Here is a 288,358-nt window from a genome sequence, read left to right on the forward strand (position 1 = left end):
GAGGCTCTCACCGAGCCAAGCTATTAGCAGCACAAGCAGGCTGAGCTGTCAGGATATCAGCAGGTACCCTACTGTACAAGCGTTTCATGTTGTCAAAAGTGCTGACATAAAAAAAAAGTAACAAAAGAACTTAGGCTACCGCTGGAAAAATCATCTATTTTTTAAGCTCGATTAATAATGAAGCACTTTTCTGAATAGGAGATGTTCACCTTCTCACTTTTAAGCAAAGCTCCAAATGAATGCAAACATATAGATGACTTGTAAACTCTTAAACTTTCCCTGCATTTCTTCTCTGACCTTGTCTGCTGCCACTCCACTGCTTTTAAGTTTCAACCTAGGGAACGATTCAACCCCCACAGACCTGCTAAATGTGCTGCTCGACATCAAACCCACACAGGATCTTGAGAAGACGATGACTCGCAGGCAACTTTTGTTCCCACTAAATTATTCTGCTGACAGTAGCTGCTTTAATATTTTCTGTCCAAGAGGATTTTGAGTCTTTAGCCACCCATGGGCCAATTCAGAACTTAATCCAAACTGAACCTTGACTTATGCTTCTACAGGGCATGGCTGAAGCATTAATACTACGTATGGTGTCATATTTTAAAAGCAGGGAGTGCAACTGTACCTTTCCATCAAACCATTGTTCTTATTTCCTTTAATATCAGATCAATCCTGTTCTGTCCAAGTGTCTGCAGTGGACACTCACCCCTAAAGGTTGTGCTGACGAAGTTGGATGCTTACAGAGTGTTGCATCCGCGAATATTGATGGAGAGTTGAGCGGAGAGAACTACAGCAGGAACTGATGCCAAACCAACAGGGATAGCTGTAGCTTTAAGAGGAAAGTGAAGCAAAAGCTGTTCAAGTGTTTGAGGGGGAGTCACAAGGCATGAAGTCGGTGCTTCAAGAGAAACAACCCAAAAAAAAATAAAAAAATTAAGGACACGATTTACAAATTATATTCCTTATCTTAAGCCACAACCGAGCCAGAGACAGAGATATTGTTCCTGGGGCGGAGAAGAAGACTGTGACTCTGTGGTTCAAAGTTCTCTTTACGGGCAAAAGTAAATTTGATATGTCATTGGATAAGCAAGTTCACAAAAGCTATGCACACAAAGAATCCAAGCAGTTAGAAGTTAAACGTGATGTTTTCACAATCGGTTCTGACATGGGGAGCAAATCCCTTAGGAAGGCCAACAGAAACACAAAGCAATAGTGTGAATGGATCCGTCTTTGCCGGTTATTCTTATATTTTTTTGTATAACCCTCTGAATACAGAAAAAAATTCACGTTTTTAAACAGTGACCAAACTGGCCGCAAACTTTATGACTTGAAAGGAAACTTGTATTGTGCATGTACTTAACAAGAACCTTTTTTTCCCTTCTGTTAAAAGTTCTTCTAAGTAGGTCTAAACAGCAGTTCTCCACATGACAAATCTTTGATTTCATCAGGAAAATAATCCCCTTCACAACTGGCTTCTGTTCTCCTTAACGCTCACACTATTATCGATCGATTCTTCCTGTGGAACACTGTATGTCCATGAAATGACTTTCAGTTTCAACGACCCTTTGATTACTGGTATGAGAAATTGCTTTTTTGCGGAGGAATGAGCAGATATGTCATCCCAATCACTTTATATAAAGTCTCAGTTCATAACTAAATCAAAAATTTTAATGCTTTGAAATCTTTTTCTCTTTTTTTGCCGTAGCTAAGATGCTGTATTTCTGAATTCAACTGATATCTTATCAAAACATTTTAAAATGTAAGGTTATTACATTTGAGATGTAATAACCTTATGTAGCAGTTTTCTGAGTTAATCTGCCTTCTATTGAAGTAATTTTGTTAATTCTAAAGATTGGCTATGATGCAAATTAGCTACAACAGGGTTCCAAGTTCAAATGAGGAAACAGCAAGATGGTCAACATGGCCAGTGAGTCTGAGAATGACCACTGAACTGTAGGTGGGTAGCAAGATATTGCCCCATCCGCAGCTTTAGAGATGGAAGTCTGGGAACTGCAACCCACTGAGGTGCTAACTCAGTCCAAAGAGAGAGGAGACGTCATAATTTGATATTGAACTAAAGCAGTTCAATATCTAAAATACCAAACTGATGAACTCACTTGAAGCTCATTTCTCTTTTTTTCCTCTCCAATGTTTTATTCCAGTATGCCAGGAACTTAGAACTTCTAAATTATCCAAGAAAACCCTGAGTTTACCAGAGAGACAGACATTGACATGCCTTTGATGGAGTTAGACTAACACTGCAAAAATGCAGGTTGGTTTCACAAAAAAAAAAAAAAAAACTCAGAAAGGCACCTTTTATCAGTTTCATTTCTGGCAATTCTGGTGCTGAAAGCTGACACACTCAAGGTCATCCCTTGTTATAGTTCTTGTGAATTCTTTCTACACTTTCAACCCCTCAAAATATCTCAAAACTTCTGCGAAAGATTGGTAAACCTTTGATATTTTGAAAACTTATTATAATGTTTCTGCTCCTTTTACTTAACTCATTATGAACTAGTGTGATTGCTTATAATCATTTACTGCCCATTATTAATTCTGATAAATTAGTGATATCTTCTTAGTCTGTTGACATATGTGACAAGATAGCTCCTTGATTTGAAAAGAATAACATTGAATTACTTTTCAATGTCATTCTCATACAACAGCAATGACTGCCATTTCTCATGCAAAATAAATATATGCTGAATCATTACTTCATTGCCCGCATGCAATTCTGCATATATTGATCTAGCAAGCATTGTGGGTAAACAAAAACATAAAAAAAAACTAAAATCTGACATAGCTGTTGTAGCTAAAATACAGACAGATGGTAAAGTAAGGTTCTCTACAAGCTGAAATTTCCTGTCCCCTCCACTGTGTGGGAGGAATGGGAGGAAAGGAACATGCTGATAATGACATGTAAGGGAATCCAGAGTGCTTTCAGACTCCAAGGCAGCAGAATTTTATTTTATTTTATTTTTTTGGCTGAAGGCGGATGGTTTTGCACAGAAACTCTAAAAGGGTTATTGGTAGTGGTGATGTCAAAGCTCGGTACTTGTGGAGTGAAAGACAAAGTGGATGCACCGAATTAGAAACATTCAAATGCTGTAAAATCCAAATAATCGCATCCAGGGCATACGTAGTTTGGAATTCAAGACAAAAACGTGTACAAAAAGAAACAAGCCTGAGAGCGAAAGTCACCCGCTGGGCCGCACGCTGTGTTGATTCACACAGTCACATGCAGGGGGAATCTGCCTGCGGGGAAAATGGAAAGATCCCGGTGATACGGTAGCAGTGATCAATCATTACAGAGTCCGTTAATAAATTCAGAACAGCATGAAACTTATGTAATTTACAAAGCTGTCTGGAGAAATCATGGCCAAATAACTATAGCTATAACTATAACTGTGGGAAAATAATATTTGGACACGAGAGAGAGCCTGATTTATCCATGTTTATTTGGTTGCCACAGACATATGTTACTCTCATGTTCCAGGTTGTAGTTGTTAAATGATGAGAAAATAAAATATAACTACCAACAGGATATCGGTAAATTAAATGTTTTCAAATATATCCATGGCAGGGAAATAAAATAACTGTTATTTTCCAATATGCTGTCAAGTTTGGAAGAACAAGCCTACAAGATACTCCTCTATGAATAATAAAAATGTATAATAAAAAAACACATTTTTCAACTTTAAAATTCTCTGTGCTACATCAACCACAGAAAAACAGTAAAATACCTTGTCAAGATCCTGGCTAACGTTCCCAAAAGAGTTATTATCCACAGTGAAACAAGTCCTGCTCAAAACCATCATGTATAAGTAGTTAAAGCTTGGGTATAAGAAATAACAATGGCCCTACAAACTGACTCTTTGCTAACACGTCACCTAATCACCTTGAGGCGCCATGACGGACGATGGAAACGAGGGATGGGAGTATTGAACTGCGATTGTTTTCTCACATTGTTTTTGCATTATAGATATTGTCTCTACTTGTTCAAGTCAAGCTAATCTGTCCGTGGAAGCAGCTCACCTAGTTGGGGCTCATAGACCGGATATTCACAAACGTTTTAAGGACAACAAAGTCAATGTTTTTGGGTTGGCTATCACAAAGCCCTGGTGTCAGATCCACAGACAGTCTTTGGTCATTGGTGTATGAGCAAGGTAACCTGTAAATTTGACTTATTAATATCAGTTTTGTAAGAGTGGATCACATTTTCAAAAAAAATGAAAGTAAGCCTGCGATACGATTTGACCTTCGGTATAAATTTCAAAAGCAATTTAACCAATTAAATCAGTGAAATTCTAAGAAACAAAAAGAAAATCTCAAACACTTTGGTAATCCAGCAGAGTAGATCATCTAATGTATAACCATAAGGTGCATCTGCTCCTTCTATTCTATTATTTTTCCTGTCAGAACCAGTAAAAAGCAGCCAAGAAAGTCTGTCCATGAGCTTTTCTTAAAAAAAGAAAACGATGTTGCAGATATAGTGATTGTGCAATCGTGTCCGTCTGCAGACACTTGGCAGGACTTCTCCTCCTGCCCGACCTAGCTTAGATTGACAGCACCTTTTGTCTGGGAGCAAAGCATTGTGGGAGTGCAGACAACTTGGGACTCTGTGCACGTTCGCCGGGTGCCACTGAGGGATCCGAGTGCCAGACAGATAGCTTAGCCCTGACTAGTGCTGGATGCCGTAGACTGGCACTGCCATTGTGCTGCAGTGAAACAATCCAAGGCAGCAAAGAGTCTCCCACTAGGCTCTCACAAGTCCACAGCAGGGGACATGAGGATGTGTGTGCAGCTGCCAAACAGTAAATAAAGAGCTTAGTTTGGAGGAACTGAGATTTAGCAGCTAAGGCGCCATTACAGCGGCATCTGGAACAATCCTTTGCATTGATACAAGTCCATGAGGTCCTCTATTAGATTTCATCGAATGTGTGATTCAGACAAAACATGGTTTTAATTACGTCATCAAGATGAGGCACAAATTTTAGGCTCCTTAATTTAACAGTTTTTTGGGGGGTTTGTCAAAATGTTAACGGGATTGTTTTTACTTTGCCAACTTTTCTTTACCCTTTTTTGTTTAAGCACCATCTCATTCAGTGGAAAGACATTTTACTGGAAATACAAGTTAACTTGTATTACTGAAAATGAAGTAGGACACATTTTGACAAAAGTAATGTATTTTAATAGAAAAAAAGAGAAAATAATGTATCTGAAATCATTGCATCAAAGCCACAAACTACTGTGGCTAATATTTATTAAATCTGAAATCCATTAAAAAACTTATTTGAAACCTAGTAGAATGTTTTTATTTTTATTTCATTTTATGCAGTTTTATATTGCCAAAACTTGATATGCATGATCTCAGTGATCTCATAACTCTAGTCTAGTTTTGGTGAGGTCTCTCCATAAACAATACTCCTTTGTAAAAAGAGAGAAAAACAAATAGATCTAAGTAAAATAATAAAAATAATGTAAATTTTTGGTGTAGCAGTTTGTTTTTCTCACACCGCGGCACGCTTTGATGAAAGTTGCTGCTATTAATAAAAGCATCTAGACAATTTCACCTAAGCTGTCGTTTGTGCGAGGCATTTTTATTATTATTATTATTATTATATTTGTTTTGTATTTTTAAGCCCTTGTGGCAAATGCACAAGCTAAACCTACACTGCAATTACAAATACATGATGCAATTTGAAGAAAACTGGGCACAGCACAAATTGCTTTGTAACACCTTCATCATGAAACGCCTCCAGGGTCCTACTGATGATAGATATAGCTTATTACACAGCAAAAATGAAAGTTTCCCCAATTTTTCAGGTTCCATGTGTTGGAATATCTTAGAATGCAAAATACTGCAGGAAACTGAGACTTCTCCTATTTACTGAACATTTTCGCTGTACTTTGTACTCCTGCCAGTTTTGATAAAGCCTTTAATCGCCTGTGTTGTATATTAAAATGTAAAGTGTGTAACTGTCTGTGTAAAAACAAGCTTTAAAGTAAACTTATTTTCAGTCATTTAAGACTAATAGCAAAGAGTTTAATTGTATCATGCACAGAGTTATGCCATCTGTTACTTAAAATAGCAAATATTCTACTAAGTTGCTCTATAGAGAAACAAGCAGGCATTTATTTTTCATGCTCTCTGTGAGGTACTACTGTTAAACACTAATAAGCTTAAATCAGTCCATAAAAAGTCGAAATTTGGAGAATAATGTGTTTTACACAGTTTAAATACTTTCACTTCATTTTTTATGAATTTTGTAAAGATTTCCTTCATCACCCTTCAATGGAAACTTTCAGGTTACTAGTTGAACTGATATTCCTGTTTCCTCTAACATCCAAAAACATTCAAATTTGGTACATTTTTAATTGGCTGTTAGATATGAGCATGATAAACTGTAATTATACAAAGCCTTATATTTTTTCCAAAAGTCCATCAAAACAGAGTTTAAGGACCAACTCTTTTATTTTCATACAGCAATCTTTATCCAAAATATGATCAAACTATAATGATAACATAATAAATTCATGGGTTATGTTTTTATTTGTCAATAATACAAAAACATATCTCTACTTGAGTAAAAAGAAGTTGCAAAAGATGCCAATAACAACTCCACAAATTTAATTAAAAAGTTTGCTGGTCATCATGCAATATGGCAGAATTGCTAACTTATAAAACAGTCATTTTGAATTGAAAGGATTTCAGAATTTCCAGATTGTCTTGTACCCCACAAAAAATATTTTTACAATATTACATCCGGCATCAGAGGTTTTGCCATGAATAATTTCTTTGTAATAATTAATAAAGTTTTGATTTATTTCTTGACTAATCATCTACCTGCAGCTCATTTGCTGAACACTAGAATCAATCCATAGAAGGCATCAGAGCCATTTCATAGAATAGACAATCAATAATTCAAACCTTGAGTGAGTAATTTTCAATCTCACTCAGTCTGGAAAACAGACAGGCATTATTTTAAATAATTTAGCAAGCAGGGCAGTTTTCTTGGTAGAACTGTTTCAGAATAGCTGAGAAGCGAGAAGAACGTAGTGTAGTGACAGAGTTCTTGGAAATATCCTCTTTGCTTGAAAATTCAACCTTTTTGAGATTGAATTTTTAGCTTTTATTTGATGTGCTCTAAATGTCTGTATTTAGAAAATAAACAGATGAGAACTAAAATAGAAATGTTAATTAATTTCACAACAGGTTCCCAGGTAGCAGCTTGTATCATAATTCAGTATAAATTAATGTCCAGTGAGGCTATCCATTCATCCATCAAAAAATAAATAAATAAATAAATAAAAATAATTATCACACAACTAAGTATCAGTTCTCTTTCTGGAGCTATCAGCACAATTACTATTTTTAAATAAATCATTTTACAGCTCTTTTGTCTCATGGCAACTCTGTTTCTTATGTTCTTCTTTCATCATCATCATCATCATCATCATTTACTCATCCAGCACCAACTGTGGTCCTGATAAAAGGAAATCATGTCTCCCCACAGCAGAGTCACAAGGAAAAGGAACATCTTCACCTGAAACACTCAAGTTCATTTAATCAAACCCATTATGGTGGGCACACATATAAATCATTAACAGGCAAGGCTGACATCAATAAAGTATAACAGGCTTAATGAGAGAGGGGTGGGGGTGGGAAGGGAAATGAGAGATGAGCAGATGTTCAAAATAAAAACCTCATCAACTATGGTTATGTAAAGGCGTCCTTTCTAGGCTGGGCCACTGGGTGGTGGTGTTGCACTGAAGACAAGCGGACAGGAAGTGAGAGACTTAGACTCTGCCTGTGCGTGTTGGGGTGTGCGTGTGCAGGGAGAGATACAGTGAGAGGCTGAAAGAGATACAGAGGCAAGAGAGGGGAGCTAAAGAAGTAAAGAAGGGAGAGAAAAAGCTGCAGAGGGGGCTGAGAAACAGAACAAGAAAGTAGTTTTTCCAGAGAGGGGTTAGAGATAAGGGAGAAAGGGTAGTGGGTGGAGGGTAAATACGGTATAAACATCATATCAGCTTGCCTGCTGTGTTAATTACACCCATTATTACCCCTCTAGTTTCTGGGTCGCCTGCATTTTTATCCCCGACAACAACCTAGCAAAAGTGATTACAGTGAATCTTAGTCAATGCATTGAAGGAGGATGCCTGGCCTTGTTTAGATATAATTGCGAAAAGCAATATAGCGCTCTGCAAGAACGTGTTTACCACTTGAGCCCTCCCTAAGGGCCTCGCAGAGAGCCGTACGTTTGTTTTGCTCGCTCTTCACCCTTTTGACTGTTTCTCCTCTGCTTCTTTATCTCCAGCTCCGTGCCACATCCTGAGAGGCTAATGAAACCGCGCGCTGTGACGACGCCATGAATCCTGTGTAATTACCAGAAAAGAAAGATGGCATCTCTTTTCAAGCAGCAGGTCGCCACGGCCTTGCTTTGTGCAAATCTCCCACTACCTGAGTACATAAATGGATGTGTGCCAGTCCCTCCCCAACCAATGCTGTGCAGTCACTCTGTGTGTGTGCCCTGGCTTCTGATAAGCAGATATGTGAACACTGAGGGCTTGTCAGCTGCGTGCTCAGATTTGCAAACTGAACAGACCACCAAGTGACTCTTTGTCAGGTGAAAACAACCTCTGGGAGAATGATGTAACACAGAAAGAAGCATGGAAAAGGAAATGGTGGCCAGCACAAGGACGACTGCAACAACACGGCGTCGACGCACAAGTGTACAGTAGCAGAGCCTGGCGAAGTGGCAGGACCACGGGGGTAGATTGTGTAACAGATCAGCCTGTCAGATCGGCAAGATTGCTCAGGGCCCGCTCCTTAAAGCCAGACAGGCATGATGCAGCAGAATGTGTGACGGCTGCGGCTGCGCGCTCCTGCCAGCGTGAATCATTTATTCATGGATCCCGCATAAATCAAAGCGGCGCGGGCTGAGATAAACAGCAAAGACGAGCCTGTGAGATCTGTCAGTTACGCGGCGCTACAAATAAAAAACAGAATCGTCCGATAACGGAGGCGGTTGTGAATCTGCCAGCAACAGCTGAATCCAGCCTGTTGGGTCTCTGCAAAGCCTCTCCTCTGTGCTGCCTTTTTTTCTCCATTTGAAAACATCTACAGTGCAAAGCAAAAAAAATAAAAAATAGCAGGGCGAAGGAGCTGGGAAGGAAATCTAGGTGAAAGTCCAGATTAGCTAAAATCAATTGGATATAAAAGGTGGTGCAAGAGAGGCACGAAGGAGGATGGAGTGTCCAAACCTGCCATGGTCAACTGTTCAGCCTCTTCCTCTCCAGCAGATAAATTCAACCAGTTTTCTACTCCTCTAACAGCAGATTCATACCAATCACCGTGACCTGTCCTACCCTGAGCTCCCGCCAATACTCGCTTCATAACCTACAAGCATTTGATGATATCCATCTTGAAGATCATCAACTTACCATAAGACATCAGGCCTCTACAGTCTTAGTGGGTGGATGCTAGAGGACTATGCCAAACAAGTAGGAGTTTTCACCAAACTGATTCAGCTACTTCTCGACATTGGTTGTGATGTGTGCTAAAGACTTAAAGATAGCACACAGCTGGTTTTGACTTCACTAATCTGCAAATATATGGAGAAAACAGTAATTTTTCTAAGAAGATTGTGCCCGGCAATTTGGATCTGCTCCAGTTAGCCGTTAAGGCAAAGTATGGGGTATAAGATGGAACCAGAATTAGAACATGCTCAATATCCCGACAAAAAACCCCAAAAAACTTCATTCTCTTGAACTCAGTGTCTCAAAGACCATTGAGTTGTGCTGCTGGGGTAAAGGCAAAGCGAAAGATGTCAGGGCATCAAACAATTACCATTCAGGACCAGCAGGTGGAGCAAGTGGAGTCTTTTAAATACCTGGGAACTGACATGAACACAGTCTTGGATTTTAAGGTACATGCAGACTGCAAACAAAAAGGCAAAGCTACGTTTCCACCTGCTGATATGTTTTAGGAAGGAGATTGTACCTTTCGTTTCTAAGTCATTAATCGAATCCAGCCTCTCCTTCAACATTGAATCCTCGAATAACTTTCTCACGGTTAAATATAAACCCAAACAAAATCACTGAATCGCCACAAACTCCCCTTTGTGAACTGCTTAAGAAATCTCTGATCAGGAATTCAACCTTGATCACAGAAGATCCATCTCTGCCCTTTCATCCTTCACTCCAGCTGCTCCCATCAAACAGAAGGTATGAGGCTCCACTGGCCCGGAAAAACATCTACGAGAAATTGTTCTTTCCATTTACAATAACCTCTTTAAGCTCCTCTAAAAGAGAACTGCTTGCCTTTTAACAGCTTACTGAAGTAGTTTTAAACATTCCTTCTATATGCTTTTTATGTGTTTATCTGCATTTAAGGGATTTCTGGTAAAACCACATGGACATCACCTTGAACACAGTTTGAGGACTGTGGGGGATTCTATTAAGGAATAACAGGGAATATTATTTTTGTTCTAATGAAAAACGTACCATTTTAAATTACATTTTCAATAATACACTATTTTGTGTTAGCTTGTAAAACAAGATGTAAGGATACAGCTTTGCCAACCTAACCTAATGTAAATGTATGAAAGTTGGAAATTACACTTAAGTTAAAAAAAGAAGAAAAAAAAGACAGCAGTCTACCCACAATTGGAAAGAACAAAACTTGATCCATCTTTAATTAATGTCCCATTTATGCCCTTATTTATAATAGCAAGCTGCCTGACTGCCATGCACTGAAACTTTCGTACAGGAGTCCTAGATAAAGATGTTCAGTCAATATCAGTGCCTCAGTTCAATGTTGGCAGATAACCTTGCACATCTCCAAGCAAGGACTCCAGTACAGAATGTTTTCCTTGTGCAGTTAAAAGTCGATGTGTTTTTGTTTTCATTTCTGAACAGAGTGAATCAGAACCTAAATTGTTAAAATCCTTGCCTGCCTTTTTAGTGATTTTTAAATGTGAAAGTTTGCTCTTCAACTTCTTCATTTTACCCATTGTTTTATTTTTATTTTTTTCACAATAGAACAAACAGTTCAGTTCGCTCTTTGTCTGAAACTTTATTCCAGGGTGGAACCATAAAGAGATGTGCAACTTTCTGGCTCGGTGAATATGAATCACGTTTCCAGGAATGAAGGCGAACCTTTTAAACTCAACATTTAACTCAGAGTTTATCAAGTGTGATGGTGGTAGCATCAACCCTTGGTTAAATATGAATTAAATAATAAAATGTTTGGGGTTTTTTTAATGCTGGGTTCAGTCCCACCATTTTCTGCCACACCTGTAAAATGAAAAAAAACATTTCAAATTGAACTTTTGTGACAACACGAAGCAGGCCAAAACATACTCTGACCCGATGCGTTCTACAAATTCAACAACAGCTGACACAGTGCTTGACATTTCTTTCTAGATCGGGTTAGAATCGCTGACTCAAATGAACAACACTGAAGTAGAGAAAACATAAAATTAAGGAGAAAACATACAACTCCAAGTCTGCATCTAAAGCACGGGACATACTATATTGCATGTAAAATAAATGTAGGGAGCACATAGACTGCAGGAGGTTGTGCAAGGGGAAGGAAGAAATGTTTCCAAGAGGATTTGCTATCAATAATATGCTGGGGAAAGGTGAAGAAGTCAGTGTAATTAGTAATTACGAGGAAAATTATTTTAAAGTTCACAGCAGTGAGAAGAACAAATTTTTGAGTGGGTTTAATGTGTGAACAGTATAACAGTGTCGTTGGCATTTTAGTATGCGGTGACATGAACCATTATAAAAAATAAAAAATAAAAAAACCCTCAGTACGAGACAGATTTGTGTGAAAAAGCAGAGCCATTTATGAAAAAAAAAAAAAAGAAACGGCCTAATGCCTACAGCACTTTATTGGTGTGACTCAAAGGAGTAATGACAGAAAAAGCTCCTTTCAACTCAAGTACTATGATGTGCAGAGATTTAAATAGCCGCTTTTCAAAAAGGAAAAAGAAAGAGACTTGTTATTTACAGGGTATCGAAGGAGTGAGGAAAAGATTGGAAATTGTTTTAAGATGTTCAGGTCTGGAGGGGGGGAAAGTATGAACATTGTATATTACAATTTTACTTTATTACATCAAACGGGACGTGCATATTTCATGACAAAAGTGGTGTTTTTATCATATTTTATCAAAATGTTTTGACCAAAGACGAAGTTTTGTGTTGTTGGTCAACAGGTTTTTCTCTGTTTTTCCATTACTATCATTTGCAGGAGTCCCTCAGCCTTTCAAATGGCATTGTCCTTTTTTTTTTTAGAATATTCAATCAATACTTTATTTCTTATTTTCTCTATTTTATTCTATTCTCTATTCTCTGTTTGCATTTGTTTAGATTTTCTAGCCTACTTCATGTTGCTAAGTTCTGGTGTCTTTTTTGTTTGTTTTTAATACTATTGGTCAGGCTTTAAGCAAGTGCTAATCAAATGTCACAGTAATGATATGATAATATTACATAATCTCATGTTACGCTTTGCAGACCCTCTGTCGTTCCGATGAAGGACGATTGATTCAGCTACCAATTGAGGACGGTGAGCATCGAGCAATCAAATCTCAAGATGGTCAACCAATTCTTGAGTAGGTGGGGCATGGAGCAGTGACATCACGCCAAAAGCAAAGTGTAGCATTGTTACTGCGTTTAACAGAATACAGTTTATGTTTTCGTGCAAAAGATACATGTGTTGTTAGCTGTCCCGGCTTAAAAATGTCTCAACTTTAAAGATACATCCAGTCCTATTTTATATTTCAAGTCAAAATGCGTCTCTTTCATAAATGAAGAACAAGACACAGATGAGGGCTGACAAATGAAATCAGCAGTGCAGAAAATGTGGTTTCTAAGAGTTCAAGAAAGTAATTAAACAGAAATCAATGCACGCTACGCCTTTAAGACTTTGTAACTGAGCCGAAAGTTCTAACTTGAATAAATATACTCCTATTTTTTTCCCCCATATGTTTACCTTTTTCTTTTTGTTATTTGCTTTGTTATTTGCTTATTCTTTGCTGTGTGACTTCCCCAGTGAGTATCATGCAGCTGAGAACTTTAGCTCACTGGTCAAAGCTAGAGACGGTTTGTTGGGTATAAAAGCAGCAGCTCCGTGTCGGGAAGGAATAAATGCTGCTTTTTGATGCCTGAACGCTTTAGACTTCAACAACAGATGGCTGCTAGAAAGCAAAACGTCGGAGCGGGAAAACATTCAAATGCAACCAATAGCGTCACAGATGTAACGCGAAGCCCTTTCAAAACCAAATGCTAAGAGTTGGGAAGAATATATGGGTTCATAATTTTAGGTGAAGGACTTTTCTCCTTTGGTGAAAAACTGCAAGAGTTGTGAAGGGAAAAATCACAAGGGTGTGCTAACATCCACACACATCCACACACAATCTTTACAGCACGTTTCATTGCTGCTGTGCTCTGTTGGGCAACTCAACAAATGACGTTCGTTGGGGAAAAAAAATAAATAAAAAGCACACAGAGGTCTCTCTCATTGGCCCCAGAGCAAACTATGCTCTATCGAATGCCATCTGTGAGTTTCTCATTCCCTTTCTTACCTTCGCTTTGTATGACTAAAAGGCGGCTTTGTCAGCGCAAGTGTCTATATTTGACTGACCGCACGCTGTGTTTGGTTCACAAACACGATTGCTTATGACGGGCAGATGATACACAGGCTGAAATGGTCACATTTTTGATTTTGTCTGACCCAGCATGAAAGGGTTGCAATATGCTAACGCTAACACGTTTCTTTTTTTTTTTTGCTTTCCCCCACACGATTTGGAACGGCAAGATGCTACAGTAGCGCTCTCTTTTATTTATTTATTTTTTTAGGTTTTTTTTTTCTTCCAGATTTTCACACTGGCTTTCAATCTCCACACCTTTCTGTTGCCGATGTGTCAACGCTCTGGTCGTTTCACTCCTTTGCCAACTTGTGCTCACACATTTCTTACAGATCCTTCTTTCGTTTCCCAGCTGTAAACAGACCAGTTTGTACCTATGAACTTCCATATTGCTGATTCTTAAAAATATATATTACAAGTGGTAGTTATTTTGGTAACTCAAAGTGCTCAAACCTCACTTGTACGGTACATCTGGAAAGTATTCATAGTGCGTCATTTTTTCCACTCTATGCTACCGCCTTATTACAAATTGTGTTAAATTAACCTATTGTACACACAAATACTTCATTTGGACATGTGTAAATATTTTTTGAATGTTTGGCAATAGAATCATTTTTGGAAGTTTTCACAGCCTTTGCCAATGAAGCAAAAATTGCACAACTTCATTTGGATGAGCAACACAGGCAGCAAAACCAAACTAGGACTGATTGGTATAAGTATTTTCCAATACTTGCCTTTTTTATTATTATTAATTGAGTGCATTTTACGCTAAGGTTATAAGGCGTATTTAGAACAATAGCAAAAAAAAATTCTGTGGGTGGCAAAAATTGAAGCTCCAGGCCTGTAAAAAATGAATATCTTCGAAGGAAAGGAAATCACCAGGGTAAAAGCATAAATTTGATTAAATCACTCTTCTGTACTTCATTTTAAAATTCATGGCTTGATTTAATAGAACAAGTTTTCATTTTATATAAGTTCCTCCTCTTATTTTTACCTTAATGAAGTTTCTTTCCCCTGGTTTTATAGCTTTTGTGCATCTTAACACCAACCTGCCTTCAAGCTACACGAAACCTTCACCAGGCAGAGCCGCAACTTTAACTTTCACTCAACTGTCACTGCTTTTGTTGCTCACTCTTCACTAATAGGGGAGGAAGTGCTGGCTACAGTGTAAGCAAATCTGTTCAGGGTGAACACGCTGAAAGCCTTTTTGGCTTCCGCCAAGCAGTTTTTGTGAGAAGAGGCTCTGCTTGATTAAGGCCACTGTCTGCAACCAAGACAGCAGCATTCAATAAGAAGAAGAGGAGATGCAGAGAGTTTCTGCCTTCCCCTCCCTGCAAAACAAGCTGCACAAAGCTGATACTGTGGTGTAAAATAGATGTTCCGCCGCGTTCTGTCGGATGCTGGGGATCTGAGGACCGGTCGTAACCTTTGTTCCTCTTTTGCGGGGAGCGAAGTGAGCATTCCTGCCGGATGACGCCCGCGGGGCCGTCTGTCATATTTGTGTTTGCGACGGCGTCGAGCGAGATTTTGAGCTTCAAAGTGGCGTCCGCATGAATGCCAGGATGCAAACAATGGACAAAGAAAACATCTTGGTCTCCGAAGGATTTGATAGAAAAGTAAAAAAAAAGAGAAAGATTTCCAGGCAGAACGCTAATACAACAAAAGCACTTTAGTTATGCCCTTGTAGCAATGTTAGAAGTTTTAAACAGAATGAAAGCGCATTTAACTTCTCCATATTTCATGCATATCACATTGCAATGACATAACCTCTTTGTATTTTATTCAGATTCAATAAGCGGTACATCAACACAAAAAGTAACACACATATGGAGGGGCAGGAAGACGCTGAATGGTTTTTAAAACCCCTTAAACTCTCACCCACAGAAAATACAATGGAAAAACGGCAGACAGGCGTTCTGCTGCATGTTAAGGGTTTTAAAGACGGGGTTTTAACGGCGTTTGCAAAAACATTCGCGCAACGCCCGCCAAGCAAACAGATGTGTTGGTGTCTCAGGCAGGACATTTTTGAAACATGTAGCATAACTTATTCACGTACTGCTGATTTGTATCCATTTAGTGAATGCCGGCCCAAGGCATACGCGAGCCGGTTAGGGCCACAACACCACCAGAAGTCATTTAAAGTCATTGTACCTGGAGGCATTCTGACACTGGAGTAAAGCTAGTGAAGTTAATTTGAGTTATTCACAAGTGGCCAAATTTTGACAACCTACAAAAACATAGAAATAAAATTGAAGGCTTTAGTACTTCTATCTGGTTTGGAAATGTATTTAATTGTAAACAGGGTTAAATTGAAATACTAAGTTGTAAACAAAAGCTTAAGAACTTTACTCAGAGTAGAAGACTGTAGACTGATCTGATATTTGAGTAAACTTGTGAAGACATCAGCTGGACAGTTGAATCTCGGGAAGATTTGTCCTTCTGACAAATTCTGTCAACAGTTGTAGCACAAGAGCATTTTCCATAAAGATCAGATGACTCACAATAGTCGGTGGACAGCTACAATCTTAGGAAAAACTGTGCTGCAACGGCAAAGATTTTTGTCTTCCCAAGATTGAGGAAAGCTGCTTTAAAATTCAGCAGGATAACAACAGTGTGGAGAAATGTGGTGTTTGGAGTAGGTGAGATTTTCAGAAGGATTTCAATAGAATAATAAATAAAATGGCTGTTTGTGTCAAAATGGGAATACAAAACATAAAGGCAAAGGGAAAGCGTATGTTGCTGCACATAATGTCAGAGTATCTAGACACATTGTTCATGTTGGCACTAATCAATGTCCCCAAAAATTAAATAAAAAGCTCAGAAATGAAAGTAATATACATCTAGTGATCTCAAAATCTGTTGCATTCAATGTTCGGTCAGTTACTTTCTTTCAACGCTGCACGTGTGGGCGTTGGTGAAGCACCGCTCTGCCAGCAAATAAAGACAGCGAACAAAGCACAGAGATAAAAATAAGCCCAGATCACATGCATGTATTGTTTAGTCTGAATGCGACAAGAACATGGGGAGGGAATGGCTGGAAAAAGCGACGGAAAGTAATTTTGGGGGGGTGAGTGTCATCACAGAAAACAATTCCACCCATCAGACGACATTTTTCATTGTGGAATGGTTTTAAAAGCGGAGCTCTGATTCTGAGCGTTCTGTTCTTTTTCTTCGTTAAGTAGCAGAGAGCTATCAATGTAATCTCAATTTTCTTCTCAAATTGAGTTTAAATGGTACAAAATCAATTTCATAAAGACAGTTACAAGCTTCTTTATCTGTTTTGTATTAAAGTTTTTTGCTTAGTTCAAAGTCTCCATTTACTCCTAGGATTGTGTTGGTACATGGTCCAATACGAATAGCAACACAAAAAAATTATATTTTCAGCTTTTAAGCTCTGTTCCACTAAATACACTGAAATTTAGTTTCCGTATGAAACATACTGCAACTCATCATCAACCCAAAACTGTATTCCAAGTTCTAGTCTAATTTAAATAACCAACATATATTCCTTTAAGAGGGTCGATGCATTACGTTCCTTATTTAGCCTATAAAGTGCGGCACGTCCAGTGTGTTTTTAGAAATCCAAATTTAAAGACGGCACTTTCATTCACTCAAGTTCTCTTTGTTTATTAAAAGATAATGATCTGAAACTTTTAAATATATATAAAGAAAGCTGAAATCTGTTAATGAGGAAAACATTTTTGAGCTCCACATATAATCTCCTTATCTAAGGAAATGCTGCACAGCGGATGGTTTGAAGATTGTGCGACGCATTTTGAAGGCCAACTGTTGACTTACTTCACTTCTGTACAGCTAAGCAAGGACGACAGCACGCCTTTACTTTATTATAAGAATGATGAACGCGTCGAGCGTGTCAGTGTCACAGTTAGGCAGCGGCCCGCGAGAGTTATTCTACCCGCTGCATCATGACTCCATTAACAGCCAATCTCAGATCATAACTAATCTTCTGAATTAATTAAAAATCTCTGCTTTCTTTCTTTCTGTGCTGGTGTAATTGAGTACGTGTGGTGGGGTTGGGTTTCCACTGACGAGGCTAATCCCCTCTTTTTTTTGTTGAAAAATTAGACTAAAATTGCGCGAATCAACAAGACGCTCTCGCCTTCTATTTATAATTATTTCATTATGTGCCACTGTGGGTGTTCTCGAGAAGGGATTGATTGTAGCAGCTGGTGATTTGGACGACCTGATGAGGCTGCTGTTGTTTTGCTTGTGGGGGGAAACACTTCTTTTACTTTCCCCCGCGATTTTAAACCACATGGCCCACTCGGACGCACCGCTGCATGCACACAGAATGTTGTTTTTCGGATCAGAAAATGGAAGCTTACAAAATGTTGACGTATTACAAATCTCCTTAAAACAACAAAATTATTTTTACATGCATCATGGAGAAGAGTGTCATTAACACCCTCCGCAAAAACGATAAGTCATACATTTTAATAGAAGATTGAGTGGAAGGAAAATGACATTTATTACAATGTAACAAATCAAAGTATATTTAATTTCAACATTTAAAATGAATTACTGAAATAAGTAAACTGTGATGATACCCCAAATTATTGAGATGCATCTATATATCTTTGATGAACTCTAAGCAGTCACATAATAGTTGCTCTTTGCCCCAACATTCACCATACCATCCATAACGTCAAAAAATACGTTCAGCACTTGAAACAGAAGGTTGTTCCACCTTTGCTCTGATTTCTGCCTCTGCTTTTTCATCCTTGATCTTCTCACCTTGATATTTCTCTCTCGTCCCGCCGAGCTGCCGCGCGCACGCCCGCCAACAAGCGGCATGCCGTTGGATCCTCTCAGCCCGCCTTTCATCTGTGGAGCCTTAAATGCACCTGACTTTGAAGTGTGCAGCGCAACAACAACAAGTCATTTAGTCGTCTCGGTTCATCGGGCAGGCCGTTTGTTAGTTAGCCCCAGGGTGAAACTGTCTAACACGAGGCTGGGGAAAGAAGGACCGGGATTTTAAAGCGCTTTCCGAAAGAGTTCAACCCTTATGTAGTTTTCAGCGGAGCGGCTCGAAGACACAAACATGTCAGCTGTCAGGAAGGCGAAACACAGTCAAGGATTAGGTTCATGTGAAAGATGTTGGCTTAATTGCAGTCGTATTTTTTTTCCTGACTACCAATTTCCTCAAACCTTTAATTCCATTTTGAAGCTTAAACTACTGTAAGCATTTCATTATTGCTCAGCTGTCTAACTCGGTTCTCATCTTCTTTCCACTTAAGAGGCCTTGACAGTGTAATGCTTGAACAGTCTTTCATGACATGAAAGAAAGAAACGAGTGGATAAAAATGCTAAATAAGAGCACTGGGATATTGGGCGACATGTCACACTGAAAACAATTTTGCACATGTATCACCACTCCAGAGTTGTGTACTAGGAGATTCAACCAATTTGTGTTTCTGAACATGTAATGTCACCAACTTCTACAGGCATCCAAACATCATGTGACATTTTGATTAGCTGATGAAACGTGACTTGAGAACTTGGTTTCCACTAAGGCTACTGGTGCTAGCTGCAGCAGCACAGGCGTTCCACCACAAGATTTTACAGCAACAATTAAGCTATTATAGAGGATTTTGTTTAGGCACTTTCATCCAACATCAGTGTCTGACCTCACAGATGGGTCTCTGGACAAAAGGCAAAACATAACCAAGCATTTCTAAACCTTGCGGAAAACCATCCCAGAAGAATTTTAGGTGCAACAGGTCGGTCACCATCGAGTAAATCAACATAGCTCACACTCAGTAAGATTGGAAAAGGAAGATCTATGCACAAATTTCAAAAGACTTTCTACAGACTCTCAAGTTGGTCTGAGGCTCAAAGAGATTAATATATAATAACCCTAACAGAACTGACTGTATGTTGAAGTATCAAAGCTAAATGTGAAAGGAGTTGGAGGAAGGATGAAAAGAATACAAGAAAAACCTCTAAGTCTGCTTCTACACCTGCAGAAAGTGAGAGAAAAAAACTTGGAATCAAAAAACCGCAGCAACACACATACGCATATATAAACAGCAACGTCAATGAGAAGCACGTGGTGCTAATTAACACTGAAAACATCAAAACACCAGCAGGCAGTGGTACCAGTCACTGACCAGATTTCCTTCTCCCACTGTAGAACTCACACAACATGATCAACGGATCAAAATTAAAACAAATCTGCTGGATGCTCATTACAGTCTTCACAATGCTGCCTTAAGGCTACAGTTTAGTTAAAGCGCAGTAAGCAAGAATAGAAAGATTACTGACGGTATCACATCCTGGTAGTATTTCTGCTGTTTAATCACAATAGCAGAAATTAAATACACACAAGAAAAGGAATGAATATTGTAAATGTTTTCCTTGCTGACTTTTTAGATTAAGAAATAAGCCCCCATACAAAAAAATAATAATAAATCAAATGCACACCCAGTGAAACCCATCAAAGGCTGCAGTATCGTAACAACAATTTTCCCACATCTAATCATGAGAAGTTTGAGTAATACAAGAACACAACGATCTGGCAGGGCATCTGTTTCTTGGCTATGTGTTACATTATGTGCCGTTAAGGGTTGTGTATGCTGTAAAGGTGATTTATGTGTGAAATGAAACAATGCCACCAGTTTTTTTTTTTCCAACCGAGAGGTGTAAGCAGTAATAACGACACATCACAAGGAAAAGGAGGATATATTGCCATGGAACAGTGCTTTGTGATGATCCAGGATCTCAACGATGACACAGAGGTAATTAGGCTTATTATAGTTTGACCATCATCAGTGCCGACCGCCACTAGACCCAGTTCTGTAAAAGTGGCTTCCATGTTGTCTAAATATGGATTTTACATTTTGAGCTGAGCTAAAATAAGGCTGTTCTGTGTCACCTACAGCGCAAAATAAAACACTTTTCGTATTTTTCTCATCGGATTAACCCTTCCATTAATCACCCGAGCCTCATTCATGCATGCGTGTCTCTGCGGGACTGTCGTCTGTGAGCATAGCGGTGCTCCGGATCATTAATCAACTCAAGGCGAGCAAGTCAAAGGGCTTCCAAGATGTCAAGGAAGGGAGGCTGGAGATTGTTGTGTGTCTACGCTAGGGAGCTGATCGCAGCACAACTCCCTGTTGGTCCCCTGATGGAGGGAAGAGCATGAACTTTTCAGAATATGAAAATATTTTATAGTGTGCCTTGAAAAAGTATTCACCAACACTTATCTTTTCACATTTTGCCACTAACTTATAGTAAAAACAAATAGTGCATAGTCATACAGGCGAAGAAACATTTGTGTTTTGTAAATAAAAACTAGAAAGTGACATGAATTTGTACTAAGCGTCCTTGCTTGAATACTTTCAGATACACCTGGAAGTCTTTCGGATATTTTCTCTCCCAACTAAAGTAGAGACTGACATGCAGGCTCATTCCTCTGTGTCAAACATCAATTTTTAAATGAGCTACTGCTTATCAAATGGAGTTTGGCTGAGACTTTGATTATGTCTTGCCAACAAATCAACATGCTTCTAGCGGAACATTCGGCTCTTCCTCATTTTTTTTTTTTTTACATTGATCTGATCAGAGTATGTTCTTTGGGTGTTTTCACACCTGATAGACTGTTTGGGGACCAAAATTGCAACATTATTACGTTTTCAGTTGGTTCAGTTCACTTTCACACTGCACTCTGTCAAAGGATCCAAACCCTTTGAAAAACCTTGTTTGGCGGCGTTGCACCAAAAACCACGGAAGGAAGTGACGTGAAAAAATCTGGACAAATGTCTGAGAGCAAATGTAAACAAAAATGGAGCGGCGGCTGGCAAAACTCCTTGAGACATTTCTCCTGCTAGCGCTAGACTTTGCTTTGGTTGCATTTAACCAAAATTTCCAGCGCTATCGTCCACTTCCTGCTGTACATGTACAACAGATTCAACCATCTAAGTTCCTCCAAAGTTCCAAGGCAGCCAACATACATATCCCACTGGGCCTACACAAATGTTCATCTAATCCTTCTTAGCATTAAAACTGTGTTCATAATGAAAATAGATTCACAAATTGATTATCCACGAGAATTTATTAAAGGCTATCAAGAAAAAAAAAAGGGAACCAAAAAAATCATGCGAGAATTCCCAGATTTTTGGTGAAAGATGACTTTAATTTTCTTTCGTTTTAAGATAATGTCCTCATTTCCATTGGCATATTTTATAAAATCCCACGAGTCTGTAGCTGTAACCTGACTAGGTTCAATTAGGGGGAATACATTTGCAAAGAACTGTATGCAAAGTTGCAGAGAGTAGCCTTCAGGCAGAGAGCGTTCCTACATTATGTCAGGCTAAATGTAAACTTAACAGCTTTGCAAACTTCTTTCTGGTGATATCGAAGCACAAATGCACTCGGAGGCATACAAGCATCTCATCTTTTATTTTTGGTGAAATGAAGGTTCAAAGCATGTGGAGAATATCTCACTGGTAAAGTGGCAGCAGGGCTGGACTGACTGGATATTTAGATGGGAACCAAACCTGAGCAGGCAAGTATTGCAGTAGTAATAAATTTAACATCAGGCCACTGTTGGTTGACAGCTGCAAAATCCAATTTGTTATTTTCTTTTTTCATCCCAAACAAGATATAGTAAAAGTAATTGCAGGTGGGTAAAGAAATAAGTCTGATGGATATTTCCAGCACAGATTCATGTTGTAGTTTCAGCCAAACAGTCTTCAGACAGTCACTTGCCCTGTCTCACACTAAAGAAAAAAAACAAAAAAACTTTTACAGGCACTGAATTAAAAACAAACAGAACAAATGAGCAAAGCATAGAATTACATGCAATGCTGCTGGAAGTCAGACCGCTGTCTCCTATCAGAAAACGGATAATGAATCCCACATGTAACAAGAAAGTCCAACTTTGTCATAGTCTGCATCATGTTTCTGGTTGTTTGACTACTTTTGTTCCAGTTGGTTGTCAATGACATGTAGGGGGTAAACTTTAAAAAAAAACTTTGGTATTAGCTTTTCACACACTTTGCACCTGTTATTTACTCACTCTGCATCAGAGGCAGAACCAATTTCTTTAGGCTCTTACTGTGAAGGTTTGGAGGAATATAAAAAGGGTATTTGGCAAGTTAATGCTTTTGAGAAACTAAGCACTAAAGGTTTCAGGTATAAAATTGATTACTGTATCAGTAGTCGGAAAAGTGTGATAGAAACGCAAACAGTTTTGCCGTTTGTGCAGCACGTGTCAAATTAGTCAAGCAATTATGAAAATATTTTATTTTTTTACACCTTGAAAACCTGGCATTTTAACAGGGATGATTAGTCTTTTTATACCCAACGTGAGTCTCCCAGTAAATTAGTCTCTGTAGCATTTTTCAGCCCATAAAATCCACAAGATATTTAAAACCAATATGACTTGGCGACAAAACATTTATAGCCAAATAACCTATGACTGAATTTAGCACTACACAGAAAATGCCAGAAGGGGTTATGTGTGAGAGAAAATAGCCTGCATTTTGGATGAAAAGGAGTGTTTTTGTAGATGCTGCATGTCACTTGGCCTTTTTGGAGTAGCCTTGCTGATCCATAGGTGGTTGCTGCCTGACCAATTGCCTGAAGTGCAGCATAAACAAGGGATGATTATGGCAGGCTGCACGGAGCCCTCCACTCTGTGATATAACCTAGAGGGGTTCAACATGGCTGTGAATCTGACTTTCTGTACAGTTGTGATTTGAGTGTGTGGGTGACTAGGCATTGGATATACAAGGCATAAACAAAGAAACAAAGAAAAAAAAAGAGTTAACACTCGGATGTCAAGTTTCTTCCTTCAGGAGATTGTTTGTGGCTTGTGCACACAGACGAGAAAAAGAGAAAACGGGCAAAAAAATAAAAGAAAATCAGCACCGGGATTTTTTCTACAAACACCAAAATCATCTTCTCTCACTTCAGACTTGGTCATTATCTTGGCCTGGCCTACTTTGACTGTGAAACATATTCATCTGTGATGACTCATTACTTTAGAGATACAGCAGCTGCCCAGCGCCCAAATGTGCGATCAGGGCTTAAAGTGTTCCAGTGCAAGCGGATGCTGTCTGGAAAGACACGGCAAAGGACTAATTAAGCCTCTACGAGCAACAGTAAAGGAAAAAAAAGGCATTTCGAAAGTTTACTTTCAGTGGTGTTTGCACCAACTGCAGTGCATGTCTGCTGATGCAGTTTTTTAGAGAAAGTATTTGTTTTAGATCAACGAACATGACTGAAACCCAGATTTTTTATTGCAGACGTCAATTCAGAAGCAAAGGAGAACCGAAGCCGCTGGATCTGCCAGAAAAAAGATTTCCATAATCATTTCTAAAGCTTTAGGACTTTAGAGCAATGAGGAATCTTCCCATCGTTCAGAATTCAATAATTACAGGGATCCGTGGCATCCAATGGAGAATTTCAGGACTGCTGAGCACAAACAAAACAAGAGCTCATCCCACGTTTACCCAAAAACATCTTCATTGCACCCACAAAAGTGGAACTTGATGAAAGGCATGCATCCCACTGCTTTTTTTTATACTAGCAGTTTTTCAGAGACAAAAAGAAACTAAACTCTGGTAGAGAGATGGTATATAACTACTGTGATGATTGTGAACCATGGCGGTTTATCAAGAAAATATGAATTCTCCTCTCAACCCGAAAATGACTTAAGAAGATCCAGGGATCAGCTAATGATCTTAGCTTAGGTTTATGCCTCAGGAGAAATATCCAGAGCACACCTTAATGTAACCGGAAAAAAGGGGGGACTGGAGACTTTGCACAGACTGACTCCAAAGTCCGGGCACAAATCCAGACGTCTACAAAATGTGGACGGATAAACCAAGAAAGAAAAGCACAAATTCATGTTCCAAAAGTAAACCCGTTATGTAATCCATGATGTCGAGATGGGAAAATTCTTTTTACAGAAATTACGGTTTGTCTCGTTCTATGTCGGACATGTAATTTGAACCACACTGATTCTCATTTGGATTTAAACGACATTAAGCGCTCCACTCTGCCACCGAAGGCTTTTCAATTTACTCACATTGCCTAATTTTGACATTTACCCATTTACTCACCTAAGGATTCAGATTTTTAACAAATGGGGAGTAATAATTGGCTTGTAGCAGTGACTCATAAGCTAAAAAGCATCCGTACCAATCCTCATATGGGGTCTACTAATGATTTATGGGTGAAACGTCCAATTCTAATTGGATTCACTTTGAACTACTTAACTCCTTCATGTGCCGGGCTGTAATAGCCAGGAACCGCTGCGCTTCCTTGACGTGGGAGTCATCGCCAGCATGCTTGCAAGTAAACAAATGCAGTTGCTCTAACGCTCCGCAGAGATGTCGAGAGAGGTTGCCGAGCAACAGAATGCGGCCCCCTCTTCAATTATGTACTCCCGTTTTAATTTTTTTTTCTTTTTTATTTTACACAGTCCTGTTTCGAACGCTTTTATTGAGAATAAAAGGAGAAGAAAAAAAAGAATGAAAAATCCTCCTTTTTAAGTGCAGCCATGAAAACATGTACTGTCCTCTGCAGTTTTGTTATATTTATTCTGGCCTTCTTTTACTGTGCTTTTCATTGGATGTTTCAGAAAAAATCTTTTCCAAAGCACAATTTTTTATGTAGTTCTCAAATATAAGATTTTTTTCTCTTTTTTTAAAATCGCTAAATTAGATATTAAATGAGATAATTGGCAATTTCCAAAAATTTTTTTTTGTCTTGTACAAAAGGGAGACTTGATTTTAGAGCCACTTGAGACCAGAGAGAACCACTCCAATTACACACTCCAACATTTATGGTGCAGTAGCTTCTTGAGGTACCTTGTTAATGTTTTACCATTTACTTTCATAACTGGACCTCCAATGAAAGCTCTCCCTTTTACTACGATTTTTATAGCCCTGCAACTTTTTACAGCTCGAGAAATTTCAAGCTCATTTTGCAGAGAAAGTCCAAAACATCAATCCCGCTTGTTCCTCTGTTTGAGGTAAAACTTCTGCAAACAAGCTACATCTTTCATCACTTACTGCTGACTGGCACTGCTGGTCTGTTGAAGCTTAGAGTAGTTATAGTTAGCACAAAAAAGGAGCATAACTGTTGAGTTACGGGCTGAAACTTGACTATGACGCATTCAGTCAAAAAGACTATCAACTGTTTTAAATAAATGTGGAAAAAAGATAATGAGATTATTTCTTTGACAGTACCTACTGAAATAAAAACCTCAGAACTTATCCAGTTAACTCAATAGAGATTTAAAAAGCAGAATTGCCTGAATCCAAAGTCAGCACTTCAAATAAAAGTCTACCCAACTGCAAAATATTGAGATTTGTCATGTTTTTGAAGAAGATCCCAAACGTCTTATGCTTAAATAAAACCTTGCATGAACAAACGAAGCACTCATAAAGCAACATATCATGAACAAATCTAAAGAAATTCAACAACAGATGAGGAACTTCTATCAGTCTGGATTAACAAGGTTTTTCTAAGGTTGTGAGATTTTAGCAAACTCAGGCAAAAGCAAATATCTCCACAAAGGTAGAGCAAGGAAGAGTAAACTTCTTCAAACAAACTAAAATTACTTAGACTCTAAATCTGTTTTTCATCCTGTGTGGTAAGAGGAAAAAAAACAAAAAAAAAATCAAAATATGAGGCTACATGTCCAATTATTTAAAAAAATATAAAGTAAGATGCATCTTCTGCACTCATTTCATTCTGTCCTCATGATTAATGGATGACCAGAGCTACACGCTGACTTCTGCTTGCTTTGTGTCATCTTGATCACCTCTAGATTCCCAGGCTTCAATTAGTTGCATAATTTAAAAAAAATAAAATAAAAAAACAAACATACTTGGTAGATACAGAGAGAAGAAAAAAAATCCTTTCAGCATCCTTGCAAAGACTAATGACGAGCCTTTCCTGTCTGATTTTTTTATTTATTTTGTGCCCGTGTCCTCTGCCGTGTTGTGACAAAGCTGAAGAGAGATTACAGCTGTATTGGGCGCAGCCTGTCACTGTACAAATGCCTGTCATTAATTTCACAGGCAGGAGGCAATTTCAGAGAAGTGGACACATTCCTATAAGTGCACTCTTGTGGTGTCAAACTTCAGAGAAAAACATCAGGTCAAAAATGGTTATTTTCCACTTCCTTTCTTACCCTTTTGTATAAATATTAAAATGTAAAAATCAGATGTGTTCTTTACAGAACGTTTCTCATGAAAGATGGACCTAAACACAAAATAAACCCAGAAGAAAGGATGCCACAAGACTTTACATTCAGGCTCCGTTTCACCTTACAATTATGGACATACATCCAAAACTTTATTTATATGATATAATGCTTCAACCGACGTCCACTGTAAAAAGTAAATGAGAATTTGTTGCAAAACTTTGGAAGTTACAGACCTTGCAATTCAGATATTTTAGAAAAGCATTAAGGAATTACTTCGTCAATTTTATTGACAGTAAAAATTGACGTTTATAGCAACCACAGGAGGAAAACAAGCGTCCTCAGCGCATCTTTCTAGGACAGATGTAGATTATAATCACCCAATACTTAATATAGCAGAATATACAACTGCAGACAAACTAAGAAAGTGTGTTGAGATTATGGATTTATAAAATTATCATGGTCACAGCAGTATTTTTAGGCAACTTTGTGTTACTTTAAGTTAGCTACCCAAAGAAAATTTGACTCTTAACTTTAAAAAATTCCAGCGCTGAACAATGTAGTTACTACATAAATAAATAAAAATAACCTGACAAAGAGGAAGAAAATTCTACCAAGCAACATTCAGTGTAGGTTTGTTCTTCACCAGCAGCTAAAACAAAGCTCCAAAATTTAAAATGCAGCTATTTTCTGAACAGTATTAAAATAGGGAAAAAAGAAGAAAAAAAAAAAAAACATTCTTTCCTTTTTTATTGAAAGCTTTGTTTTGCTACTGTGCTGTCAACATGAAGACGTGACAGACTATATTGTGAAATATAGCAGAATAAACCTAATCTAGTGTTTGATCTTTTCCAGGCATAAAATAGGCAGACAGTGTTCCTTTTATTTCACTGGCAGATTTTAGTCTATGTAAAATTAGCAAAAAAGAAAACTGACAGCAAAACAAAGCAGAGACTCCCTTTCCGTTCACACTTCAATAAAAAAAAAAGTTGTGGGGAAGAAAAAGAAAAGTTGTTTTATAACTGTTTGCAGTTATAAAAGGGACCAAGTCATCCTGAGCAGGTCAGGCCCCAACTCTGCCACTTCCAGCAAGCCACGTCACACACACACCACTAACCCATCACACACTGACGATTTAATGCTGCACTATTCATAGAGTCAGATTTGAACTCGCAATTTATTTTGAAAAGCACACCACAAACAATAAACAGCTCTGTCATAAGCTAAAGATTGTATGCTAATTTATGTTAATTTCAGCTTGTAACAGCAGATACATCATCTAGCTCAACTGTTACTTAACATGATAGATCAGTCTGACACTGCAAATTCATTTACACATGAATTCATTCCTGAGCTTTTTCTTCTGGATCATCCGATTGTGGTAAATCTACAGCTTGAGTTTGATATTCATTTCTGCGCAACTGACTGACGTGTGGAAGTTCCATCAAAATGACAAACCAATGCAGATGGAGCAGAGTCGTGTATATATATTGTTTTTCAATATTGACCCTAACAATTTCTTTAAAGTTGTTCTACTTAAAGTTGGCGCACTAGGTAATCACTTATGTGGCCATTGTCAAGAATCAGCCTTGACTGAAGGAGAGATGTTGACTTATCATGACTTTTGTCATAACCCTCACCTAAATAAAATATGTCATTACTTTCCACTGGGGACATCTTGACATATAATGTCTTAAGACTGTCCCACTTTTACAGCAGTGACAAAAATAAGTGTCCATTTAAGACTATTTTCCATAGCAGTCGCAGAGAAAAGAATTAATCCGACATAAACAGAGAGGGTTCTTTTTTATCTTTACTCGTTTTTCAATCACCAACAAGAGCCACAGCGGCCCTGTCTCATCAATAATAATCCATTAAACCTCTGCAGCTTTTACCACAACAACAGTGGGAAGTGTCTTGTTTTACAGATATCTGTCCCTGTTTACTCTGTATTTTAATTGGCCCTAACCATTGAGAAGCAACAACAAGAGAGACGGTCGTACTCCAAATACTCTGGCAGCACTGCTTTCTTTTCTTAAAAGCACTGCCGACCCACCGGCCTGACAAATCCTTATTAGTGGCTTCTTCCATATAACACCACTGTGTGTGTATGTGTGTATTAAGCTCCATGATTTTACACTAGTGACCACAGAATCCTATTTGACCAATTAAATCGGGACGTATTGGCTGTATGTGTGCGTTTCGCGGTGTGTGCGTGGACGTGTCCACTCTGTGGGTGTGTAAATATTAAGAATTCTCTTGACACCCAATTAGAGAGCAACATGTCATGACCTCCAGTTTCAAGAGACACCAAAAAGCTCATTTGAAAAAAGACACAACTTGGAACTGCTTAACAAAATGCCCTTACTAACGAGCACCTGTAAACACAACTGTCTTCCTGCTGATTGCTGTTGAAAAAGAGTGAAGGGGGAAAAAAACTCGGTTTGTGCAGAGAGTAACACTAATTATTATGCATTTTTGGACTGGCTGTCGTCGTTCTCGTCTCTAAATTCTCACAAATCTAATTTGGTATTACTTTTTAAGGCTGTGACAGCATCCTCGCGAAAGCATTGATAGCGATGTAACATTTTTATTCGGTCATGTTACAACCACGCACTTTAAAGTATTTTAAACAGGATTTATGTAAGAGACAAGCAAGAAAAAGAACATCATTGTAAATTGGAAACAGGTGTTAAGGAAGAAGAAGTTGTATCTGTCTATAAAATAAAATCCTACAGCAAAATGAGGAAAAGTTAAAGACGCACGCACACTTGTACAAAGTACAAAGTACAAGTGTGAAGTCAAAATTTTGGGATTCAATCTAGGAGACACAATGGGGTCCCCTCCTGCCGTCTCTCGTCTCATCCAACCGTTCATCTCTCCACTTGTGGAGTTCGTGTGCACGAACAAAACTCGTGATCAAAGTAGGGCCATGGTCGGAGTCTTCACATCACACAAGAGGGAGCCGAATCGGAGGAAGGAGAAAGCTTGTGTGGTCGGGGGTAGATGATGAAACGGAATATGAAACAGTCAAATAGAGATCAACTCTGCCGATCCATCCTTTTTGATCTCGGGCACCATCCATATATATATATGGATGCTTGGAAATGTTTTGCCTCTCTTGCACAGCCACCGTGAATGATAAACACAAAGGCACACTTATATTATGCAGATCCTTTCAGCTTCACATCTGTTCTCCCCATGCATGAAAGCTGTATCAATCACATGATATCAAATTGTATTGGTTCTGTTTTTGTTTATGAAATGCTTACTGTTCCTGCGTGTGCATAGGGGAAATGATAGACTTACAAGAATAATATGCATCTTTCACCTTGAGGCACTGGCTCGTTTGCATATCTGCATCCATAAAGCAGCTAAAGAAGCGTCTGCAATTACAGAGGGAACGTAAGAACTCACATTTTCCTCTGATGGACAGACTGAAAAAAGCATAATTTCTCTGTATACATTGCGTTGGTTACTCTTGGAGAAGAATTGTGCATTATATGACTAATTATGATAATGACCATATGGTCTTGCTGTATTGTGTGGAGCTGAAGCTCGGGAGACAGAGATGTGTTTCCTCCATAATTAATCAAACTTTTTATTAATCGTGCTGTGCATGTAAGCAGTGCTCCCTCGTCTCCAAACATGAATGGAATGAAACCACAGAAAAAATTACAGAAAACAAAATGTATATATTGCAATCAAAGTGGCAGTCTGGTGCCTAGTTCCTGGAAATGTTTGCTGGCTGGCAGCTTCTGTTGACTTCTTTTGCTGCCAAACACAGTTGAAAACCATTACACAGAAGCCATACAGCCTGCAAATATTACCATAACTAGTCCTTTGTATACAGCACGGCAACTCAGAGGGGAAATGTTAAATCATTTCCACAATATCTCAACAAAGCTGCTGTTTCTGGATTGCTTTCACTGTCTATAACATGAGACAATGTGTGTTCAAGTCTTTCTTACAGGGGGTTTAATTCAAGTGTTTAACTCAAAATATAAACATGAGTCCCTATATCTGACACTATGTCGTCAAATACAATTCATTGGTTTGAGGTGGTAATACTTTGAACTAAGGAGAGAGGCCTATAGGTCCAAAGATGTATTAATTCATCTGCATTATGTAATTTTAATAAGTTAAAGTTTTTAGATTCATTGCATGTGCTAAAGTTGACAGGCCTACTTTTGATCTAAAAAAAAAAGAACTTGTAAAACAATCTGTTTTTATTGAACATGCTTGACAGTGTTCAGTACTTACTATGAAAGGTGTTTAGAAACATGCTTAAGTCTCCCTAATATGGTCAAGTTCAGGTATTAAACTCTCATCTTCCCTCCATTTGACGACATTATGTGAAACGTGACATTGTATCAAGTTATTCTGCAGAAAATATGTCCAACCTTCTGTATTTTAAACAAGTGTAAAGGGTGCAAACTTTTCGGTTTATGTCGTACTTCAAAAGACTTTTTTGGTGTCAATCATCCAATAATGTTATACTTCTTGTGCAAGCATTGAGCTGTGTGGCGGATTTGCAAAGATTTTAAAGTGCAAAAGTAAAAAAATAAATAAATTAATTAAAAATTGGCTGCAATATTAATTTATATTTATCATGAAAATGAAATTTTAAAAGATTTTCACTGTTTACATTTGCATGTAAATGAACCAAAAACAATCCCTGGGCCAGAGACTGAATCGAAATTTATGTCCAACCTTTTTTTCTGGGTCCTGGCGCAGCTTCCGAAATAAAAATCTGCAAGAATAAAGTGGCACATCAAGAGCTGCAGAAAGGGGGGCAAAAAATATTGTATGCTAATAGAAGACAGCTCAGGGGAGCAGGAGCTTAAATATGGAAGATACATAACTAATTTCACATCTGAATGTGAATTAATCAAACTAAGACTCATCATCATATAATCTCAGAGGCATTGCTCCATAAATGCACATAAGTCAGCGCAATAGGCACAATGGATTTGTGGATGAGACTAAATTGAGCATGTTGAACAAAAGAAGTAAAGGTCGACTTATTACTGCCACTTAAGATAATGTGTTTGTTTGTGTTTCGGCAATAGACTCCTGAGGTTAATAAATCCCTGCATTCATCTGGCAATAATTGCAACAACAGGCGGCAATCATTGTGGATCAGGGTGCATGGAATGCATTATATCCGTGTGCATCATCTGTGTTCATTTGTAGAGAGGTCAGAAGTCACGTTAACTCGGTTCAGTTTGCAGGCTGCCAAGGAACAAACAAAGCTCTAGGCATGTCTACGGACATCATTAATGAATGAAGTTGCTGGTTTTGCAGTCAGCTGCAGTTTAAGTGAAAAGCAAAGTATCTTGAAAGAGGCAAGTGTGGAAAATATGGTTTTTGTTTTACGCAACAGCTCTGTGAGTAAATGCTGCATATGCTCAACAGGTATAGCGGTATCTGTAACTCCTCAAGGCCGTTTTACTAAGCAACAAAAACATCAAAAGCCTTCTTTAACAAAGCTGGTTGTCCTGCAGCCTCATAATAACACAGCTCTTTGAAGCAGGCACTGAGAGAGTTTTAAGACCCCCTGATTTGTGGTAGAATGTTGCTTTAAGTTGCTGTGAATCCCCCCAATGAACAAGCTAAGGGGTGTTTAGCCTCTAAACCAAATTTAACAATGTACTGAATCAACCACATTGTAGATCTCACCATTAATGATGAATTTCAACACAACTTTAACAAAATTGCTGACTGATATTCATGCAAAAGAAGCCAATGCCGAAATAGACACCCATGTTTGTGTCCAAATGTGAACAAAAGAGACTTAGTAAGTCTTTATAGCCTATGGTAAGGTCAGGTGCGTTTATTTAGAAAATGCATCGAGTTATGAATCTTCAAACGTTGGTAAAGAGTGGAAGATTTGCACTTGAAAAGGAAACTAACATATATATATATATATATATATATATATATATATATATATATATAATCCCTGTCTTCTTGTTCCACAACTTCCAGCCATTTGCAAACCTTTTACGTCTTTGATGTTTTTCTTGACACGTTCAGTTCAGCAAAATGTATCACTCAACAATTCTCAACAATTCAAACATGCCAACATTTATCTTTTGATGCCCATACACCAAAAAGTATTGAAAGCAGTTATTTGACTAAGCTCCACGCAGTTTGTGTGACATTGTGTCTATGCCATGTTCAATAATTAAAAGAAAACCCTCAGAAAATGTATCCGATATAGTACTTCACAAACCTTCATAGATGCTATTGACAATTTCAGTACTAGAGGTCACCAAGACCAAGATCATTTCTGGAACTGAAGACTCACAATGTGTTGATCTTGACTGTTGAATTTGCTAAGATGTTTGGGATGTCACATCCTGCCGCTGTCTTCTAAACTCGTGATGTGACATTAAATGTGCATAAGTTAAGCAATCAAAGTGCGCAACCCAAACGGAGGACATAATTTTGAGATTTATGCAAAAATGAATTGGGTGTGGCATTATTAATTTTCCCAAGTGAACTCTCTACCCTGTACGTTGATTTTTGCCGTTGATGACCTACCTCAGGTGATGTTTCATGTAGCTGGATGGTAAAACAAACTGGTCCCACCATTAGAGTCTGCTTGGCAATATCTGTTGGCCATAGGCGTTGGATGATGTAGAAGATTTGAAGGTCCTGTAGGATACAGAACAATTGAGATGTGTTGTTTTTTTCTACTTGATTTTGGTCACTCTTAAATGTTTCAGAGCAAACAAGTTATAACAGTCAACAAAAAAGGAAAGAAAACAATAACATAATATATTCTCCCAATATCTTAAGACATCTGAACAAGCAACTTAATTCATTGACGTCTTACAGGCTGAAAATGGTCGCAAAGCAATTTCTAAGGCTTTGGCACTCCAGTGAACTTCAGTCCTTAAATGGAGAAAACGCTGAAACATAGTGAACCTTCCCAGGAGTGGCTGGCTTATTAAAATTACTCCAAGAAAGCATTTACAACTCATCCAGGAGTCACCTAGAGAATTGCAGGCCCCCCTTTGCCTCAGTTGAGGTCAGTGTTCATGATTCAACAATAAAAACAGATTGGGGCAAAAAAACTGTTGGACAGATCTAAACCAAACCACACAAAAAAGGACATTTGACAGAAAAGAAAGAAAAAAAATGCAGTAATATAATGGAGTTATTTCGTGCAATTCTTAAATTTAACATTCCTTTGGGTTGATAAATTGTTTCATGCATTTATTTATATTGACAGCTTTGGTAAATAAGGATGCAGGGGTAACTTTTACCACATATGGCCACATTGGTTTGAGCATCTTTCTTTAATATCTGAAACTATTTTAAAAATGTTTGTTCTACTCACTCTGATTATCTTTGCTGGTTATGAAAATGGGTCTGTGACAAGAACTGTTTGGGGAGGATGTGGAATTTTGTTTTATAGAGGGAACTAAAATAAATTAATCTTAAAAAGCTGTACTTATATATATATAAGGCAGTTCGATTATGATTAAATATTATATCTTGCCAAAAGTATTCACTCACTTGCCTTTAAAAACATAAAACAATTTAAATGACATTGAGTTCTTAATCCACGGAGTTCAATGTAATGCCGCCACTCTGGTAACAATAACAGCCTTAACTTCTGAAATAGATTTCTTGCATGGCGTCTTTGCCCATCCTTCCATTAAGCAGATTTTTAAGGTCAGAGTTTGTTAGACAAAGAAGAAATTCCCCACAGTCTGAAAGTTTCCCAACAGATTTAGGTCAAGACTTTCTACAGGCCAGTAAGATTCTTCCACCTCAACCTCACTCACCCATGTCTCGATGAACTTTACTTTGCGCACTGCTGTGCAGTCGCTTAAGAAATTTAAGGGGTCATTTCTAAGATGTTCCCACAAAGTTGGAAGCATGAATGTATCCACTTTTCACAAATGTTTAGAAAAGCAGCCCGCAACCCTGTGTCCTGGACCTTATAAATTTGTGACCATGGAACTAATTGGAACACCTGAACTCAATAATAGATCAATACTTTTTACAATATTAAGCATTTTCTAAAAAAAAAAAAAAAAAAAGTGTATACTTGAGCTTTCTTTTGATACTGGACCTTGTATACATGTATACCAGCCTTTTCTAAAACATTTCACCTCTCTCTGCCATATTCGATTATAGTCTACCACACAATGGTAGAATATGAAAAAAGCCTCTTCCTATCTAGCAAAATCCATCTGTGTACTTTTGCTTTTTGAGTAGGTGTTCAAGTTGAGTAAGACGGTGAAGAATCTTTTGATATTCAGCTCTATCAGAAAGTAGGTCAAGACGGAGTACGCGAGCCAGAGAGTACGCGACTGATCTGGAAAATCAAGCACCTCGCGATGCGATTGAATTAATACCAATATCATTTAATTTTCAGCAACATTAGCTCTGATTTTACCCTCTTAGCATTTCAAAAGTATGCATCAAAGCCCCTACGGTGTGTGATACAGTTGGACGAGTGCCTAATTGACGTAAAAAATATATATATAAAAACAAAATATATCAGGTAGTTTCTGACAGACTGCTCCAATCTTCTTTTCATTGGTGTGTTTTCGTTGAGAACATCAGTAACCTGAACAACATCAGATCCCCAGCAAATTACTCCACTTTGTTTCTCCGTCTTCACCTAATGATTGGTTTGAGTTACTGAGTGCAGATGCCTTCTGTTCCCATCCCCCCCACCCGTCTCCTTCCACATCATCTACACACCTCGGGATTAGCTTTTCCACAGGTCTCGTCCCGCTGAGATCAAGCTGTGAATTCAATGGCACTGCGGGGAGCTCGTGTTTATTTGTATTTATTCGTCCCTGAGGTGTCTATCTGAGCGCAATACGCTCAAATATCATTTTCAGGTAGCGCTTCCCGCGTTCCGGTCTCACATCAGAGTGTGTGTTGGGGTGGGAAGGTGTTCTGGGGTAAAAAAAAAAAGAAAAAAACTAAGAGCGACTTGGTCGCAGCAATGATTAATGGGGGAAACTTTCTGTGCCCATTCCATTCGGATAATGGTAGCCAGGCGAAACAGAAAGCAATCTTACTTCTCGGTCTTTTCTGCACAATTGATCAAAAGGAAGTGAAAAAATAAGAAAAAACGTAAAAGTGTGGAGCACTCTCAGTTTTTAAGTTCGGTGTTTGGGTTCTACCTTTACACACACCTTTTTGAGAAAGCAGCTCACCTTCACAACGGATCGAAACAAGCACCAAGTGCTAAATCGAACCCAACTTGTAGAAGCTACTTTTATATTCAAGACTGATTGATCTGGGCATTCAGCATCTGGCATTTCCACATTTTTCCCCTTCTAATTAGCTCCTGATACTGGCATAATTAGCAAGCACAGATGGACTGAGGATGTCTGTCACTGTCTCCCTCATACAGCCTTGTAGTGCAGCCTACTTTGCACTATTTGTTTTTTAAAACCATTTAAGTTTGGCACCTCTTATTTTGTTTGCATTTTGCCTCTAATTTCTGATAAGAAATCAAATTATGGAAAATTAAAATGGTTAGAAAAGCCTTCCTTTATGAAATTTCCAAAAATTTTTCCTTTGCATGCTGAAAAGTTGACTTTGGAATGTCAGGAGATATTATTTGTCAACATGAAAGTTGTTTCTCCCGCTGAATAAATGTAAATTTCCTCAAATTTCTCATTCTGAATTTTTCTTTACCAGGGTTGCCAATAATCAGGGCACTGTTACCCCGCCAGGAGTTTTGACCCTCAAAAAATATTATGAAAGTGTAAAATCCTAAGATTTCAAACCGACTTTCATACATGTTTTTAATGAGGACATGGCTAACTCGGCAGCAGCCAGACAATTAGAGCAGAGGAGGTGGAAACTGAGGCTCAAATTGGTTGCCTCGAGATCAGCGCTGTTTTCTTTTGGCTCGGTATTTTGCGCATACCTTAAAGGTATGGATCAGAAGTCCAGAGATTTCTTCAGAAGTTCCTTCTTTAAGAGAAAGTGTTGATGTTAGCTATTTGTAAAGCTTGTTTTCTGACTAGGAGACCTGCAGAGCACAAACATCACAGAGGCTTAGGTTGAGGTTTATCTCATAATTAAAAACAGCAGAAAAAAAGCACTAATGAGATAAAAGAATGGGGTCCAGGGGGGGATATTCGTGACCCCTCGTTGCTGTGATGACCTCTATGTTATTTAGGCCAGCTGGTACAGTACAATGCCCAAAACCTGCAGTATTCATTGACATGAAGATTTGGACGTACATAAACATGCTGGGAAAACAGGAGACTTTTTATTAGTAACTTCTAGAAAAGGGAAAAGAAAATTATAATGTTGAAATTCCTTCCGAATGAAATTCCTTCCTTCCAAACTTTTTACTTTTTACTCTACACTTCCTTTCTTCCAAACTTTCTTCCAAAATGTCCTCCTTCCTTCTAAACTTCATCCCAGACTTCAGTTCGAAGCAGAATCGAACATGTAACAGAAACAAATATTTTGCATCTGTTACAAAAATGCATGCTGGCAAATATTTCATAAGTTCTGCAGTTAGACACAGCAGATGTGTTACACTTTAGAAAAAATAAATAAATAAAAATCCCTGAGTTGATGATCTTTATTTCCAGTGTTATAAAACAAAAAGATTTTTAACATATTTATTTTTTTATCTGCCATCATTAAACAGGAGCAGGGGAGTTGGGGGGAGATGACATTGATGAAGCGGCTAACAATCTATTATTCAGTGAGCGCCTTTTGAATTATATCCTTTAAAATCAGGTTTGGCGTTTTGTTTTGAACTAAAGCCACACATGTCAGGCTCTTTGTGAGTGACCTGCATCGGAACAAAGACTGAAGTATGCGGGCAGAATGAAATATTGCACTGAACTCTAACAAAAGCAGAAAAGTGAATGATGTTTTACGCAGCCGCTTATTGTTTTTATTGAGGTACTGAAGCGAACAGGTGGAGTTGTGTGTTAACTGCGCTATGATTTAAATCATCACCAGACTTGGAGCTCAACTATGCCAAAAAGTGGAAAGTTCAAGGTCTGCTGACTGCAGATGGAAATCATTCTTTGTCAGCGTTTTATCAGGCCTTTTCAAACTGGCTTTGAAGTATTTCAGGGCTTACGGCGTGTAGCTGCTGAATAAAGGGAAAGTTCTGTTGGGTCAGTTTTAGAGTTGATCCATTAAAGCCCGGTATTCTCGACTTTTGGGAAAGTTTGAGCCTGCAAAACTTTATAATGGGAGTCGTGATTTTTTATATTTTTATTATTTTTTTAACTGAAATTAAACAACACACTGCTGGAAACTAATGACTTATTCTCTGGTTGCACTAGATTTAATTTAGGTGAATCAAATTAAATGGATCAGAAAACAAGAATATAAATAAATCTGCAGCATTTATTCCTGTTCATGTTTAGTATAATAAATCCGTGTCATAAGCTGCATTTCCTTTACAAATGTGCGCAAAACTTTATTGTCGCGATTAATAATCCTGAGTGAATACAATTGTTCACGACATAAACGATTAAAAAAACATGCCCGCCATCATCCTCCTACCACTTCCTGTCATCTTTTCTGCCATTGGTGACATCCGGTTGTTGATCAAATGACTCTGATGATACAAAAAAACTTTTTCCAAAATACACCAGTTTTGATGTAGCCGAGAAACCACTTCATCCAAGAGCAAAAGGTTTTTATCAATAAATGTGTTTTTGCAAAAAAAAAATAAAAATTTTGTTTCAATTTCAGTAAATCAGTAAATGTTTACTTATGTTCTGTTCGGAATTCCAGTTTGCACAATAACAGTACAAAAGTTCAAGAATAAAAATCAAATGTTTTGCACTTTTTTCCATGAACAACACAAAGATATCAATGATTCATGTATGCAACTGTGACACAAATTCAAAGTTCAGGTGTGAATATCATTTGTAATGTAATTTTACCGTTAGTCAAATTCAAGGCAAATCTTGCACTCATTTAGTAAAATATACCCATTGCGATATTTTAATTAAGGTACAAGCTTTATTTGCTAAATGTGTGAAAAGTTCAGAGATGATATCAGCGCTGCACTGCAAACATTTAATTTGCTTCGGAGCTGTAAGGCATGCAACTGGAATAACTAAATCATCTGGAAAAAGATCATTTAGCAGCTGAAAACATGATTTTTTTAAAAATACTTTACAAACAGGTGCACCTACTGTACTTGCTGCACTTTGCTAATAATTTCACAGACTAGAGTCGATGTGTGCGGTTGGATTTCTGCTCATTTTGCTCACGTAAACACATCTTTAGCGACTGGGGCCAATATAAAGAAGTTAAAAAAATAAAAAATAGTGCCAAAACAGTCTACTTTGTGCAAAACTGTTCGCCTTTCTGTTCTGTAAAGAATCCTTAATACTATTTGAACGAACACTCAGAAGAGACCAAAATCAAGATTTTATGGCCTTTATTTTACATCCACAGATGTGGGAACCTCACATTGGCTGCCAACCAGTGTTTAACTCCACAGAATGATTTTGGAATCAGCTGCAACAGCATCAGACGAGCAATTTACTCTTGGTTTAAATGCAAGACTTTTTTGTGGATTATCAACTGTATGTAGAAGTTAAAGAAGGCGACATGACAAGGTACTGATGTACTTTTTGCAGACTAGAAGAAAAACATACTCTATGATAAAACTCATAAGACTAAAGTTAAATATTCTATGAGCTCAGAAAAAAAAGCACACTTCTCTTTTTCAGTGCCTTGGTCTCTGAGTGCCATATACGGGCTGCGTTGCTATTCATAGCATGCGCGTCTTTGAAACCAGGGTCTCCGATCAATTAAATTTGCCTCTCAAGATAACTATGTTAATTACGCTGGTGTTTGCCTGAGTCTCACCGCTCCGCAGTGCGCTCGGGACCTCAGCCTGAACGGTGGGAGACAGATGGGAAGCGTTTCCGTGGGGCTGAGATGCTCAGATTGTTGCGTATTCTTCTGCTGCCGTCATGAGATCAATTAAGCAGCGTTAAGTATTCAACTTAAACTTAAAAACGGGGTTTGTTTAAAATTCACACACCATGGAAAATGTTTGACATGACAGGGAATAATAAGATCGCCAGCTTGAGTCTTCCACGCCGGAAGGTTTTCACTTATGCGGTGATATTTTGTGCCGCCGAGCGGGAAAGCAGAACTTTGAGGCGAGGATTTCTGATAGCATTTAACAGGAGGGTGTCTCTGAACTGTGTACAGACCGAGCTCTGGGGAAAAACTGGCCTCGGCCAAAAACTGCTGAGCAATGCTCCACTTGCAGTTCCCTCCCCGATCCCCCGAGAGCGAAACTCTTACTTAAGTTTTGAGTCAGCGTTGCCCCGCAGTCTGCATCAAAGAGGCCCTTCAAGTGATCAGCTTTGGCGAGAGAAACGAGGATTCTGCTGCTAATCTCCTAAACATGATTTTTTTTTTTTTTTTTTTTAATACTCCTCTGCGCAACATGGGTCTGGATTAAAAGCATTCTATTAAAGAAAATGGGCTTAACATATACAGAAGGGGGAGAAAAGCCAGCTGTGCTTGGATGTGCCTCGCTATTTAATCTGTAATTCAACAGTTGATAATACTTCTGTGTTACTCATTCGTAAGCAGTGAAACATCTAACTGAGAATATGTATTTTTATACCCTTGCATCCTTTTTATAGAAGGGTATCTTGGCATTGGGACAAGGTATGCTTTTTAGCATTTTGCGACTGAGATTCCTTGTGGATGTGGGGGATTAAAACTGACTTAGAGCCCATTTTCAGCGACTTTCCACCCACCTTGAAGAGTTAGCTCTGTAGCCAAAGCTAATTCCTAGCCCTGATTGTATCATTTAGCGGCAACTGCATTCAGAAAGGAACAAAGTGAAAGAAGAAAGCGGGCTTTTTGTGCTTATTATCGTCTTCCTCTTCAGCTCAAGAGCATGTTCTGTGATGCAACCAAGTGTTAAAAGGAGTGCAATGAGGATTCATTATTAGGAAAAATGCCTGCACTTTACAAGCACTCAAATGTTGTTTTTTTTTTATTATAATTTTTTTTTTGCAAGATTGAAGATGTGCAGGGCCAATTTTTATCGCGTGGCATGAAGCAGATGTTTATCTTGTTTGGAAATTAATAAGTGGCTTTAATACGTTTTCACTGAAACGCATTGCTCTCAATCTAAATGTACAGTCAGACATTTACAAAAAAAACCACCAAAGGTATGAAAACCGCAGAATTGTGTAGAGGTCCTGCAATTTTATTAAAGTATCATATCTGATATTTTTCACATTTTATTTCCTATAAAAAGAACATTAAATGAAATGAAATTTGATATATTACATTGCATTGGGAATAAGATTCAAGTCTTGCTAATATTTTCTTTTTCTCTAATGTAAAGAATTTTATATGTTTGCTAGATTTAATTAACTCTAAAACTTTATGTCCCAAGTGAAACACCCGAGAGCCATATGTACATTTATTTAACAGAAGAAAAAAAATTAATTTGGCAAGCTGCATATTAAAACAGTGCTGCTAAGACTGGAAAAAGGGATCCAAGGAGGAGCTGATCTTTTACCTGAAGGCAACAAAATGTGAGAGTATGTAATAAATGTGCAATGTGATTTTTCTTCTCCAAAACACAGTTGAATTGGAAGAACCAAAACATTAGTGGATAAAGAAAGAGAATCACCGTTACTGAGTGGACAAGCTGGCAAAAGGTCTTGGACAGTAGATTATTGTCAATCAAAATGATACTTTTTTAAAACTTTTATTGTATTCAGATTAGAATGCCAGTATTTCATTAATCTGGATGTTTTTGTTTCAGTATTTCCTAGTTAAGTTTTGTTTTTGTTTATTTTGTTCCTATGTAAACGGTGATATACGGATAAACATGGTACTTATTGATTCTAGAAAATAATGCTTAGTTGATATACAGGCTTTTTCTTTTTCTTTTTTATGTAGCATTTTGAGGTATGCTTCAAAAGGAAAGTGCATTAATATACAGTATATATAAATATTTTTTTTTTAAATTATCATCCAAATATACTATTTGTTCCAAAAATATATTCCAGTTTCTTCTGGTGCAAATGTTTAGATTTTAAAAGCAAATATAATAAATAAAATCTTTGTCCCTTCTAACAAAATGCAATAAAATAAAATACATTAGATACTGAACATTTTTTTCTTTTTAACTTTTCTTAGACTAAACAGAATGTTTTGTTCTCTTTCTTTTCATTGGGCTGGCAATAAATATGAATAGACATAAAAAAAGATTGTTAATTCCTGCATTAGTCATTAGGCAAATTGGTAGCTCTTGATTTTATAGATTGATTTTATATTTTTTTAGCCTTACTTAAAATCGCCACACAATGTCAAAGTTTGTGTTTATAGGCCAATGTGGTCAACATTTAATATTTAAAGAACTATAACTACTGTACACACTCTTATGGTTCTGCTGCACGTTTCTGTTATGTATCAAAATGTAAATAGCTGAAAAAAATTATCTTCTTCTTTATCAAATGGGTGTAGTGAAGTAGAAAATAAATTGGCCATATTGACTGATCCAGGCAAAGCTAACCTGCTCTTAGTCGATGTTAATGAACAGTTCTGGCTCTTGTGTAAACTCTTATACCCATTGGTGGTTCTGTTCTCTTGCGGTGATGAGTCACCTGACATGCAGGGCTCCTTATTTTCCATCCGCTTGCCCTATCCAAAAAAGGAATTTGAGTGAAGCAAAGCACAAATATAACAAGAGGTGGGAGCTTCAAATCAGGAATTACACAACTAGGCGCATGCATGATTGTCGAAAGTGTAATTACTGAGCTGCTGGGGTTTCAGAGCGGGAGACTGACAGGTTAATGCAGTCAGAGCGAAAGTTCGAGGGGTATTAGGAGTCACCTTTTAACCAGCCTCGGAGTATTTACTGACAATCAATTAATGTGGGGCTGAGAAGCCTTTTAGTTCAGGTGATTGGCAGGAGTCCATGCATTCACCTTCCCATAGCCACCAGAAAACAAAGTGTGGGGTTTTTTTTAGCTGTAATTGGCCCAGAAGAGGAAGGGAATGCATTATTTCTATGGCAAAACACATACATCGCCCGTTACCCACACGACATGCAATTAACGGCGCTTGGATAATGAAGTATTAGAATTGGGATTTTATGTTTTCCTGCACTGTGTGGATTAATGCCCCTATTCAAAGAGCAATGTGATTATTTTTTTGCTTCCTCCTAACCGCAGTAATTCAGATCCAGCTGAAAGTTGAAATTGTTTCAATTAACCTTATCAGACATACTTCCCTTCTACCTCTTTTACCTCCCGTTGTTAAGAGCTACAGTTGACTTAGAGGATAGCTTAGCCATCTTTGAAACCATGACAGGTTTATTTTTCTACAATATAATCTTTCTTCTCTTTCACCAACACGCAAATTGTGCTGCTTTGATGCTTTTGATTTTCATGCCTACCCTCCTCCCCTATGCAATGAGAGCAACTTAACTCAAAACTAAAACTAACCCTGTAGACAAGTGAACTTTTGATCTATTATTATCCAAAGTCCATTAATTTCTGATTTTAGCTTGTTACCCATGTAACATTTAAGGACTTAACTTAAGCTGCATGGCTGCCATCCAATAATGTGTCAATCACATGCTGCCACAAAATAATGACTAGTCCATTTTATAGAGTGCGATTTTCTTATTAGTCTTGAGAGCAAGGAATGAGGGAAGCTTCATGAATATATTTTCTGAATCTAGATGTGGGTTACAAGCAACATGACAGACTGTTGACATGTAGTTAATTTGGTGACGGAAATTGGAAATAGGCATTTACTTTGTGGATACTGAGTTTTGCAGACAATGCAAGGAGGCATTTGTAAGAGTAGGACTGTATCTATTCAAATGAAGGTGCTGTAGAGCAACAGTCCTCTGTTTATTTCTAAGAACACACCGACAGACTCAAAGGAGAAATGCACAGCAAGCGAATCATCAAGTGGCAGGAGGCCATAGCAAAGTTCTTTCCAAATTCCTCCTATCCGTGTGAACCATCGGACCTCCGTCCACATAAATGCTGGTAGGCTACGTGGGTTAGCATTTCAGGTCAGGAAATAATGTCCTTCTCTGATACAGTGCAGTGAAAACATCTCTCTTGTTTTGTCCGGATGCAGTAGGACTTCAAGGTTAGCCTTCACCGTATGGTACATAAGATGACTATTAGAAGCAATTCCTTACATCTTCAGATATGTAAGGAATCTGTAAGGATATGCTGTTCACCTGAAGTTGCGTTCATGAATTCCGCTGCAAATAAGCCATAAACTCAGAACAATATTCAACAAGGAATAGTAAGTTCTCGACTAAAACACTGCAGTCTTTAAATCTTCACAGGTTCCTCTCTGGGTGCTAATGCATGCACGTCTCACCTTGGAATTAAATATCACAGATTCCCCCTATTTCGTTTTGCAAAAATGAAACACCATAGTTTTTTAGAAAGCAATTCAATTCACTGGTTTCAGGCAGACAGTCTTAATAAGGCTCTGTTTCCACAGCTATGGCAAACAAATCCAAAAGTAACGGCGTTTCAAACCCATATTTGGACTTTATTATATCGTTTTTTGCCTTTTGAGAGATAACCTATAAGAGTGAGATGAACTTATGTTCCACCATATGTGTTTGTTATCCCTCCCACCCCCATTAAATCTGGTTTGGGAGTACAAGCCTGCAGTAACTCATGGTTTATTTATAGAGAGGACGTGTCGGCTCTGCTCGTCTTCAGCTCAGGCTTTTTGATCTTCTTTCATTAGAGGACGTTCAATATTTATCACTGCTGTTTCCCATTATTCTGCCCACAGACAGGTTCAACTCTTTTACCACTTCAGAGCTGGGCAGCCATCGTGTCTTTCGTCGAATTCATAAAGAAATTGATACCATTATCCCTCTAAGAGGCTCCCGTGTTATTGCATGTTTTTTGGTCAACTCTTTTAAATCAGGCCGACATTTTATGAACTGCCAGGGCTCCTCTACAAGGATCAGGGGCAAACGATTTCTTCTTAATTGGTTTAGTTTTACATCCCGTATTCGATTTGCCCCTATATTTTTGCATTTACTTTACGGAAGAGGATTAAGTCCACTGAAAAAACAAAATCCTAGAATTCTCATTTTTAAACTCACAATTCTCACTCTTTTCTCAGAATCAGAATTGTTTAGATTATTTATGCACCATCAGAGCAATCTAGCCTTAAAACTTTGGGAATTCTGGAAAAAAATATAAAAAATCCAAATAAAGTCATAACTCTTATTGGTACATGCAAAATGTTCTAGAACTATTTGCATATCATGTATATATTATATTGGAAGTCACTTAATTTCCCTTTAGGATCAAGAAAGTATTTTTTGAATTTGAATAGATGTGCACAAAAGGCTGGAAAACAAATGACCATTTTTCAGATATTCTCAAATGTGTCCATTTCCAGCCTTGTTTCTCAAAGTTCCAGTTGTTTTATTTTTTAAATGTTCTATTTATTGCTCTGCCTGCAAATACGGGCAACACAGCAACATGCACATTCGGCCACAAAAATTCCACTGAATAAAGCGCAAAGCCAGTAACTTGCGTTTCATAATTGCCCCATTAATGACTTCAACGGCCCCATTTGTGCGAAAGTCCTCTGTACGCCGTAAAAAGCCTGGAACTTCCAATCATGTTCAGATCGGTAAAAGCCAAGAGAATAAGTCCAGTTGCTTTCCACTCAAGCACTTAGGATTGTTTTGTCCTGGACGACCGAGAATACACACACGCATAAAATCAGCGGTGGACGAAAAGAATGTATGGATGAATGGTTACATGAATGGATAAGTAGATTAACAGATGGCTGGATAAACAAACAACTGGTTGGAATGATTAACAAATGGATAGATGGAGGAACAGACAATCAATGGATGGATGAATATTCAAGCATAGGCTTAGATTGTTTGATAAATGGGGTAAATGATGGATGGTTAGAGGGATTGTTGATGCATAAGTTTTGGGTGAATCCAATTTGTTTCACCATGGGAATAAAGTCTGGAAATACAAACACTTAGTATTTTCTGTTTCCTAATTTTGAAAGAACCCTACTGTTAGACGTTATTAGATGTGAATTTCTTAAAATTTGTGTTTTTTTCCCCTCTGATGAACACAGTCGCTCAAATTATGGGTTGTAGTCTTCGATTTCCTTCAGTGTACCATTACGCTGTAGAAAAAACAAAATAACTATTTGAAGAGTTTTCATTCCTTTTTTTAAAAATTTGTATCAACAATGCCGCTCCATGTGGAGGCTGCTGCGTTTTATCAAAAGAAAGTTGACATTCGGGTACAATATTCAGGTTCTGCTTGGGCTGCTCTCACCTTTCCTTTGTTCTGGTGTTTCGCTCGAAGGTCACCTCTCATTGGTCCGAGCTGTTGCTGGTCAGATAGCCGTGTAAGCAATCAGACCCAGCTGGCAGCCTGACAACCTGGCCCTGTCAGAGGTCAGGCCTGGCAGCATGTCACCAAGGGTCTGATGTAGAATAACAGCACTGTGGGAGGGGTGGGGGCTGTACATTTAGCCATACTTTCACAGCTTCGAAAGCGGAGGGTTGATGTTGCAGTTGACCAAAGTGCAACTTTTGAATCTCTCTGAAGTGGCAAAGTGCAAAATTGTGTGCAAAGTGTAATGGAAGTACAGACCAGAGATTTGCCTTACAGAGGAATTATTTTTAGATCCGTGTACTAGGCACATCTAATCTGGTGTGGTTTTCAGAAGTGGCCATTTTTAGCCTGGATTAAATTATCATGCTCAGCAATTTTGTTATTAGAGTGAAGGGGGCGGGCGGCGTTCGGTGTCCTTGAAGTTGCAGTGAAGTACCAGTGAGAAGATGATGAAAGGAGTAGCGTGATTGAATCAGACTGGTCGGATCACGCAGTTTTTAAAAAAAATTAAAAAATGCTGCGTTGTAGCGCGCTGTTTGACAGAATCTCTTGATCTAAAAGAGAAATTTAGTGGAAAAGCAATTAAATTAGCTGTTTTCAGATTCTAACGCGTTTCTTTTCACTCCATTTTAACTTCCCATCAACAAAAAAAGACAAGATAACTGTGTCACATTTGCTACCTTACTTTTGTACCTGCCAGCCCTCCAGTAGGACAAATTAAATTTGTCAGGAGTAAAGAGACTGAACAATTGAGAATTTAATTATTGAACAAGGGCGAAACATTTTTATTTAGACAGCGGCAAAGACATTGAATTTTTTATCAAATGGCCTTGACCTAAGATCGATCTTGAAACATGGTTTCAAACATCATCAAACCAAACCAAACGAGAGAAATACAACCTGGAATCACAGAGAGACAGAATCCAGAAAGTATTTATGATGCTTCACTTTCTCCATATTTTGGTTTGTCTTACATTACAATTCCATTTAATTAATCTGTTTCCTCAAAATTCTATGCACACATAAGCCATTAAAACAATGTAGAACATTGTGAATGTCTTGCAAATGTATTAAAATTAGAAAACCAAGAAATCCCGTTTACATAAGTATTCAAACCCTTTGCTTATCCCTTTGTTGATCCAGCTTTTGGCAGCAGTTATAGCCAAGTGAGTAAAAAAACAGATTCTTAGATTTAAAACAATTAAAAAGCATCTGATGTGGTTGTCCACGTAAAAAAAAAAAAAACCTTGAACCTATAAACTAGTTTGGGGTAAACCCAAAAACCTAAAAAGTGGTGCAACAAAGTATTAAAAATAGATTCCCAATTTAAAAGTAGGATGTGGGTAAAAGTGTGTGTGGAGTTCAGTAGTTTGATTACAGTGATTTTTTTAAATACTTTTTGTGATAATTGCGTTGTAGCTTCCTTTGTTTTGTATCGATCACATTAACTGTATATATTGACAAAACAGTTGCACAGTTTATTGGTTTTTGGCAAGACAAATTTCTCAGTGTCCAAGGAAAACGGATGAAAAATATAGCAATTTGGCTAATTCTGACGCATTCTTAGAACTGTTAATTAGTGTGGACTCTCCCTGCCAAATACATTGATAAATTTCAAATCAAAAGTCTAAGAAGTACTGAAACAGTTCATTGTAAGAAATCTATCTAACTGAGTAAAGTTGCTCTGAAGCAGACTGGCTCTGCTTGTCTGGGTCCGAGTCCAGTGTGGATTTAAGTGACCAGATGTTCTTTGAAACTGATGGATGAGTGCTAAGAGGCTAGAGCAAGGTTTGTCTATTAAATCAAACAAAAAATTATATATTTCAGCTCCTCTGCAAAGGATTCTGGGAATGAACAATGAGTACTGGCAGGTTAGGCAGAACTGTCTATTGGGATATTTATTCTTTGCAACACTTTCTTCAAATTGTCAGAAGTTAAATTCTGCTACATGCTTCTTACCATCATTTTGAACTACTTTAACAGTTAGTCCAAGTTTATCAGATGACAAAAAAAGCTTTTTTCTTTTTTTTTTCTATTATACACTTTTCATTGTTTGGATGGATTGCAATCTGCTTTGTCGGAGTGGCAGCATCCTCACAGAATGAAACAAGCTTGCATCTACAAGGGTGTTAAAATCCTCTCCAGAGTCATTAAACAACAGACCCCAGTTATGTAGCTCAAAGCTGGCCCTCAGTACTTCCACTGCTTCTGTTTTCCAAACTTTGATTTAGCTTAGACTTCAAACTTGGCATCAGCACAATGACACTATGGTCTGAGAATCCAAGAGGCGGGGAGCAGTTTGGAAGCGTTTGCGCCAGGGATATTGTCGTAACACAGGTCCAACATACAGTCTATTCTAGTTGGTGTTGTAACTTAGTGGCGCTCCAAATTGGGGAGGAAGATGGCAACGTCGCATTTGTTAAAATCCCCCAGTAAAAATACCAGCTGTTCTCTCATAAGACAGAAATCTGTTTTATCAGTCAGCATTATATTCAGCTGCAAGACTGAAGTTCAGTCCTGGGACATAAACAGGAATTATGGTGATCTGAGTGAACTCCTGGGGCAGGTAGTGATTTCTGAAAGACCTCATTATGAGTTCATAATTTTTTTTGACAGCCGTACACAGTTCTTGCACCCTGCAGGGTTTCGTGTTGCCTCGAATTCTCTGTCCAAGCCAATATTATTATTATTATTTTTTTCTGCTAGATAAGGACAGATGTAAGATTTAGACAACCTGATATCCACATCAGTGTTTATAGTCATAGCTAATTAGCAACACCTGCCACTTGAAGAAACTTTAGCAGATGGTTTAAGTGAAAAGATCAACAGTAAATGTAACAAAGTGATCAATAAAAGATAAAAAAAATGCATTTAAATCTGCTGAATCAAAACAAGTACAATATTTATAGATTAGTACGGAGGAGGTGTGATTTAGGAATGGGCGATATGGACTTAGAAGTTTATTGCAATATTTTGTGGTACTATTGTGATAAAAATGATAATAAAAAAGGCTATTTATTGCTTTGTTTTTAATTAACTGTATGGCTGCGACTGCATGGCGCCAAAAACACAAATACTTCCTTAGAGTGTTCCAGTCCGAGATGTCATAATCTTAAATAATGGTAATTCGGAGAGAAAATTAATCTCCTAGAAAGATTAACGATTTCTTAAATTACACGCACAGATGTAGCAATCACCAAATATCGAATGGTTTGAAAATGATGGTGGAAAATTTCCGAATAGATTTAAAAACATTTTGTACATTCTTTGCAAGTAAACTGAACACAGCGTTCTGATTTTGAAGAGAAACACAAGCCTTGCCAAAGCACTTGCGTCTCCTTCATCCCGGCTCTTTCAACCGTCAAAATCGAGTGGTTGCCGCACAAAGGGGGGCTCGACGGAGAAATAGATCCAAAACCCAGCAGTGGATCTCTGATGTTTTGAAAGACTTCTTTCGGATGTTCTTGCAATAAAGTCCCCCTGCTTTGAGGCTGAGCAGATTTGTTGATGGCCCCCAGAGATTCAGCTTTGCACGACGCAGGAACAGTTTTCTTTTTTTTTTTTTTCCCCTTCTAAAATACTGAACATCAGTGAGTTTTTAGAGCTCTGATTTGGTCCGGAAAAAAGAAAAAAATGGATGACGGTACTGACTAAATCATCTGCTGCACTGATGGAAAAAAAAGAAAAAAGGAGGGGGTTTAGTTGAAGATTACCTGAAAATATAAAGATAGTTCCGCTTTCAGCTTTATTAGTTAATGAATAGCAAAAATAAAATTGAATTGCTTTAATCGGTGATGCCTTTGTGTGAGATGACCTCGAAACAAACCTTGCTTTTGTGTGTGGAACGGGTTTGGTCAGAGTCATTATCGGTTATCAGCACATATCAGTTTGCCTCCGGCGTCAGCAGATGGGTGAAGGAGATGGGACGCGGCGTGAAGGTTGGTCCCCTAAGTTTGTCTTTATCTCACGTGAGGTGACTGACAATCATCACATTTTGGTACTTTTGTCTGCAAATTGTTTTGTGATCATTTCAAATTTCCGTGCTTTTAAACGTCCAGATAAATACCGTACAATTTGAACCATGTGAAAAATGTTATGGTTTCTGTCAGTAATCAATAAAATTTTCATTAAGCTGTCCAAAATTTTAATCACATTGTATTCTTAGCTCCAATTACACTTGTATTAAGGTTATTTATACACTATAATCTCACAAACATATGAAATTATTAACTTATTTCAACCACTTTTGTGCATTTCATTATGAAATCATACTGCAAAATTAATTAATTTTTTTGGTTTATTTTCTAGAACAAACATCTAATTATCCTTGAAATAAAGTAAGTTTTAAGCAAAAACTAGGAGCTTTCAAGTAAAAAAAAAAAAAAAAAATCCTCAATATTGATGAAAAAGTACTGGTCCTACTGGCACATTATTTCACTTGTACTGTGGGCATTATGCAAAGAAATACAAAATAAACTCACTTTGCTTACAGTAGCCTCAAATAAGATTTCACTGACTAAATCCAATCAGACAGAGCCTATTCATGCCGTTTCATGCCCACACCAGAGCACACAAAATCTTTCCCTCTTCAGCTCAGCAAGATAAAAAAGGGTCACTTGGAATCTAATGAAATAGCAATTTCAAAATGACAAATTGAGTCTTGAGCCCAAATAATTCAATTTGGGCACGAGAAGGCTACAATAGCCGAATGTCTACAGATGAATATGTCATTGTTCTTGTAGCCCAGGAGACGAGGCAACACCTCTGAGTTTTAGAAAGTCTAGAAGCATTGTCACATATTTTTTTACAAACTACCTGGTTCTATTTCGTGTTCAGTAGGACAAGCAGTGATTAAACCGAGGACTTGTTGAATCGATTCCATTTTAACACTTGCTATTCATTTAGAGTTAATGCAAGAGAGACAATAATTGTAGATCTATAGAGCATGACCTTTAAATATCTATCATGCTGACCGAGATGCGGCGCATACAGTGTGCCGCAACTGCATGTGCAAAAACGCTTGAATATTCATCTGCCCTGTAAAATACACTTTTCTATTTTCTTTTTTACTGATTCTTTAGTTATGACCAGAGTGATTTATGATCTGTAAATAACAGAAATTGGCTGGTCTTTACAGGTTTATGACTAAAAGGCTTTGTATATTAGGCTTTTATGATGTAATGAGGGCCAAACTTCAGATCTTAAGTGCAGACCATTACAGTGAATTATTAATGCTGTCCTATTTGAAATAGTATGTTATGCAGACTACAAATGCAAATCGTTACAGAGAGGTATTTTGTACCCAACTATGATACACTCAGTTGCTGTGCATATCAAAAACAACTTCTTTTGCGTCATGGATGCCTTAAAATTGGCCTCTGTCTCTTTAAGAACCTCCTACTCTTTCTGACATGCCGCCATCAGCATGCTGTCCTTTGATACCAGCGTTCTTAGGAGCAGCTCTGTAAGGTAAGCCCAGCAGAAGCAGAGTTCCACCGCATTTTTGCCAATTGTTGCTGCTGCTAGTCTAGTGGAGCAACACTACAGGTTTGTTTTTGATCAGAGACATTAAGTCCATATGAAAAAAACTCAAAGAAGGACATTTTGCCTAATACATATTAGTTTGCCTAGAACTCTATTTTGAAAAATTTAGAATATTTTCTTTAAGTTTTATGTTGGAGACTGCAGAAGCAAAATCTTACATCAATATGGCACAAAACGCTAAGAAAATTGAAGTTTATGTTGAGGATGAGCCTATGTTTAATATCTAATATAGCTTTGAGTAAAATGTAGTTGCAAGATCTTAAAGGAGTTGATTTGAAAGAACCTCAGCGTCTCATTCAGAACTGTACTGAAGATAATGACGTTATCTATTTAAGCCCTAAAGAAATCCAAAATCATTTGTATGCAGACAGTTGCAGCGAATATCGACTTCAGATCTATTATGTAACATTGGAGACAAAAAAATTACAATATAAGAAAGCTGTCTAGTTACACGCCCTGAATAACATGAGTCACAACAAACATCAATGTTTGAGTTGACTTCGCATATGAAACTTGGAAAAAAAAAAGCGAAGAAAATGGAATATTGGCAAGTGTTGATGATTAGGGTGTCAGGAAAATTGGCAAGCTAAGTACATAAAAGCTTCACTGAAAGGTAGTGGCAGAAAAAGAAACAAACAAAACAAAGATTGTTAATCATATTCTTGTAGACTCCTTTCTTGTAGGTATCCAATTTCTAGTAAAGCTTTAAAAGCTGCTGAAGGGAGACCTGACATGTTGTTCTGCGTGGCCCTTACCCAACAAAACACAAGGAAGAGGTGGGGGGGGCACGTGTCGTACTGATTGCAATGCCTTGTTGTCTCTTTCAGGTGGACTCAGCTGTACGGCGCAAAGCTGTAAATGAAATGTCAAGGTCGCACGTCACAAGCTCAGACGCTTGATGTTCTGCTCGGGGACGCTTTTGCTGTATAAATCTTTTTGGAAGCACTTTCTTGAGCCTGCTCCAGCATACATTAAGGGGGAGACATCCTCGGCGCTCACATTAGTCCCCACAGTTTCCAATCAATCTGACTTTGAAACTGGAGGAAGGAGTCCGGGGAGAGTAATCAAATTCCCCACAGAAAGAGCTGCAGATGGCGCTGGCTTCCTGTGAGGTGGTGCTGCTAACTGCTGCTCCACCCTCTGTGGTTTAAAAAAACAAAAAAAAGTCAAACTATTTTGGCTGGAACTCCTGAGGACTCCAGCTAACCTTTTATTTTTAAAGAGACCAGAACAGATACGTGCTTAAACGTTCCTTTGTGAATTTGGAGAACTTTTTTTTCCCCCCTTCCAAACAAACGACTCCCTACACATCCTGAAGCACTTTAAAGAATAGTTGATGTGCCGGACCTGTACCTCCAGAATTAGTTTTGCTTGATGTGACTCCCCCTGTGGTATTGATCCGGACTCCATCAAATCCCTTTAACCGTGTTTGGCAAAATTACCCAGCGCTTTTGAGCAATTAAATTACAATTTGTCCAGATACACAATTTCCATCCAGTATTTGCCTTCTGCAAAATATGTGTGTGACTTTTTACATTACAATCACAAACCTAACAGTATTTATTTTGTGTTTTGGGAGATAGACTGCCATAAGGTAGTGAAAAGTTGTAACTTACAGGCACAAATTTTAGTCTTGCTGGTAAGAAGACACCAACATAAACTACAGTTTATTTGTAGAAAATCTTAAAAAATAGGATTCATTTTCTTTCCACTTTATAATTAATTACTGTTGGTTCAAAAGAATGACGAAGACCAAAGTTAGTGGTTTGTTGCATGTCAACATCTAAAGTTAAAGGAGTGAGAGTACTTTTTTTGAGGTGATCTGTGCAAAATTTCAAACCTGTTCTGAAATTATAATTCTGTGCTCCCTTTTTTTAACGTTTATGCATTTTTTAGAATTCTGAGAAGGACGAGAAAAGCACTTTGGTTTCTCTCTCCTGGCAATATCGTTTCCAGTTTGTTTGATTCAATATATTATTCATCGTTTTCCCATTGTCTTGTCACAACATGATGCACTATAACAGCAAAATTTTGTGGGCTGAACCTTCCCCCGCCTCTTTCTTTTAACTTTTCACCCAAACCAGCAGCACTTTTGATTAATTTAGCGAGTTAAGAAAGCAATAAATGTAGTCAGGACAATTGGATGACATTTCTGGGCTACATATTATCCAGTAAAAACTAAGTTCTCTTAAGAGTCTGTTTTAGCTCATAAGATAGGTGAGATTAAAAAATAGATATAAGATGAATTTTGCCTGAACCAGTCAGAAAATACTTAAATCCTTTATATTTAACTTTTACATCTAGCAATGGTTCTCATCTGAACGACATTTAAGACACTAATATGGTAAGTAATGACTGGATTGCTAAAAATGCTCTAACACTCATTATCGGACACAATGAAAGTGTTGATAACCAAAGAGGATTTCGATTTTTCCACCTACCTTGAAATTAATGTTCGCAAGAAGCATCAGGCCAACACTGTGCAAATTTACTGGTTTGACGAAAGTTGAGAGAGCAAGGCTGATATAGACGAATCAGGAAGTTTAGCTTCATCTGGCAAAACTTAAGATTAGTTGTGAAAAAGGAGCACATAACAGGGGATTCAGATTCAGAAGGCAAGTAACTTTTGCAAAGTGAAACTTCTCTGATGGTATATTGAGGGAACAAAAAGCCGGAATGAGGAAAATTGGATAATGCGGCCATTAGTCGGAATCAGGTAGGATAATGAACAGAGCATATGTGTTGTAAAAATTGAAGTGGACAGAAACTGAGATTACTCTTACTGCATGGACAGTATGCGACTGGATCTGAAATGTCGAAATGACATGTTTTATGAGTGGGCACTACATAAACAGTAATTGCACAGAACTGAGCTAAGCAAGCGCAAAGGCGGGCTCAAAGATATGGAGAATGAAGATTGAAATAGGCAATGGAAAAGGGAGGGGAGGACCATGACGATGGAAAGCATGCAAAAGAGGAATAATTAGGATACTTTCCATGGAGAGGGGGTTAAAAAGAAGGATGTGATGGATAAGTGGGCAAAACAGGCTTGTGCAAAGTTCATGAGGATGATTTGAAAAGATGATGAAGATATATGAAAAAAGAAATGTGAAAATGTATTTGAGGGGGATTGAGGTGTTTGAGTAGAAGGGAATTTAAAAACTCAGTTTGTATAAGGAAGGAATTGTGTAAGATAGGGACTTAAGTCTGGAAACAAACTTCAACTGTAAGACACTAAAATTAATGTCTATACTTATCTAGAATGCCTAGAAAATTCTGTAGCAGTGGTTCATAAGACATATGTAGTTGTCTCTAATTCATCAGAATATTTTAGAACATGTCCAAAATATCCACCATAACCTATTTTAGCCATCATGCTGAAAGTTAGTCTGTTTTCGTCTTCGATTTAAATGTAAGCCAGATTCCCCAAAGTTGGATGGGTTTCAAACGTCAAATCTTTTGGTAACCCATGACAACATTTAGATCATGTTTTTACCTTTACAGCTTCACAATTTACCAGTTTTCATACTGTTCATAAAACAAATCCTGGCCGCTTGAGTGAACTCATCAAAAGAGCCACGTTTTGACACAAGCTTGGTGAGGTCGACAACGCAAGACCCAAAATACAATTTCACAAAGTGTTTTTGTTTTTTTTTTTTCCCAACCAAATCAGAAACCATTCACAAATTACTGACTCAGTTTGTAACTATGTAATACTGGTAAGTGGACAAGAAATACTGTTTTTTACAGACTCCCATTAAAGCATCACAACCTGTGACATCGAAGTTGAGTCTGCTCAGCCAAGTGGATGCAGTAGAAAGTTCGGCGTTCAGCAGTTTTTTTTGTGTGTGTGTTTTTTTTTTGCGCAGCAAAGGTTAATGACTGTATTTAGCAGAGCAAAAGAAACTGCGTTTGCAGTATTAAGCCGTTTCTCTGATTAAGCTACTTTACTGTTTACAGCGAGACTGCAGCTCTAAGGTTCCCATTTGTGGCGTTGCATGATTTAATTACAATTATGCTGGAAATAAATCTGCAACCATCATAATTTGTACACAAAAAGAAAAAAAACAAACAAAAAAACTTTTGATGATACTCACGAGAAGATGTCATAATATTGGTGCAACTGCCACCATGTAATAACGACGGCAGATGATGAAAATAAAAATAAGACAAGCAACAACAAGCCGATTGGCATTCAGGGAGGCTCCTCAATTTAGTCATGACAAGAGTGTTGCAAACAAGTGGGAGAAGCACAGCAACCAGAAGGAAAGTGGCTTTTTTTTTTGTTTTGTGTGTGTGTTGTTGGGTTGTTGTTCCCATTGCTGTGCACACGCATCAGCTAGGATGTCGAGTTGCATTTGCGTCAGGTCAGGTTGACAGCCTAAGACAAATAAGAACAGTCAAGCTGACAATGAGGGTGGAGGGCTTCGGAGCGGTGCCTGTGGTGTGAATTCGGCATATGTTATACTTTTCTTCATAGCCACTACTTTTATTACATGCCGTTTACTCTAAAGTCAAGCGGCACTTCCTGCTCTATAATCAGAAGGTTATAATTAACTGAATTCAACTGTTCCAGTTATTTGGGACACACAAGTACAATACTTAAGTCCTTCTGAAGAGCTTAATCTTACTATTAAGGTTAAGAAAGAAAGAAAAAATAACTGATTAAAATGAAAAGGTTGCAGCTTTCACCTGTCATTTGGGTAATTTTAACCTTTTTGATGTAAATGACAAATAGCTGCCAGTGTTTATGGTTCAGATAAGAGATGACATACAGAGTTTATAGCTCAAAAGTTCTTGAATCTTGAAAGTTAGAGCACAGCTGATACTTGTGTTTGAGGAGGATAGTAATAGTATGTCTGAAGAATAGAATGTAAAAAAAAAACAAAGACATAAGGGTTGGTTGAGGTTTAAACTGTGTTTTTGATAAATAAGAAAAGAAAATATGCTGCCACCAATCAATAACTGAGAAAGGAAAACGCTTGGCTGAAGAAACACTTCAACACACTTCCTAAAAAAAAATAAAAATACAGCACTGCACACTCATATCGACGGAATAAATCACATGCTGACAAAACGCTGAATAAAGAACCATATGTGACACTGCTCTATATAACAGGCTTAGGACCTCTGTGTACGAAAACCTTAAAATAAACGGTTGTTATGGAGACTTGGTGGCCATGAGATGTCAGTCTTTGCTCTAGTTCTCCAACGGTGAGATTTGAACATTTAATTTACCTCTCTTGCCAACTCCCACATTGTGTGGTAACAAGAAAAACTTGGCTCTTTGTGTTTTACAGTTCCAGCTAATTCCACTCATTTTCCTTCTGCAGGCTCTTATAAAACGACTCAAAAATCTGTGCAATGTCCAATCACATTGCTGGAGCTCAATATACCTGGAATCAGAAAACTGTGCAAGCGGTCTTCAGCTGTTTGACTGCTGTTCTGCAAAAAAGGTCAACAATTTTGCATCTAGGGTACCTTTTTAGTACCTCAACCTAGATGGATCTCACTTATGTTGATATATAAATACATAATAACCAAATATTAGTGACTGAATGTATTGGTGATGCTACTGTTTTAGCCTGTTTTATTGCTCACAGCCCATTCTAACATGGTTAATTGTTTTTTGTAAAGAGGGTAACTGTGACCTTGTCACTCAGGACGCTGTAAATTGTCACTGCTATGCTTGTTTACCCAAAGTCTGATCGGCCATGATGGAGGTTATTGATATTTCTGAGCAGAGTCTTTCAAATATCAGAGCTGGGGATGTTACCAAGTGTCTGTTTGCTGATTTGTTGCAGATAAATTAGGGGAGGGAATTCTTGGATTAGTCTGAAAACTATTTCTCCATTTCATTATGTACATATCAATTTGAGCAAACCTATTCTAGATAAAATTATTGTATTTCACTAGGTACAATCAGAAATATATAAACATAAAATGTAAATAATTTCAATTTTGGGATAATAAGCAAACAACATTTTAAAATGTGCCTCCATTTTATAAAGTATGCTGCTGGCTGCATATTTTGCTAATATTAATTTACTTGCCTCCTATAATTTCTATATAAAGATGCTAAAGGCAAAGTATTTTTTTTTCCTTTAAGTGACTATAGTTTGATTTATGTGATTCAATAACAGCCTAAAATTAGAAGCCGTCTGAGAGGGATAATTTTATATAAAAAAAGAAAATGCTTGTATGCTGTAAAAATGTGCTTATGGCTATAAAGTAAATACAACATTGCTTTTATTGCAGTATTTAGAGCTGGTGAGGCAGCTTCGATTAATGACTGTGCACTCTAGAAAATGTACAGCGCTCTGTGTTTTTGTTCCCTCTCCCTCCGACACACTGTAAGGAAAAGCGTGGGACGCTGTTTTAGCGACGCAAATATGAGTTTTTAAGGAAGGGAAATGGTTTCCGGCGCTGTCCTAACACTGACAGGATGCAAAACACAGTAGCACAGAGTCTCAAGCTGTGATCCAAGCAGTGAGCAGTCAGAACCACCCCTGGAAATACAGAAAACAGAATCATGACCAGGACAGTGTGTGAGACGCACGTGGCCGAAGCCGAGAAGTAAGCCTGGCAGTGAAGCGTTGTTAAAGGAAGACCTTATGTGACAGTTCCACACCTTTTCCTTGCGAGACGAAACAATCTGTCAGAGAAAAATATTATTGCTAGCGCTGCGGATGACCTGCTTCGCTTTGGGGAATAGTCCAGGCATAAAAATAGGCGTGTTGGTCAACCACGTTGCTTGGCATGAAAATTTCACGGCATCAAACAGAGGGCAGTCTCTGCTTACTTTTTTTATTTATTTTTTTAAAAAACACATTCATATTTTAACTTGCCTCGAGCGGAGTAAAGACTTAAAAAAAGATCCCAGTTCTGTTTGTGCTGATGCTATGGATTTGTTAATTAATGCAGTAGGTATTAAATATAGGCCATACATGCATTTTATAGAGTGCATAGATACAAGCCAAGAAATATGGGAACAATGCTACTTTCATGGGAACTATTACTTTTTGCAGGAATGCATGCTGCATTAGGTATTCATGGTGTTGGCATAAGGGAAAGAATATCACTAAACCAACTGGATTCCATACTAGAATACTTGCTGTCCACTTTCACCTCATCAATTTGAACCTATTCTCTTTTTCCCCAGAACTCTCACTGTAATTTTGGAGGATTAAAGTAAAAATTTCAAGAAAAAAGTAGAAACTCTGAGATTAAAATCCGAACTCTGAGAATTCTTTTCCATATACTGATTTGTATCACATCTATGTTCTTTAAGCATTTGAAAAGGTCTTTAAGCCAGTGAGCATACCATTTCATTTTATGTTAACATATAGTCGTGTTCAACAAATTTCAATATGCATTCTAATGTTTTTGTCAGATTAAAGTTATTTTCTGAAAATAACATTTAACCAGGTATTTAAAAATGCTTTCATAAGCCCACATTTCTTTATTAAAAATCTATATTTTGTCAGTTAGATTTATCGCAATCTTAAATGTCATATTCTCATAAGCTATTTGGAAAAGAATCACCATAATTAACAAAAGACTTGAGGTCAGTCTCACTTGAGTCTTGAGTCTTTAAAATAAGTGAACTTTTAATATTATGATCCAATGTCTTAAAAAAGATCCGTGGGAAACTTGAAAAGTTGAATTTTTTTCTAGAGTTTGCTGCTCTGCAATTTTAGAGATCGTTCAAAGGTAGAAAAAAAGTTCCCGGCAAGTTCACTACGACTCCGGACCACAGCACTGTTTTTGCGCAAATTTTTTAAAAAAGAACATCCAAGATCTACAACTCAGATCCAGCAAGTTACAACTGGTACATTGAATGTTACGGTCCATAACAGTACAATTACAACAACACTGAGCCAGTGTGGTTTGTTTGTCTCATCTTTCTAAAAGGAACATGGCAGCTAAGTCCAAATAAACAGCAAACGCCAGGAACAATATCCAGTGAGCCAGGAAGAAAGAGCGAAGATGTTTGGCAAAACTAAACAGACCATATCAGGAACAATAACTGATTGTGAGGAAAAGAAAACAGACTCAAAGTCACACACTATACATCTGTGAAGGCAGTTCGAAAAACTGTAAAATCTACACAATTGTTACCAATTTTATTTTATACTAGAATTGACTCTTTTCTATAGTCCAATTTATGCAGATTTATGTTGCCGCAAATTTAATATTTTCTGTCTGCAGTGAGTGAATTTGTGAGCCGGGGTGGGAATCGCTACGTAATGCTTCCTGACAGTCTTAAAATGGAATATCAAACTAGACTCAACTGGTTTCACAGGAGAACCGTCAGGCAGCAACCAACAGCCTCTCCATGTCAAAATGACCTCCCTGCCCAGACGAGAGCAACTCTGAAGCCAAAGCTGTTGATCCCTTTAGCCGAAAGAGAGTCAGGCTGGAAAACAAAGTTTGTTCCAAGATAGTTAAACCGTCTCTGAACCAACTGGGCGTGCTCCTTTTCTCTTCTCGTCCACATCAACTTGTCGGACCTCAACTTTAAAAACCCCAAAATCACAAAAGACAATGTCACAAATTACATGAAAGATGAATCCCCTTCATCTCAGGCATAAAAATGAGCGACTTCAATCAGCTGCGCATTCTGAACACAGATGGAGTGACAGGCGGCCGTGCCAATCATGCCTGCAGGTGACGCCATTTGTGGGAAGTAACAATAACAAATTAGCACCTGTCAGAGGTCGTCAGAGGGCCACGAAGCTGGGTCAGCAGCTGCCGGCAATGTGATTAAAGTGGCTGCCAAGTTGAGAACAAAAAAAAAATAAACGACTCTGAAAATAGACTGGGACTTAATTAGAGAAGTGTTGGAAGCAAATCACGTCTATGCCGAGTGGTAAGAAAACATTAATTCTTCAATCTATTTGAGGTGAAATCTTATCACTGCCACTGATTTTTGCAAAACAGAATTATCTTTTCTATTTTTAATAATAGAAGAAGCTTACAGATGTATTGCTTGTTCAATCCAGAGGCTAGATTTAAGACGTAAGCTAATTTGCTCACATGACAGCTAGTTTTGGCATTATTTGACCTCCGCACAAAAGAAAGCTCTGTGGAGAGCAGAATAAATCCTTGTCATCAAGGGTTTCCATTTAAAGTCACAGCCGTGCGTTTTGATGGAGAGCAGATGACATGACTTATCAGGGTCCTTGCTGAAGACGATGTTTATGGTGCCTGATGTTAGCAGCCCACGCTTCGGCGGTCACTCAGAGCCTTCCGTCTAAATTCCCCCTAAATCCCATTTTCATTGTGATCGGAGGTCATCAGTGGAACTGTCGGCATGCAATTTCACACAGAAAAATTGCCATCTGTGCTCGCGGACAGACAAGCAAATGGAGTGAGTGCCATGTTAATAAACCAGGCAAAGACGAGACGTGTAGAGACGAAAATGATAAAAACTAACATGTGTCTTCATACTTGTTAACCGTTTTGTATTCAAAACACAAACTCCGTGAGTGTTTGGGTTCCGCATTTATGATGCAGCAACATTGTGGATTTTCAGGTCGAAAGTTGTTGTTTTTTTTTAGTTATAAGAAAAGTGTAAATAAACATTCAAGGCGTTGTGTTTTAGGAATTGTGTGTTTCTTGAAGTATTGACTGGTTTATAGTGTTGACAAATGCAGCTAGTTTGCCATGAAATAGTATTTACCTCGTCACAGATTTATTCTGTTTTTTCTGTTTCATCACCCTTTTGGGGGGGATTGCAGTTGTCATCGCCAAGTTATTAGACTTGAATGCAATGTTTAACCTAACAAACAAAAGCATCATTTATCACTTCTTTTTATAACACTGTATGTCTTTAGTGTGTTGTTCATTAAAAAAAAAATCCTGCTTTAGCACCAGCTGCTCTGCTGTGTCTCTTACCATCTCTATTCTTATTATTTGACACACATTTAGCTTTATAGTTCATCTTCACCATTATTACATTTTCCTTTTTGGAACCAGTACTGAACAAATGTACTGGTAAAAAAAACAAGAAAGAAAAATGTCCTTTATTGGTAGAGCGTTTCATCGAGTACATAGGACTCTAAAGAGCCTTACACTGAATTCAGTCATTTACTGTTAAAAATAGCAGTAGATTCATTGTGCACACATCAGACTTACATAGCCTACCAAACAGTACGGTACGTGCAGTTTTACCTATTTGCATGTCTTGCTGTCATGTTGGCAAACAGAAATGAAATTGTATTTTGCATAGGAATAGTAGCTCACAAGGTCTTGGTCAAACTTGGTGAAACCTAAATGGTAAATCATATCAGAGGTGTGACATGTCAAAAAATACAACAGCACTCTTTCCGATGGACGATTGGCTGTCTCTAAGGTGGCCCAGAACACCACAGAGACTGTCAACAAAATGCAAAAGCCACAACACAACCGCAAAAATAGTTGATAGAAAGGGAGATGAGCTCAAATAAGCACTCATCCCAACCAAGAGATGTGGAAAAAAAATGTCTGAATAGATCAAAACATGAAGAAGATGCACCACACGCATCCTTCTATGAGAGGAACAGGAAACTTAATCTACAGTTCGTCAGAATTGAAGAATATCACCGAAAATATCTTTCAGGGTATAATGAGTATAAACATACATTGTGGACTAAATATGGTACAACATGAAAACATGCATCCCTCCTTGCCTTTTATAAACATCCAGGCAGTTGTTGGTGGTGTAACGACATGGAGGATATTTTCTTGGCACATTTTGAGCCTCTCAGCTCCAAATGAGCATGGTTTAAACAGTATTTTTTATTTTTTTTTACAAACCATCTCCATCTCTCCGGGACCACCGTGTACCCATCAATGAAATGAGGCAGAATATTTGATTAAAACATACAGCAGACCAAGTTTGCTATAAAAAGTACCCAAATAAGCTACACGTCTCAGTGATTCGGGGGAGTCTTAAGATACAGTTTGTAACTCTTATCTACAAGATAGTGGGAAAAACTGGTTAACCCGGGTCCGAAAAACATGTTTTATCTCGACAGAACAAAATACATATATAGAAACCGGAGACACCATCTAGGAATTGAGCCAGACTCACATTTTCTGATAAAGTGAGCAGATGTTTTTTAGCTGATACATCAGAGCACGTGATGATAAGGTAATGTTGTACAAAGCAAAGCTCCTATTCAAGGGAAGGAACAATAAACAAAGGCATCGCACTTACATTGCCTTCTCCCCCTCCACCTCCTCTTTTGGTTCCATTTCAAGGCTTCCACTGAGGAAATATGCATACAGTATACTAAGAATATGCACATAGCTCCACTGTGATTCACAACAGTGGAGCGTTTTTAAACCTTTGTGTTGAATTAACAAAAAAAAAAAAAAAGTACATTAGCTGGTACTTATTATGTGAGGCAATGACTCATAAGTAATGTGCAAAATTACTGGGACTTTGCAATCTGTTATTGTGAATGATTTTCACCTCGGCTGAATAGAAACGGAGTAAAATGAAGCGAATGAGAAATAAGATGAGACCACAGGAATGTATTTAGCATCTGCTTGGAGAAACACAAAAACACAAACGCACCTTGAAGCCATCTTTCTTCGACTGTCTTATTTCTTTTTTTTTCTCCTTTTGCTGCAAAAAATATGTCACATCATGTCTGTGCTGTTTTCAGCTCTACGTTCGCATTTGCTCGCTGTCAGTTATTAGCAGAATCACACTGCAGCTCCAACCTGCTGCAGGCAACATGAGTTATTTAAAGAAATCAGAGCCACACCAAGTCTCTAAATGAAGCAGGGTGGGGGCGAATAAGGCCAAGACAGGGTAGGGAGGGGGGTTTGGGAGCAGGTGAGGGAAGGATGGTGCAGGGGGAAGGACTGTGGCAAGGTGGAGAAAGATCAGGGAAGGGAGAATTATGGAAATCGTGAGATGCCAAAGAGTGGGTGACTTGCAAAGTGCTACTAAGGCATTTAAACAATTGGAGTCAAAAAAGAGAAAGATGGAACTTCTCTCTTTTTTTTTTCCAAGCAGAAAAGCTAGACACCTTCATATAAAAAAATACAGTACACAGGCCTTATAAAACACAAAGAAAAAAGACATGAATTAAGGAAAATTATATGTGTTTTATATTTGTAGCAACAAGCGTTATGGAGAATAACTTTACATTTATTCTCACCCTGTACACAGAAAAGGAGAGTTTGAAAAACAAAGCTGGTTTCTTGAGCTCATTAGGGTTGGACCATGAGTTTCCATCATTTTGTGCTCTCAATATGCTCCGATTTCATCGGCTGTAAGCCATAATCACTGAAATTACAAGGAAGAGGTTTGCAGTATTTCACTTTATGTATAATGAATGTATGTATAATGAATTTAATAAATGAGTTTTACTTTCTGAAATCTTTTCACATAAAGCTGCAGTACCTCTCAGTGTAAATAGCTCATTTCTGGACTTTAAAATGTTCCAGAGAAAGGTGGAAGATAAAACTAAACAATAACCAAGATAATTGTTTCAGGGCAAAAAAAAAATAAAATCTCTAGGTTGAATGGATCGTGTTGTAGTTACTCATAAGATAAGATTATAAGTACATGAGGAAACTTAGGACTTTGAATTTATCTTTGTTGGCGTTTCGAGTTATTCATGTGTTTTGGTATTTCATTTTCCTTATTTCAACTATCTGCTTCTTGGCAATAGATGTTAGAAACATTAGAAAAACCTGTTTTGGGGCGTGCTGTGGTGGCGTAGGGGATAGCGCGGCCCACATTTGGAGGCCTTGAGTCCTCGACACAGCCGTCGAGGGTTCGATTCCTGGACCCGGCGACGTTTGCTGCATGTCTTCCTTCCTCTCCTCCCCCCTTTCCTGTCAGCCTGCTTTCTTATAGGGGACACCACAAATGACCCTCACAAAAGAAAAACCTGTTTTGTTTTTTTTCTATTTCCCAACACAACTTCTCTTGCTGGCTATAATCGACTGCACCATAACGCTAACTCATCTTTGTTACAACCTTCATCGACCACAGAGCAGAGTATCGTTTCAAGGTTTGATCTAATTATTTTTGGGTTGCCTTAATCCTCACAAAGTCAATGCATATCAACTGAGAGTTTGTTGACACAGAAATAAATATTGTATATCGATTTCAATTTGTACCAGCATCTCCACTGGCTACAACGGAGCCCCATTGTACCCACTTGCGAACTGTCCTCTGTGACCACCATCCCTGGAAAGAGGTTCAACAGCAATTGGTCAAGATGTACTTTATTCATTGAATTTATAACTAATTAGGAAACCCTTACTCAAAATTCAAGCTAATGCCAGAATCATTTGAGCTGCAAGATTTAGTAGGTATGGGTTTTAAAAGTAAACCTCCACCGCCTTATTATTGGTGGTACCGACGCTCCTTTCTCCTATAGTCTGTCGATACATGTTAAACATAAATTTTCATGTTTATGTAAATTCTGCCTTAGTCTATAGAAGTGTTAAGACTCTGCAACAGCAGAGACTAATTAGGCAGTCATTAGCATAACAAGGCAGTATAGTGCGATTAATTAGAAAGCTGCTCCAGCCTCGTGCCTGAGCAGCCAAGCAAAGGAGACGTTGTAAAAGCATACAAGATTCAGATTGTTTCACATTTTATGGTAGCGGTGTCTTTAGCAGGATTTCATGGCATGCTGAGAAGAGTCACATTTAGTGCAACATTGACAAAAAGGAAATAAATTGTAATCCTGGAAGTTGAATCTGCACTTCCCCCATGATGGCATTGATTACTTTAAGTGGGATCCATCCATCCATAGTTTATACCCGCTTATCCTTGCAGGAAACGGTGGGTGCCTATCACCACGGGAACCATTAAAGAATTAAAGGATAAAAAAGTAACTGTAAAGGGAACTGCGGAAAACTTAAAGCTATTAGACGGAGAGCAATACTTTACAGTTTTTCCACTTGCAGTAATAATTAATTGAAGTCGGGAAACACAAGAAAAGGACAATATTGTGGTAAGTCTCCGGGTCATAACAATAATTATGTGTGGCGGTTCAATGGATTACTAAGAGGCAACTCAAGGTCTCAGGTTGAAACCTTTGAATGATTGGAGAAAATAAGGCTAAACACATCCTGACTAAACCGGCTTTTAGCAAAGAGCAAAAGGAAAGTTTCAATCAAAACTGTTTCTTATTTGTAATTGCAGCTTTGTGTCCAAATCGACTTTGGTTTGGGACTAAAGTGACATAATTATCTTTCAAATTGGGTTATCCCATGTGATGAGGTTGCCTCTCTAACACAGTCATTGTAGCACTTAATTAATCTAGACCCCAATTCATCCCAGGTTACTTTTGTATACAAAGGCCTTTTTTCTCTCTTGTGAATTAAAAGGGTCTTATAATACCCAACTATATTTTCAATCCAATTAAAACTACACAAAGCCTTGCTTTAACATTATTACCACATGCTAATGACATCGTTTAAAGTTACATTTTATCAACCCGTCTCCAGATTGTTGAAAAAAAAAAACTACCTAGGGAGTAATAAACCTTTTTAAATCACTATTATAAACTGATATGGATGTATGCAAAATCTCAACTTGTTAAAGTTTTTTTTTGTATGAATACATTGACTATAAGCATGAGTAAGGCGTCAATAAGTCTCAATACTGACATGAGGCAAACCAACTGAGGACATTAGGATCTGTTATGCTTTGCAATTTTTCTGGTATTTCCAATAAAATATCAGTTTAAAACATCCCAAACAGTGAAGCCAAGGCCTTGAAATGCAAAAACACTGACGAGTTGAAGTGAATTCCATAATTTTACCATCACATCCATCAAAACAGGAACCAGCTGTTGTACTCGGATGTAATACGGTTAGCTGCATTGTCAATGATCCTTAACAAGAAAAATGGTATTCTATTTTTATTTTTATAGACAGAGCATCAATTGTTATGGCTGACTAGGGTATTCCGATTCTTTTCTGTGCTTCTTCTCCGCGGCTTCATAGCACACTTCTCATGAGTTTGTCATTTAGTGTGCAGAGACCACACTGAAAAAAACCGCAGCACTAAAAGGCTTGTAAAATTTCAGTGAACTGAGTCAACCGAGCGCTCCTTGCTGCAGAGACAAAGTTGTAGCGTATAATTCGCACCACGAGGCAGAATACCAGCCGAGATGAGTACCACAAATCATAATGGGATGCTACAAAAGAGTGAATAAATTTCAGTGTCCTGAAATGACAAGTTCGAATCTGATCTCAGCAATATTCAAGTGCCGAAAGCAGTCCCCGACTGAAGCCGTGCGGTAATGGGCTGATTGAAATGCAAAGAAGAAGCAAAACTTGCAGCCTATTTCTTGGATACTGGCATTAAAAAAAAAAGATGGGGAGCTCAGGGATTGGAACAGACAATTAAAATTTCTATCTTATCAAAGTTCAGCTTGGCAAAAATATGAACTGAATAACCATTATTTGTGAATACAGGAGTCAGTCACTCAATTATTACAACTTATAAGTATTTAAGATAACATTGTGATTAAAATACTGTTATTAAATTGAAAAAATAAACTGCCAACACACCAAGCAGCATTGAGACTCTTAATTCTGTATTTTCTACTCCAAAGTTTTCTTTAACTGGATGACACTATCAGCTAAATTATGAATCTCAAACATCTTTAGGACATCAGGAAAACAAACAAGAAATGTTAACAGGACAGCATGTCTGTTGGTTTTACAAAGTACGAAGCTAATTTAGCTGATGGAAGCCAACACTGGTGTCACCCTTTTAATAGGGTATCTGCATTGCAAATATTTGCAGTGAGATTATCCGTAAATGAGAGAATTCCTTCAGTTTTCATGAGGCGACTGAGTCTTTTTTAAATTTATCGTCAGTTTTCTTCTTAATTGATGTTCTCAAGTTATTCGACATGCCACAAATAATTCCATAAAAACACTGACTTCTCTTTTCCTTAAAGTACAGCGACATCACATTCAACACATATTCACACTTGAAGTATTTATGCAAATTTAGTCAAGGGTTATAAAATTAGTCCTGCGTAATATTTGATAAGACTGGCCAACAGGAAAAGCTGGACCGACCGTTTGAAGCAAAACAAGACCATCTGCACTAATCAAGCTCATTTTTTTATTAGCAATTTTACATTTAAACACACTCTGGCTAAAACTTATTTATGCCTGGCAGATGAACGTAATCATTCATCTTCTTTTCACCAAGCAGTTTTGGTTTCCCACAACATCAAAAGTGTAAGTGCAGACTTTATTTAGAAAAAAATAGATGATTTAAATTTTTACACCCTTATTTGAAATGACTGTTCCTATAATTCATGGCTGTTTTTTTTTTTTGTTTTTTTATGAGGACAATTTATGTTTGCTAATGAGCTCAAAATCGTTGAAGCTGGAACGTCTCATCCACATTTTAAGGCCTGGACAAAACAGTAATATGAGAAACATTCTGCAAAACCAAACACAGATTGTGTTTAAATATTCCAGATACATAAACCTTCCAGAATATAATTTGTGAGTAAATTAGGTAGAAAACAACAAAATCCAGTCCTTTCAGACAGAATTGCTCAACTTAGTTCTTTCTTTTCGTCATTTAATAAACTTAACTTAGTTCTCATGAGCGCATAGCTCTTCACCTGGCTGTATATGATTAGGTATTCATAATCTCAATTATGAGATGACAATAATTCATTTGTGACCACCTGCTGATTAAGTAGAGCCCCGCAATTCAGGGTCTCAGGGGTTGCACTCTAAACAGTATTGACTATAATTACAGATGTGCCATGGCTGAATAAGGGCTGTGCAGTCTGAGCAGATCACTGGCACTTTCACCACACAGCATTGCTTAAATAAGCAACATTTTCAGCCATCTTGAACAATTTATTAACAGGATGAGTCTTCGGATCGACTTACTGTTGTCGTAAAATACCTTCAGGATATATTAAAGGTTGTGGTTGTAGCATGACAGAATGGGAACAAATGTAAAGTATGTGAATATCTATACAGGAAATTGCATGTAGTTCCATTTAGTGCAGATTTGTATCCATTCATATGAAATGAAGCCAACTTTGCCCTGTAGCTCAAGCTGCTGTGTTTTCACTCAGATCCCCTCTTTGTTTGTTCCAGCTTATCTCCAAAATATGAAAACATTCATTATGCATAATCTTTTTTTTCTTTTTTTTTTAAGAGCCTAAAAGGGATTTCTAAATTACAGTACAACTCGGAAAGCGTGACATTTGAATTCGCAATTTGGCCAGAAATGCTGCAAAATCACATCTAGTTTCCAGACCAATAAACGCACTTAAGAGAAATTGTCGCATGACGCTAAAATTGGAGCTAAAAAATGACAACTCCTAAACAGTTTATGGAATGAGGATCTTTCTCTGCTTTTATTGCTGGGGTAAGATGCCCAACCGTGCATCGCAAATGCGAGCGCTTCTTGTTTTCTGCTAATGAAACATTGTTACGAAACACTGCAAAGCCAATCTGAAGGTGGGTCACAGAAGGAGCAAAAAGGAAAGCAGCGACGCATTACAGAGAATTTCTGACGAGGATGAAAGCTCAGTGAAATAGAACAATTCTAATGCTATTTCTAAAGCTTTTTTTTTCCTTTTTTGGAGTTTGGAAGATTATTAAAAAAAAAATCCCAGATTTATTAATACTCTTGTGATACATCCTTATAAAGAGGAATAATGAAGAACAAACTCAGTGTTACTTAAGTCCAGTTTTGTAATGGAAAAATAGAGGCTACATCAACGCAGACGTCACCAATCAAAACACTATTTGCAAAAAAATTAAAAATAAATTTAATTTATTTCAAAACATAAAATCTGAAGCCACTCTCTAAATACTATATACAATGTTAGTCAAAAAAGTAATAATAGTAAAAATATACTTATTTTACTACATCATTCTGTCACTTTCTGTCGCGTTTAATAGAATATAAGGAAATACACTTCACTGACAAGCTACTCCATCCGGAGTGTTAAATATCACCAATTAAAAATATCACCACAAGCAATACAAAATGTATTTAAAAATCTAAACACAAGTCTGCTACTATAAGTAACATACTGTAAGTATCACCTAAATTTAAAATAAAAATAATAATAAGTATGTACATGGAAATAGTTTTGCAAGACTAGAATAATTGATCACTGATCACCAGATCAGCTTCTTACTCCCTTATGAATTGTGGTCTTTTTCCCCATTTACATTTCCAACATACTAAAAGCACAAAAAAAATAAGGATTTTAGTCAAATAATAAAACAAAAGTATATTATTTTGCTTAATGTTTTTTTTTTTTTTTTATGTTCATCTTAACTAGCTTTTTGACCTCTACACTTGCCAGTCTCTTTATACAATAGGTATTGTAGAAACTTGCATTATCTCATTTCATGTTCAGGTGATAACGCAGGTTCAAGTGTTTTTGGAAACACGACAGATTTAACCAGACAGAAAACGGCTCTTATTACATGTGATACTCAACACTAATGCAATAATAAGAAGCCAGCAGACTTGACGCTCCCACAATTGACTGAAGCGAATCACTTGGCGCCATTCGAACTCACTCCAGGTCATCTGCCTTTATTAGAAACTATGCCCTGTTTTTTTCAGATGTGAATTCTGCTCGTCTCACGCTGGGCCATTAATCAGCAGCAGGGAGAAGCTCCAGAAAAGACAACAGAGAAGACACAATCTCACCCATAACATATTTCAAAGGACATTATGTATGGCGCGTAAGAACCAGACACAAGGGCGCATTATGATTCTGCCCACTTACAAACAATCATTAAGAATTATTCCACCCACTTAAAAAGCCGAAATAGGTCGTCAGCCGGAAAATGCCAACACCGTGTGCTCTGTAGTATTTTACCTTCCATATCTTAAGTCTAGTCGCTCATGGCTCTGTGTGATGACACAACCAGAAGAAGCGCTAAAATCAATAAAAATCTAATTTAGATAAACCGACAGGTAAGCCTTCCCTTCCAGCCAGCCAGCATTGTGGAGAGCATATCACGCATTACTGCATGTCAATGCAGCTTTGCACTCAATATCTGATGAGTGATGATGCACAAGGCAGTCTGGGCCAACTGGAGGCAGAGGGACGTGATGAAAAACTCTCTGATAATATATCCTTCACAGTAGTCTCTAATAAATCATCTCACAGTATTGCTTTTTAGTGCACATTTAAATTAGAACGCTATAAATGACTAACAGTCAGTTTTAGTAGTTGATCTTATGTTTAGGATTAGAATTTGTCTTTTTATGATGATCCAGGTAAACATATAATTCAAATCACTCAGAAAGAAAAAAGGGATTTTTTTTACTTGTGCATTTAAAAGAAAGTAAAAATAACTTATTTCCTGCTTTACAGTTTTTGCTTTTAGATGCAGACAACTAGCATTGCTGGGGTCAAGCTGACTGAACTTTCACTTTTAAATGCTTCTTGAGTTTTAAATGTTTTCAAGCAGACTTTTGGGTATTTATGAAATATATATATATATATATATATATATATATATACACACACATACATACGTGCTAAAGTTTGTTTCGGAGCATGTGCATTAAATTTCACAGTTATTATTAAAAGACTGCGTTTGGTCCTCTCTATTCCTAAAACAAATAGTTTTAGATATCATATTAGAGAAAACCGGAAATTGATTATTCTATAATATGGTTCACTAATTAGAAATGATATAAAACCCAGTTTGTGAGCTGTAAAAGATTGCTTAATCATACCAATCACATGCCATCAACTTTAGAGCTAATTGTAGAACAACTATCCTTATTTGAAACATTTTCTGACTGCATTGTTCTTGATGATTAAGTATAATTGGATACTAAATAATTTGCAAAACCATTTTTGTTGCCGAATCTGTTTTCCCAAAGAAGCTGTATGCTGGTTTTCCTCTTGATGAAACAAAGAAGCCCATTAACTTACCCTTTGTTTCAGAGATCTGTCACAAAGAAACAGCTTCTTATACGCCACCCCACAAACACTACTGCTTGTTTTTTCTTTTGTATTTACCCATCAACTAGATAAATTGTCCCCGTTCGCTTGTCAAACTGATGAAATGCTCAGAATTCTGCTGCTGAAAAGGGAGAGTAGATAATTAGACACCTTTGGTTTCTTTAGAAGTCTTCCCTGTTTTGTTGTACCCCATAAAACCTCTAGTGACAGAACAATTTAGACGGAAACATTGAACACTGCCTTGACTAAATTACAGCCACAGTGCTGGGAACCAATAACCAATTTTCAACTTGTAACATGGCGGCTTTGCTCTGAGACTCATCGAACGGTAATTAAGCCATCCCCACCAGAGTCCACCGTTTAGCCTGAGCAGACCCAACACAAGACAAGCCAAATGCAAAGACCTGCTTGTGATGGAGAAGAAATGCACCAGACTAAAAGCACTGCCTTTGAACTGGCAGATTTATATTCACCTTTACCAGGATCGCTGTTTCCCCTGCCTTGATCCTCTCCTCGGAGGAGGAGGAGGAGGGTTCACTCAGCTGTAACATTAAGTTTCCCAAGTTTCTATTACTCTACTTTAGAAGCAGTATAAGTAAAGATTGGTGATGCGACTCAGTGACAGAAACTGTCAGAGATATACAAAGACCCACAATCTCAGGATATCAACCTCTGACAGGGAGCGAGACTTGATAAATGAAAAGAAGAAGAACAAAAGTGTGAAAAGTGCGAAAAGCACTTCAGCGAGGGGTTCCTCCTCCGAGTCCTTTTGACATGTCGACAGCTGATACTCAGACACTAATGGGGGTTCGACATAGGGCTGATGGGCACCCAGCCTTGCAAGACGGAGGTAAAAGGCTTGTCCCATATGGCTTGCTGTAGATATGGCAGGCGGCAGCTGCTGACAGGAAGCAGATTAGGTGTAAAAACTGACTGTGTGGAGGGAAATTAAACAAACAATTGCTTGAATTTGTGGAACATTAAAGAGAGTTCAGAATTTCCCATGTGATGATCTGGTAATGTCTTATAAGCTGTAGATAACTCACTTGGTATTGTCTTTTAGCATAAATCCAGGTTAGTTGGTACCTGAGGCTAAAGCTAGCTAAAGTTAGCACCTAGTTAAGCAGGACCATGAAGAAACTTTACTTCTACTCCACTCTAATTCATTCACACCAGCCCTGTTTAGTCCAATTTAATCGAACTCTCGTTGGTTTGCCTAGAAAGTCTGGTTAATTTGGGAAGGCGTGAATGCGGACCAAAAAATCTACCTAGTCTGCCTAAAATCTACTGCTCGGTTGAAGTGAAAGCAGACTGGAGGTCGCTCCAAAAGCAGGAAGTAGACCACAGCGCAGCAGGGCATTCTGGGTACAATACAACCATAACAAACTTGCCTGTCTAGCACTAGTGGGAGAAATGGCTCAGTCTTTTGCCAAACGCAAGAAGAAATTCTACATCCGCAAAAATTTTAGTCATTTTTGTTGACATTTTGTGAAGAAGGAAGTTGCAATCAGTGTCTTATTCAGATGTGTTTGTGGTCTTTCCTTCAATGGTTCTTGGTGCAGCGCCACCACAGGCGAGTGGGTGAACAGATTGCTCAAAAGGGTTTGTTCACTCAAGAAATAATAAAACGTCTACTGGACATGGTATAACTATGTAAAACTATTCCAGAGTATCTGCCTGATTTGAAAATGAATGTAACATTCAAGAAAATATAGTTCCATCCAATTGTAGTCATGCAATGGCATTAGTATTTTACATTTTTACAAATAACTACTTTAAATAACTCAAAATAGTCATCTCCATCAACTCCAAGTCCATTTTACATTGCCACAATCCAATGACCTGTCATAAGTAAAAACAACCCCCTCTGTATGAGATGTACTGATCCTTTTACCAACATCAAACAGACTGATGTTATACTGAGAAAGTCTGTCTAATTCCCCTCGGATCAAACGATCCAGCAGCTTCTGATGAAAAGCCTAGAAACTGACTAAGGCTGCTGTTGACATGACACAGTTTTTAACCCACAGAAGGTTTAACTCCCTATAATCTGGACTGTATCCGACATTGCATAATGTAACAAAGCTCTCAAAAGGCACCAGAAGAGACTTAACATCCAACTTTGCTTTCAACTTGCAGCTTCTTGTCCTCAGGGGCACATCATCTTTAGCCCAGTGTTTAAAACTTTGAATTATCTCTGGGATCGCTTCTTTCATCTCCCTGCGTTTCCACAATATGCTTCGGCACAATTAGCGAGATGGAATCTAATTTACACTCAGTGGTGACAAATGGTCAGCGAAACGTGAAATGATATAATTACCTTTCAAAAAGTATGGTGGACCTCATTTAACTGACGTTAATTAGTCTAACTGTTTGAAACTACAGCTGAAAACCGTCCAACTGTGAATGGCCATACAAGTTTTACTTATAATTAGTCTCTCCGCTTTAGGAGGCATTATCTTCAGGACTCGATGCATTTATAGGACTGTTATCTTGGGAATTGCTTCAAGTTTCAATGAAAGCATAGATCTTTGCAAATATATGAATGGAGAATTTGAGGTAACTGCTCAAAAACAGGTTGCCTTTTTTTCTTGTTGCTAATCACTTGATAATTTTGGATAGGCTTGGTAATGTTGGAAACATTTTATTTACACTCTTGGCAACAGTTACTGCTACCATCTGTAAAAATGTGTAAAGAGTTTGAAATTATATCTTTTATTTCAGTGAGGTAGGTCAGACTCAAAAATTTAGAAAATGTATATTACATTTTCCTCAACCAATAAAATGGCCTTCAGTCTTCTACAATGTGAGGATTTTTAACTACACCTCCACTTAGTGAAGAGATTCAAGATTTTCAATTGGACTTAGATCTGAACTTTGACTATACCATCAGTATGAATATACTTGCTCAACATATAGTTGTCCTGACGACAGATCCTCTCCCATCTGATGTGGATCACGAGTTTGAGGGGAAATGTATTTTTTTTAAACTACCAATGCTGCGTCAGTCGCCGCAGTAACACAGATGGTGTCGTAAGTTGAGAGACTTTCATTTCCAATTTTCTTCCTCATCTTAAGCTTACCAATAACCTCATCTGGTTCTTGCTGCCAATTTCCACACACTCACACCCACTGCAACACTGGATGCTCAGCGTCTTCATAATTCTTCAAATTCTGATCAAACCACATCATTTGAATTGCTTGTTGTCAGTTTCATCTCCTTTTTGATTCCTGAGACTTTTAAAATGGCTGTCGGTATGCAAGCAGCCATGTTACGATACAAGTTGATCCAACTTCTTAATTTTTCCAACCACTAATCTTCATAACTCACCTGGAAAAAAGAAATAATGAATATTTTTTCATTTTATCAGTTCATCAAAGAATTAAACACCACCATAACTGTTTGATGCTCATTGGAGCAGCAGCCACTTCTTTCAAGGAAAAACTTCACCGACTTCACCCGTATACGAGACATGGAGACTACTATTAGCTCAAGTGAGGTGTCAATTAAAAATTAAGGACGTCGGCTCAGTTTTGGAATGTCTGCTTTGAAGATCGGGCAGAGCTGCTGGCTAATTTTAAATTATGCAACAGCAGTCTTGAGGAGTTTTACCACTGTCATTTTTTTCTCTTTTGGGGGAACATATTATTGGATAGCAGTTTCTGCAACCTTGCCATGGTCTTTGTCTCCTTACTGATATTTTGACCAAATGGTCCCTTCACTGCTGAACTTCTTTCACTTTTATTTTAGAATCATAAACTATCACTTTGAAATATGGCTAATACTGTTAACATTAACAGTATTTAAGGTTTAACATTGCAACATGTTATTACTTTTGAAAACATTGAGGTCAATAATAATAGATTTTTCTGCTACACTAAGTTTTTATGGTTTCCAGCTGGCTTGCAAGCTAAACAAAATAAGTCAAACTGCAGTTACTAGGGAATATTTTCCTCCATTTTACCTCAGAGACATTAAATTGTGACCTTAGATTGCAAAAAGAAAAAGCTGCACATTTTTGGCTCACCGTGCAGCCATTTTCATAGTTGACAGTCCCCCTGGTACTGATGGGACTAATTTTGGTGTCTGCGATGATTACCCCCTCAGTTGGCATCCATTACCCAGAGCACCACTCTCATCCTGAGCCAAGTTATCCCCACTTCCACATTATGAGACAACCAAAATCCATTCCCAGCACACTGCTAAATCAAACATTGCAGGATTATACGCACAAAGGACCCTTCATGGGAGGGGATAGACCACCATCCATCAGTCTGCACCTGCACCATTTTTGCTTGCAATGAACACAGATGACCCGTGTAAATCTAACTAGGAGAGTTATTGGACAAATGCCGTTTGGTATTTAAATCCTAAGGCAGAGGACAAACGTTCCACTGGCCTATACTTCGATATATCAAAGTTGAGATTAGTCATCTTTAAGCACTGGTATAGCACTAAAAGCCTTGAAAGAACTGGATTCATTTAGCATAAAGTAAAGAGAAGATTACAGAGCAATCTGCTCAGAACTACCTTGAGCAATACAGTCTGAAGAAACACCCCGAAATCCTGGTTATATCAGAAGGGAAATGAAAAGACATACTGTGCATTCTGTTTAGGGTACAGCAAACAAAGCAAACACATTCATGCCTTAGAAACCATCCTATCCTTCTAGCTAACTTCATCTCAGTTAGTCATGAACTCATTCAGAGTGAAATGGTTGAGATTTGCACAAATCAATGCCATGTCTCAGAGAAGTCTTGCCAGAGGAGTCACACAGAGACAAATTTCCCTTTCTGTTTTGCATAAATAGAAGGCTTTTTACCAGAGGCAGTCGGAGACCTTGAAACAGTTTAGGCTCCTTCTGTTTCTTGGAATTGTAAGTGTGTCTGCCTAAAGCTCCAAATGGACGCAAAAAAATTACAGACACAAAGAAAAAGAGCCACAGTTTGAAATTTTACATTATGGCTTAATTTGCAATTTGTTGTTTGAACAAACTGCTGCAGAAAATGGATGGAGGCAGGGAGAGGCTAGAATTTGCTCACATTTAACAAAATGTGATTTTTATTTTTATTTGTTCTGTTAGTTCAATTTTCTAGACAGAACAACAACTAAAATTTTATAAATGGTCAAAATAATGCCACTGACTAAGGTGGGTATCTGCTCTCTGAAAAAAGCATGACCCAAGCTTGAGGATGAAACTCTTATTGGCAGCCACACTAGCAAGACATTTCCTGTAGTTGGTCACTACACATATCGTGAGAGTGTGTAAGCCTCTCACGATGGATGGAAAACTCTCCAAATCATTTAGGCTTCTTAGCTGTTGCTTGGCAACGCAAAAATTTAAACTCCCTTGTGCCGGGTTTCTATAGGATGAAGGTGTGGAGATTAAAATAGCCACTCCGTCAACATAATTGGCTTTGTTTTTAATCAAATTTTCATTGCCTTGGTGGTACTCTGTTTACTGTCTAGAGTTACATTTTACCCTATTTACAGTGTAATAGTACTTAAATTATGTTGGTTACTTTAAACCAAATAATGTACCAAATGACATTTTGATAACTTTTCATTAAGATTCTTAACAGGTGGGCGGTATTGACAGCTCTTTGTAAAAATTGGTTTAAAACAGCCCACATTCCTGTAAGCAATTTAAACAGTACTTAACATTCATGTTTTTAGACTCTGGAGGAAGCCTGAGTATCCTGAACAAACCCAAATGTGCACAGGCTGCTGGGAAGTGTGCTCAAAGCTGACCTTGAATAAGATATTTAACTAGAAAACATCACTTTTTGCTTTGTGTTTGTCAAAATGATAATAGTTTCAGCTAATGTTGTTCTAAATATTACCTAAAACAAGTATTACCAGGATGGACGCAGCATTTTTCCTCCAAACAACCCTCATTGAATTTATTCCCAAAGACCTTGCCTGAATTTGATCTCCTCAGACTCTCTACAAATCCGGCTTTGACTCATTTAGGTCTTCATTGACCAATTTAAGCCATATAATACATTTACACAAGGTAATGACCATCACAGACACAGAATATGGACTAAAACTGTAACATTCCTTGTGATAAGCTACTCCTAAACCAGTTTTCTACCCAATTTGTTTGCTAAAGATTGAATGCTTGGTTAAAAAAAAAAACTGCTTCAGCTCAGTGCAAAAAAGTGTTAAAGAAGTCACTTAGCTTCATGCTAAGTACTTGGACCAGAAACTACAACATTACCCAAGACTATCGAAATCAATAAGCACGCAACGATATCAAAGCAAAGACCTTCCAGCTGGTTGGTAGGTACAACACAGTTGAGAATCAAAAGACAATCTGCTCCTCAGCTTGTTCATCAGTGGGCGATAATTATAACAAAAAGCATTGATGAACAGGCTGCAAAACAGATTTGTATTGTAATTACTTTTAAAAAAAAAAGAACTGACCAATGAGAACACCTTTGTGGTTGCAAAATAGAATTCCTAAACAAGTGTATTTTCATTTTAGGAAATTGCCTAAATTGATTTGAGTTCTCCTAATTTCCCTAAAAGGGAATCACATTTATTATTTGCAAAGAGGATGTAATTACTGTAGCAATCAGGCAGCTGCATGGAAACAATTGGGACAGCACAAACACAAAGCTCTCAAACTGGGTTTAGAAGCTTTTTCACTAAGTACTACGGAGGCGACCCGTCAGTTTGATCCAATGCACATGGTGATTGTTCAGCAGCTCGTGAAGGAAATTACAGGACCAGATAGAACGGAACAAAGGAGAACAATGTTTACCGCATTACTTTTTGTTTGGGGAAATCCGTGCTCACGTCCGTACATTTCCAAAACACCAACAGTGACCTTCGCATTTCACCTAGCTGCACTAATGCAGAAATGCAACATCAAGTCTTTAGGTCACACGTAAGGGATTTTAAGGAGAGATTCCTCTGCAGACTGTCGATGTAGAACCTTAACTAGAATAACGACAAAGTGTAATTAGTTTTCAAGCTGAAAAGGACTGGAACGATTAGTTTTTAGATAATCTAATATTTAGTCACTAGGGTATCATACACAAGCACTAATTAGCCAGTAACCCTGGTGAATTGTTATTCACTGCAAAAGTCTTTCAGACGTAAAATTAATTGATCTATATTCTGTTTGGAGAACTCTCAAATTCTGTGTTTTTTTTAAGGTTTTGATAAGGGACAACAGTGCATGAAAAATATAGTTCAAGCTTTCTTTTTAACAAAATTCTCAGGTTTGTCCATATCTCCTTTGGTTTTTGTTTACTTTTTAGTATCTTTCACTCATCATATACTTTCATCTTTAGGTCCAACTTTCTTTGTTTTTGTTCATTGATAACTTTCATAATTGCATCCATCTTTGCGTTCTAACATATTCCACATAGTATCATCTGAATATGCAACAAGTTGAAAAACATCTGTGCATTGATCTCGATGACATATGTGAAAACCTTTGAAAAGTGATACACAATAAGGCGTATTTCACTGGTTTTTGGAAAATCCATCCCTTTTCTGTGATGAAAGACGTCTTTCCAAAAGGCTAAAGGGTTGAAAAGTAGGAATTTGTAAGTACTTGCAGACAGGAAATGCTGCAAATTCCTTTTTACCCCAAGTGTCTTTCCTCGACAACCTTGCATTTATTCCATTTACCCGCACTGGCAACTTCGGCTTACTGATATGAGTGGGCTATGAAGATGTCCAAGTTGCCAACGTGACTATTTTTTTTTATTTTATATTTGGAAAGACTTTGATGGAATGAAAAAGCTTTCAGAGGGTTGAAATCCTCCCAAGATTCCCCATCAAAGTGTCCTACAGTAAAACATTTTTTAGTACATAACATTCAATTTATTCTTGGCACAAGCTCCTTTCCTTTCTGGAGGCAACACAAAGACCTGCAGCACAAAGCAAATTCAAATTAGCACCAAACATAACCCACACGCATAAATAGGAGCTTAATGAAAGCGTACATGTTTACAATGGTTGCTCCAGGGTTATTCCGTTTTTCTTTTTTTGTTGTTTTTTATACATTTATAGGCTCATTTTGTATCAACAAATTCCTATCCAAGTTGTAAACTCCATGAGAAAGTTGACTAATATTTTCTAAGCAGCTAATTTTCTGTCTCGCTTGCTTCTGAGAATGTGAAATCCAATTAAATTAAATTTATTTTATAAGAAAGAGAGAGAGAGAGAATGAAAGGTCTGCATTTGTGGAAAACGAAGTGCATTTTAGATTCATCTTGGCTTCGGCTCGTCCTCTCTCTTATTACACAAATGTAGTGCAGCAGTAGACAATATCCAGCACTGTGTCTTTCAAAAGTAAAGAATGTACAGGCTTTTTTTTTCTTTAGCTTTAACCAGCCATCTTTCAAACAGTTAGGAAAAAGTTCACTTTTCCTCTGAAAATACAGACGCAACAGCCACCTGCTTTCTCCAGAAGCGTTCACATTCAGCGTGAACAAAGGGACCTTTCTAAATCTTCTGAACTTTACAGCACAGTGTAACAATTTCCTCAGCGCTTTGCCTCAGTGCACAGGACTGCACTTTGTCTAACATTTTCTGCTTTTACTCTGAATACCGCTTCTTGCTTATCTGAGCAATAAAATAAGTTAAAGTCTGGTTCTAAGTTATTAATTGAGATAGAACGAAATCTTGTTTCATTACCGTCTCCATAGACGTAGCACTGTCACTCCATGGGTATCATGCTCAGTTAGCTGATTGTACTAAACAATCACAGAAGGAAGATCTTGCAAATTAGTGATAAAGTGTCTCCACTTGTAAAAATTGAGCCTGATTAGTGATGTTGGATGGAATATTTATGCTGCCATGTTGGACTGTTGGACAAAAGATGGCAAAGCCAGTCAGAGTTAATGTTAGCTAGTGATAATCTTAGCTTTAAGGTTATTTTAACTGATATACTGCAAAAGTATTGTAATAAAGGTTATTTTTATGAGCCTTATCCAGTAGCTGAGTTTGGGGGATTCATTAGCTGTAAGTCATAATCGTAATAATCAACAGAACTAAATTCCTGAAATATATTAATTGGTTGATCACTGCAAAGATGGTATCTAGTTACATAAAAAGAAGATACAACTGAATACACATTGATTTGTTCAACAGTTGCACCGTCTCACGGCAAAATTTTATAACTACGACCATTTAGCTAATCTGATTGTATTTCTTTCCTGCTAAATTTTATTACAACCAAATATCCATTTACCTTAAACTCTTTATGTTTTATTACAGTAAGTGTGCATTTGGCCTTAAGTCTCCAGCAGGCCTGCATCAGCATTAATTCTTCACTTGATTTCATTGGCTGAATTAGAGCGATGAGGAAATGGCTGAGCAAAATGGCCCTTGTTAGGAAGGAAGAGAAAGAGAGAGAGACGAAAGGGGAAGGGAGGCGGCTCCCGTGACATGGCAGCGGGCCAGGGTCGGTGACGGCTGACTAATGACTTTCACTGAGGGTGTCAGCCTCAGATTTATGTTCCCCCTTTGCCCGAATCCACTCTCAGTATCTTAAAGCAAGAGTTATTCATGAACTATGGGAGCGCGCGCACACCCTTGGAGATTTGGGGCCCGAGCTGTTTTCTGAATCAAGTATGAACACTCAAGCTAGCAAATAAAATGCACGGCACAACTACAAGTACCAGACAGCTATCATCCCAACGCATCAAGACCACAAATATAAACAGATGTCATTTACTCACTCAAGAAAGCAGTCATGTACGCCCTCCCCACCCTGAAAGAACCAAAGGAGAGAGTGTAGAGATTGCATTGACCTTTGAATCATTAGAACCTGGACACACTGCCATCTTGGGACTGCTTTCCCGTAAAAGTGTTAAGGAAAGAAAAAGTGTTACATCAGGTACTAGGGTTTAAGGTTTTCAAAATGATAATGTTTTCAAGCTCATGACTAATGAAGTTTACTTTCAACTTCAACCACAAACTAGTAAAGGAAGATAATCTTAGAGTCAGGACTACAGTGGTTCTGAGAGAAGAGTAGTACCAAAGGTGACCTACTCTTATCTCTCTCTCTTTTTTTTAAATTTAATCTTTTCTCAAAAAACATAGTTTGAAATTGATGGTGAGATCTTTAAGGTAAAATTGGGACAAAAAGAATTAGATGAAGACATTACCACTAATGTAACAAAGTCCCGGTAGCAAGAAATGATCTACTCAACATACTAGAGGTCAACTCCACAAAGTTGAACATGCATAGCAAACTTCTTCAAGGCAGAAATGATAAAGTATATTTTATTATCAGATGCTCAGGTCTTCCTAATGTGGACCCCAGCAACACAACAGTAATCACAAACAGCCATTGAGTGTGACCATGGTACAAACTGTTTGCAAGATAATCACAAATTATCTTGTGAAGTTGCTTTACAATGTCTCATTCCAAGCTTACATACAGTTTGAACCTACAGTTTGTAGATTATACCAAGACTAGAAACAAAAATAAGTTCACTAAATGTTTAAAGGAACTGAGCAATACATCTGAGGAACTGACATTTTGACCTTTTTGGTCAAAATAAGACCAATAAATCAAAGGAAACAATAGGTCACGTAACGTAAAAGCCAAATAACCCGGGCATCTTACCACTGGATGTACAGTGCATTGAAAAACTATTGTGTCATCACACATTACTTTACTATTTACTTTCCCTTCAGACTTTAATGAAAAAGCAGCTTTCAAAATAAGATTTAATTTCTTCAAGGAGACAAACTACCGAAACCAACCTGGGTATGTTTGAAAACATATGTATCCATTTTGTTAATTTATAAATGAACTGTGATTAATTACATCTTTTTGTCTTATGGCCGTTCACAGTAATGCTGAGTAACTACCGGATCTGCAGGATGAAAGAAGCCATTTATCCATACATTTCACAAGTCTGTTCTATCTCTGGAAGATCCATTGTTAGCTAATCATGTTAGCAACTTAAGGCTGACTGAATAAGCAACGAAATAGAAAGTATATGTAGACACGTACAACTTATTGAAATAGAACATTCCTTGTATCTCTTGGATCACCAAATAAATTGCCACTATGCATACAATTTACAAATCTACATGTTTTGACTATGCTTATGCAACGTATCACAGATATTGGTGCATGAATGTCTGACAATTTAGACAAATAGAAAAATCACTGGTGCAAAACTTCTGACACCAAAATGAAGCCAAACTCCGTAGACTGTTAAAGGCAATAAGAAAGTGCAAAATGCAGATGTAATTGATATCAATTTCATAAACCACATTACCGCTTTTGCTACATCTGTCTTTTTTTCACTTGTAAGAAATAAAAGTTAAAAATATTCTTATTAAATAATTACAAATAAAACAAATGGTTATATTTGTCAAGCATGTTTTTAACATCTTTTTCCCTTGATTCTAATTTTTATTTGTAATTCTGTATTAATATCTTATTTTATGTACTGTATTATGGTGTATTTGCGTGTGTCTGTGCACATTTGCATCACCTTTTTATGAAAGCAACATTTTTTTTTTGTATTTGCATTTTCATTTATGTTTTCATCTTTTTGTATTTTTTAACACATGAAACATGTTACATAAATAACAAACCTTTACCGAATATGTCGCAAATAAACTTAGCACTGCAATATTTTGGGGTAAAAAAAGTCTTTTTGTCATTCTATCTGGAACTGTGAATCACTCTTAGCTTACCGTACACACTTGATAAAGCTTAGTGGTATGTGTAAATGAGAACTCTCTGTGTAAGGGAGATAATCACTTGATTTGCATATACTGTCAGAGTCAAGCATCATGTTGTATGGTACTTGGTGCAGAGGTACCTCGGAGCATAAATCGGAAAAAAAAGAGACCTTCACATGTCACACTTGGCATGTGCTTTTAATCCAAATAGCCTCCTGGTGCCGTGAGCATGCAACAAAAAAAATATATAAAAAATGGGGATTAGCGAGGAAGTACACACTGAGAAGCAAAGTAGGAAGGTGGTTGCTGGCAAAGACATGATGACTCAATTATCCGAGAAGTGTGTGTGCCTGCATGTTACTAACTGTCTGGTCCACCAAGCCTTCCCTCGCTGACGGGCCCCTGTTATCGGCGCAGGTTAAACGCCAAAATGGTAATCAAAGCGGAATGGTCTCATCGTCAACCTAATCTAGACTGGCACCGAGAAGAAGGCAATCTAAATGTTTTCACTTGGGGATCATCAATCGCACGCAGGGTCTCACAACGAGACGAAACCGACACACATATTTGCGCTCGATAGAGTCGTTCATACAAGGAGATTAAATCAGACGGACGCGCACACGCAAACACACACCCGGACAGATTTGTGAACATTTCCACAGAGTGATTATGAAGCACATAAGGACATTTGAGAGTGGAGGACTGGAGGGCCCAGACGGTTAGTGAGAGTTTGGCACGCAAGGTAGGGGAACTATGATTACAGTCTGAGAGCTGTTTCACCATCGACCCCCAGATGGCTAATTGAGAATGGTTTAATGACACCATCATTTGCAAAAGACAGAAAAAACTGAACGGATAACATGTGCTGTTTTAGAGTTGAGTCGCTTGGATTCGAGTAATGAAGAATCATTGAAATTATATCCTTTGGAGCCAAGGAAAAATTAGGAAGTTATTACTAATAAAGTAGATTCTTCCAATATTTCTATTTTAAAAAATGCCTTCTTTCCAAAAGCATAAAATAGTTATCAAAAATGGAAGATTGACAGTAAATGGAAGCAATAAACTGAAAGTCTCATCTAATCAAATCACGTTTTTTTTTCAGTAATAGAGTGATTGAGACATGTTTAGCCCTTTTATTTATATATTATTAACCTACAGATGCATCCACTAAGTAGACATAAACTACTCTTGTGTCTCATCTCACTAAAATATCTGACTTACAATTGTTAAAATGGGTAGCGATTATTTTCAAGTCTCTATTTAGCTTACATTTTCATTAAACATAAACATCCACAACACTGAAACAAGTTCTCATGAAATGAAATCACTTCAATGACTAGAAACCTTCTGGTGCTAATGACGACACTTAACAAATCTGTGCTACAAGGCGTTATCTTCCGGCATTCCTCCACAACTCTCAAAAGATTTTGAAGCAGTAGATAATTTTCTATTAGAGCAGAAATCTTGTATCGGCTTGTTAGAAAAGCCCGTCTTCATTTATCCTCCTTCACGTAGCCACAGGCGTAACCCAGGGATGAGTTCCAGGAGCCTTTTTGATTCACTTGGCAAAGATCGTGCCAAACATTAATTTATAGGTAAATGTCCACTGTAGCCCTACTTCAGACATCCAGTGTACATTTGATCCTGCTCCCACTATGTTGGGGTGAAAAAATAATTGATAGATTACGTCATGTCTTCCAAATCCTTTCAAAAGTCCAAACGAGACACGGATCTGTGAACACGGAACTAAATGTGGATCAAAACAAGCCTGTTCCCCATGTCATTTTCTTCTGGGATAAGAAAGTAAGAAAAAAAAACATTGGTTTCGTTTGCAACAAATATTTTTGTGCATAGGTTCTTTTGTTTCCTGCAAAAAATAACGAAAAGGCTTTTTTCTTTCAGACCTTCAAAGATTCAAAAGTGATCACTAGAGCACACGATCAAGTGAAAGAGCAAAGCAAGGAATTAAAGTGCTTTGCTTCTATTTTGTACCAGTAAACATCACTTTTTTTCTTTTTCTTTTTGCTATTTTGTTGACTCCAGAGGGTGTTATATAGCAACAGGCATCACACAGCCGTGACTAACAAGACCTCCAGCTGATTGTGTATGAAGAGATTTTCAGGGGATTCAATAATAAAACAAAAATTATGGGCTTAGTCATACTTGCATACTGTATCTTGGAAAAATGAGAAATCAAATTGGAGTCCAGAATCTGCGAGTATTTTTCTTCGCCAGAACAAACATTATAGCTCTGCTGATGATGCAAGAAGGAATTAAAAGGTTTTAACAAGCAGATATTTCATCCAAGTAGCAAAAAAAATCCAGTAAATGCTAAGTTTAAATGCCCAAAATAGATTTTTATTCATAGAAAATACTTGTCTTCAGGTCAACCATCCATATGGCCAAATTTTCACAAACAACAAAGGAAGGCCATCCTTAATTATATTGAAAAATAGAAGAAACTCCATTACTATAGTAACACAGAGAGCTAAACCAAAACTGTAATTATAAATAATATGCAATTTTAAAAATATAAGTCAGTACTTTAGTATAGGGGTTCTTCAAGAACTCCAGTTCTTGAACAACTCCAGTTCTTCAAGAACTGGAGTTCTTGAAGAACAGTGATTAATCCTGTGCATCTAAAACAAGGTGAAGCATGTGTTTTAAATACCCCCCATATGGTGGAGTTCTCTGTTAAAAGGTGCAGGGGTATCAGCCGTTTGTTCAAAATGTAAAAGTTACGCAATGCAAAACAATCCAGTATCCATTCTAAATGATTTTCTCACTCATCAGAATCAAACATCAACAATAATGTCCAACCTCAGGTTTAATTGGATTGTCTGGCTTTTATAGACGACCTTTGTAACCATTTGGCATAACTGGTGCTCAGTGTTGGCTTAAGATTTTATGATCTTTACCTTCAACAATTTGAACATAAATAAGTAGGATTGTATCTATATATTTGAGCACTGTGTTATGTGCTCAAATATATGACGTGAGCAAAAACATTTAAGGCGTATACGTATTTAGTCACTCTTTACTGTAGATGTTGCGTGACAGCAGGTTATTAATTCATATCTGGTGGTCAGTCCCTGAAGATACATTTACTGTGTGCAAGATAAAAAGTTCAGTCGACCAGATGAGGCCAAAGGGACAATCGGAGGGGTCTATCATGTGCTTAATTTGACAACTAGACATGGCAGATTGACTTAGGTCAAGGGTAGAACCAAAGTTCTCTTCCCTCAACAGCTCCATCTTAACTTACTGCACAAACGAAAAGATTTACCCGCTTGCATTTGTGCAAAAAACACCCTGGAATACATGCACGACAAGCGCACGCGCCGCCGTTACCCTTCATGGTCTAAATTTCCGAGTGAGTTCTGTCACTTGGGCTTGTTCAAGTGTTGCTGCGGGAAGCACGCAAGAGGAGTCGGCAGTCATCTCGCAGTAAATGTGACAGAGCCATGTGCAGACACATGAACACAGCTAGATCGTAACACTGCCTGCCAGCTGTAAGAGAGAGACACATTATTAAACCCTTGTGGTGATGTACAGACCCCCCACTTGTCATCCAAAGCTTGTATTGTTCCAGCTCACTCTCTGCGGATCAGAGTGCTGGGTTGTTGTGAGGCTTACACATCCCCCAAAAAAAATGATCCAGCTTTTTTATCTTCAAGACTAAATAATAATAATAATAATAATAATAATAATAATAATAATAATAATAATAATAATAATAAAGTTTATTTTTCTGTTTTAGAAATTAAGACAATTTTAAGTTCAATCAATGGCATTGAACTACTTACACTTAATCGTTATTTTTAGTTTAAGATTTTTTTCAGATTGAATTGATTTGGGGCTTCTGATCCGGGTGCCTCTTGTTTACAAGTCTTTGGAGGATTGGTAGGTGACCCTGTGGCAAACACAGAACAAGCTTCAGTGACTAGATATTTCTTTGGAGATTTGGAGTGTGTCCCTGGGGAAGAAGATGTCAAGCTTTTCCCTCCAAGACCTGCTCCTCGCAGCTAACATGAAGAGACTGGATAGAACCATATTCAATACACACGCAAAATACTTATTGTGAGGTTTTGACTTTACCTTGCATGCATCATTCTTTCAGGTCTATATATAGCTTGTCAAAAGATTAGATTGAATATTTGCTGATACCATTGGTGTTATTTCTCTAGAAGCTGCTCTATTTACTGTATTTTGAACAGGGCATGATGTTTTCCTAAAGCGCCTAATAGCTAAAGTGGCGTATTACTTTTAATCAGTATACTGTGTTGCTCAAAACATAATCACTCTTACCTCCCTAAAGCATTCACTTGCTTTGTTTGTGTATATATTAGTGATTCTGTTATGCCAGGTTGCTTGTCGTGAAGATGTTGAGGGCTGTTAACTGTTTGGAATAGGCTGGGTATTTATGAATCCAGGTGATTTCCATCATCTAACCTTCCCCAATGACCACAATGAAAACATCTAGTCAAAGTTATCAAAAAGCTTAAAGCTCTTACAGTGCCTTAGTGCCCCAAGTCCCAATATTAAGTTGCAAGCCAAATTACAATGTCTTAGCCTTCATATGACATAATCTTACATGATTGCAAGTTCTTTGTGCATGTCCTCCTCTGTCCTTCCCTTCACAAAGTAGTTCCACAGTTTCCTCTGGCTCTGCAAGTACTGACAAAGATTAATCTGTGTTTGCATGTGTGTGTGTGTGTCTGCTGATCTCCATCTGTCTCTAAAAGAACCTCTGGTCCCATGAGTAAGTGCGCTGACACACAAAAAGAAACAACTCTCGCAAACACTGAACATCTATCTATCTATCTATCTATATATATATATATATATATATATATTTAAAAACACAATAATGCACACACACAAAATATACTTGAGGCATGAGTAACCCGGGTTGGGGGCATCAGAGGATGACCTTGCGTCTAGACCTCAATGCTCTTCTTCACAACCGATTTGTGTCCAAAAGCCATGGCCGTCCTTCGTTACACCCACAATAATTCTCCAAGCTTCTTTAAATGAAATCAACTTTGACCCGTATCCCTTTTCTTTTATTACTTCTTCGCAGAGATTATTTTGTTCCCCGAGCAGTGGAAATGTCTTCAAGGATAAGTTGAGCTCTGAACAAAATGTACCTCAAAACTGTTGTGATGCGACTTGCCAAGTTTCAGAGAAACTCGCCATAAAGATGTTTGGCTTCACACAAATATAAAAGCCATAGGGCGAAGCATGTGAATGTTATAGCACCAAAATACACTGTTGTGAATATACCATACGAACTGACTTGAGGCAGAGTGGATGTTAATGGACTGCGACCAACCTTTGAGATGTAAAGTACAAGTGGCAGTCACGAAGGCAAAGAATGTACAAACACTAAGGGTTACCTTTCGTTTCACTGACCTGGGTGCACAAAAAACAGAGTCTCACACTGAATAATCTGTGTAATTGAGTATATTTGTAATATTTTTAAGCCTGCCTTATCCGAAAAGTGTTGGGATGCCACTTTATTTCCATGTTAGGAAGTGGTTTGGACCTCACGACTAAGCATGTGCTCCTATTCACACCACTTTTAGCTGCAGTCCACTCAGAGTTGCAGTTCTTACTACAGCCTCTTAAGGGTGACAGTGTGTTTGTTTATACACCGTCTTCTCGAGGTGAAGAAAGGGAGAAAAAGTGAATAGAAAAAAGATAATTTCTCACCAGAATATTGATGCAGTTTTTCTATCCTTGTACCAGGAAGATGAATTATCTACACTGGGAAAACAGCAAATCTTTCCTTAGAGTTCCCTTAAAGAAAAAAAAAATTTAAAATGCATTTTTCTTCCTTTTGCTCATAATCTGACCTGCAGTTTTTATTCTCTGCTGTGTGTCTGGCACTATCCTCTAACTGGAAGCAGAAGTTTCCCTGGGGGCAAGTCAGGTAACAAAAATTGGAGGTGTAGGCAGAAGTCCACAAAGACCAGTTTATGGCCCAAGTGGGCAGATACAGATGAAAATAAAGTTATGTCAAACAGGATTTTGCGGTCAAGCGGAGAATAGGGCACGCCAATTTTTAGTTGTTGTTGTTTTTAAGAGAATTTAGTCAATACTCTATATCCCAGTCTGGCAAAAATGGTTAGTCTGAAGTGTGACCGTCTCTTGTTTTCTGTAACTAGATTCATTGAAATGGGCTTTGAGTTCCCATAGGAGAATTAGAATTTGCAAGTAGGGCCATGGTATCTCACTCTCAGCTGCAAGTTTATAAAATATATGTGGTGTCATAAAGCATCAATGAGAGCACGTCGAATACCAATTTGCATAGGACGAACTCAGAATAGTTATTCTGTTGTTGGCCGAGCAAATGTTTAAAATTGAAAGGACTTATCTAAACTTCCTGCCAGAAATGTCTTCTTGATCCTGTTTAGGCATGAACGTCTTTCTGCTGGTAGCGTACACAATCCACCGCCTCCTTGACTCACAAAATGACAAGTTGCCCTTGCACAAGTCAGCTGATGCTGGTCTTTTTACGACATCGCTTGGCAAGTCATGGGCACATCAGCGGTTGTCTGATGTCAACCCCCTCGTGTTGCATTTGTCTTTGCCCAAATGATACGAAGATGGCAAAGGTGCCCTAATCTTTTTTGTGAAAGGTGCAACTTGCAGATTGATTTCTTTGAATTTTCACTTGTGAAAGTTGCAGTAGTTGCCTTTAGGAAAAGTACAAAAATCTGGGCTATATCCACATGTCAGCTGAGGGACACGAAGGACTGACAATTTGAGCTGAAAACAGTTTGGCATTTAGTGTCTTGTCCAAATACGCTGATATGTGGACAAGACGAAATACAACTCACAATCTTCCAACTGGAAGACTGAGCCACAGCTGTACATTTAGACAAGTACTAGCAGTGATAATCCACCAAAGGAGCAGCAGCATGGCAGCAGTTTTTATTTGTGGGTGTCGAAATGATTTCTTGATAGAGGAGCAGACAGAGTATCAATAATAAATGCATCCACTGTGAGACTAGGACAGAGAAAAAGCTTAAAATATAAGTTGAGACATGGGAAAGAACAACATATTGCTCATGTTGGAGTGAATTTTAAACAACAGAGACATGTTTGCTTAACATTTGACATTTCAAAACAGGACAATTTGCTAAGACATTTTTAAACACTACTCCTTATGAAAGCCATAGAGAAGTCAAACTCTACTCGAAGCACAGAAATGGATTTATAAAACATACCTCAGAGAGAACGAAGAAATGAGAAGCCTACTAATGAAAGGATATTCTTATTAGAGGACTAAATATTAAATAGCATAACCTTTGCTTCCACATAGCCAGTATAAATGTAAAGTAATTTATTTTTGACATAATGAAAATGCATAAAGTATAATATCTGAAAATGTTTTCACATTTTGAATACAGAAGACCCCGACTCTGGTGTGGTAAGTTAACTAAACATGGCTAATGGGCTAGCTCAGTTTATGCAAAGCAGTCAACGTTTGGCAAAAACTTAAAAACACAAGGTAATTTGAAAATGCATAGTGGGTTTCTGACTCATGAGACTAAAGTATTTGCAAAATCAAATCTCGAAACTTGGAGGGGGATCACTGGAGGGACCTTAAAACCTCTCCAGGCATAAAAAGCAATTTACCAAATAATATTTTCAAGAAAAAAAAAACCTTTTTATCTTGATTTATTTCTTAAATTCTCAGTAGGACAGAGCATAATCAGTTTAACCTGACTTCTTGTTTTCAATAGGTGTTTTTTTAACCACTTCTTCCAGATGTCAATTGCCTTTTGTCTCAGATTTGTTTTATTCACTCCACATTAATGGTTTACCCAGCTGGTGTCGTGCCTCTCTGCTCTCAGCGGGTCAAATAAATCCTTGCTTTCCTGACATGCTCAAGCATCTGAGCAGACTGCTCATAGACAACCCTCAGTAGATATCATTGATCAAGTGCTGGAGAGGCGCTGATCTGAATAACTTCACTGCCGGTCGTGCTGGGTTGCTTTTTCTCTGCGCTTCCCTTAAATTTCTCAGTGCAAGCCACCAGCTAATCTTTTGCTGCCTTTGCGCAGCGCCGTTTATACATCACGAGGTTTTCCCCAACGGAGATTTAATCACATTCCTAACTGCAGAGACACTCACTGTAATTCACATTTTCAATCATATTATCAGCTTAGATCGAAAAGCGGGCAGGAGGAGGAGGAAAGAGGGGCCGCAGTCTCACTCAGAAAAACATATCCATCTCCTTTAAAATGATGTAAAACAGCTGAGGACTGCAGTAGGTGGATTACTTATTGTAAATATTGCTCTGTGGTTTAAAGTCCAAACGAAAACGTGTCTCCGCCTTGCCAGCCTCATTTGAAAAAAGAAACACATCTCTACCTTGAGGCCTGAGATTTGTTTATGTTTTCCTGCATGTGAAAATCAAAAAAAAAAAGTAGCAGGTTGAATACAGAGATCTGACTGGAGGCTGTTATCCAGCTGTGCGATATCTGGCTAGTTTTTCGTCTTGGGCGCTCTTCATCAAAGCGACTGCCTTTGATAAAGGCAACAAACTCTAACTTTGGGTTTGAAAAACATTTTATTTTTGGAAACCTATTCAAATCAGGATCATTTTTAGAATTACTTTATCTGTTTTTTTAAAAAACAAAACAAAAAAAAAACACAAACCTGGATCTTCATGCTAGAAATAGTTACAATTGTGTTTTCGAAGTTGAGGATTTTGCAAGCATCAACACTCGCATTTATTTCACATTAAACAAACTGAATTTCTTACGATAGAGTTTAATAAAAAGCGAGCAAAGCATGTTTACTTTCACATTTGATGGTTATTTGCTGAAATGTGTTTCAACCATACATGGTATAAAACTAATGAAACTAGAAAATATACTAAAAGGGACACAGAAACAAGATTTTACAAGTATGAAATGTTTGTTTTATATGGCAATAGTTCATTAATATTGATTTAAATAAGTGCTAGTTCCACTGACAAATTATTTCACTTATAACTGGACATTTGTCCCATGTTATAAGTGAAATAATTTCCCAATGAAACTAGTAATTTTTCATCAATATTTAGGAATTATTGACTCAAAACAAATTACTATTTCCTGCTGAATAATTACTTCTACATTAGTTTTCTCTTATTTAAAGGGTATTTATATTTACACTAGAAACAAGACTAAAAATACTTTGTAAGATTTTGTCTTTATGCGATGTAGAAATACATCAAATGACATGAGCAACACAAACGTGTGTCGTGACAAGAGATTATAAGCGGCAAACAGTAACTTTCCCGGCTTTTTGTTTCCCTAAACTGAGACCAGAGAGTGCCGCCAGCAGCCAGTAAAATACCAACTTGTCATAGCAACTATATAAAACAGGTTTTTAAAAATAAACACCTCAACTACCCCTTTAAATTACACAGAACAGAGTCAAGTGAGGACAATGAGACTGCTTGCGGTGCTAGGTGTTCCCTTCTTTTGACCAGACATTAAAAAACGAGCAGTCTGGATTCTATTAAGCCAGATTAAATGGGTTGTAATAAAAATTTTTGTGATGTATGATTTCATATTGATTAAACAAGGTCATGATGAATGGCCACCACAGTGGCCTACTCACTGGGGATTGATGGCACCCGGAAATACCTCAGATTCCAAAAGGTATGAACTGTTTTCTATGGGCACAACAACAACAATTAAAAAAAAAAAACAGAGCTGCCTCAATAGCAGACAGATGTGCATTCAATCATAATTAATTTGAAATTGAATCTGAAATGGAATTCAAAACAGTTTTGATCCGGCGACAGAAAACACGCTGCGGCACATGCGGAGGTATTTTTATCCACGCTGGTGAAACAAGCGGCGCTTGGAAACAGGATGCTTTATTCAGAGAAGCTCTCTGTGCTCTTGTCAGGCTTAATTTGCTCCTCTGCAATGGAGCCGCACACAGCAGAGTGACACTGCAACCTCTGCCAGCCACAGATAAACCCGTAATGGAGACCTCAAATCAGAGCATTCACGAGATCGAGCAGGTGGGAGGGATCACCTCAAGTGCTGGACTGACTGTGTATGTTCGCGATGCATCTTTTGGCGTGACATATTTAATTAACTCATAAAGACACAAAAAAGGAGAGCTTTTTGTGTTTAGTCCAATAGGTTCAGCACATCACAGTAATTACATTTGCAGGTTCATTTTTAAAAGTTGAATAAATTATGCTTGATTGATTGCTCCAAGGTTTTTAATATGCATCATTTTTAAAATATTTGAGAAGATAGGAGCAGGGAAGCAGTAAAAAAAGAAAAACAAAAACAGGACAAAAGGGTTAATAAAAAGAGCTGTCCTCATTGATTTGCAGAGTATTTCCTCAAGCATGATGCCTGTTGTTCTAAAGGTCAGATGAGAAAAAAGATGAAAGTGTAATGTCTCCTCCCAACTCAAAACGAGACAGAGAATTATTGATTTCAGGCCTACGGAGTTGAAAACACAGGAGGGTATGAAGCAAGATCGTAATCTTGTCATGACCTTGCGCATTTTTCGTGTAAGTGGGCCACAGTCTGGTGTCATGTACTGAAATCCCTCAACAAAAAAAAAAAGTAGCAATTTCAAATACACCAGAGTCTTTCAAAGTATGGTAACCCCCCCCCCCCCCCCCCGAAAAAAAACAACAACATTCTCTTTCAATATTGTACTATATTTCCTACAGATTGTTTTGTTGAACTTATCTAGGTTTTCCACTTGGAATGTAAGAATTTTTCAACCTCTTCTTCTATAGTATTTATAATGAGCGAATTAGAGAAGCTGAAGGAGCTTCCTGTCTATCCATCTAATGTGTTAGTTCAAATTTTGCAAATTTAAAAGAAAAACTGAGACTCTGCTACACAGAACAGCTCTTTTCTAAAAATCTTTCTTTGCTCACAATTAACTAGAACTACACTGAAATATGCTAGGAGACTCCAGGTCAGCTTAGCGCCTGTTTAGCAAAAATATTTGACCTGGATATGGATGCAGTTGAATTATGTGTATCCATAATTTAATCATGATGAAAATTAGATACATTAGAAGAATTGGGCATAAAGTTTCCAGGCTCTGCTTTGCAAGCTGTTTTCTTAATACAACTTGTGCTGAAACAGGACATCGACACTGAATTAAGGCATGTTTATGTGCCGTCTCTGCTTCTACATCATCACAGAATTGCAAATGAGGCTTGATGCTGCAAATATGCTGCCAGATGTGGTTCATCCAGCATTAGGACCAGGAGCAATCTAAGGTGGATTTGCATCCATAATATAAAACGGTTAAAGGAAGTAATAGTCCATGTCCTGGATATGTCTGAGACTCTGCTGCCGTCCCTGTTGCGTGTGTACCTTTAACGATCACACATTTCTTCCCATAAACTTTCCATTAACATGCTTGGAGGTAGCACTCAGCTTCTAAAAGAATTAATTTTTTGTGACTTACCTTCATGGAGGGTATAAGTGATTTTCTACTAGAAAGTAGAGCCTAAAAACGTTCTGTTCTCAAAATGATTTTTTATGGCGTTACATAATATTTAACCCCTTAACTGTCATAGATGACATATAAACAGTTTGAATGTTCAGGGTTATTCTTATTCTCTTTATTTTACTATAGAAAGAGCCTGATTATGTTTTTGTTGTTCAGCAATTAACCTGTCAGTTATCCACCTCACTCCAAATTAAAATAAGCTGATGTATATGTAAATATATCTTGTTGTTTTTTAAAGAAACATAAAATGTTATAAAACTTAAGATTGTTATTGTTAATGTTATTGTAAATAAACTCTTGCCATTGATTTCGGTGCATTCACATGCCGGTTGCGAGTTCTGCCATTGTCGGCTTGGTGACGTAGCCAAAACCTTTAATTCTGGCTCATAGTATTAGAAGCCTTTGGATTCTGTTAAGTTTTCTTTAAATTAGCATTCTGTCTCATATTTGCTTTATTTTTAAAGGTCTATCATCTCACTTTAATTCCATTCACTCTCTCTAAATCCTCAATGATTTGCAGAGTAGTGAGAGTCTGGTGCCTATTTCCAAAGGTCATTTGGCAAAAGATGGGGTAGTCCATCACATTTAAAAGTGCATCTTGACTTTATTTTCCCTAATTAACCACCACCGCAAAACTAAATTCAAAACAGAGTTTGGAATGAAAAGACCATTTAACGTACACCATTGTTGAGGATCTAACATGCTGCAGCTGCGCTATTCTGCCTCTACTACAGGAATAAATGAAGAATATATTTTGACATGAAATAACTACCAGGCATTTCAGATTAAAATGCAGCATGTCAGCAGGTCTTAAACGAGCTGGCTGCAGGCAAAGGCCTTGAATACTTCAACAACAAAACAATCCAACGCCTACATCCAGGCAGCAAACTACTTATGTTTGAATCATAACCTAAAACCTCCTAAGAGCTGAAAAATAAATGTCTGCAATGGCTGGTTTTATTCAAGACAATTCTAAGGTCAGCTAAGAGTACTGTATATTTTAGTGCAAAATCATTTGGTAACATACAGATTTTATTTTGTCCTAGCCTTTTTTTTATGACTAAGCATTTCTGATAAGAAGAGGAAGAGAGAGAAAGGTAACCTGAGTAAAGCTTTCAAATGATCACTGGACTTATGTCAGGGGAAAGAGTTTCCAAAGCAACCTGATCATACTTGATGATAAAAACTGCCATCAACTGTTTGAGATCACAATTTTAGATCACCCCGGAGGAAATTTGACCCATTCAGAGGTTGACTTTCTGTTTTGTTAGCTATTTTTACTCTTAAACTCTCAAAAAAAGGTTTAATCACAGCAAATCCATGACATAAGTTGATTATTGTTCATGTTTTTTTTCATTGTAACTGATTTAAAATCTATTTTTGATGGGAGACAACTCAAAATCAATTCAAAGACACCAATAACTGTGCATTAAAGGTAAGGTTAAATCCTACTGCTTGATCGGTTTGTTGGATGCCTTAAATATTCAGATTGCTCTACAATTTGACAGCAACTTGCAAGCTTCCCTGTGCCACCAGATGCAAAAGTACATTTTGATGCCGCCTGGGTAGCTCACAGCAGGTTTTCCAGTGAGAAACAGCGATGCCTTACTGATCCCTCTGGTGTTACCACCCTAAATGCTTGCCCTGAGACCCATTTACAGTCTTCTGCTGTCACATTAAGTCACTCGAGAAAACCCAGTGAGAACTATGTGGCATATTTAAATTTAGTTTCCATTACAGCTCCATTAAAAAGGCACACCACATGTTACAGAAGAGTTTAAAAATAATTGACTTTTAATCAGTTAATTTAATATTACTCACTGTCCACTATTCTGTCAAGAGATCAACTGGCTAATGAGTCCCCTATGAGTTGTCAATCTATAATTACCCTGCCATTTTTTCAGGGTTTTTTTATGCTCTTCTCGGCTCTTTTGACCTCCCAAATGCATCGCCGTAGCAAGACAAATGTCACTAAATGCCAGACCAGGCCAGCCCTCCCAAAAGCCAAATGTTAGTTCATCTGTGATGTCAATTTCCACTTAGCCTTACCAGCTGTTCTTCTAGACTGACTCTTTTTAACCTCGGTGACTGAAAACGAGATTCACCCCTTGGCCTCTATTGGCTGTCAGTATATCAACAGAGGCTCTGGACAACAGAGTATTTGTTTACTCCACAGGGTTCCCAGGAAAAGAAAAGTATGGAATTTGATTGCAGTATTTGCCAGGTCTTTAGATTCATGTACTAAGTAGAAAACACAAACCGCAACCTGTCTTAATGTGAAAAATGGAGTGCACTTAAGTCTTAAGGATGTTCTTACTCTATTTTCTCTCATGTTCAGAACAAGTACAAACATAACAGAAAGCATCCATGAAAATAAAAGATATCAAAGCATCCAGATAGAAAATAATGTTTGATTAAGGTGTGACAGTACTTGAGATTCTCAAGATTGCGTTGTCATTGCAATGCCAGGTTTTTAACGATGCCCAATGTTTCAGAATCTTCCCCTTTTCTACAAGGAGGTCCTCAAGTCTTATGCCAGAAAATAGCAAAACTGTGATTCAGTTATTCACCTCAACGGCATATACATATATCACAAGGAATACTGTAGGCATGCCAACAGAGCACAAAGAGCAAGTGAGGTTCCAAACAGTTGCTCTGCCAGTTCTCAGATACTTGGCCAACATAATAGCCCTGCCAGAGGAGGAGATGAAAGCCACTGATACCAAGAAAGGAACACTCTTTACAATGCATGGAGGATTTCACCCCAAGTCCATCACCCTCAGACTCCACATTAAGCTTGAAAGAGAGAAGCAAGGGAGTGTGAAAACTATCATCAAGGATGAACAAGATAGCCCTAAGAAATGAACTGCCAAGTGAATGTCTGGGGCAGCAGTAAGGCTATGGGAAAAAAAGGCCAACCTTTATAAAAGGATAGGCGACTGCAAACAACATATACCGTCCATACTGTATATTGAGGGAGTGGCTAGTATTCATAAAACCTTTGGAGTATGACTGGGGCTTGGAGAAAGCTAGATAGAAAACCTTTGATCAGACAGTCTCACTTTTTGAAAACAACCCTTTTTCAAACAACTGCTTCAACTTCAACAGTTGAAGGACAAATTTGACCTGCCAACAGATTCTCTCACCTGTATCTCCAAAGGTTCATTGACTGCTTCTCTCGTCACTGCTTCACCTTAGGTGGAGTGCCGTGTCTCAGTGACGTATTTCTGTGACATACTCCTTTCATGTTTGGACTCTGAAAGCAAAGGGTTGCATAAATAAAAGGGGTTGACGACAAATGGACAGCATAGTTTTCAAAACTGTTTTGAAAAATTCCTCAACTACGCCAGAATCCATTGACATTTCCTGGTGAATAGCAAATTCTAGTAAAATCATGTTTACTTCATAATTGTAAACCAACAAATTACAAAAAAAAAAGGTCAAGTGGAAGACATTCTTTGCAAGGTACTCCATCATATTTAAGGCTGAATGAAAACTATTCCAGATTATGAGAGAAATGAGGCGACTCCTGCCAAAATGACTGCCTTGAGAGCAGCTGTATCTGGCTGGATTGCATGCCCTGTTAGCTAGCTGTGAAGAGAAGATGAGCCTCCCACTCTGAGCCTTTCAGTCTGACAAGTATCTGCAAATGGAGTGAATCGCTTCAAGTGTACCCCGGGTAAAAGTTCCCTCTCTTCCACTTCCTCTCGCCTCTCCCACAGTGACACTCAACATCTGTGGCTGCGGTGACAGATTCCGTAAGTAATCCATAACCATAAATCTGACGACATCTCATCTGGGCGCAGAGGGAGAGGGACATACATGGTCGCAACGCAGGGTCTAATATCACAGTCCACTAGTCAAGCATCCCCTGAACATCCAGGAACTTAAATGTAGAAAAACCTGGAGGTGGATACCATCTGCGGACATTTTTTAGTTGACTGGAAATACTGTTTATCGCTTCACCTCCCAATAAATCACATAAATTTTATATTTTGTGTAAAGTCTGATCTTATGTAATTAATGGTATTGGATACAATATGAAGGCCCTTTCCTTTCCTTTCTACACCCTTTACATCTTTTTTCCACTGAAATTGATTTACAAATAATGATGCTTTATGTATTTCTCAGCAGCTTTAATGGAATCTGTCTTTAAATCTGTATCAAATCTTGCTTCATCCAACCGTTCAGTCAATAGATTTACTTTATTCATTAGAAGGAAGCCCATACTGTCTCTAAATAAAATGTATAAGTAACTGAAAACTGAGCAGTCTCGAAATGCCAGCCAGCATCTATAGGTTTAGCTATGGTGGTTGCTAGGAGATGTTTATCAGAATCAGGTTTAAACACAAAATCTGTGTTAACGCTAATAGAAGCATAGCTCCAGCTTCAATTAAAAGCAATTAACAAAAAGGTAAACAAGGGTGTATAATATAACTTTATAATAGTCTTGTGAACAACCCATACATTAGCTTCAGGGTTCTAATGCTGGATGTGATTGGTTTGATCCAGCCATGTTCAAACAGTAGCGGTCTAGGAGATCGATAGGGAGGATTCATTCTGGTGTAAATGGGGCCTAACAGAGGGAGTTACACATCATTGCTTTTTAAAAGGAAGCCGATCTACATAGAAGGCAATGACAGGGGAAAAATGTAATGTTAGAGTTTATCATTTTAATAAGTTATACAGGTTCCTTCTGTACATAAGCCCCCACTCAGCCCTTCAATTGACCAGTATCACTATAAGTTACGATGATAGCATCCATTGTACTCTGTACCAAGCTCCAAGGCCACCTCAGTGGTCAATAGCCTGTGATAAGCAACCTTATTATATCTGATGCTGCCAAGTTGTCACCACCTGTGAAGTACCACCACTATTAGCAGCTAATAGTTCCCTCAACAGAAAACAGATTTCAAGCTAATGCTATTAAGTCTTGGGGTCAAATACAATGAGTGTGTCTCTCTGTATGTGGCCGTATTGTATGAGTTACCATTTCATCACAACTGGTGTCAATTTAGTGAGTCCTTACCTAAATAAGTGCCATACTAAAACAATCATTTTTTATATAAAGAATAATATTACTGATGGGATCGGACTTGGATACAATTAGAAATGCCTATGCTAGTTTATAGCAGTATAACAAAATGTGTCTGGGATTTTGTCAAACCAAGATGGTTAATATGCCATTGGGAAAACACACAGTCATATTCAGTATATTAAAATGTTATTCAAAACTCAACTGGTTTCAGTAACTCAAATCATAAAATGAAACATATTGCAGAGTATAATAACAGACTGATGGTTACGTGTTTATGTCTATTATGATGGTTTTCCACCTTCAGCTAAACAAGATATTTGATATTAGAATAGTGTTAAGACTTGAAAGTTATAATAAAGGTTGGTATTTTCAAAAGTACTTTTGATCTGACAAGGCTATTCAGAACACGTAGTCTTATTTATTCAAATTTGACTGTATACATTAGCACATCCTTTCCAGGTGTGATATTCGTTAAATTTGTGTCAACATTTCCGTAGTTCTTGAAGAACTGGGTTGCAACAGAGTTACAGACAGACTGGAAGAGTGTGTTCAATCTTTATTTATAAAGATAAAAATGGGAATTTATTTAGTTTTTCCATAAAGTACTGTCTAATGTGAACCAGATATAGTGTATCATTTCATTTTGTGAGCTGATAGTGTTAAATCCCTAATAGCATCAGCATTTATAATAAAAATTAAATCACTATGAGGGGAAATAAAAACAAAAGTTAGTGAAAAAATATACAAATGAGTCAGTCAGTATATGATTTTGCAAGTTTTTGTATAATCTCCATGTTTAAGATTACCACAATGTTTTAGCTAGCAACATCATTTTACAAACCAACCAAAGCAAGCAAAGTTTACTTTTCATTCTTTTATTTCTTTGAGTTTTTTAAAGTTGAACAACAGCCGCCGTCAGACAGATAATGGCTCTAAATTGACCAGGGCAGTGAGTTTGTGGATGTGCAACTCAACTAGACACCGTGTTTTGAAACAGAATAAAGGAATTTTCCGCTTGGCTGAATCATGAAGTCGGAACAAAAAAGAGCAATTAACCAGTCTGCATCCATAAAATTGACTTTTCTTCTTTCTTTCGTCCATTTGTCTTTTCTTCATAAAATGTTCAGACTAATCGTATGATTCCTCCGTTGCTGCAAAGAGGCCTTCGTCTGGTCTATGTGACAACAATGAATTTCCAATTTATGTATTCAGTCCCAACTCACATCTTGGATGACCTGCTGCACTGGCTACAGCAGAGGCTTGTCTAATAACAATATACCATATACTATGAAAAAGTGGGAACCAAGGTCTGAAATTACAAGCAGCCTGGGGAACGACTTTACTTTTTGTTAACTGGCTCAGTGATTGGCCAAATGCTGTATTGAGTGAAAAGTTTTATCAGGTGAAATATTAATCTTAAATCCGTAATAAAAAACATTCTTTGATGAATAGGTAACCAAGGATTAGATGCATTAATGAAGGCTCACAACATGGCATTAGTGGGGAGGCACATCAAATGGAGGCAAATAAAAAAAAATTAAAAATTTAAAAAATAATTAGAAGTTGGTCTATTACGATGCGTCAGTGCAAGAAAAAAGACTTTCAACAAAAGTGAATAATAAACCGAACTTGACTCAGTGTTTTTGATATCAAGTTGGAATGTTTGTAATTTACTTTGAATCTTTAAGATTGATCTGAATATAATGGAAATGTTTATGTGCACAAACTGTTTTTCTTTTCTTAGAATATCTTTAGATGACAATTGTTTTGAAATGAAAGTACATAAATAAACCGAATATACCACGTTCTACTCGGCAAGTAGTAAATTCTGGTGTGACATGAATTCCATGAATTAAGTGTTTCCAGTAACAAATAAACTCATTTTGATGGATAATTCCGCCATATCGGCTCAGATACTTTAAGTTGGAACCATAAAAAAATGTATAACATTGACTAGACACAATGTAGAGAAAAAAAAGATGCAATATTTATTACTTAGACAAACATGTATGTGTATGTTTGAAAAAGCATGAGAAAAAATATTTCCTTCTAATTGAAAGGAAGTTCTTGCTATAAAATTGTAGAATCTTATTGGAAAACAGTGTAAACATAAAATAGACTGCTTTGTATAATAGTGGAAAGGTTTTTTTGACAAGATGTACTAAAGTAATATTCTGAAACAAAGCGGATGTGTCATGAGTGTGTTCTTCCACTCAACACACTCATGACGAAATGTTTAGTCATCATTGATTCAATTGTACTCATGTGTGTATGTGTGGCCCAAAATCTTGTATAGACCACAACATTGTCTAGTAAATGCTAATTATTGGGAATAATATTTTCACATTAAGGTGGGAAAAAATTCACTTGGGTGAAAAAGGTGATGCCTTAAAACAGGGATGTCATAATGCATTTGTTTAGGTTGCATTCTTGCTCCAACATACTTAAATAAAACGACTGAAGTCCCTCTGCAGTCATTTAGCTTTAACGAGCCATTCATATGAGTCAGGTATGTTGGAGAAGGATGCATCTAAGTGTTGAAGGAAGGTAGCAATCAAGGACTGGACATGCATTAAATGCTGATATAGTTGTTTTGCAAATATACATAAAGTGTCATACCCCTCTGTTTCCGTAATCACTGGCAGTGTGATACAAACCCTCTTCAAAAACAATTATTCATTCAGCATCGCAGAGCATCACATTTACAGCACTGCACAACTTTCATAACAGAATGAATCAGCATTTTGCTGCAGGACATCAGGCTTTAAGAGACTGAATGAATCTTTCGGGGAAAGCAGCCCTCTTGTTTGGTATCACGGCAGAGCAACGGAACAGAGCCAGGGTTTGTTTTTTTTATCTATCGATTGTGCGTCGTCAACAATTTATGACCGGGGTCGGTTAAGGTAGTGTTGAGAATGTTATCCTCTCCTGTGATTTCCAGGAATGATCAGTCTCTGTAGGGGGTGCTGTTTTCCTAATCTGGCTAATCACAGTCCCATTTCTTTTTGTGTACCTGAGGGGAATGAAAAACAACCTTAGATAAAGTACAAAGTAAAAAAAAACCAGGTACTTAGAATTGGTTCCCCTATATTTTTAGTTTCTCTCCTCTATGTCTAAACTGTCTGAGCTCTCATGAGTTTCCTTTTGCTTTAAATGAGAGGAAATAAGAAACCATGTTTTGGTTTTGTAGGTCTCTGTGGTATACTTGTTTCACTGTTGCTAATCCATTTCCATTACCCTTTTGTAAATTTGCAGCTTGCCTCTGTGGGGATTTCTTTAATTGATCAACGGGCAAGCTTTTGGCAATGTTATTAGTGCTGACCTATTGTTTATTTTGTTAATAAAAGCTGCAGCCATAATCCTCACATGATAAAAGAGGGGAAAGGCTATCTTGTTAAGTTACCAGAGCAGCTAAGAAGCTTAAACAATTTTCACAAGTGACCAAATTAGATGACTGCATAACTTAATCTCCTGCAAATTAATTATTTGTCACCTCATAGCACCTGGTAAGAGAAAGCAGCAAGCCTGAGGTTTTAAATGGTAGGCAGAGAACGTTGTAATGTGAAGATTTACTTGACATATGGGGGAAGCTACTGTATCAACCACATTAGGTCAGTATCAACTCAGTTGAAATGTCACCAAACTGCAATGGACGTTTGTTGTGTGGGCGTGCTTTGGATTTTAATTAATTCTGGCATTGGCTTGGTTTGAGGGGGTGTCTCTTTTTCAACTGTACAGTTGGATACGCTTCAGAGAAACATAGTAACTTCTCTATAGGCTCCACTTACTAACAGTTAAGAATCCCACAATCTGTAAGACCCATGTAACCAATGTAGAATCATAGTGAGGTGGAAGATCTTCGACCACAAGCTAAAATCACAGCGCCATATCGTGGCCACTACAGCTGACTCAAGCTGTAGTTGTCAACAAGGAACTTTTTCAAAATCAGCATCTGAAAATACCGGCATTTTCCAGGTAGGGGTCTGATGTAAGCGTAGCCTAAAACACACACACACCTGATTCACAACACTCTCAAGAAGGAAATATCAAAACACATCAACTGGAGGGTGAAATTGCCTCCACAGACTTACTATTTTGCTAAAAAATATTGCAGTGTGTTTTTTTTTTTTTTTAAAAAGCTCCAAGTTTCTTTCTACAGATTCATAAGCACATGGCTACTTTTAGTCAAACACCACACATCTACTGGAAGAAGCTCCAGATTGAGCTGGTCACTCCACAGAATTAATCTTCTTGGTCTGGAACCAATGTGCTACTCGCTGACAGACATATTTATAGTTGCAATTCTTGTTGAAATGACCACTTCTGGTTCTTTTCCTGTTCCGTATAATGGAACATGACCTCTTTAGGTATAAAAAAAGGACAGTTTTAAAAAAAAAATTCATTGTGACATAATGTCCAAACCCTCATGTGTTATCATGTTCTCAGTGCATTATGGCTGCAATTCAAGTTAGGGCACACTACCGTTGACCAAAACTATTCAGGCTAAATGTTTTATTCATCTTTAAGATGTTGGGTCATTTTGTGCAAGTCTTTTTGAAGCATCTTTTGCAATGAACTATGGCTATGGGAGTCCAAATACATCACTGTGCATGTTTTTCATTCCACTAATTATGCTTTTCGCCATCCTTTCCCATTTGCCCTTCAGACTGTGACCCATAAAATGATGAGTTTGGTACAATCAAAGGTGTTCGCTTAATCTCAGAGGAACTAGTAAGAAAATGAAGGCGTCTTAAATATGGAACAGCAAGAGCATATAAAGAATACATAAGAGACACCTCTGCAAGTTATTTTTCAGGTGGCATTTTTTTTTCTTGTCTGCAAAAATAAAATGCCCCAATGGAACCAACCCAGCTACATGGTTGTATATTTAACTGTCCTAAATTGTCTTAATGGGGACTGAAAATATATTAGATTGAAGCAATTACGCAACAGTTAAAACTTTTTATTATAAAAATAATTTCCATTGCTAGAAAACTTAACTTCTAAATTAGAACTCCTACTGTGGGTTTAACAACCCACAGAATATTATTTGAAAACTTCTTCATTTCTGTAGGTTATCTTTGCCTGACAACATTTTCTGTTTGATGATCAGAAACTTTAAATGTGATTAAAGGAAGAGGAAATTTGAAAGGGGTAGATGCATCTTTACCACACTGTATTTTCAAGCCTAAATGCGTTAAAACAGATATTTGTGTTTCCAAGACTTTATTCGACAGAGAGGTTTGTGAAAGGTTCAAGGACACTGATAGGACCATACTGGTATGTCTTAACGAGTAAGATATGTGAGTGGTGTTGTCTCTAGAGCAGGACAGAAGCTCTTTCATATATATCTGGGAGCTAAAATCAGTGCTTAAAAAAAACTAAACCTAATGTGTTTTCTTACTATCCAATATTGTTGACCGACTTAAATTTGCTTTTGAGCAATCCTTGAATTTACTGTCTTTCAAATTGTTTAAATTTAACTAGCACTATAAATGCTTCACACATCTTTTTGTGCATGTCTCTATTTTCTCTCCATTTACTGTATTTACCAGCATCTTCTTAAGCTACTCCAACAACAGACTCGTAACATTCAAAATAATCATTCTGCCATGATGCTCGATTGAGGCTTTAAAATTATTCCGGGTAGCCTTGAGAATCCGGAGAGCTTAGAAAAGCACCTCTATGGTATGTTGGTCATTATTAGGCATCATCAACATGGATTAAAACAAAACTACTCAGCAGGGGACCAGAGACGTCATCTTGATGATTAAAGGCAGACGGGCAGTGACTTGTCAGTGATGGGGAGTGTGCACTTCCTGCCCCCAGACTTCATTAAAAGGAGATTCATGAGGCTTAGCCCGGAAGACCACTCGCTGACAGGAAAAGGGCGATTGGGCAAGTGCTCAGTGGAGCATGTGCTGGCACATGTGGACATCATGCAGCCTGTAAAGCGTAATTTAGGGAGATTCTCTCAATGCACATTCTTGCAGTGCTTTAGCTCAACAGCTAATTAGAAATGTATTACCTTCTGTCTCTGTAGCTTTGTAATGAAGGCCTAAAATGAAACACTGGGCCTTATTATAATGGCAAAAGACATTTCTAATCAGTTATTTCACCTTACCTTGGATTGATATCAATTAATTGAAGAGATAACATTTGGGGAAAAAACAAAAAAACATCTTGCAACACTGAACAAGGTTAGTCAAGGTAACCCTGAGAAAAGCTTGTCTGCTGAGAACAGACATTCCTCTGAGGAGCGACAGCGGCATCCGTCACAGCTACACGGCAACCGACTACATTTATTAATGGAACTTTTCCGGCTCCTTCAATTCCATGGTTGTCTTCCAGATGCATGTACGCTCAGATCTCACTGCCCCTCCAGCCCACCCCTGATGTGAGCCCACACCTACAATCCCACCTGCTACCCATTTCTGCACCGACGCGCACCGTTCCACGGCAAACTCATGCTGCACCTTTGTCACGAGGGGACTTTGAGCCCCCGTTGGTCCATTAACTTTGGATGTGATCCAGCTGCCTCTGGAACGCTCATTTTATAGGTTGAGTAGTCGCCGAATTGATTTGTACACTAAAAGAAGTATTAATAGCCAATATTATCGATGAAGCCGAATGGACCAGTTTGAAAATTCAATATTCAACATCACATTCGACTTTGGGAAAAGTTTGAGAACCACACACTTTTTTTAGATTCCTAAATTAATGGATTAACTGTGATAATGGTGAGATGAGCAGATATTGCAAGTAAACACTAATACAGTCCAGAAACAGAAAATATTGGTTCAAGCCTAGAGGCACTCACCAAGAGAGTCTTAAAGAAGAAATGATGGAAGGAAGGTAATAACGCAAAGCGAGTCTAAATTGCTTAACCTTCAACAGCTCCACTTAGTCCACCCATTGCAAAGTTCATTCAAGGGTTGCTGGTAAGCTCTCAGAGGTAGTTGACATTTGATGAAGATGTGGAGTATTTCCAGCTCTTGGTTCCACATTAGCATGAAGTTAGTTAATCTTTCAGAGCTCCGGATGCAAAGAGGCAGCAGCTTTTTGGTGCTACACTCACCTACAGTATATGATGCCAATTAGTATTTTTTGAATTGATTAAAAGCCTTTTACCGCCAGTCATTATAACATATTGAGAAACTAAAAAAAAAAGACAAAAAAAAAAACAATGAGATGGTGTGAAGTGCTGATTTTAGTAAACCAATACTCGTCGGTTTAGAGGAAGCTCTGTGCTCTTTCCCCATGTACTCAGATGGAATCTCAGTGGGGAGCTGACAAGCTGGATGGCTAATTTCCTGACTGGGAAGGCTGACAGTGTCGGAACCATTCCATCAGCAACCTCCCCGCAGAGCAGTGCACTAACATCTTAATTCCTGTTTGGTAATACGGGATCTGGCTATATTTATCACATGTAAACAACTCAGTGAGTCCGACTTGGGACCTGCCCTCGTAAAAAGGGAGGCTGCTGTTCACATGTGTTAAGCTCGTTTTTCTGTGATGCTTTATGTCGAAACGGCAACGACTTGCAGAAAAGTCTCATTTTAGTGGGTCATCTTTGAATTCCTTGACATTAATAACCTTTTCTTTTTTCTTTTTTTACCAAAGTCACTACATTCTGTAACACCCAAATTCAAAACCATCTTCAGTAATGACACTTTAGATAATTAAGAAAAAATGAATCAAACAAGAATGCAACACCCCCGATATAACGTGAGTGATAGTAGGCAAGAAAGTGTTGATGTTTTGAGCTACTATTATTTTTGTTCCTATATGTCAATGGGTTGTTATAGTGAAGTTCTTCACCACATTAATTGTTTTTTTAACTAATATTTCCGAGTAACATGCTGATGAAAATAAATAACAGCATTTTTGTATTAAGCATGACATCAAGCGAATTATTACAAGTAAGTCATAGACACAGCTGTGACAGGACAGGTTTCCTTTGAATGGATGCATTTAATTCATTAGCTGGGGATGTTTGTAGCATGGTAACTAATAATGCTTTATTACCATCTATGTGTTGCAGCATTATTGTTTTTTGTTGTTGTTGTTTCTTTTACCAATTCGAGTGCTGTATAAGTGTAAACAAAGTTAAAGTCCCACTGGCTACGTTTGAGACATCTTTAGCATCTTCACATTTCTGTTTCTTTGACCATTAATTTGACATTTATCTTCATTTATGCTATACAGTGTCTCAATGATGATGTGCTAATTTGTAGCACACATTTTTATGGGGTAAAAACAAAACAGATTATTTTTTTAAAGACTGAGATATGCATTTCTGAATTAGTTGCAAGTGTTACATGAAACAGAAAATACAGCACAATCTTTTTAAAGCTAATTTGCGCATATAATCTAAAACACAAAATGGACAAGTGGAATGCATGTAACAATGGTACAGAAACAACGACACGTGTCTGAGATAATGACAGCTTGTTCCAAGACTGGCATCAGCCATTATTTACTGGGAATGATGCAGCAGAGCCATAAATCATTTTCTTTGCTTTGTCAGCCATTTGAACTCTGCGCGGATTCTGCCCAGGCCAAAATGCAGCGTTACAAAAAATAAGTGTAAAAGACATAACAGCATAAGTGTCAATGTCTCGAGCTTTCCTCTCAAATTCAAACATAAATTATTGATCTAGGCTTGCAAACAACGGACATTTTGGGGTGACAATGGAAAGACGTAGTGTGGATCGAATGTGTATTGCTGATATTTTCTCTGGGCGTTTTGTTCTCGCTATTTCTTTGACCCGAGTAAACATGGAGGGCTTACAGATGTACTCTGCTGCCTGGTCCTCTGCAGAGAGCAGAATCTGTGCGCGTGGAAACGCATGCTTGGAGGCGAGCCAATCTCAGATATAAAGCTAAATGCCTCGAGGGCGAGCCGGCAAATATTCCACAGGAAAAGATCATACGATCAAAGGGTTCATCCAGCATGCCTGTGGAATATGCGCACATTGAGCTTAAAGGCAGCAGGTCAGCGAACAGCCACACAGTGTCTTCATGTACTATGCTGTGTCGACTTGGTGTCCTTGATTTCATAATGAGACAGTTTGGTTATATAAATATATTCATAGCTGGTGGGTGGACCTCATTATTGACATTGCAGGCAATGCAAATGACTGGAGCTCCAGTGTTACAGGAATCAGGGACAAACGTTGAATGCTGATAGAGATTATGAAATGAATGGACTTTAGGGCTGCTTGAACATTTACTGAAGAACATGTCTGCCTGAGTGAAGCTTTTACATCTGCTTTTTGTCCAGTTTTGTTTTTGAAATGATTTTAGTTGTTTTTGCTATTATTATCTTATAATCAGGACGCAAAACAAGGAGCTTCTATTACTGGCTTAGTAACCCTGAACAGGAGCCCATAGTTTACATACTTTAGATCAACATTAGATTCTTTTTCTTCTTCTGCTCTTTCCTTTTGTTTGTTATTTTGTTTGTATTTCCTTTTAATTCCTGTCCAGCACTTTGTATTGCCTTGTTGCTGAAAATGTGCTTTATAAATAAGATTACCTTTACCTTCACTAATGATGGCTGAACCAAGATGTCCCAGTTGGAGTTCCATCAATTCCTATTCTGTAATTTTTCCGAATAAGCAGACTTACATCAAAGTCGTAAACATTTATCTTCTTACAAGAACAGACATGTGAGTTGAAGACATATTTTGAAGTCAGAACACTTAAAACTCCTGAAACTATGATACATAAATCTACTCCCATCAGCCTTTTAGTATGTTGAACGCAAACAAATAATGAAATCATGAAAAAGAAGCATTTTGATGACAAATTTGGAAGATGACATACGTTCCGAATTGCACTGCTGAGTTTGAGCCCCGATTGTCCTAAATAGAAGAACTTCAAGACATAGTGGCGGCTTTGACGAATAAGCAGAAAAACAACAAATTGTTTATCAAAGTTACTGCAGCTTTAAGGAGAGATACACTTTCTATGTCATATTAATGTAAATTTTAGCCACACCCCGGGCAATAACCAAGTGTACCAGAACTTAATGTTGGACTCCTTTCTTTTAATGGGTATAAAGTCATTAACTGATCATGTTCCAAAGCTGAGCAAAATGTACTGTGCATGTATACAATGTTAAATATCCAGATACAAATAAATAGGAAAACTTTATTTTCAAAAAGTCAAATAAATGTTGGAGTTTTTGTGTTCTCTTATCTATATGAAAACAAATTTTTGGTGAAAGATACGGACACTTTAAGATTATTCCTTAGTTCAGAATGTTTTTAATGCATCAATTTATCGTACATGTTGGTCAAAGTTCCAATTGACCTTCTGCAAAAGAAGTCAAAAATGCACTTTTAAGGATTGTATTCAGAGTAGTTTGGTCTGGGCCTGAAAGCTAAAATGCCACTCAAGAAGAAGTATAGAGAAGGAGTATGGGATACCTTTTTTTGTTTTTATACTTCAAGCATGTTACCCATTTGTGTCAATGCACGACCATGAAGGGCTTCAGGAAAAGCATTTCAAATCAGTACGGAGGACTGACGTGCAACTCGTGTAAAAACTTGAAGACACTTTTCATTCTGCTTTCCTCCAGTGAGCAGTGAGCAGTGAAGCCATAAATGTCAAAATCAACTCCACTTTCGCTTTTTTGTTGAACACATATCAGGGAATTGCATTGCTGAGTCCAACACAAAGGGGGTCATATTTTACTGCATGTACAGTATAAAAGAGGGGTGGCACTAAGATGTGCAAATATTGAGTTCAGAAAGAAGCTGAGCATGATTTAATCAATCAATCATAATATTGGGTTCCAAACATTGTGCAAGAGAGAGTTAAAGCGCTATTATATGATGCAGTCCAATGATATTTAACATCACAACATATTATAAAGATCAATTTGACATAATTTCTGTTGATTTACATAAACATGACTTGCAGAGCTTATGATGTTTTTTTTGAGGGCCTACACATTAAAGGGGTCAACCAATCAGTTCAACAGAAAGTTAGGTGGAAGGAAAAAGTGTGCCTTTCAAATTATTTAAAACTTAACATTTTGGATTTGTATTAGCTCTAAATTATAAATAAACAGTTGAAACATATGCTAAAGAGAGAATTTTAGTGTTCTGGTTTTGATTTATTTTCTAAAATAGCCCAAGTTATTAGTGATGGCCTAATTTACTGGCATGCACTTGTTGCACAATTGATCAAAAATCTACAGTTCTCCAATTCTCAAGGATTTTTTGTGGTTCGCTTCCCAGATGGTTCATGCTACCAACCATCTGTTTGGACTGGACTTTCAAGCCTAACAGTGTTAAAATATTTCTATACTTTCCATTAAAGTTACAAGAAAGAAGGAAAAATCTAGTAATTTAGATTTTCACATGATTATTTGCATCTTTCTTGAGAAAAGACAAAAAAAAAAAAACTTTCCCTTTTCTCAAAAGCCAAAAAGGAGGGGAAAAAATGCCATTTGATTTTCTTTTATCTCCTCTTATTTATTTTTTTACACTCCGTTGCTCCAAATATCTTGCACACAAATTCATCACAGTTGCATCTTTTTTTGTGTTCTCACAGAGACGATCATCATCCAGATCCCAGCTTCTTCAAGCTGAGTTTTTTTTTTTTCGAACTCTCGCCGAGCCGGCGCCGAGCATCTCGTTTCTCAGCTTGAGACGATAACTATCTCTCTGCTTCGCCCGGCGCACACACGGCCCCCGAGAACCCGCCCCGGGGCCACGGGAGCGTTATTGATTGGCGAGTTTTTTTGATAACGCTTGTTGCCGTTTCGCTGTCCACATTCACACATATACAAGAAAAAAAAAATATGTGGGAAAGGAAAGCTACAAAGAAGCTCCATGACAATATATTGTAATGCAGGATTTGGATGTAGCAAAGCTACTTCTACAGCCATATATATATATATATATATATATATGCCTCCATTATTGTTTGTTTCATTTACTTTATTATATAGCACAAACTTCTTTTATTATTATTTTTTAATAGTGCTGTAATAATTAAAGAGCAAGCACAACAAAAACAACTCGTAAAGGCCTTTGGGGGAAGCGGCGCTCTGGCAAAACACAGACATGCCTCCCAGCTTCCCTCCCCACTGTGAATTATTTATGGTCGCATTTCTCTGGACGAGGTCTGGGGGTGAATATTTCATGCAACTTATTTGCCCCTCCTTGTAATGGGTTTGACTTAAGTCTGACTCTGCTGTTGTCGACAGGGGCCCCCCTTGCCAATTGCAATGCTAACCTCGATCTGCCCCCAAAGCGTGATACTTGGTCCACAGGAGGCGAGGCGAGGCGAGGTGAGGTGAGGTCTTATTCTGTTAGCCGTTGGATGAAATGCGATGTGGAGCACAGCCTGGTGAGGAACCTGTCCAGGCGGACCGCTGCGGAGATTCGTGTGCTAACTAAAACTGCTTTTTTTTTTCCTGGGCTAAAATCCAGATCGAAAAACATTTCAATAAACCAAACAGTGCCTACAAGCTATAATGCTTTTTATATTTAAGGAACAGTTTAAATGTGTATACTGAAGAGAATAAGGTGCAGCATCCTATATGCTCACTGCTGGACAATCCCATAAAAACACATCCATCACCTAGAAATGGTTTTTGACTGATGACTAAAAGCATTGGAAGCTGCCTTGAGCATCTTCACAACATTTTTTTTTTCTTATTTTTTTATCTTATAAACAACAACTACATTGCTGTAGAAATAACATATAGTCTGGTTGAAAGAAACTGATGTTGATCTTTGCTCTTAGTTTAGTTTTTCTGATGAAAACGTGACAAACCAAACAAAAGAAGCAATGATGAACACCACTATATGTACTTCACATGGTGAAAGTCATACGAGGTCAAAAAGAAAACATGGTTTGGAGATTTAAAGATTATTTCTAAACAAGTCCTTTTCACATATCATTTCTTTATACATTTCATGGTTTGTGTAGAGAAAAATTCTTCCAGGAACTACATCAAGCTCAAAATGCGTCACATGGTTTAAGACCAATGCTGTTTGTGACACACAGTTAGTGACTAAATCTTGAGTTAAAGGTTAAAGGTGTGTAACATTTTGGATATTTTTCAGTATTTTAATATTGGAGCAACAGTTTAAGATCTATTGGCTATACATATTCAGAATACAGACTTGTGTCTCTTAGAATATTTTAGACATATGCTCAGTAAATAAGAGTGATTGCAAAAAAAAGTTAACCATACACAAACAAATGTGTATTTTATAAGATTGCATTAAGGTTTGATTTTTATTTATTTATTTTTAACCATATCATTCTTAGCTGGTTTAAACATTATTTGGTTATACAGAATAAAATAACTTGCAACATAATGCTTTTCTTTTTATGGTTCATGTTTAATAGCTTGAGGATGGCAAACAGTGTTTTTAAAGTCACTGCCTCTTAAAGTGTTTGATATTCCTGCTATTTATCTTTGCATTCCATCCAATTTTAGATATAGCATATCTAATTTTAATGTTCTTCTGGTCTAGTTTGTAATAAAATTTGATTTTGTGCCTTGACCAATTTACTTCATTCCTTTGCTTTATGAGTGCTGCACCATTCATTTGAAACTAATTTATTTTCATTTACTTTTATTACGGGATTGTGAAAAAAAAAAAATATTTGACCTCTTGCAGACTTCTGTTTTTACTTTCATCTCCTTCTTAAATGTTTCATAGAATAGTTATATGAGTAAATACAAAAGGACATTTTCAAATGATGATTGGATTTATTAAAAGGAAATAACATCTATTCAAACTAACCTTGCTGCTTCTTCTGTTATTTTCATTTATTTTTTTAGTTTAATTATAAAACGCCTCTCAGAACTTATTACTGCCAGAATTAAAGAATCACTTAAGTAGGACCCACTTGACAACATGAGGTAGGCAGAAATGTCTTAACGAAAACATCTGGAGAAAAAAAATCTGCAAGGGAGAAAATACCGAAAAATCTTACACATCAGAAAACTCTTTGAAGAATATTTGTTTTCTTCACTAAGTTTTACTGATTTAAGAAAAGGTAATGAGAATCAAATACATGAAGCCTCGCTAACCAGTCATGTGTTGAGTCTTTCCAGCAAAAGAGACCACTTTAAGTCTTTGGGTTGTTCTGGAAATACTTGGCATAAAACCTTGACAGCATGATAACAACTCTACTTTGCCTAATTATTCACATTCCGACAAAGCCGATAAACTGCTTTGCAACACTTCATAAACCTGTTTTTGTGTACTTTTTTGCTTTATGTGTGTGTACTGTTGTGGAGCTGATTTTTAATTTTTTTTTTTGTCTTTCTCCTACCATTAACAAAACGAAAGAGTCGACTCCTAGAGCCCTCGTATCTTTCCTTGTGTGACTTTTCTGCTTTTTCTGACTTGGTCCATCCATTTTGCGGTGCTGAATTCAGGTCAGGTCTGCGAGTGGAGGGAGAGCAGAGACGCTACTCTCCTCTGAAACGTGCTCAATCCCTCTGTGTTTCCAGGCCAAGGAGACATGAAATCCCTCCACTGAGTTCTGGGTCTACCTTGGGTCTACTCCCAGCTGATTGTCTCCAAATCACCTTCAAAGCCGGGCACTCGGGAGGCATCTTAATCAGATTGCCTAAACCGCTCGGTTGATTCCCTTCGATTAAAAAAAAACAGCATCGGCCTTATTCCAGAATCCCTCTGGATGTTGAAGTTCCTCCTGTTAGCCGAGTCTCAGCCTATTTCCACAGAACAAAATCATCTCAGCTAGAGTGGCTGAAATGTAACTCTGCAAGCCAGAACACTGAGTTGATGAAAGGATTGTCCCCAAAGAACGTCATTTTCGATAATTAGTAACTTTTTGGAGATTCTAAACCAGACCTCCCGATCTTGAGCTCTACAAATCATAATTAAAATCATCCAAGCAAAAGCATACAGGCTTATTAACAAAGTTAACGATCCAGAATTAAATGGGTTTTCTGCTGAGCCTTTCTTTTGATTTTGAGGACAATAAAGATAATATTTTTTTAAAAATCCATGCTTTCCCATACAAAACACAAAATGCAGTTTTGGCCATTTTTTACCCAAGTTTTGCTAAGCTTTAAATTAATTCAACAGTACTAACAAGTGATTAAATCACATACAACTTCAAATGGCACCATGAAACATGGATGAGGATGATATTACAATATACTTTGACTCATTAAAGGTTTATCTGACAAAAAGGGATTCATTTAAACATCACCAACAAATGTGATACAAACTTTGAAACATCTTTGTTGGTAATACTTTAGTAAAACTTTACCTCCTTTCCTAGAAACTGTTTTTCTGCTCATTTTAATCATTTATTCTTACAGTTGCTCTGCAATTACGTATTTTTCCATTTGCACCTTCGTTTTAGGTTTTTCTCACCGTTGGATGCAACCGCGACTGAAAAGGTAGGAAAATGGGCCAGACGTGAAGTTCATTCACAGCAGGAATTGCATGACTATAAAATGCCGTTTTGTTTTTTTTGTGGGGGTTTTTTTCAGCACATGCGAGGAATTGCTTGTTATTGTTGTTCAGAACCTTGACGATCAAATGACTTGTGATTGCAAAGAGGTCAGGACTCATTTCAGCAAACCAACATCTTTAACGTACCTTGACAAAGTGATTTAACTGAATATAGGACTCAGATACAAAGTAATGACACATTTTTGGTATGATTGGCAATATGTTGGCCTTTTTATAAAAGCTATATTCAATGCATATTACTGGAAGCTTGTGGGAAATGTATGTACTTTGTGTTAATTGGACGGTCATGTCTTTCTCAGAGGGGAATTTGTTTGAGATTTTCACATTTTCAGGCAGTGCATAACATATAGTTTAATTTTTGACATCCTAATCTAAAACTGTTTTGTCAATATCACCAATTTCATATTTAACAATCAAAACAAGTAATTTTTTTTTCGTAATTTGAAAATATTTTTTACTACCAACTTAACCTGCATTTCTTTCTGTTTCCATGGTGCAATTGTGATGCGACAGAGTCCTATTTTTTCCAACTACATTCAAAATAGCATCAAAACATCTATTTGGTCAAACTTGTTCATATCTTCATTTACTAAAACATTTAAAAATGAATGGAAAAGCCACACACACAAAAAAAAAGCTGAACAGACAAGTTTGTCTTCAATTGCGCATGGGACAAAAATCAACAGCGAAGGTAAAAAAAAAAAAATAATGATAATAATCTGAGATCGGTATTGCTTAAATCTATTTGTGATATTCTCAACGCATTCACACTTGTTTACATCTTCGGAAAACTCTTCCTGGTCTTTCTGCTGTCCTCTACGTTCTATAAAAGCGAAACATATCCACCAATCTGCATCAACTTAATATTTGTAGCTTGGTTTAAGGGCCTTTTTTTAAGCTGCAGTGATTTAAAGGTCAGTTCAAAGCGATTTACTCAGCTAACAGAATCTATCCCTGGGAATATTGGCAAACTAATGACTGGAGTAAAAAAACAGTAATGCACTCACTGTGCAGAAAGAAACTTTTAAAGACCCATAAAAACTCTGGATAAGTATAACTTTAACTATAAAATATAATTGGAAGCAAAATGTAAAATCCAAAGTGGTGAATTGTGAACTTCACTTAAATTTCCCTTATATTATTATTAGTCTTATTTCTTATAATTGTAGATGCTGTTCAAACCTACAAGTTTATATTCCTTAATCCAAACAAATATTAAAAGTTTTTTGCATCATCTAGATGCTAAATCCAAGCAACGATGGGCCTGAAACGGAGTAAATCCACATTTATGAGCTTATTAAAAAGGATTATCGCAACCTGGTGTGAACTCACTTTGGTCTATTCACAAATAAAACATAACATTCATTGAGCTGGCCAACTCTGCTGTAGATTTAAAGTTCACAAATCTGCAATTTAATTAGTGAAGTAGCTCAATTGTTCCAACTTCAATAGAGTTCACATGCTAATGCTAATTAGCTCAACTGTAACTTCATGAAAACATTCCATATGAAGTTGTGTGGGCACAACTTCCTGTCCACAGCTTCCTGTGTCAATCACTTTCAGATTGCCCACTTTAATATTCAAGTTAACAAGTATAGATTAATTCATTTTAATTTTCCTCTACTTATTTTGAATAAGATGACTGGAACCCATCAGTTTAGGTTTTGGCGCAATTAATTTGACAGCAGGGGAACGTCTTATAAATAATGAGATCAGAGGCATGAGACATTTTTTTACTTTTGCAGGAGTTTCCCCGCTCCAACACAGTTGGGCAGCCGCCTATTTGGTCTAGGTTAAGATTAATCTCTGCTGACATTACAGACAAATCTCCATCCTTGTTTTTAGTGATTGTTGCTTAGGAGCGTGGATCTGGCACAGAGCATGAGCAACGATCTCCGACTCGTAGATGCGAATGAGTCTTTTGAGTGACTATGCGTGAAAATCCGCTTACAGTCCTCCGTTTGCAAAGCATCATGAAGTAAGGATCATGATGCTTTGATGTAGCATTTCTTCCATAATAAATTAGTTTGTTTACTTGCTTCCTCATCACGCTGTTGCTTTAAAAATTATGAATGATCCGTGGTTCAAGAAAAACAAGTTTGGTTTTAGTCTGATAGTCACCGATGTGTCAGATTGATCCAATTTAAAGCGTGTAGGTTGTCATTAGGTACTTATGTTTACAAAACAACAATGATATTTGAATTCTTTAATAAAAGAAAGCACTTAAATAACAATGTCAATGAATCTTTTTTGGGGTAATTCAATCGTAAACACAGACAGAAAACAAAAACTTTAGCTTACAAAATCATTTTGACAACATTTTGACAACCCCACCAAAAAAAAAAAAAGGAAATATTATTTACAGTTTTTGTTTGTTTGTTTTAGGGGTGTTGCCAATTAGCTTGAAGTGACCTTGCCTACACCTGGTGGTGCAACACTTTGCTTGGCTGTTATTGAGGGTTGAAATGTTGCGTTGGGTTTTCACAGTTTTGGAGATCTCTCTTTAGGAGGCGACGGTCTGCTAGTGGGAGCCACCTGGATCTTGGAAAGTGTCTGGATTTCCAGCCTCGTGTCTGGGGGTTGCTTTCAGGACTGGTAATGTCTCTATGGCTTCCCCCACACTAACAACGTCTACCTATAAACACATTATACTTCATGCTCATGTGGGCAGTTGCAATTACACTACTCTATGCCTGTAGCAGCTAAAGATATTATAAATTATGTTTGCTACTTAAATGCCTGTGGGTGCAGCAAGCACATTTTGTCCATCCATTGTCCATTTCATTTTCTCCCTTTCCCTTTATCTTCTTTTTTTTCTTCAAATTTTATATGTCGCTTTTACTGTGATTGCCATTGTCGTTTCCTTTTGTCCTCTCAGACATTTTACTGCCTGCCCATTTGTCACTTTAAAATGTCCATCTAGCCATTAAACCTTCCAGCAGAAGGAATCTCTCATTTGCTCTATTTTGGAAGTTAAATCTGATGACTTTTTTTTCTGATGACAGATGACTCTGCAGTGAGAAGACTGCAATTGGTACAATTGGATATGGGATCCCCCCACATATATTAGGTCAAAGTATTGTGAGGTCACGTTTCTAAAAAGATAAATGTGCCAGGGGTGCCAACATCTGTAGAAGGAAAATCAATTGAAATGTGAGAACAGAAGTTCTTAGAGCAGGAAGAAAACACCTCCTGTGCAAGAATTCAGTTTTGCACTGAACTACAAAAGGAATAAGCAGGCCTTTAACACACTCCTAACGGTGAGACAGATCAGACAGAGTGTAATCTCTGTTACCCTGTCTGAAAACCAGGCCAAAACAACAACCTTCTGCAGATAAAAGTCTGTTTGATCCTCTTGCAAACTTGACCTCAGCTTTAAATATCCCCCTCGCCTCTTCTCTATCATTTCACTCGCAAGGAAGCTATTTATTTTCACCTTTGGAGAAAGTCGTAATTGTTGTCCGGTATTCTCTGAAGCTGAACCGGCTGAACTTATCAGCTCCGTTGGGGCGCGAGCCGGTGTGCGCGTTGCCGTTTGCGTGCCTTTTTATCAGCGCCGCAGCGGTCCAGCCCACTCCGCTTTCATTAGCAGCTAATTAACTTTTCATGAAGGCCATCGTCTTACGTGTTTAATTAACTGACCATCCCTCCTTTCAGTGAATATCAGCCTGCCCCGAGGAGTGAGAAGGATACACCAACAAACATTTATCACTCGGTCTCTCTGTCACCGTTTTCAGCAAATAACATCATGTTTATTACCGATATCACGACCAATTATGCTTAAAAGTTGTGGACGCACCTTTAGACTCTCTGCCTTCCCCTTGACTGTCTTCAAGGGGAATGTTTGTGTGTTTGCCTATCATATCTTATCTCCTGTCCTTATTCATTCATGCAGACAAGCCATGCCACATAAACAATCATAATGGACTTAAATCACAGGAGCGCAGCCCTATTAGATTAACCCACATGATCTATCATCACCCCCTCCTGTCTTAGAGGGAATGCAGGTAGAATTTACCCTCCGCAGCAGCCATTACAGCCTCGAGCGGCGACCCTGTATCTTTCTCCTGGATGAAAGGGACCTTCAGGAGCCAGCAGTGTGTGGAAATTAAAACACCGGCTCCCTTCCCTTCCCCACCCCACCGTTCACCCCAACCCCCCTGCACCCTCTTCTCCTTTGTTAACTATGCCGGCGTTTTTAATCAGATATGGCCGATGGGAAATAAAGATCCCCTTCACGCCAATCCTACCGCCTCATCGCGACGGCAGGCGTTTCCATGGTAACACCGGGAGGGACGTCATCTAAGCGGTAGAAGCCGCTGTAATTATGACTGATCTCGGGGAGATCTATGGGAAAAAGGAGAGAGGCTGCTGAAACCTTTGGATGTAATCTTGGCTAACCCTCTGTGCAGAAAGAGGCACGAAGGAAAAGGAAAAAAGGGAATTAATGACATGCTGGTGTAGACGTCTTGATGTCTCCAAAATGTCTAATTGTTCCATGATTGGTTTTTGCTTGCATGACCACCGAACAGATACATTGCTCATCTCAATGAGGAACTTTGAAATCAGTTTTTTCCAAGTGTAGGAAATTGATTAATTCTGACATAACTGACGAGTCAAAAAAGTCAAACTCTCTTATAAATTACTAAAAGAAAATGTACATATTTGTGTCTGAATTCCTGTTCTAAAAGAATGAAACTAATTACTGAAAGTCATCACATATAGGTTAATGGAGCCAGTTCCAGTTATTACTGCCTCAAGCATCATTAACAAAAAGCCAAAATCTATCTCACAAAAGAGACAAATTCTCTTCCGAGCTATTTGTGTGTGTGTGTGTGTGTGTGTAGGGAGGGGGGTAAATATTCATGAGCTGAAATGGTGTGAAGAAACATCATTTCAGGCAGGGAATTGTGTTTAATCATGTTTTGCACATCATCTGAAGTTTTATGCTTGAGAAAGTTTTTACCTTGTTTGCCAAGTTCAAGAAATCAATTTTTGCAAATCAGCAAATCTCCTTTTTTAACTTCAAAAGAAACAAAAGCACCATTGACTCTATGATTTTTCTCTGCCTATGTCATTGGGATTTTATGTAATAAATGAAGTAAAAGCTTTTCATTTGGCAGTCACAGCTGCAAATTCAATCCAGATACATTTTTATACATTACGTCATATAACCAAAGTGCTGCACAGATGACATTACACAAACAAACATTACACTGTGGGTATAATTTTGGACGGTACAGTACAATGGCCGAAAGACATGATTTCAAATTGCTTAGGAGACGCTTCATTGCTAAAGCATCAACAAGATCTCCAACGTTCATAAATGCAAAATCGCTTAATTTTGAAGCAAGGGTGGTGAGATTTGATTAATTCAATACTAAATAATTCATGTAGATTTGCTATATGACCTATTTCTGCTCTTACAATGTATATTTCTCTGCTTCGTTGGGTGTGATGGAGTTTCTGGCTCGAATACAGAGAGTAAAGTTTGTTTGCCTCCCGCAGCCAAGAGTCGCATTATAAAGGTAATTGGACTCAGAGCAACAAAACACCTTTTGGCACAAAATATCCACTTTTAGCATCTAATATCTTAATGCATTAGCAGACTGGCAGCACCATGTGTTTCACCTTCACAGGCCGCATTGAAATTCACTGAGAAGCAGCGTGATCAAAGATTCCTGCATTCCTCACGGTGTCTTTAGGCATACATTCGACGTAAATTTTACATGGACAGAGTGTAATACATTGGTGGTCTGATTCATTAATTGGACCCCCTACAGATTCACATCACAGTGAAACATAGACCTCATTACTTGGAAATCAAGATGGATCCAAGCCAAGCCTCGCCTCACCTCAGAGCTCTTGCGATGAAAGTGAATCGAGCGCTCCTGGGCAGCGCTAAATATACGCTGACACGGTTTTGGCGTGGCAGATGGTCCATCACGCAAACAACAACAACAAAAAAACTATACCATCAAAATAGATTTGCAAAATCGGGAATCAGGGTAGAGACCGAGCCTTTCATCCCAGAAGCATTAATATAAAATTAGGAGAGCAGATGGCGGAGCGGACAAGAGTTGGGCTTGAAACTTTCCAAATCTAATAACCGCGTTGTTGTACCCTGCTTAAACTTTTGTCCAATCTGGCTGTGTACAGTATATTGAGTGAAACAAATTGAATTCCTAATATATACTTAAACTTGACATGTTTGAGCTCTGTGCCTCAACACTTATTGTAAGAGAGCTGTAAAATAACGAGAAAAGTCAAATTACTACAAAAAAAATTAGACGGCAGGAGGCCGATTTTAATAAGAAAATGGAGGCTGCATTAGCGTTAGTGCACTTATATTAATTACATGGGCTACTTACTCAGCTGATGGAGGTTTAAATGAATACAGGCAGTCTCACTCAGACAACTGTTGAAAATTACTGCTGGACTTTACTGATCACTCTGCTCAGTTTTGAGATGATACACTGAAAGCTCAGCAATTTCACTGCTTTTCATATGTAAACGTCAGCAGCTTCAGAGGAAAGGCTTTCAGTATCGACGACACAGCGAAGAGAGACCCAACCAGGATGCCAGCAAATCACAACATGCAACACTAAAGTCAAAAAATTATGAAAATAAAGTCATAATAATGACAAATAGGGTCATATTTTGAGAATAAAGTCATAATAAAGCCTGAATTGCTACAATATTTGAAATAATACTAGAATAAAAGTGTCATAAGACTTTATTTTCATATTTTTAGATTTTATTCTTGTATGATTTTATTCTCGTAATATGACTCTGTTTTAATTTTATGACTTTATACTCATTTTGAATCATTTTTATGTATATAACCCTAATAATCCCTCACAAATTCTTAATCCATGGAGAAAATGATCAAAAATCTAAACAACCCTGGTTCAGCTGAGGCAGAATTTCTTTAAATAAAATCCAACTAATCTCATTTAGAGGACACCAAGATAGTACATAAAGATGTTTGTTAGGCTATTTAGCAGAAGAAAAAAAAACACAACAAGCAAAAACTTAAGTCTCTAGATGTACTAAAGCTGGTAGATACACACTTTGGAAAAATGCAACCTCAGCAAAAATTTGTTCTGAAAAGCACCGACTCAGGGTGTAAAATTTTAATGTCTAAAAGAAGTTGGGTGTTGCTTTACAGTTTTGGATCGTTTTGTAATCCGAGCAAACAGAACAAATAATTCATACCTTTTTTTTTCTCTGTTGTCTCTCTGTAAGCTGGGAAGGAATTAATACTGTCAATTTTACAATATTCAAGACAAAGACAGAAGAAACTCACTTTAACATTATTCCACAGCTTTGTACTGCATAGTAGCTCACTTATTGTTCCCACATACCTCCATGCCCTTTCTTTTTTAAATGTGACCTACACGTCTAAAGTGTCACACAACTCAAGTCAAGGTTGGCTGAAGAGGATATTATCACATAAAAGTTTGGAAAGTTAAGATGAGAAGTGAGGGGGGAAAAAAACAGGTAAGCATAATAGACGCAGTAAATCAAGGAGTAAGTGATTGTTAGTTAACCTTGCAATTCGTCCATCTCCCTGGATGTCATTTGGGATTTATTAGTGAGTTGCAAAGTACAATGATGTTAAAGAAAGTCAAACTGGGATCCAGACCTGGAGGCATTAAAGGTTGAAAGTATAAGAGCCAGAAAACATGAAAATCTTCAAAGTCTAAAAACATAAATAAATCACTATCAGCCTTTCTGTTGTCAGCTGGTTTTAAAATGCACCTTTGCGAAAGGAAAATAAAGAAAAGGAGCCTTGAATCACATTAGAACAGGAACTCATTACCATATAAAACTTGTGTTTCTTCAGCAACAACAAGCTTCCTCCAAAGCTGTTGACAGGCTTTTATTTTTTGAGACCTTTTTAGCAGGATCTTTGTTCGATCTGTGGTTGCATAGTGCGACATGTAAGGATATACTGAGCATTTAGTTTTTTGCTTTAAAGATCAATCTTAGATGAAAGATCAGTGAACAGAGAGTAGCAGACAGTTACAACATAAGTGTACTGCAGCTCATGAAACTAATAAGGTAAGAAAATGCTTGTTTTGATGATGCAGACGCAGTAGCAGATATAACCACTGTGAGGTGACTTAAGAACCCAACAATTTGGTTCTGTAGAGCTACATTACTCACAAGAAAAACGGACAGATTATGTGGAGAAAAGTGAGACATGCGTAATCACACACAGTGGTACTACATTAGCATTCTCGTAGCAGCTGCTTGGAAAAACAGGAGTGATGACTTTTCACAGCATCGTAATAACGACAGTCCGAACCGGAGCCAAAATTGCAACTTCTACCTAAATGCCGTCAGAATAATGGTTTTAAAACTTCAGTTTTCACAAGCGATTGCTATAAAATAGTGGTAGACAATACAACTCTTAATTCTTTAAACATCACCCTCAAAATCTACGTGCCTTTATAGGCTCCAATCTAATACTATTAGAAAGAATTTGGATGCATATAACTTCAAGTGTACACATAGGTTATTCAAACTGCTGCATTCACTTTATTTGTAGCTTCTTTTTTTTTCGGTCTTGGAAAGATCCGGACAGTGATGCAGAGGTGCTTTTGGCATCTGGAGTGCCATCACAAACCTGTCACCTGGAGCCACATGAAGGTGAAATAGTTTAACTGCATTCTTGCACACACATTTGTGCGCGAGTTGTGGAACTAAAACAAGCCATGAATAGTGTAGTTGAATCCCTCTGCCTTTCCAGCTGCCCTGTGCCTCTGCCTTGATGCTTCGAGATGGAAACAAGACTGTAGGCTGAAATCAAATCTGAGCCAGAGAAGTGCAATATAGATGAAGAGAATGTTTGCATAATCGCTGATTCTGGGTATGAAGTCGTACGTTTGGAGTGAAAACAGATCCTCTCCCAACCACTACTTACCAAAAAGAATAGTAATTTGGACATTTGAATTTCATGGCCAACTACAGAAGTCAGATGTACCTTGAAGGTTTGACCTCTAGCAAGGATGTTGTATTTAATTTAAGCTTTCTGAGCATTTCAGAACTGATACAAACTACCTTAAAGGATAAACTGTAAGATACATAACTGATAGAAATGACTTGACTGAGTTTGTTGAATTGCTTTTATTGCTTTTTCTTCAAGCACATCAAGCAATTTACCACCCTAAGTTGTTTAATCTTTTGTAATTACCAGACCTAAGCATTGGCAGAGACGGTCATCTTTCCATTACACACAGCTGCCTCATTGCGTGTAAAATGTGTTAACGCTTGTGAATCGATAGGATAAGAAATCTTTTCAGCATTCAACATTAGATGCATGATGACTTTTTGTGCTCCTAAAAGTGCATCTCAGAAGATTGGAATATAAGCGAAAATGGGTTTGTCAATGTGGCGTCGCATGGAGGCAATCAGCCCGAGGCAGTAGTGAGGCGTTGAAGAAGCCCAGGTTAATTGTGGCACATCTGCACCATTGGGTCTGGTGTATCATCTTCCGCTTGATCATGCTCGGCGGCAGTCAGGTCAGCGATTCCATGGTGATTAAATGACTTTCTGGCACTGTGGGTAAGTTTATATTTTGTCAAATGTATGGCTGTCCATACAGATTCTGCAATTTTTAGGCTGTGTGTAAAATAGCAACATAGGCACCAAATTCCATTCATCATTTTTAAAGTGGGGTTATGTTGAAGACAGATCAACAATCCATCGCAGCTCAACATAAAATGCATGATCCAGTTAACCCAACATGCAGAACTGGGTAGTTTCTGGTAATATTAACTCATTGTATTAACTTGAGTCACTTTGCGAGGAAAAAAAAAAAATTTTAGGAGTATTTTTACTAGACTGTACTTTGTCATTTTGAGTAATTTTAGCAAGTATAATAGTTCTTAAGTTTATTTTTTGGTACCCCAAATTTGGGGTACTACTAAATTTGGGGCACCACCAAATTTGGGGTACCCCACCCAAATGTGGTACCAAAAGTTAGATATAGAAGTAAAAAGATAAAAAAAAGTCATTTGTCATGACTTTCACAAAAAGACTGGAATTTGGAAACAACTGGGAAATAAACTTAAATGATTTCTCTGCGTGTCTCTCTCACTCTTGCAGAGTGATGCTTATAAAAAGATGGACCAAACACCAGTAAGTTTGCTGCATTCGGACACCTTCTGCTTTTTCCTTCTCCCTTTTTCATCTCCGAGCTGCATATCTAAATAATATTATGCTAAAGCCACTGAAAACAGACTTAATGGCACCATTCATATTGAAATTTATTCGGGTGTTCACCTAACCTAACTAGCTCTTGATGCTTTCCTGGGTCTTGTGGATTTAGTCGGTCAGTGGAGCAGCATATGAGGAAATGAGGCTATTTGCATCAAAAACACCGCAACCTCCCCCCCCCCATTTACCGAAGGGTAAAAACATGTTCTCGGGCTAAATATAGCCTCCTATGTCTTATATGTTCTCTTCAACCTACATGGCTCCTTCACCTTCCCTACAGGATTGAGAGAAACAGGGTGCATAATAAAACCATTATACCCCTGAACTTGAAATCGAAGCTGGTATGCTTGGCTAAATTGCTCTTATTAACCCCTAACAGTGAGGATTAATCGCTGTACAAGAGAAACTTTGTTCATGTGAATGCCCGTCCACACACAAAACGAGGCCTCGATACAGATAAGGCCACGCAGTGTATCCGTTTGTAAGGTGTGGTGATTAGTCTTGTCATTTAGATTGAAAAAAGCATAATGATTTGATAATTTTGACCTTGGCTGCAGGCTTGATTATACACATGGTCCTAATGAGCTGAGGCAAATGATGATTGATATCGGTAACGCTGCCTGTCACTCACAGCTCTGAACTCCGACAGAATTCCAGGTGGACGGGATCCGATTAGGCTCAACAAGAGGAGGAAACCAAATTGGGCTTTCGCACCAGTCTCATGTGCAATGCCAAAAAAAAGAAGAAAGAAGAAGAAAAAAAAAATCTAACATATCCATTCTTTACTGAATTTCTTGTCATTTGCTAAAAATGTGGTGCAACGAAGGGCAATACTAGCGTTCTTTTTCTTTGATCTTTCCAACGTAAAGGAAATATGTTTGAAGGGATTCATACCGAGCACAAGATTACTCACATGACCTTTCATAAAAGCTATTTCAGTTACTACATGAAGTGATAACAGCTGGAGAAAGATACTGGCATAAAAAGATTTATGAAAGTAGAAATACTTTTCTAAATTTTGTCACTAAACTTTGAGAATCTCATCCAAAAATGGGCAGAATTTGGCATGTAAACCCATAGTAACTGTTAATGTAAAATGAGCTAAACAGACAAATATTAGCCCAGTACTCAGATCTCATATTTGATATTTGTGTGTTTTCCTGTGTCACCTGCCATCTGATATGCCCCATTAATAATGCCATCTGGCTTTTATTTAGCACCACTACACATTTAATTAACACCAGCAAACATTTAATAGGTGCCACCTGAGGTGTAAATTTGTCAAGCTACTCAGAAAAAATAAATTTGAGTTTAAGATTTTTTGCATTGAACCGATGCATTTCATTTTAAATACGTTTGTGTACCCAAATGAGAAATCTCCTCGAGAGAGTACAGCAAACCTTTTGTTTTTTTTTCTGTTTTATAAATTTGAGCGTGAAGATCATTGCTTTAGTATTTGATGGTCTGACTTTGCTCCTTACTCCTTCGGATGAGCACCGTTTAAAACCACTGGCTGTCAAAATCAAAGGGTAAGGTTACTAATTGAGCTCCAGCAGGTGTTTAACACCTCTGCTGAACTACAGTTTTGAAACACCAGGCGGTACCTATTAAACGTCTGCTGGGATTTATTGAACATGCAGTTGTGCTAAAAAGAACACTAAACAGGGTTTCTAATAGCGCTTAGACCAAGTGTGATGCTGGAAAGCAAACAACTGTTGTCCAAAATGGCTTTCCATATACTCAAACATGAATGAAAATGCTCTGTTTAACAGCCTCATACGTTGGGGATGCTTTCCTTTACCAGCTGGTTGGAGGTTAAGTCACTAATAATTGCATTAATGTTTCTTATTTCTTTTCTGTATTTTATTTTTTCTCAAAAGAAAAGGTTTGGAACTGAAACTGTGTGAAAGCGAAGCTACGAAAACAGCAAAACAGCTAGATATGAAGGGGTATGAATGTTTTGCAAGACAATTTTTCATCTATTTTTCCTCTCTCATATTTCTCTGAAACTGTTGCCCAAGAGAGCAACAAAAACTCTGTTCCCCTGCCTCCGCCCTGCATACACCCCTACGACGCCTCTCCTTGTTTCTGCAGGGCACTGAGGTGGAAAAGCATTTCATTTACTAAACAAAGTGAAAGGCTGCCACAACACAGGGGCGTAATGGAGAGTGATGGGTGGCCCCCATTCCAGGAATCATGAGACAAAGCATAATTACTCCTCCTGTCAGTGTCACGGCATCCATCACTTACTGCTGTCGCCCCACTAAGGGCTGTGTAGCTTCCGAGAAGAGTGAGCAGACATATTTGTATGCTAAAGGCTGCGCGGGCCTGTGGGGCTTTTTCCGGCAACATGTCTTTCAAGCATGTAGCCGTCCAATCTAAACCTCACAAGCAGTCATGTGTATTCCTGTGTTGATGAATCCACGCAACACTTCAAAATGAGACTTTGAACCCACTAAAAAAAGGGGAACAGAAAAGAGGAAGCCTTTGAGATGCTGATGACTGAACTCAAAGCACAACGGAAAACAGTCGCAACAAGAAGAATATATTTGTTGTGCCCGACTCAGATAAATACGTAACCTGAAGATATGCGAGATTCAAAAACCTCACTTTTAAAGGAGCGTACTGATGCCATTGGAGAGGCTTGAGTGGGGCGGAATGCATATTTAATACAAGATTTAGATTACCCAAACTTTGCTGGTGCCATCTTACTAAAATATTTAGCAAGTAAAAAGCAGCCACAACAGGCAGCATTTGTGATGACTAAACCCTGTTTTTTTACACTTTTTTTTCTTCACAATTTCAGCTACTCACAAATTCCTGGGTTAAACAAGGCCATGATATAATTGTATGTCTATCACTAATTTCACTTTTTTTTTTTTTACCAACTGTTAGCAAACAAATGGACATCAAATATCGTTGTCACAAGACCAAACTCCTGCACTTCACCTCCAAACACAAATGGCAACAAGATGGAAATAAATATTGATTGTTTATGTCGGCCTACTTTTGTTTAGGGGGGTGAAATATGAAAAAATGACTAATATAGCCGATGTTATTGCCGATATGTTGTGCATCCAGAACCAAAAACATCTAACCTTACCTAACCTAACCGATTCACATGTATAAAACATAGCTGCAGTTATATTTAGACAGTTTTTTTGCAAAAGGAGGGATTTTTTTTTCCCCGTCTACATCACCTCAAATACACTACAAATTTTAATAAGGATCAGTTTTGCATAATGGTGAAGTGTATATCTCAGTCCATGGCGGTGATCTCAACAGGAGGCTAATTTTAGTCGTGAGCTAAATATAGATGAAAGACTGCACATGTATATTTTATTCCTGACCACTGTTGAAGCGCTCCAGACGTAAAGCGCTTCACATTTTTATAAAGAGTGTCGCTCTCGGTACTTTATATATATTAACGTCGCTTCTTTTGAGCCTAAAGCAGAATGTTTATACTGCGTCTGTCACGGTCCATTGTTGGATTTGTTTTGCATTTTGTTTTTGAAAAAAGACAAAAAAAAAGCGTGTCTGCCTTTCAAACGCACTAATGAGATTCCGTTTGTCTGACCTTTACTGTAATCTGAACAAGTGTGCTCCTCTCGTGCGCAACACAAAAATGGCAGCAGAGACAGAACAGTATTTTTCATTTAAAAAAAACAAAAAAAAAACCATTATCTTAGGGCAGGTATTTTAGTGACAGCAACTGAAATGTAAATTTGTCATGTGTGACTTCTCTAAAATTATTTTATGAAAAATATTCTGCAAGGCAGCTGTGGCTGCGGCTTCATTATTAAATGAAGATGAATTTACACTTAAGATTCTTTGTTTCCATTGTACTCAGAAGAAATTCTTTTAAAAATAGCCCAGATCCTCTAATAGTGCAGGTGCATCGCTAAGAGAAATTCCCAAAGTGAAAGACACCTATAATATAGACATATTTCATACAGAGTTATTTATTTGAAATGCACATGTCTATTAATTTAGATGATTATAGTCTACAGCTATGCATAGCCCAAAAAGTGGCTACACGAGAAATGACATAGAATCCAAAGAAGATTTTAATACAGACATATTATATTGACTGTAGATTTGATGAAAGGAAAAATTTAGATGTGTTTAGCAAAACCCACATCAGGCAATGGAAAATTTCCACATTCAGTGACAGGTTTATAAATAATGTGATTGCGTTTACACTTTTTATCCTTTAGGTTATAGATTTCGACCCGGCCAAAACAAACACCATCATCTCTTCATAAACTGTGTTGTTTTGTCAGAGTGAAGTCAAAGGACACCAGAGACAACAATGTAGATGACTTAAGCAATTAAATCAAGATTTCCTTTACACATTTTTCCTTTTAAATGTGCATTTGATTGCTTTTTTAATGAATACAGCCAAAACGGGATAACAAACTCCCCCAGAGGAGACTGCACGCAACCTCATAATGAGGATAAGCACAGAATAAAAGAAAAACAAAAACCTGCTTTGTGAAACTCGTCTTCTGTAGTCAGAGTCAAGGTGGTTAGTTACTCCTGGCTTTAAGGCTATCTTCTGTCTCAAAGCAATTTGAAGCCACCGTGAGAACAGAGCAATTATCCTCTCCCTTTTCCCCGGCTGTTGAAATGAAGGATTGACTCATCTGGCCCGTCTCTAGGGCTCCGTATCTGTCCAGGCCGGAGACACCTTCACACCAATTGTCACCTTCCCCTCTGTATCATTAAATCTTTTCCAAGTCGTTTACACTCGCGGCCGCCACCGCCTGCTGTTCTTCGCTCGGACACCCGCGGTAATTAATTAGCAAAGGTCAAAGCTCCATTTAGCGCCAACAGGTGCAAACCGGCACTAAAACGGACCGCACAGAACACACACAGGCTACAATTATTTTGATTTTGTGAATAAGTGTTTTATTCGGGTGTGTTTCACGTCCTGGACGTAATAGAAAAGTTCCAGATTTTGTCCTTTATGTCCAGGTTTACATCTTTGCTTGCAGTGGAATAAAACTGTAATATTCAATATCTCAGAGTTTAAAAATCTGATACTTTGATCATTGGCGGTTTCTATTCATCTGCATCTGACAATCGTTTTATGACAAATTAAATTGTATTACAATTATGTCAAATAGTCAAATATTATTTAGCTGAATTATTCAGAAGACAGTTTATTTTTATGTTCTGTTTATTTTATTGCAATGTTGAGTGTCCGCGCATTAGGAAGGAACCATTTAAACCATGCAATATTAGTCATGGGAGGGCTCAATTATTTTTTTGTTTTTATCACGTTAATTGCAGGGTGTGGAATTACTCTGTCACAATTAATCACATCTTAATCAAAAAAACATAAATTGACAAAATAAGCAACGTTCAAAAACACTTTGTGGTGCCAACCTTTTAAATCAACATCAGCTCAACAACAAAGAGTGATTATTCTTAATATGTTATTCAAATGCCAGATTGGTGCACAGTACTTTGTACATGTACATGTACAAGTGTTAAACACTTGAAAGATCATGTAAAAAAATAAATACTTGACTGTAAATGTGGACCGTGGACACTGACGGTGTTGCTGCAACATGTTTTGCATTGAGATGATATTTTGGGTTTGTACAGCTTCAGCGATAGGCCAACTCCTTTTTGCACAACTTGCACATGATAGTCTTTTCCAGAGATGCATCAGATCGTTTTTTTTTAAGCAAAAATTAAGCTGGCCAAGAAAAGCAGCTGTGTCATCAATCACTGTTCGCAAATTCCGGAAATCACTTGGGCTAGTTCTTAACATGCACTTGTCGTGCAGCTCAGTCATCATTGGGTGTTTTTTGTTGTAACATAATCCACTCTCCACTCATGTGACCCAGGCAGGGTTGATCACACCCTGGCTTGTGTCCAGGTAGCTTGATCAACAGAGAACTTGATGCCATTTCCACCGCTTTTGTGATGTCTTCAATGGGTCTTCTGATCTAAAGTCCTTTCACTCCAAGAAGATAAAGGGGCCTGCTGAGTAACTTGCCAGTGAATCCTTTACAACTCTCCTCAATGGGGCAGCACCAGTTCACCCATTCCTTGCCTCAGCACTCGCCAAACAACTCCTGACTCCTTGCCCTCTTCCTCTTGAAGGCCTTCCCATTCAGTGAGCAACACTCAACTCCGACATTACCACTTGCTTGGCCTTATCAGACACTAAAAAAATGTGTGGTCTAAGTATGGATACAACAATTTTGTGGAAATCTATACTGTCTACCTAGGTTGACCTCTAACTGCCAGTCTCTGTCTCATGTGTGCGTCTCTCTAGTCGATTTGGGTGATAAAAAAAGGTGGCGGTCTGCTCTGCTGGTCGCTGTTATCTAGTACAAGAAACCCTGATGGTAATAACTCCGATCACCTTCAGACCTTGATCAAGACATCAAAGATGGTGCCAAACTCCCAGTGCTGTCACACAACTGCTCAATGTTTTTAACACGTTAACATCTATGCAATCAATTAGTCAAAATTAACACGGTAAAGTCCCAGCCCTTTTTGAGAATATTATGCACAGTGCCCTCACAACAATGACTTATCCGTTTTTCACAAATCTTTAGACCCGTCTTTAACGTGATTCAATTAATTTTTTATGAACCAACATTTCTCTGTAATGATGGCAAAGGGAGAGAAAGGTTACCTCTTTCTGTTTTGAATTTCTGAAAAAGAATAAAACATACCCTCTCAGTGCCCTTCTTATGACACACACCTGAGCAATGGTGCATTAGTGGTTCTTGAGATGCTTTTAAGACATAATTGGAGTTCACCTTTGCCTTCCTGAACCCACAGAGCTTAATTAAGAAAGCACAGAGAGCTTTCTATTTAATGCCTCGCAAATGTTGCTATATGTCAGAGTGAAAACTAAGCCTCAAGCTTGTGGCATGGCTCATATTCCCCCTAGACCTCTAGATTGGAGTTTGTCATTGCTTTTAAATTACATCACAGACTGAGCACATTAAGTCCAGTGGGTTTCATCATTTTTAAAATGGTTGAAAAATCCCATCACCCTGTTAAAAACTTTTTAAAAATATGCCTCAACAGATGATAGTTGTTATTCGGAGAGGATTTATGTAATTGGATGAATTTATGTAGCCGTTCTCAAGTCATAAACACCACTCAAAGTGCTTAACAGTAGATCTCCATTCACAAACTTGCACTAATGAACACCCCTACATTCAAATACACAGACTGGTAACCAACTAAGGGTTAATTGCTTTACCTCATATTTTCGATTCTTATATCTTAGCTCTCTTAACGCAGATTTCAGGGTGGGAAATGCACATTTTTGGCTTGTATTTCCTCATAATCTGCTCTGTCAATTTCGCAATCAGTTTTGACCGATTTCCTGTGTCTTTGTAGTTCATAAATTCCAGAAACAGCAGTGAATAACCTTCGCTTTAAGGCTGTGGCCATGAAGTTTCATGTTGGTCTCTTCACTTGTCTGACGGTTGCTTGGTTTCAACAGAACATACTTCCAAGCTAATTGTAGAACACTGCTGTTTAACTTTCTGATTCATCATCCATTTTTATATCCTTTTCCTGTTTAATAAAAGGAAAATGATATAGACTACAGACTACAGGCAGTCTGCAGACTCTAAATTATTTGGCTTTCCCCCTGGCTAAGAATCCAATATCAGTGGGACACTGGCTACATCATGCAAGGGTCTGGAAAAGGCCCTCAGACTCACTGACTTTCATACACACACCCATTACAAGGTAGACAATCCCTCGGGATGATGCTTTTTGAGCTGTTTGTGACCCATATCTATCCAGGATATGCAAACTTTTAATCAGAGACATCAGTTTCTGTTGTCTTTAGAAGCAGAAACACATTGGTTTATTATATAAAGTTGCCAAGTCATCTAAAATTCAGCAAGAGTATGAAAGTCATTACTTACAACACAATTGCAGATCTAAAATTGAAAGCCTTTAAGAAACTAAGTGCCCTCTTGCTGCTTCGATCAGAATTAGGATTCTGTTTATAGTAGCATGCTGTGCTGTGAACCTTTACCTCATTACCGTCAGTCATACAAGATCCCGTCATCCTCCACCTTCTCACTCACTCCTCAATTCTGAGTACGTCTACCTGTTCAATGATTAAACTCTGATCCTCACCTACAGTCATGAAAGATAGATTATTCTATTCTTCCGTCACTGACAGAAGAGATCCCGAATACAAGCAGCTACAATGAGCTTTCTTCAAATAGTGACCCGGGTCACGTTTCAAGATACACAGAGAAGCTCAGTGATTCAGTGGGAGCTTCGAGTTTAGACCCTGCTCCTCACTCAGGAGAGGTGATTTGTGAGTCTTATCGGGATGCCTTCTGGGTACCTCTGGCTATGTCCCGCTCAGTGAAGCTTTTCAAATACATTTCTAAACTGATTTCTTTTCATTTCCCCCCAGATAAACAACATGCCGTGTACGAACCTACTACAGAGTGCCATTGCAACCTTTAATCCGGGTAGGTTGGGTGAACATTTGACAGTTAGTCATCAACATTATATTGCATTCTAGATGTAGAAGGCTTGGTTTGTTCTAAATGACAACATTGCTATGTTGGGATTCTGACAGCAACAACGTATCCAAGAGAGCCGTCACCGTTTCAAAGCTTCTCTACTCCATTCTTGTTTCTTAAACGTTTTGTCCAAGAGCCAAAATAGGATAGTAATTGGATGCTGTCAAAGTTGCCAGTGGCATTTGACTGCCTGTTGTTCATATACCCAACACTTTTGGGGTTCATTTGCATTGGAATGCTGTAATTTGCCAAATTCACAAAGCAGAACCATTGTCCACGGCAGATTTACAAAATGGAGGCCAGCTTTAAAACAGAAAGATAAGTGGCGCTACTTTTAACTTAGGGATTTAAAACTATGGCCATTTGGCCAGTTGGAAGCATGAAAACAAAGCCCTAGCCTTGCCTTCAGGATTCAAAACACGCAGAGAAAACAATCTGATCGCTCACTAACAACACTTTTCCTAGCTGTGACTGAATGTGGAAGCAGTCAGAAAATCCTTAACCTTATTAGAGAACAGAGGACTCAACAGTGCTGGAAAAAATTGGTCAATAAGACTAGACAGCTTCACTGTAAACAGCAGGAATTTTTGAAAAAAAAAGAAAAAGACTTTGTAATTTCGTGTTTGTTTTTCGAAAGGGTTGATACGATCTCTACCTGTGATCTTTAATCGAGTATGGCGCCATATTGAAAATAAGATTATCTGTAATGGAACTTGCGGAGTATCTGATTTGCTAAATGTGCTCAGCACATGGAAAAAACTCAAAATCTGAAAGTGTGTTGGTCTAGCATCTAATGTAAATATGTTAGTACACTTGAAATAAGACAAAATTAACTCAAAAGTAACCTTTTGTCAAAATATAGATGAAATGTATATATAGGAGCTTGTTTTAAGTCAATAATTTCTTGACTTTGACAAAAAAGTACAAGTTCTATAGAAAATTATTTCACCCGACATTTTTTCCACTTTAATAGTTAATTAATGTCCGATAACTTACTGAAAAGTTATTTTAAGTTGGTTTTGTCATATTTTAAGTGGTAAAATTTGTAGGATTTTGTGTTTTTTGCAGTGATGTCAGCTCAAACAAATTGGCAGCGTGAGCATCTCTGCGTACTGTTGGAGCTGGCAACGGCGGAGAAGGCCCCCGCCTCCTTTTCGCCTCCTTGTTCACAAGTGTTTCGTAGTCTGTAACCGCTAAACGGAGTTCATCAATTGCTCTGTTGAATTTTCATCCATCTCCGTGGATGATTTCCCCTGTGGTCTCCCTCGTTGTCTAGTCGGGAACGAGGATTTGTGGGTGGTTCTCTCAACACTCTCCGTCAGCCGTGTCTCTTCGTCTGGAAGGACTCCTCTGGAAGTGTGATTGAGTGCTGAGTTAAGTGGTCGATGGCTGGAAGGTTTCTTGGCTCTTCTGTCTGATGAGGTTAGGTAGGGTGCAGATGCCAATTTCTGCACATGCAAGCAGATGCGCCTTCGCACCGAGGACGCTTTCCTTTCAATTAGTCCCAGCAATCAATGGGATGCGTATTGCACCATCATTCTGTGGGGTTAGGGGAAATGTACTGTGCGAAAGGAGCACAACCAAAAACTTGGGATGGTGAAATATCAGAAAGAATACAAAAAGTAGGAGAATAACTAATCTGAAATAAACTTAAATATTTTGTGGTGTTGACTAATCCCTTCTGATGCCAAGTAGGAAACGACCTTGTTAACAGTTGTTTCGCAATCATGTTGATATTCTGAGAAGACATTCTTAAAAATGTGAGAATAAGTCTGAAAATGATCCAGACCTGAACTGGTGATACAGTGAAGCCACTGTCAGTGTAGGTACCAACAGTGGTGTTTAATATAATCTCAAATGCGGAATGATTTAAATCACGTATTATTCATGAGCTATCTTTATGAAAACTTCAAAACAACTACCTTCTGTCTCAGTTGTCATCAAAGCCTAATTCATGTGCAATTTGGAGATGTATGTGTAAGCACAATGAAGTTGTACTCAAACTGAACAACTAGATGAAATGTTTACAAGCCGAATATTCATTTACATCATTTACTAAACATTTTCACAGCACAAGCTTTTGTGTTAGGTGAAATTAACGATATGAAAAATGATATGGAAGTGAATTTCAGGGGAAATAAAGATATGCAAGTGTAATATCCAGATTTTTTAGATTTACTGCTAGACTTTAAAAGACCAGGGTATAGATAATACCACACCCATAAAAAAATAGAGATCTGGGGAATATATTGCCAAATTCTACTTTATCAGAGGTCAACCCACTCCAGAATAAGAAACTCCAGAAAATCTCAGCAAGGTTTTCAGTTAGATTTAAAGGCTTCAAATTTCATCTCATGTGAAAAATAGCTCGTTCTTACAAATGTAAGGTAGCTGATCAACACATAAATGTTCTGGAAAGGCATGAACAGAAAGCTAATTTTAGCAAAAATCCTAAAATGTTAAAGGGTGAACATAGAGTTATAGCTCATTCTGCCAAAAATATCCATATAAATATCACCATGCATCATGCTAGAGCCTCAGTGTAATATGCATCTATCATGATCTGATACATTCATTTGTCATGTGAGAAAGCAGATGCCAGGGAAGCAATTTCACACTTAGAGCCACTCATTTTTTTAAATTTTTTTGCCTAGAATTGAGTCAACTAAGTGTGAGTGAAATGACATGGGAAATTAAATGAAGTTTTTTGTTGGTGCCATTAATCTAAAACAATGTAGACAATATTACAGTAGATGTATCATTGTGCTCGTTTGTTATATTTGTGTAGTCAGTTTTAATTGCCTTCTCCACATGACGGCAAACTCCAACTTTGGCTCTTATTGAACCAGTTTAGGAGCTTTCTCTGTCTGTGACTTTACCGATCCCTCACACCGCTATGGAATTTACATTCACCCGTCTTTCCAATGTTGTTCCATACTTTTGTTCTTCAACAAACAACTTCCGTCATGCACATTAGTATTTACCATGACTTCTGTATAGTCTAAGATGGGACTTCTTCTGTATATGTATGTGTCAGTTACATTTCCTCTAAGATCCAGAGTAGCACAGAAAGAACAAGAAACATGATTTCAGATTTTAATCGAATTGTTTTTTTTAAATTAAATATTCAATAAGTTTAGGAGTAGTTTTTATTTGTTTTTCTGTGGTGTCATGCATGTTTATTTTTATGGAGGTTTTATTCATGGCATGTGGTAACAGCTCAATTTGTTCTTCAGGCTGGTGCAGGCCAAACATCTTCCTAATATGCACAACAGGTCAGCAGCTTGCCAGAGACTGATGGAAAATCTATAATGCTTAGTCTCCAGATATAGACCAGCGAACGAATCAATACCGCGCAAGCACACATGTAAGCGTTTAGTGCATTCATACAAACAATTTTTTTTTAATTCACAGCATGTTGTTGTTGCGCAACACCCCCCCCCTCCTTTCTGTCTCTACTGTCTCACTCTCTGCTTCCTCTTCTGAGAGGGGAGATGTGCTACCAGCTCTCCTTCTAACGGGTTAATTGAGTTTCCTAAATCTGCCGGGATTTACCCTGTCCAGGACTGAAGTAAACTCTGTTTAAGCTGGTTTCGAGAAACGATTCGCCTGGTTTTCTGACGGCCTACATCCAGGTGTCCCACCCTTCTTCCCCCTGTGAATTAGCCAGACTGAGCAGCCTACAGCCAACTAGTTTCACAGAGCACACCTGTTAACGGTCGCTCGTTCTCTTATTTTACAACTTGCATTTGTTATTGAACCAGGTAGGTTTTAGTGACTCGGGTGAGTCCCAAGGATGACGTTTTAAATTTGGGCTACCAGCAACTTAAAAACATTTTAAACTTTTTCCTCTCCAGAATCAAACATCACAGCTATTTTACAACCATCAAAGAACTTTAAGGTGACTCATTAACTGAATGTCCACAACATCTTTTAGATTTTCTTTATGCTAAATATTTTATTAGTAAGGCATTTTTGCAAGGGTCAGTACAGCTTAATTCAGTAGCAGAAATAATCAAATAAGTAAAATCAATCATCTAGTCTATCTTTCCCTACTGCTGATACTAAGAACTAAAAAAAAAGGGAACCTTTGAGAGAGACGGACGGAGTTTGACGTTTCGAACCCCAGACCTGGCTTGATGATGAAGAAGGTGTTGCAGCAGGAGGAAGACGCCGATCGATGAAGGCAGGGATCTCTGTAGGTCTGATGATGAAGAAGGTGCTGCAGCAGGAGGAAGATGTTGATCGGCGAAGGCAGGGACCCCTGCAGGTCCGATGAGCTTCCTCTCCGCATGGATGGTGAGGTCACACAGGACTTGGTGCTGGCAGGAAAAAAGGCACCAGTTCTTCTTCTTTGTCTTTGCCTTTGTCTTCATCTTTGTCTTTGGGGTCTGAACCCAGCCGATGAGAGAAGTGCGATTTGAAGCCACAGGTTGTGGGCCTGACGGGTTGGTCTCCATGAGCGGAACAGTCTTCGCCTCCGTGGCCCCGGCTCTTCTTCAGCTGCAGAGTTCTTTGTCCATCTCTTGGCTCGAAGCTGTCCGGAGGATCCAACAAAAGGTTCCTCTTTTGCACCTACCTTTTATAGGGTTTATCCACCCTTTTGGTGCGTTTTCATTGGCTGTCTGCTTAGACAGATGACCTCACATCCATCACTGTCCTTCAGACATTATGTCCTGATGTCTGTGCTAATGTCTCAGGGTTGCTCAACCTCCTATGTCCATTGCCTGCACAACCTTTCACCTAAATAAGGCGTTGATCATCTCTGCTCTCCTGTTAGTTCCTTGCCTTTCACCTTTCACCTACTCTCTACCTCCAACATATCAGTGATGTTTAATTGCAGTTACACCTTTTACACCATTTCAAGTTCAATGTCAAAATCACATTTATCACATTTATTTTCTTTAGCTTCTTTGATTTAGCATTCATTTATAATTTTATAACCATAACTTATATCACATTTATTTTCTTCAGCTTCTCTGATTTAGCATTCATTTATGATTTTATAACCATAACTTATTAATTATACTTATTATAATCTTAATGTGAGTTATTACAGATGTTTTTTCTGAAAAGAAACCAAGAATAATCCATGATTCTAATTATTTAATACTAAAGTTACAGTTACTTGTTTTTCTTGTAAGTGTTCCCACAAATGTTCGTGTAAATATTATTACAAGTAAACCATTATTAATATAAGTATTTTACTTTGAATCTTATCAAATTACCAAAATGTTTAGATTTAATTCTTTAAAACTTTCATGCTTTAAAATAAGAAATAGTCTCAGCTATTTTTTATAAATCTGCAGGCTGGAAACTTCCTCTTTTTCCAGGAAACCTGCTTTTCCTGTTTCATGACTCTCTCTGTCTGACTATGATTTCTTATGATTAGATAGAAAAAAGTAGAATTAAAGCAAAGTTTGCATGAGACAAAACAACACACACAACCAGATTTATTTTATTGACACCTAAGTCTACTGCTGGGCCTTGATGTCACTTGAGTGATTCATTTTAAAGATAACTTTATTTATTATTACTGTTAAACTAACTTTATTGACACTTAAGTCTACTGTTGGGCCTTGATGTCACTTGAGTGATTCATTTTAAAGATAACTTTATTTATTATTACTGTTAAACTAAAATCTCCAGCATGGGGAAGTGGGATGAGCTCGGATTTTCTTGACAATGTTTACACCATCTGATAAAGATAAAAGAAATACAAATTGCTTTATGATGGTAGTGCAATTGGTGTTTGCTGGGAAAGCTTAGGGGAAGAGAAGGAGAAATAGATTCAAATGAGAAAAAACAATGTTTTGAATGTGTTAAAAGTTTGAAGATGGCAGATGACCTCGGGGGGGGGGGTGTGTTTGTTTTTTACAACTGTTCCTCAAAGTTTAGAAAATAAATAAGTACAGTAAATCCATTTACAATTGACGTGTCTTGGTAAATGGCTCACCCATATAGACAAGTTCTTCTCAGTCAACTCCAAATCTTCTCATTTCTATCCTGCCTGTAACATATTGAAGTTTAAATGTATTGGCCGCGTTATGTTGCTTACATCACATTACACATACAAAAAAAATAAAAAAAAGAGCTTATCTAAATGGTCAGATTTAAGGAATATTGAGTCATCTCATGTTTAGAAAGAGTTTAAAAGAAGGCCAAAGAAAGAGTTCCAGAAGATTTGTCAAGTCTTATTTGATGTCTTGTTCTACACCATAAACTGGTATGTGCATTCGAAAACAGACCCTGCTGAACATGCATACTTGTATGTGATTTATACTGCTGTCACGGTCTCTTTGTTCTTTGCAGTCATCCTGAGCCGCCAATGCTGACAGTGGTACCACTCACAGCTTAAAAACCCTTGTCAGAATTTGGCGAGTGTAAACAGCAGCATGGTGTGTTGCAGCATGAATGAGACCTGCAGTGGTGGCATCTATGTGGAAAACTATTTTGCTCTCTCCTGTCCACAACGTCTGCGTAATAGTTGCTGCAATAAATATCGTGATGTATTACTGTGATCAAGTCCTTGATATATAAATGGCTGTTTTTGCTTCCTTTGAGTATCACCTTAGATGATGATGATGATGATGATAGAAAGTGAAAATGTTTCAGTTAATTAAATTTCACCTTTACAGTGCAAGTGTGGGTTGTGAATAGTTTGATAAAAACCTGTACTCATTTCAGTGAATCAAACTAGCACTCTACCTGACTCGCTTTTACTTTTCAGCATCAAATTTATGCATTAGAGACCTTTTTTCCCACCGTTCTGTCTCACAGAAAATCATATGCAAGATGTTGCTTCAAAGAAGATTGTTCAAATAAAGGTTTCACAGTCAAGAAATATTTTTTTTTTTTTTTTTTGCTGTTCTGTCTTAAAACTCAGCTTCTCAATACGATGAGCAGTCGGGAAACTATTCGGAGTTTTATGATGCCCTCCTGCTGGGACACAACCAGATCAGAAATCAAAGATCTCATGGTAAGATCATATTTTTCCAAATTCAGTCCCTAGATGTTCAGCAGCTTGCCAACAGAAATACTCAATCCGCATTAAGACATATAGATCTGGTTAAGATCAACACCTGAGTGCAACCTGAGCATTAGAAAGAGTAAGAAATAGGATTTAAGGCATCATTTGCACTAAGCTAGTTAGTCCACTTAGACAGTTTTCCTGCAATTGTACGTTGTCTTTCCAAAATTATCACATTGAGCAGCGCCTAGACAAGGATGATTGCAAAAAGATTAAACAAAGTTGAATCGCAAACAGAAATTACTATTGCCACATGCTTACACATTTATGGTGTAGACCGATGTAGAATGTAAACAAGAAGGTAGAGGATAAAAAAAATTGCAATCTGAAAGGTTTGGAAAGTTTTGTGAGTGGTTGCAGGAAAAAAAAAAAAGACTCTCCTACTTCAGCCTTCGCTTTTTCTCTTTAAATTATCCATGTCATAATCAAAAACTGAGCTTCCAAAGCTTTTATTTAAGCTGCATGCTTGCACTTATCAGTTGATTTTATTATTATTCATTGTCTACTGTAGCCCTTTTCATTATTACCAAGGTTGAGTTCAGCAAACTTTTTTTCTGGTAGATATCAAACAATAAAGCAAATATCTTTTATCTCTCTCTTTCTGCATTTCCAATTCAGACAGTAATAAAATCCATGCCATTATTAGTCTGAGATTCAGGTACTCAGCACAAAAGAATTTATCCGTGCCGCGCTCTTTTAAATTTGACAATCTGGCATGCCAGAGGGGCATTGTTCCAAACACTGCATTCAGCCGACAATGTAACTGGCTGCAGTCGGAGACTTCAAGAGAACGATAAGAGCTGGAGCCGGTGCGAGGTGAAGGATGATGGTGTTCTGTAAAGGCTCAGCACAAATTAAGGCAGTGAGGCCTTTCATCTGGTAAGCTTGCACAGAAATGTCAAGTCCCCTAAAATATGAGGAACCAACACCGGGAACAATGCAGTTCTGCTTTGCCAATGTCCTCGTTTCATTTCTGGCCACTGGCAGCTTAAAAAAAGAGAAACTAAGGGCATTACAACAATACAATTTCAATCTTCATCCTGATTCCATGCAACAACTTGATACTCAACTTCATTTTAAGAAATAGGAAAAATATTTAGAAAATGAAGAATGCAACATTTTTAATCTTAAGTCTTGGTCTTGGGGGGAAAAAAATATTAAAAGACAAACTTCTCTTAAAGCCTTCGTTTTATAGAAAAAACAAAATAAAATTTAAAAAAAGGCGTATTAGTTGCCTCCCTAAATTTGGACATGACTATGAAAAATAAAAAGCAATGCAGGGCTGAACTTCTCCCAATGCATTAATTTTACAAATTAATGCATAATTTGTAAAATACCAGCCAAAGAAATTGCCGCCAGTGACATTATGTTAATCTGTTGGGGTTATTTAAAGTAAACAAAAAAATCGACCAGCATTTATGGTGCTATAGCTGCCATTGTGAAAAAAACAAGAACGTGTAGTTTGACTCTTCGTAGATCCACCACTTGATCTCCATTGCTCTTGTATCACTCACAACAGTGCGAACAGCTGTTCTTGCATTGATTTGGTTTGGAGTGTTTCATCAACTCACTATGCTTAAATACATAGTGAGTTTTAGCTGTTGCTAAAAAATTGTGTTTTTTCAAGATTAGCAGAATATCAAAAAAGGTTTTTTTTCTGTTGACATAATTCTCCTCAAATATCAACAGCCCATAGATTTCTTTTTATCTCTTCATTTCCTCATTTTTTATTTAAAGTTACAAGTTTTGTTTCCCAAAAGGTAATATAACATTTACCGCTGTGAGTTTTTTGTAACTTGACATGAAGCCAAGATAGGTTCGTTTGATCATAAAGGTTACGCCATTAGGGTCATCAGGAAGATGATTTAGTGATGAGCCCTTTGAAAGTGTGATGAAGCTTTGTTTTTGAAAATTCTCTTGACAAAAGAAAATTGACGATGATATTACTCACCTCGTCATGGGATCTGTCACATTTTGACAGATCCATGATGGGGTGAGGTTTTGCAAGCTTATATTGGCCTAAAAAAAGTCACTTTTTAGAAACAAAAACTCATCCATCCAGCTAGACAGATGAAATAAACACTCTTCTTCTGGGTCGTTTCTGGGTCATGATAATTTGCAGTCCTTCCTATGAATTCCAGCTGGTCTGCTCGGTGGTTCGTCTCTTGTTCAACGCCCAACACCAGGAGGCAGTCTCAATCAGATGTCCAAACTTAATTACCACGGGACTCTCTTTGATGCAGAGAAGCAGGGGCTCCAATTTAAGCCCTTCCCAGATTCCTGACCCTCTCACCCTCTCACTATGGATGTTCCTGATCTCATTTCAGTTTGGCGATCTAATTATTTTTGGCCATCATTGGCCAGCAAGTCAAAGACTTTACTCTTCGCTTGATGACTGGTAGAAGGCACTCGCCGTATGGTTGGCGCTCCTCTCGTTCAATTTGGTGACTCAAATACAAAAGAGGAATCAGGAATATTGTGTACGACAGGCAGTATGGGGAAACTTCCTGTGGTTAGAACTTTTGTTTTGCTCCCTCATACCCACTTGTCAGGCACATAAGAGGAGTTCTCATCACAGCTGCAGTTTTGCTGCAGGTTAGTTGTTCCCGAGCTCTAATTAGCTCATATTAGCATCAGCATCCATGTGTCTGTGGATTTGTGTTTGCTCAGTCAGTCTATCATGGTCAGCAATAGCCCCTGACTATTAAGGTCGAAATTAGCCATAGTGAATTCACAGGCTAATGCGTTGGAATTAGTTAAAGGTCCTTTGTTCCCCATTTTTTGACAATTAAGGATGACAAGGATACCTCTGAGCTGCAAAGCCCTAACATAAAAAAATGTAATGTAATATGCAATATATTCATATAATTAAAACAAATTTTTACAGGGGATAGATTTAATTTAGCGTGCATTTAAATTCCTCCGAAGTGCTCATGGTGCTCGAGAGAGAGGATAAATCAGAGTTTGCTTGATAGTTTTTTAATAGACACTTTTTTCAAGCTGAGTCACAGCCTGAAGTTTTCAAATATAGACAGAAAAGAAAGTATTCACCCCTATTAAGCTTCCCTATGCTTTGTCACATTACATTTACAAACCTTAATATAATTTATATACTCTAATTTTATACAGACTCACTGTTTGTGATTAAAAAAAAAGAAAGAAATGCTTCTGTCTTATGTCTGGAATTTATTTGGAAGTGTCCAGCAAAAGGGGTTGGATACTTCCTATTTGTCAAAATCTACAAAATCGAAAAACCCCACATGTTGTCCTCATGAAACACATCCACGGTTGTCTGAAAAGTTTCAGACTTTCGCAAGTTTCTGTAAAGAAAGGCATCGGTGTGGGGGAGAGGGGAGTTAAAGTCTCAGAATGTTCCAGTTCAATAAGGTTTGTAGGATTATTTATCCCTGACAGAAAATCCCCAACACTGCTCACTGATATTCAAAGATGTGTGCTCGTCACACTTTAGTCAGTCGTTTCCACACCGCTTAAAGAGTTTCAAGTCTGCAAAAGTTACTTTCCATGGCTTTGTTGAGGGCTCCCTTTATGGCTCGGCTTGTTGTGGACTTACAACTAATTAGAAAGATGTCTTAGATTAATATGGACCCTGGGACACACTCCTAAGACTTTGTTCTCAGGGAAAAAAGGGCACTTTGTTGATAACCTTCTGCCAGCCATTTAGTCTCTGGCAAAGGGAGTTGGGGACTCTTTTAGAATTAAACTGCGGACACGCTTCCTCCTAATTTATGTGCCTAACAGTGATGAAATATTATATTTGGATTTAGAATTGCGTATATCAGCACCGAGCCGGGGCCTCCTCTTTTCCATTTCTATCCTTGTGGGTTCCACTCATCCATTTTAAAAGCGCATATTGGCTTCTGAAGTTATTGCTGGCCATGAGACATGAAGATGTGCTATAATGTGTTTTCATTGGGGTGTCCCCCCCCACCCTCCATCCTGACAGCATATCAGAGTGGCGTGGCTGAGACTGTTTGTGAGGATGCCGGCGCTGCCTCTTGGGACCGTGTTATTTTGGCTGGAGAGCCATTCAGAGGAAAATAACAATGTGTCTCTGGCTTATTTGCATCGCTGTACAGCTCGGCGCTGTGTTATGGGATCGGCTGGCCATTTCCTGCAGACAGGGTAATAAAAGTCGGATAAAAATAAAGGCCTGCAGCTGCTACTCCCACAACAGAAGGAAGAAAAAAAATAGGTGGCTTTTTATCCAAGTCAACATTTTCTATTATTTGACTTCTTTTATTAAAATTGTCACAGTGCTTTGTGTTTTTCTGCATCAACATGCAGCATGAGCTGAAAGCAGCTGACCTGCTCTGTTTGTCTGTTTTGCCTCCTTTCAGTTCACCTGTCCCAACTGACTGACCACCTGCAGCTTGTGTGATATTTGGAGATTGACTAAACAATGTAGGGAGCCCCTGCTGTTTGCGTTCACTCTTTTTCCGTCTTTGCAGGTGACAGATCATAATAGCAAGCAACATTAAAAAGATTCGTTGCAATGCCTAAAAATAAGCATCATGGTAGAGCATAACAAGAAAGTTTGGTCTTGGGAGAATAGAAACGATAGAATCGATAATTTTATTTAATGAGGTTTAGGAGTGGATATTAAAGGGGGAAAACAAAACAGGAAAATATTGAGGACTAATTGTAATACCACTTAATGTGAGGTAAAGAATTGTAGGAAAAGCCAATTTTAAGAGAAAAAACATATAACTAAGTCATCTCATGACACCCTTTCTCCATATCTACCATGTTTAGAGATATCTTCTGTTAGCTTTCCAACTGCAACAGTTTGTTAAAGTTTCAAAGGAAAACTAACATGATCAGAATTGTGGAGCTGCTGGTTTAGAAATCTAATCAATGTAATTTCTTTTTCCTTCAACCCAAAGTTATTCACTAGTTTTGCTACAAAAGGTGGAAGGAAAAAGATCTAGGTATTATTTCCAACAATGTTGTAAATAATCACTAAAAGTTGGTTAAAATTTGGTTTCGTTTTGTTAAATGAAAACTGAACAAGCTCAGAAAATAATCCCATACTTTCCCAGAGTTTGAAAAGCCACAATGTTTCTGAAACTTTGATTAAATTGAAACAAGTTGCAAAAAAGTCAGGAAGGTAGTATAATAAGAAGGGAATGTCACCATGGAGACAAACCCAATCAGCTTGAAAGGGTCTAAATCAGAGTAGATGTTGTTCAACTACTTGTCTTTAACTTTTCGCAACTGTAAAAAATTAAGGATTACTGTGCAACAAAATGTATGACCGAATTCACTGTCACTGAAAACCTTTTGATTTTGTTGGTATGAAGGACAGAATTGTTGAAAATGGACTTTAAAACCCGGAGAAACCCAAAAAAGTCATCAAGTTGCTAAAAGTATCTATTTGGTTGAAAAATGCATCTCAAAGCAGGGAAACAAGTTCCATCCAGAAATGACAGGCTTTCCTTTCTCAGTGCTAGCACTTAAAGTGTGATATGTTTACATTTTCCTGTCAGGCGGCCTGTTATGGTCATGAGTAATGACCGTCTTCCCGAGGACATTTACAGCATTTTTTGGTGTTTTTCTCCTCTTTTCAGTGACCTTTAGTGAATTGCAGAGTGTGAAGCAGCTGGGATGGGAGACGCCTGAGGCCAGACTCTGGAAGATTGGACATTTGCCTCCTTTGGGTTAGAAATAAGCCGCTTCTGTATGTCATAAATTTAGGAATATGTCAATATTTATTTATTTATTTTTTTACACAAAGAATCCCTCGCAGTCGTGTTTTCTTTTATATTCAAAAACACAGTGCTCAACTCAACATTGCATGAGCATGGGTAATTTACTTTCATGGATGGACACATAAGAGTCTTAATCTGAAACCGTAACCACTATGACTCAAAGGCGAGTGAAAGCAAAGAGGTGAACTTATTTAATGAGTGTGAGGATGGAGTGAAAACTTCAAATTGACATTATGGTGCTTTACCAGACATATGCGATTGCTGCGAGACGCAGGCCAAATTGTGCAGGTTTCAGGATACCACACGGTGCGTCCCATGTGGCTTGAAAATGCCTTGGGGACCCCTTTGGACTGAAGCTTGAAATAGCAAGCCTGGGCAGCCATGGCTGATTTTAAAAAGACATTAAGCACCGCACTCTAGGACTCCAAAAATAGGTTTACCTGTAATGCAGTGGGAGGGGAAAATGGTGCAATGTTGTACCACAGCAAGAATTCATCCTACATGCTTGGGAAACGCACATCAGAGGCATCAATGTCGCTGAACGAGACGGGTTTGAAAAGACACCCCAACTTGGTAGAGCGTATTTTTGGGACTGGTGTTTTGGACATCGCTAGTTTCCATCGTCTTGTACTTACAAAGAAGAAGAAGAAAACATTGTTCTGTTGCATATACTGCAATGTTACAGGATCAGATTTAGGATCTACGGAAACTGAAGGAAAACTCTCTGCAACTACACATTTATTGTAATAACCGTAGTTAAAAGTTCACATCTGTCTAGTTTCATATCTTAATTTCATTTTAATTTCTTCTGTAAAAAGCAGTGTTACTTTGAATTGGCATAATCAAAACTAAATGTCTTCCTTTCATCCCATGGACAGTGTTAGAAAAACATTACCTTTCTGAACACCTTCAGTTTTCAGAAGGTATTTTTCAAATAATGAGGTTGAGAGCAATTTGGCTCGTCCTTGACAGGATTACAGATGACATCCAAGTTTCAAATATTTCTGAGGGGAAAGCAAAGTGAAGCTTGGAAAAAAAATAAAATAAATAAATTTTAAAAAAAGGAGAAATAACACGGAATCTATGGTAAGTGTTTTTTCTTTCACATGCAGAGGCAGGTCGATCCAAGGGCCTCCAGTCTCCTGTGAGGGTTAATCAGCTGGGAATGTCGCTGCCCTTGTGATGTAACGCCGGTTGTGGGTGCTGCTACTGAGAAAACACAATTCTCACCCGCCTTGATATCACTTTTTTCCCCCCCTTACCCACAAGTAGTTTATTTTTTGTTTTGCCTTCTAAACTAATCCACAAATGTTAATAGTTTTGACAGATCTGCTTACGAAGCTCAAACTGCTTTGTGGACCTTTAGTGCTGACAGGGAAGGGAAGCTTTGAAAGCTCTCCACGCACATCAAACTTTCATTTTCATTCTCTTCTCGTAAAAACAGTGCACAACAGATAGACGAATGCTACAGCCGCTTCCTGAAATATGTCCTGTCAAGAAAAAGCCCTCGACGGACTCTCAGACCCGGTCGCAGAATAATAAAAGGAGATGCATTTAACGATCTAAGGCTGTGTGACCTACAGCAAAGTGCATCATGGTGCTATAATAGTGATGATTATGTTGGGGGCAAAAAAAAAAAAGAAGATTCATCGTCTACAGTAAATTTGTAACATGCCTCAAAGCTGCATGAGTTTCAAGTTGGAGATGATGATGTCATGGCATGCTTAAGTTCAAATGAGGTTTTGTTTCGCTTCCAGCTGAGTAGCAGAAAATGTGCACATTTCAGGGTAAAAGTCACCATGTGTGCTGTCATTACGCTCTGTATCACTGTTTCCACGGCGGCTCCAGGGCTTCACTCTCCGTCACGACGGCTCAGCTCTTCATAACATGTGCAGCAAATAGTCGAAAGATGAATTAGTTTCATATTAAAACAATGCTTTCTGCAATCTAATTTGAGTATGAGATGCAATAAAATAGAGACTTTGTCTGAAATTCTGCAATTACCAAATAGAAACCTTTCTCGCGTAGTTATTCAGTTACAGTCTCCTTCCAGACACCGGGGCTTTCTTATGTTCCAAGTTTAAAATTAAGTTTAAAAACACATGTAGTTATAGATTTTTGTTACAGAAGTTGCAAATTAAGGAATTGTTTGCATGCTTTGCTGCCTACTTTTGAAACTATCTGTATCCACAAGCGTAGGAGTATTTAAAGTCAACTCTTAAGTGCCACTGGACTCACCCTCACACATTTTAATACTTAATACCAAAGATATGACACTTTTTTTTCAGAAGTTGGCACCTCATGGTCACAGAATGTCCACCATATGGCGGCCAGACTGAGTTGCCCATCACATGTAAGCTCCCTGTGTCAGGAGCATATTTTGAGTGGACGAAAAAAAAAAACAAAGTGGACAATTCGGGAGGATCGAGAGATGCTGAGCTCAGTGATGAGGATGTTTGTTATTCAACAGGAACGTTCCCAGAGTGGGAAATGAGACTTTCTTAATTGTCACCCGCTGGCTACTTCTGAGAAAGACAACACACACTCACACATTCACACACTGTTGTTTTTCTCCACGCTTTTCGCTCCGTCTTGCTTATTTCTTCACCTTTGCACCTCCTACCAACTGAAACTAAACGACCCCCCCCCCCTCCCCACACACACCCACCCCCTTTTGACAATGCTCACCAAACACCGCCTCCTTCTCATGTCTCGGCAAGGACACAGTCAGGCTGACTAATTCAGAATTGAGCTGTCATCTGTGTCACCTCAGGCTTGTGTTGGAGAGGGTTTTGGGTGTCCGTGAGAGTTTTGCGCGCGCGCGTTTTGTAAAAGCGTCACCTTGGGCCGGGAGTGCACTTGTGGGAGGTTACTGTCAACATGCACAAGCTGGGCAGCCTGGGCAACGGACACGGGACTTGGCCATCGCTTTAGAGATGGAACGAACGCGACTAATGTGCTGATGCATGTGAGAGAAAGTCCTCTCGTTTCCAGAGAACATACCCTCCCCGCCTACTCACTTCTCAGTGCATGAATACGTTCGAGCACTCACAGCTGCGTCACAAAGCAAAATAGATTACACAGAAATGCGTATATGTGCATTTTGAAGGAGGAAATAACGTATAATCACCTCAAAAGAGCACCATACGCTCCCATACACCTGCTGCTAACAGATTACCCTGTTGAGCACCTTTTATTTTCCTTTTCTCCCCCACTCAACACGTACGCAAACATATGCAAAGGCAAAACCTTTCTTATGAGCATCTGGGCAACAGACAGGCCTATTAGCCCGTGTGGCCTCGCAGTGCCAAAATAACAACTGCAGCATATGCCTGTGTAATAATTGCATTAATGTTGAACACGTCTCTCCAGGGGGTGGCTGTATTCGAGGACTTGGGGGAAATTAGGGCTTGTTCTCGAAAGCATGAAATGAGAATTTAGCAAACACCAGAGTGGAATCGGTTAAGGCTGATGATCAGTAACTACATGGCAACGGATGTGCAGTTCATTTCCAACATGGTGGACCATTACCTGCAGCTTGGTGTTTTAGTATCTTTATAATAGCCAATCAAATATTTACAAGTCACATTACTGAAAACCATTACCCATTTACTTAGACGGAATAGTGATGCTAGTGGTTTTTCTGCTTTCTAAAAGGGGCACGTTTGTTCTTGCATGTTGCTTGAACCAAGCCACAAAGTCTGTAAACATGATCCTGGATTATCCAGTTAAATCCCTACAGATGATCCAGAATGCAATGGTGCACCCGCTGTTTCATCAACCAAAGAAATACACACGTCACTCTTCCACTCAATCTAGCCCACTGGCTACCCACGGCTGCCCAAATTAAGTTCAAGTCACAAATGCTAGCTTGGTCATACATGCTTACACTTCTTGATTGCTGCATTCCTTTTAAGAATGCTATGGGACATCATCATACCCAGCGATGAGCAAAATCATTGTCTGGAGCGTGACTTGGAGGAATGGGAAAGCAAAAGACATTGATATTCAAAAAAAACTTTCAAGCTTCATGTCCTCAGAGGGAAACCACCCTTGAAATTTTAGCATTCGGAAATGGCACATGAACACCCTTCTGCATGTGTCCAACTCAAAGTATCCATTAGTAAAAACAGGTCATCTCACTGGATTGAAGCTTCAGTCCAATTCCTCATATGCATATACAATTAAGAGTGATGAATAGTTACTGCACTACTAACAATTAAGGCAATGCACAGATGGTAAGAAATTCTCAGCTATGAACATTAACCAATGAGCAAAAAGCAGATGAAACCAATAAGGGAGCGCACCATGACCATCCCCATCTTCTCTCCTGCTGTATAGCAGAGTAGTGTAGCAACCAGGTTGGGCACAGAGCTGCACATATCTGCCGCCATGATGGCAAATGTGGCCAAGAAAATGGAGAGCAATGAGAATGCGCTATATGTGTCCATACATCCAGCGTTTTATTCATTCGCCGATTAAAAAATCTATATATTTTTAAAATGAAATAGAATTGTAGTTACTGCAACATATGAACAGACACAAGCAAATTTGTAAAAAAAAAATATATAATTACAGCTCTCGCTAATTGAGACCCCAGTCCTGTCATTCAGGGTAAAGACAATTGGTTCATCACTGTCATAAAGCAACCAACCAATTTGTCAGTTTTTATCAATCCAGAAAATAACCAACTGGTCAGTCAATCAATAAAATGACCAAACAACTCAGCAAACCAACCATTGCATTGATCAATCAGAAAACAATTAAAACTGATGATCTCACAGTAATATTGACCAACTAACATCTTAGTCAGTGACACAAGTCTTAGTTTGGTCATACACTCACTAATGGTGCTGCAGAATCTTTCTGGTTAACATACACCAAGTCTGAGGAGGCAGATTTTCCATTTATAGTCCAACAACTTGATCAAACAATATTTTTTTTTCCAAACCGGACATTTCTAAGTGGTTTTTCAATCTTGGGCAATAACATGTAGCAGGAGGGCATCACTGAACTGTAGACACCATGAGTGCCCATTTTGTAATACAAGCTCCCTAGTGAAATATTTCTTTTGTACTTGACTGACGTGCCTTTTTATTCCGTGTTATATGGCAGCCTATCACAACATATCGAGGGGACTCAAATCAAATGCAACGTGACATCTAAGCTCTAGCGACGAGACTTCTAAAAGGCATGGTGGCCTCATGCTTTAAAATAAAACTCATCAGCTGCTAATGCATTGCCTGTTACTTTGATGTAGGTACCGATTTACCTCAGAGGTACAACGCGCATTAGGCTTGTATTTATATGATTTATATGAATTTCTCCCTGAGACCTATGAGTATGAACAAAAACAGACTGGATGCTGATTACAAAATCCTTGCCTGACTCTCCCCCGATGAGCTTGTCTTGACTATGCAGAGTCATTGCAATGCGAGTCGACGCACTCAGAGGGCAATTTAACATCCTGTCGTTATGATAAACCATTTAGCGTCGCGAGGCTAGGCGGGTGCAGTTAGGGTAGAAGGAGTCGTAGCCCCCACCAAAAGATTCCATTTAGCGGCTACATCACCTTGTGAAGATACAAATTGTTTTTGTGCCCCGCGGATAAACATAATGAAGATTCAACACATGCCAGGGAACGCGGCGACGTGTGTCCAAGAACCTCGCACAGACGAGGCGGAACATGTGCACACAGCGGATGGCGGGCACGCACGTACAAATGTATGGGCTCACATACCTTCCCTTTCTGGCTGCTAAACACACAAGCACATATTTCTGTCTGCCTGGTGGACATTCATTAGGAATGCAATGTGGAGGGATAATGTGGTTTATGCAATCAAGGAGCTGGCAGACCAGTTCTCCTGCTGAATTAAAGATAAGTCCAAACACCTTGAGACCAGATTATAGGCCCATATGTGGATTTGCCCCCAAAGCAGCCAAATGTGTGCACAGTGAGTGCAAGTCTATCAAAGATATTGCTATGTGTGTATACTTGCACAATATTAGATCGCATTCATGCTGGTTTCTGGGGAAGGAAAATGGAGTTTAGCTGTCATGCATGATACAAGATGCTCCAGCTGGAATAAACCGCTTTAGGGAAGCTTTTATACATTATACAAAATTTATTTTGGTAAGATATGGCTGACTTTAAAATCACACACACAAAAAAAATAAAAATAAATAAAAAAATCATGGCAACCTCAATCCATTATATTATCAACATTTCTTTATTTCAAACTTACTTCCAATAATATACCTCATCTAAAAAGTGCGCCTCCAAATCACTAAAGCAACTCATTTTTTATTGTAAACAGACAGTTGAAAATGTTGTGACTGTTCCGTATTGTAATATATAAAAACTTAATATAAAAACAGATTCATTGGTTGGGATTCAGCAAAGACATTCCTTTAAATCGAGGCTAAAACCTCATTTGTTAGTTTCCTTTAAATAAATAACTAAAACATCTTTTTTTTTATTCCAATTGTTCATCACTTTCCTTTTCTTATACCACTATGATGTATTGTTTGTTGATTTGTTTTCAACACAAAGCACTTTTAATTGCCTCACTGCAGGAATAAGCCATTTAAATCAACTTGCTTTGCCTTATGCGACTTGTAAATCATTTCATGGTATATAGTAATAATAAAAAGATGCTTCCCCCCAAAAAAATAGATGCTTGATTGTATAACTCAATTAAATGATTATGATTCATCTTGTGCCATATTCAAGCAAAATCACTAACTTTAATAATCATTATTGCACCACATTTAATTAATACCTGACACTGGCCTGAAGCTAATATCTTACAATTGTTTGTTTATCAGTTAGTGTGCTTAATACATTCTACCGGTTTGTTTGGTAGTTTTTGATAAAGATGACGCATCAGAAGAGAGTAAATAGGTTGCCTTGGAAACAAGCCCTGAAGCGTTGTGTCTGAATCTCAAAACATAAGCGACTCATAATTTTGCTTCCTAATTCAGTTTAATTAGGTTGACCAGCCGGCGTTTCTCCAGTGATAAGACTGGTGAGCTTTAAGAAAAACAGAAAGGGTAACCTCTTGTTGCTAAATCATTAATCAAATATTTTATTCAGATCCTAATGAGAAAATAATATGTGCTCAAAGTTGCACACACACATTTCAGTTTAGAGGCAATTATGTTAAAAGAAAACAGAACTGGAAAAGTTCAGATGTCATTTTTCATGAACAAAAGAACAAACATCACTACCATCACAATGTCTGAGACTCAGTCGTTTGGGAAACACCTTTGTTGAAATCATATATTGCACAGCTTTTTAAGGAATATGATACTTCTATGCGAGGTACAATCTATATCCAACAAAAATCCATATCATTTCAATGAACAACTATTTTAGAAAGTAAAAAAATGTTTAAAAGCTATGAGTAATACCCAGAAAGTGCATTAATACCATGTTTAAATGATACGAGTGAGATAAAAGCCATAAAGACTAAGTATAACAATGGCAAAAGCAGCTAATGTCCTAAATTAATTTAAAACTTGAGGCAAGTCTTTGAGGCGCCCCCTAAAAACAGAAATCTGCTTTCAAAATACTTCAGATTAGCAAATCCACCAGAACTGCTTGTTGTGCCTAATCCCTTGTAGTTGTGGAGAGGAAGGTGTCTGGTTTAGAAACCTCAAGATCTCATTTTTGCTTTTTGTGGATCAATTGAGTGGGCTGCACCCATTAAATGCAGCCAAAAATCATCGGTCTAGGTTTGGGGTAAGTCTTTCCTAATGGTGGAATTCAAGTTTATTCACTTTTTGTTCTCAAGTGATGGTAAAGATGGAGCAGAAAATGAATAGATTGATTGAGGCCTCAATTGCTAATGGCATTTTCTTATCCCAATCCAAGCAAAAGACGATGGAACAAGCTTATGGGTATAAGCTTTAAATGAGGTTTGGTTCAGATATTCTCTTGCATTAAAGCAGACCATTACCTTAGTCCAATACGTTGACGTCAGTATATGGAATGGGAATCAAAACTGGCTGAACCAGCTAACATATGCTACCTAGGTCCATCTCTTTTCAGTTTGTTTCAAGAAACTTAAAAACCATGAACTGAAAAGGTTACCGTCTTAAAGCAATGACTAAACAGTGTCAAAACACAACACAAGCCAAAGGTCTGCAGGGGGAATCTTGCTTGTTCCTCCTGCTGCTCAAGACAGAGAGAATCCTCCTCCCAGTGGCTGTTCTGGGGATTTCCAAAAGGGATTGAGGTTGTTCTGCCTCTTTAAGTAACTGTTGTGGTGCTCTCCAACTGAATCGTGTTCCTGAGCTCTCTGAGCGCATCCATACTGATGCAAATGTGGTAAGCGCTGGACACTGTCTCTTTCCGGGTCAGTCTCCTAGCGGCTGCAAAGAGCTTCCTAAGCCCGTCAGTATCTGTGTAGTCCTCTGCTTGATCTTGCCGTCTGAGTCCCCCCGCCCCCGGAATGGGTTCTGTTATGATCCATTGGATTTTGGTGTTTCATGGTGTTTTTTATAACCTTAGTTTCCAATGTTTGCCCAGGTTTAGCTGGTTTTACTGATCCCATTGTTTTCCTGAGTCAGTTTGTCATTTTATTTCCGTTGCTCCAGTCTTGTTTCCCAAACCCTTAAGTATTTTCAGTAAGACTAACAATTTAACCCTTATTTACATTGTTCCTGAGATACAGAAACACACAATGTTGAGATTTTTTAAATACTTACTGGTTTCATTATTTACCACTCATAAGACACATTTATTGTGCTTATTACAACTCTACCAGAGGATAAAGCTCTTTTATTGAAGTCAACTCTTTAGAAAGCGATTCTTCCGATATCAAATAAAAGACTTCTTTTCCTCAGTTGTTGAAAGCATCACTTGTACCCATTTTGAATTTCCCCAAGAGTTTTGAAAGAACATCTCATCCCTGCATGATGTTCCTCCTACAAAACAGCAGATGACGTAATCTTGCGTAATACTCCCCTCCTATTTCATTTCGAGTGGATTTGTTTCCCCCCACCCCCTATCGTTCGCGTTGCGACTGTTCCAGGGAGCGAGCGCCGTCGTGTGTGCCGCCGTGTTAAAGAATTAAGAGGTTATCAGTCTTTATTTCTCCAAACTAGGGCAGGCTGCATTATGTAAAGTGCTGAATTATATATCAGATTTGCCTAGCTTGACCAGAGGGAGATTGGCGAAAGAGAAACAGACATAAACACATTGATGTAGTCCCCCATCTTCCTCCGGATACACTCACATCAAATTATTCATTGATATGTTTTTAATCCATATAGAAAGAACCATGTGTCTCATGTAGTCTTGGTACTCACACACTCACACAAACACACACGCCAATACTCCATTTTCTCTCAGAGAGGCACACTTGGGCTGACAGATGGGAGCACCAGATGATGAGTGCCACCAGATTTGTGTCTCACGGTGGGAGCCACTGCTGACACCATTAAGGCTGAGAGAACAGTCAGACTTACATTAGCACCCTTGTTGTATCTGTGTGCGCACACGCACGCTTGTATACATGGGTATGCATTCTGTAATGTGAGCAATATGTCAGAATGCACCGTTTGTGCTGGTTTTACTCGAACGTCGAGCTCCAGAAGGGTATAGGTTGTTGCATGAGTGTCGTGTTCCAAGTTAACATTGAACTTTCTGGAGAAGCACACACAGATTGCTCATAGTCAACTATGCTCATGAACAAGTGGGCTTGACATTCTCTCTTCTTTTTTTGCGCAAGCTGCTTTCATCTTGGCGATAAAGAACAATGACCTATTAGCAAACCCTTTCAAGCACACACTGGACTCCCCGGTTCTGCTCGGTCTAAGCTCTTTGCGTATTCATATTCTGCAGCCACCGCTCCCAACCAGCCGCTTTCCTTCGCTTCCTCTCCCTCTTAGCCCTCTCGCTCCCACCGGAGCCTTTGTCTGAGCAGCGCTCCAAAATAAACTTCACCAAACTAATCTATAGGAGGAGAACGAGAAACAAGCGCCTTCCTCCTCACCCTCTTCTTCTTCGCCTCCTCCAGAGACACCGCTGACATTTTGCGATGAGAAAGTGTGTCATATCTGAGAGGGAGGGGAGTAAACGAAAGGAGTGGAGCGTGCAAGAGTCGACTCAACTCGGAGTGAAAAAGATTCAGCAGGGACCCCACTCCCCCATTGGAGTCTGGCAGCTCTCAATGAGGTCTCTCTGGCAAATAATAACCTCTTACCCTGTGCTAATATCCCAGTGTGCACCATTGGGAATACCAAGTCACTACAGCCTTGACTAGTGTGCAAAGTGGTCTCAGACCTTACTGTTAGCTGGTCAAAGTTCCATGGACCAATTATGTACTTTTCTGTTAGATGGACATATGATTTGCATTTCATCCAGGCTATACACTGTTGCATTGACATTTGCTTTTGTTCATACATTACAGTGTTATGTTTTGACAGGAAAGCTATTTGAAGGTCTATTCCTTTTATAAATTTACCATCACGCTCACTGAAATTGCCTGAAAATCTTGAGAACTCAGCTGTTAGTTGTGGTTTCCATCTGGATAATTTCAGATAGAGTTGGTTATGTGTTGTGAAATTGTTTCTGAGTTTCTGATAACAGCCTTGTGGGCATTCGCAGTTCGTCACAACCTATTTGCAGATCCATTTTTCAAGTGCGCTTAGCTGACATGTCCTTTTAGCAATTTGCAGAGATTTCGAGCACATTTAGAGGCACGGTTCGAACACACAACAGATGCCCAAGAAAATAAGAATTCCATTTTGAATTTAAGAAGCATAATATTGCCCTTGGTATAATTCTGCTTATTTGTAAATCTCCTTAGTTGCTTAGATGCAGCAAGTTTTGTCAGAACTCTAACATATAAACACTCCACTAAGTAGTTCTAAGAGGAGAACTTTAATATTTGACAAAATGCGGCTGTTTACTAAAGAGTTATTTCTTCACACGGAATACAAAAAATAAACTTATTGGTAAAGAAATTGAAAATTTAAACATTATACCAACTTCTGACTCCCAGAAATGGTAAAGGGGAAACAATGTGACCTCATGATACAAAGTAGAACTAAACTAAAACAACTGAAAGACCATCCAATATCTGAAGAATTATCAAAATTCAAGGTCAGATAGGTAAAGGACAATGAAACGGTCGGCAGGAATGTATCGATTATATTCTAAATGGATTTAAATGATTGGATTCACTATATTAAAATGTTCCCCATGTCTCAGCCAGGGACCACAAAGAGGTTGAACCCTCACTCTTTAATGTCCTGTGAATATTTGGCCACACTTTGGGATGTAACACAGATTTAAGGTTAACAGCCTCCCATGCTCATATTGCTTACAGAGTAAAGATATTATCTTCCCTGGCCCCAAAGGCTGAATCACGTCGATCCTATTGATGCCCGGCTTTTCTCTAAAGCACTGAATGGTAAAATGGAAGCTCGCTGGGTGTGCTCAACAGCCAAGAAAGTATTTTGCAATTGTCTCCACCAGTTCATATCTATTTTCTCTCGCCGCACACACAGTATCTTGCTTGCCTCCGAAATGGCCCTCGGAATGGCCTTAACTGTGCGCCTCAGCAACAGTTGTGATTTATACCCCAGCGGAGGCCATCTCTCTATGGGCTGTATCGGACTTTGAATGTCAGTTCCAAGCTGTGCCAGATCCCATCCATCAAGAGAAAAGCAATCTGACAACAGGGCCGAGTTCAGCCACTGCAGGTTTCTCGCGCCGCAGCTATCTGCTACAGACCTCTTCGCATAGCCAGAGCATCCATTTGAACAATTTCAGAAATAGAGCCAACTTCCTGTTGCGGAAAGAGGCATGCCCCTGTGAACTTTAAAATTGATTCTGCTCTCAATTCACAAGTGTACATAACTTTTTTTTTCGAAAATATATATACACTTTTGAAATTAAACATTTGTCATTGACTGTCTACATGACCAGAAAAGTAGCACTTTTTCATAAGCAGAGCTCAGTCAGCAAAGCCACAAGTTAATCCAAATGTTGTGCAGACTTACACTTCTTTAACTTAAAGGAACATTCCTGATGGTTTGACGGCATTTCCAAAAAGTGTTAATTCAAAACTCAAAAGTGTTATGGCAATTCTGTTACGTACTTAAAACAGGATCATCACTGGATCATCTCATCCTACCCAAAACACACCCTATTCTATCTACATTGTCCAATACTAAATACAAATCCCTACCACAACTTTTACTGCCCTAAATTTGTGGTCAAACCCCAAAATAAAATTCAAGACAAAGTACGCTGCAAAATATGTTGGCTCAGGCGACATGAGCAAAAGATAGAGCGAAAGCTAAAGCTGACCGCCTTGCTCATCTCACACACCTCAGAACTATGGTCAACATTTATTTATTTTCATTTGTTGATTCATATGATAGATTATTTTGTCTTTAATTCTTTTAAGGTATTTGAATAAATTGACAAAAAAAATAATTTTATAGTATTAACAGAAAAAAAATCAAGAAAACCACATACAAAAAATTTGTTATTGTAAACATCTCTCAAAGTTATTGCCATCCATGATTAAAGATGACCTGTTATTGTTCTCTGAACATGTTAGAATAGATCTATGGGCTATACAAAACATGTTCATTACATTTTTTACTCAAAATCATTCCTAAGTAATTAGATTTTAATCTGCTCTTATCACTTTAAATGCAAATAAGTTACTGATGACCCCGGCCCACAACTCAACGTTTACACACACACATGAAAATGGCAGCACACAGATGTAATTGTACAACTTTGAAAAAGCAGAAATGGAGCCTCCTGCACAATCAACAAGAATGCAGCCAGTAGTTTCTGGATGGTAACTCAACAACAAAACTTTTCCGTCAGCTGTCGTCCAGCGCATAGAGCGGTAAAACCAGCTGACTAAATATCCTGGAGCTTTTGGAACCGCAAATGTCTGTGGATTTGGGATTCCAAAAGGTTTTTTTAAGCAAGATACTAAAAGAAATTTAAACAAAATTTAAGCAATAAGATATGCCAAATATGAATTTTGCATAATACATCCTTTTGAATTCCTCCCAATTCTAAATAACATAATTAATAACCGCTATCAATTTTATGAAAACAAGTAACTTGTAACTCCAGCTAATTTACACACAAAGTTATGCTAATTATTTAAAACATACCTTAGAGGAAGAAGCCTTGAGCCACATCCAAGATGATCACTGCTCCAGGGGCCAAGCTGAGGGGATGATGTTCTACTTCAGTGCCAAGACATTCTGAATGAAAAATGTAAAAAGTACACTGAGAAAAATTCTGAGTGAAAAAGAATTGCACATATTTTTATCAGGAAATAACATTTTCTAAAGTGCCTTGCGATGAAGTGTTGTGAAGTGGTACTACATAAATAAACAGAATTGAAAAGAAGAGAGTGGAGGATGAGTTGAACCTGAAAAACTTTACGTTTCCTTCTGAAAAGGTTGATTTCTGGAACAGAAGCTCCTCTTCCTCCTCTGATCCAATCAAAATTGAACCTCCATTATTTTCTGAAACAACAGTTCAAGACAGAATTAGACAAGTTAAAGATATGAGAGAAAACATTTGAAAACAGAAGAAAATAATAATTATAGCTTAAGACAGTGGTGTCCAAAGTTACCCTGCATGTTTTAGTTCTCTCCCTGGTTTAACGCACCTGGATCCAATGATGGCTCGTTAAAAGGCCTAAGCAGAACACTGACATGCTGAAAAGGTTGCTGGTACTAAAAATTACTTACCTGTTTAAAAATTAATTGAACTTCTAAGAAGTTTGAAATTACAGGATTGAAGTGACCTTAATTGAACCAGTTAGCTTGATATTTTCTATTTTATAACTTCCTGGAGAACTAGAGACGTATAAATAAGCTGAAAGTAAAAAAAAAAAAAAAAAAAAAAAAAAAAAACGAACAACTTTGACATTTTTTTTTTTTTTTTTCTATTTACTGATGAATGGGTTCTGGAGAAAATTTGTGACAGCTTTACAATGTAGTCAAAATTATTTGAAACAGAGGCAAAACAGTAAAAAATACGAAATGTGGCTAAGTTATTTATGCATATTTACTGATGTTATACTAATAAATATTGGTCAGTAGCAACTAATACAAAAGTGTCAACTTCATGTAGAATATTTTTTCATTTAGATTTGCATTGTCAAAGTGTAAATCAAACACTTCGCTTTAACAAGAAATATTATGACATGTTAATACCGGAAGATTTTGAGCTGCTGAGAATAGTAGAAAATGAAAGCTTAGGAACTATAAATTATGTTAGAAAAATGTGGGTAAAGAGAGTCTCTCCCTAATTTTCTCTTGTATAAAGCAGCTGACAGAACAGATTTACTGTTCCTGCATTTGAACTGACACCGCGTGAATTATTTCCATGAACATATGGAAGATAATAACCAGCCAGATTAATTCTCAGCAGTGCTTTCATTATTTAATTCCACCTTTCTTTTTTTGTTTTTATTAAAGCAGGGCTGTGAGTTCTCCCCCTTCTCTTTTGTCTTTTGAAGCATTAACGTCGAAAATAAATGCCTTTTTTTTAATTTCCATTATTACCACTCCGTCTTTCAGTCCGGTCAGTTTCAGCATTCATCCCAGGAAACAGAGCCAAGTGAAATAATTGCTCTCGGGTAACAAAACAAAAAAAAAAAAGTTTGAACTTTTCATTAAACCGGACTGGAAAATAACACCATATTAATGCATAACACAACTTTCTAATTTGGACAGGCATGGATTTAAGTTTAAAGAAGTTTCTACAAGCTGCTTTTTCTAGCATAGCAGGTCGACAAACCCCAACACCTTACAGTCTGGTGGAGTCCAACAAGTGTGACATTACTGAACTTCACCCCCTCGCCCAACTTGCTGCTGCTCTTGTATGTGAAAGACAAGGTGTCACTGCCAGCGACACACACCTCCGGCCTTGTCCATTCCCACCTCAACTGTCCGAACAGAGACAGCTTGGGTGGGAAAAGACAAAAAACACACACAGTGGAATGTTTGGGGAGCAAACAAGAATAGTCTCCAACATCAGTATGTTGTGTGTATCTGTGGAACGATTAAAAATTGGGCAAATTGGAAAAATGTATGGAAACACAGCAATTTTGAAGAGAAAACACTTTTTCTGATACCGGCAGAAAAGACGAAGAAGACGACAAGAAGTGATAGGAGGATGATGGCGAAGAGTGTTTTTTAACGATGTATAGCATGAACAAACTTATTAAGAGTGATTTTAATTGTGTTTCTTACTTAATGGAAACACTGGAATTGTGAAATACAAACACAAGTTTGTGCACTAAACATTCACACCTCCCTAAAATAATGGCCTATGTCATTTTTTGCCAAAAGTGTTTCTTTTTCTCTTTTGGCAAGAAAGACGTATTGATTTTATTTTACTTTTTGAAAGTCTTGGGCCATTATTTAAGGAGGGTGACAGTCTGTCTTGGTTGTGCACGATAAAAGGACACATGGCGGGGTGCACTAAACTTCACACTTGATGGGAATTTAGAGAAAACAATAAAAATAACATTGATATATATATACATTTCTTTTTTTTTACTGTGGGAAGAAAACTGGAGAACTCCCTAGATGTAGCAGTGCTAACCATGGTGTTATGTGCATCAAGCAAATTATCTTATACATTCTAATTATCTTTCCTAACCATGTGCAGAATTGAATTTAAATTTTCATTTATTTTAGTATATTAAAGATTGTCTCAAACTGTGCTGGTGAGAATCAGATCCCAGCCTCAGTGTCACAAGCAAACCATATTGTGGAGCCACATTTTCTTACAGAACTTACTCTCTGCTCAATGCAGCGGAGGACCCCGTCCCCGCTGACTTTACATGGAAATAAGCAATTGAAAATCCATTAGGGGTAGAATGAATAGAAAACTTTTCCTGTTTTTCCCCTTGACTACTCGTTCCGCCCTCCAGCAGAATGCTACCATGGGTGGCGAACAACATCGCTCATATCACAAACCACCCCAACTTCTAAAATTATTATTTTTTCTTATTTCATAACATCCACTAAAGTAGTATTCTTAGTGTACAGCAATATGACATATTTATAAGCAAGCAAAAACAACGTCAAATGACAACAAGGATTTCGACAGATAAGACTCGAAGTCAGTTTTCTTCTCACAGCTATGTACTGAAGCAAACAATATTTAGTGGCCGTTTAATGTAAAGCAAGATTGAAGATTTGCAATTCGTAGCAGAAAATGCAGCGGTTTGACATTCCGTAATATTTGCATTGCAGATTTATAGAGCTGAATCATTATGAGCTGAAAAACCTGACAGCATGGTGCTTGGAAACAGCGGGATCAACACTTTGAGATAATTGAACAACATCATGTCCTCAGTGCCAGTGTTTTCCAGGTAACCAGCAACAGCAGAATTTAATGAATCAGTCAATCAGTCATTGTTGTTGAATGTATTGCTGCAATTTTTCATGCCATTCCTGAATGAACTTTATGTTCCTCTGGTATTGGAGGCCCAATGTTACATCACTGTCCCATAGCAAGATGGACGGCAGTATTTCTTGGTGCGTTAGAAAGGCTTTCTCGCAGGCTAAGTGAAAAGCACAATGTTTTAGTCTGTACATATGCGGTGCAGATTGTTCTTTGAAGAAAGCAAAAGTCTGTCCTTTATCAGATGTGTGACAGCAGCTGAATGACAAAGGAGAGATCAAACAGAGATTAACTGTGTAATAGAGTCTCCTGTTCGCCCATGAAAAATGGATTTGCAACAAATGTGTGTGTAGGAGCAGACCTCACACACAACGCGCAGATTTTCTAAAGGGACAGAAAGGTAGAGGTTTGAGAACACTTTCATCACTTTTCTCAGAAGCATAGGACCTTGATGTTTTCTATAGATCATTATTACACAGACCAAAGAAAATGATCTTTTGGTTGCTCTATGACCAGATGAATATTAAACGCTACTATGCACATGATATGTTAAAGATCCACAACATACATTCGCTGTCGTTATGATTGACCGTTGAAGCAAAATTGAAGCAAGTCCCTGTTTTGTTTTGTTTTTAGTCGTTGCAATATTTATGTTTTTTTATCTTTGTAAATACACTCTACTGCCAAAAGTTTGCTTACCTCAGGTCAGTCACATTCTGTTATGATTGTCTGGGGTATATTATGATTTTGGCCCAACTCCAACAAAAGAAATTGAGAACACATCATAAAATATATTCAATTAAATGATGCAGCCAACTTAAAAAAAAACGTAAAATATGTTTAAAGACTGAAAAAGTAACAGTCTTTAAAAATAAAAAGTAACAAAATAGAAAAAGTAACTAACAAAAATTAAGGTTTAGATATTTAAAACAAACTATTTTTTAGTGCAGGGACCAGCATGTTTGTTCGTGCTGTGGTGAAATGTTTCCCATTTTCAATAAATTTCTGTATTAGTTGTTTACAGGTCACTAAAAGATTAAATTGTCTCAGATTTTCTGTGTTGCTGTAACAAAGTAAATCTTATTCATCGGGTGCTTTTTGAAGGTTTGCATTTATGTCTTAGAACCTCGACGTTCTAATGAGTCAAGTTAGCAGTAATGGTCTTTGGGCAGCCTGTTTGAAATGCTTAGCCCACAGCACTGCAACAATAAATTATTGTTTGTACAAATACTTAAAGCGGATTATTTTAGTATTGCGCATTGCAGAATTTCATAAAATGATCATTTAGAGCTGGTTTTTATCTTTGCTGATTATCTCTAAAGCTTTTTTTGTGTGTGTAGAAGCACATTTTATATTTGTACCCCTGCAAACAGATGACAATAAATGATGCAGGCTTATGAATCAGAAACAGGAGTCACTCACTCACCGAGAACTTTGGCTTTTGACACTTTCCGTCTTTCTGCTAACATACCAGATTGTGAGATTTTAACTAGGCTAATAGATACACCTCTATGACTCCCTGTACAGCTTCAGCACACAGTTGAGAAAGAAACAGTCTCTTCCCGGATGAGCAGAACTGTGTCTTATTGTGCAACCTCCATATTTGCACTGAAAATACTGTTAGGAAAAAGTTAAGCTAAAATAATTCGGCAAGTCGGTACACTTGGAAACTTTGAACAAGTAAAATATATCTTCATGGGAGGAAAAAACACACCCTTAAACACAGTTTGCTGAATCCTAAGTCATCAAAGTAATGAAGCAATTTCTAACAGAGCATGAAATCACTGTTTAATTTCAACAAGTTCTAAAATATCTTAAGAAACTCCAGAATATATGCGAAAATCTAATTTTTCTTCTAGTAAATGAGCCCTTAAAATTTGATAATGGGAGAAAAGAAACTAACCATGACTACTTTCCAACATTACTTTGAGGTTTGCAGGCACAGAAACATTAGGTTTATGGGCAACACACATGATGTGGTAGAAAATGAATGTTTTACCCGAGAAAATAAAACTTAAAATGCAAGTGCACAGTCTAAAAGTCTTCCGCAAATGAAATCCTACGAGGCGTCTTCATTTCATATTCTGATGTGACCTTTGCTAAACTACAAGCAAATGCTTATGCTCAACAAGGTAATACAGCAGGTAAATGGCCTTTAGCAACCAGACAAGTTGCTTTACGGTATCTGATAATTTATAGTTTCTGATGATTGCAGTTGTTTGTAGCATTTCCAAGTAATCTGTCTCTTTTCCCGTGAAATCCCAGCCATATGAAACATAATAGTTTCTGTTATGGAATCAGTTATGTTGAATGTTAAAAAGGCTCACTTCTTCCATAGGATTGATTTGGGTGTCTTATGAATAAAGCAAGTTCCCCATATTCCCAGGTCTGCCCTTCAGGTATGTTGTGCAGACTAAGAGGATGACTGTAGCCTGAACACACAGCATAAAGGATGGAGTGTGTGCTTTAATGTCCACTCCTCACACAGTAATATTCTGGGATGTAGAAGCAATGATGTTACTCATCACTGCTGGGAGTTTTTATTGCCTGTTTTTCTAATTCTGAGCGATGAAATTAACTTCTATATTTCCCAGTGGGTTTGCCATTTCTTACCAATGGGCAATTTTAAATCATTTTCCTGAAACTAATTTACTACAGGAGCTGATTTATGAATCAATGATTTTCACAATATCACCTGACTCCAGACAATAAAAGTCAATAAGTCATCTTCATTTCCCCCAAAGCGACCTAATATTCTGGAGTAAGCTTCTTTTTTTTTCCTTTTGCAACAAGTCTGAATGATTTATTGAAATTGTTTAGTTATTAAACTCAGGGTTTGATTGGCCAAGGACATGCCAGCAACTAATGGGTGTTCTTGGAAACGGAGGATTTAATAACCAAACATCAATTACTGACTAACAGGCAGGACCAGTTAGCTGAAGGTAGCGTGGTAGTTAGCAGTTAGACAAATTGAGAGCATTTATCTCAATAGTCAAGGTAAAGTCTTCCCAGCTGATTCAGACTCCAAGCACTTCCCACAAACAGTGTGATACTGAATCAAACTTGTATTCAAATAGCCTTGCCTCTTCACTAATGACAAAAGAACACGTTACACATAAACTGACGTAAAACAAAAAAAGATTATGTTTTGCCATCTAACTCAGTCCTTTCAGTGACATCAAATGCTAGGCGGATACGGTGTCATAAAGTTAATTTAATATTGTGTTAGCTTAAGCTAAGTGAGATACAACATAGAAGTAGGGAGAGTTAGGGCTTCACAGAGGTTTGCCCCATGATATCAAAGAACTACTTTGGTTCTCTCATCATCAGTCAAACCAGAGAAGCCGCTAAAGTGCTAATCTGTCTGATAGGAGCAAACCTACGAGGACCTTAAGGCCAAACAGGAATCTTTTTAAGGGGCCAAGCCTGGGGCCTCAGAGTAGAAGTAATGCCGTGTGATTAGACCAAACCGATAAAGGTCCTTATCATACGACCCGACTGGGAACTATGAAGAGAGAGTTCACCTCCCTCTGATGAACCCCTCTAACGTTTCCCTTCTCAGAGCTATAATTAAACCTGCTGCCCATTGTCTTGATTCATTAGCTCCACAACCTGCTTTGCCAACCTTGATCAATTACGTGACCGACTCTCTAAGCCAAGCTCTTTGGCGAACACTCTCACGTAGCTTCGTCGTCATTTAAGTGACACCATCGGGAGCAACACTGTGTACGAGGCGGCGTGTGTGCGCGTGTGGGAAAGTCTGTGAGCGAGCGTGGGAGGCGTCATCACGACATTCTGTGATTAGGGGGAACCTTAATGGATGTCTCAAAGTCGGCGACGCTAAGACAAGAGGAGCGTTTAGCCAGTGTCTAGACTGAGGGGGTATGTGTGAATGGGTGTTTTCCAGAAAGGTCAGAAATCAAAGAAACATTTGAATGCTCTCCAAATGGAAAAATCTTTTTTTTTCCTATCCTATCTGGTGCAAATAAATGCAGCGACGGTAATTAATGTACTGTTTTTACACAGACATTTATGGAGGCCACATAAAGCGAGCGAGGGTGGGTTAGGTGTTGATGGTGATCTGCGGAATACTGTGTAGGTGGCAGATCACTGTTTGCCTGAGAGATGACACATTGCGGTCCCAAACGCTCTCATACATCTTTAATGAAGATCACTTAAGTTGCCCGTGCTCAATAAAAATGCACAGGAAGAAAAATATAAGTCCGCAGAACGCCTCCGGTTGGGATTAAAACCAAGAATCTTCTGCGCCGAGGCTATATTTGACTTTGGATGCATTTCATAATGGTAAATGGGGAAGCTCATTTAAAAGAGGCTTTCATTTCACTCTTCATCTTCTCCCAGTTTAATATGTTCATACCTGTGAATATTATAGGCATTAATAATTCAGGCTGGCTCCAATGCACACCCGGCTGCAGATGTTCTCCCTCGGCTTTGCTCAGATACTCTGTTTTTCCTCCGAATGTGTTAACAAACAGCTACTAATATGCTAACACATGCTAATGTTTGCTACGTCATGTTTCAATCAAAGAGGTCTTAAAGAATCATAGGCAGGTTTTTTTTTTCTGTGATGCTTAATATTACCAAATTTGCCAGACCCCAAACTCTACCCTGAATAAAATATAAACATATCGCAAAAGAATCTGAACAAATCTATTGGCTGACATATTACAATAAATTGGGTTCAACAGATTTGAGTTTTTATCTACCATTCCTAAATTATGGCCCTGTGCAGATAAACTTCACCCCCACCAAGAACAGGTTCTAACACAGGAACAGGCAAACATTAGTCAAGGGATTTTTTTTAATCAGTGCTTAAATGTCAACATATGCATCGACTTTCTGTTGTTGTTCCTCTCGTCTCTTTCAACAAACTGCATTCAAGGGCATGTCAACAGAAAGTTTACTCTGCAAAACTTGAAATCCATTACAGACGGGACAATTTGGACTCTCGTGGTTCCTACAGGAAGGTTTAGGGCAGAAAAAGGGTTCAAGTGGCAAAAGGTTCTCAGTGAACAAAAATGCATTTTCCTCGTGAAAACTTAACTTCTTTAAATGTAATTGTCTAAAACAAGCCAGTGATAGATGAAGGTGAGCAGATGGCTCTTTCAGTCATCTGCCAAAGAGTGTTTTGAGTGGTTAGCCATTCATCATCAAGCTTGTTGTTCCAGATTTTTCCTCGCAGTACATTCCCTCACAGCCTCATACCGATCATCCTTTGGCCAGACAGCTGCCATGTTGGACCTGCTAAAGCCAAATTTAAGCACTTACTCTGGCTCTCTATCCAAACAGTGGCTTTTGGACAGCTTGATGAACACCCACAAACCCTTTTGTTGAAGCCCCCAAAACCCCAAGCAGATTTTCGAGCATTTCTGCCATCACAATCTCCACATGGCCTCCGAGAAACACATTTGCCAAGCAGATAGGATTGTGAGGACTGCTGTCATTTTCTGATAATCAAATCTGATGAGAGTCTGATGTGGGAGCAAAGACAGCATGGATTTATATTTTCTGGAAGATTTTACCATGTTTATGCATTTATGTAAGTATAATAAGCTTTTGAAGACAGCTTTAGCCAGACATACATATGTTATATACCAGGCATTTTGAGCCTGGTATATAACGGGCTCAAAAGTACCATTGGTGGGAAAGAAATACATAATGGAATTTCACTCACTTTAAAAAAACAAAAAAACATTTTTTCTATTTTGAGATTATTATCACTAATTGTTAATGGACATAAAGGGGCCATTTCATCAAAACCAACCTTGATCAGAACCCAATCATGAGACAATAAACTCTTGGAAAGATGAGCAGGCTGGAATTAACAGCTTATGTGACAAACATGACCCGATCTAATGAGCTGAACTTTGAAAAAGTGTGAAATGAAATAAAGTAAATCTGGCAAAAATAAAACAGAAAAAAGCCTCTACATGTTGGATTGACTTCTTGTAATAGATTCAGTCAAAAAAGAAGAATGCATGAAACTATGCAATATGTTCTCTTAACCACTGAGCACCATGAAGTGCTGATGGCTCTGCTTCTTTAAATTGGCCAGGCCAGTGAAGGACCATCATTGCATCAAATGATTGTAATCTGCTTAACCAAAACACAGTCGTTGGGTTAAAGGGCACAGGAGGAATAGATAGACATCCGTTTCCCCTGCAACGCTCTTCAGCTGATTCAAGGAGCTCGAGGAGGATTGGTCTCAATGTTTCTCAAAGGCCGAGCCCAAAAAAATCTACAGAGGAAAAGAAACTGACATCACCAGAAAAAATAACTATTTTTAGTCAAATGGAGGTGTTTAAAAATGAAGTCAGAGGGGAAAAAAACAATTATTTCTCATAACATGTCATGGTAAGTTTGTGGTTCATCCAGGCAGCTAGAGCGCCAGAGAGAGCTAGACTTTCACAAGATAATAGGAAGGCTGAAGAGATTTCCTCTGACTGTTTTGAGCTTTCAACATATAGAGGTAGACATGTTGGCAACCTTTTAGAATACACCAATTTATTTACAAGATCTACAGCTTCTACACCCACCGAGTGTGACTTTAGTTGGGCTAACATAGCTAATTGGTAATATAAGCTGACAAAGACCGTTTAAAGTGTGAAAACCCTAAGTTCTATCAGCAAAAATCTATATTACTTTGACTCCTCTGTCATACATGCTGTGATGTTTCATAAATAACTATTGAGGACTCAAAAACAATAATTTCCAACGCTCAAAAGCAGCTAAAATCTGTATTGAAAGGTCATAACTTTGTGCAAAAATGAAGATGGGATTGAAAATTCTGATCAGGCGTTTCCAAGTATGACAATTAGTAAAGTAATACATGAAGAGATTTGCTTTATGGTTGGCAATCCTTCATCACAACACAGTGGAGTGCACAAATCCCCTATTAATTCACCTACCTCCCTCTTCAACCCATCACAACTCAGGAACAAGACATCAATATTACTTGAGCTTCTCCTTTTAGAGGAAGAGCAGCACTGAGGTGAATTTGTCTCCCTATTTTTATTTCCAGGCACATCAAAGTCCCACGGAACTCTTTAATTTAAGTCAATCTGCTACTAAATCAAAGATTAACCATCTCACAAGGTGCACATGCTAATTCTCCATCAAACACAAGACCACATGGTAGGTCATGAAATGCTCTCCATCCCTTTTCGCTTTCTTCCCTCCCTCCCCCTCTCGGCAGCATGACGGAGGATTGGGGAGTGATCAATATGTTTCTGCTATAAATAGCACGAGGTGCAGCGTGGTGCTAAGCAGAAGGAATGCAGGGGCAATATAGATGATGAGAGGAAACCTGGTGTTGCTCAGCATAGAAATGTTGTGGCGCATTCACACAGCTTAGCTATTACAGCTACTCATTACCTGGCTGAGTCATTGATATGCATTTCAAATACAGGAACCCGGAGTGGGCATACAATATGTTGCTATCAAAATAATGGAACTATGAAGAGCTTTCTTTTCTGTGTCACAAAAAATAATAATAATAAACGACGCCTGGTGTAATTTAAACATTCACTGAACACACCGTATGGACTGAATCACTTGATTGAAATGCAGCATGATGTTGCAGTTTGGTTGTCAATGAGGTGATATACATTGTGCAATAAAGTTGAAAACAGCCACACGTATATAAACACAGGAAAAAGATTTTCTGAATTCAAGAAGTTATAAAATACTGCTTACATCATTTGTAAGGATGTGAACCTTTAAATATGTATACGAGTTTCAAACAGAACAAGAATGAGACGTCCAAAGTTTAATATCTACACAAATTAATCTCCTTGGTAAAGGTGACAGGCTATTGCTTCTCTCAGTTAAAGGGTTAAATAAACCGAAATGCAGTAGCTGCATTGTCAGTTATATTCTTCCCAGCTATATAACAATTTACAACAACATAGCAAAATAAAATACAAAAACAGTCATGTTGTGTGATGTGCAGATCAACAGTAAGCAATATGGATGCAGAAAAGATCAAACTTTGAAGGAGAAACAACAAGGAGGAAACCGGTTAGATACCAAAATGTTAACAAGATGATCTGATTGAAAATCCTGGTGAACACATAGAGGGGGAAGGCGATTATGGCATAAGGGAATGGTGAGTCAAATTAATTCAACGTGCTGCTATGAGAGCAAGAAACGGGGAACTAGAACTAAACACAACTAACATACAGCACAGAGCAAAGCAACACCTTCATTACTGTTCCCCTCGATGACTCTCAAGTGGTGATTGTGTGTATTTTGAGTCATTTCATCCGAAACTCACACTGGGATTCTCCCAAGAATCCAGACAGTTAGCTTAACACCAACGGATTTGACACTTTTAATGGCACCACCTGTAATCTCGGCTGGCAGTCAAGCAGAATGTGTGCAGAGCACCAGCCGTGTATTTGCTTTGGAGCATTGGCTGAAAGGAGAGAAACTCCTCACTTCTCCCCATCCCGCTGCATCGCACGCACATACAGTAATACCAGTGTCTTGCTCAGGAGGTCTGCTGTAGGTTAACTGGCAATCATGTCTGCAAACACTCTGTAAATTTAGTCAATCTGACAGGAATGACCTAAACGGGCCGAGTAGATTTCTCTAGTCGGGTGTCAACATGGACCTCACAGAAGCTGATGTTAACCTCCCCCTTTATGTCGTTTTGCTTTAATTTCGTCCATACTGAAGTCCACATGAATTAGTTTAGCTAGAAGGCAAACATTTGTTAGGATGGATAGAGAGCTAACATAAAATAAGATGTTTTAGAAAGATGAAGAGGTTGTATCAACATGGCCCGCACTCTCAAAAAAAAATTAAATAAATAAAATAAAAATCCCATTTAACAGCCTCACGTCTAGGCAACAACAGAAAGGTTCGATTCTTGGCTAGAAGCTGATAAAAAGCAATTGAACATTCGAGTTCATAGCTAAAGGCTGCAGGACAGACATCAGCAACCAAGAACGTTCGTCACAAAGACACTCCTACGGAGCTCTGGTCATGCCACAAAAGTGCAAAAGTTGTGGTGGAATTTTTTATTTATTAATTTACTTATTTATTAGTAAAATGTAAAAGTTTTTGGGTTCTTTTGTTTGTTTTAACACTGGCTTTAAAAAAAATACACTTGAATTAGAGTCAAATACAAACATTCTTATTGATTTATTGTACATGGATAAAAAAAATAAATATAGCGATTTAAAAAAGACATTAAACTATTTTTGACATGTAAAAATAAGTTTATTATTAAGCTTAGTAGGTAATAAAAGAAAAAAATCCCCAGTTTTGTAGATGGTGCCCACATTTGCCTAGGGTAAAATGCCTGTTTTTTTTTTTTGTTTGTTTTTTTTTTTACTAATATTTCTGAAAATAGGCTTTACCTCAGCTGCATCCATCTTTGCACAGGTAACTATCACACTATCACAGGTGGAGCTATCATTTCCAAAAGCTTTAAGCCTTATGTATGATCTTTCTAAAAACATTTGATACTATATGAAGCAAAAAAAGTGTGAAAAAACCTAATTATTTCATGGTGATGCGTACACATCTGATGGAGTCTCCCAAGTGTTTGCTTTGAGATTATTGAAATTGAGTTTGTAATTGTGGAGAAAAACTAGATTTGGGCATGTTACTCTGAACACACTTGAGAAAATCCTGCGGGACTTAATTTAACAGCACCCAACAATTCTGTCTCTTCTATTCCCAACATATATTGTCGCCTTCCATTTGTAAAATCAACACTTTCGCCTTCACTTCAGTTGATACCGTGTGATGTACAGTGTTCTTGTACCAGGTTTCAGAATGTCTTCTCACTCACACCTAATTTGGTGATGTTGATGGTGTGAAATTACATTGACCCCTTGGTATTTAGAAAATACCAGATGACAGAGCTCTGTTTGTCCCCCCACTATAATCTTCCCCTCATTTCAACACAGCAATAGGCATGAGTAAGGCTTGGTATGACATTATGGGTTTCCAGAATCACTTCAGTCAGACACGTGGCTTGAAAATGAATGAATGATTTCTATTTTCTTTTTTAAACAGAATATTTTTTTTTGTCTTAACTTCATTTAAAGCTAAATTTAAATTCAGAAAATACCACTGAATCAACTACATTTATGCAAATATGGTTTATGCGTACTGCAATTACAACAGACAGGGCCCCTCAGGAGGCAGTGACAGATGTCATCCTTTGATTAGAAATGTCAACAGAGAGAACAGAACTGTCCCAGCTGCCCAAATGCACTTCAGGCTGTGATTTTTCCATCCACACACAGGCCAGTATTTATTTTCTCATCAGTGCCATGTAATCACCGCGTTAAGTCTCTCTGTCACCGTGTAAAATTCCATAATGATTTCTGACTGATGATCCCTGCAGCAAAGGTGATAGAAATCATCTATGGGTTACGTCTTAAAAGGCAATTAGCAGTACGTGAAGTCAACCAATTCGAGCTTAATTTTGCACTTCACAGAATCGGGTTTCTCTTGTATAGTGTTCAAGTTAGAAATTTGGGCTGAGATGGTTTTAGTTGCCTGGTAACCAAACTAAATACACCTGTGCTGCTGCATTTTTAATGTGAAAGGTGAAAAAATTTGGTAAAGTGCGTCACAGTTTTCGAGAGAAATTAGAATCGATCAATGACTATGACACACTTCAATAAAATGAAAATCAGAGGAAGATTAATTTTGATCAGTCTAAGAATGTGTTTAAAAAAGATTGAAGATTATTAGTCTGTTCAGGACTGGACTAAATGTTCAAAGTGTCACAAAACATCGCCGTGTTCCTCAATTGTTAATGTACATACATGTGGCTTCATCAGTGATTTGAAACACTTTCCTTTACACACATAAAATGGAACTTTTTGGCCTTTTTTTTTTTTTCCTGCGTGTGAAGTGAGCAGTGCTAACATTCAAAAACAGCCATGCTATTTGGCTGACTTCTCTTAAGAGTCAGTAAACTATAGCGTGACTCACTTTCAATCAGCCAAGCAGTCTGTTTCAAGAGTTACTTAAAGCCCCTTTTGAGACATGAACTATTTATTGTGGCTTTAATGGCTTCATCAGTCCATCTGAGCAGCAGTCAGTCATTTAGACACTTTTCCATTACTATTGTTCTTGGGGTTTTGTGAGAGGCAGCAGTGTCAGTTATTCAGAAGGAAATTATAAACTAAAGAAGACACTCGTTTAAATCTGCCCACCATAAAACGTATGCATCAATCAAATAATAATTACAATCTCTTTATTCATTTTTCACTGCAGTCAAATGTTATACTGTTGTTGAATTTTTCATCTGTATCCTGTAATACTCGTACAAATGTGATGACCACACTGTCTAATTTCTCTTAGACAAAAAGAGAGAGAGCATTCAATGGTCGTCAAACTCCTTCAAAATCAGAATAAAACATTTACAACATCTGGAACTAGACGAGAACTCAAGTTTTCCAACTGTGCAAAATGAGGAGATTGGAGAAAGAGGCAAAAGAAAACTGCATAATGCTCAATTTATTCTTTCATGTCTTTTTCCTGCTTATTTTGATTTCATTCATTGCACAACCAAATCAGGTAAATAAACAGATTCAGTTCAGTCCAGAAGAACATCTTTGTCATTAGCTGTGTTTCCATTACAAACATGCAAAACGTTTCTAACATTCTGATTATGTCAAAAAAGCATAATTTGTAATTGTGCTGCTTTGACTCAATTAGAAATGCCACTAAAAATCACATGTGAACAAATCTGCAAAGTGGCTTGAGTGATGTGAAAAGCTTTGTGAAAGTCACAAATTTTGTTACAGCTAAACAACCACTTCATAGAAGCCATGGCCATAACATTTTTTATGCTGTTTTTATTGTAATAATTTTTTACGGTCTTCAGGCTTACCAAGATTTTTTTGGGGTCAGTCTTTTTGTATCTTATTTTCTTTTTCTTTTATATCTTCATCCTGATTTTTCTAAAGAAAAACTGCACTATAAGTGTTTCAAGGCCTGAGAACGTATCCGTTTCTTGTCTCTATATGCCACAACTTTTCTGTTGGTATGGAAACAGCTGTGATGGGAGAAGCGAAAAGGAACAGATTGCAAAGGGAGCGGTTTCAGATAAAGGTAGAATTTTAGTTAGGAAAGGCAAAAAATAAAAAGGTTAAGAATGAGGCAGCCTAAATCCAGTCTGAGCTGGGTTATGTCCCATTCAGCGATTCTAAGCTCCTCCTCCTGCTTGATTACTGGCCCATTCATGAAAAAAGAGAAAAAACAAACAACAACAGCTGCATGCTTCACCACCCAGGCTGCACAGATAAATGCTTGGGTGATCAAACTAATCCTTGCCCTTTGGAAATAAATGCGGCATTCGTACCAATACAGCATATCGTCACTGAAACCCACTCAGATATGCTGTATATGACATTAAGCGGCGTGTAGACATGTTAACTCGACATTCACAACCTTTTCCGCAGTTCTAAATTCTGCATAAAGAACCAGTGTCGCTCTAAGTGTCGCAGATGCTCTTACAAAATGATGCGGCCTTCATATAATCTGGTCAAGATAATCTCACGCTAAATTGCCAGAATACAGTTTCAGAATATGCTGAGGGAGTCATAATTCACTGTGGTAAAATAATAACAAAAACATACAACTTTGCGTCTCATTTGTTATCCATTGCAGGATTGTTTGTGCCTTTGCGTTCTCAGCTGGTATGAGGCCCATTTCATTAAAGCTTGTTTCAGAGGTGGATTACGTTTCTGGACTGTAATCCCCCCCTCCGTGTTTGACCCTCGGTGTCGGCTGCATTTAGGACGTCACAGGGGGAATCTAGGAATGTCTTGTATAATGAGCTGTGGCTGCGAGTTCTCGCCCAGTTGTGTAACACAAGGCATCAGATTGATGTTTCTGTGTGTGCGCATGTCGCTTGTTTTTAACAGCTCAAATAGGTAACCCACTGCTTCATTTTTCCCTCAGGTTGTTTTGCAGCAGAATATGTTGCGTTTATTGGGCCGTGTGACTCACCAGCGGTTTTATCACATTTGCCTGGTTTTACTGTTCGCGTTAAGATTTTGGAAGAAGTGTGTTTGTGTTTTTTTTCTGGATAATGTGATGCTCATCTATTTTTTATGTAGAAGCCAGGATGAACAACAGCAATGTGTGGGGTTTAGATGCATTCACATTAGCTTGACAGAATGACGCTATAATGCTTAAAAGACACTGCTATTGCCCTGTTTTGCAGACTGTGTGGCTTTCAAAAGTTTAGAAATCTGTGTGAAGAGAGCTGATTATGTGATACCGATGTGTTGGGCTAAGCCAGAGAAGCATGATTTGATTGGCTAAAAGCCAGTTGACTCCCTCTAGCGCTTGTTGTTTTTGGATTGGCTCTCCAGAACATCACTACATGTGCAGACAAATTTATGAAGGTGATATTTGGAAGTCAAACTTTTGTGACAAAAAATAAAACACCAACTATAAAGGCTTGAAAAACGCAGACATTTTAAAAACACTAAAGTAAGTAAGCAATGCTTAGCCTGGGGGGGCACAAGTGAAGCCTGGTGGCCCGCCAGGCTTATAACACACTGGGGGAAACCCTGCATTCCAAACCTGATTTCTGACTTGCTAGATTTGAATTTCGGTGCCTTAAACAGCGATGAGTGCATAAAATATATGAAACAGTAGAAACATAAAGCAACAATGATACGTTTGGCAAGCCAAGAATTTGCCGCTACGGTGATTCTTTGGTGCGCCAGCAAATTTAGAAAACACAGTTGTTCAAAGGACAGCCAAGAAACGTCATGGTCCCACGCGGCTATTAGAGGACCAACAACTGAAGGGTGATTGACTTTAAAGGAGATGGAGTTATAGGGAAGCACTATATATGACTCACTTGTTGACTTGAATCATGAGCAGTAAAATAAAATACACTTTAAAAACTTAGACATTCTGTTGCCTTCTTTTCTTCTAAAGCCAACCATTTCTTTCACCACTTGTGGATTTTGCAGCCCTGCGCTGGTCAAGCCCTTGTCATATTTTAAGAAATCGGTGTGAATCTGCCAATCAAGTTATATAAACAGCAAAAATCCAGCCAAGAGCTCTGTCAGTCAAAATTAAAGTGTTAAGGCAAGCCTACCTTCACGCTTGCCTCAAGGATACTGTGAAATTCTCAAAATGCATTTAGACTCTAAAAAAATAAAGTTCTGAGAAACATCAAGTGTGTCCTCCAAAACCAAATCCTTTTTATTTAGCAGTTCATTTCTTTTTCATGCTAAAGTTTCACAAGATGCTTGTAATTTTATAAATTTTAATCATAGGAGAGATATTGATTGCTTTTTTTTTTAGATATTGTTTTTGCACACATATCTTTCTTTCACTGGCATGGCAGTGTCATTGCCAAGGTGCCTTGGCAAATTTAAAACTTCTTTGTTGACTCTAAGGACAAACAGGTTGAAGTTTTTTTCAATTTTCGTGGCATTACAAGGAGCTTGTTATATAGAATGCCACAATCGTTCATCAGAGTGAAGCTTTGCCTCTGTGCTCCAAGCATGTAATTATCTTGCCTGGTAAACTTTGATTACAAGCCTCAGATATGAAGGTGAATCCTTCAGGCACATTTTATAGCCCTGTTACAGTAGATAGAACAATTATTCAGCCTCTAAGATGTTGATTTATTTTAATAAATCAATCAATCACGATGAACGGAATTTCTATTTTCTTGTCAGAAAAGCCAAAGGAAACCTTTTATGTTGTGAAGAAAACTGATTTCTACAAAATATTAGCAAAATATGAAACATGTGTTTTGGTAAATATCTACTCCCTTCAAAGTGACTGAGCTAATTCAACAGAGGTCCAGTCAATCAGTGTGACTACTCACGCTCAGGAGATTGAGTTCAAATGACACACAGTAATTGTAATATAAAGAAAGAATCCATTCACTAGTTAATCAGTATTCCTACAAGAATACATAGGACACTCCAAGCAAATCAAAGAAATGAGTATTGGAAGGTATAAGTCAGGGGATGGACACAAAATTTCCAAAGCACTGAACAGAATGACTGAACAGTCCAAACTATAAGTGGATTGAACAGTTTCAATGTATATTTTTTTTCTACAAGGTACTTAATCCTGTATAATATCACAGAGTTAGGCCTGATGACAAAGGGCAAACAATGTAATAATTAAAATCTGATTCTGCTTCACCCAGTGAAATTACAGTCAGATGAAATACACACAGCCAAGCAGCAATGATGACTTTCAGTTGATTCGTTCAGTCAGGTAGTTTGACATAATCCTGCCTTTCGTAGGGGACGGTGTTATTATTTCCAAACTAACAGTCACTTCCAGAGTGGAAGGCCTTCAATCTGAAACAGACTCTGCCTTTTTTAATGTCGCCTCCGGTGGCGTCCTTTGCTTTGATGGCTGCACCCCGGCACACCGCAACCGATGCTGATTAAACATCTGGAACATCCTGTTGCTTAGTGGGGGTAGATGGATGGATAGATGAATGACTATTAATCCCCAGCGGGAATTAATTGTCACTATTAATTCAGGCAGGCATCCAGTCGCCGTGAGGGGCCTGGATGCAACATAGAGAAACAAGCATCCTCATTGTCAGCTTGATGACTAGATAATGGGGCGATGAGCAATAACGCCCTATAAAAGTGCAGGAAAACACAAACACACACAAAAAAAAAAAACATTATGTTAGAAGCTGCTACAGAAGGGCGATGCTAGCATGATGAGATTTTGAATAGACATTGAAATGTCATGTAGTGCCCTACAAAAGTATCAATATTCCTCTAATGTTATTTTATTATGCTATTTATGTTAAGTCTGGAGTGGTTTTTTTTTTTTTTTTTGGCTTACTCCGATGCCTCTTAATGAAATCTAACGCAACCTAGTGCCTTTATAAGTCACTTCATTAAACAAAGTTTACTTGAGTCTAACTCAAACTGTGTAATGCAGCTGTTTTCCGAAGGTTTAAGATGTTGATTGGGGAACATTAGCGAACAAACTGCACCACGAATACCGCGTAACAGCGCAGGACGAAGTTGTGGAGAAGTTTAGAGCAGGGTTAAGTTCTAAAACAATATCCCAGAGCACTTTTCAATCCATCATCTGAAAACAAACTGTTTGCTCACTTGAAGTGACAGGCAATACTTCAGAGCATTTATCAGAAGAGCAGCTATGGGGCTTATGGTACATCTGGCTGCAGATTAAGTGGGGAAATCAAGTTGGAGGACAGAAAACCTCTGTCCTCCAACCTCGCGGAGTCTTGTTTAATCCATTATCCAAAATGGAGAGAGTTATTCAAAGCTTTTAATAAATGGCAGTCTACTGAAAACCACAGGGATATGTAGAGGAGTACACTGAAAAGTTGTTAAAGAAGAGTCTCTGGACAAGTGAAACTAAAAGTTTACTTTGAAAATCTCCAAATTTGAAATTGGTGCTGGTTGCATCATGCTGTGGGGATGTTTTTCTCCAGCAGGCCCATAATTTTAGATTTTTGTCAGTCTCGATGCATTATTCTCAAAAATTAAATCTTCCTCCACACTTAAGTAGCTTTATTAACCAAATACCTCTCCACTCTTACTTGGTTAACTTTTTGGATGACTGCTTTTGAGCAAAAACATATTGAAATAATCATACTCTTCAGTGCAATTTTTGTTTGGATATCCGTCTCCTTAAAAAATTGTTGTTAGAGGTTGCAATGGTTTTGTTAGTAGGCTAAGGTTTCGCCCTCCTGCAGCTATCCATCAAGAATAGACACCCAGCCACAGCTGCAGTAGAGCGTTTACATCAAATCGCATTCATGTTTTATCGTGGCCTAATTAAAGAACACAACCCACAGACACACTATTAAATACAGTATGAGGCTAAATGGCAATCTCATTTTCTAGATGTGAAAAAGTGGCTCTGCAATTTATAAATGCAGGTTTGCTGAAAACGAATGCAAAATACAAACCATATTATTATTAATCAACTTCACAAATGCAAAAAGGTTTGCATTTTGCCAACCTTTGAAATACTTTTTTCAAGGGCACAGTAGTATGCCCGTCTAGACAGGTGATTCAAGAGTACAAAGACTCGAAGCGGTTTTTACGAAAACCAACATCTCCAAAAGTATTACCTGAATTCTCTAAAAAAAAAATAAAACAAAACAAACCTCCCTGAACTGAGGAAAAATCTTCAAGAAGAGAATGACATTCACAGCCACATCCATCTTTGTTCACATTGTCTCTGATTACGGTGAAAGGGTGCAAAGTCGACACATTGCATCAATCATCCCAAAAAGCACTTGAGGGAAGACGGACGACAACTTAAAAGCTTTGGATCGCCCACTGTCTCCCTGTATATCACATCTGCAGCGCATAACTTTGAGGCCAAGTGACAGTACAATACACAAAGCTTGAAGTTGGGTCGACTGTTCAGGAGCACCTATGGAAAACCATGTCAAAGAATTGTTGCTTTTCTCCTTCCTAAGCAGTGCCCAACAGTGTCACTTAGCCACTTGCTTTCTATAATCCTTTAGGGAGGGTCGCCATGGCAGGAGGTCTTCAAAGCATGCGACACTTCCCTTGTTCCTGGCACCTCCTGCGGGAGTTCCTCAAGTCACTAGGGGCAGCTGTAAGACATTATAATCCCTGAAAAGTCCAGGGTCAACCCTGGGTTCTTCACCCTTTGGGATAACCGAAGTGCTTGCCCACAAGAGCCTAACAGGCTGAAGCGCAGGAGCTGTCACCCGCCTGGGTCCGATTCAAGGCATTGCTGATTGTCGTGAAAGGACAACCTTGGGACTTTAAGCACTCCATGTGCAGTCCAGACTGTTTTTTTTTTTTTTTACAACACAATAGATGCTAGAGTAAGACCTAAAGATGTCAGCGTTATGATGGTGTGAGATAAAATCAAAAGGGGAACATTGGTCACCTGGAGTCATGAATGTCAGCAGTAAATTTAAAGACACTCAGTTGCAAATCATTCTGACTTAACAATCCCCTTAGCCACTTTGGCTCCGTTCCTTGCCTGCTCAACACCCTGCTGTCCTCTTCCTCCTGGGTGTTTCTTTTTAATTATTTGCTTGTGTTTGTGAGTTTTAAACCTACATACCCCCTCAGCTACTACTTTTTTTAATGTCCTTCCCGGCTGTCCATCAAATCTTTTATAATCATCATGAAAACACAGCATATTACTGAGGACCTCACCTGATAGCCTTAGGCAGGAATAATACTGTCATTCAGAAACCCTTGGATTTGATGAGAGGTGGGAGAGATTCCTCAACAGAAACATAAGCTGGTTCCCTAAACTCCCTTTTTGAAAAATAAAAAAAACTTAAATTTGTTTTGATTGCAGGCCCCACGTACATGGCAATTCCACAATGTACGGATAATAAAATGAAAATATTTTTAAGTTTTGCCTTTTCGTTTATACTTTAACATTTTGCATGATGCTAGTTAATCTAGAAAAACTCCTTACACTATGTTTTACTTTTTGTGGTAGTTAAAACTATAATAGTTTGAGTGTTGGTGTATGACAACAATTAGCCTATTGGTTGCAGGAAAGAATCCCAGTCTGCAGCTAAGCAAAGACAGTAAAAACAGACCCCATACTTGAAGGTGCAATTGCAACAAAAAGTGACTCTAAACAGCACTATATTTGAGGGCTGATATGGATAAATTCTAGCTTATAAACCTTTAAATTGGAGTGGAAAAATTCTTGCTGGCATGTAGTGTCTCTGCTTACCTACCTAGGGCTGATAACATATTGTTTTCCCCTCAGCTCTCCGCTGGCTTCCTCAGCGAAGCGAGATATGATTGGTAAGGAATAGCAAACAAATTGGTAGGTCTGTTTCATTCAAAACATCAATACTTATATCTGAATGTGACGAAAAACAAATGGATAGGAATGGATATGGCAAACTTGGGACCTACGATCTTTTCATGCATCATCTTAAGTGACATTTAGTTCAATACGTGTAATTTCCTTTTAGGAAAGCTACACACACACACGCACACGCCCACACACAATGGGGGAAAAAAAGGTGTCATCTTTGAGAAGAAATGAAACATTTATCCTAAATAATGGGTTAGTTATCGAAGACGTTATGATTCTTGAAGGGGAACTCCAGATTACTTCTGTTTCACGCTTTCATTTTACCTCTGGTCCTTTGCTTCTGATCATTTTCTTCATAATTAACTGTCAGATACTGAAGCTATAGTATGAGAGAGGTACTATGGGCATTATCTCTTCTATCTTTGAAGACATAGAAAGCACAGAGGGCACAGTGCTTCTGCGTTCTGCTGTTTCTCTTGGATGATGGACTTGACTGAAGTAATGTTGGCATTATCCTTGTTTTTTTGCTATTATTTTTGTTTGATCTTTGATGTTGCTGATGTTGCTGTTTTTCCCACTCATAGAAAGTACAGCTAGCCCATTGTGTTTACATTTGGCTGAAAACAGCATTTGTTTTAAAATTCAGCAGTATGCATATACTACCTTTATATTAATTGGCTTTTTGTACATGCCAACTAAAACCCCCCTCTTACACACAGAGTAGTAATACATTTGAGCTGAACTTGAGTAGTGAAAGAGCTTAAGGGAAAAAGAAAAGGTTTTAACATGTGAAAAAAAGGTGGTAAAGACTTGGGAGGGAAAAGGTGAAGCGAAGAAAACGTCGAGGGTTCTCCAAACATCTGCAATAATGTTGTTGCTCGTGTTTTTGAGCACTGATCTGTGCTTACTCCACCAATCATCGAGAGGGGAAAGAGAGAAAACAATTTCAAGGATCTGCTACTGCCTTCTATGCGGCTTGACTCGAAGGTCACGGAATCCCAGGATGCACTTTGCCTGCTCAGGTGTCTGAAAGTGTGAAAACTGAAATCGCCTTGGTGCCGCTGGATGATTTCAAGGACTTTTTCTTGTTTGTAATATCAGATTTGTTAATTGAAGTTTGACATTTTTGTGTTTGTACTTTAAGGATGCCTCTGATGCAGTTTGCTAGTGCTGTACTCTTAGATTTCTAAAGCTTCTTGCTAATAAAATGTATTTTCTGATAAATGTTTTTCAGCCTAGTGCCATTTCATAGCCGTTGGTTATTGGCCACCCTAAGTAAAAAATAAATGCAGAAATACTTGAAATCATTTATTTTGCTTAAACATGAATCTGAAAAATTACACTTAAGGTTTCCCAAATGTCAACAAGGATAAAATAGTTTGTTTAACTCTTATGTTTGGACGTCTGAATTTTTAACTGTGAATAATTCAAGGTTATTCCCTCTATCAAACAATTCAAAATCATCTTTAAAATACTGTATATTGTGGATTTTTTTCAGCTATGCTGTAGATAATTGTTCATGGCTGCCAGAATTTGAGGCACAACAACAAATACCATTCATTTGTACATGCTCCACCCCTCCACATCAACCATCTGAGCCATTAGAATAGAAACAGCTATTACTGGCTATGAGCGCTGTAATAGTGTCGATAATTCTGCCATGCAGCCCCTCGATCCAAGCTGTTCATCCCTCAGTATTTCAATTTACCCCCCTCCCCCATTTCACCAATAGGCTAAACAGACCTCATTACTCAACCGCTAGTCTCCCCACAACCAGATGCTTCTATTATTTCCTTTGTGTTTAATTGACAAGGGTGATGATCTACCTGCTGGAGTGATAGTTTCAAAGTCAAACAAGGCTCTTAATCCTGAGTTAGTGGCTATTTTCAGCATTGTGAGTAACAAACATCGTATGTAAAGTTTCCCATCTCTAGTCCCGGTCCTTATTTTATAGTCTCCGTCGATAACAGCTTTAAACTCCAGGCACATCCGGGCTAATAACCACTTCACCTCAGGGCATGGGGTGCAAGCAAGCTTGAAAGAGGAGGGGGATAAAAAAAAAAAGTCATAAAATAAGGGAGATAAAAATAATAAAAAAAACATCTCACCTCCTGCTCGCTCATCACAGGAAGTGCAGCCTCAGCAGCCGCCTATGCAAAAGCTCTCTGGTGATTATGCAGAGACCAAAGAACGCTCGGAGCGCAAACAGCTGGCCGGGCCCAGCCAACAATCGCAAGGAGTCCTCTGATCTTTTTAATGCATTCTATAATTACTGATACGTATTGACAGTGCGTCTGTTTGTGTGGCGGTGGATGAATTCTAAGCGTGTCCTTGCGAAATGCCATCTACTACGCAGAGCTGAAACCAAAAGTTTAAATACACAACATGAAAACACACTTGCACATTTCTTTTACCCCTTCACTGTCTGACGTTAAATCAGACCAAGCTTCACCTTTATTAGGTCAGTTAGAATCACAAAGCTTATTTCTATTGCCAAGTCCAACACGTTTTAAAATTCATGCATATGCTGCTTAAAAATGACCCTAAAATTTCTTTTTTTGTTAGTTATTAAGATAAATATCTTCTTTTTTTTTTACTCAGAAAACCTGTTCAGTTTTGTTCCAGTTTCTTTCAGCTTTTGTGAAAATGAAACCTGGTTGGACCCAACATAGCAAAAGTATTTATCCCTTATCCATTATTTTCTTAATAAAAAATAAACCATCCAATACAAACTCTGGAAACATAATTGCCCCTAAACCTAACAAATGCTCGTGTGATCGAAAAAAGAAACTGACATGGAAAAAAGTACAACAATCTGACAATGGAAGTAGTAATTTTTCATCAATATTATAGAATTATTGACTTTAAACAAGCTCCTATATTATACTGCAAGTCAGTTTAATATCTTATTTCAAGTGTAATAAGATATTTGCACTAGAAACTAGCCAAAATTTACTTGGTAAGATTTTGTGCTTTTTGCAATGTTGGAGAAACAACACCCGGAGGAAGATACTACCTGCTTAAAACCACTCCACACAACCCCAATTCAGCCCTGTTTCTTCATACGTCAAGCTAACAGCTTGATTGAAGGCAATTTCACTTCTGTAAACATTAACGTCCAGCCAGTGTTGCACTTTAAAAGCAATTTGCTTTGAGATATATTGGTTTTGGTTGTTAGATGCTCCGTCACCTGTTCCTTTGCTGATGCTGTGGGAAACCCAATTATATTGCTTTTCATTCCGACGTTCAAAGTCACTACTAAGGTACAAACATGAACGCAGGACAATTATATAAAACAATTACCTTTGTTTACATAGACTTGACAGGAAAGCAGTTACTGCCGTCTTCCTCCTCTTGGAGCTTATGATTGTTTGATTGGACGTGCCTGACAGCCTTTGCTTAGCGTTTTAGCATTGTGCCAAACCTTCATTTCCTAAACGCCGTGGCTGCGCTAAAAATCGTGTCAGCCTCGTTTTTCATCTGTCCATTTCATGTTAGTCTAACAGAGCCGATACGCTCCTTTTTAATCGCTTCAGCTGTCTGCACACACAGCGTAGTCTAATTTTAAACCACAGCAACCATTTTTTTTTAGCATTTTATCTTGTTCATATGCGATGGGGGTGTTTTGTTGAAGTTAAATTGAAAGCTGTTTACTTAAAATGTACTAGTTTATGTGTAAACTGCTATCTATCCATTCTAATTTGCTTGTATTGCTACCAAAAAGCATGACTGTGAAAAAGGCCAAAATTATTCACTGGTTTCAAAATATTTTGAAATTATCTGATTGTATTCTACCTCCTTTACTCTGATGTCCCTGCATAAAACTCAATTGTCTTCAGAAGTTGTCTTTCTGGTGAGATTCAGGTTAAAAAGCAATTCAGAGCAAACAGAATCATGAACATTAATAAACACTAACAACAGGTGAGATATAATGTTGTGGAGATGTTTAAAGCAATGCTAAGTCATATAATCCATAAACTATTGATGCACTGATCCACTTTTTTTTTTTTTACTTCTGATACCAATTCAGATATCTGAGGTTTAGTATCGGCTAATACTGATATGATACAGCAACAGAGTGCAAAGTTCTTTTGTTGATTTTTGTTTGTTTTTCTTTTCTTTATACATAGACTTAAATGTACTGCATTACAAAACTATGTGATAACTCTGCACCAGTATAGCACCCTAAAATACACCAATTGTTTCACAAGTTTGGTCAAACATGGAACGACGAGTGAAATTCTGACTATAATGGCTAATGTAACATAACACTGACTATATCCTTCACACATGTAAAAAATAAAAAATAAACCACAACAAACCTTCTTTCAGCTGGTTCAGAAAGTAGTTTTTGGAATGCTAGATATAATGTAAAATAAGCATGACGTCACGCAGAGCACAAAGCAAAGAATTAGACTGACTAGATCTGCCATCATGTGTTATTGTCACTAATACCCAATGTAGAATTTTTGTCAATATCGACGCTGATAGATAATATTGGATCAGTTCATCTCTACCACAAATTTGACTTTTACGGCAAAAAGAGTCAATCACTCAAAAGGATCCTCTGTTTCTTTTTTTTCTATTTATTTAGAAAGAAATTATACACAACTTTCTGTTGGGCTACAGTATAAATTCGCCCAACTTATGGTTGCTACCTGACAAAATGTTGGGGAATTCTTTCTTTGCCAGGAAGCTAAGATAAACCAGAAATAAAAGGGGTAAGACAAACTTCCTTACCATCCGAAAGATCTCAAAGATTCCAGCACACGCTGCCAAAAATAAGAAGAAAAAGTAAAAACATTTCAACATGCTACTATTCCAGAGTTCACTGAAAACAAACAGCTGTGTTGCTATACGTTTTATGGAAAGTGTTACAGCTTCAGTACACACATATACAGAGGCTGAGTCAATCTCCAGTCCTCAATCTAATAGTGAGTTTGAGGCTGAACTCAATATTTAATGAAATCATTTATTTTGTCATTATTTGTTGAAATTAGTTTTCCCTTCATTATTTAGAGAATTTGCAAAAGCAATAAAAAGGGAGGTGAATATTTTTAAGAGTATTGTACATACTTAAATATATGTAGACATTTAATTTTTACTAAATTTTTGTGTGAAACATTTCAGTCTAATGGGCCTTTGCGGCACGCGGAGCTTTGTCTATGGAACTGATCTTAAAGCAGCAAAGCTGTCCTCGCAATGGCCTCCATTTTTCTTGTCTAATGTCCGAAGAGCTCCACAGCAGAAGCATCACTCGTAAAATAAGTTCCAGCCATTGCTCTCTTTGTTATCTTGTCTTGGGTTTTTATGGGTCCAGGCGCAGTTTTGCTTTGGTCAGGTGATAACAAACCGGGCAGGAGAGAGTATACATCTGTCGGACGTTTGGCAGAGGGGCTGTTGCCGTGAAACATTGAGTCAGCTAAAAGGTTTGAGCTCCGTCAGCACCTTGCGGTGCCTTTACAATTTAATACAAAGAGCCGAGGCAAGCTGACAGAGAGGGGTGCAGTAGAAACTTAATAAAACACACATGCACACCCCTTTACATGTGCATACACACACACACTTTTTTTTCTCAACTGAGCTTTACATGAAACATTCCCTCAAACACTCATGCTAAAGTAGCTCTAGAGAGTCTGAAAATCTGCTATAGATGGGAGATCCATGACAGTGATTTATATATATATTCTACAAAATAGAATTGAGTTTTCTACATTTTGTTTCAAAGATCCAGATGTATTTAGTTTGCGTGTGGACTTAAAGTTAACACAACAACCATTTAGTCATTTGGATATTCTAGAGATAATCAAATATATTGCTTTAATTTCTAGACATTAAATACAGAAATGAAGACGACAGCATCAAAGCGACAGGAAATCAAAGCAAGCAGGTTCACACAAAGGCAGAACATTAAATATAGAAAAACATAATAAAGAATGAAATGATGAAACATTATTAAAAATGATGCACTCCCATCCAAAGTCTGGAGTATTCAACAGAGCTACTGAAATAGTTTTTCCAAGTTGTTTTTGCCAATATAGCAGTATAGTAGAGACATACTGTAGGTATTGTCTCTACTTCAAGTCAAGATCATTTGTTTCTGGAAGTAGCACATGTAGTCTACGTAGTTGTAGACTAGACAGAAAGTATTTACAAAACATGGAAATCTCTAGCTTAGAAACCAACCTATACCTTCTCCCTCCTGACTTGTTTGTTGGTTTGATCAAATTGATGGCTTTGCCTGAATTCAAACCACATGATTTACACCACCATGCCAAAAACGGTGTTTGCCCCCACACCAGAGCAGACTTAAAAGCTTGCTAAAGTCTAGATGCTCATTGTTTTTGTTTTTTTCCCCCCACAGGTTACATGATGACAGAGTGATCCCTCCATTGTTACTAATGATTACACATGTACATTCCCCAGAAGTAACAAAATTTGTAACATATTTAACTGCAAATTTGTAAATACACCAAGGGCTGACAGTCCGTTTGATTGACTGCTACCATACATTACGGTCTTCTTTCCTAATCAAAACGTACGCCATTAGATTACAAACTTGGTTTACAACCTTAATTAAAACTCAACTAAATAAAAGCAATATTAGGCTACTACTTTTTGACAGTTTACAGATTACAGGACGTAGGTTGTTTTGACGTCCATCATGGCAGAGTGGGTCAGAGTCCTTGTGTCTCCCACCACTTGCACTAGGTTGAGAGAGCAGGAAACACAGAGCTGCCTTTCCTGAGAAGCTCGTGTAACCTCTTCCTCTCAGATAAGCTGCTGCTCCAACATACTGCATCATAAAAAGTGACTGATGCCACCACAAAGTCGAAGAACATCCTAAAAAGTGTCATCTGAATTTCAAAATACCTCAGCCTCCTCAGCAGGTAGTTTGCGTCCTGTAAAGGGCATCCCGATTGTGAGTCCAGTCCAGCTGATTGCTAAGGTGAACATCTAGGTACTTATAAGAGTCCGTTATCTCAATCTCCACTCTGTGGGTTGTGTCCTGCTGTCACTCAGGTGGGTCTGCACCTGTGGAAGCTCACTGCCAGCCCCTTTGTTCTAGCAACATTCATCAGAAGGTGATTCCACTGCTTCAGCATATTACTAGGAAGGTCCTGGCTAGATGTTGTTGGAAGCACATGAGAAATCAAAGACCATGATTCTCACAGCGCTACCAGGCCTCACCAGGAAGGTCAGAGCTTGGTGTAAGAGGCAGATGAAGGCGTCATCCTCCCCAATGTCAGGCTGGTAGGTGAACTTCAATGAATCCAATGAAGACCTCACCATGAGGTGTAGATGGTTGAGGACCAACACATCAAGAGTCTTCATCAGATGGGAAGTCAGTGCAAATGGCCTGTAGCTGGTGAGACCTTTTGGTCTTTGGAACTGGTACCACCCTGGAGGTCTTTCACAGTTATGGTACTTTCCCCAGCTTGAGGTTCAGGTTCAACATGTTTCCCATGATGCCACATGGCACAGGTTGCACAGTCTTTCACACCTTGATCTTTTGTAGGTCATTCCTCACCTGAAGTGTGGAAAGGGACAAGATGGTGGTAGGGGAGGGAGGCTGTGGGATGGAGTCCTCTGAAGTGAAGGAAGTGAATGATGGCTGACAGCTGAGAGGTGTGAAGCTCCAGGAAGAAAAAACAAGAAGTCATCACAGAGTCTGTAGCAGGGGGTGACTGGGCTGGGGGAAATGGGTGGTTGGTCAAACCTATATGTTGCAAGGAAAAAAGGTGGTGACCTAAAGTTCATTTCCATTTATTTTATTTACATATTGCCAAATCACAACAAATGTTCTCGTAAGGGATAAAAAAAAATAAAAATCAACATTTTTCTTACTTATAAATGTCTCCTTGTCCAATGCTTACATATTTAGCTGTGTCTGAATTCTGGAGAAAAGATGTGATGAACCCAAAGCTGCAATCATTTTTTTTTAATTTCCACATTTGCAAAAAGTGCAACAGCACAAAGAATTCACAAAAATCCCAATGATGGTCTTTGTCATATCAGAATAATGGTCAGTCTACATCTACAACTAAATAAAATAAAATCATTTAGGTTAGCATTTAGGTTAAACAGTGTAACAATCTGACACTTAAAGGTACAGCCCCTCTGCCTCACATATGTCCATGAATTTTTCAGCTTACTGCTTTTGAGGTATCCCCTCCTGTATTCTCTTTGTACTCAGCTGAGTTTGTGCTTACTCATCTCTCACAGCTTCAGAACAGCTTTGTATTTTGTGGTTGTCTGGGAACGTCAGCAGGCCTTTAAGTGATTCAGCCAGCTGGCGATGTTTTTTTTTTATGGCGTCACAGAGGAACAAAGTGAATATCTGCTCGTTTAGGTAAATTTTATTCCTTTACTCTTGGTTTTGTTTGTTTTTTTCTGATGGAACGTATACTCACATTGGTCATGAAGGCTGTAGTTTGCATGGTGAGGAATAGTTCTTTAGGGACTACTTCTGTGATAAGAAAACTGGACAGACTTCTTATTTGCATGATAATGAAGAACTCTAATCTCCACATACATCCTTCGGTTTAGATTACTTTTTCTTTTTTGTCAAAAAAAAATATTTCACACTAATAAACATTAAGCTTTTGAAAAAAAAATCTAGAAGAATGAGGACACAAAGGGTTATGTGAACTCTCTCATATTAATTTTAATGTACATATATTTGGAATTGAACAGTAACTTTTTACCATTCACAACTGGTTGGGGAGGACTTAAATCATTTGACTACCCTCTTAAAGATGCATTGAATACATTTTAGTTTAGCTTTTTTGTGTGTGAATCACAGAGTTGACCAATGACGGATGTTACTCCAAAGTAAGAAGGTCAAAACAGTCAAGTTGATGGTTGTGTGCCTAAAAACAGGCTACAAAATGGAAACAGGACTCAGGTGGTCGTGTCTGACTTATCACTTTAGTAACAAGGACAGTCATACAGGGAACTGGTCAATACCAAGTCAGAAGGTCGACACCACTATTACGTGGGAAGTTTTAAAATTAGTGGTCGGACATGTGTTTGTTGAGAACAGAATGAGAAAGATAGAAAAACTTGGGCTGAGAGAATGCCTTATCATTTGGAAAAAATAAATACTGTACTTTTAAAGTGGCTTCCATCTTGAATCATCAGGGCTGGACTATTAATCAGGCATATATACTGTACATACATATTAACCAGAAGGCTCACAAAAATTTCAATCAATTTTTAGAGTAATGACAGTACTTGATAATATGGTAAGTAGTGAGGGTTATGAGAGAGACTGTGTGACAAGAAAGTCCTGATGTTTTAATAAACTTCATTATGAAGCCAAAAGTTTAGTTTTTTTGTCAGTTCAGTAATGCAAATTGATTGCCACAACATTATTGTGTTAAGTTTTATGCATGTATGCAGCATACCATGCTGAGTGAAACGTTTTGAAATGGACCTAATGGTGATGAATCATGTATCATCATGGAACAGAGGCAAACTTAAGCTCAAACTAGATGCATTATGTAGAAATAACTACAGAGAAAACCCTGCCTAGCATTAGGTTCGGCATTTATCAGAAAAACTTTAAACCTAAATCATTACTGGATTTTGGAAATTTGATGAATCCATAAATACCATGCATTAAAAGGAAAACAAATATTAAATGTTCCAAATATTTAGCATAAATACTGTACTTATCTAACATGTATTTAGTTTTAACAAAAAGCTTTCTTTTATCTCCTAACCTGTTACACAACTCCTTATTTTATCTACAATTGCTTATCGTCCTCATAACAATGAGTCAGACATTTATGAGGATCGTTTGCAGATCATATATGAAGAATCAAGATTAGCCACCTGGACCATAAATAATTTTGCATTGAGGCTTCAAGTGATGCAAATACGCCTGAAGAATTATATTTTCTCACCTTAAAATTCTGGAAACGACTTTAACTCAAAGATTCGGGAGTTGATTACAATTCCAATTCCAAGAGAGTATATTAGAGCATAAGCGCTTTTTAAGGCTTTGGTCCCATTCAAACATGATTGTTTTCCCTCTAAATGTGATTGCCGTTGAACAGAAAGCATATTTCAATACCCAGAGACAGGTTGCCTCCAAGAGGAAATCTGCTCAGGCTGGCACTAACACTTCCCAGTTGGGGCTGCCTGCATTTTGCGGGGGGAAAAAGCTGGTCAGTAAATAAACTTCTAAAACTTCTAATTTATCTGCGAGAAAGTGAGTTATTTGTAAAATTGCTAAGACAAAATTGACTGGAATACAGAAGCAAGGCAGGATAATGTCTCACAATATGATGACATTTTGGCAGGTTGTTGTATAAACAAATGTTCTGAATATTAAGGCCTCTCTTGATAACTACTTAAGCTTTATATGGTCATCAAGATAAACAACTCAACTTAATGACAACCCAAAATTTTATGCAGGGATAGTAAATATTCATTTCTGCCCGTGTCAGTTTGTCATGCTTAAAACCTGCAAAATGCTACTAGACTTTCCCACTAACATTTTTTAATTTTTTTAAATAAAATGTTTTCCAATAGTACTTTTCTTGAACCGCCATCAGGAGTTGAAGGCATTGATGGACCATTCAGTGTTGAAGTCTAAATAAGCAGCAATCAAAGCCTAACCGTGGAAAACTTAAAACACTCAAAGCTGCCACTTAATGGCTGCACGGCTGTGGTTTGATTGGATAAAGATGGCGGAGGTGTGACAGTGGAGCGCAATGATGGTCATCAAAATCAGGCCTTACTCTACTGTACTGAAAACAAAGACAGAACGGAGAGGCATAGCATTCGTCAAAATGTGCTGCTCTCGCTCAACCTCCACATGATCACAGTAAAAGCAACACTAAAAGACCAGCATTAAGACCTCTGAGAGAGTTCAGCAAATTACAATGTATTTATTATATTACATCTTATTAGTTACATTCAAAGAAAAGTATGTTTTTTGCTGCCTAGCAGATTCTTAAGTAAAAATAGGTAATTTTGGTAATGGACATAAAAAAAGATATACATTTAAGTTTTTTACAATTCAAACAAGCAAATGACAATTATAAATTTGCGTAACTTTCATTGCTAGATGGCAATATATATAGTTTTTATGTGTTGAGTATGCATCAACCAGCATTGGCTGGTGAATGGCATCGTAGGTGTTTTAAGCCAGTCATATTTTGAGGTTAACTCAGTTTGCAAGACATTGAAATGGATAGATTTCCTTCAGACTAGCTTTTCTCAATAGAAATTACACAAAAACCAAACATGTTTCCATTGGAATGATAATCCTATGGTATAGTGTTAAGATTTATGCAGAATAACAATTACCTTTGAAAGAACTACACTTGACTGGACAGAGTTTGTTTAAAAGATATAAAACTTAGTGTGGTTAACAGAAGAGTTTTAGACTCTACTTCCCCTTTGCTCTTCCTCAGTGCTGGATAAATAATATTTTTTTATTAGCAAAAGCAGTCCTAAAAAAGGGGATGTTTTATATTTTGCTCAACATGATTTCCCTGGCAAAAATAGGTGTGAAAATCAGCGTATTAAACCTTTTACGTGTCCTGTTTTTACAGCCTTCGTACTTTTGGGCTTGTGACAACCACATTGCGCGGGGCTTTACTTCCACCGCTCCCTCTCCCTTGTTCACAATATCATACCGAATTAAATGTTCTGCCTTGCCAGTTTATACTCTAACTGTACTTAATATGATTTGCATTCTCATTTCACAGATGAAAAATGCAGCTCATGAAAAGAATAGACCCAGATGTCACAGTGGAGGGAGGCGGGTTCTTGTCATCATCGCAGTGGTTTTGCCTCTCAGCCTGCAAGTCATTATTATTACCCCGCCTCTACCAGCTTAGAAGTTGAACTGTTTGCCCATTCTACTTTGGGGAGAAAAAAAAAAGCTCACACAATGTCAAACTGGACGGAGAGTTGTTGTGAATAGAATTTGTTTGCTGGTCTACGAAGCATTCTCAGTTAGGAATTTGAAGAACTCATGTATGCACAAATCCAAACGCAAGAAAATGTCTCCTTTCTGTTTTTGTCATTGTGTTTCTACATTATGTAGAAGGTCTCAAAGTAACGGTAACCTCCAATGCTAAGAAACATATTATTACATAATTTAGCAGTTCTGTAGACCAAAAGTTGTTGTGACTTCAGTATCTTTTTCTGGATGTATTTTGTCCATTTTTAGTTTTTTGTCCATCATGCACCCATGCCTCTAATATCTGATTTGTATTGAAATATTTATTTGTATAAAACCCTGGTAGAACAGTAAAAGAATTTGAAGCTAGTAAGTTTGAGGGAGATTGTTCTCCTGGAACAATCTAAAGTGTCAAACTGATTGTTTTCCATGATTATGCTATATTTAGCTGCATATTTAGCTGAATTTTTCTAGTATATCAACCGTGGAAGAACCACAGTGTTGGTTTTGTTGCACGTTTTTGCAGCATTTGACAATGTTGAAGATGGAATATTATTGAAGTGACCGAAGTTCTCAATTGGCTCAAATTTTACCAAAAGAAGAGGGATTTCTTTGCTTCAATAGGTAACTTCTCTTCTGATCAGACAGAAGTCACATGTGGGGTACCCCAAGGTTCAATCCTTGGTACCATGCTGTTTAATATCCAGATGCTCCCTCAAGCTCAGGTTATAACAAGAAATATGATTGGTTACCATAACTACACAAATGATACGCAGCTCTACATAATGGTGTGAACTTCCATTTAAGCCTCAAGACTTTACAAGATAATCTCTTTTAGCCTCCAAGAGATTATCTTCCTGGACTACAATGGATTTAGCACCATCCATCTACCTTGATAACTAGCCAATTTTTGAAGGCAAGAAACAATAAAACATAAAATCCCAATAAAATACATTGATGTTCATGGCTCAGTGTGAACACATTTTCAATGAAGAAGCTATAAACCCCAGATTCTCCAGAATATTCTCTTCCTCCGTAAACACAGAAGAAACGTACTCAATTCTGGCGTTCCGCGGCGTCGTGAAGTTGTCACGATGGCGTCTGAAGTCACGGTAGCGAGAGCAAGGAGGCTTTGTCTTTGAACTACAAGAGGATAGGAGGGTAAAACCACACACTGAGGCAATAAAAGCAATCTATTACAGCAGAGGCAAACAGGAGCTTTTGTCTTTCAGCTAAAGCCCATTTTCTTCTCCCAGAAAAAAAAAAACACACACACACACACACACACACACGGAAAACAAAACCAGCGACAAGCTTGCACTTTGGCAGCTTAACGGAGAAAATCCAAAACAGGTCAAATATATTAGCCGTTGTTAATTTGAAATGAATAATTTAATGAGAAAGACTATATAAACCCTCTTGTTAACACTGTTTATGTTATTTTGTGTTGCGTTAGCATTCAGATGCACTGCTAATTTTCCTACTGATTTAGTTTCCGCTACCACCAAAAGTAAAAACAAACACATTTGGCGGACTGTTTCACAAAAAAATAAATAAATAAAAGGGAAAAAATCAACATATGAAGTTAAGCGCTTCAGAATTCATTTCAGATTTCATTTCAAAAGTCATTTCTACCACTATAAACAGCAACTGAAAACTTATTTATTTCCATCTTCCCTTCACCTCTGCCAACTTATGTAATTCCTTAGACACACGTGAGATATTCATGACCTAAATTCATGCCTAAAAAAAGTGTTTTCCAGTGCTTTTTTTCCCTACAAACCCCAAAGTGAAAATATATTCCTGATTACCCTGCTCTGTTTTTCTGATAATAGCACAGTTGTTAAGAAAACGCACCTCTTGCTACTTGAATCTACTGTGAAGTGTAGATTTTTTTTTCTCTTCACTATTGTTAGAATGATGATTTCATAACAATTAAATATTGCCTTTGTGCTTATTTAAAGCATGTATTGCTTAGTAAAGACAGAAATGTATATCCATTGATACCATAAAAAGAATATAAATCTACCTTATGTACTTTTGACTTTTTTATCGTGGCTCTTTTTGTGGAAGTGTATTTGACTTTTAACACGATGTTTTTGTTCTAAGCTTCTTAATTCTGCTCCTTATATGAAAAACTTGAAAGAAAATCACAGAAAGGCAAGGTCAAATACTTGGCTGAGTTTAACAAACCCTTAGAAAATCACTTTTTTCAGAATCCACTGGACTGCCAGCCATAACAGCAGACTAAATGTCTCTATTAAGCTTGTCTGACCCAGGGAAAGACAACAGAGACAAAGTCTGTCTTAGTTAGGTTAGACCAGAAGCTTTTGGTCCTTCCACTCTCCTTCTGGCAGATGTTCAATTCCAGTGGAATAAAGTAAATGAAATTGGACTTAAATGGCAGCACAAGGAAATTAGGGATTGTTCATGCCCATAACTTTCCAGATATTGAGCCAATGTTCTGTACAAACTGAACCTGCCACCAGAGGTTGGTGGAGCAGAGGAAAGTTGCATTCAATTAAATGCAGAATGATGTAATTACACTCAATTAGAGGTTTAAAAAATGTCTGCTGTTAGCTACATGGGAGAGCCCAGATGACATTTTTTTTGGAAGCTAAAATGAAAAACGGGAATGTCATTTGATTTTTCTTTTCTGGGTGGAAAAATAGGTTTCAGCTAAGTCCACCACACAAAAAAGCGAAAGGAATCATAAGCTTGACAGAAAGAGAGTGAGCCAAAGTTAGCCAGGGAAATATTAAGTTGTATCTTTCAGGCTAATCTGTGTGGAAAGCGACATGGTGAGCGACTGCTAAGCTCCCTGAGAATGCAGCCTTTCCCCACTGGGGAACTAGAGTAATTACAGACAGCCTTTTGTTCCCATTTGCCTTCAGTAATAAGCCTAAAAGCATGGCAGCTCACGTTTTAGATAATGAAGATTTACTGAGTGTGGGTTAGAGCTAGTTCATTTTCTTTTTTATCCCCCTTCTTCTTTATTCTAGTTTACGCCGACTGCTTCTGCTTTTCAATACACCTCCGTCTCTGTAGTTGCTGACAGAGGGAGCGAGGTTCATTATTTACCAAGAATTACGCCTCCGTCTTTGGAGTGCAGATGTGATTCAAGCTCTCTTCCGTGCGCGGCAGCGGGAAGAATCATGAGCGTCCATCTGAATGTGCCAGACACACCTGGCACGTCATTAAGTGGAGAACACAGCCCTCTCCGTATGCAAACAATAACGCTGGTACAGTATTTTTGTGTTTGGGCTTTTAATTTTTCAGAGGGCATTTTGCCCCATTCTCCTCTTCTTGAAGATGAATTATGTCTCAGAATTAAATTAGAAGAATTAGATCCCACCTGTGCAGCACCACACCATTAGTCGTAACAATAGCTACGAGGTAAACAACTTTAAAAGTCATAGTCTATGGAATAACGACACCATCTGTGTTTAAAGCCAAGTCTCTCTACCACTGGTAACCGAGTCTCTTAGGGACATGAAGGCTCAATTTACAGCATGGAGGAACGGCATCTGCAATCCAGCAAGCAAAACAGGAACATCTGCTATGGATCCTTGTCAAGTTATTACTGCATGTAGAGTTAAGAAAAATTCCTTGTATCTAAGCCAGGTGTAAATGAAAATGTGTCATATATGTTCTATGTAAGATAATTAGTCATTATGAATGAGCTGTCCATAGTTTAGCTTATTTTAATTTAGGTTGTGGATCCTATTTTAACTCTTCATATATGAGGTCATTTTTATTTTCCTTAACTTGCATTGTTTTATCTCAGCTCATCCGTACAAGTCTTATTTTATCTTTTCTTCATTTATGTACAGCTAATGTAGCTTCTCTACACCTCTTTTTCCTTAGTTTGCCTTATTTTAACGTAGTTTACATTTCATTTATTTGTTTTATTATATGTTAGATACATGTAGTAAGCTTGTAGAGTCCAGAAACCCACAAGGAAGACCTAACTATTCTGACCTTGGTGAGACATTCAAAAAGCAATGTTCACACAATTAAATTAGTCAAATTGAGGCTCTTTAAAGTTAATTTTCATGTTGTGTTTTTGGAATTAACTTTTTTTTTCTCACCATAGCCTTTTGTTGCTGAACTTACACATAGTTAGACAACTCTATTATGCCTGTTTTTGCATAAACCGTATGTATTTCATCTGGGTGAATTTAATCTTTAGTCATGTTGAAAAAGGGAACAAGGTTTGCATTTCACCTTTATCGCTTTTTCAATTTCTTACAATTTAATTTACAAACACATTTTCAAGTAATTAAGTATGCCAAAATGGCTCTTTCACCATTTTCCGACAAAAATGTAATTAGTGGCCGCATTATGTTTAAAAAGACATTTAATTGATGCTGCATCAAAAACTGTACAATTGGATTTACTTAAATTTTTTGCATCAAGGATAATTTCTTATTTTCTCAACATGGCATTCAGAATATTCTGTTATATAAAGTAGGCAAAGTAATTAGTGCATGCAATATGTTGACTGTAAACCTTTTGCTCATAAATACAACAACATTTGCTAATTAGGTCAAAACATAATCCCTTACATTTTATCCCAAAACATGTTTTCGGTGTTGGAAATTTGCTTTCATGAGCATCGTTTCCAGGGGACGCACTTGGCTTGGAGACCCATGTTGTCTATTATTGTGTTTGAGATTTGTCACAGCTGAAAAACAAACAGAAAAAGAGACAAGCCATCGTAATTTTTAATTAGAATTTAAAATTTTGAAGGTGTGATAATACTGTTCTTCCACGAGAGTCTGAGAAGGCGCTGCATATAAAATCGTAACAGCTTTGGTGTGCAACTCCACTAGGGAATATTACAATAACTTAATTTATCTGAAACACTGTTACATCTGAGGTTGAGGGCAAAACATATTGGCTGTTTTTTGTGAAAATGATAGCTTCCAAGTGGACATTTTCGTTGATTTGATTGATTGCACGCCCTCTGTACCCCTGATGAAGGGATTTGGCTTTTAATGCTGGCCTTCCTCTTCAACCGCCGCAATCACCAAATGTTTTGCACTTGTTTTCTAAAGGTGAATAAGTTGCTGCAGAACCCGTGGGCGGTCGCAGGCAAGAGATGAGGCATTAACACATGCCAAGCAGCTCCAAGCTGAGTTGGACACAAGATCTTTGTCCTTCAGGCTGTTAAAAAGAAATAAATGTGACTCAGGCGCATACTAAGTAGATGCAAGAATGCAAAGAGCTCCTTGTAATCAACAAGATTAGCAATGTGAGTAATGCCGTTTGGAAAAGAGTTATGTCATAGTCAGGAATATTCATCCACATCAGTGCACAACAGTGTCCCTTAGGCTCTCATCGCTGGTATTGTCAAGTTTAAATACTGAGACAAGTTGTTAGGGTGAACTTCACAAGTGGGACACTTCAGTGTTTAGGACTCTTGAGGATGTCATCAAGTGTTGCATCATCGTTGAGTCCTTGTGAGGCATGCGAGTCGAGTACAGCATATGAATATCAGCTATGACCGCTGTTTTATCAATAATTTAATGAAACATTTTGTGTCTCCGGTCTTCACCATAGAACTGTAATATCTACTGAAGACACTAACTCAGTTGTCTCAAGCTGCATTCCTCCAGCGCCAGAGTCCTGCCTTGCTTCTGTATTCCAGTCAATTTTGTCTTAGCAATTTTACAAATAACTCACTTTCTCGCAGATAATTTAGAAGTTTATTTACTGACCAGCTTCCCCCCCCCAAAATGCAGCTTTAGATGTCTCTCTGCTTCAGTACACCTGGGTCCAATATGAGTTCATTAGCCGAGTTCTGTAGAGCTTCACTGCAGGCAGTTTCACCATGTAATCCAATACGACAAGGGACACATCTAAAAGTTGCAGGACTTACCTACTTTTAGTTACCACTGGATTCTGGCTACTTCTGTTCTACCATCTGTGATGCTTTCTCTAAATGTAATCACCTGAACCCAAGGAATTAATGCTTTTCTTTTTTGAACAAAGAAAACGCTCATTCTCTTGTTAATCTTTCTGAAAAGTAACAATTGATACGTCAACATATGATACATCAATATTGCCGCAAACAATATTGCCTTTAAGTCAAACATGACACAGCCATTCGGTAAGACTCACGTGTGGCTTACACAAAGTGTGTAAGTGTACCCAAATTGTTTGTTTTACAACAATAATGTTGGATGATTTTAAGTCACAATCCTTTTTATATTTCTATCTTTATTTCTTCTTCTTGGAAATGACTTCAATGTATACGGTCAAACTGGGTGGCCATACTACTTGTAAGTCTTCAAAACATAGCACTATTGACCCACGTTTGATAGCCAGTCAATATAAAACCGGATTGTTTTGGATTACTGAACTATTTTTGCTGGTTGCTTTTGTAGAGGAATCTTCTCGAGTTGTAGAATCGAGAAGAACAAATACGTAGAATCTAAAACATAAAACTCTTAAACCTAGAACCAATCCTGGCTGTATGAAAAGAATATGTAATTAAGGAAAGATTTCTACACAATTCCCCAACGCTATAGAGGCATTTAGTCATCACTAAGAGTGCCTTGCTGTTAGCACTTAGTCGAAGCACATTTACCTGCTTATCTTAGTCCCCAGTTGTCAGCTGGAAAGCATGTTGTTAATTGTGGGAAGTAACCCACCAGTTAAGGGGTTTCTCATTCATTTTGTTAATGGTACCATTGTTCTCATTGCAAGGGCGGGGAGAGGGGGGCTCCATGTGAAGTGAGACATGACAGGACTCTAATTGGAGATGAATTCAGGGCATGTATCACTCATTAGGATGAGATAGGGCAGGAATAAAACAAGTCGTCAAACTGAACAGTCCAATTTCATTAGAAATGTTGACGTCACTCGGGTGGTAAATTGCTCCTCGGACAAAATACAGAGGTTCCACTTTTAACTTAATCAATTTGATTTTTTAAAGTTTTTGTTTTCTCTTGTGGCAAACCCTCCCCCCTCATAAAAACCTGGCATAGTAAAATCAGCAAGCCCAAACATCTGAGGTTTTTCTGAACCCCACCCAACATAAAAGAAAGGAGGATAAATGCAAACTATTTTATTGAGAATGAAGGCAATCGAGATAAATAAGATGCTTTTTCAAATGGGCCTTAATGGCGCCATTAGGCAAAATGCAGAGGAGAATACAGCAGGGCACCGATGGGCCACGGCCTATATCTGTAATCATCCAGAACAAAGTACCAGGTTCCCAAGAAGGTTTATTGGGCTCAATTAATCAGAGTTATGCTCACATTCATGCTCATATGAAACTTGGCAACAATTAATGCTCGCAGGAAAGTAATATTACACATGTTTAATTAAGTCTGCAGAGGATAATTATGGTGTGAGTAGCATTAAGTGCTAGGTTAGGTGTACAGGTTAGGATTCTGATTGCTCTCTCAATTTCTGGAATTGCTAAATTCATGGTTTATGCAACAGGACTTTCCAAGTCTGTTATCTGTTACCTCATAAACAAATCTTTTTAAAAAGTCTATTTTGTAAATTTTGTTCCACAGAACAAATTTTGGTTTATTAAGTCTGATTGGACATTTTGTGATAAGTGTACAGATTCAAACTCATACTGATGTACACTTTCAGAGCACATTTTACAACATTTAGACCTATAAAGACAAGTAATGGTACAAAAGGTAACATTTACCAAATAACCATTTACTATTAAGATGTTAGTGAAAAGATATTGCCATTAAAAATGTTTGTATTGTCCATTAAATTTCTATTTTTTATTCATCCAGCAAGAACGGAATATTGATTACAGCAATAACAGCAAATGTGGCTTTTTTTAACACTAGAATAAAACTAGAATGATTTGATCAACAACCTACCAGCTGGAATCTGTATTTTTACTTTCGTCTGAAAGCCTTGCTTTGATTCTGATTATGTCTGAAATCTCCCCGTTGCTTCTAAAGCATAACAGCTATTATTTTGGCCGCCACAGGTTGCAATGTAGTTTTTGCTTTCTTCTAAATGTCAGCTTCTGGCCAGTGCGTGTGAGCGAAGCACCAACGGCCAGACACCGTGGGATTACAAATGACGGGCTTCAGAGGGGAGAAGTCAACCAAGAGTCGACGGGTCACCGGATCAAACAGGCAGCGGGGATGACAGAGATGCCCTCACAACAAGAGAACAAGGACAGAAAGGGAAAGAGAATTGCAAGGGGCTTTGGAGGGGTGGGTGGCGGTGGAAAACAGAGCAATGAAGTACACACACGCAGAGAAAACATGACGCCTCCCCGCATCCCGGCGTGATGGACGGTGCCCGCCGACTAATAAATCAGTGTTGGTGATACGGCGGGTTGCTGAGAAGGGTGTTTGAAGCGACGCTATCCTGAGCTCTGGGTTGCTGAGAGGAACAACGCGTGTGGAATGTGGAAGCAGATGCTCTCTCACACACACACACGGAAAGGAGGGAGTGGAGCCTAGCCTAATTTGGCCCACCTGATAAAAAATGGACAGGAAAGTGCTTAGTCGGCTTTGCCCTTCCCTCCGTTCCACCGCTGCTCCTCCTCCTAATTTCCTGCTCTTAGTCAGATCAACCCTTCACCTCCCTACTTAATAACCTCCATGCACCTTTTGTGTTTCCTCAAGTTGCACTCTTTGATCTCCATTGCTCACCAAAACCCTCAAATTAACACAGGTGTGATTTAGCTCGATGAGGCCGGGTATTTATGGGAGAGGGTTTGTAGACCTACAGCATTGCTATTTTCTGTATCGTACATGTAAAACAGCAAGCCGATTAAGTTTGACTAAATTTGACTAAATTTGGTCTCTTTCATCTAACCTCCTAGATTTATCTCACAACTCTGTTCTTTTTGACTTTATGTTATAAAAGAAAACATTTGAGTACATTGGAGACTGGTGAATTTCTAAAATAAAGAATTGCGTTCATGGTTTTTTTTCATCCTCCAATGCAAAAAAACAAAACAAAACAAAAAAACTTAGTTTGTTTCTGAATCCTTTTCGACATAATGAGAATAATTTATCTGATAATATAGACAACTGCTTTGGATTTTCACAGTTACAACCAGCTGAATGAAAGCGAGATCTTGCAAATGCTTCACAAAGCTATAAGGAAATTTGGTTTGGTAAGCTACACTAATCTACACTAGGTCTACTGTAGGTCTACACTACACTAGCTACACTAGGCTATAATGCACTGGGCTGCTTTTTTTGCAAGCTTTCAGATGTAATTTGGTTATGTTATATATTAAGAACAGCAGTAGAAATGTATGGCTTACAAGTTATTCGGCAATACTGTGCAAAACATTTATGTTACATTTTTACAGAACTGTTTAGTCATAGTTGCTGAGATTTCTTTAAAAGTTGAGGAGGAGACAAGAGAATTTTTATCTTGGTCTGTTTTGTCCATTTGGATGTTTAGCATTATTGTCCGCTTTGAAATCCATGATATCTCCAAATTTCAAAAATCCAGCCACTGGCTTTTGGAAAAAAACGAAAAATTTTATGAATAAAATCACTCCAAAACAATGCACTATTACATTCATTTCTTTTCCACAACCAGTCAAACAAAATAAACGCGTACTATGTTTTTTTTTTTAACAATTGTTTGAACCGACAACAATTACATATTATTTTTCCTGAACCATCAGTAATAGAATGCTAAGAAATGGCTCCAATAAAGTTGTGCAAATCTGCTGTTCTGCTGGAACTCGATGTTCCAGCTTCATCAAGTTCCAATGAGTTTCCTGTTTCTCCTGTATTAATCAATCCTGTGGGAAACGTGAAGCAAATTCTCGTAATGCTGGCACAAGAGAAACATTAATAAGAAGCTAATAGACATTGATGTTGTCAAGTTAAAACACATTCATCTTCAGTTGGGCAAATGTCTGTAGAGTTCACCCTTTCTAGAAAAATTATACATCTAAAAAAATTCTTAGTGAATGAAAATAAAATTCTACTAATAATAATTAGGCAAAAACAAAAAATATTACACAACAAGATCACGTTTTTGTAGGAGCCATCTGAAACAGAGCAGTATGTGGACATTCATCTGACAAATCTTTTTATCCATCTGACTAACTTTTTTTGGCAGACAAATGACGCAAGGGACTTTTTTCTTGTTTTCAGTGTTTAAACATGAGATTGACTCAGGCGAAGAAAGTGGGCTCTGCTCGATAAAACGCCTTTGAAAAGCCATTTTGGATTCGGACAGCATAATGAGATTAGTGCATCAGGCTGGGCTCCAGCGTCCGGCTGGCTGGTCACCAGCACAGTTTGCTCAGTTAGGATCTTTTGTTTGAGGACATTTGGTCCGTGTCATTATGCATGAGGAAGAACCCATGTGCTAATCCTCTGTCCCTCACACGCCTTCCATCTTAGAAGCCATATATAAGTATTTTTTTTTTTTAAAAATGGCTTCTTCACTGGTCATCTTGCTGTCCCTTTCCATTATTTACATGTTTATTTACAAGTTCCAATTGAGGACTGCTTTATTGGTTCTTGAAAATTAAATGCACCTTAAATATATGGATTAGTGATATGTTCCCCCACATTATCTCAAGGAATCTTTGTTGAGAAGTTGTTTTCTGCATGGCATTTAAAAAATAAAAATGAGCTCGGTTTTCACGCGTACCCAAGTGCAAATTTGTTGAATTTATACGACAAGTAAATAACGCCTTATACTTGTTATTCTTTTACCCGGCTCTTTTTCATTCTGTTTGTCGTAAAATTGTCGAGAGGCTTTGAGTGGTCATAATACAATCGTATGTCAAGGCAGTTTAAGTATGTCAAAACTCAAGCGAGCTTGTCAGATGAAAAAAAAAAAAAAACCTTTGCAGCGATGCTGCGGAGGAGACGCTGTAAATAATTGGAGGTCAGGTTTATCACTGCGTAATGCACCACGACTCGCAGCAGCTTAATACCACCATAAAATTCAAGCAGATCAAAAGAAATAAATCTCACCCATCCTACTGTATCTGACCCAAGCATTTCTGTGATGACCCTCGTGGCAATCCATTTCCTACACACTATTCAAAGAACATCATGTTTTTCCTCTACTTTCCGTTTGACGATACTCACAGAAGAAAATGCCTTAATTTTTTGTTTCAGTGTGTATCTACCAAGACCTAAGTTAGGTATTTATTTTGTTTTGACCATAATTGTTGTACAAGTAAAGCCTTTTTATAAAAGGTTCTATAGACTTTGAATCCACTATCAAACTGTCTCTTATGTTGCAATGTCCCACTGAAATATTTAAGTGTGTCGTGTAAAAGATACATACCCAGTGTTTGTATACTATGAAAATACATCAGAAACTTCTTAATTAAAGAAGTCAGTGTAAACATACGTTTGTTATCCCTTTGAAAAAATGTCACTTTTTCCTTTTTTCAACATGGCTTTCTAAGCTTCTGAAAGGTTCATTTACTTTATTTAAGAAAATTGGAGACACAAGTCTGCATTTATCTTAAGGTAACACCTTAAACACTCGGTTTTCTTGTGTGACATGGTGAAAAATCCCCAAAAAGAATCATATCAGTCTGTGATATGGGTGACATGGGCAACTGGCCACGCAATCCGAGAAAACACACAAAGAAAAAACATTTTTAAAAAAACTTATAGCTGTAGTTCAATTATTCACAATTGGTCTCCTAGAGTCGTAGAAAATGTGTCTTTTTAATAAAATAGAATTTGGATTTCAGAGGTTCAACCACCACCAACGGTGAATAAGTCGAGAAAATGTTTCTTATCCAATTAGCGACTGTTCAAACTTTGTTTTTGTCGATTTTGTGAGGCAATATATCAAAACAATCAACAGTTGAACTACCTGAATGTTTGTGGGTTGCACACATCCTTCGATGGATGCCTAGGTAAAATATTTTACAGCAAAAGGAGCTGAAGAATTCTGCAAAACTGTCAAGAAGAAGTCAGTTTTCTTTATATACGATCTGACATCGACTACTGAAGTTATTGTAGATGACACTGTCCTGTTCGGTGCATATCGCTTTGCCAAATGTCATTCCAGAGCAGTGAATGTAACCAGCCTCCTTAAAAACACCTGACATTTTAGCCACCGTGCTTACAGCCTATATATTTACATGTTTGACTCCATGTCCGTGCTCGTGAGGCGGGAGGCTTTCTGCAGGTGTCATCCATCAAAAGGAGTGAAGAATGAAACAAAGACAAGAAGTCAGCAGGGTTTGAAACAGAGATCAAGCTTGACAGAGGTGAACAGAAGGAAGAAGCGACCGAGGTTGATGGAGTGAGGGGAAAGCAGAGGGGAGAGAGAGTGAACTCTATCAGTTGGTAAATTATACCCCACGCCATCGACACCAAAGGAAAACATCACTGCTTGGGGGTGTCAGGTCGAGATGGACGACCGGCATCCTCGGTCGGTGTGAGAGCGTCGGCGTGTGTGTGTGTGTGTGTGTGTGTGGACATCCAAGTAAGAGCAAGAAGGAAGAAGGGAAAAAAAAGAGAGAGAATGAATTTCTCAAAGATATATCACAGCCACAAAAGTAATGGCTCACTGTAAGATCATTGCAAGTTTCCCCACTGTGGAGTGCCCTGAGCACACACACAGGCACACAAACAGAAAGTCAGGCAATCAACACCATCACAATGGTGGTTGGCTGAGGCAGGTAAACGAAATAAAAAAAAACTGCATTGCCTCAGGATTGAGTGTAGCTGCTGCTGTTTGTTGCCTCAAAATATGGCTGAAATAACAATGTTTCATGCTTGCAAATTAAACGTATATAATGTTTCAACACACTTTTGTTAGCTCATAGTATCTTCTAGAAGTATTGTGAAGAATGCTGATTTTTTTTCTTCTTTCAAAAAAGTATTCGTTCAATGAAACTTCTCGATTCAAGGCAATCTCCCCCAATAGTGAAAACACAAGTGGTACAGTGAAATTTCTTTGACATTTCCCCTTAATTTGGCACATGATCGTTAAAAGTCAGGTGGAGCCCCTGACCTTTCATCCAGCTCTGCGAGCGACTTGCTTTATTTCAGTTCAGATTAATTCTGTGGCAAGCCTACCTGGGCTCACACTGGTATTTTTCTTCGCCAAAACCTCAGGTTTGGTGGCAGAGTTACATTTACTAAAGCTACTTTTCTTGGGGAAAATTTTTTTTCTTTTAGGTAGTGTACTTTTTAGTTTTATGCGAGTAATTTTGTTATGGCGTATCGCAAGTCTTACTTGAGTAAAATTTCTGAATACTGTACCCACTTTGAGTAACTTTACTGAATGAAGAAGTTGTTTTAACCAAAAATTCACCAGATACAAACACCTGCAGTTACTGCCTGTACACTACATGCTAAATACTCTTTTTTTTCTTTTTTTCATTTTGTCCAGCCAATATCAAGACGAAAGAGTTTATTCAACAAGATGCGGGGTTAAATTGCATGAAAACCTGAAGGCAAATTCACAAATAAAAAGCCTTACGTGGGATTTCTGCCCTCAATATGCCTGAGTAGATAATGAAACAAGATTATCTGTAACATCCTCCACTCCTCTGTGGTAGGCAAACCACAATGGGTCAACCTGGCCCAGTACTTCATCGGTCAGACTGGCTTTGACCAGTTGCTCAAAGCATTTCACAAATGGAGATCAAAGCCACCGGTCAAAAATCACTTTCGGAGGTTTTTCTATTTACATTCGGTGCTTTGAAACCTTTTGCTGAATAAAAGGTAGGTTAAAAGCTCGAACCGAGGTAAGAAAACAAGCAATTTAAATAATGTCTATCAGTTCAGCAAAGCAGAATGACCAAACATCCAGCTAGAATTATGGCAGAAGCTGGCTGATGGCTTCATCAACTATTTATGAATACCTTTCTGTCGTATATCTACCTTGTGTTTTGTAAAAGTAAATGCACAACAAATTCTAACTTTTAAAAACTATTTTTAACATGTATTGTTTATTCATCCATTAATGACTGATTCAATTCAGTGAAACAGTGTCACACGAAGACAGTTCTCTGTTTTCCCACTTTAAAAATCTAAAATATCAACATACCCTGAAGAACACGCATCAACAAAATATCGCCAACGTTTATCACTTTTGAGTTCCTGCGAATCAACAACTCCTTAGGACCACTCCGGTGACGGAGATCGACTGCTGATGAATATTTACGAGGTGAATTTTTATGCAGTGATGGATGTTTATGTGCGGTGGGCTCATGAGAGGCATACATCCCAGCAAGTCACACTGAATTTTAAACTCTGCACATCAAGCACGGATGTTTTCTTAAGATCTGGTCGCGTTGTGACTCACAGGGAGTGGGATTGTTTTACCACCAGCTGTCAGAATTTGATGGTTAAATCTTGGGGATTTACAGGTTATTTTGTGCTCTAATCATGACTGAAAAACAGTCATGATTGCAGCACACTCCATAAAATACATTCTATAAAAATTCTTCCAGTTACTTAGGACCAGTGGAAACATGCTGGCTCTATTCTGAAAATTTCTCTTCCTTCCTCATCTTAGCACTTTTTAAAAAAAATACTGTAAAATAGTTAGTACAGCACGAAAAAAGTCACAAAAATATGAGAACAAAGTTATTATTAATGAGGATGAACTTGTATGAGAAAAAAGTCATAATATGATGAGGAAAAGTTGAAATAAAACAAAAATAAAGTCAAAATAAGACAAGAATAAAGACAAAACAATAACTTTATTCTTGCATTATTTCGACTTTATTCTTGTAATCTGACTGTTTTTGTATGAGTTTATTCTCATAAAATTATGAATTTCATGACTTCTCCTAATTATATTTATTTTTTAGTTCCATCATACATTAAGAACTCTAGTATGAGTAAATCAATACCCAGTAATTGAATCAGGACATCCCTAATAACCGAAATATTGAAATGAAAACATAGCGTTTCTCATAATCTCTACTTTAAAATTCATAAACAAATATCTGAATTTATATTTCCTCTGCCACGCTCCCACACACACACAAGCACAAAAAGCATTCTGCAAACTAGCAGGCTGTTTTCAAACCCCACAGTTTACATTCATTTGCAAAGTGCCACAGACTGTAGTTTAATATTGAAATATCAATGTAATACCAATTCTGAGCCAAGCCATTTGGCTGCATCAAAACCTCATCCAGAAGAAAAAAAAAAAGATTAAATTACAAATGAAATTAGAACACTAAAACTTCACTCGGCAGGACGACACACACACACTCGGGATACACACTCCGACATGGCTGCCACTGTGCATCATTTACACAGGCAGCAGAGCGACTCAAGGATCCGGAGGTGATGAATGTAACGATGAGAAGTGAATAAGGGAGGTTTGGGATAATGGCTCAGAGTCAAGCAATAGCTGACTGTTGCGGGCGTAATCTTCTGCTCCTATCCCCCCCCTGCCTGAAGGTGATAATGGCTTTGCTCGGCTGCTGGAGACGCACGTGCAGCCGGGAGGTAGAGGTTGGCTTTGTGTCGGCGCCACGAGTGGCCTGCCAGAAACGATCTGCCTTGCATTTATGTGTACGTTTATCCAAATTTCATAGCTTTTTTTTTTTTAATCCAGGTAGTACAGTAGCATTAAAAAAAATCAAAAATACTGGTTTGTCTTTGTTCTCTTTAATCCCCGGGGATTACTCACTGTACACCGTAAAGGTCAAATTTCACTTACAGCCTTATTCTATAATCCAAATGTAAACCTCCACGCCAAAACATTGGCACAAGCTAAACTCTGAAGAGTCGTAGACCGCTGCATTTTCCACTTCTACCTCTTTAATTTGTTTTTTATTTGCTTTGTTTGAACGGCGGACGAAAAGCAATACCAAAACTCACGCTTAATAAAACACATTAATAGCGAGCGTACGTTCGCCTTGTTGTGATTAGCACAAATTTCAGAGAGTTTTTGAGCACTGTTTATGGAGAACAAGTTCATTATTCTTGACGCACCAATAAGTAAGCGCCTGCAGCCGCTAAGTTTGCAGTATTTTAGACGGAATCGGGAATATTATCTGAACAGAGGGTTTCACTTCATGCATCAGTAATGCAATATCACAGGTTTCAGAGGCATGGCTTAACCATGAATTGTACATTTACACTGACAAGCTTCTATATTGGGTATTCAGTTGCTTGTTAAATAGCAAATCAGCCAATCACGTTGAGAAAATTTTATACAGACATCTGGAGGCAGTGAAGACGATTTACTTAAACTGTTTTGCACAGTAACCCTTCAACTGTGGCTCAAAAGTGAAGATAAAACATGTTGAACTTGAAGCAAATAGCATAAAACAACTGAATAGTAGCTATAAACAGGAAACTAAGGCTAAAATCTGCAAAAGATAATAAAAACTGGACATAAATCTCATCCTCTGCTCAATGATCTGGACTTTATAAATCAAAAATGTTCGAGGAATTCTTCTTTAACCCTGCCATCTCCAGTACTATTTCTAGGATTAAAAGAAACTCATCTATGTGTTTATCTTTAGTCACATTGATTACTGCAACAATGAATTCAAAGGTCTGTCTAAATAGCCCAGAATGCTGCTGCTCGCATTCTCACTAAAACCAGGAATATAGAGTGCATCACCCTAGCTCCAAAGTCTTATTATAGACTTTTAAAAAACTTTTGTAACCTTATAAATCAATGAACGGCTTAGCAACCAACAACATACATAAAAAAACTGTTACTGTATTATTTTTCCAGACCTCTCAGGTCTTCTGGTTCTGGTTCTGCTCTGCGTCTCCCAGAGAACCACAACCAAACAAATCTGGAACAAACTTCCAGAGAACTGCAAAACAACCGAAACACTTCGGTATACAGAGACGTTCATGAATTGACTCAGTGACTGTAAGGCGTCCATCGCTTCTCTCTACCGATACTCCTGGGAGCTTGTGTGTGGAGTTTGATTTTATTTGATTTCATCTTATCAAGAAGTCTTGTTTTTTTCTTTAAGTTCTAATCCTAAATTGGTTTCTTTTCAATAAAAAGAATTAAATTTCTCCTGGCAACTTTCCCAACCAATCCAAACCTTTTTTTTAACTCTACCGTTGTGACATTTGATATTTAACACAATACCAGAGGCTAGTTGAGTCTTAGATGGTGCTTGTGGGGTTTTCTGCATCTTTTCTGATTTGTACTGAACAGCCTGACCTTAGGCTTTGTTAGGCAGGACAAAAGTCCTACATGTTTCCTCATTAAACCTGGAACACTGCAGTAAAAAAAAAGAAAAAAAAAGAAATTGAATTGAAGCTTTTACACAATGTGAGGGCAACCAGTCACCCCTGTCACAATGCACAGTGAATTACATCCGAAAGGTACAGCACAGCAGTCTTACAATGAATGGGGCAGCAAATCACAAAAACACACAGTCGGTTAGATGGCCAATGTGAACACATAACTTGAGAAATTGTTTTGTAGCTCTTTTCAAATTGGTCAAAAAACTCCAGCTTTTATAGAGAAGATCTCTGCTACGTTAACCAAATACATCTGAGCAGCAGCGAGGATGTGCTATTCTTCCAGCTTTGCCTTCATCTTTGTTTTGTAAAGTAACGCTGTCTTGTATACTTGAGGTTACGATTAAACAATGTGCAATCTGTGGCCATTTTAAGTGTCACTTATTTGTCACAACGGACAGATTTCACACCAGATTGTGACATTTCACGAACTGAAGCCTTTTAAGTCCAACAAGTAGACCCACGGCTTTTCTGGCAATGACAAAAGGCTTTGGCGTTACTGAACCGCATTTAATATCATAAATCATCTCGGATGTGGCAAAACACATAAAGTCAGGGGCTGGGGGAGGTGGCTTCAGCATATTAATCCCAGTTTTCGGCACGTCAGTGCAGCCCGCCACATCTTAATCAGCTGCTTTGTGGGATTATGTGTTCTTGCTCATTTTGCATTCTCGCGCATATGTAATTTGGAGGCTTTTCCTTCCCCGTCCCTTCCCATCCAAGCGATCAAAAGCAACAGTTCAACTTCCCGTCTTCAGTGTTGCAAACAAATTTTAATGCGCTCATGTAGTCAAAGCCCTCCTGCTGTGTTTGTGATGATGAGTGTGGATGTGAAGCGCCGGGTTTGATGATGCAAGTCTTTATTTTAGGTTGCAAATCTCTGTACAGTAGTGTGGGCGCTCTAACAAACTTTAAGGTCTTATTTAATGTTAATCATAGTCTGTACTTCGGGTTTCTTGGGTTTTAATTTGTCCTGATTCAGTTTTATAATTGTTCTGACTCCTTAAATAAACTCCAGTTTGAAGTATTTGGTTTTCCCTTTTGGGTCTTAAAAAAAAGGAATTTAGACCCTAGGAAATAAAATATTTAAGACAAATATTTAAAATGCAACACAGGTGAGGGATATGCTTACTAATCTGATCAAGTTAAGTGACGGTTAGTTGTTTCCTCAAGGAGATAGACCTCGTCTGATACTCTTATCTCCATGTCAACTGGAAAAGATGAAGAAACAGTCAGAAATGATTTCATCAAAAAGCAAAAAAACAGGCAGAAGGTTTTTCCCCCCTGGTTTTGTCCTTGTCTGATTTAGATTTTTCCTGGCACAAGCTCAGCAAGAGGAGAATTTCTTTTAAAACACCAAACAGTCTAAATATTTCTTGAAGGCGTCACAGTAGGGGAAATATATATATAAATACATATATATATGTATTTTAAGCATAAATGCCTCCGTTTGTAATTAAATGCATTTCCTGCAGGTCCAAAGGGTGTCTTTGACTTCTATTAACCCGAACCACAGCACTGTGTGTGTTGGGTGACACAACCAGCACTCAGCAGAGCTTCAAAGCATTAATGCTGAATGATCCTTGGAGCGTCGGCAACATCAGCCCTTGAAGCCGGACAATTCTTGAGGGATCAGTCGAGTCACTGCAGCAGCCAGACTACTGATTAAGCAAAAGCACTCTTTCAGGTTGTTTGTAGAGGACCAGGCACCAAACACACACACACACACACACGCCATCAAACAGGAGACTTCAGAAAACTGAATACAAACCAATTCCAACCTAAAACTAAACTCTAATCTCACCTCATCCTTGTGATGTAAGACCTTGTTTAAGACAAACTTCATTCTTAAATGTTCTTAAAGGTCAATGTAGGGGCTATTTGAATGTCTAGCCGACTATGGTCAAATAGGCAAAATTAGCAACAAAGATAGCAATATTTAACAGCTAAAACTGAAACCATTCCAAAGAATAATTTTCTGTACAGGAGCATGTTTTTACGACACCAACCAGTCAATCTTTAAAAGACATACAATTCATATCCACATTGTTGCTGTTTATAGCATAAAATACACCAAACAAACTGCAAGTTCATGCTTTCCATTGCTGACTTCCTCAAACGTGAGAAATGATCAATTCAATACATTAGTTTGGAACAATGCTAAAAATTCGCAGAGGATATTTTGGTCAAACAAGAACTTGTGGGTTCATGAGATCATGAGTGAAGATTTGTCAGATGTTAGCAAACATGAAAACCTAACTTGCTCTCTACCTCTTTCCCTCTCTCTTCCCGTCTCTCGTTTCTACTCATTATGATGCATGCCTTCATCTAACTGCGAAAGCTTGCTTCTCTTTTGGACGTCTCCAGTGTGACTGCCAGCTTCTGCCCCTGGCGCCGATCCAGGTGTTATTGATGGAATCCCTCCAGATGCAAACACAAACCCAGTCACTTACACACACACGCAAGTTGGCCCACTCAACCATTCAGCCACACAGAGCGAGACCTCGGTGACTAATGCTAGCTGATCCTCGGTGACCAATAAAAATAGCCCCGAGACTGACAGGTTGCTGTGCGGCTCAGATTTATTGAGTGGGGTCCCCCACCTTCCCCTCCCTTCACTCTAATTACTTTCCTCTCCCCGTCTTCTTGTTTTCTCTATCTTGTTTCTGAGTTCACCCTCACTGTTGCTCTCTTTTAATTCTTTTTCGTCCTTATCCTCGTGAAGCAAAGGGGGGAGAAAAAAAAAAGAAACACTGCAGTCATTTACAATCCCCCCTGTCTGAGTGATGGGTTTCTATTTATACGATTAGTTGAGACATCGGGGGAGGGGAATTGGGTGGGGATGGGCTATACTAGTGGAAGAGGAAAGATATTGAGAGACAGATATAGATGGTTGATAAAGTAATCTTCAAGGAACTGCAGCGACCAAGGTAATGGATACTGCAGATCCGAGACAGGGGACGGATTAAGAACTAGAAAACAAAATATTACTTCTGCTGCACCGGTGTTTGTGAGAGTAGGCGCGCGGTTGTGCACGTGCAGAGGCGCACCGCTCTGACCTAACACACATGCTGATGACAAAGTCTGACTTGCAACAAAATTGAAAAAGTAAAACCGTATAGTTCTTTTCTGTGCGCACCCACTGTTTCCTATTTTCCACAGCCGTGGTTTATTGTATGTTGTAAAATATACCCTTGCCAAATGGTGGGGAATAACTCAATTGGTTGGGGGCCAGAGGTGCACCTTTTTATCAGACAGCAGAAGCGTAGATGTGAAAGGTTAAATGGTTCTTTTCACAGTCAGGCCGTCTGGCTTTATTTCACAATGTAACGGAGGTTCAAAGGCGTCAACATTTAACAGATTCCCTGAGAGATGAGGTTGAGGTACCTCAGCTTGGAATTGACCAAACTAATTTTCTCCCTATTGAATACAAAATATGGTGGACTATTAGTACAACAAATTATACCCCACATAAACATTTTGTAGCTCATAATGTTTACTTTTCTTTCTTTCTTTTTTTTGAATGAATAATGAATAAATCCAATTTTATTCATTGATTCAATTTTCTATGCTTTTCAAATGACAGCTTTACTTATCTACAGTGAGAAAATGTCTAGTAGTGAACTGCAAAATCAACTGATTATGTGGAAAAATGTGACTTGCACAAATGAAATGTTTTACATTTTGACAAGAATATTTTGTCCTGCAAATATTATGTTTGCATGCACTATATAATTAGTAACAAAACCAGGTTTACATTAAATCAAACATTTGTGAACACTTTCTTCTTTATTGTGATGATAAATTTATTTAAAGATGTTTGAATTTATTTATTCTTGTCTTGCTCTAACTACAAAATAAAAGACATTGGGAATGAATCTTGAAAATGATAATCATTATCATGGGTGATCAAATACAAATTAGACATCTTAAAAAATGTTCTTTGAATAAGCACTGATAAAAAGCTAAAGGGAAGATGCTAACTGTAAGCAGTCTATCAAGATATTATTGCAGCAGACACAATTCCCATTGTTCATATTTTCAAACTCTGCCACAAAATATTTATGCAAAATATCTTGAGATCTCTAACCACCCACTCAGTAGACGTTACATAATCTTCTTTCACCAAGGAGGTAGATTGGGATTTAGGTGATGCATTTAAAATGTGAACCTCTCTTATAAAACTCTTTATTCAAGGAAAGTTTCTGTTTGTTTTCTGAGTGGGGTTTGGGCTTCAGTGTGCTGCTTGTACGATCTCAACCCATGTGATTCCAAGCGATTTTGCCAATATAATCAAACTTACCGCCACTATTTGTGTATGCTAACTCTGGTCTTAGTGTCTTGGTGAGTATAATTAGACCCCATTACATGTTTCTGATTGTTGTCTGTGGAAGTGCTTGTCAGCAACGAGACGCACTGACACATGAGGTTTAGTGGTAACACTATTATCCAGCAGGGGCTTTAAGTAGAAGTCACATTAGTGCTAAACGTAAATCAATAAATGGAGAATGTGAGCAGCTGAGCTAATATTTAATCACTTCCTAATGGTTGGAGTTCATTGGACAAAGCATTTGACCTTATCCCCCCCACACAACAACACACAATATCAAACGGCTTTAACTGCTAGATATGGATGTAGATTACTCACATTTCCTTACAACGTCATGTTGAGGATTGTCAGCTTGTTATCTACCAAGAAAATAACCAAATTTTGAAAAATAATGTTGTTGTTGATTTTTTCTCTTTGTAGTTCAAGGACTTGATTTTTGATTTGCTATGGACGACAGGAAGCAGTTGAAGGATCATGTTATTTAATAAACAAACTTATTATGCAATGGATACGCCACAATTGCAATTACTTCTTTTTTTCGACGTCGATGGGAAAGTTTTGAACACATTTCCCATGGAAACACAGCTACAGATGTTCCAAATAACACCAAAAAACTGTGAAAGACACCAAGAGAAAAAAAAAGGTGTTGCTATTGAATCCTCTCCAGCTGAATGTGAAAACTTTTTGCATTTTTTTTATTGAGAAAGTCACTTCCACCAGGGCTCAGATCTCACCATATGCTCATGACCTCCTCAGTCTCTGTGCCCAGCTCTGCTATTTTTGACAGCTTTGAACCTGTGACTCTGTCATCTCTGCAGGAGGTGGTTAGTTGCTGAAAGTCAATAGGTTCTCCAAATGATTCTCTTCCTCCCTGATTATTTAAAGAGGTTTTCTTCACTGTAGGGCCATTGATCCTTGCTCTTTTGAATAGCGGCCTGTCATACTGTGTGGCTCCGGGAATGTTTAAACATGCAGCTGTCCAGCCTCTGATTAAGAAGCCCACTCTCGACCCCCTCTGTTCTTGCTAAGAATAGGTCAATTTTTAAACTGCCAGTACGTTCAACGACCCTTGCAGAGGTAGACTGCAACCAATGAATGGCATGTATGAAAGAGCAAAACACTGTAGAATCTGGTTTTAAATCTTTACTCCAAACTTTAAGAGTTTTTATTTTAAATATTTTTACCAAAAGACTTATGACTGTCGCTATGTTCCATCTACTGGCTTGGACACAATCAACCAGGTTTCGCAAAGCATCATTTTGTCAGATCTTGATGTTACACATGTCTGTAATAAACAGGATGTAGAGGTTGCAAACTGGCTTGGTCCACACATCACAAAATAATGGATGTTTTCAGGAACGCGTTGCTATCGAGCAAGTTGCAATTGTTCTGCCATGTCAACTAGCATTGACGATGTTTCTGTGCAAGTAATGGCAAGTAATATCTGGCAAGATGCTAACAGCTGATCAGTCATGAAAGGTAAATGTTTGCTACGTTAGAACTTATTTAGCAGATGTTGTTCCATTCTCCCCTTTTTTGACGAAATTGGATGCTAAATATCTAGTTTGTATTTATTTCATTATATTGTATTCTCTCAATTTTTTTTGTTTCCATAAAATTTACTTCAAAGTGGGAAAAAAAGTGCTACAAATGTTTGATTTAATGTAAAAATGCTCTCCTGTGCATCGCCATGGCAATCTCTTCTCTATCGTCTCTTCTCTCACCAGTCTTTTAGTTAGCTGCTCTACAATCCTTCCAGTCTTTTATGCTTGAATATTTGCATTATTTTCCATTCAAATTTCACATGCATTTTAATCTTAGAGCAAATTCCTAAAATACAGATTTGTATTTGCAGTCGATGGTCATGTGAACACATTGAACCTGAAACGAATTTAGTGCACTCACAGGCCAGTGAGTGGAAAAACAAGAACTTGAATTATTATTTATTTATTTTTTTCATATTTTTAGCATCATGTCCAGATACATTGCGTACGGCTGTGGTACTAACAGGCTTTTTATTTTGTCCTTGTGTTGTGGGTTTAATAGCCATATTTTCCATTTAGATGCCGAGATTGTACAAGTACATTTAAAGGATGGGAAGGACTGCATTGAACCGAAGGCTTCCTCTTCCATTAAGGCGATATTAAAACCAAAGGATATAGATGTTTTCTACTAGGACTTGGCAGCTGTTAGCTCTGTGCTGTTTGTGTCAGCACCTTACACTGATGCCAGTGTAAAATCGCAGGCTTTCGCCAACACAAGGACAGTCTGAGCACCATAAATGTACAGTCAGTACTGGCATAAATATTTTGATCCCAAACAGACAATTCAATATGGTGAATTGTAGATGATATATACAATAGACACATGAGGCTATTAGCTTTTCTGAAGCTGCTGGGCATCAATTAGCTCTATGTCAAGCTGTGAGATGGTGACCCCCTTCATCTGTCTGCTTGCTCTGATGTTAGGCAAGTTCTGACCTACAATATGCTGGCACCAACATGGGCTGTGTGTGTGTGTGTGTTTGTAAGAATAAGAGTTTTGCAAAGCAAAGTTTAGCTTCTTTTGTTTTTCCTTTATGATTCATAAAATCTGACTTTCATAGCACAGTAGAATAAATAAATGTTTTATTTGTACTGCAATGTTCATGCCACACACACACACACGCAAATAATTGCTTCAAGTACGCTAAAAACAAACCAAACAGACAAAAACTGATAAACGTCAAGAAAATCAGAGAATCAGAATTGTCAAAAATGCAATCGATGAGAAAGCAGAAAACCACCTCAACATCTTCAAGACACTAAAATTCTAAAACTTAAATTCTGAACATTAAAATAAATGCAAAATCTAAAATAACTCAAAGTAGAGCACATTGAAATAAAATAAAAATGCATAGCTTCTAAAAATTGTCAAATACAAATGGGAAAAAAATCTAAACCAGTTAATATTTACTAAAATTAAGCTAAGATATTCTTTTACGTGTTGCCATAACTTCATACATAAATGAACAGTCATAGATAGGGTTAGGAATAGCTAGTGCTAACTATATTAAGCATTCAGACTTCTAATATATTAATCAGTATAAACAGACAACATTTGTATCAAATTCATTCTTAATGCATAATATCATGCTTTAAGGTTCCATAACCACAAGTAGGATAGAAGTATATACCTCACTGTCTTTGCATTTCTTATTTCATCTCATGGAAATGGTTCATCAAAGATTGATCAGGTCACTGTGTAGTTCAAAATGTCAGTGTGTGAATTGGTTCACAATCTTTGGCCTCAATATCAGCTGAAAATAACCCAACTTCTGTCCCAACAGCTTCGTTTGTCTCCTGCATGAACACCGTCAACCTCTTAATGGAGCCCCACTTAAACAATCCTGAGCTGTCTTTAAAGACGGGCGTCTCTGCTCGTTTTAATCACAAAGTGAAATTCTCCCATTATAAGACAAGCTTGGATGCATTTAACCCACTCGCCGATTAATACGGCTTAGTGTTTGTTAGAGAATAATGAACACAGTGAGGGAAGATCAAAAGCCACGGCAAAGGTCCTCAACCTAAAACAATCCACTTTGATCTTCCCCATGATATGGGAAATCAATTATGCTGGTAGTGAATAAAGTCTAATTGTCTCACTGCTTTGATCATCTGAAATGTCAAAAGTTTCCATCAAAGCGTTGTAGCTAAATTAGAATCATTTTTAAAAAAAAGCTGAATTTCAACATGACCCGTTCGCTCCCTCAACTTGAACACATTGCACTCTTTGGTCCCACAAATTAATGTCGCATTTACATAATTATGTGGCGTAACATACAAGTTAAGCAGACAATTTCCCAATCAGTGAGCACGGCATTGTCTTTCACGTAATTCACTTAATGGAAACATGACAATTTCAAAAAACCTCTCTTGTTTTTTGATAAAAGTTTCAGTCCTGGGTTGAGGTTGTTTTTAGGCTGCATAAAAATTGGTTTATTTTGCAAAAACTGCAATGGAAACACTTTTTTCACATCACACAAGCCACCAAGATCAACAACAGGATATTCCCACTACCGCAAAACCACAAAGAAGACAACAGGAAGTATTTAGATGCTCATGACTTATTGCGTTAAACTTATTCACATGTGATTATAATTTCTTTAATTTAATGGAGAAATTGTGTTTTTTCGACATTGGTTTAATATTGACAAAGTTTTGCACACATTTGTGATGGAAAAGCATCTTTAGTGAAATTCAAGAACAGCTTCCCACAATCGCTGTCGAATAGAAAATGTTTGCACTATTGTAGCGCATTGAAATGGTTGAAAGCTGCAACTTCCATTAAGACTGACAGAATTCCACAATAGAAGCAAACAAAATGAGTTGTTTCAGTACAATATGTTCTGAAAAGCCTTGCAAGAATTGCTTCTTTCTTGGGTTAGCATTGAAAAAAAAAAAAAAAGGCTGTGAGAACAATAACCAGGACAAATATGACCCCAAGCTTGCATTACGGTTTCTGTCAAGCTCACGCCTTTAAATTAAGACTGAAACCCACAGCCACCGAGGAATCATTTCATAGCCATCACTGCCAACACCTGCGCTTCCCATGAGGAGGGTGGATGTGGGTGAGGGGTAAAAAGCACAAGTAAATCTGTGGGAGATCTGACCTGAATTTACAGCAGGCTTAGAGGTAAACATCCGCCCCGTTCAGCCTTGACGCTGCGTTGAAAGTCGCAATTTGATGTGCTCTGCTGACTCACTGACACCTCATGATGGGCTTTGTCTACACACAGCTTTAAGAAATTTCCACTTTTAAAATTCACACACATTTGTCAAGCATCAACTGCTCCATCTCTCTGTCTTCCGAATCAATGTCGGCTGAATTCTGTGTTCAAAGTGCTCAGAATGCACCCCTCAGAGTACGAGGGGTGCAGTAATGTAAAGAAACAAAGCACACCCTCTTTAAATTCTAGGATTCAACCTAATAGAGATAATCCGGTATAGACATGTTGCAAATTGATGCCACGCGCAAGATCACTAAAAACAAGGTCCAGATCAATAAAAACCAAGGGAAAGGAAATTAGGTCAGCTTGCTCGACATTGACAACCTTAACATGTACCTGTGCTACATCTGTGTTTTGGTTCAGTTAAAAAAAACACACCAACTCTCTAACAGATTATAAGTAGATGTTTAAATTAGCATGTCTAAAAACATTTGCAAGAGAAGCACCAATAATTATTAAAAAAAGTCCTCCGATAACCTGGGAGTTATGTAGTAACAACTAAAAAGTCCAGCAGTAGATGGTCAACAAATTCCTTCAATATTTTTGATCTACTGAGGTCCTTGCACCAAGCCAAGACTGTATGCATAAATATTATCAGGAAAGAAATCCTGTTGAATCACATGATTCAAGCCCCCAAAACAGATGATTCTTCTGTTCAAAGGTACAAAATCAAGTGAATGATCACAAACTAAACCTTTTTGAAGTTATTTCCCCAGAATTGTCTGTCCATACCTGCTTTATACCAAAAGCAAATCTGTTTCCTTAGGCTTCATCGGCATCATGCATCAAAATGGCTGGCTTAATTCTATATAAAAGACTGGAATCCGGTGTTAAAGTCTCTCGATTCATCTGATTGCGTCTGGATATTTACTGCCTTTAATCTCTCTCGACTCCGTGTCTCAAACTTCACTCTTACATAAAGTACTCTGAAAGCGCTGCTACCTGTGGGGATTCCTATCACCGCCGGTACACAACAGTTTAAATATTTTATCCACATGTGTGTCTATTGGATCTATCACATATGACAACCACAGCACCCAGTAGGATGAGAGGCAAACAAAACCATGAATTATAGATGAGCCGTCTCCTTAATAGCGTCACATTATTTATGAATCCTGTCTCACGCAGTAGTGATATTTAAAACATTCGGCTGATTAACAACCCACGGTAAGTCCATTTTGAAAGCTTGTAAGCAGCTACTTTGTTTGTTCAATTAAGCCATTTGGAATGAGTGGTAAACAGTTCCCCTGGAGATTACATGACAAATCTGTTTCAAGCTGCACACTGGGCAGATTATGCAGAGCATGTGCCCGGCTTGGCAAAACTGTTTCAGAAAGCAACTGGAAAAGAAAAAAGAAAGAAAAAGAAGGATTTCCTTTTATCATAGTTTAAAAATCTATATATTATAAAAACACTTGGAATGAATAAATGCTTCTGCTAAACTTTTTTTTTTATACGTCTCTAGTCAACGCTTCAGAAAGGCAAAGGTCATCTATGTCATCTTCTCACATTTGAACACAGCAATATTTCTTCTCAACCTTAAAAGACTTTTGTAGAAGTTAAAGAAATAAATCTCTGCTGAATCGCTAGGATAATTAATCTAATATAACATTTCTGAAGAACAGCTTAGTAGTATCTATCATGCTTTGTGGATCTTTTGCTTCATAAGGAACTGGTGCATTATACAAATTGTTGCATCATCTGGAAAAAGATAAACGACAAATCAAGACGTCAACTAAAAAGTTATAGCTTGCCCCACAACTGGCCTTCTAAATAGACAATGGTGAAAAGCACACCTGATTAGTTAAACAGTGGCTTAAGGATATCAATGTCCATGTATTAGAATGGTCATTACAAAACTGTGATCACAGTTCAATTGAAGATGTAGATATTTAGATTCTACCATATTCTATAATTTTAGATGCCACTGTTTTTATGTAGGTCACTTCATTTTTTTTCTTTTTATAAATGTCCCCTGCAGCAAACTTGAAAACCGAACTACAGGTGATGGCTTCTCTCTATATCAACCCACATCAGAGGGTGTGTGTATGCTCACTGTGGAGTGTTAGAGTTTGTGTGTGAATATATTCAGTCATGGCAGGCGACTGATTGATGGCTGAGCAAATCCTGGTTGCTCCATGGCTGTCACAGATTGGCACAGCAGAAACCTGGCGGGGAAATAGCTTGGAAACACACACACACACACACAACTACAGAACAAACATACTCATATTTTTGTGTCCTCTACACCAAAATCACAGGCTTCCCAGGACAGGGGGTTGTTGCAACATGCCCTCCACATCTTCTCAAAGGTTGAACCTGCCAAGAGATGTTTAAGTGCCAGAACTGAGCTGTACGCATATGGGACAGAGCCGGGCCATGCAGGTTGTCAGGCCTGAACATTTGTGGTTTTAACCTTTAATGGTTTATTTAAGAGGCAGAAACTGAATACAGATTTTTTTTTTTTTTTTGTAGAAAAAAGTATAAGGGAATAAATTTCAGTGGCATGTCAAAGCATCTCACCATGCGCTGCCATATTTGGATGCTAAGCTATTTATTGCTGAGATGTGGTTTTAAAAGAAAATAGTCTTTCAACATATTGCTGTTTGTCATGTTACAAACACCAGTTAGTATTTCATTTTAGATTTTATGTGATGGACCGGTGTAGAACAATAAAGTGGAACAAACTAAAAATTTGTGTACAGCAAATTTCAAGGGTTGCCAGAGGTTTGAAACCAGTTTACTTAAAAGATAAGTATGGTGTGGATGGCACAGTCATCCAGCAAGTCAACCAAAGCATTATTTACTTCGGTTGTATTATTTAAAGCATCAGCAAGATGTACGCTGGCTTAGACCACGGTGGAAAGCTGTACGTGATGCTGGTACGCTCAGGTGCTGATTGTTTTTATTGTCAAAATCCAACTCCCACTATCCCACACATTGTTCTACTTTGACTTACAGTAAAAGCTCAGTGTGGCGCCTGCCTGCCCGCCTTGTGCATGATTTCAAGGCAGCAGATTTCATGCTGCTGCCTCACACGCTCCTGCCTACCCTTTGTCGTCTTTCAGAGAGTCTTTGAGTGGGTGGAAGACTGGAGTAAACATCAGCAGGTCAGGTCATCCGAGTAAGTGACCCTTTGTCCGTCCACCCACGTCAAGACACTGGGTACTAGGCCCTTCAGTGACATCTAGGCCATCTACTATATATATATATATATATATATATATATACTATGTATATATACTATGTATATATATACACACACACGTAACAAAGCCATTTGTTAGGCAAAAACAAAGATGAAAAAAAAGAGGAACGGTCTAGTCAACCTTATATATCATAAGGTTGATATATAAGGTTGACTAGACCGTTCCTCTTTTTTTTTCATCTTTGTTTTTGACTGCCTAACAAATGGCTTTGCTACAGCCTGAAGCTTTCCAATGCTTTCTTATGACTATAAGGGAAAAAAACCTGCAGGGAAACTTCAAAAACGGAGAAGTGCCACAGCGAAAGGTTCCCTTAACCCAGCACCTCTTGACATTGATGGGTCCTGCCGAGCCGCTCTACAGCAGAGGAAGGTGAAAGACGCTGTATTTGTTCGTCTGTTATGTGAAGCAATGACAAGAAAGGGGGGGAAAAAGTGAGCAATGGAGTTTCTCAGATCAGTATGAGACGAAGATACTGGACAGGACTGCAGATCAGTTCGATCAACAAGCAGCAGATGTTCACTTCGGTTATTCAGACTCTATTCTGTCTTTATCTTTCATTCTAATTTATCGTTCATAATTTCTTGTACCTCATTTCAACTAATCTACATTATATTGCTAAAAGAAAATCACCTTTTTGATAGGAAAACTACTGATTTCTTGAACAATGAAGGATTGGCTCCATTCGAGGGTTTCTCATCAGGACTTTATGCTGCTGAATAATGGAACAAATACATCCTCTGCTGAAATATTGAGTGGGAGAGCATTATGGGCTAACCTGTGAGACCTTCATTTCTACAGTTTATTTATTATACTGTGTGTGTCTAACGATGCACTACTATCAGTAGTTTTTCTTTGCTAAGCAAGCGGTTGCTTGCAAGAAGACTTAAGAACACAATGAGACCTCAACTCGAGTTTTAGAAACCTTAAAAAGATCTGGTATGTTCAAGGTTACTTTAAACTTTTCAAGGATGTTTTATTTTATCACTACTACCTATTTTTTAAGCATTCCTTGGAGGCATTTTGCGCTGATATCTGCGGAAATCAAGGCTGGAGGGAGACCTCACCAGGCTTGCTTTGCTCGTCTCTGAGGTCTTCACGTCAAAGGCGTGCCTCTACTCGAGAAGCAAATTATCAAACAGAAATCTGTGTCTTACAGACAAACGAGAGGGAATTATATTCAAAAAACAAAACAAAAAAAAAAAGAAAAACCCTAGCAGCAAGTTTCTTCTTTGTGTGTGAGATGTTACAGTGAAAGGATATCCCTCAGGCGGTCAAATTCCAAGAAAGCTGTCAAGCTGCACCATGATAGCTTCTTGTTTTAAAGTAAATTTTAGCACTTTAAGCTTTAAGAAGGTCAGTTTAATTCATAATAATGTTAAAGTTTTCAGATGAAATAATTAGTAACCTAGAGATGACAGATGACAAACCTTTGACTGTTGATGATCTTATTAAACTGTAGTTTGCATCTATAAAGGAGTTTTGCATATTTAACCATTATTTAAATTGTAACTTCACAAGACAAATCTTTACAAAAATACAACAGGATTGTTCGATTGCATTGACGGTTAGCGCTATTGTATGCTAACAAAGAAACTTGTCATAAAAAATGTTACTGGCTTAAAACATCTTTCAGTATTTCCAACATGTCTCTCCTGACTAGAAGTTGACTTTGACTCGAATCTGATAGAGAATCTATGGAGAAGGGGATCAATTTTGACCTTTGACTGAGACTGAGGGTACAAGTAGTTTTCAATATGAGATTTTTTTTTAAATTGTAAATTAAACAGATAAGCAGGTCAAACACCTTGCATACACACACCAATACCTTAGGGCAATTTAGAGAGACCACTTTATCTAATATATTAAAACATATTGAAACTTCTCTATTTGATGATATATATTCTTTTGCCATTTTGATATGCCTCAGATTAGGTTGTATAGTTGTTTTTACTCATGACATTAGTACAGTCTGACCTACATACACTGAGTGAACAGATCAAGACCTCTTTTCTTCCAATGTGGTCATTATCTACTCTGCTATTATCTTTGATTAGCAATGTTAAAGGTCAAAATTATTACCCTCTTTAAAAAAATGTGTCTTTAAATTGACATAAGTAGTACCATTTTTATCTTAGTTTCACTTGTGCATTCTTATTTCAAACAAATCACATCCACTTTAGACTGAATCTTATTACAAAGTCACAGGAGACACTGCTTTGCATCTATTAAGGTGAAATTGCTGCATTAGTTTTGAGATGTTTGTGTGGCCTTATTTGCATTTCGCATGGGAGACTGGTTCAAGAGCAATGTAGTGTATCTTGTCAGATTTCCAATTTGAGTACAAACGCCTCTGGTGAAGTTACCTCACATTAGGCAACGGGACATCTGTTAAAAATGCTGCGAGCATATTAAACATGGTTTTGTGTTTCAATCCGAAATGTGCTCAGCTGTTTAATGGGGAAACCAGAGATGTGGTGACTGCAAATATCCAGCCAAAGCACAGGCAGGATGAATGAGGAGCAAAGGAAACCTTTTCTCCAATAATGGTTCTACAGTTTTTCATGTCTGATTTAATGCTACATCTCAACACATCACATGTTTATTCATCAGTTGTGATTTCTTTACAAAGAAACTCAACAAATTGTGAATTTAAAAATCTCATCTTTGCATGCAGTATTTCAGAGATTATTGCTAAACCCAAAATGAATAATGTTATCTGATTTGTGGACAAAAAAAAATGTTAGAATCTGTTCAAAAAGGTTTGCATAGCTACTGGCAGATTGGACAAACAGAACTGAAGGATAATTTTGAGAAATCGCAGAGTGCAGGATCGCTTTCCGTATGCAGCCAAAACAATGTGGAAGCGCAAATCTAAACTTTAACCATTCAGCATTGTGACTTCAATTTACTTGGATGTGCAAAAGCTGGGTGTTTGTAGAACAACTGAAGACCCAGAAGAAATAAAGGCAGAAAATTGAAGAAAAAAAAAAAACGGCTGTAATTTAAACTACTTGAACTACAGAAATACAACCATAAACTGAGAGACAATACATTGAAATATCTTTGCACTTCCACAAGGGAGATGATTAATCATCAAGAACTACATTTTACCGTTTGTGTCTAGACCCTGGAAAAAGTCTAGACCCTGGTTTACTGATAATTCTGCAGAAGGAATCTTTGAATTACAGACTCCCCAAGATGGCATAAGGAAGAGAAAAATCACTGTGTTTTTGATAATTTATTCATCACAGTTATCAAAAAGGTTTTTGATTTCTTATTCAACAAGTAAATTAAACACTGCTTTCTCCAAATAATAGTTATGTCCTCATGTCTGCTTTGCATTACAAACTTTTTGTTTGAACACATACAAAACTGGCTGATTTGTCTAAGCTAATCTTAATGTGTTTATAACTAATTTGGGCTCAAGTACAAAACTCTTCAATGCAAACCTAGGTCTCTTTAAGCTGCACTGTGATGTTGCTACAGAGGACAATTAAACAGCTAAAGCTAAACACAGAATGTTTAAAGGCTTTTTACACACAGCATCAAAAATTTAATCATATACTCTGGAATTTGTGCAATTTTTCTTTTAGCCGTTATAATAAAAAAGGGAGAAAAATGAGCAATGTCTCTGCGAGAGAAACATTTATTCTATTCTCCTTCCGACTTTCCCTTTTCCTCATCTAATTCATCATTGGTGTGGCATTGTTAAACTTAAAGAGTATAATAAGGAATTATATTAAAGCAAATACATGAAGTAAAAACACAACAAACAAAAAAAAGGGAAACAATTCAGGCACACTGAGTCATTTGTTCCCCCTGCAAAATCAATACGCAAATACACCTACCACTGATATTTCAAAGAAAAAGTTTTAGTTATAGATTTGTAGGGATTTTATAGTCATGAGCATAAATTTAGATCTTTGTCTTGGAAACTGGATTATGTGTTTTTTTTGTCACAAGATGTACTGTTTTCATGTATTCTTGTTGTTTTCTAAAGGTGTTAGATCCATTTACCAATAGGGCTTATGGCCCAGATGATAAAATGAGGATTGACAAAATGGCAAAATGAGATTGCTACCAGATCTTCACTTGAGTAAAACTGGACTTGATTGGACTAAATCACAGAAAACATTGAATACTTGGTAATGTCTTCCATTTTGTCTGTTTTGCTCTCATTTTTTTTATGCAGCTGTAATTTGAAAAACATAGCAAAAAATAGGGTGAGTAGGAGTACAAAACAAGAGAGTGTGAATAAGAGACTCTCAGCCTTTTGACATGATTGCAATCATGAAAAGCAACGCAAGAACACCCTCAAAATGGCGCTAGTGTCCTCATTTGCATTTTTGTCATGGGTCATAGCAAAATTTCATGTTTTTATTTATTCTAGTTTACTGAGCACCACTAGTATGTGATGGTGTGAAGATTTACTCCGGTACTGGTTTTATATCTCCAAACCTTAAATCAAATAATTCTTTATAAATATACAAAGTTGTGATTTTTTTTAACAGAATTTTATATTCATAAAAAAGTCAAGGGGTCAACTAAGTTCACAGCATGATAATCCAACAAACATTTGGTGACACACATCACTCTGAACCACAAATGTCAACCAGCTTGAGGTGTTCAAGAAAAGGTCAGAGGATCACCGTCATATGGATGGATGGAAATTTAAGCATGAACCACAGTGGATTAAGAGTCAAGATGATTAAAATCCTCCCAAAAAAAAAAAAATAAGAAAACTGGATCTCAGAAAAGTAGAATGCAAAAATATTCCATCATCCAGTCGTTTCGAAAAGGTTGTCACAATCACCAGGGAACAGCGTCGAAAGACTCTCTGTTCATCCCTTCAAGAGAGAGTATGTGCTATGAGATTTACTTTACCTCAACGCTGATCTGAATGGTTAAAATTAGCCATTCACACGAATGTACCAATAATCAAAAAGATAAACTAAACTGGCCTTTTCATTGTGTCCTGAATGACCAAAAATCAATGGCTAAAAAGATTAATAAGCTACGAAGAGAAACATGGATTCAACTGTTTATACTGGGACATCTGGGAATCATTTTGTTGAGTTACGTTTTGAATAAACCCAACTGTATAAACTAGAAACACACTTTTGTCTTGCATCTTTTCATTAATAAATAGGCCATTATAATTAAGCCCAGTGTTAGACATTAACGTTACTAGGATGAACGCTCCTTCTCTGAAACAGTCTGCTTACCTACTTAAAATCACTTCCAATTATAGAAGACATAAAAATTGCTTTGATAGCAAAGAAGTACCCACTAAAGGAAACAAACAAGTTTTTAACAAAAGACAACATTTCACAGGGTGGTGAAATGTTGTTACCCAGCATTTAATAGACGGATAATTTCTTTTTATTTCTGATTCTGACTTTTTATTGGACTTTAAGCTGAACTACTGGATTCTGTGGGTCTTTTTTCACAGGCAGGCGTGTGTAGCCTGTTAGTCTCTCCAATGTTCTTTCTTTACCGTTGTACTCCTCATTTTCAAATGATGTTTGCAGGTGGGATTTGATTTAGTTCCACTGGCAACAGCAGATGCTGAAGAGAAGGTGGTTATGCCTTATTGCACTTTTCTATTTCCCTTTCTTTCTCATGAACCAACCCGTATGTGCTCTCTCAACTGTTATTGCCTTCTTCAGGGTATTTTTCTTATTTTTTTCCCCCCCATGCTTGGCTTGGCTTGTGTTTGCATTTGCCTAGAATATTAGAAAAGTCCATAATGCTAGGCACTATATAGATTTCTTTAGTTAACTTTGTGTCCAGAAAACTTTTTCTGCTTTTGTTCAGAAAACTAAATGGAATTGTTGCATATTTTGAACCACATATTAGGACAATGTACTTTTATGTACAGTTATAGTTAAAATAAAGCTCCCACTTTTGTATTTGAGGTACAACATAAATACATTTTAGCAAAATGATATTATATCTCATCTAAAGTTTAGAAAAACAAACTATTGTCTATTAACCTAGGTTGAAGCCAAAAGAAAATATTTCAATGTGTAAAAAAAGTTCAATAATGGACTATTAGCAATTCTGGCCTTCTATATAAAGGTGATACTTCTGAGCATTTTTCCATTGATTCATGTAATGCTGAGACGTAAAGACATTACCAATAATTCTTAAGGAGCAATTGTCATAGCCCATTAACCTGGGAAGGGTTATGACGCCATTGAATCGTCAATGGCTCTTATTTCTTTTCTTTTTTTGGCATTTTGGCTACATGATTGAATTGTTACGATTTAGACAGAAAGCTGCTGTTCTCTCCCAATCTGAGCCATGACATGTCAGCTCCCTCTTTGGCAGAAGTGATGCGCTATAAAAATGGCAGCGCTACGTTTTTTGCTGGAGAAACACTTTTTTTCCTCCATAGATCAAGATGGTTTTATGAACGATGAGTCACCCAAGCATTCAGTAAAGAACATAAAAATCTCTCCATCTTGCCGTCTCTTTTAGCGTCTTCCTTTATCACTTGTTTCTTGTACGTTTTCTATCACTTAACGCGTGCATTAACATCACTGTCATAAAAAGATGAGCTACCTATGTAATAAATTAATTGTTTCAAAGCTGTTATTTAACATATTAGTGTTGTTCTCGTGAGCTGCCCTTTTCCTAGTAGAAATCAGTGCAGATTTAAACCACAAGCAATGTATTTTTACAGAAAAAAAAGAGATAAACCAACAAAAGAAAAATACTACACCATTGGAAGGAAAATGTCACAGGTGTGACATGGAAAAATAGTCTTGCCACCGATTTCTAACTGATACAGGTTCATGTTAAAAAATTTAGATAACTGTTAATATGGACATTTAATATAATTTTTAAGAGTTAATTCAAATCTCTAACATAATACCTTTTCAAAGTTGAAATGTATAAAGTTAGGACACTTGCATTTAAAATTGTTTAAATCACACAGGTACTTAGCAAAGGTGCACATACAACAACGTTACACGGCATAGTGAAGGTTTCTAATGTGTCAACCTCAAAAGCCCTTAAATGTCAATCCATGACATCCTCATGACATTCCTTCACTCTATATTGAGATGGTAATCATTCTGCATGTACACTTTTGATGTTGAAGACATTAAACATACTGTATCTCTAACATATTATTTTCCTCATTGTGGCTTCGGAAATTTAACTTGCCTAAAACAAGAAGTTTTAGACACATTTTTCTTTTAAAGGTATCTCTCTCTTTTATTTATGTATGTAAAGCATCTGGTTTCAACTGTCTTCAACCTCCAAAGCTACACTGAAATCCTATTTCTTCCACTTATCACTTTGGCCATCAGTAACATTTATGGACATAACACGACAAAATATGGAAAAGTTCAAGGTTGAACGGGTTACAACACTTTTGGAACGCACTAAAAACATTGACTCAGGGATTGATGGCTGTTTATTTTCTGAGATAAAGAGGTGTTTTGTTGATCCCACTCTCTCTGTAGACTAAAGAAAAGCATGCAAATGAACAATACCGTCAATGCTTGATGAGTGACAGCACAAAGGGAACCCAGACTTTATTCACCCCTGGACCACATGCGCAGGAATCAACAGAACGGCATCACTTGCCATCAAATCACCCATGTCAGCCAGCCTTTAAAAGAGGCAAACACTGATAGAAAAGTTTAAATACACCCTACAGGGAGGAAGGTATTGACACTAGTCCATCATAGCTCATTCAACTGCTTCGTTAAACAGGCCTGTGTCAAAACAAGCGTTGATGTCTCACTCTGCTAGAACATGCCTGACAGACAGGCAGATCCTTTAGGCTTTTGGTCAATCGATACCACAGCTGATACAGATCACCTACGGCTGCCCACCGTCTCAGTAAGAATGCTCACAACCGTCGGTGTGCGTGTTTGCACCGCGGCGGTGCCCAACGCGTGCATTAACATATTTACCTCCGTATTAGCGAGCGTTTCCAGGGCAGAGCCGAGTTGAGCAACAGCTTGCTGCAGTGCTGTCACCGCGCCAGCATTAGTGTGCATTATTTATCCGCCTGCAGACCGAGCCGGAGAAAGGCATAACCATAGCAACCGGAGCTAGGCATGCATACACACACACACATGCGGCGAGGAGAAACATGGGTAATTCTGGCATGGAGCATCGACTCGATCGGAGTCTTCATACGCAAATGGAAAATCTGACAGTTTTTTGGTTGCAAAAAGGTGATAAATGAGTGGCTTTTTAAAAAGCTTTGCGAAAGCCGGATAAGCTCCGACAATATCCAAGCAAGCTGAATGATTTTTTTCCCTCCCTTTTTTTTTTTCCAAAGGTTATGTTTATAATGAAAGACGATGTTTGCTGGTGGATTTGCAAATATAATGCTTTAACTGGATTCTCCAGCACAGAGGGAGAGTTTACTTAAATTTATGGCAGACTGGCATGCAAAAGTTTGGGTATCTATTTCTGTGATGTAGTGATGAGAGATCAGACTGGGTTTTTAGACATTTTCAGAACTCTACAATGACTTACGCTGTGAATTATTTAAACAATTCTACTATCCCTTTAAGAATTTACTTAAATTCTTAAAAATTCTTAAAATTCTCAAATGTAATGCAGGTTTTCTTCCCTGATTCTCATATATTTAGCTCCCATTCGTCTTCCCTGTTCCCACAGCATGATGCACACACTACTGTGTTTCAGAGTGATGTGGATTCCTGTCAACAGATTTGCTTTGGTTCTCTTCAGAGTCCCAATAAATTATGTTTGTCCTAAAGAGAAGCGAAGTACAATGTTGGATTCAGTGGTATAGGACCAACTGTAATATGGCAAACCAGAGATAACAGAGCAACTTTGTGCAGGAAACAAATAAAAAACTTCAAGTCTCTTTAGAGAAGACGTCCCTCTGAGGAGAGATGAATATTCTACTTAACTGTCTATTCTCCTCCTGTACGTTGGGGCAGACCAATCAGCCCAGCTATTCAATTCCAGTCAATTCATCTGTAATTTAATCCAGTTCACTTAAAGGTCGAATTTCCAAACACAGTTTTTAAATTGGTCCAAATTCAATGTCAAACAAACTTTATTCCAACGGAAATTGATCATATAGTCAGATTCATATTTGGTTACATGAATGTAAATTCCATCTGAATTTTATTAAAGTTCATTTCAAATTAATTTCACAATTGCAATGCTTCCATTAAATAAGAAGCAAATACAATTACACATGAATGAGTTGGTTTATGCAATGTGTCATTAAACATGCCATCCCATCATCCTCTATATCTAATCATAACTGCCATGTTTTCCCCTTTTTTTGTTTTTCTTTTTATGTTTTTTTTTACATCTAGCAGTTCCGACTTTCCAGTAACTCAAACAGAATAAAGTGCTTTGCTTCTAGAGAGCAATCTCAGGAACTTTAAAGAATCCTGCTGCTGCTTTGGTAGGTACAACGTGACCTACCAAACTTCATGTCTTTTGGAATGCAGGACTAAGAATGAGGCACCTTCTTTTCTTTTAAATCTCCTTTTCTTTACAAACACATGGCTGCTACTTGAAAATGTCTCGCTCCTGTGTGGGCTTCAGCTGACTGACAGTAGGATGTTTCGGTTTGTCCACCATATAGGCGATGACTAATGTTTTTTTATATAGGAGATGGCAGCTTGCTGGTAGAGCAAAAGGAGACATGGAGAGACTGTCATTGTGTGTCACGTTGGTAAGCCTGCTGGTCAAATTAGATCGTATGTGTTTGCTTAGAGCCGGCCCCAGAGATGAGTCATGTTTTGAAAGCATGCAGCATGATGAAGCCATAATATATGCACTGTGAGGTGCAATCGGCACACTGTTTAACAACTAGATCACTGAGTATTGAATACTGTCATGCAATTTTGGTAAATATTTTTAAGTCCAAATTAGATTATTTTTTTTTTAAATCAAAACTTGATTACAATAAATACATTTTGTGCGTGTGTTTGTAATTTTATCCCAGTTGCTGCACTAATCATGTAATTCCAGAGAACCTTGCGGACGGAAACCCACACAGTTAGAAAGGCAATTCTACCAAATATTGAGAAAATGTAAGCTTTTGAATTTAAAGAAGAATACAAAAAGGAATCAATTCTACTTTGTACATGAGGTCTTGGAGCTCAAGGAGACAATCTGACCTTTTATTAATAAAAGGTCAAATAAAATAAATGTATTTAAAAAACAACAATAGCAGCAAAATGCCCCCCCCCCAAAAAAAATAAATATGTAGCTGATTTTAGAATGAGTTAACTGCACAAATCAACTGAACTGAGGCTCTGCACCTTATTTGTTATTACTTGGAAAACAGCTTCTCTGCAGTGTTTCCAGATTTTTGACCTCGTGGTAAATATTACGACTGATTCTCATCAGTCAGAAGTTGAAACTGCTTCAAAGAGGAAGCATGAAAGAGGACTAGAAAAAGAAAAAGAAAGAAATCTGTGAAATGTATACAATTGAAGCAAGAAAGCTGGGAGCAAAGACTTCCACAGAGATGAAGATCAGAGAATATTTGCAATGAAAGTCAGTGACCTACATTGGCAGAAGGAAGAATTTGTACTTAGGCAAAACAAGCTGTACCATATTTAATGTTATTTTCTCAAACAAAATATATTTTGACATTTGAGCAGCTTATGTTGATATTCTGTTGGTTGTTTTTATCCTATGTGCAGGAAGAGCAACAGAAGCAATGGTTGACTGGATTAAAGATTTCCAACAGCATTCTTGATTTGGTCTTGCGTTCTTACTGCGATGCACATGCACACCTCAGATTGACCTTTACCCTTTAAAAAAACTTTTTTTTTCTTTTGAAATCACTTTAAAAAGATTCGACAGACTACACAAACTCTAAAAAAAAACACTGTTGGTGAATTTTTCAAAAATATTGAATGCTTTTGTAACCTTGACCGTTGTTATTGTCCTAGTTGTTTAAATGAAAACTGTAAGCAAGGCTGAAAAGTTCAAGACAAGATAATGAAATATATTTTTTAAAGGTTAATAAAAAGGTTTGATTTGTTTGGGTCAGAGTTTTCTAAATGGTCAAAACATAATTTTAAACTGCCCATTTCAATATTATATATATTTACATCCCAAATATTTTATTTGCACTTATTTTCTTATATGCTATGATTTTTGTTACATACTCAAAATGGCTAAATATGAACGACCCTTGGGCCTAATAAATTATACTCACAAAGAATATATTAATGTATTCTGATTTGTCTTCTTTTTTTTACAAAATTAAAAAAAAAAATCTCTAAGATTTATTTTTGACACTTATTAATTTGGTTCAAACAATTTAACCAATCTTAGCATCACTACACAGAAGGGTTAACATTTCTCAAGCTAAGTCAACGGTCCACCCCAAAAGGCAGCAGTCTAATGTGATGAGATAATGCTAGTAAGGGTCAGGGTTACACTTCACACAAATACCTGCGTTCGAGTGTTGGGGGTGGGCTGGAGCGGAGGTGGAGCCCCTAGATTCCCACCTCTGTTGCTCCCTCCATCATCGGAGTGTCGTTTCTCTCTCCACTTGAGACAAGAGCGTTGTGATTACTGTGATTACGGCCCTGCGGACGCTGGAAAACAAAGCAAAGCAGCACCGAAATACATGAGAGGTTCAAAGCCCCGCTTAGCAATCTTTTAACACCGATATTCTAAAGCTAATGTGTTTGAATTTAGCGAAGGAATCTCTTAATTTCTTTTAGTTCAGGGAACATTAGATATCATCTTCACACATGGATCGACCAGCACAAAGTCCAGACCTCATTGAGAATTGCTGGAGAAACTCTTCTCCTGTCCTCAATATGCGATCTTCGTGAAAATTAATCTGACAATGACTGGAAATACACCTCGTAACATTGCAGAACCTTATCAAAACAACGCCACAGTTATGACCTTATGCCATAACTGAAGCAAAAGGCAGACCAACAAAATATCATAGTTTGTGATCTTTTAAGTGTTGACTTTTTTTGGAATAGCAGTGTATTATTTGCATTATCTTAGCTCCCTTACTTGGCCATGATTTAATTGATTCAGAGTAAGAACATCTTTTCTTCTCCTAAGGCATAGGTGCAATTAGTGGCATGCATTTCACATAATGGTTTCACATCGGTTTTCATAAAATCCCTTCATGTCTAAGTCATAAATCTTTTAGAGAATACTTTCCCCTTCTCTGGTTTGAATGCTCTTTTAATGGATTTCACTCACAATGGCTCACCGGGGGGCATTTTATTGCTGCTGAAAAACTCTAATGAAATCATGCTCCTTGTTTTGACCAAACACTGGTCCACCCTGGCTAATATTACTCCATTCATCATGTTGTACTTTTTTGTGAAGTACATTTCAAAGGCTCACAGCTCTTGAAAGTCATTGAGATGGACAAAGTGACCAGATGGGCTCCTGCCAATTTAATCCTGCATGAATTCAGAGGGGTTCAGTAATGAATACCTTCGCTATGGACTGAGTAACATACTCTCTCAAGTAGATCTTATCAAGTCATCTTTGGAAGACGGTCTATAAATCACTGTAGATCCAAAAAATAGAGTCTAACAATTTTGTTATAAAACTGTTTTCTTAGTTTTTGAGAGGTTGATTGTGGGTGAGAATGATTTTTTCTTCATTTTTTGGTCAACAAGACTGGGAGGTAGATCTCTTCTTCCACAGCGCTTGCTCTGTTAATCTCTGGAGGCGGGTCATCCAAGTGTGCTTTTCTTTAAGAGTTGCTGGATATTTGTGGTTCTATAAATTAGAAATTTAAGACTATTTCGTCCATAAAAATGTCCCCCTAAAAGCAAGAAAAATAGATCTTTTAGAAAATGGTTTAACACAGTTGACTCCAGGATGCTGAGAACAAACAGATACAACTCTTTTTTTCTTATTAGCTACTCAAATAAAGGATAATGTACCCGTCTCCCTTGACTCCAGTTATTTGCAGTGATGGTCTATAATCTAAAATCCAAATAAAAGACATGAACATTTGATGGGGAATGTCACAAAAAGTGAAAGAAAGTGAAGGCATACGAGAGCTTTTCAAGACTGTATTTCAACCTTTCCTTCAAGGGGGTAAACCTTGCAGATACCTGTTGCCACGTAAGAGAAGTGTCAGGTATTTTTATATATTTCTTATTCCGAGACTCCTCCAACATGTCTGTTTCACAGCTCGTGGCTTGCTCCTTTCTTATCCCTCCCAACTATCCTGTTGTCAACACTGGATGACTCAGCCACTCAAAGAACTCCTTCTTTGTCATTTTTTTTCCAGGGTGCCATTTTATTTTAGATGTCTGAGTACACTCCTGCAGTGTGAAAAACAACAACAACAAAAAATAATAAAGAAATAAAAAACTGACAAGCATTGAGCAGTAGCTATGTCACACGAGGGAGACCTCAGTGTTTCAGCAGTTTATTTGCACTCAAAAGTCTTTGGTAGGTGCCTTTACATGTTATCTATAATGCTCCAAGCCGATGCTCGATCCATCAAATATTCTCTTTCATGCCAACTCCATGGGAAATGATGAAAGCGAGTGGAAACACCAAACGTATGATAATGATCCACCTATGAAGTCCTGAACATTTCCTCAAAGCTGCCTGTCTGCTTTCAGTAGACTCTTTTCAGAATATCCAAGACATCTTCAGAATATATATATAAGTACAAATGAAGGTACAACACGGCAGGATTTACTTATGTTTTGTGGTTGACTTGTGTGTATGCCACATTAGTAGCAATGGCATGGTTCACAGGAAGGTCAATCAAAATAATTAGTTTGAGGCAAAATTCAGGGATGTTGGAACATGTATGTTTACTGAAAATTCTAACAGAGGAGGTTATTTTTAATATCTGACTTTGTTAGATGTTACTATAGTGAAATATGTTCAGATCAAAAAGATTAAGAATACTGGTAAGCTGAGGAATGGAGAAATAAACAAAACTGAGACACATCTAAGGAAAAGATTTAAAAGATGAACACAAAGGATAAACTAAATGATTGAAAGCCAACGTAAAACCTCCTATGGATAATAAACACACTGTTTATAGCAACTTGGAGAAAAAAAAAAGAAATAAAAAGATGTTGCTCATCTCAAGGTTAACGTCAACAGGCCAAGACAAAAAGTCAAAGTAAAGTCAAGGACAATTCAACATTTCTAAACAAGTGACAGCATAAAAAAAAAAAAAACCTCACTATTTGGAATCGTCATGAATTGAAATTTTGACTTTTTTCAAATCTGTTTGACATTATCTCAATATTTCAACTTCAACTTTGACAATGAAAACTAATTTAATTGACCTCAGTACTGAGTTGTACACACACACACATCTGTGTAGTTGCACAGGGTAGATGAAAATCTTTTAGATTTTATCCACAGAAGGATGAGCTTATTGCAGGGTGACGAGGTGTCATAATCCAAGGACGGTACAACACTTTGCAGAACATAAAACCCTCTTCCTGTCATTATATAGTTCACAATTGCATATTACTGTATTTTTCCAGAGAATACATTGTGCAATAACTGTGAGGTGTGTGTAATCTTACTGTATCTACTTAGTCTTGACTGATTTTTCACAGGAAAGCTCACAAAAAGGCGATGATTAGCAATTACATAACCCAAAAGGAGCTTCATACAAAGCGAACCAGTTTAGCATGTAAAATTTCAGTAAAGACAAAAATTGGTTATGAGGAAATTCAAAATAAAAAGGGACAAGTACTAAATTTACTGAATCAATTCGGATAACTTAGTCCTCTGTATGATCTCTCACTTTGTAACGCCATCACCACTAATAACTGGTAAAATTTTTGAAGTGAAAAAATTTGTATTTACAGTGAACGCACATGCTATTTTAACTGCAGTGGCAACATGAAATCATCCCTTCTGTACTGCATGCTACAATCTTTTATATCTAAATTCCAGTACACAAAGAAACACTAAGGATTCCACATAAACTCAGCGAACCCTTGTTTCTTACTAGAACTTAGGAGGGAATGTTGCAGCAAGATCCTATTGATCAAACGGATTGATTAAGCAAGTCTGAAAATGTGCCAAGGAGAAAAGATTTCAGCAGTGATCATGGAAAAACTCTCGCTTCTGCTCATCGATTCGGGAAGGTCAGCTCATTGTCAAACTATGTCAAGTCCGATGGATGTTTAAGGCCACATCAGACATGTACGACCTTGACGTGCAGCAACATATTTGTTGATGCTGTCTGCAGCTGAACTCTGGCCTGAGTTGGACCAAAAACGGAACAACACAACTAAAAACAAAATCAAATACAAGAATTAGGATTTAGCCGACCTCAACTTGATCGAAGCGCTTTAGTAGAGTTATCCCAAAATGTCAATTTCAAGTTATGACTTCGAAAGTTGATTTTTAATGTTACTGAATTATGGGCTTCACATAAAAATCCCCAAAAACTGAAAGCAGTGGCACTTTCTCAATGATTTTTATAGTAGAGTTTTATAATGTAAGGTTGAGTATTAAAGATACATATATCCGTTTAAGAGTTTAAAGACAGGTTGGAGTTTGCATGAATGTGACATGAAGGCTGACAACACGGTGACTAAGACAGTATACTAAAAAAGGAAACATTATTGTTATATTGCTTGACAATAATCACAGAAAGTTTACATTTAGGTTTTTCCCTGGTTCAAGGGTCTACAACATGCGGCAAGATATTTTGATAATCATTAAATTGAGCTAGTTAATGGTTTAAATACAGATACAGATATAATAAAAGCATATTATTCTTTTGTTTTGTTTTCAAAAAGTCACAGGACATTTTCTTACAGCCTATCAAAAGCATGTTGTCGGCAGTTGTGTAGATGATTATTATTGTGTGCATGCACCCTTTAATTTTAGCTTAACGACCATTTTGCTGATAAAACATGTTCCGACTGTAACATTTCTCAGCTTCAGCGCATTAGTTAGGCCATGTTGGCGAAACCTTGAAAGTCATAAAATTAACTGACTCTGTAAGTATACCACATCCCTCCAAAATTACCTCGAAGGCTGCTGTTATTTGCTCTTAATCAGTTCATATAGTTCTTAGACAATTAGACTTGCCCATATAATTGTCTTTATAGTCTTGTTCTCTAAACGGGAGGGGGAAAAAATACACCAGAAGCTTGTGCCCTTCCATTAAATTAAACCAAACAACATCCGCAAAATGAATCAATCTGCATATAGTCTGAACCGCCACTGTGTCATCGTCGATGCGCGACTATTGATCTCACTGTAATTACATTCACCTCCAACTCCCCTCGGCAGAGACAATTAGAGAGGACAGGTGACAGTGGGAAGCCTTGTAAGCTCAATAAAAGACTCCTTCTAACGCGTAATTAAAAATCATAGCGTGCTCTAAAACGAACAGAACTGAGGCGTCTTCGTCTCCCGCCGACCTCTTCGTTCAGGAGGCCTGAGAGGAATCGGCAAAATGCCGAACTTTACTCGGAGCTAATTGCACAATATCCAGCCAGATAAAACTGCTGTCGCTCCACCTGCTGTGAGATTACAATTATCCTCGCAGGTTGTTGGGTTTTCTTCTTTTAATTTTTTCCTGCGGGTTGGACGTCAGTTGGCAACTTGCGAGGGCCCTGGGAGTTTTAGATAAAAGGCGAGCGGAGGCAAACGGGGTACTTGTGAAGACAATCTGTGGGCATAACAGCTCCAGTAGAGAGCAGCGCAAATCCAGGCATGGCTGACAAAAGATTAGAAATGTAAGAGGCCTTTCTCCATGATTAACAGCCATGAAGACCAAAATGAAAATGAAATTTCACAGCACACAGAAAGTGGCCTAACTTCTTTGTGACTTGCATTCCTTGTAAATGGCTTAGAACGATTCATTTCTGAATGAACCATCACATTAAATCAGAGTTGATAGTTTTAATTTAAAGGGGCAGCATTACGTAAAATTTACTTTATGGAGATTTACATCGTGTTAGAATGCTATTCCCTCAACAAAAGCATCTATGAAGTGTTGCTTTGATTCTTTCATGCATGTTTGGGAAATCCTTTAGTCTCTGTGGCGACAATTAACTTATGCAAAATGCCTGTGTGGACCTAGCACCGCCTATAAAATGCTGGAGTTTCTGAGTTTCTGCCTTGCTGTGCAGGCCTCCACGACTCAGCTCCTCCAGACTAGCCAGCAGAAATTAGCAACAGATGGTGGGACATCTGCTCAGCTCGTTATAGGAGCTACTTCTCAGTGCAACGCTGGTAAAAATGCTGTTAAAGAGCAGTAACATTGGGATGACTTCCTGAAGGCAGAGCTTTCAGTTTTTAAAGAGACAGAGGCCCAATTTTATGGTGTTAAAATACAAAGTAAAATTTCTTTTTACACATATTTGATATATATGGCATTTAGCAGAACTGAAGGGAACATATTTCCTTAATTGTGTTATAAAAGGGCACCATGTTCCTGGAAAAATAAATACTGTCGCTTTAAAAAAAATTATCTACACAATTGGGTTATGTGTCAACAGATTTTTCTTTTTTTTTTTGGTTTGTTTACCAGCATCAAATCCTTCTTTTGCACAACTCTGCATTGTGATCTTTTCAATATTGACTCTTGCGATTGCTAAGTCACAACACGCGGCGCCAATGAGTGACAGCGCCACAAAAGGCCCGCGAGGAGAAAATGTCAGTCCATTCTCTGTAAACAGAGCAAAGCTTTCTGAATTAGCCCAACGCAGAAAACAGAGGGCGAAATCCGCATCCAAATCTCCCTTTTCTTTTATTTGCCGTCGCCGTGCAGAGATCATCTCCTCCCCTATAGTTGGTCCCTTATCTCCGGCTCTCACTCACTCTTTTCTCCTCTCTTGGCTCCAAAAGGGGAAAGTGAAACAAATAACTCCCTCCCTCCAATGTCATGAAAGCTTGCACAGTAATTTGTGAGGAAGTTTTTTTTCCTCTCTCTCTTTCTTTCCCAGTGCCCCCTATGCCCTCTTTCACTCTCTCACTCTCTGTTTTATTTGTCTGGGTGTGTGCACTGCATTCCGTAATAACACCAAGGGCAGTCGGATAAGAAGTGCAGCAGCAGCTTTCATATGAGAGGGAAAAAAACACAAAAACTTCTTGTCGAATTGACACAAAGACCTGAAATGCAAATTGAAAGCAGAGAAACCAAAGGATATAGTGCAGTTTTTATTTTTTTTAAGTGCTGTCAGTCACGTCGGCCCACGCTTAGGAAGGAACAGCAACCTTGGCTGATCTCATCTGTTCAGGCAGACATTCTGTTACTGAAGAGAAATGGATTACGCTTTCACACTCTTGATCGTTTGATTATTTAGTGCTCCATTTTCTAAATTCTGGACAAGCGTTTACGAGAAACGAGCTGCACAAAAGCAGAGAACGCTACATGTGCATGTTTTTGTACCACTTTGTGCTTTACCGTAGCAGCTCTTGTTCTTCACAGCATGATATTTTTGTCTTCTCTGATTAGTCAGTTAAATGAAACATCACTACAATTAACACCTGAGAACATTTGTGGAATATTCACAAAGTTTTGCTCTCATTTGTAATTGAATCGCAGATACAACTTGTTCACTTACATTTATCCACCCTGGGATCATCTGAACTTCCCCTGTGCAGGTAACGTCCCTCCAACAAGTCGGGGAAAAAATTCCGGAAAAAACTAGTTCATAAAGTTGTTGATTGAAAACTTTTCTAAACTATTCGAATCAGAAATTGCCCATCTGAGGTTTGTGTTTTCTTCTGCACATTAATATTGTGTGCCAGTGTGCTTAGTTGCACAAAATTTGATGTATGTTTATTTAATGCTGTACTAGTTTTACGTATTTATTGTTATTGACTTTGAAGTTCTGCAGCCTTCTCCCTTTCTAAGACAAAATTCTCCCATCAGAGACGAATAAATGATCTTATTTTATAAATTAATTTTTTTCTGCAATGTTTGATAACAAGGACTGCATGAAATTGACTTGGAATTTGTCTGCATGATTGAATTGATTTCTCTTGCTTTTGTGTCATGTGCCTCGAGATGACATATTGAGAATTTACTCCATATAAATAAGCTAAATTGAATTGCATAATCCTCCTGGGATTCAATCATTTCACTTCTCTCGTTTACAGCGTTCCCTGCCTAATGGGATCATCAGCTTCTCTGACACTTCCAATTAACATTCACATTTTAGCCATTTTCTTCATCACACCTGCAAGAACGCAATTCTCCTCAAATCAAAAGTTTTCACCTTTTTTTAGCAACAAATCCTCATATCAATAAAAGATAGTGTATGACTTTAGGTATTTTCTCCATTTAAGCTTTTGCCTCCTTAAGAGTGTCTTCCTGTAAGGCCTAGTGTTCTGATTGGTTACCTGCTCAACCAATCGTTGATTGGTGGCGTTTCATTTGTGTTCAAGTGAACTTTCCCCTAAATTCGATAAAAAAAGTCAATCTGTCAGCCGTAAGCTCAAAATCTAACTGAATCCCAAATCTTCCTAATGATAAAATAAAGTGATATTACCAACTAATTTTTTTATAGTTGCAAATAGACCGCTGCTGAGGTTTGATTTAATGACCACATCCTGATTCAAACTTCCATTGCAAATGGAATGCAGCTTTTTAAAGTGCTGCTCTTTTCTTGCTTGAAGGTAACAAAACGAGTAACTCAGCAAGTCATATGCAAATATGTTTATGTGTGCAGAGAAGGGAAGACATGCTTTGCATCAAAACGAGGCCAAGAGAAGCCCCCCGCCCCCCAAAAAATTATTAAAAAATAATAAATAACGTGTCCTCATGTGTCCGGTTTCAAGCGTCCAGGTAAGTGCTTTTAGCTCTAGCTTGCAGTTTGCTCGGCGCGATTGTCACAGGGTTTCATGGTCGGAACAGAGTCTCCATAAAGCCTTTTATATTAGCAGCTAAATGCAGTGCAGGGACGTCAACTTGCTATTCCGATGTTACATCAGGCAGGACGGAGGATCATATCTGCCAGCCTGACAAAGCCTTATTGCCTTCACTTTCCACATGAATGCTTTCAGATGTGCTCGAGTTCAAAGTCTGCAGCCGCTGCCAGGAAATAAATTGTGTGCGAGAGTCACAGCGCCACAGATTTAGATTGTTCACCTCCGCTGTGGCTTAGATACGAATTCTGTTTCCTTTTTTTCCCCCCTTTCTCTCTCTGTTTTTTATATTCTCAGTAATTTTATTGTAATGGAATGCAAGTAAGTTTGGGTCATTTCACAAAATCTCCATTTTGATTACCTATTAGCTGCACAACTGTGACAGAGTTTGAGAGAGCCGTCGACCTGGCCGTGACTTAATCGCAAAGCAGTTTTGTTCCAGTGTGATGTCGCAGAATTACGACCACATTAGTAGGTGGCAGCACATCATGTGAATGCATCTCATAGCTCGTCCACACTGCGTAAAAAAAATAAGCTCATTTCAAGTATCTCTTTCTATTCAGTGAGCTTTTTATACACGTGGTTATGATTTGAAGAAAGTGTGAGCAAATGTCCTACATTAAGATGGCCGCATTTACTCTTTCAAACCATTTTAACTTGGTGAAAGTGTTAGCATGCTAATGAAAATAAAAGCAGAAATTTACATAGGTGCTTATGGCAAACGTCTTATTAATATCCAGTTTGAAAGTACTAATAATTTCATCAATTAGTAACATGCAATTTCTTAGCATGTGTTTTTTTCAGAAGCATTAGTAACCAAGTCATATAAGAAGATATGATTTCTTTATTTGCCTGCAACTCAGTCTCATTTGGAAATATAGGCTTCTTAGATTCTATTGCATTTAGCAGTCTTACCTCTATATTTAGTCGCAATTTTAAATCTTCTTCCAGTCTTGTTAAGATCAGATATATTGGATCCTGGATTTGTTGGCCACCTCTTACCTCTGCGCCTGTCGTTTTTGCCTTTTTGAGTAAGAGTAAAATCGTTTGCTCTCCATTTTCCTGCTTCTCTCTGTGAGCCTGCATTTCGATGTTAACTCGCTCAATTTACACATCAAATCTTTGAGAAGAAGGGGAATGTATGACTGAACATAACAAAGTTAAGGATATTAATTGGTCGGAGGGATGGGATGGTCATTCTAATTTACAAACTGTTCACCTGAAGAGGCCTGAATGTTGTCGAACCTTTTCGTTTTTAGTTACGCTGTCTTTTTCAGAATAAAACTCCTCAACTAACCGCGCCCCCTCCCCCCCCCCCGACATCCTGCTGGCTTTGCAGACAAAACACTTGAGATGGCCTCTGATCTCTGCACATTCAGGCACTCCTCTCTGCAGAACTGTGACTCAGACAAATAAACACAGAATAACCCCAAAATTAATTTGTCACTGAGATCATTAAAAGATGCATTTCTTGCAAAATGCAAGGGAAAAAAGACTCTGCCAGACGGACAGTGTCCTGTTCTTGAGATTAGCCTGTCAAAACACACATCCAATTAAAAGATTCAGATGACTGTGCCCCGGGACTTGGCGCGGCTCCAGGACGCGTGTGTGTGTGTGTCTGCATGGGTTCACTGAGAAGAAAGGGGAGCGAAGCAAGAGGAGCTCCGTTTGTGTTTTATCTCTGTTTCTGCACATGTGCTCCCATCCATGGAGCTGAATCACCGTCGGTGATAACACTAGCAGCCATGTCGGTTGATTTATTATTTTTATTCCTCCCTTCCTGTGTAAACGTGTGCATGCGTGTTCTTTATCCATGGTTGCAAAAGCATGTGAAACTGCTTACTCCTGCGTGCGTGTGTGTGTGTCTATGCATTTGTGTGTTAAATGCGTAAATAGGGCACATTGCCAGCAGTGCACCACAGTGGAAGTCGCCATGGCTGTGTTTGCCTTGGCTTCTTCCCTGTCGTAACTAATTAGGATGATGGTAGACGTGTGTGCATGTGTGTGTATCTGTGTGTATGAGCGTCCCTATCATGTGCCTTCCTGCACAACTGTCTTTTTCCAAGTCTTATCACCTCCTTCTGATCCTCTGTATCATTTTTCTCCTCTTTTTTTTATTTCAATCATGAAGGGAGCAAAGAAGTAAACGAAAAAGGCTTCAGCAAATAAACAAACTAATAATAGCTCTGGAAGCTTTGTCTGCTCTGAAATACAGATGAAAAAAAAAATATTAAAAAAATTGATAATGTGACATCACAGCAGCGCCTGGAATTAAAATTCTCCCACTAAATATAGATTCGGTTTACTCGTGACTCAAGGCATTTGCAAGAGATTAACTTTAGTGTTTTTTCTCCACAGTTTGACTTTCCAAATTACAAATTCGCCAGCTTTGGGGATATATTCTGCTAAGGCCTGGTAGCTGCTACAAATCATTGCAGACGTCTGAGCTCGGTCTTGGGTTTTTGAGGACAAATACTCAATTGTCAATAGGACATGTTGCCGTAACAGTTTTGCGTTTCTTGGACTGCGACGTCTCTTTTTCTGCCATTTTTCTATTGGACATACTCCACACCGCCGCATCAGAAGTCCTCGAATCTAGATATTTACAGTCACTATATTATGTACACCCCATTCAATTACATGGTAAGACAAGTAGAAAGGCATCTGGAAGTGGTGGCGATGGCTTACAGAACTGGCCAACAGAATGTGGAAGACAGGGGATGTGAGTGACTTTGAACATGGCATGCTTGTTGGTGCCAGATGGGGCCGGGGCTGCGTGTTTCAGAAACTGTTGATCTAGGGGAATTATCGCACAATAATCACTCAGGGTTTTCAGAGAATGATCTAGAAAGGCAAAAATAAATAAATAAATTGTTTAAAGCAATTGTGTTGGGAAAAGAAAGATGTAAAAAAAAAACTGTGTTAAAATAAGAACAACCAGACAAGATTACATTTTTGACACCTTGATCAATATATGCCAAAAATCCAAACTCATGTCCTGAAGAAAAGAAGAAGTTCAACACTGTACTACTTAGTTTGACATAATAAAGTAGTGGTTGAGTCGATGTTCATCATTTGTGCTGTGAAGATTCATTGTTGCTGTGGGGTTTTTTCCACATTAATTCTTAACACGATGAACATAAAAGAAGGCATAGACTAAGTTACAGGCTCAAAGTTTCCAAATGCATTGTATTAAATAAAAAATAAATACTTTCTAGTCAAAGTAATACAGCAAAAATATACATATACATCACATTTTCAAATGTTGTTTAGATATTCTCCCACCCTTTGCTGCAAGCCGTCAGTCAGCTGCACATGATTACTAAATGTGTCACTTTTCCCAAAAACGCATCATGATTTACTTTATGGCAGAAAAATTAAATAAAAAATATAAAATAAACAGCAACTTGTTTTCATTGGAGCTCCTGGAATAAATCTGCATGTCTAAGTTCATTCCATTTTGATAAGCTAGAAACATCTAGATGGAGTTAGAATGAGTATCAGTAAAGTAAATGGGTGATAACTGACTAAAGGATGACCTGGCTAATTAATTAGCTAATTACCTAAATATTTAACATGATTTATCTCATGTTTATCCCATATTTTAGCTTTTATAGCAATTCTGAAAACCCTAGTGTTTTAATCAGACTTTAAATGTTGTCACAAGCACTGATGCTAAAATAGGATCTCTAATGTAATACACAATAAATCCCAGCTCAATTATAATGAAACACATTGCAGCATCTTTTTACTAAAGTAGTTGTAGCTAATTTTCAAGTATTCAAGTCAACACTAACCATCCATCAACAAAACATCTGATTTTACAGAATATGTGGAAACTTATTGTAAGACGTTGTGCCTTATCAAGTCTGTCAAAAATGCTTCTAAGGCCCTTATCACTCTTTTTTCCCTTCTCACAACAATAATTTGGATTTCCTGGTAAGTAATTCAGGTGTTGATTTACCAAGAAGATCCCACACACCACTTCCAGTAAAATAATGTAATTTCATGATCAGAAATGTTGTGGTACAACTAATTCAGCGCTACTTGAGAGTGGAGTGGTGGAAGTGCGGTCAAACAAATCAAAGCCTAGAAATTTCTACTCAATGTAATATGGAACCAAGTCTACTTTCTTCTTCCAGACATTTACAGAGTCAAACATAAGCACTTACCATCCAGGACTCAAAATGATAACTTACAAATATTGTATCTGTAATTTGTTCTACCATGTTTTTGCTTTCAAATTAGTTGAGAATTTGCTATCTCTTAACCTTTCTTAGCATGTAATTCATTTACAGCATGTTTGTCATTTTACAACTGTGATCTCTACAACATCTTTGAGTCACTTCTTGCTAATGTGAGATGATTCTTTACAAAAAAAAGTTAAGACTTTTTTGGGATGGTAGGTGTTCTGTTATCTTTCACATCCAGCAGGTGGTTGTCTAACTGTGGAAAGGGAACTCAGTAACAGGCAGAACTTTAGTGCTTGAACTGTCAGTCGGGGGGGTTTCATAGACTTTTGTGACAGCTTTCTGAATATGACAAGTTAAGAGAAGGAAAAATACCGGTTTTTGTCACAAGCACTTTCAAGTCACAAGAACTTCCGATGGGCTGTGAGGTTCAATAACTTGGAAGAGTCCAATGTTTTCTTCTTAGGGTTCACATTAGTGCACTAGCATGCATTTACAACGAGTTCTTCTCTCAACGTTGTTTTGAAGCCTTAAATGTGATTTGAAAATCTTCCGAGCCTGACAAGATGTGCATGCCTCAAACGCTAATGTCTCTCACTGTCAGTGCGGCAAGAAAAATGAGCTGCAAGCAAATGTGGCTGTACCCTGGTGTGTTGTGTAACATGCCCTGAGAGTTTATATTATTGTTTTTATACCCTCTCTTTCTGAAACCACCAAGATTTTTTGCAGTGCTAGGGCTTCTATTTCTGAATTTAGACCTCTTGATTTGCTGTAAAGCATTAAATCCAAAGCAACTACAGCTTGTTGGCAAGTGCTAGCATCTAAGACATTGGCAACATTGTGAGCTTAGGAGAAGTTCTCCAAAGTTCTCTCAAGACATAGCCCGAGTACATCAACAATAAATCGCTTTTGAAAACCATATCGTTAAAGTCTGTCTCGAGTGTGTATTATCTCCTTATTTAGTCCTTGAGGCCCTTGAACTGCCTGGTCAACAGGAATGTGTAGGGTAGGAAAAGATATCAAGCTGGAGGACTTAATTGGTCCATAGGGGGCTTTGCTACGAACAGTTGAGGGGAGGGAAGTTTGCATTGACAGAACAAATGCAAGTGGGTCAAGGAGAAAAGACCCAGAATATGCCAATAAAATAGAACATTCCTATGATGGGAGCAGTCAGACAGGAAGTTTGTTATAAAAGGAGAAGAGATGACAGACAGGTGGAGGAAGTGAGACAGAGCTTGTCTGAAAAGGCTGCAAAATAGAGGTTGTGTGGAAGATTGAGAGATAGGGTTGAAATGAAAGCAGCTGTAAAGGAAACTGGGGGTGGGGGGTGGAAATGAAAATGGATTGAATGGGGACAAGAGGGGAGAAACAAAAGAGGAAAAAATGAGCGATGGTAATCGATGGGATGTGTACGGGGCTTCGGCTGATGAGAGCAGGAGGAGGAAGGAAAGGCCTTTCATGTACCCCCTTTTTTCCACCGCGATCCGAGAATGAATTATAGTCGCGGCAGAGAGCGGGTGGGGGGGGGGATATTAACCTGACACTCATCCTGAATTCAGATTCGGCTCCTCGCTATCATTCACTCACAAACTGCCGTTCTCGCACTCGCTTTCAAAGACAGAGGAGCAGAGTTCATTTGTAAAGACCTCGCCTTGTCAAGTTCGTCTTCATCTACAAGAGGGAGGCCTTAAGACGACATTGGAAAATGGATTTCACACTGAAAGTTAAACACCTTAAATGGCACCAGTTGTGGGAGGATCTTATATAAACCGATGGGATCATTTTTTAGATTCCCAATGAGTCCAATCAAAGTTCAGCACCCGTTACAAACACTGCTTTCTGCTCAATGTTGTTTTCATTGACTTTCCTTGCCTCCACGTGACGGCTTACTCCTTTTCTACCAGATCATGCATAACAGGCGCCTGCTCATGAATAAGACTTATACTGCATACAGACACCCACCAGTTTTTTTATAATTCATCAGCCACAGGGACGTGTGACTGACTGCATAAATTCAAAGTCATTCCTGCGACGTGGGCGTGAGTCACTCCGTAAGTCCCCTTGATCATTTCAGGCCTGCGGCTTGGGGCTTTGCTGAGACCGGCACTAGTTTCAATTAATTTTCATCTGGGTGTCCTTGTCTGCATTGTTTGCATCAAACAAGAGATGCTGGAAAGAAGGGCAGGCAAGACGCTACTTTTTCTCTATCACTCCTTTGCCTCCCCTCTTTAGGATTTCGGGACTAGCCGGTTCAGTCACGGAAAACGTCACGAGGAGAAGGAGTAATTAAGTACTGCTGGCTAGGAGTAAAACAAATATTTTTCTTTAAAAAAAAAGTTGGTGGAATATTACCAACTGACAAAGTGCAAGTTTTGGTTGTAAATAAATTTATCTACATTGGTTTGAGCCATTAAATTTCTATGAACTCTCTATAGTTCAAATGCATTAGCTAGTTTTGATAAAAGTTTTTACAAGTACGTGTTTATTTTTAAGACAAAAAAGAATAACTTAAAGCTAAGTGAGAAGCTTTTAAGAAAAAAAAACAAAAGATCACAGAGTATTTTTAGATATATCATCTCACTGCAAATTTAATATTTTATGAAAGGCCATACTTATGATTTACTCCCTTAAGTATCCGTTTTAAAGGTCTTATTTCAACACTATGTGTGCCTTTTCAATCTTTTGTACATTTTTGGCGTCAGAATAAGATGTTGACTCTCGCTCCCAGTTAGTGCACTGGTTTTGTAAAACAGGACTATGAAATAATGTAGAAGTAGCCACAATTTCTAGAGAGGGAGCAGTACACAGAGGGGAATAAAGCACAGCAGTCAACACAACAGCATAATGGACTCCTGAGATAAAGAGCAACATTTTTCACATAAACAAAATCCCAGACCCTCCATAAGTATAACACTGTGCAAATCTATGTTCGAAGCGTGTGAAAAGCAGCCACTTTTATTCTGGAATTTACAGAATGTGTTTGATACATACAAATTGTTGCAACTAAAATCAATCATGTTGATCAGATTTAATCCAACTTCCCGTAGTTGCTTTCCAACAATATCTAACAAAATATGTTTCTTCTTCTACAACTGCTTTACATTTTATCTCCATTCTTTCCCCTCTGTATGAGATTAATTTATACATCTGCTTGAATAACTATTGGTGATCTCCAAGACTATTTTGTTCTTTGGATTTGCCATTATGTGATGACTTAGAAGAGGTTCAATTTATTACAAGCCATGTGTTGTGAAGACCACACATTGATAGACCTCTGTGCTGTAAATGAATTACAAGTGCCTACTTCCACCGGATTTTCATTCCATTGATTGTAAACACCTGACTCTAATTCCACCTTCAAATTGCTGCTAATCATAGACACTCTCCTACTTCTGCCACAAAGTGCTGGTTCTGTCTTCTGTTATACAAGCAATCTTTAGCTTCGAATGACTCTGCACAGGCAGGCACTACGTAAACCGCCTGACATTGATTGTAACAACACAAAACCAACCGCACATCTCTGAAAGGAGAAAAATAATGAGAAGGGAAAGAGGGACGGTAGACAAACATCTCTGTGTAAGAGCATACATGCGGTACATTCAGATGAACACACACGCTTCACTCCAAGCCAGTCGATGAACCAGCCAACAAGCTAGCTAGCTAACAAACCAGGGGAGTGCGTGGGCTGTCATCCCTATGTTTCTGCAGCTCCACAAGCATAAATTAAGCCCCTGGGAGAGACTGAGATCCAGATACAGAGGGATAAAGAGTGGGAGAGAGAGAGAAGAAACCAAGGGAGCAAGTAAGAGAGTCAGAGATGAAGAAGGGGAAGAGACGAGGGGAAACAAGGCCGGGAGACAAGGCAGAAGCCCCAAAGACTGAACACGAGAAAGAGTGGGAGGCAGCAACCCGCTCTCAATTCCCCTCTAAAACCTCTGCCAACTGTGCAGCTGAGGGCTTTCATCATCTCTATTTTTCTCCCTCTCTTTTTTTTGTGGGGCCATTTTCCAACTCTAAATGCATCACATCATCGACCAGGGGCGCTAAAGAAATACCCAAACCGATTTGGATCACTTGTAAGGTTTATGAATCGCAAGTGATCCTTTATTCAATTTTACACCCAATCAATGAATTCCTTTACCTCCAGCTTGTCTGTCATAGAAAGATTAACCCTAAAGTCAAGACTTGCAACATAAATGAAAGGGCAAAATGTTAGCTGTCAGTTACAGGAGAATGGCAGTCTGTAATTGACCTCAGTAGGGGAACACATTACATTACATTGTCCTTTGAAAGTGACTTCCAACAGTGTTTTGCTGTTGTCAGAGTAAATGTCATCCATCATTCAGCCATCAAAGAAGAGACAGTGACAAGTTGTACTATGGTTTTCTCTCTTTATCTCACTCAGTCTTGTTCCTTTTTCTACCAATAAGACTGAATTTGTTACATGTTTTGGGTTTTGAAGACTTGGTTGTTAAGAAATTGGGTCAATTAAACCCAGTGTGTGGGTCAATTAAACCCAGTGTGTGACAGGGGTCCCACTGACCCTGTGTGTGCTTTCGCAAGTTTTTTTTTGTTTGTTTTGTTGTGTGGTTTTGGGAACTGACGGTCTGCCTGGAAAACGCCCCACTGTGACACATGCCATGCTCCTCCTGCATATTGCTCTGAGACCCCAGGATGCCCCCCTGTACTTTCACCTCCAGATAGAAGGAAATTGATTAAAAGTTTCAGGAAAATTACTTCAGTCTGGACTAAGAAAAAAAGAAAAACAAGCCATGAAATCTTTACGAAAAGTCTTATGCTCAACTTAGACATAGTTGGTGTAGTCTAGTCTCAAAGATTTATAAAGTCATTGGAACAGTCAGGGTTTAACCTAAGAATTGTTAACGATCGTGGTGCCAGCATTAGGTTGTGGAACCGTTTCGCTAGTGGTATAAATACAAAGCGGTAACATAATTAGATGATCACAATTCCAAACAATCAAAATTTTATACCAGGTACCAGCTCGATAAACTTTGTCAACTTAAGTCATCCCTAATGAGATAAAATCTAAACAAGTACAAGGAGCAGAAAGACTTTTGCAAGACATAGTAAGAAAGGAATGAATCACGATTGGCCTATTTCCTGATTCAAAAAAAGATACGTCATCCTGGTATTTTTCCAGGTATGTGTCTGTTGATAGCAAGAAGACTGATGAGGGATTCTGGTATCAATAAAAGCTGAGGTCCAAGAGAACAACTCTGCCTTTGGAAAAAAATAAATCACTCCATCTCATATCTGACAACAAACCGCCTTGGGTGCTACACAGCACCAGTTCAGAGATAGTCTTAAACTTAATTTATCCTCAGATGGATTATTATAGAACTGAGCAGATGATCCCAGTGCCTTATATATGATGTCGCCACATCCAGCCAGCACAGTTCTCACATATAAAATATTGAGAAGGCCATAAGATGTTACACCTGTCGAATTGTTTCAATAGGGATATGTGTTGGTGGGTTTTTCTATTTTTCTTTTCGCTGGGATTGAGGGACTGGGACCTAAATCCCAGTCTTCTATCTTTTACGACTCTCTATCCCCGCAGGCCTTCTCATGTTGCTTGCATTTGTTGAAACGGAATCAGCGGCCGTCTCAGCTCACCAGACCACAGGACCAATAACCGCAGTGGCAGTCGGACGAGCCACTTTCCCGTCATTTCTGAGTAATCTTCTGAAACAAAATAGTGTTTCAGCCGAGACGAGACCGGGGGAAGATTACGAGGCGGTTAAAGCAAGTAAAGACACAAATAGAAAAATATCTGTGCCTCACAAATGTAACACCCAACAGAAAGGTTAACAGAGGCTTGGAAAGCAGTATTAAACATGAAAACTTGGCTCTGGGCATTGTTATTCTCTTTCCCACTGCTGCTGTCTGATTCTCTGAATCACCCTGAGCATCTCCTCTCAGAGCAAAGTTGTTTAACCACTGCGTGTTTTTTGGAGGGCTTCCCAAACGCGGAGTGACTCAAAACACAAGATTGCTTGATAAGAAGTGGTGGGAAAAAGCCAGATTTGCTTTTTTTGATGTAGCTGCCATTCAGAAAGAAATAAATCACCAGATACAATGTGTAGGACTTGAGGCTTTGTGGCTCAGCCGGTACAAACGGAGGCGCAGATGCTCCTGTGAAGATCCTGTGGTCAGAACAGTGAACCCAGTTGGTCTCATTGGACTTGACATGGCACAGCACTTACCCTCTCATCAAGCGTGGGTGATTGAGTGGATGTAATATGTAATGCTTTGTGTCTGTGAGAGTAAACAAATTTTTTTGTTTCTGTCAGAGCTAACAATGTGAATCTGCGGTCTTGATGTGTGATAGTCGTGATGCTACATGCTGGATATTGGTCTCTTAGACTATAAAAATTTCAACTCGGGTCTTAATTACAGAGAAGAAAAAAAAGGAACTTACATTATTTTAATTTTGTCAATCAACCATTAGATGAGGGTTATGGAAATTGTAAAATTCAATAAAGATTCCTCAATTTTGCAAAAAACAAGGTTCCCTCAAACATTTTTGTGCTTTGTGATGAAATTATGCAAATTACGCCCAATTTGCGTTTTCCTTTTGCAACATTTTTAAAAGTTTACTCAAAATTCACATGACAATTTATTGAAACATGGCTAATAAGTATCATCTTTTTCATAACATGAGTTAAATTTCTTAACCTAGCCCACGCCTGTCCACTAGTTGTCTTTTCATCTTGACACATTAACACGTTCATTTGTTCAAGAGTGGCAAATTGCTCAAATTTCCATTGGTAGAGGTGGTCACACTTACTGATATTTAATCATTCAACAGTTTTCTTTTTAATGTTTTTTTGTTTTTACATTTTGGTTTCATTTGTTGGGTAGCTTTCCGATTCTCTGTATGGAAATTCAACAAGAGTGAACCTTCTTTCAGTCATGGCTGCAAATACCAAATTTGCATATCTGAAAGGCACTTTAATCAGTCCAAACTGTAGCACTGTTCCACCCTGCTCCTGTTGCTGTTTGCAATCACTCGCTTCATCTTGTGTAATACATGTTTTCCCTTTTAACCACAGCAGATTTATCTGCAGCAGAGCCGCAACCCAAACCCCTTCTAGCTCCGGGCTGCCACCGCTTTGCTAACTGGAATTCCAGCGCTGCGAACACAAAGCAAGATAAAACCTCTTAATCTGCTGTCACTACCGCTCAAAATGTGCAGGCATGGGTGGGGGTGTGTGTGTGTGTGTGTGTGTGTGGCCGAAGCGACTGCTTTAGTGTTCTTTGTACGAGAGCGGGCTTGAATGCCCAGGGCATCTGTTGACCCAGCTGGCATTTGCTGAGCGGTTGTAGGCCGCCAGGTTTAAGGACAACATTTATCCAGCATGCATTTGTATTTCCCACTTATGTGTATACAAAAAAAAAAAAAGAAGACGGACGCATTGTAGTTGTTGGCGTGTGTGGGTGTGTGTTTCTGCACCCTTGACCTCACTCTGGGGGCGAGGTCAAGGGTAACATTTCCAGTTTTTCCTCTCAATTTCAGCACGGAGAGTTGAAATAAAAACATCTGAATAATGCTGAAAGTTATTTAACGGCTAAAAGCTCTTGGCAAGTGAAAATAGCCAGCAAACAAATCCCCAAACAAAACCGTATGCAAATTGCCAGAAACATTTTTTCTGAAATTATTGCCTTTCTATCCACAAGAATTTTGTGCAGCAAACCCCTGTTGCTTCATCTCTTGTGCACAAGTGCCACACCGGCTGGCTTTTTAGCCTGGGGTGCAAAGTAACAATTCCCTCGCTGTTCCAGTCATATTTAGTTTTGGATGAGAAAAGTTGAGGAAGAATATGCTTTTGTTTTGATTTAACAATAAAAGTCTTTCAGGCGTTAGGAGGGAAGAAAAGGGAGATATCTTGAAAAGCAGTAGCAGCTTTGACAAAGAGCCTCTTCTGCATGCACTCAAAGATGCAGGAACGCAGCTACAGCTTCCGATAACAAGCAGCAAAAGTCAATGCGCAGGAATAAATAACCGCCCATGTACAGATTTTCATCCTTTTAAGGCTTTACACACATCAGGATGTAACTGATGATACAAAAATCACCACCAAAAAAATGTTTTAAAAGGGGTCAAACATCCTAGTATTTTGTTGAACAACATTTAGATTTGATGACAGAACGCGTAAACTTCTGCAATGTCCCAACGTCAAATCCCAAAGATTCTCAATGGCGTTAAGGTCTGGACACTGATGTGATAATTAAAGCCATTTTCTCCAGTTTGCCTCACTCACTGCATTGCCATTACAAATGTGCACAAAACTGTTTTAATATTGTGCTGACAAAAACAATTTTGCATGTTCACGTGATAGATCACTCAAAATCATGGACGCACCATGACCTACATTTATATTTCAGCCACAGCATGTCGGAGTCTTATTGAAGCGTTGGATTGACCAACTCCTTATACTCAGGATTGGCTGCATATGATTGTGTCGTTTTGGGGAAATTGTAGTTTGCGATTTCAAAGAATAGCTAAAAGTGGATTTAATACTTTTGAATGACAAAACTCAACTTTCGATTAACTGTGTGACGCTACGAGACCTGTGTTGGAACCAGCAGCACATCGTCCAATGTAGATCCGTGCCTACAAATGAGTATATCTCTGTTGTATACAAATAGAATGGAAAAAAAGTGTTTCTATTCTAGTTTTATACCAATCCAAAAAAAAGTCATTTAAATTTTTATTTTTTTCAAAAGTGCCGTGTTTCCAATATCATGTATTTTTGTAATTGCAAGTCACGCAGTTTTATGGTCAATGGAAAAGCAGCTACTGATTGGCTCTTTCACTATTAAGCAGTCCTGAGTTCTTTTGCTTTTCTTCAATTTCATTCCACCAAATATTTAAGCGATCACCAAACACAATCATTCAGACTTTCCTCTTTTCTGTGCTCCGTGAAAGCCTGCAAACAAGCAGCATTTTAGTTATGATTTTTTTCAAGAATCATTGAATCCTAGTTGCTTTAAAAAAGAAAAAAAAAATCACTTTCTAATCAGGCTGCAATTGAAAGTCTATTACATCTGCTATAGCAAACAATAACGTAATTTTATACACAGCACTTCTGCTTTATGGCATAGAAGTAAAGACATCATAAATAAGTTGTGTTGTGGCTCATCTGAGGTTAATTGAAAACAGGAAAGAATTAGAGGGTTTTTGATCACACCACGATAAAGCTTCAGAATGGAATAAACAAATCTCCGCGCTCTCGTCAGTCGTGTCTTATCGATCGGCTGTCAAAGCACGACTAAAGAGAAAGAAATCAACACATTCATTCAAACCAATGTGTTTTGCAAACAGCATGCTTGGTAAAAGTGAAAAGCAAAACCTTGAAAGCCTGCTTTCCATTTTTGACAACTTTTCCATCGTTCTGTTTGAGGCTCGAAATGGAAAATTTTATTGTGAATAGAAGATTTGGCTTGCCTTTCTTTTCTTTAAGGCGCCATTTGAGTGTCAGGGAAGCTTTGTCATGTAAGGTTAGTCATGGTGTTTTCTTCTTTTGCTGCTCCCGACATACACCTCGAATGTCTGTTCTTCTTAAACTACAACGTATTTTCTTGAGAACTGAATGTTTATCTAAGCACCTGTTTGACTCCACAGCTAAACATAAAGACGTCGGTGTCTGTAAGCCCTCTATAAACCAAGACTCAAACCCACATGTGCGGATTTTCTGCACATATGGCTGGAAGTCTATATATTATTGTCACTATGTGGCAACGTCGAGGAAACACTTTGGTTTAAAAAAACTAACAAACAATAACTTAATCATGTAAAATTTACTTTTTTGAGCTTCATATCATGCTGTAATGTTATCACAAGAGGATCCAAAAGAGAAGTATTTATTTTTTACCCGTTTGCAGAGCAATTGTGGATATGGAGTTACCGGATGAATTTCAGAGTGTTTTTTCAAACTAGTCATGGCAGCACAGCTGATAAGCTCCTGATGAGACAGATAGAATTGGTCTGCAGAAGGGACAGGAGTTTTTCAGATCCAAATCAAATCACTCACAGTTTGCTGACTTGGCGGAAAAACACTTAGGAGGGGATTTTTTTTTTTTTATCCTTTATCAGTTAGTAGAAAACCTGAATGGACAGCTACAGTTTCTTTATGTTGTTTTGCCTGAAAATACTGTTTTAAAATATGAAAATATATACAGTCAGTTTGACTGTTCATCTTAAATACTCAGTGTAGTGAGGCTGTTCCTTTTTGAGAGAGAACACATTTCTGTATGTGGTCCAAAGAGTTAAAGAACAATGCAATTGAGTTTTTCTGTGCATTTTTACAAATGTTTTGAGCTATTTTGGAGGAATGTTAAGAGCATTAAAAAAATGTGTGTAACAATGGAAAACAGTTTAATGTTTTCACCTCCAAAACCTGATAATGTTTGATTCAAAGTGACTCCGGCCACTTGCCAAATGCTAATTAGGCTGAGGACGCAGTTTGGACACAAAACACGGAGGTTCACAGTGTCTTGATTTGGAAACGTTGCATTTAGATATCTCATAGGGATTCATTAGGCTTGCCATAATTATCATATCCGAGAGCTTTTTTGTTAAACCTCTTCATTATGCTCCTTTCGGAAAACAAATGACTCATTTAAATAAAAGCAGCGTATCCTTGAAATGAAGCCGCTTTGATAACAAAAGAGCCGGCGAGTTTGTCACTCTAATTGCGGCACTTTGCTCTTCAGAAAAGTTTGAGTTAGTTTAGGTGGGTAATTATGTCCATTTGTATAAAAATTACCTGAAGTGCCATTTGGAAAATCACAGATAATGTGCCAGAGCTTTACAATAATTTCTGAAAAGTTAAGTTAAGACCCTTGACCCTTGAATAGCCTTCCATCGATCGCTTTTTCTATAGCTGATTAAATTACGCTATGGAAACAGACCAAATGAATGGACACATGGACAAGGTCAAAGTGCAAATTACACTCAGAAATGTCTTAACTATAATCCGAACAGTGCAGACAGACTGTGATGTAAACACCAGGCAATGTTGCTCTCAACTACTAACACTTTCTCCCATTCAGTTCTAGTTTCAGTGGTAGACTTTATGTGCAGAGTCAAAATTTACAATACAATCCCACATTTTTTGGTGTGGTATACATTTTGCACTATAAATATTCAAAAGTTGCTGTGTATTAGGCTAGAAGAAAATTGAAAAGAATCTTGATTATAGAGCTAAAATATCTTGAATTCACTTATTCAGTTGAAGCAAAGAATCTGAGCTTTATCAAAGCAGTCAATCAAAAGACAACTTTGCTGTTTTAAGGTAATGTTATACTATGTGAGACTATATACACTTTAATAAGATACTTTTAATGGTAAATTACAACAATAAAAACCCAGAGAAAGAAAAATTCACAGTTTAAATGATTTTTTTCATAAAAATGTTCTTTTTGTTTTACGTTTTTCTGTTGCATGTGCTAACCCTCTGGGCAACAATTCCTATCTTAGCTGCTTTTGCTTCGTTCTTATCTTTGACTCGCAGCAGTCACTGCCGGAAGCGCATTAATCTTGAAGGCAGCGGAGTCCTCGATCATCTCCAGCTATCAAGAAGAACTTCGCCATAATGATGGAAATAATCAGTGCTTTATAAATCAATTGATTTCTCAGGTTTATATAATTATAACATAATTATAAGTTGTATAATTATGTTAATTATACAACTGGATCTTATGCGAAACTTTTGCAGAGGTGGTATATTAATATAAAAAAGATCTCAAATATTAGTCATAATAACATAAAGGTCTTAAAACACATTCAGGTAATACTGTAAAATGAAAAAATTCACAAACATAAATAATTGCAGCACAAGGCAGTCAAGTGGCAGAGTTCCTATTTCTCCTAAAAGAAAAGGTCACACAATCAAGCTACATCTCATAAGCTTTAGGTAAAGAGAGATAAGCATTCAGATTTAGAAAGAAACCTATTATCTCATCTTGTTCTTTTAAAAACTCTTTTGCTTTAGGTTACTGTTGTCTTCATGATTTCTATGCTAAAACATATGGGTACATTCTCAAATATTCTGTTTTTGCTTAAAAAGATGCTATCTGCAGTGAGAAAGCAGTTGCAGCCTCTTGTCAAACTCAAATATTTCAGATTATTAAGCAATTTCTCATGTTAAAGATGACCCAATGACATTCAAAAAGCAGTTTTCAAGCTGATTTCATAAACTAAGGGAAAAGGCTACACAAACCAACATAGCCCAATGTCAAAAAGTTATCCCCTATTTTAATCGTCAGTTAGCTGTCACCACATTTTCTAGGACACCGAGTTCGATTTCATTAGGCCTGATTGCTGCCTTTAAGATCCACTGACATAGTACCTGCCTGGCAATATGAAATAGACTAAAAGACATCGAAAAGAAACTTCATAAGTCAATGTAAAGTCAGTTGAGAACAGATGGGAAACAAAGTTGCAGACATCGAATTATTTGTAAAGGGTCACAAAATTAGTGTTTTTGTTTCTACAATAGTTGACCAAAAAGAATGCCTGATGATGTGGACTATTTTGAAAGATTTTTGTTTTGTTTTATCAAAACAAACTAATAAAATAGTAATATCAAATGTGGTGTTGGTAGGGTTTTGGTTTTAGGTTGCTTTAGGACCTAAAAGACTTGCAATAATGGATGAACCTATGGATTCTTCTCTCTATCATAAAAATTCTGAATAAAAATGTCTCTATTAGTTAGTGACCTCAAGCACACTTTGGTTATGCACCAAAACACATCAGCAAGTTCAAATCAGAGTTTTTCAAAAAAGACAAAATAAAGGTTTTGTAGTGACCTAGAAAAAGCACAGACTTGAATCCAGTTGTCATTCATGCTTGAGTAACCCCTTTGGTAGCTGGATTATTTATATAATTTTTTAAATAGGAGTCAGTCAGAACTATACATCACACATTGCTCATTATCCCAAATGATTTATAGCAGTTTTTGTGTTCCAAGTTTGAAACAAAATAGTTGTTACATTTAGGGTTCAATAACTTTTTCATGTGAGGCCAGATTGGTTTAAATCACTTTTATTTCCCTTAATAAGCTAAATTATCATCTGAAAACTGCATTCTGTATGAATTCAAGTTATTTTTCTGATATTAAATTATTTTGGTGTGTCATTAAAAAATAATTGGTTGTGGGATAGACACATATTTCTTTCACATCAGTGGCTTTAGATTTTGGAAAGTTTTGCTTGTTGCTGCAGAATGACTCTCCTCTTCAGATGTGTTTCACAAATTACATTTCAATGAGATGCGACAATGTGAGGAAAAAAATTAAGCTTCATAGTGGCTGAAGATGACTCCACAAAACACCAAGGCCGATTCGGAATTGTCAAATCTTCCTCACGATGTCTTTCAGGTTCAATTACTCTTGTAATATAATGAAAATCACATTCCTCATTTTTTTTTTTTTGCCTTGAATTTGTGCTGCCTTGGTTTCTGATAGCCTTCATAACCACAGCAGGAACAAGGTGCCACTAACCCTCCCAAAAGAAATTACAATCTCAGTTGTTGGGTGGTTTATGTCTCCTCTGAGGCCGTTACCTTCAGAGGAGGAGGGGGAAAAGCAGGCCGGTTCACCATTAGGTCTGTTGTTGCCAAGGGCTGATTATTCTTCTCATATAAATAGAAATTGGATCTGTGACGAAGGCGCTTGAATGAATTTAGGCTCTCCAATCTACAAGGCAGCCCTGAACATAAACCGTCACTATTTACACTCAGAATTACTTCAACACAACTCATTCCGTTGTGGGTGTGCAACTCTACTTGCAAGAAATGTCACAAAAGCCACAGTGTATCCAGACTTGGAGAGGCTATTAGCATCTGCAAAAGGTTTTATTGTGTCCCAGATGACATTTTAAAATGTCTAGCCGCCTTGCAGAGCTGTAGTTTTAAACCATGCCTAATTCCTTTACAAGTTGCTTTCAAAGATTTCTTGGAGTCCTTTAATAAGGTCTTGAGCAAATGTTCTACCAATGTTCAAAAGACAGTTTTCTTTGAACCACCGGTGCTTTGGGACACCATACATCACCCTGCTGTTGATCCTTTCTCTGCTAGTTTTATGCTTTAGCTATTTGGGAATCTCCTAAGGAGTTTTTCAAAGAAAGTACAAAGCCTAAACTTTTCACAGAAAGCGGTAAACAGTAAAAATGAAAATTGTTGTTGAAAGACCTTCAGAAAGTCTAGAAAGCTATTGACCGAAGCCACATTAGAGGTCTGCCACCTTGGAAAGAGAGCTATAAGGAAAGGAAAAATGACTCAACAGTTTTGCAGTGTTGTGTTTAGTCGGAGCCAATTCAAATGCCTGACAGGCTCGTTTTACTTGAACAAATTGTACACATCCTTAATTTATGAGTGCAAACAAACCTCATTTTCTACTTCTCCCATCTGACCAACCTAATCAGATCAGGTTGAGGCCAGATAGTGCTTGAAACGTTGGTGAGGGATGGGCGTGCATGTGCCAGCAGGATCAAATCAATGGATTAATCGATAAATGTAGGCGAGGGGGAAGGGTTGAGGGCTGAAAGTAGAGTATTACTTAGAGCTGGAGGCAGATCGTTCAGTCATCTTGATTAAAGGCCCCCTCTTGGTGGTTAAGGCCAGGGTGCAATGAGTTGACACCAGATCTGGGTCACTTATGAGCAGAGATCCTTTTAATTACTCAGGGTATTTGCACTTTAGTCAGCCTGGCAGATGCCGGAATAGAAGTAAGGGTTGAAATATTTAATCTAAGTGGCTTTGCAAGTCTTCCCAAGCACATGCAAGCTGTTAGAGTGGAATCGCTACATCGAACGCATGCAACTTTTACTAGAGGCACTTCTTTGATTGCTGCTTTGGCGCAGTGAGCTAGAGATCCAACCTTGATGGGCTGTAGCCAAGTTATCACGAAGCCAAATATACAACAATAGAGGACTGATTAGCCCCTCTGGAAATGAATCCACCAAAGATGGGAATTGACTGAAGCTACCAGCAGAATCCCATCAAGCACAAATGCATTTAATCTCCTAAGATGTCTTTTTTGCTTGCGTGATATGTTTACACTCTGAAAGTTATTGCAAGCTCAATGATTTCATACCCATGTGTTCCTCTTTATGTAGAAACTATTTTGTGTTAAAGGGTAATAATCCTAAACCCCAAGACTGTTTCTCACTAAGAACTAATAAAAGCAAGTCACTGAGACCCATACACTAGACAAAAAATAACTCAATAAAATAATAATAATAAAAGTATCTGGCAGCAACACCAACAACTCCTTAGGGATAACGCAAGATTATCACCGCTACACACCCCCTGTGGGGTAATACCGACGGCAACAGTCGCAGAGGCTGCAGAGTTTGGAAGTGCACGACTGCTGGCAGCTCTTCAGTGCAACACATGGGACTTTCATCAAAGCTCACTACAAAAGCTAACACCCGAGCTTAAAATCTTTGGGGGATTTCAGACAAAACCTAAACAAGAGCTGAAACGCTGAATGTGACCGGTGGGTGTCAGATAAAAGCCAGCGTCAGATTAAAAGAAAGGATAGCAAGTCTTTTTCTCTCTCTCTCTCTTGCAAAATAATGTTTTTGCTTGATTTGTGACACCAAACATAATGAATATGCAAAATAAAGAAAGAAATTCCAAGGTGCCCTGCAATTGTTTTTGATCACATAATACTGTCATGTTGAAAAGAACTGCAACATGAAAAAATAAATTGGATGCTCTGAAAGTAAAGCAATGCCATTATGGGACATAATGTGCAAAATAAGCCAAACAAGACACAGGTGCGCGGTTATTTACGCCCAAACAGGGAGGCGCACCTTGCCAAAACAGACCCCCTTCCAAATATCCTCTGGGGATAAAACCCACTTTGACCGAATTCAAAAGCAAGACCTTCAAGATTTAACACCAAAGCTGGGTGTAATAAGGTGGTGCGGATGATGTTATCCCTGCTGGAAGTGTTGCGTCAACTGCCAGCTCCTTGAGGGGTGGGTGGAGGTGGAAGTGGAGGTGGTGCGGGGCTTCACATGTGCGACGGCGAGCCCTCTGGGCCACAACAGTGTCTGAGCGCTGTGTGCCCGGCATGTAAACGAGGCTGTTCGGCTCCGCTGTGTTCCCAACAACTATTATCCGGCGCATTAATGAATGGGCCCCACTGTTGTTCACTGACTCATCCAGGACTGCGGCAGCCGAGCACCTGACAGCCTCTAATGTATTCAAGCAGAGGAAGTGGAATGTTTTTGAAGCAGTATCACCCGACATTACATACAGTATCCGCCGCAGAGCGTAATTCATCTCCATTTTCCATCACACGTAATGGTTTGCGGTGTTTATACAGAAAATAAAAGCAGCTGAAGTTACCCCGTTCTCCTCTGAATCATAAAAATACAATCTAAAGGCATTAGGATCGATGATTATCACACTCAGACATCAGCCATTTTGAATATAAAACATGCCCATATTTTCCACACCCACATTCTTGTGTGTCGTTTGGCAAATTTGATGTTGGATTGTCAGAGCTAGCACTGCAGCAGGACCCAACGATGGGTTGATTTATTTAAAGGTACAGTGCAGATTATTCCCAGTGGGTTTTTGAGATGATAGGCTTTAAGTTTTTACTGCAGGCTAAAGCTAATAGCTCATCTGAAGAGGACAATAGTCAAATATTTTTACCATTTTACAACTCCCACCTCAAAAATGTCACAGTGGTTAATAAAAACATATTCATAAACATGTGAAACAAACTACAATCTGAATTGCTAGTTGGAACCGGCTGGAGTGATGATTTATTGGTAAATCAGGATAAAAACTTGATATACATATGTATTTTTTCTTTTTAAACCACATCTAACCTACTCAAACCAAACATGTTTCAGTTTGTACCAATATGGATTAGTAAGTGAAGCGGAAAATGACCTTGCACGTTATTTCTTACCGAATAGCATTAAGAGTTTTCAAAGTCACTGATAAATACAAGCAAGAAAGTGCGTTCAAGACTCATAATTTATACATTAAAAATTGATGGTAATCAAAACAGGATTTTCGCCACTGGCTCCACTCAGGCTGACCACTAGCTATAGCTTCTAGTACAAACAAATAACCAGTTGGGTTTTTTTTTATTACTAACATTTTGTTAACTCTACAGACTTCTGTCTAAATTACCTACAAACATAAATGCGACAATGATCTAAACTTTTATAAATCATTAACTGTTTTGTTGTTTAATAAATTAAACAAGCTTTCTACAGAAATTTGACTGTAAACTTAACCATTGCATATAAACTTATTTACTATAATGTCCTATTTTGATGAATCATTGCGGTAACTAATCATAAATATGTTAAAATCTCATGTAAAATGTAATTCTATATTATTAACTCTAGATTTTATATTGCGTCCTATTTCAATCGACTGTGCTTCTGATCTCTGTTTGGGCTAATTACCTCTTGCAAAATATGAAAGCAAATATTTAAGATGCATCTCCACTCTAATGGTTATGCATAACTAAGAATCATCATTAGTTGCCCGTAACTGTACAAACTGATGCAGTGTTGGTACAAAATACTCAGTGACATAGCAGTAAGCTACAAAACAAAATCCCTCCAAAAACACAGAATTTCAAGGGCCGGCACGTCACTGCAATGAAAAATTACTAAAAGCAAACATCATGTCCTTTTTTACTCAACCTCAACCACACTTTATTTAACAAAATATAAGCAGGTCAAATATCGCAAAGCATATAAATGTAACTTTGAAACACAGCGTTTGAAAATCATGACAAATCATCATCATCAGTGGTTCTGTGGCACAGTTAATACCCCACAGTATAGAGTCATGGTTTCCCCACAATGCAACAACCCCAAACCCTCCAATCCCAATGTGGCTGCACAGGGAAATTTTGAAAGAAAGGGAAAAATCAGGTGGCTGGACCAAAATATATAAACCCACTCACTAGTAACAAGCCGCTGGGTAGTTGTGTATTTAGTAAAAGGAAAAAAGGGGAGTAAAATTTAGGGAAGTAGATCCATTTTTCTTCAAGTCTGCAAATCCACACCAAGGCTTTGGCACAACAGGAGGAGTAGAACCAAACTGGGTAGAAACTTTACTTCAATTTGGCATATCTTTGCACACAAACTCAATAGAAAAAAGCCAAAATACATCAAATTACAATTTTAATCATTAAAATTGTGTGCCTAATGAAATTTTAGAAGCAAAATATGCTGGGAACAATTGGACTTTGAAAAACTTAGTCTCATCTAAAGTAATTCAGGTCAAGCTGTCAATTCCACCCCAGAGGACCCCGGACCCCTGCCAGGGCAGCTGAGCTGATCAAAACAGCTACTCAGTCATATGCCTGCACAAAAAAAAAAACAAGGGAAGGAAAGGGAAAGAAATCCATGCAGCCCAACGGAGGAGTATCTCAAGTTTTCAAAAATGCTGACTTTAAAGAAGGCATCTTGCATTAACTAATCACCTACATGTAAGTGTACGTGTCCACCCCCCCTCTCCCTAACTACGGCCTGTTTTGCAGTAAATGCAGCCCGTTACAGTTCTCGTATTCGGACAGGATTAAGATGGCTTTACAAAAGCTCACAATATGATGAGAGTGAATCACAGCCAGAAGCTATTTTGTGTGGAGGAATACTCTTTTTTTTTTTATCATCACATTAAAAAGAAAACAAGCACCCTATCCTAATGCATGTTCGTCTACCTCTTTACACAGATCCAATGAGTAATCAGAAACACTTCTTTGCGCAGTTGTTGAAAAAATATGATGGTACAAACCCTCCCCTCCCCAAATTTAACTAATTTTTTTTATCTTCTTCCTCTCACCCAAAAGCAGGCTATGTTCATTGACACACACACACAAAAAAAAGGAACCACATAACTGTTATTGGAGCTACATGAACTTTTGCAGCATAAGCTTCTGAGTGACGTTAATTGGTCATGCTCATCTGCATGTCTGAATATCTTCAACAATTGGCACACCATTTAAAAAAAATGAACAGTATTTCTTTTTTCTAAGTCTTCATGTTTTGTACATTCATAAAAGGAGATGATCACCTTAATGGAGAGCCAAAAGTGCCATAATTTGTTAAATATATAAATTAAATATTTTTATATGGCATAAACAAATCTAAATAAATGTTAAAATATACATATTTTTAATTTATATTAATATTTATGCAATGTTGTGTACCATAAAATCATTTTATAGGAATTTAATTTACTATTTATTTAGGGAATTGTGGCACTTTTGGACCTCCATACTGCAAACTTGTGGGGATTTTAATCAGAAACCACCTAGCAGAGCCGGTCCAAGGTCGTATGACTGATACATTTTTTCAATGATTTAAGATGATTACATAAATAAAAATTTTAAATTTGAAAGAATTTTAAATCAGTTTAACTTTAGGAACTGTATTTAGTATAAATTTTAAATAACTCTCATATATAACATGGGGAGTCAAGCAGTCTTTGGTTCCCCCTGCTGGTCTGGAGGCCCTTAGCAGCTGCTCAGTTTGCTTATGCTTGGGACTGGCTTTGCCACTTAGCATACAGTGTGAATAATCTCAAATATGAACTGATGATCAACTGATAACAGAAATGTCAGTAATAAAACTGAACATGCACCGACAGCTTCACTTTGATCACTCCTTCCCCCAGGTGTTTTTTTCTTTTCGTCCCTATCAGCTCAAAACAAGTTTTAAAACAACAAATACAAATCCTAACTGCAGGTTCACAAAAAATAGAGAAATGGCACTTTGTAATAGTCATATATAATTCTTAATATCTATATATATAGCCATTGTGTTGGTATATAACATGAGAGAGGGGGGGTCGAGTTTGCCTCCTGGTTGGTGGTTATGGTTCCTCCCCTGCCGTGTGTCTTGTTGAAACCATGCGGAAATATCATCATGCATTTTTATGATACATCAGTCTGGGTATTTACATGTACATTCATGCGTTCGTGCACCATTCCCCAGGTCGTTCCTTTCTCTTTTCGCATACATACACACACCCTCTCCCTGGCTCCCTTTTCCCCCCTCTCTCCCTCTTTTTTTTCTGTCTCCAGATCCGTAGTCCGATTGCGGCAGAGAGGAGGAGGAGGGAGGAAGGAGTGGAGGGTGTAAGCCAGAGGGGCTTGGCATATACATATATTACAGAGTGGGGGCTTGTGCAGCTTTCAGGCTGACTTATATGTTCATAAACAAGTGTCTGTCCCCAATCCTAAACAATTTTTTGTAGTTTTTGTCTACTGTTTGTAATCCAGACTCTGTTTTTTATGCATCATCCACAGATGAGAGGTGCGTGCTGCAGTCGAAACCCCGGTGGGTGCCTCCATCCGCGTGATACTGCCCACTGTGCCAGTAGGACGAGTCGCACACCGTCTGTAAGGAGTTGATCTCCGACGCGGATGAGTTGCCGTCCCGCCGCTTTGACCGCTTCCGGTTCCGCAGGATGAACACGAGCATCCCCACCACCGTGAAGGCGGATGTGACGAACACGAGCAGCAGCCCGGGCACAAGCACCGAAATGGACATCCGGTTGGGCTCCAAGTACGAGTTTGAGCGCGTGCCACCAGAGTCCTGGGTGTAGCTTCCATTCTTGGACACTGGAGCGGGTGCGTCTCCGTCACCCACCTTGGGGCACATTAGGTCATTTCGCACATAGCGGAAGTCCCGTTTCCAGAACTCCTCTGGCGACTCGCACTTGAGATCGCTCACAATCACGTCGGCCCCGAGCCTCTCGGTCCACTGCTTGAAGGGCACAATGTTGCACGAGCAATCCCACGGGTTCCCATGCAGGTCGATCTGGATGATGGAGTTGAGCTGGTCCAACACACCAGTCACGGGGAGGTAGGGGAAATAATTATTATGGAGGCTGATTTTTGACAAAGAAATCCCAAGGAAAGCATCCACAGGGAGAGCCTTCAGCAGGTTGTTGTTCAGGAACAGAACCCTCAGGTTTGGCATGGGACTGAATGCACCCGCCACTATCAGCTGGATGTCGTTGTATTCCAAACTGAGATATTCCAGATTCACGAGGCCCACAAACATCTCTGCCATCAGCGTATCCAGGTAGTTCTTATCCATGTACAGCCACCGGAGCTCGCTCTGGTTCTGGAACGTGCCATTGTCAACAACCTTGATGTTGTTCCCGCCAAGATCCAGCAGGTTGAGGCTGGAATAGCCAAGCAGCTGGTTCCTCTTCACAGCATGGATGTTGTTGTCTCTCATGTTCAGCTCGTGGGCGGCAAGGGGCTTCGGCTTGAGGCCGGCCAGGCTCTCGATCTTTTTGCCCTCGCAGTTGACTCCCAGCCCCTGTCTGGAGCCCACCAGCTTGCAGCTGCATGGCTGTGGGCACGTCACGTTGCGCAGCTGCTCTCCGCCGCCGTCCCCGTTCACATCTGCCCCAGCCATCACTGGAGTGGGCCTTGTTTTTAGCTGCCAGTTCTCACGGGACTTGGAGTGGCTCTTAGAGCCATTTGCTCCAGGCGTTGGGGGCCCTCCACTACCATTCCTGCTGGGCTTATAAGGCGTGGGGCGAGAGGTTTCCTCCTGAGTGGGAGGAGCTGCCAGGCTGCTATCTCCACCCCCACTCTGTGATGGACACAGCTCTGCCTCTGAGGTCTCGTTCAGGTCATTGCCCTGCAACCTGGTTGGGGCCTCACAGACCACCCTCCCAATGAGGGCGTTGCGTGGTATGTTCTCCAGCCACTCCTTCAGGGACAGTAGCTCACAGTTACAGTCCCACGGGTTGTCCTCTAGCAGCACTTCTGCGATACCGGGTATTTGCTCCAGAATCCCCTCATAAGGCAACGTCTTGATCCGATTCCCCCTCAGATCAAGATGTGTGATGGGCACGTGCTGGAACACGTTTATAGGTAGAGCACTGATGAGGTTGTCATTTAGTATCAACACCTCCAGTTTGTTTAGGTCCCTGAAAACAGCCGGGTCAATGTCCCTCAGCAAATTAAAGTCCGCCTGGAGGTATTCCAAGTCGTCCAAGCCCAGGAAGGTGCTTTTCTTGAAAGACCGCATCTTGTTGTTGCTGATGTGGAGCCTCTTGACCAACTGCAGCCCCAGGAAGGCGCCGGGCACGATGTCATGCAGGCCGTTGTTCTCCAGGTGCAGGCTCACGGCATTGTAGAAGTTGGCGAACTCATTGGGGAAGAGCCTGGACAGAGAGTTGCCGTGCAGCAGCAGGTGGTAGAAGTGAGAGCTGGGGCCGGTCAGGTGCCGCAGCGTGTTGAAGTGCCGTTTCTCGCAGTCGACGTGCAGGTCACCCTCCACCTCGCTGCAGGAGCAGATCTTCTCCTTGCAAACCTCCCTGGTGACATTTCCGCTGGCAACGCAGAGAGCCGCATTCAGCAGGATGATCCAGAGCAGCATTTTTTCCCCCTCCGTTTTTTTTTTCCTCTCAGCGCGAACGATTCATTCCCGCCTTTCAAGACATGTAGGAGCTGCGAATCTAGTCTGCATCAGCGAGTGGTGGCGGTGAAGGAGGAGGAGGGGGGGGATGGAGACGGAGACATTTAGGAAGGAGATGAGGAGCACATCCAGGCTGCGTCCAGACGTCCAGTTTGACTCTGGAATAATAATTCAAAAAATAAATAAATAAAAAATCGTCTCCCTTCACGTCGAGTGAATCCTCCGATCGAAGCAAGCAGCAGGCAAAAGCAGCAGTCTCCAGCACATCATATATGTAATCTATTTATTTATTTATCTTGCCTCCTTTCACACTGACCTTGGCGCGCTGATGGAAAGCTGAAGAAATCTCCCGGAGTCGTGCGGCGCGCTGCGGCGTCGGGATCTGTCCTTTCCCCCCCTTTCTCCACTCTCCTCTCTCTCTCCTCCCCCCCTCTGGTGCTGAATTTACAGCCTGCGCAGCTGATCCGAAACACCCGCATCCCCTTCTTTCACATTCCTTACACTTCGTCAACCGCTTTTTGCTCCCCCTTTTTCTTATGTTTTTGTTTTTCCCTTCCCACCCCCCTTTTTTTGTCACAATAAGGCGAGCGCGAAGGCTGCGCTCATCCCCACAGTGCGCCGCTCCGAGAAAGATCTGACACCCTCTACTGATCTGTGGTGGCAAAAATCCTGACGGAGGGAAGGAAGAGGGGGGAAAGCAATCCGCTGGAATAGAAAAAAAGGAGGGGAGTGGGGGTGGAAGAAAGTCTTTTACAGCTTCTGTTGTTTAAATCTTCTCATCTGAAGCTCCAGAACTGTCTCAGTCCGCATCGTCCAAAGCGCTGCAGAGTTTTTTGTTTTAGAAAGCCCCCCCCCAAAAAAAAATTTTAAATAAACGTTCCAAACTGTTTCCAGTCTCCCTTTTTACCTCCTTGTCGCAATTTTTCATTTACTTCCACGGCTCTAACTCTGCTCCGATTGGGAAAACACTGTTGAATGCGGTAAAGCAAACCGTCCGCTATAGGCATGCCTCAGACCAGCTGAAAGAGCGAGAGAGGGAGAGAGAGAGAAAAAGTGAGAGAGAAAGAAAACAAAAGATGCGTCAGTGTGGCTCCCTGTATGCGCATGTGTGCATGACGTTTCTTCTTTTTTTTTTACTTTTTACTCTTTCCCAGATAAGAAAAAAATAATTTTTTTGTTTGTTTTTTCTTTTTTTTTGCAAAAACTGCACAGATAATGGGATGGAGGGGAAGTGCGGAAGGGGAGGGAGGGAACACGTTCCCGTCTCCTATGGATCCGCATTATACTCCACCGTTTTAGATTATTACATCAGCTGGAGAAAGGGGGGGAGAGAGTCAGAGCTGGGGAGTATAGTTACCCCATCCCCCGTCTCCCTCAATCCATCTGCAGTGCTCAGTCAGATCTGTGTGACTCTGACGCGTAATAAAACCCAGACGTGTCGGTGGGATCCTGTAAGCAGAAACACTAAGCCCACCCACGCCGCTTATCACAAGCGCTCACTACACCCGCTGAACTCTTCTCACATCTCGTCGCGTCACAGACACAAACTTCTGTGTGTTTCAGTGGGATTTCCAGTCTGTGTTAGAAAGCGTGGTGTGCATTTAGCTGCCTCCCCCTTAATCAATCAGTGCATTAAAACACTTTTTTTGCTGAATAATGAAGGATGTCTGTAAGAGCCTTGAACATCTGGAGATTATTCCATTTCTACTTTTGGAAAGTCGTCTTTGAGCTCAGTAGGATTTGGTATAAGGAGGGCCTGGGGGAAGGGAGGGATGGACGGATCGATCGATCGATCGATCGATCTGTGGACATTAAATCTTAAGTCTTGCCAGAGATGATCAGAAAAGTGTGACAGTTGCCTATTAAAAACAAATTTTAAGATTGTAAGAACTTCAACTTTAAGTAAAAAGTACTAATTGTGTGGCTGAATTTCTGTGGCAGAAGTGCATAGCAATTAAACCCAATGTGTTCACATTGGACAGAATTTATTGCTAATTCAATATTACTGATCTTAACCATAACATAATTAAACACTACCTAGTATTTACAGAGATATAAATTAATTAAAGTTGATAAATCACAATTCTATAAACTGAACATAACAATATACCAATTTATAAACATTAATTTAACACATTCTCACTTTGGTCTACATTTTGGTTTGGACTTTGACGAGGTCCACTCCGGTGACACATATTTGTCAAAAATTGTGAGTACTACTGTTGTGGCATTGATCATCAAATGTGACGTGTTTGAGCTAAATGCTTAATAATTGGTTGTTGATATGAGTTATTGGAGTTCATTGAAGCAAACAAACCCTGTAGATGTGGGTAAGTCATCAGACAGACCACATGTGATGTCTTCTCCAAACAGTTGAATTATGGGTAAGTGAGTGGACAGTAGTGTGAGGGGTTGGACAACTTTTCTGCAGATTTGCTTCCAGGGAGCACTTAAAGCTAGCTTTGCATTGTGGCTGCAGCATTCGTGCTTTCCAATGCAGCAGGTGGGGGGGCGCACTAGTACACACGCCGCTTAGTCACGCTTCAGCATCTTGTTCCCACCAAAGAAAATTAACAAAAACAATTCTGACTCCACATAAGCTTAGCTCAGTCCTTGTAGGCCGAGCGTTTAGACTCCGAGATAATCCTCCAAACAGGATAAATCACATTTGTATGAAGAAGAGGAGGTGGGGGGATGAAGAAGAGGAGGAGGAAGAGGGGGGGGCACTTATCTTGGAGTCAAAGCTAATTGGATTATGTATCTGAATGTATCCAAAGGAAAAACTGCATGGAGCTCAGCAGGGTGATGGGATGCAGATACTGTCGAATTGAATTAGCGTGATGTGCGACCGGAAAGGTTCATGGTGCAACTTTCACTCTCACTAGGGTTAACGGTTAGACACATGTGGTCAGCAGATGAAGAAAATAACACATTCTGGAATGGATAGATAGCATTCAAGCTAGCTTGGTTAGCAAAGAGAGTATTACAATAATATCCAGAGGAAAAATCTTAATATTGCTTTTAATTGCTCAACTAACAGTACTTCATGGAGCCATGAATTCTGCTCCCTAACAGAAAACCCTGAAGGAGAATGTTTGGCCACCAGTTTGTGACCTTGAGACAAACGCACTTCGATTATGTGCAGGACAATAATCGATCACACCGGCAAGTCCACCTTGAGGGGTTCAAAAGCAACAAAATGAAAATTTCAGAGGATATCAGTCAAAGTCTGGAGTCAAATGACTCAAAAGAGTCAAAAGAATCCCCCTTTCTATTCAAATCTGAAGAAAGGTTAAAGAAAACTTTTCCATCTCGGTAAAATCAAATCCCCTCGCTCTTTGGAGATGTCTCTCTCAGGGAAGGAATGAACAGGCAATCAAAAGCGGTCCGTCTTTATCTCTTATGCAACATTTCTTGAATCTGACATCTTGTTGACAGCGACATTTTCACCAAATGCTCAAACCACAACAGGCATGACACTTAGGCATCACATTTTCATTTCTTTATTCACTCGACGGGGACCTGGCTGATTTATCACAAAAGCGGGAATGACTGCAAATGAGCCAGCATTTGGCGCATGGACTGATTTCAGCCACCTAAATATCACAGGAGGATCACAGGTGATTGCAACAATGGCCGCTTAGATACGTCCGCCTGATGCGAGCGGCGGAATGAGAGCGGGAAATTGCAAGCAATCTTGGGTGCCACCTGATTGAATGCTATTGATCGGCTTTTAGTGTTGGGTTTTATTTGCCCTGCCCCTCGGGACTTTATGAAATGTGAGATTCCGCAGAGCTCTGTAATTATCTCAAACACGAGTCACAACAGTGACTACCTGCATGTCAATAACAATGTTACAGTTAGCTTATTCAGACCAGAGCGTAACAATGCAAGTAGAATTGGGTAGAACTGCAATTACGTTAAACCTGAACCAAGGAATTTGTACTTTGCAAGGTAGCAATCATGCAACATGTTCAGGTTCCATCAGAAGGCATAGTTTAAAAACTAGAATAGCAAGCAGTTACCAATGGGTGCAAACTGATTATTTGATCAGTTTTCATCTGATTAAATAATCTTTGACATGTTTGCTGCGAACACATGCATAAATGCTAGAGGCTTATTAAGAAGAATCATCTGGATTAGTCAGCCAACAAGGAAAACAGGAAGCAGTCAAACCCTGACCAAAAAAAGTTTCTTTTTTAGTCGAAAACCTAAGAAGCCTACTGATGACTAAACCCTGACTGGATGAAATTTAATCATGACTCAGCTAGACAATCCCAGTAAATGCTTTAGTAACCTCCTGTTTCTCAAACCAAGCAGCCGAATGTATTTTTGAATAAGAATCCATAGAGATTTATATGGTTTTGCAATTTCCGGTTGTTTAAGTGCCAAGTGAAAGTCAATCCGGCTATTGACAGAGGCAGAAAGAGCAGGAGCATCAGAAGCTCTCTACATGCATCGATCGGCCCGGTTGTATGGACAATCAGCATAATGTTTGACTGTCAATCTATATGTATCCATCCAGAACTTCTGACCCGCCGTGCGATTGAACAAAACATCCAGGTAACCTTCAAGAAAAGGCAGCTGGGACGCTAAACAGACCAGATCAAGCAGAACTTGAAGACCTGCGGCGTCTGAATGTTGAGTTTTCATAGAACCCTTGAGAACACGCGAGTCTCAAATGGCATTAAAGTGTTGACTTCCTTTAAAGGAAAAAGTATTGCAAAAAAAAAGCAACAGATATAGTTTCTGTTGAATACTGTTATCATCCGAATATACCACGATGCTAACAGCCTGTCTGTTGAATCTTAACTTGGTTCTTTTCCCCATTGTGTCTTTTCCACCCTTTATCCAAACATATATTTAACACATTCTAATTTAGGGTAAAACAACCATTCTGTTCGGTGACAGAGTCTTAGTTCTGTCTTGTGAGATGCCACAATTAATGCTGCCGTGGCTTGTTACCATAGCAGCCGGTTCATCTCTGCTGAATCAGTGTCTTTTCATTTTTTTCTTCTGCTCTCTCGCTCTTTTTCTCTCTCTCAACTTGGAAGTGTTACCCAGTCAGAGTTTTTTTTTTTCTTTCGGTAATTGGCAGGAAATCATATGAAAAGAGATGCTCCTAAGTTTCAGAAGCTCTTGAGAAATCAGTATGTAGAATGTGTTCAGGTTTTAGGAGGTGTCTTTTTTTTTCTGGATAGTTTGTGATACCGGGAGGAATTCGAATGAAAATATAGCAGATGTTGGGGTTCATTTTAGGAATGTTTGGGTTGCTTCCACAAGCGTAAATCTGCATGTCAGACATATTGTGTACATCTGTCTTTTTCTTTCCTGAAAGTTTTTGTTGGTAGAAATTGCAATTGCGAGCTAAGAGAGCAAAGGTCATAATCAGAACTCAAAGCAGGATTATATATGTATATATTCCATCTTTGATGAAGCTCAAACCATGTGTCATGTCAGCAATTAGATCCTCTCCCTCCCTCCGTGCTCTCGGTGAAACCCGAGCCCTGAATGTGAACAATCACAAAGCTCACAGCTTTGGGAAGATGATCTGTGATCGCTGTCAAGATCCTGTCCGATGTGATATTTGTTTTCCATCCGAGGATTTGATGATCCTGACAGTGTGTGTGCCGGGGTCGGATGTTCTCAGAGGAAAAGCACAAATGTGATTACATCTCCGATGCCGATGCATGAATTATGAATGCCTGACCTGAGGGGTTGGAGCATTCTTGTATCTCCAGCGTGGAAGGAGGGGCCAGAGAGGCGTTAGTAAAGACATTCCACAAGCAAAGTTTACGTCTTTATTTATCCTTACCGAAGACGAGTGCAGGAGAAAACTGAGGTAATTAACAACAGGTAGAATAATAGCAGCAACGGTAAACGACTTGCAAATTCTCCCATTAGTTGTAATTTTTTATTCTTATCAATAAAAATAAAAATGTGGATGAGTAAAACATCTGCCGCTAGCAGATAACTAGGGCTAATTATATTTGAAACAAACACAGAGGCAGGTGATAAATTTCATAGGAAGTGGCCGGAAATAGTCTGTGCAATAACTTCGAGCAGGATCAATAAAAAGGAACAAAACGATGGGGCAATTTAACTAAGAATCTGACTAGTAATAATTCTTATTTGATCTTGTAAGACGATATTTTCCATTTTTTTAAAGGTGTAATTTAAGCTGAACAGTCTGCTTGCTCCACTGGCCAGAAAGGCAGAGTGATGTGAATTTTGTCCAATCCATCCGCCCACAAGGATCCGCTATGACTCAGCAGATGTCCAGATTTTTCTGACCTGTTGGCCGTTGCGCACCAACAGTGACGATACGACTTTGGTGTCACCAAAATGAAAACATAAAAAAAAGAGAAAGAAACAAAACGTAGAGGAAAAATAAGCAGAAAGTGCGAAATGTTTCGCAGACTTGGAGAAGGCGTCCGACTCTGTCCCTTGGAGAATTTACAAGCGCGGGGATTTTTCTTTTCACATAGGGATGAGGCTACAGTCAGCTTTATACACAGCTGTGTACAATTGCCAAAAAATAAGTGATTCTGGAAAGCTGCTAGCTCGGGATCTTATGAATAGCTGTAAAAATCCCAGTTTGGCTACCAGATAGATAGTGGCAATCATTTTTACAGTAATAATGTCTTAAAACAAATGTTTGTTTAAAAAAAAAAAAAAAAAAAACTAGAATTTTTTTTTACATCCTACTGAAGAATTGCTTCCAGGGCAGTTAATCAAGTAGCAAATATCAGATATAATGACAAGAAAAGGCAAAAGTTTACACCACAAAAAAAGCAAGCGGATGTAGATGAATACATAATATAAGGTAATATTTCTAGAAAGTAATACTTCCTAATGTGTTTTTAATTAACTCATCATTTTTGTATACATTTTTTTTATTACTCATTCTATAGGAATGTGCTAATTTTAGCATTATTTTTCTTTAAAATAAAAACACTCACTAGCTAATAGTCATATTTGTCAAATGAATCCTCCTAGTTTTGATTAGGAGACAACACAGTCAGGATTTCATGGTCCACATCAACATTGCATTTTTAACAAAACCTTCCTTCAGCTGCTTTACAGTTCATGAACCTGAAACTTACTGCTAAAATCACAGCTGACATTTACACCAGACTTCTCTGCGGGGGTTACGGCGTTGTCAGTGCGTCTCCGCTTCCCGTTTTAGGAGTCCGGTGTCATTTCGCGACAACCCTGTCCTCCCGTCTTCCTTCTTCCCCCTGAGATCAGAGCCCTGCTTTTGAGAGCCTTGACAGATCCGAGGGCTCTCGGTTACCGTTTGAGGCTCTTCAATCAGGCTTTGAGTCCCAAATTTATGAATGTCTACAGGGTTTTTTTTTTCCTCTTAGCAACATTTATGTAGCTTAGAAACTCCTGTATTTTTGTGATAATTTTGATGAGGAGCAGAAGCTTTCGTTCGTTTTGGCACATGTGGAAGAATGGCTTATGCTTAAATGTAAATAAAATTAGAAAAATCAAGAGAAAAATGTGAACAAAAACAGCCATACGTAAATGGATACCTAAGTCACTCACATGTATCACACTGTGATCAGAGAAGAAACCTGTGTAATGAACTGTTGAGGAAAGGTAGCTACATTATCCGTCCGAAGTGCCAGCTTCTCTTGTTTGCAAGCTCATGCATGAGTAAGTTCCTTAGCTGCTGCTTTTCCATAAAGGGAAGCTATAAGAGAGCAGCCTGAATACATTCCTCTTTTTACAGACTATTATTCATGGGCCGTTTTCTGGAATCAAGGTGCAGCATGCCAGAGAAGCTCGAGTTTTATGAAGCATTATGTAGCAAAAATAATAGCACAACTTTTGGGTAGACCGAGGTTAGGTAAATGGCAATAAAAAAAAAAGCAGGGCAGCTAATATCACTCCGTTATGAGCAAAAATATGCAGTGAAATAACAGCAGGCTAGCTACTAGCAAATAAAAACCTTTCTAGCTAGATGGCATCACTAGTTTGGCACAGAATTGCAAAAAACAGAACCAGGCATTACGACTGTTTTTCTCCAAGCAACAACTTTACAGTTCAACTTATAAAAGAAAAGAGTCAGCTATCATACTATTAAAGCAGCTTCATGTTGTATTGACATGAAAGCTAACAAGCTACAAAAGTTAGCATATCCATAAACGGTAGAGAGAGTTCATTAGCCTCTTCAGTTGCTAGCTGAGCTGTTTTTATTTTTGTTTGTTTTTTAAAAAAGAGAACAGCATAAAATCATGATATTCTGATCAAGATGAACTTTTACTTCAGAACTAATACTAAATTGAATATTTTTAAACAAAGTTTTGGTGGAAGTGACCTGTGGACTCTCTGGTGTTTATTCCATTGCTTGTAATGTGATTAAATGGTGGACACTGGTTTTAAGCATAATGGTGTAGCTTGTTTGAGATTTGAGCATTTTGGTGGTTTCAGAATTTACCTGATTTTTAAACAAAAAGTGATCACAATGTTTATTTTGTTTTAAATTTTTTACTTCACTACAGCAATTTCATGACTTACGGTCATCAGACTGAGAAATATACGTCACTATGAGGTTACAGTATGTCTAGAAAATTCAAGAATTGTAAAACTGAGGACAAAGACAAGCTGATGTCATTTTCATTTGTATTTATTTGTAAGTTTAGTGAGTTCTGTCTGTCACATCACTGCTGCTTCCCCCATCTGGACCCATTTTATTTCTCAAAACCGCACGTTAAATACAGCATCAGTAAAGTGGAACATCTCAATCCATCCATCCATCCAATCAATTAATCCTCCTTATTACTCAAGCCTCCAGGTTTGTAAAGGAACAAAAGCTACAGCTTTTTTCCCCCCAGGTTTTCAGCAATCTTTGTTGCTGAATTAGCCGCTCTTACGCTGAGGCTATTCGATCTTTTGCTTTCGGTCATTATGAGCATGATAGTGGAGATGCATGTTGCCCTCTGTGTGAATGGTTTCTGGGCTTGTTTCCAAGGTTTTAAATTCTCATTTCATTGTGCACTCAGTGTACCACAACTAATGCAGGCGTGCTGTTCCGTGGCAGCTCTTTCACTTTTCATATGAACTCCTTGGTATAGCTAGTTAGGCAGCTGAGTAGTTATTCCAGACACCATAAGACTCCCACTAAAGTATGCTAAGCAGCAGGTTCATTTTGTATCTAGTCAGTGGTTAGACACTGCAACCAACTCTAGATACAGCGCATAGAATTTGTAAGAATTGCACACTGAATGAGAAAAAGTAGACAAGAAAAGGTTTTGTACTGGTTCTCACCAAAAAAAAGAGGCAAAAAAGAGAAAAAACAAGCTGAGGTTTCAACACGTGCAGAACAACGGGTGCAGACACACAGGAGTCTGGCGACACAAACTATCTGAAGCAGAACCGGGCCGTGCGACAGCTCCTCTACACGCAGTAACACGGAATGCGACTCACGGTCATCGATGCAGAACCGGCCGCGGTGACACGCGGGAGAGTTGGGGTGAATGTTATGTCACTAGTGTGTAGTTCGGGGAGGTTGTGCGTTCCCGAGAAGCGGCTTTGGTTCATCTCAGCAATAGCTCGTTTCATAGAGAGGAATATATGCGGAAAGAAATACACAATTAGATCTAAATATGGAGTTTTAGATCACTATACAGAATATGTTTGTTTTCTTTTTCAAGGGCGTATGCTTTAAACTGATATTGTAACAAATGAGCGTTTGAATGAGTTAATAAAAATATCACTACGCAATTTTAATCTATATCTGATGAAGGGTTAATGTTGATCAGCAATCAAGTTAAAATGGTGCAAAATTTTCCAATTTAAATGCCCTAAATGTACATTATATTTACTGCCTCCCTGCACTTTGATTATGTGAAGACAGTCAAAATGCAACAGAGGAATCATCAAATATTTACTGGAAGCCATGGCTGCAAACCCCAAACATGAATCAGTCTGATGCAATGACTGGCAACCTGCTATGCTACATGAACGAACCGGGAGCGGTAACTCAGTACGTTAGAGCAGTCGGCGTTTGTACAGTAGACGTTTCATCAGCATCATTCACGTTTTAAGATGCTTGGCATATAGAAAATATCAACGTGTTACCAGTATGGACAATGCCATAAGGTGTAATCACTGTGACTTAAAACTTAAGTCTTGAGAGCGGCGTTTCAGCACTTTGGGCTTTGATATCAAATTTATTTTTGCACCACAATTAATGTATTTTTTTCTAAGCTTGAGAAATCCCTCTTTTCCAGCACCACGGACAGCAACAGTGAATGCATATTTAGCACTTTGGACAGCGACAGAAGCCACAAGCACTTCAGGACCTTGGACAGAGATGCTATGCGTCTCTCAGCGGCGCTACTCTGTTTTAGAATTACGGCATGCGATAAAAGCTTTGAGTTTCAGTGCCATGAAAAGACCTCTGTTGTTACAAGTGTCTTATGTTCCCTCGCCACAGATGAACACACAGCTCAGCACACGTTACAGAAGCATATGAAAGTATGTGAAGCCCATGGACAAGTACCAAGACATGAAGGTGTCGCAGTTGTTAGTCCCCAACATAAACTTCGTGGGCAGAAAAAAAAGACGTAAAGGACAACGAATGACGGAGATGGTATTCAACTGCAACCACAGTAAACGAAGACGTTTATCACACTGGACTGTAAGATGGGAACACTTATTCAGCACCACAGACAGTTACTTTGTCCTTAAACGGCTCCATATTTCAGCACCGTCGACGTTGCATTTGTTCCTGGACGCCAGTTTGTGTGTAATGTGTAAAATGTATGTCTGATAACCACGTTGGATGATGAAATCGGATTTGTACTTCACAAAGGACGATTCTCAGCATCACATGCAGCAAATTGTGCTGAAATGAATTCAGTGTCACCAACCAGACTCCTGAATCATGACTTATGTTTCTGTCCAGTGAGTGGAAGCTGCTGCAGCCTGTAGTGAGTGTTTAAGATTATGATGTATATGATGTACATTTAAGTTTCTCCAAGTAAACATAATAAGGAAATGTAAATAAAGGAAGTTTGACAAACTTAATTTGATTACCTGTGACAAATTAAGTCATTTTTCTTAAAGTTGAACCTCCATTCTTGTTTTCTTCTGTGCATAATTTTGTAAAATGAAGAGCAAACATGTAATTCATACCATTATTGATGCCTAACTATGTGATAAAGTGATAACTTTATGAGTTTGATCAACATACTATAAAATATTTTACACATAAATTTTAACATTTAGTTTGTGATTCAGGAGAAAATAAACAGCAGACTGTCATTTGTTTTCTGGCCAGAGATGATCAACAAAGTTTTCTCTGGGGACAGTAATTATTTCTTTTGTTGTTTGTTTGTTTGAATTAGTCATGTTTCTGGCAATTATGATCCATCTGCTTTGTTTGCTCATAATTATGTTGTTGTACATAGATGACATTCAGCATGCCATTTTAATATTATTATTAAGTAATATTCCATTTTCGCCTTTTTTTTGGCTTCCACAAGAAATAGCTGCAAATAAATAGTGATAATTGATAGAAAAACAAAATGCTATATATGATAGCATTTAATTAAGACAATACTAAAGCAATCTGAACTGGACTACAACTGATTCTATCTCTTAATTGTGTGTTTGTTATTTCTTTAAGATATTAAGGAATGCAATAAATTAATTGCCATATGCATATAACCTGGGAGAAACCAGCTGACAATTATGTTCATAACCTATGAAGAATATTCACTTTTTTTTTTTATTTTGGTCATTTTATTTCATTCAGCATACTTGGAGCATAAGAAGCTTGCGTTGTATCTGATACCTCATTAATTTTGATTTCAAAATATTCTCAATGCAAGCTAGAAAACCAACAGCGGTGAGGGTGAGCTCAACAACTTAGACGAATCTTTTAAATTATTGAACTTGTGTGGCGAAAAAAAAAATAAAGTAAAAATACTCTCCTTTGTTGTTTATAGCCTCTGCTTAAACTGGCACGTCAGGCAAGGAGAGCTATCTAATTAAAGGAAATGCCTCTGAGAACAGACCTCGCACTTCCTAACTGAGGGAGGCAAAGAGTGCAACTACAAACTTCAAAAACCTTTGTTTGGACTTTATGTGACACACCAACACAAAGGGGGTAAAGAGGAGGGAAATCAATACAAGTTTTTGCATAGTAGTCACAAATATAAGTCAGAAAAGTACTGCCTGTACTCTAATTTATTCCAGTAAAAAAAAAAATTAAAGGGGCAGTTTTTGTGTTTTCCCATCAACTTTTAACTTCAGTTGTTCAAAAATTATATATATATATATATATATATCAAACGTAAATTTAAAAACATTACTTAAAAATTTAATGCCTTGAAATTGGGTCTCTGTCGCTTTAAAAACTCCTGCTCTTTCAGAAGCTCCGCCTTCAGGAAGTCATCACAACATCACTCCTCGATTAACCCTTTAGCAACGTTTTGCGCTGAGAAGTAGCTCGTATAATGAACTCAGCAGAGGTTCCACCAGGTGTTTGCTAACTGCTCCTGGCTAGTCTGAAGGAGCTCAGTGAGAGAGTCGCTCGTCACTTCGCTTCCTCAAGCTTCTGTGAGGCAGAAGCTTGAAAATTGCCATTCCAAGGAGGATCGGCATCTTTAAGACAGAGCCATCCCACTGATGGATGATTGCCATGGAGATTAAAGGATTTCCCAAATATGCATTAAAGAATCAAAGCAACATGCCAGGTACGTCTTTTTGATGAGAGAACAACATTAAAACCGTATCTAAAGCACAATGAGTCAATTTTACAAAGCACTGCATCTTTAAATAAAAATCTACAAGTTCTGACAAACATTTTCCCACACTGATAACCAATCACAATTACACATAACTTAATTGCTCTGCCATAATAAACGTCTATAAAAAAGATAGATTTAAAGTTGTGAAAATTGGAGTTAAGTTTCTTCTGTAGAAAACATGACATTGTTTTATTTTATTTTTTTGCACTAAGCTAACATGCATTAAACTGAAACGACTGACCCTGCGAGGTAGTGGGAGTAAATGCCAGCATTCCTAACTTTCAAAAGCTTTTTTGCACAAGGTGGGATTTACAGTGTGCCGAAGAAATCTCTCGCTGTGATGTGCGTTCACTCGAACAACCCTCACGCTGTGCAAAGCCTGTCCTGACAGCTGCAGACAGCAAAGCACAGCAGCAGAGAGCAGACACGCAGGCAAAAATCCAGATGATTATAGATTTTTCTTAATGTGCTATAAAGCCCGGGTGTCTGTAGAGTGTTCTGATTTAATTTCTAAAGCTAAAGAAAGAAACAAAAGATTTAAGCTGTTCTGATATCACTAAATATTACCCAAGTCAGCGTTGTGCAATCGATGTGTAATTTCCTGCTAATAATTTTCAGTCACAATTCATTTTGTGAATTAACGGCCGCCGCGAGTCCGGCGGCATTTAATTACAGCTACCATGGAAAAAAAACGGCGAGCGCCTTTTCATCTTTTCATCCGTCACGTGACACGGCTGGAAGATCTCCAGATAAAGTGGCTCTTCGAGTCCCTGGGCCAGCGCCCGTCGGCGCGCGGGGGGAATCGGGTAATGTTAATTTAATTTCAAATGAGCGCCTTATTGAGGCACCACTCCTCTCCAGGGCGCCGAGCTCACGCCTCGTTTTAAGACCTCAGAGTGTCCCTGACAGTGTGAATAATGCAGGTTCATCAGCAAATCTTTTTGTTCTCTTGGACTGATGTGCTGCCAGACCCCAAAAGTTTGACAGAGGCCTAAAAAAACTGAGAGATTCTTTTCTTAATCACTCCCCCCAACAAACATGCTACTACCTATTAGTATTTTCTTTCGTTTGAAAGTTTGCTTTGTGTTTCCTGTTATGAAAGAAAGATCCCGAATCCTCTGTGGTGAAGTATTAGACATACTTGACTTGCAGCATCCATGCAGATGCTAACCGGAGACCATAGATCAGAGCACAAGCTGCACAAATAATTAACACTCAAGGGCACTGGAGTTACAGTGCAGAAGGATAGCAGAAATACATACAAAACAAGAAGGGATAATAAAAGGAGAACAAGCCGCTGAAGCTTTATTTGTGCCTGTTCCGAGGAGCACATGCTTGTTCCAGGTGAGGCGTCAATCTGCAGCCTTCCCCATCGAGGCTTTTAATAAAAACGCCAACACTTCACAAGCTGCAACGATCCTCCCGTTTCATGTTGCGCCCGCGTTTGTTGTCTCCCCGTGCCGTCACTCTACTGTCTGCTTTGTTGCGATTGCGCGCCGTTGCCGTGCGCTGTCGACATTCGCGAGAGCATCGGGGCTTTGAAACGTGTCGCTCCGATCTTCCGAAGCTATTTAGGTCGAGATCAACAAGTAGATTGCAGCGGATCCAGTCTACACGCACGTGCATGTTTGGGCTTCAAGTTGGATCGTTTCTGACATCCTGTGAATGTTTTCATCTCGATTCAAAAGGAAAAAAAATAACATACGATTTGATTTATATTCTCTACATTTCTTATTGTACATCTAAGAGTTTTGAGTTGAATGTTCAGCAGACAATGTTAGATCTTTCAACTTGACCCAATTTGAAGTGAAATACACAAATAAATAATGAATAAAACACATTTATGAATTATAAATCTACTTTTACGGATTTAAACCTAGTCAACTTCAAGACTTCATTTTGCTTTTTCTACTAAAATGTTTTTATTAGCACAAAAAGAAAACATACTTTAGGTTGATGTTCATACATACTTTATTACTTAGTTTATTTTATTTTTTTTTTAATTTAAGCTTCCCCAGACAGTAAGCTTAAAGTTGGACTCTTGTTACTAAAGTTTTTTGGGTTTTTTAAGATATCTTTTAGAAACAATAATATCGTACACAGGAATCGGCATACATACACTCCTGAGGTATGCCAAACCCATAGGGGGCAGTGTAGCACAAAGCTAAAACCAATCATAGTGCTTTAAAAACAACCACAACTTCCTGTTAGGAATTAAACATGGTGACAGGAGGTCCATTTTAAAGATTGAACTACTTTAAAATAGCGTATTAGAATAAAAAGTTAATAAAACACAAGATCATGTCGACTGGGAATTGTGGCACAGCATCATATCGGTGTATCATTTGTTGCCGACTGCAATTGGTGGGAAAACCGTGGCAATTTTTCCATGTACACACACAAACACAAATGGAATGTTCACAAATTTCCACCTTAGTCAAAGTCTTTATAAATAATAGTTTTTAGTGATATTAAAACACACAAAAATGTATTCAGGTCCCAGATATTCAGCGATGTATAGATTAGGCCTCTATTTGAGGAAAGCTTGTGCAAAGAAATTTTGGCAAATGTTCCGGAAATACTTGTTTCTGGCTTTAGCTCTAATATTAGAGAAAACAACAGACTTTGTTTGCTTCACAACTGTTATCCAAGGGACTCGAAAGTCAGTGCGGGTCAGCCGGGCGGCTCTCCGCTGTAGTACAGTCCTCCCAGAGGAACTTTAGGGTCACGAGTTTGGCTGTGTTTCTCTCCTTGACCTTTCCCCTCCAAGATTTCATCAGAGCCTTTGGTTGCAATGCTGTATTACACACTGCACATGTGAAACAGCGACACGCTCTCTTATTTTGAACTTCCATGTATCTCTTGAACTGATTCAGACTGCAATAAACTCATGTGGCCTGAGAGTTCATGATATTACTCGGAGAATAGTCACTTTTTTGTTTGTTTCTTTAAAACAGTAATCAAGAACAAATATTCATGTTGGTAACTTAGAAAATGTAATTCACTAGTACTGAGTGTATGTTTGCACTTTAATTTTTTTTGTTGGCCATTTAATTTACAAAAGAAAATGGTATTCAAATGTATTAAGTGCATAGCTTCTTGTTTTTACATAGATTTAACCCTTCTCGCTACATTTCTTTACATGTAAAACCACTTTATGTTTCTCAGACTATTGGCTTCAGAAGGATGTGCATGGAGAGGAATAATTTCTGAGTCTTTTTCTTTTTTGCATCTAACCAAGGATTTAACATGTGGAAACCTCCCGCTACATGACTGTAATATATATGCCACCCAAACAGACCAGCAGAGACCCAGAGCCATAAATTTATCATGTTACCTCTCTGTCGTTCATCACTCGCCGTCCGTCTCATCCGTCTTCACTTGGCCATCTGTACACTCCTGGAGATTCATCATCGCTGCAGTAGGTGAGATGTCGGCCTAAATGGTGACACAATGGCCACATGAATTAAGACAGACAGCGTACTGTACAACAGAAATAGCAACAAAAAAAAACCTTCTGGGAATAATAGAAGTGAGATATCGTTACAATATTTTGATATTATATCCTGCATTGTTTTGTAAAACCAGGGAAGTGTCTCAGCAAATGAAGAAAAGTTTAATTAGCAGTGAAACATTAAACACAGTCATGCTCCTGGAGGAAACGGTAATTAGACGGAAAATGCTTTTTTAAAACAAATACTCATTAAAAACCAGATTCAAATGAGCATCCGTACACCACAACGATTTGACAAATTAACTGTGACTTCCCCTGCTCTATGAAATGAACTGACATCGCTTAGGTGCCGAGTTACACCAATCCATCCGCATCGATCTCAGCACAACGTGTCGTCCGGTCATCTCTCATCGAGACGGCATCGATAGTTCATTTCTGAAAGTTTTTAAACCAAAGTGGAGCTAATAATGAGGGACGGATGGGAAAATTGTCAGGCTGAGGCGGCATCATGGAGCGTTTGTTTCACGGGCAAGCTCTACAGGCAAAACTGTCAACGCAACAAGCACGAGGAGCTGGAGCGGGTGAATTTTCACCGCCGTGATTTATTCATGGCCTATTACAGTGGGGGAAATGCTCCATTTTCAGACGCATCCATTATTTACGGAAAGGACCCTGTAGACATCGCTCAACAGATTGCGGCGTAAAAAATGAATGCAAACCCAAACTGGAAGTGTGCGTCTGAATCCCTGCTTCAGGTTTCTAAAAGTCAGGAGGACTGCCTGAAAGTGTTGCTGTTGTTTTTTTCAGTATTCTTATTATTTTCGGTGAAGGCCCGTTTTTAAGCTTTTCTATAATAGATAGCAATCACCACAGTTTCTTCCACACACACACACACATCTGCTCCTTTGAGATAGTTACTGTTGAGCTCCTGAGGAAAATGTGTTGTGACAGAAACGTTTTCACAACACAAGTTCTCTTCTCTTTGAGATTTATTGGAGATTGGAAGCCTCTACAGATTACAGACACTATTTCCTTCCCGTACTGTAAGTAAATAAACAAGTACAGGGGAGCGAAAAAGAGGAGTGGAGGAGTCAGAAAAAGTGAGAAATCCCATTTTTTCCTCTTCCATGCAGCACCGCAAAACACTAAAACACAGCTTGAATTCTTTTCCACATTTTCTAACATCAAAAACACAAAATGCAATGTTTTTCTCCTCCAGAATTGCCTTAAATTTGATTCCATTGGTCTTCCCACAAGCTCTGTTAAAGAAAAAAGCATCTCCACAGCATGACGCTGACACCACCATGCTTTGTTGTGGAAATAATCAGGTCAGGATGTTACATTTCCTCCACAGAACGAAGACCCCTGGTATTGGTGGATGGTCCAAAACCATTCACAAATAGCTAAAATCTAGCTAAAAGCTAAAAAAGCTAAAAACACCCCGCAAAAACAGCCTGTTTTATTAGCTCAAACACCAAAAAGGCCTAAAGACCTTCATATGCATTAACACACACAGTGGAAACTGAATTGACACAAAATCATCTACCATCTTCCTTATTTCCACTCTTTGTGGTACAGCCAATCAAGGCCAAGGAAAATAGATGATGGTCTTGGATTGGCTGCTTTGAAAATGTCCACTAATAGCATGTCAAGTAGGTATTTCAGCTTCTGAAGCTGCATTTTCTTTCAAATATTTTGGGTACAGTCTACAAAAATGACCTAAAAATTGTTTTGAGTTACATTACTCAGAAAAAAATCTTAAAAGGAAAAAGTAGAACAACATCAAGAAATGTCTTGCAAATGAAGAGCAAGTTAGGAAACAATCTGAAAGCATTTCAGACTTTAGATGAAGACTTGGTTGTCATTTCATTCTCCAAATCGTGCGCAGAAAGTCTGGTACGACTTTTTGAAAAATTTCTGCACAGAACGTCTCTCCTCATCAGCGCGCATCTACCAGCAGTCATACGCTGAAAGCCCTTCATGTTCTGCTTCCTGACAGGCGCTCT

The 288,358-nt window shown here is 38.2% G+C and overlaps 1 protein-coding gene and 1 long non-coding RNA gene across 2 annotated transcripts; both read right to left on the reverse strand.

Annotated features, from left to right (window-relative positions):
• Window positions 1-26,365: 26,365 nt before the first annotated feature.
• Window positions 26,366-160,500, reverse strand: LOC116716044 (uncharacterized). The gene is made up of 5 exons (XR_004338375.1): window positions 160,402-160,500; window positions 160,139-160,231; window positions 98,075-98,184; window positions 33,391-33,504; window positions 26,366-26,376 (listed from the first exon to the last, which is right to left on the reverse strand). It is a non-coding gene; the product is annotated as an uncharacterized LOC116716044 (long non-coding RNA).
• A 104,858-nt stretch (window positions 160,501-265,358) lies between these two features.
• On the reverse strand, window positions 265,359-271,163 carry slitrk1 (SLIT and NTRK like family member 1). The gene is made up of 2 exons (XM_032556935.1): window positions 270,445-271,163; window positions 265,359-270,286 (listed from the first exon to the last, which is right to left on the reverse strand). Exon 2 carries the CDS (start codon window positions 270,087-270,089, stop codon window positions 267,978-267,980), a length of 2,112 nt encoding a protein of 703 aa, XP_032412826.1. The 5' UTR covers window positions 270,090-270,286; window positions 270,445-271,163; the 3' UTR covers window positions 265,359-267,977.
• Window positions 271,164-288,358: the final 17,195 nt, after the last annotated feature.

The sequence above is a fragment of the Xiphophorus hellerii genome, chromosome 24 (genome assembly GCF_003331165.1).
Source record: "Xiphophorus hellerii strain 12219 chromosome 24, Xiphophorus_hellerii-4.1, whole genome shotgun sequence".
NCBI lineage: Eukaryota > Metazoa > Chordata > Actinopteri > Cyprinodontiformes > Poeciliidae > Xiphophorus > Xiphophorus hellerii.

Coding starts and splice junctions, on each gene's coding strand:
- slitrk1 (XM_032556935.1), bottom strand. CDS start 270,089: ATGCTGCTCTGGATCATCCTGCTGAATGCGGCTCTCTGCGTTGCCAGC.